The following is a 288358-nucleotide window of genomic DNA, read 5'->3' as shown; positions in this document are numbered from 1 at the left end:
GACTCTTTTTGGGTTGCCCCCTCAAGAGCTCCTGGATAGGATCAGCTATTTGAGCAAAATGGGGGATAAAACGTCTATAGTAGCCGGCAAAACCCAGGAAACTCCTCACCTCTTTGACAGTAGTAGGAACCGGCCAATTACAGACAGCTGCCAATTTATCAGGGTCAGGTTGCACTCCCTCTCCGCTTACTATATGCCCCAGGTATCTTACTGCAGGTTTGAGCAGGTGACACTTGGATGGCTTTACCTTCAAGCCATATTTGATAAGGATTTCAAATACTTCTGCCAAATGTTTCAGATGGTCCTCATATGTTTTTGAGTACACAATGACGTCATCAAGATACAGCAGCACTGTTTCGAAGTTTTTGTGACCCAAACACCGTTCCATTAGTCTCTGGAAAGTTCCTGGGGCATTACATAGCCCGAACGGCATACAATTGAATTCGAACAGGCCCATGGGAGTAGTGAAGGCAGTCTTTTCTCTATCTGCAGGAGCCATGGGTACTTGCCAGTAGCCACTGGTCAAGTCCAATGTGGAGAAATAGGCAGAGGAGCCCAGAGCAGTTAGTGACTCCTCAATGCGGGGCAGTGGGTATGCATCTTTGTGGGTTATTTGATTAATTTTCCTATAATCCACACAGAAACGGATACTACCGTCCTTCTTCTTTACAAGAACCAGGGGTGCAGCCCACGGACTACGGCTGTCCCGGATCACATTAGAGTCTTTCATTTCTTGGATCATTTCCTTTACAGTCTGATATGAAGTAGGTGGTAAGGGTCTGTATCTCTCCTTGATAGGAGGATGAGAGCCAGTAGGTATGGTGTGTTGTATGACACTAACCTCTCCATAGTCAGTAGCATGCTTACTGAAGGCCTGGTGGTGCTCCTTGACAAGCTGTAGAATCCCTTCTTGTTGATGTTGGGGGGTAGTCTCGTCCCCTACATGGAGCTCTTCCCACCAGGGCACTTGTGGCTGGGTCACCGGCGAACATCTGCTGTCTGCAGCTGGCGGCTTTTCTGTCACTGGAAGACGAATGATGTCTTGGAAGGACACCTGGGACAGCTGGGCAACAGGGCAATGCTTAGTAAGCGCAACAGGATGATTACTCAGATTAATCAGACGGACAGGTACTTTACCTTGGGAGACGTTCACCAGGCACTTGGCAGCTCTCACATAAGGATAATCCTCCATCTGGAGTGGTTCCACCAGGGCTGGATAATCTCGGCCTTCGACTCCCAGGACAGCACGACACCACAAAAGAGTTTGAGAATTAGGAGGCAAAGTCACAGGCTTAATATCACGGATCCTGGCAGTACAAATTTCTCCTTTCCCATTAGCAAACCTCTGCTGGGCACTTAACACAGTGATAGTCTTTTGAATCACCCTCCTGGATGCAGAGGAAGCAGTGGGCAAAGTCTGATGTAATACAGCAAGTATTTCTGAATAACAGTTTTTGAAGACATTGGTGCCTAGAATGACAGGATGTCCTCCTCTGTCACCGGCCTGTACTACGATCACTCCCTGTTGAGGCAGGGTTACTTCTCCCACCTGCAGGGTGGGTTCCCAGTATCCATGAACCTTTACTGGTTTGCCATTGCTGGCGATAATTTCCACCCAGGATTCAGGCGGTTGGGTCAACTGGTTGGTGTCCCAGAACTTTTCAAATGCAGGCAGCTGAATAGTAGTGACCTGAGACCCAGTATCTAATAGGGCTTCAAAGGGGACCCCGTTGATCTCTATATTGATTTTAGGATGGGATCCTACATAACGTGGCATCCAATTTGGATCCTCTGGACCTAGTGTTCTACCTCCCGAGGGGTGGTCCTCAGCCTCAGGGGTTGCCCGTTTAACTGCCAGCACGTGGATTCTGTGTGTCCCAGCTTTTTGCAGTATGTACACACGGGCTTCTTGCGACCTCTATTACGCCTCCCAGGATCCCTGGGGTGAGTCTCTTGGTAAGGAGGTGGGAACGGCCTAGGAGATGACAGGAACTCTTCATCTAGCATTATGGGTTTTTCCCATTCCTCTATTTTTCTGCACACTTTCTCTAAACTTTTAGTGAGGTGATTTACTTGCTCTGTCAGCATGGCAATAGTATCAGTAGCGGACACTTGAACAGCTTGGCCGGCCTCAGCTCGGTTAGTGACAAGCGGTTTTGGCTTGCAGGCTGATGACTCAGATAGGGCGCTCAACTCAGGAGATACTGTGGACCCCAGAATTTTTATAGCCAGTTCTTTAAAGTCCAGAAAGGCACTGTTAGGGTGCTGGGCGGACAGCATCTTTAACTGGGTCCTTATTTGTTCACTAGACACCCCGTTGATAAATTGTTCCCTCAGGGTCTGGTCCCGGTTATCAGCCTCTTTGGGATCTATCTGGATTACAGCCCCTAAAGCCTCCTGAAGTGATAGGGCAAAGTCACGGAGGGACTCACCGGACTTCTGTTTCTTGCCAAAGAAGTGCATCTTTATCTCTGAGGCAGTCCTAGTTTCAAAAGTGGCTCTGAGGCGGGTGAAGATCTGTTCTAGAGTACTCCGCTCAGTAGCAGGCCATGATAACACTTCCCTGCGGGCAGCCCCCTCCAGTTGCGCTAGCATGATTTCCATTTGCTGGTCGGCATTTATAGGGTACAATCGGAATAGTGCCAGCAACTTTTCTTTAAAGTCCCTTAGGGTATGGGTCTCTCCCCTGTAGCGGGGGAACCATGGGGCCCCGAAATAGTAAGGCATGGTAAAGGGCATCATGCTGGGGGCTGTAGGATGATTAAGAGCCGCAAGCTCTCCCGGGGCCGGCTGCTCAGGCACTCCTGGCTCTGACATGGTAGTCTATTGAGAGGTGGCCGCTGGCGACTAAAGGGGCCGGAACAATCCCCTTCCCTCCGGTTACAAGTGCTTACCGGTATCGCTGGTCTTGCGCAGGCCAAGTCTCGCGAGGTTCCGGACGTCCTGAGACCGCGGTGACGCAGGAGAAGCAGGGCTGCAGCGGTGCGATGATGAAGAGGGGCGGGACTCTCTGTGTCTTTGCAGGGATCCGCCCACGAATGTCCTCAGCGGCGCGGGAAACTTTACTCCAGGCAGCCGGTGGCCATCTTTAGCAAAACGCTGTCCATTCACTGACAGCAAGCAGGATTGTAAAAAGTCCACAAAACCACACTCCAATGCGGCGATTTTCTTCCTCTGGGTAGCGCAACACTGCACAGCGCTTTTTAGAGGTTTTTGGTACACTTTGGGTACGATTTTCAGTCCACAAAGTCCACTTGAATAAAACAGGAAAATTGTCACTTTGGTCACAGGGCAACTGTATAAGGCACAAAGTTCACGCTTCTTGCACTAGAAAGCGTGCGTATCCTGTTCGTGGAACGCCAAAAGAGAGGTGCAGTGTACTCAAGTTGTGTGCAGTAGGTGTTTCTGGGTGATGTAGTGCAATATACACTAACCTGGTACAGCTGACTCTCTGCAAGGGCAGGTATAGGTAGAAATAGTTCGTGACGCCAGTGCCAAGTAAACGGTGGCACGCCGTTTGCGGATGCAGGAATAAATTGAGGAAACGTAGTATTAAAACAGAACTCCAACTTTAGTAGTTTTCCAGCAGAGACAATAGTGGAATCGCAGTTCCTTGGCATACAGTCGATTTTGCAATTCGGTCGATGCAGGCAATTCAGTTACAGCAAGGTGATTACAGAGTGTTGAACACAGGACTTGCAGCACAGGAGCTAGCACTCTAATTCTGTCTGATCCTGGAATATAGCATATCTTCACCAAGGCCCATTAACCTAGTTCTGGCTTTATATCCTTGGCTATAGCTTTAATCAGTACCTCCTCTGTCTTTCTGAGTACCTCTTGCTTTCCTGATCTTTGCCTCTGTCTCTCTCTCAGCTTCTGGAAACTTCCTCAGGCTCTAGAAACTTCTGAGCTGTGGTCTAGACTGACTTCTGCACTCCACACTAGATCAGGTTACACTGACTTTCCCTTCCTTGTCTGGCCTTATATAAACTAGGGCTCTCTAGCTCCCTCTAGCGACTAGAAGCTGGAATGACACCCCTGCAGGCCTGTACATGCAAGTTTCACAGTAACAGGGAAATACATGCATTACATTATATGACATTTTATAAAACTGACATATACCAACTCCTCCATAACTAAGGAGGGACGACAGCACACCAAGTGACACTTTGGTAGTGACGGGTATTACAGTTCCCGTACACTACACCTGTTCTTCAATGTTTGCCATGGGTACAGGCAAAGCAGTGAACAGATCTCAAACTCTAGGATTCTAGAGAGACAACTACACAAAGCTTCTTTGAGGCAGGAAGGGTTGCCCAGGAGTAATAAGACTGAGAATTGCTAACCTGCACATATACATGTTAGGGACCCGCAGTATTTAATTGACTGGCAGCACAGTATACTATTAACATAGTGTGTCACAATTCACTACACTATTAGCACAATGTTCTAATGCAGTCACTAGTAGAATGACACATTACCATACATTAATGGTGCAGAACGCTGAATGTCAATTTAGCAGCTCCTATCTGTAGTTCTGCCAGATAAGACCTCTCGGAGATGTACATTAGACACTTTCTGAAGTTCTTTACCCAGAGCTATTCATATTGCTTGCTGCATAGTAAATGATGTTTTGTGAACTGAGTTGTGTTGTAGACAACTCTTTTGTTTTCTAGCTCAAAAGCTAACTTTTATGGCAACTGCATTTACATGGAGACAGAGTCACTAAAATAACAACATCAACACGCAAGGAGCTAATCTAGCTTTGTTCCACTCTATGAATTTCCTGAATGTGACTGATTTAAAAGCGCTGTCTGGGTGTCTGGGTGTTTGCTATTAATGACCTTTTCTTAGGATAGGTCATCAATATAAGATTGGCCTGGGTTAAAGTTCCGGCACCCCCACGGTCAGCTGTTTGAAGAGGCACAGGAATGATGGAGCCTCCTCCACTGGAGAGCAACTGTGCTTGGTATTGCAGCTCAGTCCCTTTCGCTTTAATGGGACTGAGCTGCACCTAGGCTATGTGATGAACGTGATGTCACAGGCCTAGGAAGAGGCCATGGTGCTCATCATAGTGTTGCAACTTCTTTAACCCCTTCAGGACCCTGACATTTTTCACCTTAAGGACCAGGCCATTTTTTGCAGATCTGACCAGTGTCACTTTATGTAGTGATAATTTTAAAACGCTTTTACTTATCCAAGCCATTCTGACATTGTACTTCATGGCAGTGGTAAATTTGAGTCAAAATATTTCATTTTTATTTATAAAAAAAAAAAATTTACCAAAAATTAGCAATTTTCAAAATTTCAATTTCTCTGCTTATAAAACAGATAGTGATACCTCCTAAAAAATTGTTATTACTTTACATTTCCCATATATCTACTTCATGTTTGGATCATTTTGTAAATTACATTTTTATTTTTTTGGGACGCTAAAAGGCTTAGAAGTTTTGAAGCAAATCTTAAAAATTATTGAAAAAAATTCCAAAACCCAATTTTTAAGGACAAGTGTGAAGTCACTTTGTTGGGCTTACATAATAGAAACCACCCATAAATGGCCCCATATTAGAAACTACACCCCTTAAGGTATTCAAAACTGATTTTACAAACTTTGTTAACCCTTTAGGTGTTCCACAAGAATTAGAGGAAAATGTAGATGAAATTTTAGAATTTCACTTTTTTGGCAGATTTTCCATTGTAATCCATTTTTTCCAGTAACAAAGCAAGGGATAACAACCAAAGAAAACTCAATATTTATTACCCTGAGGGCTCATGCACATGGCCGTTGCCCCGCCACGGCCATATTGCGGTCAACGGCGGGTCCACAATACATGGGGCACCGGCCATGTGCATCCTGCATCACGGAAGCAGACCCATTCACTTTAATGAGTCTGCAAACCCGGGGATGCGGAAGCACGGATCGGAACCCCACGAAAGCACTACGGAGTACTTCTGTGGTGTTTCTGGCCATGCCTCCGCACCGCAAAAAAGTAGTGCATACACTACTTTTTTGCGGTGCGGACCACTGGATGCGGATTGCAGACCCCATTCAAGTGAATAGGTCCGCGATCCGCATGCGGCTGCTCCACGGTCGGAGCCCACGCATTGCGGACCGCAATTTGCAGTTCGCAGCATGGGCCCAGCCAGCACACGTGTGCATGAGCCCTGTTTCTGTAGTTTACAGAAACACCCCATATGTGGTCATAAAGTGCTGTACGGGCACACGGCAGGGCACAGAAGGAAAGGAACGGCATACGGTTTTTGGAGGACAGATTTCACGGGGATAATTTTAAGTTGCCATGTCACATTTGAAGACCCCCTGTCATGGTCTCTACTGTGACAGGGGTCAGAAGATCTAGGAGACTGGCTGCACGTGATGTGAGCTGATAGCCTCTCTGGTTTCATTCTTCTGTGTTGTTTCTGGGTATGACCACACCTCTGGTCTCAGGTGTAGCTTAAAGGGGTTATCCCATCTTAGACAATGGGGGCATATAGCTAGGATATGCCCCCATTGTCTGATAGTTGTGGGTCCCACCTCTGGGACCGGCACCTACAAGGAGAACGGAGCCGAAGAGAGTTGCGGCTGAAGGACCCCAGGTTTCCCGGGGTCCGTTCACCACCAAGCGCAGCTCCCCCCTCTCCCATTGAAGTGAATGGGAGCGCACTGCGCATGCGCGGCTACCGCTCCCATTCATTTCTATGGGGCCGACGGAAATAGTTGGCTCGGCTATTTTCGGCGGCTCCATAGAAATGAATGGTGGACGGCTGCGCATGCGCAGTGTGCCCTCCTCAACTTTCTCCGCTCCGTTCTCCTTGTAGCTGCGGGTCCCAGAGGTGGGACCCGCACCTATCAGACAATGGGGGCATATCCTAGCGATATGCTCCCATTGTCTAAGATGTGATAACCCCTTTAAGTGGTAATTCCTACTCCTCTATTTAGTCTGACCTCACCCATCATGATATGCAGCTCCATTTGCTGTGGAAGCGCTGGTGTTGGTTCTCCTCTGAGTTCCTGCTCATCTGCATACTTTGGAGTTAAGTATCTCTTTTCCCTATTTTTTTTTTGTTTGTGGTTTTTCCCCTTCCTTTTGGAATTTGGACTGAGGGGGTCTCCCGTTCCTTTAGCTTGGAAGGAACCGGCCATCGGTTGTCCTGATACTATCTCCAGGACCCTGATAGGGTGAGATAGGGCCTAGGTCACGGCGTATGAACACTCCTACCATCTAGGTCTCTTCATACTGTTAGTAGTCAGGGCACGGATTAGGGACTCACTAGGGGGTGACCATCCCCGTATCTCTAGTTTCCAGGCCTATTACCTTTCCCCCCTCGCTCCTGTGTTTGGTGTGGAGTGTTTTCCCCACACCGCACCGTGGCACCCCCTGATGCACCGCTAGAGTAGAAACTCCAAATAAGTGACCCCATTTTGGAAACTACACCCTTCAAGGTATTCAAAACTGACTTTACAAACTTTGTTAACCCTTTATGTGTTCCACCAGAATTAAAGGAAAATGTAGATGACATTTCAGAATTTCACTTTTTGGCAGATTTTCAATTTTTATCCATTTTTTCGGTAACAAAGCTAGGGTTAACAGCCAAAAAAAACCTCAATATTTATTAACCTGATTTTGTTGTTTACAGAAACACCCCATATGTGGTCGTAAACTGCTGTACAGGCACACGGCACGGCGCAGAAGGAAAGGAACGCCATATGGTTTTGAAGGGCAGATTTCACTAGGATAATTTTAAGTTGCCATGTCACATTTGAAGACCCCATGATACACCCCTAGAGTAGAAACTCCAAAAAAGTGACCTCATTTTGGAAACAACAGGATAAGGTGGCAGTTTTGTTGGTACTATTTTAGGGTACATATGATTTTTGGTTGCTCTATATTATGCCTTTTTTATGAGGCAAGGTGACAAAAAATAGCTGCATTGTTACTGTTTTTATTTTTTGTTTTTTCATCTGACAGGTTAGATCATGTAAAAACTCACAGATTGAACATAACCCTGTTCATGGGACTATGGTAGAATGTGGTCATTGAAGTTAAATTCACAGGAATACCACTCTTCTAAAACGTAACCTTTAATGGTATAATGTTAAAAGCCAATACCCCTTTTTACAAATAAAAAAAATATCCAAAAAAGTTCAAAATCCTAAATTTCAAAATCTCATATAAGATAGCTATTCCAATATCTGATTATTGCAGATCAGTGGACAGACACATAGTGGGTCCAAGATAGGGGCAGTGTCCCTAATACTGGCCCTGATGCTGTCGCCTTGCCTGCAAACGGAATAGCCGCCCCGATAGGGGCGATCCCGTGTCTCGTACCTCCTGATAGCCCTTAGATAACCCTGGCACCAGGAGGGAATTCCAACAATGTGGAATTAGGGCCCTAGATAAGGACCTGAACTATTCTAAATACAAAAAATAACAAATAAATCTACAACCCTTGATGAGGTGACAGGAACCACCCAATATAGTAAGTGAAAACAAAAGGTAATGAAACAACCTTAGAAAAAGTGTCCGTATGTATAATCCAAATTGTTCCTACGCGTTTCGCCTAGTTGATATCAGGCTCCTCAGGGGACATACCAAATCCACAGATCCCTATCACCGTAATTATCACCAGAGTTCAAAGAAAATGAATAAATAAAACCTTTTGATTTGCTGATCACAAAATCATCCCTATTATACAGGATAATCACTATAATGCACCGTCAAATATACTAACATTTCTCCCCAGATGTGTAAATATATATAGCAAAAGATATTGCTTATTTAATAATGATATTTGCTGATATCAATTTCAACTAGATAATATACCTCTGGAGAAACTGTTTAGAACCTGTGCATATATATTTTCAGTAGCCTAAATCCAACACCAAATGTCTCACCAACATAACACTTATATATTCAATAAAAAAAAACTCATATTGATGTTATTTAGCAGGACGTGTAATATAAATATCCATGCATTAAAACACATTTGTTCTCATGTTACCAATTGTATTAAAGCAAGAGTTTAATATGTCCCCCATAGACCCCTCATGAAAGCATGATAAGCCAGATACTGGTATAATGATACTGGTCCTAATAGCGGTACTTGCATGCCCAAGAAAGATAAAGGGAAGCAGGGGGGTCCCATAGATGTCCTATGATGTCAGCTGAGTGGATATAGATGTATCTCAGACTGCAGGCAAGGATGAACTGGTCAGATGGATGGAGCCGCTCCATCCATCTGACCATTTCATCCTTGCCTGCGGTCCGAGATACATCTATGGGGACCCCCCTGCTTCCCTTTATCTTTCTTGGGCATGCAAGTACCGCTATTAGGACCAGTATCATTATACCAGTATCTGGCTTATCATGCTTTCATGAGGGGTCTATGGGGGACATATTATTTTTTGATTTGTAAAAAGGGGTATTGGCTTTTAACATTATACCATTAAAGGTTATGTTTTAGAAGAGTGGTATTCCTGTGAATGTGAGGTTAGATCATGTGCTATTTTTATAAAGCAGGTTGTTACGGACACGACAATAACAAATGTGACTACTTTTTTTGTTTCAGTTTAACATAATGAAGCATTTAAATTTTTTTTTTTTTTAGTGTCTCCATAATCTGAAAGCCATAATTTATTTTTACTTTTTGAGTGACTGTCTTATATATGGGCTAATTTTTCTCGGTATGAGATGACGGTTTGATTGGTACTATTTTAGGGTCCATATGACTTTTTGATGGCTTGGTATTATACTTTTTGTGATGTAAGGTGCCAAAAATGGCTTTTTGACACAGTTTTTTTTTTTTTTTAACTGTGTTCACCTGAGAGGTTAGGTCATGTGATATACAGGCTGTTAAGGACGTGGTACTTTTTATTTATTTATTTAAGTTTTACACAATAACAGCATATTTTATTATATTCTGAAAGCCATATTTTTTTATTTTTTTTCGGGCGATTTTTTGCAGGATGAGATGACTGGTACTATTTTGGGGTGCATGTGACTTTTTGATCACTTGGTATTACACTTTTTGTGATGTAAGGGGAAAAAAATGGCTTTTATTTTTTACAGTGTTAACCTGAGGGGTTAGCTCATGTGATATTTTAATAGACCTGGTTGTTACGGACACGGCAATACCTAATATATCTACTTTTATTCTTTCACTTTTAACACAATAAAAGTATTTTTGAAACAAAAAAATCATGTTTTAGTGTCTCCATATTCTGAGAGCCATAGTTTTTTGCCCGATTGTTTTATGTATGGGCTCATTTTTTGCAGGATGAGGTTATGGTTTGATTAGTACTATTTTGACGGGCCTTTTTAATCGCTTGGTGTTGCATTTTTTGTGATGTAAGGTGACAAAAGATGGTTATTTTAGCATAGTTTTTATTTTATTTTTTATAGGGCGTTTAGGTGAGGGGGTGGATCATGTGATTTTTTTTTTAATAGAGCCAGTCGTTACGGAAAAGGTAATACCCTTTTTTTTCACAATTTTAAGTGTTTTATTTTGGGAAAGGGGCTTTCTTTACTTGAAATTTTTTTTTTTATTATGAAAAACTTTTTTGTAAACTTTTTTTTACTTTTTATTTTTGTCCCACTCTGGTACTTCAACTTCTGGGGTCTGATCCCCTTTGCAATGCATTACAATACAACCTGTATTGTAATGCATTGGCTGTCAGCTTTTATGCTGACAGCCTGCCTGTGAGACCCAGCCTAAGGGCTGGCTCTCACAGGCTTCCATAGAAGTCAAGCCCCGATGCCTATGGAAGGCATCGGGCTTGCCTTCTCTACCATCGGGTTCCCGCCACTGCAGGCACACGTGTACCCTCCACAAAGCCTCTGCAAGGGGTTAATACGCTGGCATCAGTGTTTTCACCAATGACAATGGACCAATGACAATGTATGCAGAAGGGGCCCTGCTGTCATTGACTGCCGGGTCTGTGCCGCTGATCAGGAAGGTGCAGCTCCTGCACCCGCCCGATCAACCCACCTTACATGTACGGTGCTGGTCCTTAAGTCACGTCCACCAGCTCCGTGTTCTTAAGGGGTTAAACAGCTGATTACTATGTGCTGGGAGTCAGACCTCAGCCAAACTGATCTTGATGATCTATCCTTACAATATGCCATCAATAAGAAAATATGGACAACGCCTTTAATCACTAGTCATGATGAAAAGTTTGGATTGATATTGTTTTTTATGTCCATATTTTAAAGCTATTTTTTGGTGTAATGCAGGATACAAATGAAGCAATTGTGCATATAGTCTTCGTTAAAAATGTCCTATTGTTTTATGCCTAAATCTCCAATGAGTCTTCATGGTTATAGTCCAACACACCTTGTGCAATCTAGTCCTGCAGTCATAGTCACTTCCATCTATCCTTCATTCTCACTAAATTGGCAAATATCTGTGAGCATGAATAAATGAAAGATAGGACCTAGGAACTAGGTAACCAGAGATGAGGGTTTTTTCTTAAAATTCTATTTTGTAAAATTCACCCAAATCAACAGTGCGCTTTCATTTGAGACATTTCCACCCAAATAAAAAGTGCTGCGATTGCCTGGAAAGGTCTCTCTCTTTCTCTAATAAGAGTTGTTGCAAATATTTGGCCCAGATATTGATTCTGTAGAATATGTTCGCTAATCTCTAGAAGTAACAGATGACTGCAGCATCAGACTGTACATTGATTGGGAATACATAGGTCTCTATCAGAGCTATAGAGAGAAAACAAAAGGGCACTTTTAAACCAGGTTAATTTTTAATTTTAGATGTCATGTCCTATAAAACTTAAAATGTTTCAAATTGCACTTACACAGATTGAAATACATTGTTAAATAAAATGTAAAATGCAAGAAAAAAACATTTAGCTGTTTTCTTTAGAAAAATTTGAAATCTCATGACGAGGGTATTGGTTATCCGCGTTCGCCTCTTCCATTTAACTTCATATCCTTCTTTTACCCCTTTACCACCATTACACCTCCCCGCCACAGAGCCCCAATCCCAATAACAACTCGGACCACCAACTGGAAATGTAATGGCCACAGCAGCCGTTTATTAAATAACAATTACAACAATAACATAACATAATACTGTAAACCCCAATGGGGGAAGGTCCTTGAAGCCCCAAAAACATCGAGCTGTCGAACCGGGGTGAGCCATTCTTGCCTCTAGCCGTAACGCCCAGCTCAAAGGCACCACCGAATGACCCCCCCTCGATTCACCACAACCGCTCGGTCCACCTGGGAGTCCAGCCCCCACCGTGGGGCCCCCCCAGTTGTCCTCAGATTCCACCGTGCCCAACTCCAAGGACCCACCCCCCACCGCCACAAGCCGCCGTGACAAAACAAATCCCCACAAATCTCCCAATACCACAACCCCAATCCCTTCGACTCCAAAACCAGAAAAAAAGGGGAAGGGTGGGTGGGAGCTTTTTCTCTTTCCCAAAATGGCCCCTGCCTATTTAACCTCTTAACTCCACCCCCTCACTCAACCTAACCTATCCTAACCTTTCTCCCTGCCATAGCCCCCTCCCTCTCCCCTAGCCCGACCACTCCCCCCCCAGCTCACTAAACCAAACCCCCGTCATGGGGGCCTCCCCTAAAGGGGGCTCCGCCCCCCCTCAGTCCGGCCATTGCTTTATTGCTGTGCTACAAGGACTTCATTGGTGTACTGTAACACTATGATAAATGAAGTTTTCCTTAAATGCAAATATTAGTATTGTAACAGCATGCCTTATGTAAAAAGTGAAAATTGTTCATTGTCAGGTCACGCCATGTTCATGATGACTGAGAAATACTCCTACTCCCTTTTGCGAATTGTACATAAATCATAGATTTTAATGCAGACAGAAAACTGGATATGTGTGTAACCAACAGTGTCTCATGCAATATTTTCACTTAGAAAATGTCAGTAGGTTGGTTTGGTTAGTAGAACATAGTCTATTTGATTTACCTGTAACAACTTCATTCAAGGTACTCTGTTTGTAAAACGGAGTAATAAAAGTAATTTCAGCCATCAATGTTATCATAATAATTATAAAGTATGGATTTATAGCGACTGCTTGTCATATGTCATATTTAAACTGTTACATCTGTGTTGAATCCAATATTAGAGAAACAAGTAAAAGCTTCCATATGCTTAGATCTGCTAAATTACTGTAGGAGGACACATTGCTGCCATACTTCATGACAACGATTAAACTATATTTATACATGTTATTTGGGAGAATTTTGAAATAAGATATGTAACTTACGAAACCCAAACATGAAAATAATCACATTGTAAACATATATATATATACCCAGTCATGGCCGTAAATGTTGGCACCCCTGAAATTTTTCAAGAAAATTAAGTATTTCTCACAGAAAAGTATTGCACTAACACGTTTTGCTATACACATGTTTATTCCCTTTGTGTGTATTGGAACAAAACCAAAAAAGGGAGGAAAAAAAGAAAATCGGACATGATGTCACACCAAACTCCAAAAATGGGCTGGACAAAATTATTAGCACCCTTTCAAAATTGTGGATAAATAAGATTGTTTTAAGCATGTGATGCTCCTTTAAACTCACCTGGAGAAAGTAACAGGTGTGGGCAATATAAAAATCACACATGAAAGCAGATAAAAAGGAGAGAAGTTCACTTAGTCTTTGCATTGTGTGTCTGTGTGCACCACTCTAAGCATGGACAACAGAAAGAGGAGAAGAGAACTGTCTGAGGACTTGAGAACCAAAATTGTGGAAAAATATCAACAATCTCAAGGTTACAAGTCCATCTCCAGAGATCTAGATTTGCCTTTGTCCACAGTGCGCAACATTATCAAGAAGTTTGCAACCCATGGCACTGTAGCTAATCTCCCTGGGCGTGGAAGGAAGAGAAAAATTGATAAAAGGTATCAACGCAGGATAGTCCAGATGGTGGATAAGCAGCCCAAAACAAGTTCCAAAGATATTCAAGCTGTCCTGCAGGCTCACGGAGCATCATTGTCAGCGCGAACTATCTGTCGACATTTAAATGAAATGAAACGCTATGGGAGGAGACCCAGGAGGACCCCACTGCTGACACAGAGACATAAAAAAGCAAGACTACATTTTGAAAAAATGAACTTGATTAAGCCAAAATCCTTCTGGGAAAACGTCTTGTGGACAGATGAGACCAAGATAGAGCTTTTTGGTAAAGCATATCATTCTACTGTTTACCGAAAAAACGGAATGAGACCTACAAAGAAAAGAACACAGTACCTACAGTGAAATATGGTTGAGGTTCATTGATGATTTGGGGTTGTTTTTCTGCCTCTGGCATTGGGTGCCTTGAATGTGTGCAAGGCATCATGAAATCTGAGGATTACCAGCGGATTTTGAGTCGCACTGTAGAGCCCAGTGTCAGAAAGCTGGGTTTGCATCCGAGATCTTGGGTCTTCCAGCAGGACAATGACCCCAAACATACATCAAAAAGCACCTAGAAATGGATGGCAACAAAGCGCTGGAGAGTTCTGAAGTGGCCACAGCAATAAGTCCAGATCTAAATCCCATTGAACACCTGTGGAGAGATCTTAAAATTGCTGTTGGGAAAAGGCGCCCTTCCAATAAGAGAGACCTGGAGCAGTTTGCTAAGGAAGAGTGGTCCAAAATTCCAGGTAAGAGGTGTCAGAAGCTTATTGATGGTTATAGGAAGCGACTGATTTCAGTTATTTTGTCTAAAGGGTGTGTAACCAAATATTAAGTTAAGGGTGCCAATAATTTTGTACAGCCCATTTTTGGAGTTTGGTGTGAGATTATGTCCAATTTGCATTTTTTCCTCCCTTTTTTGGTTTTGTTCCAATACACACAAAGGGAATAAACGTGTGTATAGCAAAACATGTGTTACTGCAATACTTTTCTGTGAGAAATACTTCATCTTCTTGAAACAATTCAAGGGTGCCAACATTTACGGGCATAACTGTATATATATATATATATATATATATATATATATAATATATAAAGCTGAGTGTATGTGTGTGTGTGTATGCCCGCTAAAGTGATAATCTGCCTGAACTTCAGGCAATCTGAAGGGGGGGGGCCTTAAGTAATTGTCTAATTTTGAACCCTTATTGTCTATGATTTTACTGTTAAGTTCACTGAAACAGAGCTAAGAGTGTTACTAGGTTTTGCATGATGGAATGGCGGATCGCCTGCGCTATTAGGCCCCTAGTCAAGCCAGATTGTGACTACTATCATACGCCACAACACTGCCTGATTCTTGCTTTTTTGAGCTGGTTCCATATCCGGATCCAGCTCTAATACCATTTGGGATCCGGTGGTTGGGGACCAGTGTATCACGGCTTTCACCACGGATCCTAACTACACTTTGTGCTCAGCTCCCCATGTTTCCCCTGATGAGTCCTTCTTCTGAAGGTGAAACGTGCATGTAGGGATAGACTGGAGCAGGGCGTACTAGGGCTATTTATTTGAGGGAAAGGTTCCTGACAGGGTCGTCCTTATCAGGGCGGGTGCTCTGCTGTTAGGCTGCTACATTATATCTAGTTATAAGGGCCAGAACAGTACCCCCCACTTAGGGTGCAACTAGGGATATCTCTCCCCTCTCCATGTCTTTTGTTACCACGTTATTTCACCCAGGGATAGCTTCCAATTTTCATTTATAGCTTCCTTTAGGGGACTGTGGAGCATTGGAACATTCCGGGTTATGGTAGGACAACTGGTTACCTATAGGTGCCGCCGTGCACCAATTTTTTCCTACTATAATTTCTATGTAATGTATTGTTTATTGTTTATTTCCAGGGATACTTTATATTAGTAATATGTATTAAAAGTTATGTTTTAGTTCATACATACTTCATATGATCGCCTCCTTAGGCTCTTTTGTTCAATAATAGGTGATCCAAAACGATTATCATTTTCTTCAATTTCTCATATTATTCGTTCATGGTATGGCGGGCTTTTTGGCAGGCGGCTTGAACACTGACGGCTGGCTTAACGAGGCCAGGGAGTTTTTTTCAGATAAAACCTATAATCAAAAGAAGTTTACACCTTCATTCAAAATAGCATTCAAGGAATTAAATAAATTGTACAGAGAACATCTCCTCAGCTGGTGGGAGGTTCAGAGCCTGGATAATTATATCAGACACGGCCTTGTCCCGAGAGGCCTGAGAATCCAACTGACCCCTGTCTATAAACAACGCAGCTCAGGTTTCGGTAACCGGTGGGAGCAATTGGCCACCAGTAGCTCCCTACAGTTTATGACACTCCTACTAGAGGAAGAAAAGATTATAGTAGAAAACCTTAGTATTAAACGGAAGGCCCAGATTGAGGTCACTAAAACCTTTTCCCAAGACCCATAAATAAAGAAAAACAGCTGCAGACTTCCATTGAAAAATTCCAGTTTTATCTAAGGGAGAGAAAGCACCGTCAGTTTAATAAAGATCTGGGTGAATTCAAGGAAAACAAGGCCTACTCAGTCCTAAAAGAGAAAGTCCCACCCAAAGAATCAGTATCTGATCTCTCCACTACCGAGACTGACCTGTCTGACAGTGAGAGGGACCAATCGACCGGCCCCACTAGAAATAAGGCACGTAACCCTAATAGGAGAGGCAGAGGCCGAGGCAACAGAGGACGGGGTAACTTTCCTGGCCCCCCGACTGGTTTTTTAGATCAGGGAATATCATATCCTCTGAGAAACCGCTACAACGCGAGGGAACAACCGGCCCAGAAGTAGTTAACCTCTCTGACAGACCTATAAATAGTATCGAGATGACTGTTCTGAGCAAGGGGCTTTCCTTTGTCCCAACACAGCGTTTTGATAACTTCACCTGGGTCAAGGATTTACAACTATTCATCCGAAAACTCAGGTGGCACAAATTTTTCAAAAACAAAGATAAGCGCCAGTGTTTGGACCTGGGAATACCGACTGAACTCCTGACCGATGTAAGGCTTTTACATGGCCTATCAGAGGAAGATGGGAGACCAGAAGGGTTAGGTCCCTTTACCACATTACATAATAAGAGTAAACGGATGCCTCCAGCGGGCGACATATCCTGTTTAGATGTCTTTCTTCAAGTGGTATCAAGGGACCTCACCAGAGTCTCCCCTCTCCCTCCATCACAAAACTGTACTAATGAGGAATGGACCGCCATTTCCCTCCTGAAAGATGATCCTACAATAGTCATCAAACCTTCGGATAAGGGAGGGAATATTGTTGTTATGAACCGCTGCGATTACAAAACTATGTGTGACAGAATTCTGAAGGACAGAGAGAGTTATGCGATCCTGACATCAAACCCTACTGAACCCTATTTGATAGAACTGAGGGACCTGTTGTATACAGCTAAACAGGATAGACTGATCTCGCAGGAAGAGCTAGACTTTCTACACCCAAAATTCCCAACAACAGCCACCTTTTATAGCTTACTCAAGCTACAGTACAGACCAAAAGTTTGGACACACCTTCTCATTCAAAGAGTTTTCTTTATTTTCATGACTATGAAGGCATCAAAACTATGAATTAACACATGTAGAATTATATACATAACAAACAAGTGTGAAACAACTGAAAATATGTCATATTCTAGGTTCTTCAAAGTAGCCACCTTTTGCTTTGATTATTGCTTTGCACACTCTTGGCATTCTCTTGATGAGCTTTAAGAGGTAGTCCCCTGAAATGGTCTTACAACAGTCTTGAAGGAGTTCCCAGAGATGCTTAGCACTTGTTGGCCCTTTTGCCTTCACTCTGCGGTCCAGCTCACCCCAAACCATCTCGATTGGGTTCAGGTCCGGTGATTATGGAGGCCAGGTCATCTGGCGCAGCACCCCATCACTCTCCTTCATGGTCAAATAGCCCTTACTTTTAAAGTTTTACCAATTTTTCGGCTGACTGACTGACCTTAATTTCTTAAAGTAATGATGGCCACTCGTTTTTCTTTACTTAGCTGCTTTTTTCTTGCCATAATACAAATTCTAACAGTCTATTCAGTAGGACTATCAGCTGTGTATCCACCTGACTTCTCCTCAACGCAACTGATGGTCCCAACCCCATTTATAAGGCAAGGAAATCCCACTTATTAAACCTGACAGGGCACACCTGTGAAGTGAAAACCATTTCAGGGGACTACCTCTTGAAGCTCATCAAGAGAATGCCAAAAGTGTGCAAAGCAGTAATCAAAGCAAAAGGTGGCTACTTTTAAGAACCTAGAATATGACATATTTTCAGTTGTTTCACACTTGTTTGTTATGTATATAATTCCACATGTGTTAATTCATAGTTTTGATGCCTTCAGTGTGAATCTACAATTTTCATAGTCATGAAAATAAAGAAAACTCTTTGAATGAGAAGGTGTGTCCAAACTTTTGGTCTGTACTGTACATAAAGGGACCAATCCCCTAAGAGGTAGACCTATTGTCTCAGGGATAGGCAGCATCGGTCAAAACTTGGGTATCTATCTAGATCGCATTCTCACGCCATTCGTGGTGTCTCTCCCATCCTATACGAGAGATACCATGGATCTGTTGAAGCGTCTTGATGGTTTCAGCATTGAGAAGGAATCTATTTTGGGTAGCATTGATGTGGAGGCTCTCTACTCTTCAATCCCTCATGATGTAGGCCTTAAAGCCGTCAAACATTTTTTAAGCATGAGAGGACCACAATTTTATGACAATAACCAATTTTTTCTGAGACTCCTCCACTTCCTGCTGACCCATAATTTCTTCCTCTTTGATGGCAGGCTGTACCACCAGCTCAGGGGTACAGTTATGGGCTGTTCGTGTGCGCCATCTTATGCAAATTTGCTCCTGGGCTGGTGGGAGTCTGTCATTGTTTTCAGCGACGACTCGTCACTATGGACCGGGGCCATTTTGCTATGGGCCCGGTACATAGATGACATCTTTATCATCTGGAATGATACCTCCCTGTCCTTTAGCAGGTTCGTCCAACAACTTAACTCCAATGCCATTGGCTTAAGATTCACACATGAGTCAAATAGAGAGAACTTACCTTTCTTAGACGTGTACATTTATAAAAACATTTCTGGCGAACTTTCTACCACCATCTATAGAATGCCAACTGCAACTAATTCAGTGTTGCACTGGAACAGCAGTCATCCTGTGCCACTCAAGAGAGGGATCCGGCGGGGGCAGACTCCACCGTAACTGTTCTGAGAAATCAGAATTCATCAAACAGGCTGATGTACTGAGGGAAAGATTTTTATCTAGGGGTTACCCAGACCACACGCTCAGACCGGCCTTTAGACAGCCCTCTCTACTGACCGCACCAAACTCCTTACCCCTGGTGAAAAGGAGGATGGGGATGACAAAATACGCCTCATCACCATGTTTGATGGCGCGTCAGGATATGTTAAAGAGATCCTCAAAAAGCATTGGCCCATCCTGTTAATGGACCCCGACATCAGGGAGGTCATTCATGACTACCCACAAGTCACTTTCAGGAGGGGCAGTAGCCTACGGGATCTCCTGGTCCAAAGCCACTTGTCATATATCTTCTATATGAAAGAGAGGATAAAAAAATATAAAATGTATTATCCTTCAGGCGGACATAAAAAACGCCTCTAAGTTCTTTTTATCAAGTATCTTAATTTGATTTGTGCAAGCAGTGAAACAAAGGAACAATTGTATATGCAAAAATATATAATCGTTTATTATAAAAACAAAGAATATAAAAACAATACAACTGCAAATCAAATGATGAAGTTACAACGTAACATCCAAAATGTACCACACGGTGGTGTTAACACATCCCTATCTGATCAGCACAGTATGATTTATTGATTTATGACAACCAGTGTCATACTTTTAACAAACGGACTCATATACCAAGAGAAACTTAGGATCTTCTGTTATCAAACAGGCTATAACAATAAAACACGGATTTACAGGAAAATTAACTGTTATCCTTTGACTCTGTTTTCCTATGACCAATCAAAAATATATGATATTAATATGATAAAATATTCAACTCGGCAATCAGACTAGGGAAAATAACTTTCCAAGGGTTTAGTCCTCTTTTTAAATAATGTCAGATCTTCCATTAACAATATGCATCTTTGCTAAGAGAATAATCAGCATTATGGAGGCACCTAACACTATATATTCCCACAGTATGGGAACTCTTGGCTATATACCGAGAGAAATATCTTATTTATACCACGAGTAGTAAACAAAATATACGTTACCGGGTAAAAGGTAGACAGAGTTCAGATGGGACCAGTTCTGAGGAACTTTCCTAGTAATCCAAAAAGAATAATCCAAGTTTCTTCTGGTAAAGTTTTTCTTTTTGATTGAATGAATGGATGGATCAATGGATATATGGATCTTTTTCTCTAGCTCTTTTTTTCCTCTTGCTAACTTTTTTATGCTACTCCGCACACGAGTAATTATTCCCACCCTTATCTAAGAATCATCCCCTTTAGATTATGGATTCCCAATCAGGTAGGGTGGGTGTATTCGCATGCTAATAACATCATGACGTTATCTCAACTCCTAATATGGTATAGAACAAATAATGAAAGAATATAATGTTGTCCATCTGCCTCCAGATGGCACTGCGGTACTGTAGGTGAACATTCCAACTTTTAAGCATTAAAATTAAATATCTAATAATATATTCTCATGACTTTGTTGACCTTTTTATATAAATCATTGAGAAAGGTCTTTTCCTGACACTTTTAATTACCTATATCCTGAACTTGTTGGAGTTGACTGTCTTCTCCTTTTTGAAATATAGATTGACTTGATGAAAATTTTATATAGCGGCTTTGATGCTAGGCATCGGAACTTGTACATTTCACTTATCTACGTTCATGAATAACTATTATTTTGAAATCCAATTAACTTATTTGTTTCTGTACCTTCTACAATACCTTCTAAATGGTAAATACATGGTATGACATATATATAAATTGATACATTGTTACACATAGATAACACATTATTTGAATTATTGATTAACATATGTTGTAAACTAAATATACCATTCAGAGATATATATATATAATATAATTATGAATATATAAATTGAACCTCATACAGCAGGTGTGCCTCAAGGATATGAGTTCCTTATCAAGTAACTTTGTTCCCTCCAGACAGATATGTCTTAGGGAGTTGACTTACTTCTTACTTCTTACAGATGGTCTCATATCTTTAGCAATAACTTTTAATACAATGTCCGTTTATGTTCACAATTATTATTTTTTATATAGACTGAACTTGCCATGAACTCATCTTGGCTTCCTCAGCCATATAATATAACTTTGGTTCAGGCTGATCTTATTCTTAAAGGAAATGAGATGAGCATTCATTTTGATTATAATGTCATTAGATAATATTGTATACGTATGAAAATGCACAACACACTACACCGCTGCACCAAAAAAGGGCACTTGGTTGGACCGAGAACCTAAAGGATGCTTTAGATGCAGCGGATGTGTTGCATGTAACACGATACAATGTAGCAAAACCTTTTACAGCACTAATCTAAGGAGACCCTTCACAATTAAGCATTTTATTAATTGTAGGACTAAGGGGGTTATTTATAAGATTACCTGTGTCTGTAAAAAAGAATACATTGGGAAAACGAAAAGGGAGTTCCGCCGATGCATAGGGGAACACCTGGGAGACGTTGCTAACAGCAGGGACACTGCGGTGTCCAGACACGTATATGAATGTCACCAGGGTAACCCTAAATGCATAAAAGCCATAGGCATTGAGGTGGTTCACCCACCCATACGTGGTGGAGACTGGGACCGCATCTTATTACAGCATGAGGCCCGGTGGACTTATCGACTACAAACTATGTCTCCATCAGGTTTAAATGAGCAGCTTAACTATAGCTGCTTCATTTAACCCCCCAACACTTTGATTCCTCATATTCCAGACTTATGGTTTTCTTATGTGTATATAAGCTGCACGGGTGCTGATTGGCACAGGTGTGACTGATTATTATACACATATAGAATACAGGTACGGCAGATGCTTTTGATTCTCCGGACTGCTAGCCCTTATTTTGAATATTTCACTCTGTGACCTTGCTCTGGGCTGACCATAAGTGTTCTCATTCGCTTGATGCCATTAGCTTTAAAATTTATCTTGTTATAACGCTCCAAATACCATTCTTGTACTGCGGCCACCTATCTGCTGTATCGCAATGCTGACGTCTGCCGGAGACGTGTCCCGGTCACCTGGCAACCACGTCGGCCGAACTGCGCATGCCCAGGCGCGTTCAATGCGCGGTGACGTCATCGATGTCCGCCGCGTCACAGGGAGAGAGCCAGGCCTCGTTTTGGGATGGCGCTCCTTTCAAAAGACCAGCGGCCTGCTTAGGTGAGTTAGGCTTATCATCGCCTGCGCTATTAGGCCCCTAGTCAAGGCAGATTGTGACTACTATCATACGCCACAACACTGCCTGATTCTTGCATCCAGCTCTAATACCATTTGGGATCCGGTGGTTGGGTACCAGTGTATCACGGCTTTCACCACGGATCCTAACTACACTTTGTGCTCAGCTCCCCATGTTTCCCCTGATGAGTCCTTCTTCTGAAGGTGAAACGTGCATGTAGGGATAGACTGGAGCAGGGCGTACTAGGGCTATTTATTTGAGGGAAAGGTTCCTGACAGGATCGTCCTTATCAGGGCGGGTGCTCTGCTGTTAGGCTGTTACATTATATCTAGTTATCAGGGCCAGAACAGTACCCCCCACTTAGGGCGCAACTAGGGATATCTCTCCCCTCTCCCTGTCTTTTGTTACCACGTTATTTCACCCAGGGATAGCTTCCAATTTTCATTTATAGCTTCCTTTAGGGGACCGTGGAGCATTGGAACCTTCCAGGTTATGGTAGGACAACTGGTTACCTATAGGTGCCGCCGTGCACCAATTTTTTCCTACTATAATTTCTATGTAATGTATTGTTTATTGTTAATTTCCAGGGATACTTTATATTAGTAATATGTATTAAAAGTTCATACATACTTCATATGATCACCTCCTTAGGCTCTTTTGTTCAATAATAGGTGATCCAAAACGATTATCATTTTCTTCAATTTCTCGGATCACTGACTACCTCGCTGTTCTCCTGCTGCTTCTTTTCTGCTTTACCAGTTACTGTAACATCCATATGTGTGTCGCTATGTCTGGTACTTCAGTTCAGTGTATTTAGAGAGCACTTGTCATCATGAAATACAGTGCAATATAGCAGGAGGATCTGGGCAGATTAATATATACTTTTGTGGGAAAAAGATTCAGTACAACCTGTATACATTTACATCTCAACTATTTCTAAGCAGGCTGTCTTATCAGTGATTGATAGCATTCCCTCTATAAGTATGGATAAAGAGTAAGCTGTCAGTTACTGATAAGGCCCCTGTGTACAATTGAACTCGGGGAGTGCAGAGATTTAAAGAATCATATTGAATCTTTTTCCACAAAATTATGTCAACCTACTCAGCTCATTCTGCTTTATAACATGGTGCCTGTAGATTGTACTGCATTCCATGGTGACAGGTCCTCTTTAAAAAGAGGAATATCTCCAATATCATATGCAGATCCAAGCATATGGATGCTGGCATATCCGTAGTGCAGTGCTCTCCCTTCACTGTGCAGATCAGTGATGGTTCCAGAGGTGAGAACTCCATTGGTCAAACGATGTCTTTCCCAAGGAAATACAATCAAATCAAACTTGGAAAACCATTAAAATATAAAAATGACACTTTATGTAATTAATGTGAAAATATTTTTGAAATATAATGCATTTTCTCAATCTATGACATTAGAATGAAGCATACATTATATTTTATGATTCTTGCATCAAAATCTTCTAGCTTGCCTGTACTCGGTTCAAGACATTTTCAATTGATAACATGATTTAACTACTCAATAGGCATATACAGTTCAGCCGAGCTAAACTTGATGGTTAATGTGTTAAGTAAAAAATTGCACAAAAAGGTTAATTAACTCTTTCAATGTATTTCAATGGCTTTTGACACGAGATAACACTATGACATGTGTTATCAGAGACAAATTGCACACAAACTGCATACAGGAAGGAAAAAAAATAGAGATTCATATGAGGCTTGCAATGGGGGAGGGGGGGTGGGCTCACCTTTTTGGCTCAGCAACTGACAGCTGGTTAACCAATCAGGGACAGAATTTTGACAGGTCCTGCTGCTAAGAACGCAATAGAACAGCATTCTACGTTCAAATTTAGACCAGAGAGCATGTGTTGTGGCTATGTCTGACAAAAAGCAATTGCTGATCAGACACAAGCCAGTAATCAGCTTTAATAGGGACACACTATAAGAGGAGAACAGAGAGATATAATTGAGTAGATTTTAGGGTTTTCAGGGAAAGCTTAGCAAAGAGTCAGAGACTGCTCACTCTGAATTGTGTGTTGTTTCATAGTTCATACAGCTTGATGGCAGGTTCTATCTTGCCACAAACTTATTTTTTTCTGTTTATGTACAGCCAGACAGCTTTTTTTGTAATACAAAAAATCTCAAGCTTCCATAGTTTTCAGGCTTATTGACAGCACCTATTAACCCCTTAGGGACGCATGACGTACCGGTACGGCATGTTTCCCGAGTCCTTAAGGACCCATGACGTACCGGTACGTCATGTGTTGTTCCGATCACCGCCACCCGGCGGGCGGTGATCGGAACACAGTGCCTGCTCAAATCATTGAGCAGGCACCACGGCTAAATGTGCGGGGGGGTCCCGTGACCCCCCCCATGTCGGTGATCGCCGCAAACCGCAGGTCAATTCAGACCTGCGGTTTGCGGCTTTTTCCTGGTGCGGCGGTGGTGCCATCGGGTCCCCATGGGGCTGTGGGGGGGACCCGATGGCATGGAAGGCAGCGCGATGCCTTCCTGAGGAATCTGCGCTGCCTTCTGGTGAAGAACCTGTGAGATCCAGCTCCCTGGATCTCACAGGCCCCGGAAGCTGTATGAGTAATACACACAGTATTACTCATACAGCCAATGCATTCCAATACAGAAGTATTGGAATGCATTGAAAAGGAATATACCCCCAAAAGTTCAGGTCCCAACGTGGGACAAAAAAGAAAGTTGAAAAAAATAAAGTTTTCACCCAAAAAATTTTAAAGTTTCAAGTAAAAATAAACAAAAACTTAAATTTCCCCAAATAAAGTTAAAAAAATTGGTAAAAGATAGGGGAAAAAAAATAAGTATACATAAAAGGTATCGCTGCGTCCGTATCGACCGGCTCTATAAACATATCACATGACCTAACCCCTCGGATGAACACCGTAAAATTTTTGAAATAAAAACTGCTAAATAAACCATTTTTTGTCACCTTACATCACAAAAAGTGTAATAGCAAGCGATCAAAAAGTCACACGCACCCCAAATTAGTGCCAATAAAACCGTCATCTCATCCCGCAAAAATCATACCCTACCCAAGGTAATCGCCCAAAAACTGAAAGAATTATGGCTCTCAGACTATGGAAACACTAAAACATGATTTTTATTGCTTCAAAAATGAAATCATTGTGTAAAACTTACATAAATAAAAAAAGTATACATATTAGGTATCGCCGCATCTGTGACAACCTGGTCTATAAAAATATCACATGATCTAACCTGTCAGATGAATGTTGTAAATAACAAAAAATAAAAACGGTGCCAAAACAGCTATTTCTTGTTTTCTTGTCTCACAAAAAGTGTAATATAGAGCAACCAAAAATCATATGTACCCTAAACTAGTAGCAACAATACTGCCACCCTATCCCGTAGTTTCTAAAATGGGGCCACTTTTTTGGAGTTTCTACTCTAGGGGTGCATCAGGGGGGCTTCAAATGGGACATGGTGTCAAAAAAAACAGTCCAGCAAACCCTGCCTTCCAAAAACCGTATGGTTTACGACCACATATGGGGTGTTTCTGTAAACTACAGAATCAGGGCCATAAATATTGAGTTTGGTTTGGATGTTAACCCATGCTTTGTAACTGGAAAACAATTATTAAAATGGAAAATCTGCCAAAAATGTGAAATTTAGAAATTGTATCTCTATATTCCATTAATTCTTGTGGAACACCTAAAGGGTTAACGACGTTTGTAAAATCAGTTTTGAATACCTTGAGGGGTGTAGTTTCTTAGATGGGGTTACTTTTATGGAGTTTCTACTCTAGGGGTGCATCAGGGGGCTTCAAATGGGACATGGTGTAAAAAAAAACAGTCCAGCAAAACCTGCCTTCCAAAAACCGTATGGCATTCCTTTCCTTCTGCGCCCTGCCGCGTGCCCGTACAGCGGTTTACGACCACATATGGGGTGTTTCTGTAAACTACAGAATCAGGGTCATCAATATTGAGTTTGGTTTGGCTGTTAACCCTTGCTTTTTAACTGGAAAAAAATTATTAAAATGGAAAATCTGCCAAAAAAGTGAAATTTTGAAATTGTATCTCTATTTTCCATTAATTCTTGTGGAACACCTAAAGGGTTAACAAAGTTTGTAAAATCAGTTTTGAATACCTTAAAGGGTGTAGTTTATATAATGGGGTCATTTTTCGGTGGTTTCTATTATGTAAGCCTCGCAAAGTGACATTAGACCTGAACTGGTCCCTAAAAATTAGTTTTTTTTAAATTTCAGAAAAATTTCAAGATTTGCTTTTAAACTTCTAAGCCTTGTAACATCCCCAAAAAATAAAATATCATTCCCAAAATGATCCAAACATGAAGTAGACATATGGGGAATGTAAAGTAATAACTATTTTTGGAGGTATTACTATGTATTATAGAAGTAGAGAAATTGAAACTTGGAAATTTTCAATTTTTTACAAATTTTTGGTAAATTTGGTATTTTTGTTAAATAAAAATGATAATTTTTTTTTACTGCATTTTACCAGTGTCATGAAGTACAATATGTGACAAAAAAAGCTATCTCAGAATGGCCTGGATAAGTCAAAGCATTTTAAAGTTATCAGCACTTAAAGTGACACTGGTCAGATTTGCAAAAAATTGCCAAGTCCTTAAGGTGAAATAGGGCCGAGTCCTTAAGGGGTTAAACAAAATTTCAGAGATGCTCCCCAGAATTATGTACTGGAGCACAGCCCACCAACTACCAATTAGTGATTATAATATAATTATAAAGTATACTTTACTAAATCAATATATATATATATATATATATATATATATATATATATATATGTTGGTAAGGCTGATTAGTCAGCCTGCATTTGTGGGAGGGGCGGAGGCTCTTCATATACGAGCCACAGCCTCACTCACAGGCATGGGTTCTCAGGTGCACAGCTGCTGCTGGGTGTCATTAGCAAACTAGCTTCTCTGGTGGTAGGAGTCTTTCTTTGCAGCATGGAGCCAGAATAGAGCTTGTTATTTTGCTCTCTGCTACCGTAGTATGCACTAAGTAGGTTGGGCCGGGGCCGTCTCTCCTGGCCGGTCGGAACCGACTTTGCTAGCAAACGGGAGGCTTCGTCTCAGAATCTGCTACCTCAGGTTTGCTCGTTGGGGCTAAATACTTCTATTTCTTTTCAACTTACTTTGTTGGTAATAGGAGTTAGTTCCTATAAATCTTACAAGTTTTACTTTGCTTTGTTCATCTCGTATGAAAAGTTACTTCAGCCGGTTTGCTGTAAAGGAGTTACCCGGGCTGCACGTGACATCATGTTTGGAGATCGGACGCAGAGTTTATTGTTTAGGCCTCTTGCTGTAGCTGTTCCTTGCCACGTGTCTCCCCCTCCCCCTGCTACCACCATCCTTAGACTTCACGTATTTCACTGCTCCATGTACTTAAAAACCCTGCCGCACTTTTATGCTCTGCTGTTATCCTGAGCAGCATTTACACTTTCGGCTTTTATTTCATGTCTTTATGCTGCATCCGCACGTCTTTACTGTCCAGCACTTTCCTACTCTTGGTTCGTATTCACTCAGATTGGTCTCACATTCAAGCTGCGGTCACCTGTTGGCTGTTACATCTCATTTCGTACCCAGCCGACAGCCAGATCTGTATTACACGCCTGTTATTACATGTTGTGTACTCGGCTTACAGCTGCTACTGTTACTCCATTTTTATTCTCAGGACGCACCACCCTGGTGTTCACACCTTGCTCCACTCACAACCAGAGCTGCGTTCATGCGTCAACTGATATACCATGTTTGCTCTGCTCACTGTGAGAGCTGTGTTTACACGTCCACTGTCACAACATGTTCATACTAGGCTTGTTTCAGAGCTGCATTCACTTTCACTGTTACATCATGTTTATGCTCCACTCACATTTAGAGCTTCTGTTCTACCAATTTCATTCTCGACCACACCCAGAGGTGCATTCACACTACGCTGTCAAATCATTTTTTGCACTCCACCCTCGACCAGAGTTGCATTCATCCGTCTATCAATATATCAGGTTTACTGTACTCGCACCGAGAGCTGCGTTCACATGTCCTATGCTACTACAGGTTCTTTCCATGTCTGCTGTCACATCAAGTTAATATTCCGTTGACATCCAAAGCTGCGTCCGCATGTCTGCTTTTACATCTTGTCCTATACTCCATTCCCATACTCAGAGCTGCGCCCATACCATGTTTTTTAGGTACCACTCACATCCAAAGCCCCATTTGTTGTTACATCATGTGTTGTACTCTGCTTCCACTCAAAGCTGCATTCTCCTGTTCATTGCTACATCATGGTTTTACTCAATAATCTCACCGGAGCAGTCTGCACCCACCGCTCTGGTACCTCTCTCCTGACAAACATAACTGCGTTCTTTTCAGGCTTACGTTCCTTTCCTCGGTGGTCTGTTACATTCCATAGGCCTACTTACTGTTCACCTCAGGGAGAATTTTTTATTTTTTTTGGTCTTCTTTAATCCTGGTTCATATTCACTCAGACTGGTCTCCTTTAAAAAAATAAATAAATAAAACTTGCTTTCACTACTGCAGTCCGAGTCGTCCGCCGCTTGTACACCGCCTGTACGCGTCTCCAGGACAGGTAAGCTCCTTCCCTCAGTCCATCCCCTCCACAGGGCTCCTCCGTTCAGCGCTCATGTGTTTCCCTGCTTCCGGTCACGGGGTCGGCGTGCGTTCCAGCGTGGAACGCACGTGGAAAGCGTGCGTTCCAGCGTGGAACGCACGTGGAGAATTGCTGCCGATTAGTGTGTTCACCACCTATACGCGTCTCCAGGATGGGTAAGCTCCTTCCCTCAGTCCATCCCCTCCACAGGGCTCCTCCGATCAGCGCTCATGTGTTTCCCTGCTTCCGGTCGCGGGGTCGGCGTACGTTCCATCGTGGAACGCATGTTGAGAACCACTGCCGGACTTGTGTGTTTTGGATTACAGGTGGTGTCCTGGTTAGTACTGTGTCATTGCTGCCCAAACTTACCGGTGCTCGCTCCTCCCGGTTCCTCTATGCTTCCTACAGTGGCATTTTGCAGATCAGGTTCACACACACTGACATCACTCTTGATAGTGGCTTGCAGCTAAACCAGCTCCTCTATTCCTTGTTGTGGTTGCTAGGAGCTGGTCATACAGTGCAAAATCCTCACGTTGGAGCGCATGATGGGCTGTGTTTTACATGAATACGACTCACCTGGGTTGGAAATACACAGCTTCAGCCTAGACACTATGCACTGTCACTGCACGCTGACCATTTGCCTGCCGTCATCTGTACTGATATGTAGTGGTAGCAGGGTCGTTCTGTATGTGTATGTTCATTTATTCATATGCTATGTTTTTTCCTGCTTCCCACTGGATCGCCCAGGCTCGTACCTACCTCTGTCTCCTGGATCGCCCAGGCTCGTACCTACCTCTGTCTCCTGGATCGCCCAGGCTCGTACCTACCTCTGTCTCCTGGTTCGCCCAGGCTCATACCTACCTCTGTCTCCTGGTTCGCCCAGGCTCATACCTACCTCTGTCTCCTGGTTCGCCCAGGCTCATACCTACCTCTGTCTCCTGGTTCGCCCAGGCTCATACCTACCTCTGTCTCCTGGTTCGCCCAGGCTCATACCTACCTCTGTCTCCTGGTTCGCCCAGGCTCATACCTACCTCTGTCTCCTGGTTCGCCCAGGCTCATACCTACCTCTGTCTGCTGGATCGCCCATGCTGTCATCTCCTCAGTTATTCCTCCTTCTGACTCGACTAGATTTTGTTCTCCTAGGAACGGGTACGTTTGGTTTATTTTTTATGTATCATTACCCCGAGTCCGTCCAGGCCCTGTTCTTCCTTCTCTGCCTGGTACGTTCAGGTCTGGTCTCCCTGCATGTCTACTATTCCGGGTTTTTTCCAGGGTCTCCCGCTGTCGGCGCATCCGTCCAGGCTTAGCCTCCTATCCATTACGATACTTCCCCATGATCCGCACAGGCCCAGCTACTCTTTCACACTCGTCTCACCCATGCCTGTCCCTTCCTGGTTTACTTTTTCCTGGCACTGCCAGGGCAGTCCTTCACCGGGCTACGTGGTGCGGTATTTCTGGGTCACCCCCTTTTTTTCCAGGTGATGCCAGAAGCAGATCCCGCGGGGTCCCCTCTCCCAGCCTTCAATTCCTGGGTGATGGATTAGAGTCCCTCCTTTCTCATGCCAGGAACCTGGTACAACATTCCCTCTCCTCCAACATGGCCAGGAATTATCAAGCCGGCTATAAAATATATAAAGAATTCTCGGCCCCATGTATTCGGGGGCCTGATGACGGCTTCGGGGGCCCGATGACTGTTTTCAGTCCTGCTGGGCTGATTGCCTGGTTGGTTGTCCATCTGTGTATCTGGGCTGATTTGGCCCGTATGTATCACATACGGGCTTCCCTAATTTCCTAATAATCCATGTTGATCGCTCACTTTATGTTTTTACCGCAAACTGGTCCGGTTCGCCCTACAGCATCATTGTCATGTCTTACGCAAATATTTTGTCTTGCTTTAATTGTTCATGCTTTCGTTCAGGTCCTGCCAGAGGAGGAACAAGTAGGGTAATTCCCTCTAGCATTTCAGTCTCTGATCGTAGTTGATCATATCTTGCCAACCAGGTTCCCGCGCAAAGTCTTTGCCTTTTTACCACGACCAGGAATTCATTTTCACTGGTAGCTTCATTGCAATTGCATTCCCTCACTCATGGGAGTGCATAGACAGAATCTTGTATATTATGGCTTCGTAGCTTCTTTCCGCACTAACCTCAGACTCCCTACAACCACGTTGAATCGGGTTTTGGACAAAGTTCAGCATTTCCTCATGGTAAAAGATTCAGATAGTAGGTCGGTCTTCTCGTCTCAAGCGTTAAAACAATTCTCAGGGGCACACACTAGAACAACGCGCGGACCACGGCTAGCAGATAGCTGTTGTCTGGGGAACTATTCAAGGATTCTCTTCCTATCTACATAGTTCTTTTTGGCCCTCATTCCTGCATAGTCTATGCAGTTAGGTTTCGGTCCCACGATCTCCTGAGGCTAGGGCATTGCCAGTACTCCCTAGAACCAAAACTTTACAAGGTTCAGTTGGTTTTCATGATCCATTTCACAACGTATTCCCGGTCCTCCATTCCGCTTTGGGGCAGTATCCGCAATATTGAGCATCATGTCTCTGGCTTTGTCATCCACAAGATGGGTTGTAGGTCTCCTTCTGGCCTTGCCTCATACACCCCAAATTTTTCGCTCTAGATCCCTGACGCCTTGCAGTTGGCTTGGGGATTAGTTTGCACATGCCATTCGAGTTCCTTTTCTACCCTACTTGGCTTGGTTTTTGCCCACTTATAGGCCTACCCACGATCCTGGCTTAGGGCACACAACAAGCCATTTAGTCAGGTTAGCTAGGACACGCCTAGCTGGGTTAGGTTGTTCCCATTGTTTCTCTCCCCAGGGTTCTTCGGATATCTCTTGGCCGTAGCCATGACCACAAGTTGGTAAGGCTGATTAGTCAGCCTGCATTTGTGGGAGGGGCGGAGGCTCTTCATATACGAGCCACAGCCTCACTCACAGGCGTGGGTTCTAAGGTGCCCCACCCTCCCTCCCTTATCTTCTCATTTCCACAGGGTATGCCCACTTATAGGCCTACCCGTTGTTTCTTTCCCCAGGGTTCTTCGGATATCTCTTGGCCGTAGCCATGACCACAAATATATTTATTATATATATATATATATATATATATATATATAGTGGGGAGTTAGCTCTTTTTCAGGGGTTGCAACCACACACTTCTTCATGGACACCAGGATTTAGGGGCCAAACTGTGCTTTATTGTGGCACACGGCATAACGAAAAAAACATACAAAGCCAAAATAACATACCTTGCCCGTCTGGGCTCTACTTAAACACATAGGTTTCCCTCACTCACCTAAAGCATAACACAGTTCACACCCGTGATAAGATGTGGCTTTCCCAGCCCAACCTTCAGCAGCCTCCAGGCTGCTCCCACACTAGTGTCTCTTGGGGCATAGTGGTCTCTCAGACCACACAGAGCCACTCCAGCCTACTGTGTGCAAGTCCCCACCCCCTCTCTCTCTGAGAATTCCCTTATCCCCAGGTGATTACTACACCTGGTCTTTCTTCAGACCTGGTGATTGTGGGGAAGACACAGCAAATCCTGCCATATATCTCCCCTAACAAAAACAATATCCCCTTCATTCAAATAAAAATGACAAAATATTTCAAAACACATTCTCGGTCCCTTTAAGCGTTTAAAATGCGGAACTCTTGTATATAATAAAAAGGTATGGCTTGGTGATGCTTATAGTTCATTGTATAGGTGTACACTGTATATGCTTTGATTGTGCCTTATTTGTAATAAAAGATGGTATCCACATAAGCTCTGTTTAATATTCAATGTTGTAGGGCTCCCGTGCTTGAGCTGGGACTTATAGTACTATTAGAAACTTGCTCTGGTACTATTAAATAGAAATAGTACTTGCTACTACTGAGGAAGGAACATCCTGTTCTGAAACATGTCTGGTAGGAACGGCCTGTGAAAAAATTGAAGGTGTACACTAATAATTGAAGGTAATCTACATGAGTGCATCTAAAGTGGTTTCAGTGTCCCCGTGCTACAACAACACTTGCATGAGAAAGCTACTCAAGCAGGCATACAGCAGATCTTGAAATATTTTTTCTGCAAAAACTACATTACGATATGTGTGTGCTATTACCATTGTAAATTGTCAATACTAGTGTTGAGCACAAATATTTGAATAGCAAATTTTTATTGTGAATATCGCCACTTCAAGAATTCGCGAATATTTAGAATATAGTGCTATATATTCGTTATATCGAATAGTCTGCATTTTGTTCCATCTGAACACATGATTCCTCTCTGCTTCTTGCTTGTGGGTCAATGAGAAGGAAGCAATGTCAAGTTCTCAACATAACTTAGTGCACCAATCAGTAATCTGTAGTCAGACCTGCTAAAATGTGAAGTTGCACTTAGTGCGAAAAAAATATTCTAATCACTGCCGATTAGTGCAATCGCCAATATATTGGAGCACTTGACTCTATCTGCATATAAAGCTATTGTAATGTTCTGCCATGCCAACCATTTTCTCCAGTCTCAGGAAACTTATACCAGCTTTAAAAATGTAGCCAAAGTGACCCACGCCTGTATTTCCCGTTACGAATTCGCATTACGTGATTTTTACATTGCTGATATTTCGCATTCAATAAAATAATCTCAAATTCTTGAAATTCGCGAATATTCTACAAAATATTTGTGAAATTAGAATATAGCCCCTGCCGCTCATCACTAGTCAATATCAGTGTGCAGTGTGTTTGTAGAAGAGGAAGGATGTTTAATTACGACTTTAAATTACATTAAGAATACACTTACAATTTTGTTAATAGCATTTAATAATCTCTGTACCAAACCTGTGACTTTTTATTTATAAGCCTCAAATTAAAAGGTCTGGTAAATGATAAAGTGCTAAACTAAAGACCCATGCCTTGTTATCCAAAAGTCAAAATGCGGGTAGTAGTGCAATCCCCAGTAGCAACATCTGCTCAGTTCTCCCTGGGTTCAATAGGTGCCACTGTTATTGAGGACAATAAGGATGAGATTGTTGACTGGATGGCTTACTTCTCCTCTTAGTCACAGCAGGATGAGTTCAAGGTCACCTCTGAGTCTTACACTACACCTTGTAGCCAGTGGTCACAGCATTCCTCCTGCTCCACCTCCTTGTGGCCACAGAAAAGCATTTCAGTTGTATGATCTCTGTCTTCACTACCCCCTCCTAATGGGACACCTTCTTTTTTTTTGCTAAGAAAAGACAACAAAACTTCATATGCTATGGAAGATACTCAAGAGAGTCTCCATGTTGGCAACTTGAGTGTGAACAGTCAGCATTTGGATTGTGAAGAAGAGGATGCTCAGTGGAAAGTGGGGAACCCCATGCATAGTTGTGTTGGTGGTAGTAGTTGCATTTGTACAATAGTGGTGGCAGTAGGGGTAGTTGTAGCAACAGTGACACTTAGGGCAAATACAGAGCAGGCAGTTGGGAGGGGGACCAAGCAGCCCATGGTGGCATATCATAGATAAAATGTGGGGAAAGTGAGGATGATTTTGTGTTAGACAGGACCTTGTGAGCCAGTTCGGGAAGCTATCAGAGATGGAAGGTGATAGCCACAGCTGTAGCAATAAAGAGAAGAAGCAACATACTGTATGGCCAAAACCTTCCAAAAAACTGCCAGGGCCAGATCTGCTTCTATTATAGTCAGTGCAGGAATTAGTGATGGCCTTTATACCATGGGCACAGGCTCTAAACATGCTAGAGCTAAGCAAAGCATGTCTGCCACCAGCTCTGTGTGAATATCTCCCGTCTGGCAGCTTTTCTCCACAGTGCTGGAAGACAAAGTTTTGCCATATGCAAGATCTGCAGGCGGAAATAAGCTAAAGCACCATAGCTCTATTGCAGCACATGAAGTGGCATCACCTTATCCTATGGGAAAATAGAAGTCGCTGCCAGCTAGCGCAACAAGAGTGTCCTCCTTTTCCCAGTCTCCATTGTGGCAGACGATAACATCAACATGTACTACAGTGTCCTTGTCATTGTCATCATAAGTTACTGCTTCTCCACTCAGACTCCTCTCCCTCCTCCTACTCCATTCTATTGTCAGCCTTAGATAATGGAATGTGGGGCCAGAAAACAAGGCTACAGTCCCAGCTTTCATATTCTGTCCAAGCTTAATTCCCACCTGGCCAAGTCGCTGGTGGTGAAGTCTCTGCCATTCCACTTAGTGTTTTCTGCTGCCTATAGCGAACAGATGGTGTGCACTCAGTCTCGGAAGAAGATGCTTAGCTGCCATTATTAAAAAAAACAAAAAACTTTCCGGATTGTATTGTCACATTGGCGGAGAATGTGGGCTGCTTCTTGGAATTGTTGCTGCCTGCAAAGGTGCATGTCACTGTGGATAACTGGAGCAACTGTTACAGGCATAGACAATGTATGTCTTTCATGGCACACTGGGTCATTATTTTTCATGGTAACACCGCAACAAGAAGGCCAGATCCTATTGACATCTCCATGTTTGTGTCAGTCTGGTTCCCTTACCAGGTGCTTGTCCGCCTCATCAATGTCCTCCTCCATGGACATCCTCCCGTCCCAAAGAGAATCAGGGCAGAGCATTACTCCCACTCCCTCCCCCTCCTATCATGTAGGAGTGAGTGAAGCGTAAAGTTAAGTGTTGACATGCTGTTTTACAACTGATCAATAGTGATGAGCGGCAGGTCCCATATTCAAATTCGCAATATTTTGTGAATATTCACTAGAATATTCGTTTCATATTTGCGAATATTCGTATTCGAGATTATTTTCGCGATTGCGATTAATCTAAATTGTAAAAATCGCGTAATGCGAAGTTGATCAAAAAAGAATATATAGCAGTAAATATAGTGCTATATATCAGTTTTAAGAATATTTGTAATATTCTAAAACAAGAATATATAGCAATATAGCGAATATTTGAAAGAATACAGATCAATTTAGCTAAGCTAATATAGTGCTATAATTATTTTTTTATATTGTCAATTTTTTCCAAATCTGGAGTTCAGAAGAGAAAAAAAAATAAGACTATTTAAAAAATAGATTATAGCACTATATTAGCTAAATTGCTCTTTATTTGTATTTAGCGAATATTCGCTATAATGCTATACACTCACCTAAAGAATTATTAGAAACACCATACTAATACGGTGTTGGACCCCCTTTTGCCTTCAGAACTGCCTTAATTCTACGTGGCATTGATTCAACAAGGTGCTGATAGCATTCTTTAGAAATGTTGGCCCATATTGATAGGATAGCATCTTGCAGTTGATGGAGATTTGAGGGATGCACATCCAGGGCACGAAGCTCCCGTTCCACCACATCCCAAAGATGCTCTATTGGGTTGAGATCTGGTGACTGTGGGGGCCATTTTAGTACAGTGAACTCATTGTCATGTTCAAGAAACCAATTTGAAATGATTCGAGCTTTGTGACATGGTGCATTATCCTGCTGGACGTAGCCATCAGAGGATGGATACATGTTCTCATTCTGTTTACGCCAAATTCGGACTTTGAATGTCTCAACAGAAATCGAGACTCATCAGACCAGGCAACATTTTTCCAGTCTTCAACAGTCCAATTTTGGTGAGCTCGTGCAAATTGTAGCCTCTTTTTCCTATTTGTAGTGGAGATGAGTGGTACCCGGTGGGGTCTTCTGCTGTTGTAGCCCATCCGCCTCAAGGTTGTGCGTGTTGTGGCTTCACAAATGCTTTGCTGCATACCTCGGTTGTAACGAGTGTTTATTTCAGTCAACATTGCTCTTCTATCAGCTTGAATCAGTCGGCCCATTCTCCTCTGACCTCTAGCATCCACAAGGCATTTTTGCCCACAGGACTGCCGCATACTGGATGTTTTTCCCTTTTCACACCATTCTTTGTAAACCCTAGAAATGGTTGTGCGTGAAAATCCCAGTAACTGAGCAGATTGTGAAATACTCAGACCGGCCCGTCTGGCACCAACAACCATGCCACGTTCAAAATTGCTTAAATCACCTTTCTTTGCCATTCTGACATTCAGTTTGGAGTTCAGGAGATTGTCTTGACCAGGAGCACACCCCTAAATGCATTGAAGCAACTGCCATGTGATTGGTTGACTAGATAATTGCATTAATGAGAAATAGAACAGGTGTTCCTAATAATTCTTTAGGTGAGTATATATTCTTGTTTTAGAATATGACGAATATTCTAAAAAACAAATATGTAGCAATATAGTAACTATTCGTAACATACACATATAGACTGCAATTTAGCTAATATAATGCTATAAATTTTTTTTTTTCAAAGTTGTAATTTTTCTTCAAATTTGAAATTCATAAGAGAAGAAAAATTCAGACTATGAAAAAACGTTTATAGCACTATATTACCTAAATTGCAGTCTATATGTGTATTTTACGAATATTCGCTATATTGCTATATATTCTTGTTTTAGAATATGACGAGTATTCTAAAAAACTAATTTATAGCGAATATTTTTAGAATATTCTTCTTTTTTTTCAATGTGTACTGTTATTCCACTTTGGCATACTCCTCCCCGACAAGCGTCCCCGTCACCATGGGAACGCCTGTGGGTTTGAATATACTATTGGATCTGAGTTTTCACGATCTCAGGGAAAACTCAGATCCGATGGTATTTTCTAATCCACAGGCGTTCCCATGGTGACGGGGACGCTTGTCGGGGAGGAGTATGCCGAAGTGGAATAACAGTACACATTAAAAATAAAAATAAAAGAATATTCTATATAACAAATATATTCGCTATATTGCTATATATTCGTATTTTAGTATATTCGTCATTTTTTTCCCATATGAAAACATGATTCCTTCCTGCTTAAGTTGCTTGGGGGCCAATTACTCATTGACCCACAAGAAAGAAGCAGGGAGGAATCATGTTTTCAGATGTTAAAAAATTGCGAATATTCGATTTAGCGAATATATAGCACTATATTCAAAATATTTGCAAATTAGCAAAGTTGCGATATTCGCAATAAATATTCGCTATTCGAACATTCGCACTCAACACTACTGATTAGCCTGGGGTAGAGTAGCCACACAGTGGACCAGTTGCTAAAATGCATCTATTAGCAAACATCCCATTTGAGTTCAGGCAGTGGCAGCTCATCAGAGATGCATGCTCAAAGAGGCCACAAGATTTGTCAGTAGGGACAACTGTTGCATAAACAATGTCACCTCCCTGATACACCTCCCCCTCCAAGATATACCTATCCCTCCACGCTGATGCAACAAGGAATCATGGAAGTAGAACAGCTTCTACATTTTGCTGGCTGCCCTGTAGCTGTTGGGAACCGACACAGGGAAAGTCCCATGAAGGAGGAAGTGGACAATAGGGATGAGGAGCTACCACTGGAGAAAGAGAAGAAGAAGCAGAATGAGGAGTCATTTGTGCAGGAGGACAAGGCTGACAATGATGATGACAACACTGGCCATGATGACCAATCATCTCAGAGCGGGGGGCAGTGCTGAAAAAAAAAAGGGTCCTCAGGCACACTGGGGAAAATGGCAATCTGTATGCTTGCTTACTTGCTTATCTACCCACAGGCATATATTTATATAAAGCAATGTGATTCCTATTGAATAGTCATGCTTTTACACCGCTGCAAAGAATGCAACATGGTGGATTGTTTTCCTATTGCCAAAAAGGAGGCCAAATTGTTATATTACCAGGAAATTCTGTGTTTGCAGCTTGCTGCAGATTTCGGCAAACTGACTGCGAGCGCAGCGTGTCTAACCTGGAGTCCCCTCTCCACATCCCACAGAGTCACTCTCCTCCCATCATCTTCACTACCAAATACAGCAGAAGCTAAAGCAGCAGTCAACTAAGTCTCAAGAGCATGATAGACCAGTTTTTCATGTGCCATGCCAGGCTGATACAAATCAGCAAATATAGATGTACCTCCTGAACAACCAGGTTCAATCCTACCTGGACCATGGCCTTTCTCTGGCACATATCATGTTCCCTGACTCTATGAACTTCTGGGCAGCCAGATTAGAACAGTGGCTGGAACTGGCCCAGTATGCTGTCTCTGTACTGTCTTGTCCAGCCTCCAGTGTCATCTCAGAAAGGTTTTTCAGTGCAACAGGTGTTGTTCTCAGACTTAAATGGACAAAGTTGTCCTCTGCCAAAGTATGTATGTAGCTTGATAAAGACGGATGTCGAAACGTTGCTGCTGAATATCTGGTGGATTAAAACACATTGAATTTGCTTCTGGAGTGCCGTGACCTTCCTTATTTTTTGACTGCCAAAGTACAAACCATCACTTTTGTCAAAATTTACAAGGCATGGAGCAGAAGTAGTGATTTCGACGAAATTCGCAAATATTCATCTCATATTCGTCGAAAATCGAATATTCGTCATTATTCTAGTTATCGCGATTAATATGCGATTTAAATAATCGCGTATTGCGATTTTTACTTAAGGCAACTTTCCTATTGGTTTGATATCTAGAATTAGCGAAGATGACGAATATGTCGAATGTATTCGTCATATTCCTCAAAACGAAGATTACAAAATATTCTCCATCTTCTTTTTAGCTCCATATTCGTCAACTTCGCTAATTCTAGCAATCAAATAAGAAAGTTGACTAGAGACACCTGTTTTTAATTCGCTATGCGATAATATTACTTTTCTTTTTTTAAAAATAAATAGAATAATTATAATACTTGATAATTTTTATAATTATTCTATTTATTAAAAATAAAGCTAAGTAATATAATCGCATAGAGAATTAAACACAGCTGTCTCTATAGTTAACTTTCCTATTTGATTGCTAGAATTAGCAAAGTTGACGAATATGGAGCTAAAACGAAGATGGAGAATATTTCGTTATCTTCGTTTTGAGGAATATGACGAATAGATTCGTCATCTTCGCTAATTCTACCAAGCCAACCATAGTAAACCAGTTCTGAGTTGAAATCGCAATGCGATTACTTCAAGTTAAATTAATCGCATTGCGATTTCAACTTAGAGGTGTGTTTCTAATGGGTCAGCTTGCTAGAATTAACGAAGTTAACGAATATGGAATATAGCAGTGCTAAGTTGAAATCGCAATGCGATTAATATAACTTGAAGTAATCGCATTGCGATTTCAACTTAGCACTGCTATATTCTATATTCGTTAACTTTGTTAATTCTAGCAAGCTGACCCATTAGAAACCCAGCTCTAAGTTGAAATCGCAATGCAATTAATATAACTTGAAGTAATCGCATTGCGATTTCAACTTAATTCTCACATCCAACAGTACATTCTAGTATGGAGGCGTTCCCATGGTGATGGGGACGCTCCATGAGCACGGAAGTCGGCAGATGCGGCAACGGGCACTGACTGGAGCAGCCAGGAAGCCAGGAATCCTCAGAACAGGTAAGAACTACTTTTGGGAAGTGGGAAAGAAAAAAATATAACAATAAAAAAAAAAAAATAATAATATTCGAAATAACGAATTTATAGCGCTATATTTAAAATATTCGCGAATTAGCAAAGTGCCGATATTCTCTAAAAAAAATTCGCTATTCGAATATTCGCGCTCAACACTAAGCAGAAGCTGATGAATAGATCTGCCATTGCTGAGAGTTGCTATTCATCACCGGCCCAATCACATCACTGCTGCTGTCTTCCTGCCTACCATCATGCTCCGTACTGTATGAGTGTTATTGTCGCTGCCACTGCCTGCTGCTAATCACTCTACTGCCACTTCAGTTACACCTTCTGCCACTACTATTATGCCTACACAGCCACTACTACTATCTGAATAAAACCACACACACTCATCTACTGTCTTCTTTGTTCCATGCATTGCTGCTACTGCTGGTGCTACTATTGCTTCTGGTTCTCACCCCTACACAACTTAACCTGTACCCATCCATACTGTACTGTTGCTGCTGCTTCCAAATAAAATGGATACTTTTTCCAGGCTTGTTAAATTTTAGAACAAGCCACTGTTTGTTCCGACAATTAAGATTTGTGTGTATACAGTAAATACGGCAGGCATTTTGTCCTTGTTAAGGCATAATTATTGGATGCTTGTGCATAACAAGCCATTTGTTTCTCATGACATTAATGTGTGTGTATAAAAAAGGACAGGGATCTGTCCCCATTAAAGCATTTTTTTTATAGCACCATGAGTGTTTTTAATCACCAACTGCCCCAATAAGACACAATTTTTGGAAGGTTTCTAATATTAAAAAGCATAAAAAATGTGACAGCACAGTATGTTTTTAAACACACTATTTGTTAATGTCATCAACCATGCGCTTATGTGACTATGTATGTCAGTGTCTCTCTGACATTATTTGCTATTGTTGCCATTGCTTAAAAGAGTGGGGGAGAGAAGACATTTGTAAAAAAATATATAATAAATAAATAATAATAATAATAATGAAGAGAAAGAAGAGAGAATGAGGAAACCTCATAGTGTTATATACCAATTTTCAGGCCAATTAGAGCACTTTTAATCTGTTTAGAATTGATTTGGCAGCAAATCAATTTTTTTAAATTTGATTAATCAGACACAAAACGATTTTCAAGAAATTCGCCCATCTCTTGCTTTATGCATTTTTATTTTATCAATAGTGTTGAGCGAATCGAAGTTAACGAAGTGGAACTTGATCTGAATGTCAGGAAAAATTTGATTCACCGCAAATACGAATTTCTTGGCACTTCATGGTAATGAATCAATTGTTCCTGAAATGGCAATAAAAAAAATAAAAAAAACATACTCACCTCATCCATTTGATCATGGAGAGGCCATCACGGCCATCTTGAGTGAAGAAAACACCCCAATTTTTGTGCGCGCTGATGTGTGATGTCACCACATCTTTACGCTGGGCATCACACAATCAAATGGGTGAGATGTGTATGTATTTTTTATTTTTTATTGCCAGCGTTGAACGCGGCATCTGAGGGGTTACATAAAGGGGGAAGCGCGATCGCCATTCCTTGTCATTACACCCGGCCTACACAATTAAATTTGTAAACAAATACAATTTCTTGTTGAAGTTTTCAAAGCAGCCTAATCAAATTTTTGAAAACTACGCTCATCACTAGTTATCAACTTTAAAACTAAAAATTCAAAAAAATATTATTATTCTTTGTAAGTTTGAAATAATAATAGTCACTGATGGAGAGCTTCTGAAACAATTGTGTTTACTCCAGTTGTGTCATGTACAGTGTTGCAAGGACCCAACATGGTTAGTTGATTTTGCTTGGCAAAGCTCTTCAAGGTATGTCATGCAGGTTATATATTGAAAACAAAAGGTACCCTTTTATTTTTTTAACCAGATGGATTTTATACATAAGGCTTGCATACTTCTGCATTTAGCCTTGCTATCAGTGGCTATCTAGGTTTCATGCATGTACAGTAGCAGTAATCTTGCCATCAGAATGGCATAAACCCCCAAAAGTTCTAAAGGACCTTCATGTCTGTAAATCCGACTCCGCATCCGTTCCACAATTTTGCGGAACGGGTGCAGACCTATTCATTTCAATGGGGCCGCAAAAGATGTGGACAGCACACCGTGTGCTGTCTGTATCCGTAGTTCCATTCCGCAGCCTCGCCAAAAAGATAGAGCATGTGCTAAGCATTTTTATTTTAGGGCCGGCCATGTGCGATTTCGCAAAATGCTTACGGATGTCTGAATGGACTCTAAGTCAGATGGGTCCATTCAGATCCATTGTATGATGATCACAGAGTTAAAGTTTCCATTATAAATGAAAATCATAGCTCAGATGTGAATTGAGTTTCAGCCAATTTTGTCATGTAAATTATCATTCTAATTATTGTTAATACTATTAGCATTGTGCTAAATGCAAAAAAAAGAACTAAAGTGACATGATCTGCAACATTTTAAACGTCATGTGGAACATGCAGTCCAGGATGTTATAGAGCAGGAGCTGAGTTTTCTAATCTGCATTTTGTTTTTAATGTTAACCTTTTATTTTTACTGCTGTTATAATTATTATTATTGTGATTTACAGGGTACCTTAACCCCTTCAACCCCGGGCCTGTTTTCACCTTCCTGCCCAGGCCATTTTTTGCAAATCTGACATGTGTCACTTTATGTGGTGATAACTTTAAAACGCTTTTACTTATAAAGGCCATTCTGAGATTGTTTTCTCATCACATATTGTACTTCATGACAGTGTTAAAAATAAGTTAAAAAAAAACATTTTTATTCATAAGAAAAATACCAAATTTACCAAAAATTTAGAAAAATTAGCAAACTTGCAAATTTCAATTTCTCTACTTTTATAATAGATAGTAATACCTTCAAAAATAGTAATTACTTTACATTCTCCATATGTCTACTTCATGTTTGGATCATTTTGAAAATGACATTTTATTTTTGGGGGACGTTAGGAAGCAAATCTTGAAATTTTTCGGAAAATTTCCAAAACCCACTTTTTAAGGACCAGTTCAGGTCTGATTTTACAAACTTTCTGAAGTCACTTTGTGAGGCTTACATAATATAAACCACCCAAAAATGACCCCATTTTAGAAACTACACCCCTCAAGGTATACAAAACTGATTTTACAAACTTTCTTAACCCTTTAGGTGTTCCACAAGAATTGATGGAAAATGGAGATGAAATTTCAGAATTTCACATTTTTGGCAGATTTTACATTTTAATCCATTTTTTTTAGTAGCAAAGCAAGGGTTAACAGCCAAATAAAACTCAATATTTATTACCTTGATTCTGCGGTTTACAGAAACACCCCACATGTGATTGTAAACTGCTGTACGGGCACACGGCAGGGCGCAGAAGGAAAGGAACGCCATATGGTTTTTGGAAGGCAAATTGAACTGAACTGGTTTTTAGATGCCATGTCCCATTTGAAGCCCCCCTGATGCACCCCTATAGTAGAAACTCAAAAAAGTGACCACATTTTGGAAACTATGGGAAAAGGTGGCAGTTTTATTAGTACTATTTTGGGGTACATATAATTTTTTATTGCTCTATATTAAGTTTTTGGTGAGGCAAGGTAACAAAAAAGAAGATGTTTTGGCACCGTTTTTATTTTTTATTTTTACAGCATTTTACCAAGGGATTAGGTCATGTAACTTTTTTATAGAGCAGATCGATACGCACGTGGCAATACCTAATATGTATACTTTAGCACAATAATAGCAGTTTGGAAGCATAAAATAATCATATTTTAGTGTCTCATAGTCTGAGAGCCATAGCTTTTTTATTTTTTGACCTATTCTCTCAGGGTCTCATTTTTTGCAGGATGAGGTGACGGTCTAATTTGTACTATTTTGGGGGGCATACGCCTTTTTGATCACTTGCTGTTGCAATTTTTGTGATGTAATGGGACAAAAATGGCAGGTTTTTTTACACTGTTTTTTTTTTCTTTTATGGTATTCACCTGAGCGGTTAGGTCATGTGATATTTTTATAGAGCTGTTTGTTACGGACGTGGCGATACCTAATATGTATACTTTTTTTTTCAGTTTAGCACAATAATAGCAGTTTTGACACAAAAAAAAAGATGTTTTAGTGTCTCCATGTTCTGAGAGCTATAGTTTTTTATTTTTTGGGCAATTGTCTTAGGTAGGGGCTAATTTTTTGCGGGATGAGGTGACAGTTTTATTGATAGGAATTTGAGGGGCATACGCGTTTTTGATCGCTTGGTGTTGCACTTTTTGTGATGTAAGGTGACAAAAATTGCTTTTTTTTAAACTTTTTTTAATACATTTTTTTATGGTGTTTATCAGTCAGGGTGGATCATGTGATATATTTATAGAGCCGGCAATACCTAATATGTGTGTTTTTTTTTATTTTATTTTTTATTATAAAATAAGTGGAAAGGGGCATTTTTTTTTCTTTTTTACTTTATTAATTTTATTACTTTATTAATTTTATTTAAAACACTTTTTTTTAAAACTTTTTTTACTTTACTTTATTTATGACATTCACTTTTGGGGGTCTGATCCCCTCTGCAATGCACTACAATACATCTGTATTGTAATGCATTGCCTGTTAGTGTATGACACTGAGTCATACACTAACAGGTTGCCTAGGAGACCCAGCCTGAGGCTGGATCTCCTCGGCTGCCGTAAAAGGCAGTTCCTGATGCCGTGCAAGGCATTGGTCAGCCTCTGTACGGCATCGGGCTGCCTTGTGTCGCATCGGGTCCCTGCCACAGCAGCGCGGGGACTCGATGCTCTCCCTCACACGACAGAAACCTCTTCTATGTCGCTGTCAGCGCGGACCGCGGCATAGAAGGGGTTAATCCGCTGGCATCGGCTTTTACAGCGATGCCGGTGGATACAGCAGGGGCCCGGCTGCCACGGACTGCCGGGCCCCTGCAGTGATCGCGCCCGGACCGCTCCTGTCCCCGCGCGATCACTATGACGTACTATTACGTCAAATTACGGGAACTCAGTGGTTCCCATGACGTAACATTACGTCAAAGGTCGGGAAGGGGTTAATATAATTTTTTGCCTTCTTTGGGTGGTTACTGGCATTCACATTTCCACACTGTTATTTATATTGTAAAATATATATTTTTTTAAATAAGCACATTATATATGGGTATCTAAAAGAGAAGAACACTTGGTAGTCTTTGCATCTGCTTAGCCTGATTCTGTCAGTATAATGTTATTTTGTTGGTTCACTGTATCAGATGTGAGGATACCAAACTCTATATGTGGATATAATTCAGTATATATATTTTTTTATCTGTTCCTACAAGATTTGAAAATGCAATGCAGATCGGCATTTGCTGAAAAATCTTATTGAATGAGAAACTTCCAAATATTTTGCAAGTGTCTTGAAAAAAATAATTAATCCTGATTAATGGATAAAATGGAACTACCCTGACAAGATGTTTTATTTGCTAACAATGGTTATATTTGTAACTCTTTTTGCTGACAAAAATTATTATAATCCCAAATTTTATAGCAGCTTTTTTCAAGCTTTCAACATTTCATGCAGTGTGCAAAGAAGAAAAAGGAAATTACCCAAATAGAAAAATGTTGGGCTAATATTTATAGAGCAATGAAGACAGAATAAGTATAAGGATGTAAGTATAAATGACAGCTATCTCACGTCTTAGAATGGAGTGTATTAACATATGAATCAATTTATATCCATTTGTCTCTTTTATTATCATTATCTAGTGGTTGTGATTCACCATGTTCAGCCCACTTGTTAACTGTCTGCAAACATAGAACTTATCCTTTAAGTTTTTTGACATTTGCAGTGCAAAGCCTCCTTTTCGACTGGCAAAATAATGGTGATAGGGGTTGGAATGAGAAATTGGTGATCTCTTGCATTTTCTCTTCTTATTTTTATAGACAATAGACATGAGTGGAGTTTTGACTAACCACTTTGCATAACATTAACAAGTGCCATTCCATTCTAAAATAAAATAAAAACTCTAGAGAATTGTGTTCTGCATGACAAATCATCAGATCTACTGCACTGATGTTCTACTAAGGGTTCAAGCACACAATTGTATTATTGTATCATAGTATGGATCTATATTGTCTGTTTCCTTAATCACTTAATGGCCATCAATACTTAATGATCATCAATACATGCTATTACAGAGCTCTCATGTAGCTACAATAATGAAAAAGTGGCTGCCAAAATGCAGAGGCTAAAGTGAAAACAGGCTGGAGCACTCTGGGGTTGATTTGGTCTCATCAACCAAACCGACCTTGTAAGGTGGTTAGGGTTTTGAATATATCCATATGGCCTTGTGGAGTCTGTACATGACAATGTGCATACGGCAAAGTGCCAATTTCATGGGTATATTCTGTAGATGGGTACCATCTGTTTAAAGGGTAACTGTCATGTTTTCAGTAAAAAATAAATTTTAGCACATGTTACTGCTGCAGCAGCATTATGCATAAAGCAATCTTTAGTTTATTTACATACCACTGTTTTCTTTGAGTTTTTCCCTTAGTTACAGCTGTTTAAACTTTTACAATATGAGGACCTTCTCGTGATGGCTCCTCTGCTAGTTCTCTGAGGCCAAATCTGCTTTCCCTCACGTCATATACACACTTGCTGTAGCCAGCAGCTCCCTGTCAGCCAATCAAATTGGATTACTGAGAGACACGCCTCCTCACTCTGAAGCCTAATGCAGGCATGCAGTGTGGAAGACCGCCCCTCTATCTTCTGTTTATACTAAAAGGAAGACAGACAAGCCCTAGTGACGGTCTTTTAAGGGAGCAGTGGAAAGGGACAGATGACATTAATGAAAGCTGTTATTATAAGGTAATTACAGATCTTTTGACAATCATTGACAGACTAACTTAGGTATATATGCCTAGCTATAATAAACTAGCAAATAAAATAAAAATAACAGTTACCCTTTAAAATAAAGTCTTGCTGAGATTTGTTACAATATGTAGCTTCTTAATGTCTTCCTAACAACAACCTACAAACTGCTACAGACATTTTATCCAAAGTCTAGTTAGACGTATGTACAATGTGAAAAATCAAAGTCAAAATGAAAATAATAGGAATCAGGCTTATAGCAGACATGACAAAACAGTATAGTGTATCAATGTCCAGAGTACCAGTGTATCTATTAACTGTGTCCTCCTACTTTTCAACATGGCAATGTAAAATTTATTATCTGTCTCCCATACCATTCAGTCCTGTATCAAAGCTATCATTGCTACCTTATGGCTCCCCCAGTCTCACAAGTCTACTTTTGATTTTGTCTGACTTTAGATATCCCTGATTCTCCTCTTCCTTTTAGACCACATATTCAAGCTCTTAACACATCCTGTATGAAGGAGATATATAAGAAGTATCTCCCAACTATAACACTATTGAGTGGATTCATAGTAAATAAAAAAAAAATTATTTTTATATATATATATATATATATATATATATATATATAAAGAGACCATTGCCTGTGAGCCACCCAACTCCAGCTAATATCACCTCAGGGGGATACACTATCTACAGAAAAATACTAATAATATTGTTACCGTACATAGACTATGTTATGAATATAAGCTATGGAACATATGTGAACAAAGGGGTAGATTTATCAAACTGGTGTAAAGTATAACTGGCTTAGTTGTCTATAGCATCCAATCATATTCCAAAACTGATTGGTTGCTATGGGCAACTAAGCCAGTTCTACTTTACACCAGTTTGATAAACAAATCCCAAAGTCTTTTTTATCCTTTTTCAAATTAAAGTATTTTTGAAAGCAGAGGAGACATAAGGTCAACAAAGTAAAGGTAGTTGCTATCAATGCTATTTTATGCTTTAGCCTGTATACTGAGAAAGCTTGACCTCTATATTCTGCCACTATGACAGTATCTCATATAATATGTAAAAAGTCTCCATGAACAACTTCAAAGATGAAGATAAATTAAGTGTGCATTTTCTAACATGTGTGTCCTACTAACTCATTGCTTTACAGAAAAGTTTGAACGCTTCAATTCAACCCAAAGCAGCTGTAAGTCCTTGTTATATATTATAACATATATAATGTATGAGAAGTTTATTTTGTATCTTAGAGTTGTATACTGGTTTCCGCAAATGAGGTTTCTCGTTATACTGTATAATGGAAAACCATTAACGTCATTTTCATATTAACACTGAACCTTTTGTTGCATAAATACTAAATGATCTTGTGAAGTTTCTTTCCAAATCTACAGCCAGATAGTTTATCAACATGGCCGGGTCCATTCTGATTCCATCAAAAACCACCTAACCACATTAGATGGATGTCAGAAAACGTCTTCCATCAGAGAACAAAAGATTTCAAATCAAAACTACTGACTGACTGGAACTTATTTGAAGGTAAGAAATTACTGTTTTTATTTCTAATACTAACATTTCCCTACTAATATAAGGCCTCATTCACATGTAAGTATTTTGGTCAATATCTTGTCATCAGTAGCCAAAACCTGGAATGGAAAATAGAGAACTGTTGTAGAAGGATGTACACTTGTTCTGTGATAATGACTCCCTACTTTTGACAGCTAATAAAGCAATTTACTGACCAAAACACTCAAGTATGAAGGATTCCTGACCCTGTATTCTAACTCTAATAGAACCATGACTATAATTCACTGTAAGTGATACCTAGTTGTTGTGGATATGTAGACTCATCTATGCCCTGTTAATTGTATGTTTTATTGTTCAGCTCTCCAAAAATGTATTAAAAAATTCAGATAGATAATGAATAGTAAGTTCAATTTAAAATATAAAACAAAATACAGTATAAAATTAATTTGATCTGTGTCCTGCCCCAAACATTTTCCCTTTTTGCATAGCAATTTATTCTCATACTAACTTCCACACATTTCAGCCTAAACTGTTCTTCCTCATGACAAGTGCCTGCTATTTCCACAATTATCTATATTCAAAGGAACACATTTTCCAAGATATATTATTTTTAGTGAACTCTTTGTTATGCCTTATTCAGGGTTTGAGGGTTGTTGCATGACTCGGAGATTAGATTTTTTATATTCTTTGAATTATTGTGTTATGCACTGCCACCTTAGTCACTAAGCATAAAACAGTTAAAAAAGTTTACTTTGAATGTTTCTTTAAAATTTTAAAACTTTTTTTAACTAACAATTTTTACAGCTTTTTTGGCCCAAAATGTTGCAGTCAGACATCACATGCCGGTGTAACGTTACATTACCCTACTTCTTGAGATTTCCCTACCTCCTAACTTCCGGTCACACCGGAAATGACATGAGCAGGCGTGCCGGAGTTTTGACGATCTGCGCATGCGCAAAAGGACAGTTAGGGAAAATCTCACAGCGGAGTTCAGCTGCACACCGGGACACTGCGCATGCGCCGGAGAGCCTCACCAGCCTTAGGGTAGGGAAAGATTACGGCCCAGTGCACAAGTGCGGCTAACTCCTGAACATCCATCTGATCTCCGTGCCTGCGCAGTGTGGGGGTAGGGAGATCTGATGGCCATTTTTTCTGTTAAATAAATATATATATATTTATTTATTTAACAGAAAAAATGGCCATCAGATCTCCCTACCCCCACACTGCGCAAGCACGGAGATCAGTTGGATGTTCTGTAGTTAGCCGCGCTTGCGCACTGGGCCGTAATCTTTCCCTACCCTAAGGCTGGTGAGGCTCTCCGGTGCATGCGCAGTGTCCCGGTGTCCAGCTGAACTCCGCTGTGAGATTTTCCCTAAACTGTCCTTTTGCGCATGAGCAGATGGTCAAAACTCCGGCACGCCTCCTCACGTGATTTCCGGTGCGACCGGAAGTTAGGAGGTAGGGAAATCTCACGAAGTAGGGTAATTTAACGTTACACCGGCTAATAGGAAATAAAAACTGTTTCTTTTATTTCTTTTTTTTCCCCTGAAGTTTTTAGATATTTTTCCACAGACTTTTTTTTTTTTAAAGTCTAGAAAAACATTGTGTGACTAAAAACACCACCCCAAAAATACTTGTAAAAAATGTCAAGAAAATACATATGGGGTCATTCATTAAACTGGTGTAAAGTTGAACTGGCTTAGTTGCCCATGCCAACCAATCAGTTCCCCCCTTGTATTTTGCAAAGGAGATGCCAAAAATAAAAAAGGTGGAATTGGATTGGTTGCTATAGGCAGCTAAGCCAGTTCTACTTTACAACAGTTTGATAAATGACCTCAATAGTGTGACAGAAGGCATTAGATGTTTTACTTGAGGCATACTGGAAACTATCCAAATAACACATTGGACAAAATAAGGATGTTTTCAAATAAGGTCCCACCATTGTCATTTACTTTATGCATTCACAAGGTTTCCCTATGCTTATTTTTTCTACACCAGCTACACTTTTTCTTTGGATGATACTTGATGCTTTCATTATCAGACATAGTTTCATAGCTTTAAGGACACTGGCAGAGCCAGCCAAGAGCCAACAGCAGCTGCCTTATTACAATAGTGAGTAATCTGAAAAAGACATTGGTGGGAATTTATCATGCTGTGAACTTCAGAATTCTGATTTCAAAATGTCAGAAACATAGGGGCCATTTATCATTTTGAAATATGCCTAGTTGCGCTACAATCTGTGACTTTGCCCTGCTAATGCCAGGTCTAAAAAAGTGGACATGATGTTCACAGGGAAGGGGACAGGCAGGAAGGCCCGTCTCATTCACCATTTTCTACACCTGTTTCAGACATAGAAAAAGGTCTAAATGAAAGACCGCTCAGAAGTTGTCTTACATTTAGAACCACCACCGGCTTAGGGTTTTATTAAGACTGGGTTATAAAACGCTGGTTTCAATAAATGTGCCTCACAGAGCTTTGCGAATTATTGGGCTTATTTGCAGTTTTGCATTTTTACACCACTCACTATATTTTTTAAAAGTGGGTTGGGGGGGTTAATTAGTTTCACTCCAGATTTATTAACTGAGAACGAGAATAGATAAATAGCTAAGAAATATAAAAATACATACTAGAAAATGTTTCTTAGGGTGGGTTCACACTAGCGTTAGGGATTCCGTTATGGCTTTCCGTTATAACAGGGTTATAACGGAACATAACGGAATCCATAAGACGGAAGGGCGGATCCGTTTTGCTGCCCATAGACTTACATTATGACGGAATGCAAAAAGGATGCCTTTAAGAGGCATTCCGTTTTGCTCCATCCTAATAGAAGTCTATGGGAAAACATAACGGATCCGTCTGGGTCCCGTTATGCAAGACGGAAAACAAAGTCCTGTCGACAGGACTTTGTTTTCCGTCTTGCATAACGGGAACCAAACTGATCTGTTATGTTTTCCCATAGACTTCTATTAGGACGGAGCAAAACGGAATGCCTTTAAAAGGCATCCGTTTTGCATTCCGTCATAATGCAAGTCTATGGGCAGCAAAACGGATTCGCCCTTCCGTCTTATGGATTCCGTTATGTTCCGTTATAACCCTGTTATAACGGAAAGCCATAACAGAATCCCTAACGCTAGTGTGAACCCAGCCTTTTCCGTCTTGCATAATGGGACCCAGACGGATCCGTTATATTTTCCCATAGACTTCTATTAGGATGGAGCAAAACGGAATGCCTCTTAAACGCTTCCGTTTTGCATCCCATCCTATAGATTCCGTTATGTTCCGTTATAACCCTGTTATAACGGAAAGCCATAACGGAATCCCTAACGCTAGTGTGAACCCATCTTTAGTCTTTGAAATACCAAGATTAGTTTCCCAAAATATAGCATAGTAAATGTATAATATATACTCATTTTGTAAGAAATTATCGCCTTGGTCCCTTATCCTTAGGGCTCATGTACACGAACGGCCCGCAAACAGCTGGTCCGCAATATACGGGGCCTGGCAACTTGAATGGGTCTGCAATTCGGAAGGTCCGGTGCGGAATAGAGGCACGGAACCTCATGGAAGCACTAGTGCTTCTGTGGGGTTTCTCTCCGTGCCTTCAAGTTAAATGGGTCTGGATTCATCTGTGCAATCCGCACGGATGTTGTCCGTGCATTGGGGACTGCAAATTGCGGTCCCCAATGCACGGAACGGCCGACCCATGAGCCATTAGTATATGTTATTATGCACAATGAAGTATTTAAAGAGTTGAGGGGGCAAAAAATATGTGATGAAAATCAATGGATGTGGTGACATTGGAACAAACATAGCCATCTTTCTTGATATATGCTGCTGTATAGCTATATATTCACAAACATACTACAAAGCAGCATCTTAGCTGATCATAGATATTTTAAGGAACATTTATTATGGGTTTTAAACCATATTTACTCCATAAAAAGTTGATAGGGCTTAGCCTTCTGTGGCCAGAAATTAGTGTAAATGATAGTTAAAATTTTTGCCAGCTCATAACTAGTGTAAATTTTAATTCATGCGCATGAACCGCCTAGACATTCGTCAGATTTATTAAGAAGTCTGTGCATATTAATAAATGTGCCACAATCTGTGCCAACAGACTTTGTATTAAGACTGGCATTTGTAAAGTCAGTGACAAATATAAATATAAAATTGTTTTTTACAACTATGAATTTTATATTTTAATTAAAACGTTAACAGTATGGAATCTGTTACTATGTTATACCCCCACAAACTGCTGCAATGGCTGGATATGTGAAAAAATTGGTACGAATTGGAATTCCTCTGCAGTTAGATGCAAAGGGTCTGTGTGCTGGGACACTTAAGAATCTTCTCCATTCTATCACAGAGGACTAGAATTCCTTAGCATACAGAGAATGGACCCTTTGTGGGCTTACTGCGAGGGAATGTCCACAAAGGGAATACTAGGGGTAGTTTCCATGGTAAATGTACTGATCCCCTAGGGGACAGAGGGGTAAGACTTAACATTTAATATGGTCAATTCTAAAATAAATGGACACTAGAGGATGAGCCTCTGTAACACACAACATAAAAAACAGCCCTTGGGGCCTAGACTGAACACACACAAACAGTATGGGAAGGATAGTATAGATAAACAAACAAGAACGTTCTCACCCGGTTGTCGATGTAGACCAAGGGTTCTCTCAGAGGTTCTTGAGATTGGAGACGGACCTGTGTTAGTGGATCACCATACTGGAAGGTAACAGGCGTAAATTCCCCTTTGCGTGGTAGGGTGGCGGGGTAGGTTAACCCTAGACAACCCTAAGTGGGGGGCAGGGGCTAGTACGCCCTACCTATCTACACGAGGAACTTGCCCCGCAAGGGGCGTCCCCGTCCGGATGCCTGACCCTGTAGGGGCGGAATCCCTAATATACCCTATGAGGGTGCTCCCTACGTGTCACGTTTCAATTCGTGAAAGAAAATCATCAGGGGAGAGTATGGAAATAACAAGGCTATGGATGGGGCTTGTATAACCATAAAAATAGATGGTAGAGGAGGGGATGTAAGGGTCAGTAAATGTCAAAAATAGGACATAGGTGTGCAGTCAGTCAGACAAGAACACCCAGATGACCGCAACAAAGACCTCCTATTTAGGGTATAGCTGCACCAGTGGGTACCAACTATACTGGACAGAAAATGACAGCAGGATAGTCAAAATCCAGGGTGGCTGTCAGCAGAGTATGCTCACCTGTCAGCGTCTTTTAAAGATGCAAGAAATCGCGCCAGTTACCCTGTACCGCCCCACTTCCGGTCATGTGACTCAGGTAAAGGGAAGTCACATGACCGGAAGTGGGGCGGTACAGGGTAACTTGCATTTACAGTATTATATTTCTTATAATTCAATGCAAGTGCAGTAATTTTCATTGTATAGTAAAAATATTTTGTATCACACGTTCTCCGTTTGAACCTAAATCACCAGATTGGCATTTTATTTTTGCAGAAAAAGATTAGCAATACCCGCTGATAACTAATTAGCAAAATGCTTGAATTTCAAAGAATTCTATTCAGGAAGTATTGGAAAACAAGCAGTGGTGCTAAAATGTCAGCTAACTAGATAAGATATAATGGGGAAAAAACTCTGTTTTGTATTGACTTGACTATCTGAAAAATTCAATATAGGAATATAATAGACTTATTTTATTGTTGAGATTTGAATGAGAGTGCCAGACTGTAGTAATAACTGCTACTGTATGTTTATAGTTATAATTAGTGTTGAGTGAAGCAAAGCATTCTAAGTGGAATTCGGTCCGAAGTTTAGGAAAACTGATTCACAACGAATCCGATTTTTCTCGCGCTTGGAGATAATGAATCAGGTTTTCCTAAAATGGCCACTGCACCTGTTATAAAGTAGAATAAGAAGCCCGGGAATGTGATATCACCCATAATGCCGTGCAGCCAGCCAATGTGCAGATAGACATCCCCTGTGATGTCACAGCCTTATTAAACCCTAATCCTACACAGTCTTCACCATTTTCCTGTGATTTGAGCATAAGGGAGAGACGTGACAAGTGCTCATCCGCTAGGGACATCAAATGCCTTTCTTTTGTCTGTATGATAAACACCTGCAGAGATATCTGCTTTCTTTTCCATATGCAAATGAGCAATTGGAGCACCAGGAGGCAGAGCTGAATCATCTGAGCACTGCTATAGAACACCCCTTGTGTTCTGCACACTCTTCCCTCCCCTTGATTGATAGGGCTTGATATGCTGAGGACAAAGCCCTCTTCAATAGCTGTGTGCTAGCATGTACATATCATATACACTATATACTATAACTTCACCACGCTGAGATCTGCTCGGAAAGCTAATCTACATATTACTGCTTTATACGCAGGCACAATGAATGATCGTACAGACATCGGCAATATGTGTTAGTTTATAAGCATAGAAAAAACATACAATTCTATGTGGTAATGCTATAGCTAAGTGGTTAAGTGACTGGTTTTCCATATAGAGATCCCAGGTTTCAATCTTAGGAGAGACTTTGAAGATTTGTCTTCAAATATTTTTTTTCTTCCACAATTATCCCATAAGAAAAGTCTTTATCATACTGAGAATAATGTTTTTTTTTAGAAAGCTATTAAATATTTCTGGCTTCTTTATGATCATATATTAAGTCTGTGAATAAACCAATAATAGGTTTTAGCAAAAAAAGATATAATATTATTATTATTATTATTATTATTATTATTATTATTATATGATTATATATTATTTATTATAGTATAGCCTTTTAATATGGTTAAAAAAAAAGAAAACATATGTCTCTCCTGGGACTTAAACCAAGAATGTCTACATACAGAATAGACCACTATACCACCAAGCTATAGCATTACCACATTGACATACATGTTTTTTTCTATGCTTATAAGCTATCACATATTACTGGTGTCTATATAATCATATATTGTGCCTGTAAATGAAGCAGTAATATGTAGATTAGCTTTCTGACGAGATCTCAGTGTGGTGAAGCTATAGTCTATGTGATATATACATGCTTGCACATAGCTCTAGCACACAGCTCTTCCCTTAGCGTGTCTAGCCCTGTCAATAAAAGGAAGGGGGACTGTGCAGAGCACAGGGGGTGTTACCAGGCAGTGTTCAAATGATTCAGCCCTGCCTCTTGGTGCTCCAATTGCTCATTTGCATATTAATAAAAAAAAACTGATTTCTCTGCAGCTATTTATCATGCAGACAAAAGGTATCGTTTGGTTTAATAGAGTTGATCCTGGTGACAGAGCCACTTTGATCCATACTCAGAGTTCAATAGAAAATAAAAGAAAAACGGAAAGAAGCATTTCGTCAGGTTTCCGTTATTTTGGACTGGAAAAAAAAAGTTACATAGTGAGCTCACATAGGCTGGTGCTTTTTCCTATAGTTCGCAAGCACGGCCACCACTGATGGATTGCAGGGTGGTTGTAACCATAAAAATTAGTCATGTAAAATGAATCCAGCCAGCAAAGGAAGCAATCTGGATATTAACAATACATTAGTAAGTGGCTTGTGTTAACATTCACTACATAATAAATGCCATTTGCTGAAGTGACACAACCCCTTTAAGTACCAGTACAATAAGTCAATGCTTAGCCTCTTAAACAAGCTTTGAAGCATACTTTAAATTGCTTCCTCATCAGTGCAGAGCATAGAGAACTGGTTTAGCTAGAAGAGAGGCCTTGGTCACAATTCGGGGGTACCTTTTCCCCTTATGGAGAGCACTTGAGCACCTAGTGGCTGTGAGGAGTCTTATAGGTCAGACAAAGCTCTTCTGAGTTTATGGGTGAAGATATATGCTAATTTGTTTTTCTTCCTAAAGGAGAAGAAAGCTAATGGTAAACTTCTGTGTGGACTAGATCTCCCGTTAGAATGAATGGAAACGTTCAGCTTCAGAAAATCAGCAACAAACCATTATTCATGCTGCAGGATTCTCCACAGTGGAACACCACACAGGGGCAATTTTCAGAAGAGTGTTGACTTGTCGCAGCAATAAGACTTTCCCCATGTTATACTATTGGGCTGAAAATTGTCAGTCCCTGCGTTGTGCTATGCTATGCAATTAATATTCCACAGCGAAAATGATGGTTTATTATGGATTTTCTGAAGCTGAATATCTCCATTAGCTTTCTTTTCCATTGGTATCGAAAAAGATAATTTACATATGATTTTTCAAGAAACCTGGAGGACCATTGTCTGGCCTATGTCATAAACTAGCGGGTGCAAACCCACTGTGCCACGTGTCCTACCTCCTCTAAGGGAGTTGTCTAAGTGAACCTCTTATTCTTTGCAGTACCCCTGATGGTGGGGATAAACTTTCCGGAGGGGAACACCAGGTCGCTACCTCTTGAGGAGGATTGGGACACGAGGCAGCTGTTCCAGGAAGACCAGGGGGTACCAGTGCAAGGTACTAAAGGTACAGACAAAGTCAGAAGGCTTAGTTGTAACCAGGAGCAACAGTGCAAGAACCAAGGATGAGGCAGAGGTGAAGTCAAACAAGTATTAAGACATGCAGGTGGCACAGGTCAGGCAATCCGGATTGGCAACAGTAGAGTCAAGGCAAGCAGGCAGGGATCAAACAGTTGACGGAGTCCAGAAACACAAGCTTGCGTCAGGTAAACAGGAACACATCAGAGATAACAGAAACCTTTACAGGACACAAGGACCTTGATGCTCTGGCACCTAGGAAGGGAGCTGGACTACTTATATACGTGCAGGAGGGCTAGGATTGGTCAGCATGGTCACATGTGCTAAGCCCATAAATCAAAGGAAGTGATACATGTTGGCCCTTAAGGAAGTGCTACAGGGAACAAGCTAAAGGGCTGTGAGGAAACCATGGAACAGATTCACCATCGAACATGGAGCTCGTGACTGCATGGGTAAGCAGGGGGACATCGGCGGACTGTAACCACTGTTAAAGCCTATAAGACTCCTCATGCCTACTAGATGCCCAGGTGCTCTTGATAAAGAGAAATAGTAACCTCCTGGAACCTAACTGAGGCCCCTTACCTAGCTAAGCCAGTTCTCTCTGGACCAAACTGACGAGGGGCCATCTCAGTTGTGCTTCAAGGCCTGTTTGAAGGGCTAAGCATTGACTTATTGGTCTGATACCTAACATCTTGTGGCAACAAAATTATCTGGCGTTGTCTCGCTTGTAGAAGCAGGGCAGTGTAATTACAACTGCTTGTCCCATTCAGGTGAATGGGGTGAGCAGCTGTAATTACATAGTGGCACTGCAAATGAGATGGTACAAAGGTAATTTTGAAGTGGAAGCAGCATTTGCATGAGTGCCGCTAAGTCTTCAAACAACTGATTAGCGTGGGTGTCAGGAGTCAGACCCCTGCTGATTTGATATTGATGACCTATCCTGAACATAGGTCATCAATATCTTTGCATAGCACAAACATGCTCCCTTTAGTGATGGCTGGAGGTAGCCAGAATGTTAAATTTGAAATCTGTATTTATGGAGGTGACTTGGAGCTCTTCATGAGAAAAACAAGTTTGATTGCTATAAAGACATATTAGGAAGTTAATCAGCACATCATTTTTTACCCAAAATAGTATGATAAAAGCAGGGATTCAAAGTTAATTCTTTATAAGCCAAGCATTAAAATTCATCTGAGATGTACTAAGTTATAAGAGGACATTCTGTAAGATACTGTACTCCCAAGAACCTTCACATTTGTGACATGGTAACACAGTATGAGTCAAAACCAACAAAGTTCCTGTGTATTCAGAAGAAAACAAATATTAAACAAAAACTGTTAGGAGAAAAAGGAAGCCTTTCCAAATATGGCAATCAGTTATAAAATCCTGCATCAACTTCAACTCTCAATGTTTTAACATCCTCCTCTACTTTGATCCTGTTCTATATAATATTGAATAAAAATTGCATGTCGTAGTAGTTCATTCACCCCTTTTCACACACATCAGACAAAGTTCCTGTGTATTCAGAAGAAAACAAATATTAAACAAAAACTGTTAGGAGAAAAAGGAAGCCTTTCCAAATATGGCAATCAGTTATAAAATCCTGCATCAACTTCAACTCTCAATGTTTTAACATCCTCCTCTACTTTGATCCTGTTCTATATAATATTGAATAAAAATTGCATGTCGTAGTAGTTCATTCACCCCTTTTCACACACATCAGACAAGACTCACTGGGATTTTCTAAGAATTAACATTCATCACATATCTACTGGATAGGTAATGCATGTTTGATCATTGGGGGCCCTACCACTGGGACCTCTAGTGATCATGAGTATTAGGTAGCCTAATGAGGATGGCAGTTGCTCCATTCAAAGTTTATTAGACTAATGTAGTTAGCTGAGTATCGCACTTGGATATCTGTGCTCCATAGACTTTTAGTAGAGCAACAGTTCCCATGCTCAAGTGCTACTACATTCAACCTCATCTTTGTCAACTGACTGCAAAAAGAGACCTCCCCCACTTCTCTGTCTACAATTGGATGCAACAAACGATAACTTCTACCCTCATTTTCTCAAAAACAGTATTTTATGATTCTTTTGATGTAAAGGCCCTACTTAACTTCCACTGTAGAAGCTGTTTGGATAATGGTATAAAAAATTTCTTTGTTCAGTTGTATCTCTGGTTTTCTTGTTGGTAGTCAAAATATTGTAGCTAGTGAACTGAATTACCAATACAGATTCAATGCCAAATCCATGTGATGTACATGGGGATTTTGAGGCAGAATCAAATTTAGATTTCCCATGCATTTACAATAGCTGAAGTCCCCTCAATAAAGTCTCTTTTAAGCATTAATCAAAGATACATTTGTCATTTAACTATTCCTTTGCACACCATAAAAACTCACTTTGTTTATCACTCAACTCCTCCATTTTCAATAGACTTCTATAGACAGCAACTAATCTGATACCTTAGTGGGCTGAAAGTCTGTCTAGTCTACTAAAATGAATTTATCAGTGAGTGAACAGTTTTGTGAGGAAGTAGAGGAGGAAATGAGCCTGATAATTGGAGAAAGAAGCATTTGATGACCATTAAACTCTTGCATTAACACACTCAGGTAGCCTTAACACAGAAAAATTTCAATTTCCATATTAAGGCTGCAACAGCCAGACCTCCAATGTTTCCACTGAATTGAACTAAAATTCCCACAGGGTGCTATGATTAATAAACTGAATATAATTAAGCCATCCATGGACTATTAGATTTAGATGAGATTTAAGAGGTCATCCAATGATTAATGTAGAACATGAGACATAATATAGTACATGGCAATCTCTTTCTAACAAAGCTAGAACAAGCCCTGTACCTCACATGGAACTAGAGATTCCCCCATGCATTGCTCTGCTAGATTTTATTCAGACTAGCAGCTCAGGCACATGTTCTTTCTACTGTACCAAATTTTATAACTTGCAGATGTACAGTAGATCATTCTGTATTACCTTTGCCTCCTCTCTAGAAGAAACTTTACATGCCTCTGTCTGTTCAGAGGGAGAACTCAACTCTAGATATCTCAAAAAGAGGGAGAACCTGCAGCCGCCACACACTGAGAGGCTGAGCAGGAAAGGAGATAGCTTAGAGCTGTAGGTATGTGTGAATATTGGTATCTTTGGCCTCTATTTTCATTGTGTGTGATTCTCTGTCCGCTATTGTGTGAGTTTCCATATGAAGCACAAGCTGTTCTCTCCATAGAAGTGAAAATAAAAGATAAGTAGTAGTGTTAATCGAGCATGCTCGGCCGAACAACAGTTCGTCTCGAGCATCTCGATGCTCGGCACATGACAGTATTCGGCCTAATACCGCATGTGCTCGAGCGCACTGCTCGAGTCTCATCCCCGCACGTTTGTTGGCTGCGTTGCAGCCAATAAACGTGCAGTTAAGTACTGCCCTTCACTGTAATGCCATAGCCATGTTGGTTACTGGCATTACAGTGATTGGCTGGCCGGAACGAGTCATCGGGTGCTATATATCACCCGATGACACATGTTCGGCTCAGTGTTAGTCAGGGAGAGCTGTGCTGAAGAAGCGAAAGATAGTGTAGGGAGTGATTTTTTTTATGTTGAAAAACTTGTCAGAGACCCAAAAGTCCTTTTGTGGAAGCAGGTATATCAAACCCCTAATCAGTATTATGTCGAAGCAGGTATATCGCAGGCCCCAATCAATATTTGGTAGAAACAGGAATATCGAACCCCTAAATTTGTAATTTGTAGAAGCAGGTATATTGCAGGCGTCAATCAATATATGGTGGAAACAGGTATATCGAACCCATTAATTGGTATTTTGTTGAATCGGGTATCTCTGAGCCCTCAATCAGTATTTTGTAGAAGCAGGTATATCACACTCCTTAATCAATATTTGGTGAAAACAGGTATATCGAACCCCTTAATCGGTATTATGTAGAGGCAGGTATATCGTGGAAACAAAATCACAGAATTGCAGTGGTCAATATGGGGGAACTGCTCAAACCCCAAACACTGTAGCGTGTTTTTCATTGGGCGAGCAGTCCCACCGCATGTGAACCACAGAAATATCGTGGCAGATATGGGGGAGCTGCTCAAACCCCAAACACTGTAGCGTGTTTCTCATTGGGGGAGCAGTCCCACCGCATGTGGACCGCAGCAAACGACCATCCCGAGCAATTAATGCATACAAAGGAGGACGCCAGCGTGGTCCACATGCACCACAAAAGCATCCTACACAGACCAGAGCATTGTGCGGATGAAAATACAATTATATAAATCACTGAAGAGAATGCACCAAAAGGATATGCCACTGACTATACTAGCTGGTCATACAAGCAGATATTAAAAGCTGAGACTTTCGCCAATATATTCCTGTCAGGAAAATATCGGAGCCCATCATGCACCACGTCACGGTCACTCAGCATGGCACGGGGTCCTACCACTACGCTAACTGTGGTGTGAACACGGTCTGAAGGTGATGTAATCCAGCTCACAGCCAAACTTCCACACAACCGCCTAGCAGGACCTGCTAGGCGGTTGTGTGGAAGTTTGGCTGTGAGCTGGATTACATCACCTTCAGACCGTGTTCACACCACAGTTAGCGTAGTGGTAGGACCCCGTGCCATGCTGAGTGACCGTGACGTGGTGCATGATGGGCTCCGATATTTTCCTGACAGGAATATATTGGCGAAAGTCTCAGCTTTTAATATCTGCTTGTATGACCAGCTAGTATAGTCAGTGGCATATCCTTTTGGTGCATTCTCTTCAGTGATTCAGGTATATCGTGGGCCTCAATCAATATTTGGTGAAAACAGCTATATCGAACCACTTAATCAGTATTTTGTGGAAGCAGGTATATTGCAGGCCTCAATAAGCATTTTGTGTTAGCAGTTATATCAAACCCCTTAATTAGGGTTTAGCGAACACGAACTGTAAAGTTCGGGTTCGTACCGAACTTTAGGATTTTTGGACCCCGCACCCGAAACCGAACAATTCAGTAAAAGTTCGGGTTTGGGTTCGGTGTTCGGCGCTTTCTTGGCGCTTTTTGAAAGGCTGCAGAGCAGCCAATCAACAAGCGGTTAACTGTCTGACCTTAGAAGCCATCACAGCCATGCCTTCCAATGGCATGGCTGTGATTGGCCAGTGTAGCATGTGACCCAGCTTCTATATAAGCTGGAGTCACGTAGCGCTGCACGTCACTCTGCTATGCTTAGTGTAAGGAGAGGATAGAAACATAGAAACATAGAATGTGTCGGCAGATAAGAACCATTTGGCCCATCCAGTCTGCCCAATATACTAAATACTATGGATAGCCCCTGGCCCTATCTTATATGAAGGATGGCCTTATGCCTATCCCATGCATGCTTAAACTCCTCCACTGTATTTGCAGCTACCACTTCTGCAGGAAGGCTATTCCATGCATCCACTACTCTCTCAGTAAAGTAATACTTCCTGATATTACTTTTAAACCTTTGCCCCTCTAATTTAAAACTATGTCCTCTTGTAGCAGTTTTTCTTCTTTTAAATATTCTCTCCTCTTTTACTTTGTTGATTCCCTTTATGTATTTAAAAGTTTCTATCATATCCCCTCTGTCTCGTCTTTCTTCCAAGCTATACATGTTAAGGTCCTTTAATCTTTCCTGGTAAGTTTTATCCTGCAATCCATGTACTAGTTTAGTAGCTCTTCTCTGAACTCTCTCCAAAGTATCAATATCCTTCTGGAGATATGGTCTCCAGTACTGAGCACAATACTCCAAATGAGGTCTCACTAGTGCTCTGTAGAGCGGCATGAGCACCTCCCTCTTTCTACTAGTAATGCCTCTCCCTATACACCCCAGCATTCTGCTAGCATTTCCTGCTGCTCTATGACATTGTCTGCCTGCCTTTAAGTCTTCTGAAATAATGACCCCCAAATCCCTTTCCTCAGATACTGAGGTTAGGACTGTATCACTGATTTTATATTCTGCTCTTGGGTTTCTATGGCCCAGGTGCATTATCTTGCACTTATCAACATTAAATTTTAGTTGCCATATTTTTGACCATTCCTCTAGTTTTCCTAAGTCCTTTTCCATTTGGTGTATCCCTCCAGGAACATCAACCCTGTTACAAATCTTTGTGTCATCAGCAAAAAGACACACCTTACCATCGAGGCCTTCTGCAATTTCGCTGATAAAGATATTAAACAATATGGGTCCCAGAACAGATCCCTGAGGTACCCCACTGGTAACAAGACCTTGGTCTGAATATACTCCATTGACTACAACCCTCTGTTGCCTGTCCCTCAGCCACTGCCTAATCCATTCAACAATATGGGAGTCCAAGCCCAAAGACTGCACTTTATTGATAAGCTTTCTATGTGGGACAGTATCAAAAGCCTTACTAAAGTCTAGATAAGCGATGTCTACTGCACCTCCTCCATCTATTATTTTAGTCACCCAATCGAAAAAATCAATAAGATTAGTTTGACATGATCTCCCTGAAGTAAACCCATGCTGTTTTTCATCTTTCAATCCATGGGATTTTAGATGTTCCACAATCCTCTCCTTAAGTATGGTTTCCATTAATTTCCCCACTATTGATGTCAGGCTTACTGGCCTATAGTTGCCCGATTCCTCCCTACTACCTTTCTTATGAATGGGCACAACATTTGCTAATTTCCAATCTTCTGGGACGACTCCTGTTGCCAGCGATTGGTTAAATAAATCTGTTAATGGTTTTGCTAGTTCAACGCTGAGCTCTTTTAATAGCTTTGGGTGTATCCCATCAGGCCCCTGTGACTTATTTGTATTAATTTTAGACAGCTGACTTAGAACCTCTTCCTCTGTAAAGACACATGCATCAAAAGATTCATTAGTCTTCTTTCCTAACTGAGGTCCTTCTCCTTCATTTTCCTTTGTAAAAACTGAACAGAAATATTCATTGAGGCAGTCAGCTAGTTCTTTATCTTCTTCTATATACATTCCTTCTTTTGTTTTTAATTTGGTAATTCCTTGTTTTAGTTTCCTTTTTTCATTTATGTATCTGAAGAATGCCTTCTGGCCTTTTTTTCCTGACTGAGCTAATTTCTCTTCTGCCTGTGCTTTGGAAGCTCTTATAACTTGTTTGGCCTCTCTCTGCCTAATCTTATAAATTTGTCTGTCATCCTCGTTTTGTTTTTTTTTATAATTCCTAAATGCTATCTTTTTGTTTTTAATGATTTTGGCCACTTCTGCTGAGTACCACAGTGGTCTCTTCCTTTTTTTGCTTTTACTGACAAGCCTAATGCAATTTTCTGTTGCCTTCAATAGTGCCACTTTTAAGTAGTCCCATTTCTCCTGGACTCCAATGAAACTGTTCCAGTCTGATAGGGACTTGTATACCAGTAATCTAATTTTAGAAAAGTCTGTTTTTCTAAAATCTAAAACTTTTGTTTTTGTGTGGTGTGACTCAGTCACTGTACTTATAGTAAACCACACTGACTGGTGATCACTAGATCCCAAGCTTTCCCCTACAGTAATATCAGATACCAAATTCCCATTTGTGAATACTAAATCTAAAATGGCCTCCTTCCGGGTTGGCTCCTCCACTACTTGCTGTAGAGATAATCCCAGTAGGGAATTTAGAATATCTGTACTCCTGGCAGAACTAGCTATTTTGGTTTTCCAGTTTACATCTGGAAGATTGAAGTCTCCCATAATGATAACTTCCCCCTTCAATGTCATTTTAGCTATTTCCTCAACTAGTAGATCATCTAATTCTTTGACTTGGCTAGGTGGTCTATATATCACACCTACACGAGTTGCCTTATGATTATCAAGCTGCACGGTAACCCAAACTGACTCTAAATTGTTCTCACTAACTTGTATCAAATTAGATTTTAGGTTATCTTTCACATACAGGGCCACCCCTCCCCCCTTCTTGCCTTCTCTGTCTTTCCTGTATAGAGAGAACCCTGGTATTGATATATCCCAGTCATTACTCCCCTTGAACCACGTCTCAGTAACAGCCACTACATCTATATTCTCAGATGCCATTATAGCCTCAAGTTCATTGATCTTATTTCCTAGACTGCGAGCATTTGTAGACAAGACTCTGAGCTTGTCATTTCTTAACCTTTGTGCTACTGCCCTTTTCTGGCATTGTTTCGGGGGGCAGTTGGACTGCTGGATTATCACTCTTTTGCCCCCCTTTCCTAGTTTAAATGCTTCTTAGCAAATACCTGGAACTGTTCACCGAGGACATTCGTTCCTTTGAGAGAAAGGTGCAAACCATCTTTCTTGTACAGTTCTTTTCCATTCCAACAAGAGCTAACATGAGACACAAAGCCAAACCCTTGGTTCAGACACCATTCACCAAGCCATACATTGAATTCCTTAATGCGCATCTTCCTGTCATGCTGAAGGTTATGCACAGGCAAAACTGCAGAGAATGAAACAGTTGATGCAACCTCCTGTATATCCTTTCCAAGTGTGTGAAAAGCTTCTTTCACCTTTGAAACCTCATTGCAAGCCAGATCGTTTGTCCCAAGATGGAGAATAACATCCACTTCCCTTTCCTGCTTTGCTTGCCTAACAATATTAACGATCCGTCGTCTATCCCTGCTAGCGGTAGCACCAGGGAGACATCTCACAACACCATTCTCCTCAAACTTCACACCTCTTATGATGGAATCGCCCACCAACAGCTGCTTACTATCAATCCTCACCTTCTCCTTTTTGTCTTTGGCTGCAGTCTTACATACTTTAGGCATGGGAGATGATTGTTTCTCACCCACTGTGCTTGAGCCATCCTCCGTGTTGCTCTTGCACTCTGAAAGTGCTGCAAATGAATTATGGAGAGCCACAGACTGTGGGACATGCCTTCTATCCACAACTCTCAGTCTACCAGAACCTACAGTAACCCATCTCCCTATTCTAGGGGGCCTCTGTGGCAGTGGCATTGCAATGTTCTCAGCCTGAGTTTGTTTAGTGGTTAATTTAAAAACCTCATATTTCAAAAAGGTAATTTCCTGCTGCATTATGGAGAGCTGTCTACAGATCAGACAGTATCCAAACCTCTGAAGAGTGGAACCTGAAATAAAAGCACAACAATTCCTGCACAGAACCAGGTCTGCCATTGTAAAGAGGGGAAAGATTTTAAACAAACAACTCTTACTTGTTTAGATTGTATCCACCTCCTGAGTATCTCCTGAATATCTCAATGCTCTTGTAAATCAGCTCTTGGTAAGCAGTCTTGGAGAAGCAGCAAGCTATAATGCTGCTGGTGATTTCAGGGAGAGAATAGAACTGAATCTTTGCTCAAAATCTGAATCTAACTCAGCGATCTACATACATTGTGTTTTGTGGGTGCAGGGCACAATTTTTTTATCCTGCCCTGAGCCCAGTGACCGAAAAAAAATAACTTTAATAAGTCAGTTAGGTGGGCGGCGGCCGCCATTTTATGCAAGCTCAGTGCACTAGCACTGCATCTGAGCTTTTGGGACATTGCAAATCACCATTTTTTTTTGCAAACTACATCTGGATTAGTCAGTGTGCAATTTAAGATAGAAATACAGCCATCATTTTCTGGGGTTTTAAAAACACACTTTTTGTGCCAAAAAACACTATCTTCCAGATCTGCAAGTGTTAAATTCAAGTTTAATATATACAGCTTTCATATTCTGTTACCAAAAAAAACACTCTTTTGGCAATATACAACATCTGGATTAGTCAGTGTGCAATTTAAGCTAGAAATACAGCCTTCATTTTCTTGATTTTTAAAAACACATTTTTTTGCCAGATTCTACTATTTTTCAGGCCTTGCAGCATCAGCACGTGTGAAATTACAGGCCTATATACTGCTGTCAAATTCAGTTATTAAACAAACACCCGTTTGGGCAAATAAAAAAATTGTTGGCAGCCTTTGCTGCAGATGTCATAGTGAGATACAGCCTTTACATACTGTCTTTCTATTCAGTTATTTGAAATACAGCCATTTTGGGCCAACAAATTTAATTGCGGCCTAGTGTGGATCAGGGCGTGTGAGATAGACCCGGTATATACAGGGGTTATATTCAGATATTTTAAATGTCGCCATTTGGTGCACAAATCTTTATTTGAGGCCTACTGTGGGTCAGGCCGTGTGAGATACACCCTGTATGTACAGGGCTTATACTCTTTCATTAATAAAACACCATTTTTGGGGCAAAATATACAATATTTCAGGCCTTGCAGCATCTTGACGTTTGAAATTCCAGAGTTATATACTGCTACCATATTTAGTTATTTCACAAACACCCGTTTGGGCAAAAAAAGTTTATTTGGCAGCCTTTACTGCATATTTCATTGTGAGATACACCCTTTATACAATTCAGGCCTACAGTGGGTCAGGCCGTGTGAGATACACCCTTTAAATACAGGGGTTTGATTCCGGTATTTGAAATATAGCCATTTTGGGCAAAAAAATCTTTAATTGAGGCCTACTGTGGGTCAGGCCGTGTGAGATACACCCTTTAAATACAGGGGTTTGATTCAGGTATTTGAAATACAGCCATTTTGGGCAAACAAATCTTTAATTGAGGCCTACTGTGGGTCAGGTCGTGTGAGATACACCCTTTAAATACAGGGGTTTAATTCAGGTATTTGAAATACAGCCATTTTGGGCAAACAAATCTTTAATTGAGGCCTACTGTGGGTCAGGCCGTGTGAGATACACCCTTTAAATACAGGGGTTTGATTCAGGTGTTTGAAATACAGCCATTTTGGGCAAACAAATCTTTAATTGAGGCCTACTCTGGGTAAGGCCATGTGAGATACACCCTTTAAATACAGGGGTTTTATTCAGGTATTTGAAATACAGCCATTTTGGGCAAACAAATCTTTAATTGAGGCCTACTCTGGGTCAGGCCGTTTAAGATACACCCTTTAAATACAGGGGTTTGATTCAGGTATTTAAAATACAGCCATTTTGGGCAATCAAATCTTTGAGGCCTACTGTGGGTCAGGCAGTGTGAGATACACCCTTTAAATAAAGGGTTTGATTCAGGTATTTGAAATATAGCCATTTTGGGCAAACAAATCTTTAATTGAGGCCTAGTCTGTTCAGGCCGTGTGAGATACACCCTTTACATACTGTTGTTATATTCTACTATTAATTAAACACCCATTTAGGGCAAGATCCTAAATTCGAGAAATATGAGGAGAGCGTCAAATAAGGGACGTGGCCCAGGTCGTGGTGCTGCTGGTAGATCTCCTGTTGCAGGGAGAGGACGTGGTCGATCTGTACCAGCTACACGCACAAGTGAAAACCCTTCCTCAGGTGCGAGTAGGCGACAGAACCTTCAGCGGTATTTGGTCGGGCCTAATGCGGCTCTACGAATGGTGAGGCCTGAACAAGTAAAGGCGATAGTAGATTGGGTTGCTGACAGTGGATCCAGTTCCTTCACATTGTCTCCCACCCAGTCTCCTGCTGAAAGAACACAGTTGGCACCTACAGCCGTTGTCCATCAGTCTTTTACCTCACCCCCTTGCAAATCAGCGAAGCAGTCTGAGCCCCAAGTCATGCAGCAGTCTCTTCTGCTTTTTTATGACTCTGTTAGCAGGGTTTCCCAGGGCCATCAACCTAGCCCTGCCCCAGAAGTGGAAGAGATTGAGTGCACCGATGCCCAACCACTTATCTTTCAAGATGAGTACATGGGAGGACCATCGCAGCATGTCTCGGATGACGACAAGGAAGGCAGGGGTGAAGACTGGGTGGAAGATGATGTGGAGGACGATGAGGTCCTCGACCCCACATGGAATCAAGGTCATGCGAGTGACCTATGTAGTTCGGAGGAAGAGGCGATGGTCGCACAGAGCCACCAGCACAGCAGAAGAGGGAGCAGGGTGCAAAAGCGGAGCGGCCGTCCTCTAGACAGTACGCCTGCTACTGCCCACCGCAACAAGGGACCGAGCACACCAAAGCCAGCTCCAAGGAGTTCCCTGGCGTGGCAGTTCTTCAGACAATATGCTGACGACAAGACACGAGTGGTTTACACGCTGTGCAATCAGAGCCTGAAGCGAGGCATAAACGTTCTCAACCTGAGCACAACCTGCATGACCAGGCATTTAAGTGCAAAGCACAAGCTGCAGTGGAGTAGACACCTCAAAACCAAGAAAGGTCTCTGGCTCCTCCTGCTTCCTCTTGTGCTGCAGTCTCGGCCTCTTCATCCACCTCTGAAATGACAGTGCCACCTGCCACCCTGCAAACAGAGGATCTGCCAGCAACACCAACACCTGGGTCACCAAGCATCTCCACAATGTCCCACGGAAGCGTTCAGCTCTCCATCTCCCAAACACTGGAGAGGAAGAGGAAGTACCCCCCTAACCACCCGCGATCCCTAGCCCTGAATACCAGCATTTCTAAATTACTGGCCTTTGAAATGCTGTCATTCCATCTGGTGGAGACGGATAGTTTTAAAGGCCTTATGGCGGTGGCTGTCCCACAGTACATCGTGCCCAGCCGCCACTACTTTTCCAGGAGATCCATCCCTTCCATGCACAACCAAGTAGGGGACAAAATCAGGTGTGCACTGCTCAACGCCATATGTAGCAAGGTGCGCCTCACTACGGATACGTGGACCAGTAAGCACGGTCAGGGACGTTATATCTCCATAACAGCACACTGGGTAAATGCAGTTGTGGTTGGGCCTGAGGCGGATAACAGTTTGGCGCATTTTCTTCCACCACCGAGTATTGCAGCGCGCTTCAGTTTGCCTCCTGTTGCTTCCTCCTCCTATTCTGCTTCCTCATCCTTTACCAGCTCCTTGTCCGGTCAGCGTAACACCTTCACCACCAACTTCAGCACAGCCAGGGGTAAACGACAGCAGGCAGTTTTAAAAATTATCTGCACCGCGCAGGAGCTGTGGACGGTCCTTGAACAACAGACCGATGAGTGGTTTGTGCCAGTCAGCCTCAAGCCCGGCCTGGTGGTGTGCGATAATGGGCGAAATCTCGTAGCAGCTCTGGGACTTGCTGGTTTGATGCACATCCATTGCCTGGCGCATGTGCTGAATTTGGTGGTGCAGAGATTCCTAAAAAACTACCCCGATATGTCAGAGCTGCTGCATAAAGTGCGCTCTTTCTGCGTTCTCACCCTGCTGCTGCTCGCCTGTCAGCACTGCAGCGTAACTTCGGCCTTCCCGCTCACCACCTCATATGTGACGTGCCCTCAAGGTGGAACTCCACCTTGCACACGCTGGCCAGACTGTGCGAGCAGCAGTAGGCGATAGTGGAGTTTCAGCTGCAGCACACACGGGTGAGTCGCTCGGCGGATCAGCACTACTTCACCACCAATGACTGGGCCTTCATTGCGAGACCTGTGTTCCTTGTTGCGCTGTTTCAAGTACTCCACCAACATGGCCAGTGCCGATAACGCCGTTCTCAGTGTTACTATCCCACTTCTATGCCTCCTTGAAAAAACGCCCCTAGCGATGATGGAAGAGGATGTGGCACAAGAGGAGGAGAAGGAAGGGTAGGGTTCCGGTCAGTCATTCCCAAGTGGCTCAGAGGGTGGGTTCCTGCACCCACAAACGCCAGATACACAATTGTCCAGCCAGGGCACAGTTCTGGAGGATGACGAGGTGGAGGATGAGGATATGGAGGAGAAGGAACCATGTTCACAGCAGGGTGGCACCCAGACCAGCTCATGGCCATCACTGGTGCGTGGCTGGGGGGATACAGAGGACACAGACGATAGACCTCCCACAGAGGATAGCTTTTCGTTGCCTCTGGGAAGCCTGGCACACATGAGCGATTACATGCTGCAGTGTCTCCGCAATGACCGCCGAGTTGCCCACATTCTAACTTGTGCTGATTATTGGGTGGCCACGCTGCTGGATCCCCGTTACAAGGACTAGGTACCTTCCTTAATTCCCTCACTGGAGCATGATCGTAAGATGCGCGAGTACAAGCGGACGTTGATAGACGCACTGCTGGTGGCATTCCCACCTGACAGCGGGGGCACAGTGGAAGCACAAGGCGAAGGCAGAGGACGAGGAAGAGGTCGCCAACGCAGCAGGAACGTCTTAGCAGGAGGCAGCATTTCACCAACATGGTGGAGCAGTATGTGTTCACACTCCTACACGTACTGAATGACAGGTCTGCCCCATTCAACTTCTGGTTCTCCAAATTGGGCACATGGTTTGAGCTTGCCCTTTATGCCTTGAAGGTACTGGCCTGCCCTGCAACCAGTGTATTATCTGAACGTGTGTTTAGCACGGCAGGGAGCGTCATCATAGACAAGCGCAGCCGCCTGTCTACAGCCAATGTGGACAAGCTCACGTTCATTAAAATGAACCAGGCATGGATCCCTCAGGACTTGTCCGTACCTTGTGCAGAATAGACATGTATACCGGCACTAACCAGCCATTGTTATACTTCAGCGCAATTGCTCATTCTTGTATTTTGGATATTTCACACTCTTTTAGAGTGTACCCTAATTTTTAAAAATTAAATTAAAACCAAAAACCTGTGTTGGCTACCTCGTCCTCCTCCACCGCCGCTTCCACCTACACCTCTACGTCCACCGCCTCCTCAAACTCCTACTCTATATGGAACTCCACTTCATAAATCAATTTTTTTTTTTTAATTTGTACATATTTTATTTCATATACTTTGTCAGTTACATTTTCTGGTGAAATTCAACAATTTTTGGGTGTATAGTACCACTGCTATACCAATTAGACAGGTTAAAAAAAATAAAAAATATTGTCATATATATTTTCTGGTGAAATTCAACAATTTTTGGGTGTGATGTACCACTGCTATACTTAGTAGACCGGTAAAAAAATAAAAAATAATTGTCACTTACATTTTCTGGTGAAATTCAACAATTTTTGCCTGAGAAGTACCACTGCTATACCTAGTAGACCGGTAAAAAATAAATTAAAAAATTGTCAGTTACATTTTCTGGTGAAATTCAACAATTTTTTGGTGTGAGGTACCACTGCTATACCTAGTAGACCGTTTAAATTTTTTTTTATAATTGTCAGTTAAATTTTCTGGGGAAATTCAAAATTTTTTGGGTGTGAAGTACCACTGCTATACCTAGTAGACCGAAAATAAATATATAAAAAAAAAATTGTCAGTTACATTTACTGGTGAAATTCAGCAATTTTTTGGTGTGATGTACCATTGCTATACCTAGTAGACCGGTTAAAAAAAAAAAAAATTGTCAGTTACATTTTAGGGTCAAATTCACCAATTTGTGGGTGTAATATTCCCCTCCTCTACCTAGTTGACAGCTTAATAAATTTCTATAATTTTTATTTTACATTTTCGGGTGACAATAAACAATAGTTTTCTGTCATAGACCCCTGCTCTACCAAGTAGACAGGTTAATAAATTTCAGTAATTTTTCTGTTACATTCTTGGGTTGACATTATACAATTTTAGATGTGAAAAAAACCCTGCTCTGCATAGGTGACAGGGAATAAAATTTCTGAAATGCTTCTTTAATTGATGCTTAAACTTAAACAAGTTGTACCACATTTGTCCCACATTTCCGCTATACTCTTTTGGCCAACATTTGCACCTCAATAGCACCAAATTTTTTAAATAGATTTATCTCCCTTAAATTTGGTCTCTTTTTCTCACGCTCCCTCTCCGGCCTGGAACCCTGATTCCCCGCCACCCGTGATCACCATGGTAGGCGCATAAAAGAACATTTGAAAGTTGATAGAGCAGATATCAAATTGGATCGTGAACATCACAGGGACGTGCGACATTGTGGGGCAGTAAGTATGCACACGCCTACACGAACTAACTGACAGGGGTCAGCCCCTGCAACTTCTGGGTCTACAAATTTGGCACATGGCCTGAGCTTGCCCTTTACGCCTTTGAGGTGCTGGCCTGCCCTGCAGCCAGTGTATTGTCTGAACGTGTGTTTAGCACGACTGGAGGGTTATATTTCCCAATGTTTTGGGGTGTACTCTAATTTTAAAAAATATTAATAAATTTTAAAACAAAAAGCAGTGTAGGCTACCTCCTCCTCCTCCACTGCCACTTCCACCTACACCGCCACATCCACCGCCTCCTCAACCTCCTACTCCATATGGACCTGGTCCTCCTAGATCAAGATTATTATTTTTTATTTTTATGTATTTTATGTTATTTAAAGTAATTTCCCTATCCACATTTGTTTGCAGAGCACTTGCCATGCCCTTAACCACATTTTGATGCCATTTGCAGCCCTCTAGCCCTTTCTATGACATTTCTACAGCCATTTTAGTGCTCAAAAGTTCGGGTCCCCATTGACTTCAATGGGGTTCGGGTCAAGTTCGGGTCAAGATTGGGTCCTGAACTCGAACTTTTTTGTGAAGTTCGGCCGAACCCGAACATCCAGGTGTCCACTCAACTCTTGTGTTAACCCTTTCCTCAAGACTCTCATCAGAACTTGGCTGGGATCCAATTCTATGTCACAGGATATCCGACTCAGCTGTCTAACAACTTCCGTTTAGTTTCAGCATGTCCTACCACACAAACACGGACAGATCAGCTATAATTTGAACCCTTCTATCGCGATAACACCAATTCAACTCTTGAGAATCCACTTGGGAAAAAGACTCAGAGGAGGTTGTAAGAATTAAAGCTTCTTAACTTTGTCAGCTTGTGACCTCATCTGATGGTTTTGTGCAAGTCCTTTCCTGACGTTTGAATCGGAAATTACGCAAGCTGTCTGGCCAACCAGGGGACGCCATTTGTCATCGCAATTCATACAATTTCCTTCTTCTTTGTGTGGTGCCAAATCAATTAGAAGTATGTGCATGCCATACAGCTTTCATAATGAGACCAGACACACTAGGTGATTTCATGGGAAAGCACTTCCTCATCCCCCTGAGCAAGACCCCTGTTAATTTAAAAATACATTTACATATATAGCAGACATTACATCACAAAAGGGGTGTTCCTTAACCACCTCAGCCCCCCTAGCTTAAAACCCATAATGACCAGACCACTTTTTACAATTCTGCACTACACTACTTTTACGGTTTATTGCTCGGTCATACAACTTACCACCCAAATGAATTTTACCTCCTTTTCTTCTCACAAATACAGCTTTCTTTTGGTGGTATTTGATTGCTGCTAAGATTTTTTTGTTTTTCCGATATTAATCAAAATAGGGGCGCAATTTTCTCAAAAAAAGTGTATTTTTAACTTTCTCTGGTTAAATTGTTCAAATATAATTACATTTCTATACAAGTTTGTGTCAGAATTTATTGTGCTACATGTCTTTGATAAAAAAAAATCCAATAAGTGTATATTTATTGGTTTGCGCAAAAGTTATAGCATTTACAAACTATGGTACAAAAATAGTATAAATGATAGTATAAATACCCCCCAAATGACCCCATTTTAGAAAGAAGACACCCCAAAGTATTCGCAGAGGGGCATGGTGAGTTCATGTATGATTTAATTTTTTTTCACAAGTTAGCGGAAAATGACACTTTCTGAGAAAAAAAAATAATAATAAAGTTTCAATTTCTGCTAACTTCTGCCCAAAAAAAAAAAATCTCCCACGGACTCACTATGCCCCTCAGTGAATACCTTGGGGTGTCTAAATACCCCACAAGTGACCACATTTTGGAAAGAAGACACCCCAAGGTATTCCGTGAGGGGCATGGCGAGTTCCTAGAATATTTTTTTTTGGCACAAGTTAGCGGAAAATGATATTTTTTTTTTCTCTTACAAAGTCTCATATTCCACTAACTTGTGACAAAAAATTTAATTTTACATGAACTCGCCATACCCCTCATGAAATACCTTGGGGTGTCTTCTTTCCAAAATGGGGTCACTTGTGGGGTATTTATACTGCACTGGTATTTTAGGGGCCCTAAAGCGTGAGAAGTAGTTTGGAATCCAAATGCGTAAAAAATGCCCTGTGAAATCCTAAAAGTACTCATTGGAATTTGGGCCCCTTTGCGCACCTTGGTGAGAGAAATATCTCTGTAAAAGACAACTTTTCCCATTTTTTGTCACTACCAGAGCTTTGGGACGTTCTCACAGCTCTGTTTCTCCACCCCTGTGATGATGTCACTACTAGAGCTGGGAGGAGTTCTCACTACTCTGTTTACTTTTGGTTTCTTTCACCACAGCTGTCCTTCATGTGTTTGATTTTCCTCTCTTTATATCACCCCTCCTCCTATGATAGGATGTGGATTATAGTTCTCACTTCAGTTGTAGCTCTGGCTTTAGTTTCTTCACTTGTAGCTATCAGTTCACTGGACCTGTGTTCTGCTGCAGCTAGCACTCCGGATATTGCCAGCCTGTCCTTGGATCCATCTTCTCTGCGGCTGCAACACCGTCAGCTAAGTGTGCAGACATTGTTGTGTTCCTGTTTATTTTCTGACTGGATCTGAGGTGGCCACGGTTCCCTCCATATACTGAGTAGGGCACTGGTGGCCGTGCCCCTTCCACTATTGTAGGGGTTACAGTGGTCATTAGTCTTAGGCACGTGGGCATGCCTCTTTCCGCCATTTGGATCCGGGCATGTGCTTTAGCAGAATAGGGAGAGCGTTGAGGGTCGGACAGGGGTCACCCGTTATCCTCCCTAGTTCTGGGTCCAGTCAGTAGCTCTGTACTGTGTATTACTATTGTTGCCCACATACAGCCGTGACATTATAATCCACCAAAACCGTCCTTTTTTGACATGGATCCGCTTTCTGGCCTGGTTGACCGCATGCAGGGTCTTTCTTTGGAAGTAGCGGATCTCCGTCAAACTATGACTCAGCTTCAAGCATTGGGCCCTGCTCCGGCTCATGGAGTCTGTTGCGAGCCAAAGGTCTCACTTCCGGAGACGTTCTCCGGGGGCAGTGAGAATTTTGTTTGTTTCAGAGAGGCATGCAAACTCCATTTTTGCTTGTGTCCTCACTCTTCTGGTAATCAAGAGCAGAGGGTGAGGATTGTCATCTCCCTGCTCAGGGGTAATGCTCAGACTTGGGCTTTTTCGCTGCCATCAGGGGATCCCTCCCTTCGATCCGTGGAGGGATTTTTTGTGGCCCTGGGGCAGATTTATGATGACCCGGATCGTGTTGCTCTGGCCGAATCTAACCTACGTGTTTTATGCCAGAACAAACGGTCTGCGGAGCTTTATTGTTCTGAATTTCGGAGATGGGCAGCTGATTCGGGTTGGAATGATGCTGCACTCCGGAGTCAGTTCTGTCATGGTCTCTCGGAGAGATTAAAAGATGCGTTTGCTTTCCATGAGAGACCAACGTCCTTAGAGTCTGCCATGTCATTGGCGGTACGCCTTGACAGGCGTCTAAGAGAAAGAAACGAGACCTCTCTGTCCAGCCATTGTCAGTCTAGGGGAAGTGGTGCGGACTCATTCAGTGTGCAGGGGCCTCATCCTGTCTCGCTCCCCTCTGAGGAGGAACCCATGCAGCTAGCTCGACTTGCCCCTGATAAAAGAGGATTTAGTCCTCAGAGTATGGTCTGTTTTTGTTGTGGGGGCATAGGTCATTTGGCAAATGTTTGTCCATCTAGGAGATTCTTGAACCGTACTAAGAGCGATAATAAGAGAAAAATCTCAAAAGGTAAATCATCAAGTTCTGCTTCATCTGCTACTTTGGGCAAAGTTGATGTAGGATTTGATGCTTTTCCTCTGACCTGCAGTTCCCGTTTTCTCCTGTCTGCCAGGGTGGCGCTAGAGAGCAAAGTCATTTCTTGTGAGATTTTTGTCGATAGTGGAGCGGCCGTCAATTTTATTGACACTCAATTTGTAGCCATGCATGGTTTTCAGGTTTGCACATTAGATAAAGATATACCTGTTTTTGCTATTGACTCTGCTCCACTCTCACAGAGATCTCTGAAAGGCATTGTTCACAATATCCGGCTAGCTGTAGGTGACACTCATGTGGAGGATATATCTTGTTTTGTCCTTAACGGATTGCCGTCTCCTCTAGTTTTGGGGTTACCCTGGCTCACTAGACATAACCCCACTATTGATTGGCAAGGAAGGCAAATAAATGAGTGGAGTGACTTTTGTAGAGAGAATTGTCTCACAGCGACTTTTGCAGAGGTGTCTACTAAAACGGTGCCATCATTTCTCTCTGATTTCTCGGACGTGTTTTCCGAGAGCGGTGTTCAGGAGCTACCTCCTCACCGGGAGTTTGACTGTCCCATTAACCTCATTCCCGGCGCCAAGCTGCCAAAAGCACGCCTCTACAATCTCTCACAACCGGAAAGAATCGCTATGCGAACTTACATCTCCGAGAGTCTCGAAAAGGGGCATATTCGTCCCTCAAAGTCACCTGTGGCCGCGGGTTTTTTTTTTGTTAAAAAGAAAGATGGCTCTCTGAGACCTTGCCTAGATTTTAGGGAGCTGAACCGTATCACGATTCGCGATCCCTATCCCCTTCCTCTGATCCCGGACCTCTTCAATCAAATTGTTGGGGCCAAGGTGTTTTCCAAATTGGATTTGAGAGGCGCGTACAACCTGGTCAGGGTCAGAGAGGGGGATGAATGGAAAACGGCCTTTAATACCCCTGACGGGCATTTCGAGAATCTCGTTATGCCTTTCGGCCTGATGAATGCTCCGGCCGTCTTTCAGCATTTTGTTAATAGTATTTTCTATCATTTAATGGGGAAATTTGTATTGGTGTATCTTGATGATATTTTGATTTTTTCCCCTGATGTTCAGACCCATCAGGATCATCTTTTTCAGGTTCTGCAGATTCTGCGGGAAAATAAATTGTACGCCAAGCTGGAGAAATGTCTTTTTATGGTATCGGAGATTCAATTTCTGGGTTTTCTCCTCTCTGCTTCTGGTTTTCGCATGGATCCCGAGAAGGTCCGTGCTGTACTTGAGTGGGAGCTTCCTGAGAATCAGAAGGCATTGATGCGCTTTCTGGGTTTTGCGAACTATTACAGAAAGTTCATTTTGAATTATTCCTCTGTTGTCAAACCCCTCACTGACATGACAAAAAAGGGGGCGGATTTTTCCTCTTGGTCGGAGGAGGCGCTTGCAGCCTTTTCTAAGATTAAAGAGAATTTTGCGTCTGCTCCCGTCTTGGTGCATCCCGATGTTTCCTTACCTTTTATTGTTGAGGTGGATGCTTCCGAGGTGGGTGTGGGTGCGGTTTTGTCCCAGGGCCCTTCCCCTGCCAAGTGGCGACCCTGTGCCTTTTTCTCTAAAAAACTCTCCCCGGCAGAGAGAAACTATGATGTGGGCGATAGGGAGTTGTTGGCCATCAAGTTGGCTTTCGAGGAATGGCGCCATTGGTTGGAGGGGGCCAGGCACCCTATCACCGTTTTTACCGACCATAAGAATCTGGCATACTTGGAGTCGGCCAGGCGTATGAATCCGAGACAGGCCAGATGGTCTCTGTTCTTCTCCAGATTCAATTTTGTTGTTACATTCCGACCTGGGATAAAAAATGTGAAGGCTGATGCTCTCTCTCGCTGTTTTCCGGGAGGAGGAAACTCCGAGGACCCGGGTCCCATTTTGGCGGAGGGGGTAGTTGTTTCTGCTCTATATTCCGATTTGGAGGCCGAGGTCCAGGCTGCCCAGACTGAGACACCTGCCCGTTGTCCTTCTGGGAAGTTGTTCGTGCCTCCTGAGCTACGTCACAAACTCTTTAAGGAGCATCATGATACGGTTCTTGCTGGTCACCCCGGGAGTAGAGCCACGGTGGATCTCATTGCTCGGAGATTTTGGTGGCCGGCTCTTCGTAAGTCGGTGGAGGGTTTTGTGGCTGCTTGTGAGACGTGCGCTCGCGCTAAGTTCCCTCGTTCACGGCCTTCAGGTTCCCTTCTCCCGTTACCCATTCCTTCCCTTCCTTGGACACACCTGTCCATGGACTTTATCACGGATCTTCCTCGTTCCTCGGGGAAGTCGGTGATCCTGGTGGTGGTGGACCGTTTTAGCAAGATGGCTCATTTCGTACCTTTCCCTGGTTTACCTAATGCTAAAACGTTGGCGCAAGCTTTTGTCGACCATATTGTTAAATTGCACGGCATTCCCTCTGATATTGTTTCCGATAGAGGCACGCAGTTTGTGTCCAGGTTCTGGAAGGCTTTCTGTTCTCGCCTGGGGGTTCGGCTGTCCTTCTCTTCTGCTTTTCATCCGCAGTCGAATGGTCAGACTGAGCGCCTCAATCAGAATCTGGAGACATATTTGCGCTGTTTTGTTTCAGAGAACCAGGAGGATTGGTGTTCATTTCTCCCTCTTGCTGAGTTTGCTCTGAACAACCGTCGTCAGGAATCTTCTGATAAGTCACCATTCTTTGGTGCATATGGGTTCCATCCACAGTTTGGGACATTCTCGGGAGGGGCTCTTTCTGGTTTACCTGAGGAGGAGAGATTTTCCTCGTCTTTGTCTACCATTTGGCAAAAGATTCAGGGTAATCTTAAAAAGATGAGTGAGAGGTATAAGCGTGTGGCTGATAAGAGACGTGTGCCTGGTCCGGACCTGAATGTGGGTGATCTGGTGTGGTTGTCTACTAGAAACATTAAGTTGAAGGTTCCCTCCTGGAAATTGGGTCCCAAGTTTATTGGGCCTTATAAAATCTTGTCAGTCATCAATCCTGTTGCCTTCCGTCTTGATCTTCCACGGGTTTGGAAGATACATAATGTATTTCACAGATCTCTCTTAAAACCATATGTCCAGCCCACGGTACCCTCCTCTTTGCCTCCTCCTCCGATTTTGGTTGATGGCAATCTGGAGTTTGAGGTTTCCAGAATTGTGGACTCTCGCATGGTCCGCGGTTCTCTTCAGTACCTCGTTCATTGGAAGGGTTATGGTCCTGAGGAGAGGATGTGGGTTCCGGTGTCGGACATTAAAGCCACTCGCCTCATCAGGGCATTTCATAGGGCTCATCCTGAGAAGGTGGGTCCTGGGTGTCCGGAGTCCACCCGTAGAGGGGGGGGTACTGTCACTACCAGAGCTTTGGGACGTTCTCACAGCTCTGTTTCTCCACCCCTGTGATGATGTCACTACTAGAGCTGGGAGGAGTTCTCACTACTCTGTTTACTTTTGGTTTCTTTCACCACAGCTGTCCTTCATGTGTTTGATTTTCCTCTCTTTATATCACCCCTCCTCCTATGATAGGATGTGGATTATAGTTCTCACTTCAGTTGTAGCTCTGGCTTTAGTTTCTTCACTTGTAGCTATCAGTTCACTGGACCTGTGTTCTGCTGCAGCTAGCACTCCGGATATTGCCAGCCTGTCCTTGGATCCATCTTCTCTGCGGCTGCAACACCGTCAGCTAAGTGTGCAGACATTGTTGTGTTCCTGTTTATTTTCTGACTGGATCTGAGGTGGCCACGGTTCCCTCCATATACTGAGTAGGGCACTGGTGGCCGTGCCCCTTCCACTATTGTAGGGGTTACAGTGGTCATTAGTCTTAGGCACGTGGGCATGCCTCTTTCCGCCATTTGGATCCGGGCATGTGCTTTAGCAGAATAGGGAGAGCGTTGAGGGTCGGACAGGGGTCACCCGTTATCCTCCCTAGTTCTGGGTCCAGTCAGTAGCTCTGTACTGTGTATTACTATTGTTGCCCACATACAGCCGTGACATTTTTTTTTATAAAGTTGTCAATTTACAGAGATATTTCTCTCACCCAGCATGGGTATATGTAAAAATACACCCCAAAACACATTGCCCTACTTCTCCTGAGTACGGAGATACCACATGTGTGACACTTTTTTGCAGCCAAGATGCGCAAAGGGGCCGAAAGTCCAACGAGTACCTTTTAGGAGGGCATTTTTAGGCATTTGGATTCCAGACTTCTTCTCACGCTTTAGGGCCCCTAAAATGCCAGGGCAGTATAAATACCCCACATGTGACCCCATTTTGGAAAGAAGACACCCCAAGGTATTCCGTGAGGGGCATGGCGAGTTCATAGAAGATTTTTTTTTTTTGGCACAAGTTAGCGGAAATTGATTTATTTATTTATTTTTCTCACAAAGTCTCCCTTTCCGCTAACTTGTGACAAAAAGTTCAATCTTTCATGGACTCAATATGCCCCTCAGCGAATACCTTGGGGTGTCTTCTTTCCAAAATGGGGTCTATTGTGGGGTATTTGTACTGCCCTGGCATTTGAGGGTCTCCGCAATCATTACATGTATGGCCAGCATTAGGAGTTTCTGCTATTTTCCTTAGGCCTCAACAACCGTTGTTTGGGTCCGCATCCGAGCCGCCGTTTTGGCGGCTCGGATGCGGACCCATTCATTTCAACGTGTGTTGTCCGCATCCGTGGCTCCGTTCCGCGGGCCCGCTAAAAAAATATAACATGTCCTATTCTTATCCGCGCTTTGCGGACAATAGGCATTTATATTGCCGGCGCCCGTTCCGTTCCGCAAATTGTGGAAGTCAACACGGGTGCCTTCCGTTTTTTGCGCATCCGCGGTTTGCCTTATATTGAGCATACGGGTAATGAGATTATTTTTTTTCGTTCAGCCTCTGGGCTGAAAGAAAAAATGAATGGCACAGATTTATTCATTCGCATCGATCAATGTGGATGAAAAAATCTCTGCCAAAAAATGTGCAAAAAAAAAAAAGCTGCGATCGCTAATAAAGATCCGAAAAGCTCAAAAGTGATCTTTATAGCGCTGCAGCAATTTTACGGTGTTTTTGCAGTGATCAGAAAAAAAACATTTCTGTCACTGCGGTGGGGCGGACTGAACGCAAGTGTGCGCACAAGATCAGGCCTGATCGCGCGAACACTGCGTTTTTTGTAGAGCCTATGGTGACCCTAATGTACTGATATAGATCTGATTGAGATCAGTCTTGATTACTTACAGATACTATATAGTACTAGTGCTGATTAGCGACAGCGATGACCAGGGGAGGGCTGGCAGCCTTAGTCCTGGGGGGCAAATCCAGTCAAGTGGCCCATTTTTAGCCCCGCCCATTATTAAAAGCCCCTCCTACATTTAATAGGCCACTCCCAACACACACTGTACAGCTGACATTCTATAGTTGCGGCCTGTCTCTACACATCATACGGAGAGGGGGAGGGTCTGTCCTGGCTGCACTGCCTGCTTAAATAACAAGCTACAGCCAGGAAGCTCCTCCACTCTCCTTCCTCCCCTGATCCTGCTCAAGGCTTGTGGTTCCCCCCCACCATCTGCCACCCGCCCGTGGCCTGCTGCCCCCTTTCGTCGTCCTCACCCAGCTCTGAATCCTCCTTCTGCAAATGGCAGGGGGAGGAGCCGGAGCATCTCCTCTCCTACATAACGCCCCATACCTCTTACATCCAGTGATGTCACCTTTGTTGTAGACGTTCTCTTTCCTCATCTTCTCCATTCAGACCAGACCGACATGATGATTTTTCTGCCATCTCCCGTCTCTGCAGAGATTGAGAAACAGACATTAGTTTCCTGCCACCCCCAATACTATACTGCAGAAACAGTCCCCCTGGAAATACTACTACCACACAGATAGTGCCCCCAATACTATACTGCAGAAACAGTACCCCTGGGAATACTACTACCACACAGATAGTGCCCCCTTAAACAATTATTGGCACACAGTGCTCTAAAAAATAACTGCGCTCAGACACTAATAGTATAAAGATTATGTCCCCCAAAAATAATTGTGCTAAGCTGATACTATGCCAGGGTGCCCCCAAAGTAACAGTGCTCCCCAAAATCCCACCAATAGAAATAATTCTCTGCCAGAGCACACTTAGTAGTAATAATGCCCCTATAGTGCCCTAGTAATCATGTTCCTCATAGCCCCCCAGTAGTAGTAAAGCTCCCCATAATACCCCCTAGTAGTACTAATTTTCCCTATAATATGACAGTACATGAAATACCCCCGCTTAGTGCCCGCAGTTGAGCTAATGTCCCCATAATGTATGCCAGTATAAAATACCCCTATATAGTGCCCCAGTAAATGCACTCATACTGCTCCTCTCCCCCTTCCCCATAGTGTCCCCTATAATATGCCAGTAAAAAAATGCCCCTTAGTACCCCCAGCAGATGCCCCTATAGTGCTCCTCTCCCCCACAATGTGCCAGTAAAAAAAATTCCCCTTCTTAGTGCCACCATATGCCCCAATAGTGCTCCACTCCCCCATAGTGCCCCCAAATAATGCCCCATAGTGCCGCTCTCCCCTATAGTGCCTGCCATAATGTGCCAGTAAAAAATGCCCCCTTAGTGCTACCAAATGCCATAGTGCCCCCCATAATGTTCCAATACAAAAGGCCCCTTTAGAGCCCCCACTTCCTCATAGTGCCCCCAAATAATGCCCCTATAGTAACACCAGATGCCCCATAGTGCTGCTCTCCCCTATAGTGCCCCCCAGAATGTGCCAATAATAAAAAAAGCGCCTTTAGAGCCCCCAGATACCCCCATAGTGCTCCTCTCCCCCATGGTGCCCCCCCATAATGTGCCAGCAAGTAATGCCCCCATAGTGCCAGCTCCTCCAATAGTGCCAGCTCCCCCCATAGTGCCAGCTCCCCCCCATAGTTCCAGCTCCCCCCCATAGTGCCAGCCCCCTTATAGTGCCAGCCCCCCCATAGTGCCAGTTCCCCCATAGTGCCAGCCCCCTTATAGTGCCAGCTCCCCCCCATAGTGCTAGCTCCCCCTATAGTGCAAGCCCCCCCATAGTGCCAGCTCCTCCCCCATAGTGCCAGCCCCCCCATAGTGTCAGCCCCCCCATAGTGCCAGCTCCTATAGTGCCAGCCCCCCTATAGTGCCAGCTCCGCCTATAGTGCCCCCCCAAAGTGCCAGATCCCCCCCATAGTGCCAGATCCCCCCCATAGTGCCAGATCCCCCCCATAGTGCCAGATCCCCCCCATAGTGCAAGCCCCTCCATAGTGCCAGCTCCTCCCCCATAGTGCCAGCTCCTCCCCCATAGTGCCAGCACCCCCCCCCCCATAGTGCCAGCCCCCCCCCCATAGTGCCAGCTCCCCCCATAGTGCCAGCTCCCCCTATAGTGCCCCCCCATAGTGCCAGATCCCCCCATAGTGCCAAATCCCCCCATAGTGCCAGATCCCCCCATAGTGCCAGCCCCCCTATAGTGCAAGCTCCCCCATAGTACCAGATCCCCCCCATAAAGCCAGATCCCCCCCATAGTGCCAGCTCCCCCTATAGTGCCCCCGCATAGTGCTAGCTCCTCCAAAGTGCCAGATCCCCCCTATAGTGCCAAATCCCCCCCATAGTGCCAGCCCCCCCTATAGTGCAAGCCCCCCCTATAGTGCCAGATCCCCCCTATAGTGCCAGATCCCCCCCATAGTGCCATATCCCCCCCCATAGTGCCAGATCCCCCCCCATAGTGCCAGCCCCCTCTATAGTGCCAGATCCCCCCCCATAGTGCCAGATCCCCGCCCATAGTGCCAGATCCCCCCCATAGTGCCAGATCCCCCCCATAGTGCCAGATCCCCCCCATAGTGCCAGCTCCCCCCCATAGTGCCAGCTCCCCCTATAGTGCCAGCTCCCCCTATAGTGCCCCCCATAGTGCTTGCTCCCCCAAAGTGCCAGATCCCCCCCATAGTGCCAAATCCCCCCCATAGTTCCAGATCCCCCCTATAATGCCAGATCCCCCCCCATAGTGCCAGCCCCCCCCATAGTGCCAGATCCCCCCCATAGTGCCAGCCCCCCGCAAAGAAGAAAAAAAAAAAAACACTAATACTTACCTCCATCAGCAGCGATGCAGGCCTCTTCTGGCCTGTGTCCCTGCTGTGTGCTGCCGGGCTCAGGCGTCGCGATGATAATGACGTCATCGCACTGCCTGAGCCGGCCTCTGATAGGCTGCAGGCATTAGTGCCTGCGGCCTATCAGAAGAACAGGGGAGGGACACGCCTCTCCCTCCCCTGTCCCACAGCACACAGCACGGCCGCAATGACATCCAGGGCCGCGCCGCCTGTGGTGATGATCGGCGGTGCGGCCCTGAAGAATAAAAAAAATAAAAAAATAAAAAATAATAAATTTTTAAGACGGGCGGCCCAGCCGTTTATTTAGGGCGGCCTGGGGGGCAATTGCCTCCCTGCCCCCCGGCCCAGCCCGCCCCTGGCGATGACGCTTATCAGCAACTAATCAGTGACTGCGGTACGATGGGCGCTAACTACCTAACAAGTCGCTAACTAACTGGCGGTGATAAGGGACCCTTAGGCCCCATTCACACGTCCGCAATTCTGTTCCACATTTTGCGGAACGGAATTGCGGACCCATTCATTTCTATAGGGACAGACTTTGTCTCGCTCGGATCCGGAATTGCGGATCTGCACCTCCGGGTCCGCACTTCCTTTCCACAAAAATATAGAACATGTCCTATTCTTGTCCGCAATTGCGGACAAGAAAAGGCATTTTCTATATAGTTCTGGCAATGTGCGGATCCGCAAAATGCGGAAAGCACATTGCCGGTGTCCGTGTTTTGCGGATCCGCGGATCCGTGGATCCGCAAAACACATACGGACGTCTGAATGGAGCCTTACAGGGGGGTGATCAATGACAGAGGGGTGATCAGGGAGTTTATATGGGGTGATCAGGGGTTAATAAGGGGTTAATAAGTGACGGGAGGGTGTAGTGTGGTGATTGATGCTGCTTACAGAGCTGCCTGTGTCCTCTGGTGGTCGATCCAAGCAAAAGGGACCACCAGAGGACCAGGTAGCAGGTATATCAGATGCTGTTAACAAAACAGCGTCTGATATACCTTTCTGATGTTAAAAAAATCACATCTACAGCCTGACAACGAATGATCACCGCTGGCAGGCTGTAGATCAACTTGTGATCGCGCGCTCCTGTGAGTGCGCGTTCACAGGAAATCTCGCGTCTCACGAGATGACGCGTAGATGCGTCGAGGAGGAATAACCCGGCCGCCCGCAGGACGTATCCCTGCGTTAGGCGGTCGGGAGGTGGTTAAGAAGAGACTATTAGCTCCTTAACCTGATAGGAGTGGTTTCAGCAACTTAAACTCTGATTTCATAGGTAGATTTGAACACTGCAATGTAATACCCATTTCCCCCCTCCTCTATTTACCTTAAACAAAAGAATGCACACATGGCTCAAACACCTGGTTTGCGGACATCTTGTGGACAAAAATGTGTACTACAGAATGTTCACACCACATACACATAGAGAAACAAAGTCCATCTCTCACAGCATCTATGACCGCATTCTGAGAGGTAGCAAAGTCTCAAATTTTTTACTCCAAATGTGATACCGATCGTCTACTGCAGATAAAGGGGCGATTAAGGCTGTCAAATCATGATGAATGGATGATTTTAGTGCTAGTAATATCTGCTTCAGAGTACCTTCCGATGCAGGTCTCTCAGAGGCAGGGAGGGCTATGAAGGCATCCTCCCCAGACGGCCCAGGGGCAGAGGATGTTAAAATAGAACCGACCTGAGTATCAGGATGGTGCTCTGTATGTTGCCGCCGACTCCGCGGGCTGCCTGATGGAAAAGGAATATCCGCGTTGCCATCTTGGATGTGTCCACCATCGGAACTCGCTTCTCTAACCTCCTCAGGAGTGGATGGAAGTGATGGGAAGGTAGGACAGGAGTCGCTGAATACATCGTGGGGAGATGGAGAGTCGGTTCAATGGTTATGTGCCGGTGTTAGAACAAGTACTGGAGAGGAGGAAGCGGCACGTTCAGGGCTCCGGGCGCCATCTTAGATCTTCCCCTTCTCAAAATACCTCTCCAAGTTTTCGCAGTTTCCTTTTAGATCGGCCCATGGTGTTGGGGGACAGTAAAGGTGTCCTCTGACCCGTTTTTGGAGGCTATTGTGGAGGGTTTGCTGGGAAACAGTCGCTCAGGTGCGAGAGCTTTGCTCTCATGCAGCCATCACTCTCGGCAGCCAGGCCACGCCCCCAAAATATAACTTTTAATCTGAACTTGCTAAAAATTACTGCAACAGTGCCTTGCAAAAGTATTCACCCCCCTTGACTTTTTTTTGTGTTTTGGTGCCTCACAACCTGCAATTAACATGGATTGCTTGAGGATTTGCATCATTTCAATTACAGAACATGCCCCCAACTTTGAAGATGTTTTTTTTTTTTTTTTTATTGTGAAGCAAACAACAAATAGGACAAAATAACAGAAAAAGTCAATGTGCATAACTATTCAACCCCCCTAAAGTCAATACTTTCTAGAGCCACCTTTTGCAGCAATCACTAGAGAACCGGGCGAACCACCATAGACTTCAATAGACATGCAAATTTTAAAACCCACAGGGACTCTTTCTGGCCACAATAGTGATGGAAAAGTTGTTTCAAGGGGACTAACACCTGGACTGTGGCATGCCGGAGGGGGATCCATGGCAAAACTCCCATGGAAAATTACGTAGTTGACGCAGAGTGTGGCAAGTTGAATTCGCAATGCGATTAATATAACCTGCATTAATCGCATTGCGAATTCAACTTAGAGCTAAGTTCCTAACGGTTGTATTGCTAGAATTGACGAATATAACGAATATAGCACTATATTCTCAATCTTCGTTATATTCTAGCAATACAACCATTAGGAACCCAGCTCTAAGTTGAATTCGCAATGCGATTAATATAACCTGTATTAATTGCATTGCAAATTCAACTTAAAGCTAAGTTCCTAATGGTTGTATTGCTAGAATTGACGAATATAACGAATATAGCACTATATTCTCAATCTTCGTTATATTCTAGCAATACAAATATTAGGAACCCAGCTCTAAGTTGAATTCACAATGCGATTAATATAACCTGTATTAATCGCATTGCGATTACAACTTAGTCAAATTTGTGACACTGCAGCTTCAGAATGAATCTAAGATGGATGTTGTCCTTACTTTTTGATAGGAGGTGGGAGGGAGGGTATGCTGATTTGGCTGGAATGTGTCTGCTGACTGTGAGGTACAGGGTCAAAGTTTGCTCAATGATGATGTATAGGGGGCGGACCGAACATCGCATATGTTCGCCCGCCGCGGCGAACGCGAACAAGCTATGTTCGCCGGCGAATAGTTCGGGACATCTCTAGCAATCACACCTCCAAGTCGCTTTGGAAAAGTCTCTATGAGCTTGCCACATCTTACCACTGGGATTTTTGCCCATTCCTCCTTACAAAACTGCTCCAGCTCCTTCAAGTTGGATGGTTTGCGCTTGTGAACAGCAATCTTTAAGGCCTCTTTCAGACAAGCTAGTTTACGGCATCACTTCTGCGTTGTGTGAAAATCGCAGCATGTTCTATATTCTGCGTTTTTCACGCAGCCCTGGCCCCATAGAAGTGAATAGGGCTACGTGAAAAACGCATTGCATCCGCAAGCAGGTGCGGATGCAATGCGTTTCTCACTGATGGTTGCTAGGAGATGTTTGTAAACCTTCAGTTTTTTATCACGTGCGTGAAAAACGCATCAAAATGCTTTGCACCCGCACCCGAAAAAACTGAACAACTGAACGCAATCGCACACAAAACTGACTGAACTTGCTTGCAAAATTGTGCGAGTTTCCCTGAACGCATCCGGACCTAATCCGTCACGCTTGTGTGAAAGAGGCCTAAGTCTGACCACAGATTTTCTATTGGATTTAGATCTGGGCTTTGACTAGGCCACTCCAACATATTTACATGCTTCCCCTTAAACCACTCAAGTGTTGCTTTAGCAGTGTGTTTGGGGTCATTGTCCTTCTGGAAAGTAAACCTCCATCCTAGCCTCAAATCACGCACAGAGTGGTATTGGTTTTGCTCAAGAATATCCCTGTATTTAGCACCATCCATCTTTCCCTCAACTCTGACTAGTTTCTCAGTCTTGGCTGCTGGAAAAAAAATCCCACAGCGTGATGCTGCCACCACCATGTTTCACTGTGGGGATGGTGTTCTTTGGGTGATGTGAGGTGTTAGCTTTGCGCCAGACATAGCGTTTTCTTTGATGGACGAAAAGTTCCATTTTAGTCTCATCAGACCAGAGCACCTTCCTCCTTACATTTTGGAAGTCTCCCACATGCCTTTTCACAAACTCACAACGTGCCTTTTTGTTTTTAGCTGAAAGTAATGGATTTCTTCTGGCCACACCATAAAACCTAACTCTATGGAGCGTACGGCTTATTGTCGTCCCATGTACAGATACTGATGTTGAACTCTGTAGCTCCTCCAGGGTTACCTTAGGTCTCTGTGCTGCCTATATGATTAATGCCCTCCTTGCCCAGGCCATAAGTTTTGGTGGGCAGCCGTCTCTTGGCAGGTTTGCTGCTGTGCCATGTTCTTTCCATTTGGTTATGATAGATTTGATGGTGCTCCTGGGGATCATCAAAGATTTGGATATTTTTTTAGAACCTAACCCTGACATATTTCTCAGCAACATTGTCCCTTACTTGTTTGGAGAGTTCCTTGGTCTTCATGGCAGTGTTTGGTTAGTGATGCCTCTTGCTTATGTGTTGCAGCCTCTGGGGCCTTTCAAAAAAGGTGTGTATATGTAATGACAGATCATGTGACACTTAGATTGCACACAGGTGGACATAATTTCACTAATTATGTGACTTCTGAAGGTAATTGGTTGCACCAGAGCTTTTTATGGGCTTCCTAATAAAGGGGGTGAATACATAAGCACGTGTCAATTTTCTGTTTTCTATATCTAAACAATAGTTTTATTTATATATTTTTTCTTATTTCACTTAACCAACTTAGACTATTGTGTTCTGATCCATCACATAAAATTCAGATTAACAAAACATTGAACTTAAGGCTGTAATGTAACAAAACATAAAAAAAAAAATCAAGGGGGTGAATACTTTTGCAAGGCACTGTGTATTTTAACTTATTCATTATTTAGTCTGGTGCAAGTTGGGTATAAAAGCCACATGGCTAATTGCTGAACTAAATTTTAAATTGATCTGCACCCTTCCCCTGACAGGGTCGTTTTGTTTTTTTGCAAACTCCACTGCACCTTCGAGACTACTATGAGTGTTGTAGAAGAATACCATGACTGCTGCAAATGTATAAATTTGTATGGGATGAAACTCACTGAGATCAAGGCTTAGAATTAATATCAAAGTTACAAATTTTGTTATGTGCTCCCAATTGAAAGATACAGTAATACATGCACACTACTTAATGTTTAGTAGACACTTCTGAGCTGCTGCAAACCAGGACTTACAGCACCCAACTGCTGAACACTGTGGCCATAATAGCTACCAAACAGGAGCTTAAAACACTTTCGTGTCAGCTCAGTAAACTCTCACTGAGCAGAGCCTATGAAAGTACGGAATAGTGCTTAAAACAATGTAAACTTGCATAGATATAAAGGAAAAAAAAAAACTGAAAGGGGTATCCACGATTTTAATACTGATGGCCTACCCTTCAGACAAAAAAAAAGAAACCACTCTGCAATCCATCATCGTTGGTCGTGCTTGCACAGTATAGGAAAAAGCACCAGCCTCTCTGGTTGCTTAGACCGCGGGAGTGCGCATAGTCCAACACTTTTTTCTATGCTCTAGTGTGCAAGCACAACCACCGTTCTTGGATTGCAGGGTGGTCATAACCATATACACAAGCAGCGTATAATGTAATAGAACAGGGTTTCTCAACTTCCGGCCCTCCAGCTGTTGTAAAACTACAACTCCCACCATGCCCTTCTGTAGGCTGATAGCTGTAGGCTGTCCGGGAATGATGGGAGTTATAGTTTTGCAACAGCTGGAGGTCCGGAGGTTGAGCATGCCTGTGATAGAAGAATGAATACAGCCAGCAAAGGAGGCAATTATGGACAATCACAATACATTAGTAACTTTCTTGTATTAACTTTCTTTACATGATAAAATTTGCTGAAGTGAGACAGCTCCTTTAATGTAATTCAGATTTGCTGTGTGCTTTCTTTTTCTCTAAGGAAATGCAGCATAAACACTGAAATGTTGTTGCAAAAGCCGCATGTGTTTTTTGCCACTTTAAAAATGTAGCACCTTTAGGTTAGAGCTACACCTAAACTTTCTGTAGCATTGCGTATTGGTTTTAAATATCGAATGACATCTGCAGAACTCTAGATTATATGCAACTCAATTTACATATGGGCAGAACATCAAGGAAATATATTTTTCTACTCTCTTCATGAGTAAAACACAGCCATTTGTAGCTTAAAACCTGTTCTTGAAACATTACATGCAGTCTGTATAATCAATTTTTTTTAGTAAATGCTAATTTTTTTTTCTATCTGTCTATCTTATTATGTACTGTAATTTAAAACTTTCAACTTCATATTGCCCAAATGCTACTTTTGCTGGATTAAACATCATGAGGACTGTCCAGGCATATTTCCAGGAAATATTTATCTTAATAATAATTGCTTAATGCGAGATATTTTGCTTACTGGCCCTTTAAGTGACACCTACTGTATGAAATATTGTCAGTGTAATATACCACAGTGCTTTTATGTAATGTTTTGAAATACCCCTTTTGTAATGCAATAAATGTTTGATACATTAAAAGCTGTTCTTTCCTCGATGGAAATAACTGTAAGGCCGTTAATATTTACAGTTAGCTGTGCATCGTTATATGCTTAAGAAAGCATCTTAAAATTAGGATTATAATTCAATTAAAAAGAGACAATAATTTAGCTTTGAGTGTGTGAAAAGCCTGCTGTAATAAAAGAATACCTATTCTCTTAGGCACCCATATGATAATGTTTCTGAATGAATTATAAAAATGTTTTTATTAACCATTTTGCATTTATGAAAAGAAAAAATAAGGGATGCTGTGGTTAATTATTTGTTGTGGGATCAGACAACACAAAGACAGTGGTGCACTTCAGCTAGATTGTTTTTCGCCATTTAAATACATTTGCATAATTGTATTTTTGTTGCAAATCGCAACCTAATTATTACTGATAATTATGCAAGTATGTTCCAAATTCTTATATAATTGTAAAAGCATTGCATCTTTGTCGACCTATAGTGTACTATATTTACGGTATATTCACAGTATGAGCCACAATGTCCCCCAAACAGGGCCAACCATCAAAATTACCCAACCAGTGGTATGCCAGCAACAAAAATCCATTACTTAATAATTCACCTTATAGCAGTACAAAGTCATACTTCCTCCACAATCGTGACGGCAACAAATGCCTCCTATGTAAAGTTAACCATCGTATCCCATACAGTGCAAGCTAAAACTTGAGGCCCAATTATTTCAGCATCAGCATGAATTGTTCAGCATGTGTTATAAATCATATCAATACCAAAATCAATCAATATCAATTTTTTTTTGTTTAAAAAGACATGTTAGTCAACTAAAATCTTATTTTAAATATAACAACCTAATGGAACATTCACACACATATTTTGTTGCAGAGATTTTTGTGACTGAATGGTGCTGTTTTGGTGGCAGTCACATGGCTTCCTGCAAGAGCAATTCAGAGATGAACGGAACTGACTTTCAGTTGCAGAAATTTCTGTAACACTGCAGCTTGTGAAGGCCCCCTAAGGGTATATGCCGACTTACATGCAGTTTTTCAACATGCATTTTTGTGCAGAAAAACGGCAGGTTAATAAGTTTGCCAAATCTCATGTATACACTGAATATTTTATATGTGCGACAACTGACCTGCCAATTGTATTTCAATTGTTTTATTCCGCACATTATTTTATTGTTTTTTTCTCAAAGATTTCAATTGGTTTGTTTAAATAAACAGAAAATCTGGACCAAAACGGCACCAAAAAATACATAAAAACTGCACAAAAACCCTGATAAAAAGAGCAGATTTATGTATGTTTTTAATTCGGTTTTTGAGTTTTTTTTTTTGCTGATTTTGTGCATGCACTGTGTAAAGATTTAAACCTATGTAATAGAACACATTAATTATTAGTTCACTAGATAATAATTGAATGCAATATTTTTCCATTTTTTTTTTATGTATCACAGTATATTAAATTTTAATCAATAATCTGCCTATTTAGGTTGACAGACTGTATTACTGTTTATTCAATGTGTTCCACCAGTAATTGTAAATTGTGGTAAAACCACCTGCATTTTATTCAAATGTGAATTTGATGAGATTTTAACGACACCCATACTGCTAAGCATAAACCTACCCATACACTGTCAACATGGGGTGCCAATGGCTCACCAGTAGAATTGACTCTGCGGGCCCACTAGAGATGTGTGAATCAATTCTGCTGATTCAGAATTAATCTTGAATTTCCCCAAAAAATTTGGAAGGTAATTTGCATACTCTGGGTTTCTGGTAAATATATTCAAATTAGCTTTCCTTCCAAAAAGAAAAGAATACAGTTACTCTGATGTCTAATGACAATGGTCTCCCTAATTAGAAAAAGCACCCCAAGGCCACTCAGCTAACCAAGGCAATTGTCTCTTGAGACACTCATCACTTTTGTCCTTTTGAAAGGTGACCTGGCTTGCATATGTGTATTATTGGGACATTCAGTACTCTTGTATTTTGGAACTGATTTGCACATCTCACTCAGAAGTATTATAAGATTAATTCTCATTTGAGAGAAAAATATGAGTCATAGGAAACCTTATAGTGGTATATACTGACTATTAGGACAATTGGAGCATATTTGATTTAGGTAGAATTCACAGGAGAACCAATTTTTTTAAAAATTGGTGACTCAAAGATGGAACGAATCTCAAGAACTTTGCTAGTCTCTAGGGCTCACCTTAAAGTGACACATTGCAGTTGATGTAGGCTTATGAGGGCTTTTTTTATGGCACCATTTGGGGGTATTTATGATTTTCTATACTGCCTGTGTCATCTGACGTGAACTCACTATATCATAGATCCCTGTGATTTAGCTCACATTAGCCCTGGTAAATCTGGGAAATGTGGTTTCTTGGGAGGCTAATTCTATAGAACAGCATGTAAAGTTTAATGGCAGGAGTATTTTTTGCAGGTTGCATATCAGTCTATGGGAAAAACTTAATTAGTAACATAGTAACATAGTAACATAGTACATAAGGCCGAAAAAAGACATTTGTCCATCCAGTTCGGCCTGTTCTCCTGCAAGTTGATCCAGAGGAAGGCAAAAAAAACCCTGTGAGGTAGAAGCCAATTTTCCTCACTTTAGGGGAATAAAAAATTCCTTCCCGACTCCAAACAGGCAATCAGAATAACTCCCTGGATCAACGACCCTTCTCTAGTAGCTATATCCTGTAATATTATTACAGTCCAGAAATACATCCAGGCCCCTCTTGAATTCCTTTATTGTACTCACCATCACCCCCTCCTCAGGCAGAGAGTTCCATAGTCTCACTGCTCTTACCGTAAAGAATCCTCTTCTATGTTTGTGTACAAACCTTCTTTCCTCCAGACGCAGAGGATGTCCCCTCGTCACAGTCACAGTCCTGGGGATAAATAGATGATGGGATAGATCTCTGTACTGACCCCTGATATATTTATACATAGTAATTAGATCTCCCCTCAGTCGTCTTTTTTCTAACGTGAATAACCCTAATTTTGATAATCTTTCAGGGTACTGTAGTTGCCCCATTCCAGTTATTACTTTAGTTGCTTCCGTTTGAAATCAGAGGCACACAGTGATACTGTGCACGCCCATAGACTTCTATAGGCATCATATTGGTAATCTGATCAATGCATATTTGTAATATTTTTAAGTATACAGTACGTTACAAAATATTTTACCGCATATTAATGCAGCGCTGAACGCTGAATAAGGGCTCTTTCACACCTGCATTATTGTCTTCCGGCATAGAGTTCCGTCGTCGGGGCTCTATGCCGAAAGAATCCTGATCAGGATTATCCTAATGCATTCTGAATGGAGAGAAATCCGTTCAGGATGCATCAGGATGTCTTCAGTTCCGGAACGGAACGTTTTTTGGCCGGAGAAAATACCGCAGCATGCTGCGCTTTTTGCTCCGGCCGAAAATCCGGAACACTTGCCGCAAGGCCGGATCCGGAATTAATGCCCATTGGAAGGCATTGATCCGGATCCGGCCTTAAGCCAAACGTCGTTTCGGCGCATTGCCGGAGCCGACATTTTCTGAATGGTTACCATGGCTGCCGGGACGCTAAAGTCCTGACAGCCATGGTAAAGTGCAGCGGGGAGCGGGGGAGCAGTATACTTACCGTCCGTGCGGCTCCCCGGGCGCTCCAGAGTGACGTCAGGGCGCCCCAAGCGCATGGATCATGTGATCGCATGGATCACGTCATCCATGCGCATGGGGCGCTCTGACGTCATTCTGGAGCGCCCCGGGAGCCGCACGGACTGTAAGTATACCGCTCCCCCGATCCCCGCTCCCACTATGGCAACCAGGACTTTAATAGCGTCCTGGGTGCCATAGTAACACTGAAAGCATTTGGAAGACGGTTCCGTCTTCAAATGCTTTCAGTACACTTGCATTTTTCCGGATCCGGTGGGCACCTCCGGCAATGGAAGTGCATGCCGGATCCCAACAACTCAAGTGTGAAAGAGGCCTAAAATGTGTTTTTCCTCCGAAATAAGTCACAAAAGATTTTACTGTATATGAGGGTATTTACATCCAAATCAGGTGAACGGTGTAGTAATGACAACAGTTTGCATATGTGCCTCCCACTTGTTAAGGGACCAAAAGTAATGGGACAGAATAATAATCATAAATCAAACTTTCACTTTTTAATACTTGGTTGCAAATCCTTTGCAGTCAATTATAACCTGAAGTCTGGAATGCATATACATCACTAGACACTGGGTTTCATCCCTGGTGATGCTCTGCCAGGCCTCTACTGCAACTGTCTTCAGTTCATGCTTGTTCTTGGGGCATTTTCCCTTCATTTTTGTCTTCAGCAAGTGAAATGCATGCTCAATCGGATTCAGGTCAGGTGATTGACTTGGCTATTGCATAACATTCCACTTCTTTCCCTTAAAAAACTCTTTGGTTGCTTTTGCAGTATGCTTTGAGTCATTGTCCATCTGAACTGTGAAGCGCCGTCCTATGAGTTCTGAAGCATTTAGCTGAATATGAGCAGATAATATTGCCTGAAACACTTCAGAATTCATCCTGCTGCTTTTGTCAGCAGTTACATCATCAATAAATACAAGAGAACCAGTTCCATTGGCAGCCATACATGCCCACGCCATGACACTACCACCACCATGCTTCACTGATGAGGTGGTATGCTTAGGATCATGAGCAGTTCCTTTCCTTCTCCATACTATTATCTTCCCATCATCTGGTACAAGTTGATCTTGGTCTCATCTGTCCATAGGATGTTGTTCCAGAACTGTGAAGGCTTTTTTAGATGTCGTTTGGCAAACTCTAATCTGGCCTTCCTGTTTTTGAGGCTCACCAATGGTTTACATCTTGTGGTGAACCCTCTGTATTCACTCTGGTGAAGTCTTCTCTTGATTGTTGACTTTGACACACATACACCTACCTCCTGGAGAGTGTTCTTGATCTGGCCAACTGTTGTGAAGGGTGTTTTCTTCACCAGGGAAATAATTATTTGGTCATCCACCATAGTTGTTTTCCATGGTCTTCCGGGTCTTTTGGTGTTGCTGAGCTCACCGGTGCGTTCCTTCTTTTTAAGAATGTTCCAAACAGTTGTTTTGGCCACGCCTAATGTTTTTGCTATCTTTCTGATGGGTTTGTTTTGTTTTTTCAGCCTAATGATGTCTTGCTTCACTGACAGTGACAGCTCTTTGGATATCATCTTGAGAGTTGACAGCAACAGATTCCAAATGTAAATAGCAAACTTGAAATTAACTCTGGACCTTTTATCTGCTCATTGTAATTGGGATAATGAGAGAATAACACATTTGGCCATGGAACAGCTGAGAAGCCAATTGTCCCATTACTTTTGGTCCCTTAACAAGTGGCAGGCACATATGCAAACTGTTGTAATTCCTACACCTTTCACCTGATTTGGATGTAAATACCCTCAAATTAAAGCTGACAGTCTGCAGTTAAAGCACATCTTGTTTGTTTCATTTCAAATCCATTGTGGTGGTCTCAAGCCAGAAAAGGTAGCAGAATACTTTATATTTCATACAGTAGCCATCAAGCTCAATTAGCACAAATGTACAGTAAGTTTAAAAAGTACTATAATTAAAGTGCAAGCATAAAGTTAAAAACCATTTTGTGCCATATTAACAAAAGTAGAACAAATATGAGGAAATGCTTAATTGAAGTACTTTCAGCTGGATTTAACAATCAAACTAAAATCTGGCATGTGTAAATTTGTATTTCTTATTTGATAGCAAAATGTTGATTAATAAATTAGTTCAGCCTTTCTCCAACTCCTTAATTTATACAGTAAAAGGGAAATTAGAAGACAAAGTATGTGTGCACAGGTGTTAGATTTCTATAGTGAAACATCTCTATAAATGGGCAAGGATTATGTAATACCAAAAAATATTTCATTTTCTTAAGGTGACTTTTATATCAAAATCTGTAAACCTAAACCCGGATTGAAACAAACACAGAAAATTATAAAGGAAATACTTGCATCTCTATTGTATTTTGTACCCATTCCTAAATTTGGGTTACCAACATTGATATAAAATAGTGATTTAGTGAGGAGTAGTGATGAGCGAGCACTAAAGTATTCAGGTGTTCGGCCCGAACACATTGCTATATTGTGTGCTCGGCCGAGCACCCGAGTATAATGGAAGTCAATGGGAGACAACCAGGCACCCCTTGCTCGGAAGAGAAGAGGGTGTCTGGTTCATAAAAAAAGGTTAGAAATTGATGGAAACCCCATCAAAATGGTTTGGAAATAGCATTAAGAGGATAGCTGGATGTGTCTTAGACTCCTATTATGTACAACATACAATATAAAACCACACAAAGGCTGTATGTGCAAGCCAACAATCTATCCATGAGACAGATGACACGCATACCTTACAATAGCAGCCTTGTGCACTAGGATATATTCTAAACCAGCTCTCATCTGACTGAGAGGCAGTAAACCTTAAAGTTATTTTGCATCTGTTTGATGGCTTGGGTGGACCTGCACACCTAGATCAATATCATTAGGGCGACAAAAAGTTTTCAGATTGTCCTAACATAATATTAAATAACCTTTTCTATACAGTTTTGTCATATAAAAACTCATTTGCATAAACATTGGCATATGGGAAAGACATGCAAATGAGCAGAATCTGCCTTGTTTTTCAGCTGTCATAAGATTATGAAAACCAATAGATGGCGCTATTGAGTTATGAATAGCGCCCTCTATTGGTTTTACAGTCTTATGACAAGACAAATATTCTTGTCAGTGTCTTGATCTGGTGATCCTTCATCCATACCTTGATTGACCTGGCTGTGTGACATGGAGCATTGTCCTGCTGAAAAAAATAAAATTAAATAAAATATTTAGGAGTTGGGCAACATTGTCAGAGCAGAAGGAAGCATGTCTTCTCCCTGGATAACTTTGTACATGGCTTAATTCATGTATCCTTCACAAACATAAATCTGTCCAGTTCCAGCCTTGCTGAACCCTCCCCCCCATATAAATCACTAATTCTGCACCAAATTTTAACAGTCGGTGCGAGAAATTGTGGCTAGTAGGCCACTCTAGGTCTCATTCTAACCATTATATGAGTTGGTGTTGAACAAAGCTGAAAATTGGACTCACCAGATAAAATGACCTTACCCAGGTCCTCTGCTGTCCAATCCTTAATGGTCTTCCGCAAGCTTCAGCCTGGCTCTTGCGTGACTTCAGCACTACATTTCACCCCAGATTTTACTTGTGATTCTTTTTCTTCACTTGATGTCACTTGTTAAGTTAGATTCTAATGAGGTAGTGATCATTGCATTCAGTAAAGAGACATTTCCTCCCTCTGCCAGTCTGTCTTCTTGTTGTCCCCAATATTTGCTGCTTGACCTTGTTCTTATGAACTCCTTTCTTTGAAATTTTAAGGATGGAAGCCAGTAAAGCTAGAATTTAACTTTTCTCTTCCTCCTCACTCAGAACTTTTCTTTTCAACTCTTTTGCAATGGTCTGTAGTGATTTTTTGAGTATACTTACTTTTCTTTGCTTTTGCTTTTGACATCCAGCTGGTTCTATAACAAGTGAGTAGTGATGACCACAGCAGTGGTTATTATACTATTGCTTTTAAAATAAGATTTGATTAAAGTGATAACCTAATCAGCACCTCAATAAGTAGAATGAGGTATGTCTGTGATGGAATTCAACATACATTGGAATAGAATGCCTGCCATACATGCTGATTTAAGAAGAAAAAAAGGATTGGATCTTTAATTTATTCCAGAGCTACTTCAATACCGCACAACTATTAACAATAATGACTGACTAAACAGTGCAGTCTTCATTAGTTAAATGAAAGGCAGCTGCAGTTCATGACTGCAGCACGGCCATAACTTGACCAGATCGCGACCATGCTGTGTGCTTGTAACCTTAAACTATTTAGAAATCAAAACCAGGAATGCAGCCTACAAAGAGGAAATATAATGGAAAGATTTTTGTCTTTTTGCAGTTTGAAAGCGGAGTCATTCACTTCAATGGAGCTGCAATAGATGCAAACAGCACTCTGAGCAAAACCTTATTGCGGATGCAAAAAGGGGGGACATGGTGTCATGAGCCATCAATATGCAATTAGGCAGTTGTTATGTTGTATTACTTACCTGGGTTACAGATGACATGGTGCAGTCTGAGATCCTCGAGTTTCTGGAGAAGAAAGCTGATTGGAGATCGGAGTAACGATCAGCTCGAGTTATCTGTTAAAAAGAGAGGCAGCGGTTAATTGAGGCGCATTCCTATAAGGCACACTGAAGAATCAAGATCTACACCAGTCAAGACATGGAGGAATTACTTAAACAACTAATAGAAAAAAAATCCACACAAGGAGGGGAAGATTGGTTACGTCCTGTTTACAGAGGGACAGTGAAGCTAGTGCTCCTCATCAGCAATCCATTAATTCAGTCTGCGCTGCTCATATTACTCAGAGCCCAGAGCTGGAAAGGATGACTGAGATCATCCCGATACCAGACGCCGGCGAAGCTCCTCCTCCATAACCACCCAAAAAGAGAGTCCGCAAAGAGAAGCAGACTTTCTCTCCATCTCAACCTAATAGTAAAGGCAAGAAAAGGTAATAGGAATAGCTCACTCCTATGTGACAGGGAACAGGTGCTCTAGTCCAAATAGCTGTATCACCCGTACAGAAGAAAATATTGGAAATAAATAGATAATGTGGACTGGCACTCTGTATGTGTGGATCAAATTAAAAATATACAATGTATAAAGTGATTACACTAAATTTATTATCTAGAAGAATATAGTAATAAAACTAAATATAAAATCACTGTAAAATCACAAAAAATACATATATATATATGACAGATAAAGAAGCCTTGTGGTAGTGGATGTATGAGGGTCTATATTTAAAATCGGACAATCAAAACACAAAAAAGTATCCAAGTTCCTTATGAAGATGAATAAAGTGCTTTCTTTGAATAAAGAACTATCACAAGTCTTTATATTATTCCTCTAATCGAGATAAAGTGCACTTAGTTTAAATCGATGAATGTTATTTTATCATGTGTTGAGAGAAAGACGTCAATAAAGGTGAGCAGTCCTGTTTTGTTACTGCTGGAATATCCGGACCCGATTACTGCACATGGTAACAGGTAAAGTGTTGGTTTGCACTAAATAAAACAATGCACGGGTATTACCTTCTCTTTGGTAAGTAGCAGTGTGTTGTATCCAGGATTACAGCCTTACATACCCGGTAGTAGAAATGCTGCTGTGTATATTATCCCAGCTCGTTCGAGCAAACGCCGGCGTGTCACATGGTCTATGACGGGATTCTGGCTTGTAACTCACAGCAAGATATCGCGGGAACTGATGTCGAAGTTTGGATACGAAAATTGTTGTTCTGTTTGGAGCGCTATAACAAAACAATAGCAAAGACAGGTGCACTCTGCAGTCTTACTAAACCCTCAAACAGATTTTAAAATTGAGAGATTAGTCAACATGTCCTACGGTGTAGAACCTGTCTAAGCCCGGGCACCACGCCAAGGTTTCTCAAGTAGTAATTTGCCCACTGGCTCCAGGTATTGCCCATACGGCTCAGTTAGGAGAGTGTTAGGTCCCGGGCTACTTTAGAAACCTTGGCGTGGTGCCCGGGCTTAGATAGGTTCTACACCGTAGGACATGTTGACTAATCTCTCAATTTTAAAATGAGTTTGAGGGTTTAGTAAGACTGCAGAGTGCACCTGTCTTTGCTATTGTTTTATTATATTGTTATATTGATTATGACATCCACACAATTGCTACCTTGTGTAGGATGTCTATTGTGGTACTTGTGGTTCTCTGCGGGCATCCTCCACCGTATGCATTTTTGCTGGGGATTGCCATTAGCAACGGGCCACAAGTGCAGGATTTGCTCCCCTATATATATGTACGACTGCATGTGGGTTTGAGCACCTCCTGCTAATACCACGCTAGTCTTTTCTGTTTGGAGCGCTCCAGTTGTTTCGAAAATCTTTAGTTGGTTTTTATCGTTCAATATATCTTTATTGAAGATTTTTCATTTATCCAGAGTAGACAGTATACAAAGGATTGGTATAGAAATAACCGTACAGCATAGCACATTACATTAGTGTACAGAAATACTATGTACTAGTAAGCAGGAGCAAGGTGTTAATATGTACTCCAGTTATTGCGTTTTAGAAAGCTATTTGATGCGGCATTAGTACAGTTCAGGTATCAACATCTGATAAAATAAAGAAATGAAAAATAACCAAACAACAGGCAGAAAAAGGGCAGAGAATTATACCTAAATCAAGGCTATATAGTGTGCATCACAGGATTCAGTGCAATCAGTGTAACATGCCCATAACCTACACAGGTGATCAAAGCTAGCATATTCCATATTATCCGCTAGGGGATAGGTTGGTCCACTGCGCCCATTCCATTTCAAATCTACGTAGCGCAAAACCTTTGTGTGCTACCATATTTTCGAATGATCTGGTGGTTTCCACGGAGCTTAAAATTTCCCGTACAGTCGGAATCATTGAGCTTTTCCAGTACCTAGCTATGGCCAATTTTGTGGCCAAGAACAGATGCATAGCAATGGTCCTGAATTTATAAGGGATCTCTGTGATATCAATAAAGAGCAAGGCCAGAGCTGGGTCTCTAATTAGCTCGCTGATGCCCCTTCGACTAATTGGAAAATACTGGACCACAATTCCTGTAACGGGGCAGCCCCAAAGAATGTGTAAAAGGGACCCTCTGCCACCGCATCCCCTCCAGCACAGCGGCCCCGAGCCTGGGTAGATGCGGCTCAGTCTCAGAGGGGTAAAATACCAGCTGAGTAATGTTTTCGTGTATGATTCAAGGTGTGACACGCACTTCAGTCTTTTAGTAGCGTAATTAATAGCTATGGACCACTGCGCTGGGAGGATACTGTGTTCCAATTCTTGTTCCCATGAAATAATGGGGGTGGTCTTTACAAAAGAGTTTTTGTTGCCTAGAAACGAGTAGAGAGGGCGGATTCCTTTCCATTTGGAGTGTGTCAGGTTCCACTGGTTCAGGAGCTCAATGTGTGCGTTCACAGTAAGCGTAGGATTGGAGGCCAGTAGGTGGCGAATCCTTAAATACTTATAAAAATCACTTTTATGTATATTGAAACAGGTTTGCAAATTTTCAAAAGAGTTCAATCCCACCTGGTGAAGCAAATCTGCAACCGTTACTGCGCCTCCATCCCTCCACCCCTCCAGAGAGAGGTCAGGAATGAGGTAGTGCAGAGCCTCTATTGGGGTGAATTTCGCTATAGAAGCTATCGTTCCATGACCACCACTATGATATCGTTTCCAGGCTTTCAAAGAAGTGGAAAGTAGGTATGGGAGAGGTTGTGACGGTGCTTCATTAAAGAGGGAAGCTAGCAGCATTGCTTTTAAGTTGTGGGCTGGAGCGAGGGTCTGCTCAATGTGAACCCAGTGTTTGGGGTTATCAACGGCCCACCATTCCTTAAGTTGATGTACCCTAGTAGCTAGGTAATAATCATAAATATTTGGGAGGTTTAATCCACCTACTTTCTTAAATTTGGACATAATTGTCTTAGCAATGCGGGGTGGACCTTTCTTCCAAACAAACCTATTAAGCAATTTATTAACAGCGTTAAAAAAGGATCTGGGAAGTTCCAGTGGGAGAATCCTGAACAAATAGAGAAGCTTAGGGAGCACATGCTGCTGGAAGGCTGCCAATCTGCCTAGCCACGATATTTCCATTTTTGCTATGTTCGCCAATTCCTTCTGAAAGTCTAGGAGGAATCGAGGAAAGTTTGCGTCATATAGTTTTTGAATAGTTGGGGTAAGTTGAACCCCAAGGTATTTGACCCCTGTCGTCTGCCAGTCCCAGGAGTAAAGCTTTTTTAGATGCTCCAAGGTTTGGTTGGGAACAAAAAGAGGGAGGGCCTGGGATTTGCTCTTGTTAAGTTTGTAGAATGATATTGAGCCATAGGTGTGGATAACCTTCCTGACTTCCTGTAAAGACAGGACTGCGTTGGTGAGGGAAAGGATTATGTCATCTGCATATAATGAGAGAGTGTGTTGCCTGTCACCAATCTGAATTTCCGAGATATTTTCTGTTTGTCTGATAGCCTGCGCTAACGGCTCCAGGGACAGTATGAATATAAGAGGGGACAGGGGGCAGCCCTGCCTCGTACCATTTGAGAGGCTAAAGGGGTCTGACAGAACTCCGTTAGTTAGAACTCGGGCAGCAGGGTCCTTGTATAATGCCTCTATTGCTTTAATAAGAGCGACAGGGAAACCCATTCTTTGGAGCACCGAGAAGGCAAATGAGCAATTCACTCGGTCGAATGCCTTCTCAGCGTCCAGTGTAAGGAATACCGTGAGCATTTGCAGCCTATTGACCCTATCTAGTAGGTTGAACACTCTCCTGGACTTGTCTGTAATCTGCCTGCCCAAGACAAATCCCACCTGGTCAGGGGCAACCAAGGTCGGAATAATCGCCGCCAACCTGTTTGACAATAACTTAGCGTAGATCTTCAGGTCAGTATTGAGGAGGGAGATAGGCCGAAAGTTTTGGGGAATTTTTGGTTCTTTACCGGGTTTCGGTAAGGTGACGATAGTGGCCTCTAGCATCTCTCTAGGCATGTGTCCATCTGTCATAATCCTCACTAGGGACGAGTGAAAATGCGGACCCAGAATCTCAGAGAAAAGTTTATAGTAGGAATTGGACAGACCATCCGGTCCAGGGCTCTTATGATGGGGTAGCTTTTTGATAATGCTCATTATTTCATCTAATGTAATGGGCAAGCATAACCTAACTTTCTGATCTTCAGACATGGAAGGCAGTGAAAGGGAATTAAGAAAATTGCTGATGTCATGGTCAGAAGGTTTAACCACCTCATTGTTGTCTGCTAGGTTGTATAGCTTTGAGTAAAAGGACATGAACTAATTCACAATTTCTTTCGGGTCATAAATTTTGTGGGTTTTAGAGGAATCCCAGAGAAAAGCAATCCGGGAGTTTTGGGCCCTGCATTTAATTCTGCTTGCCAATAGTTTCCCTGCTTTGTTTGCTTGTGAATAGTACATGGCTTTGGCTTTTTTCAAAGATAGTTCATACCTGTGCAGCATGTGCTCCCCTAGCTGTGCCCTGAGAGAACGGAGCTCCTCTGACAAGGAGCGGGTGACACTTTATTCAGAATTTCTAGTGCTCGAATTTTGTTCAGTAAATATGTAGTGAGGTGCTCTCTCTTCTTTTTGGCTTTATGTCCTAGCTTGATAAAAATACCCCTAATATAGGCTTTATGTGCTGCCCAAACAATAGACGGGTTATCTACTGTGTTTACATTGTTCTGGAAATATTCAGAGAGAGCAACCTTTACCTCTGTTTGACACTCCAAGTCTGCAATTAAATACTCATTTACTTTCCAAGTTGGGTTCGGAGGGCGGTTATATTGTTCTGAAATCTTTACTGAGACAGGAGCATGGTATGACCATGATATCGTTCCTATGTCTGAGCTTGTGATAGTCGAGAGGGAAGCTCTATCTACCAGAACAAGATCTATACGAGAATATGTTAGATGTGAGGGGGAGAAATAAGTATAATCTCGTTCCATGGCGTGGTGTAGGCGCCATATGTCGTATAAGGACATTTTAGAGAAAAGGCTCATCAATGTATTGGGGTTCTTTCTCATAGAGGAGTTGGAGTCCACAGATGCATCTGGAACCATATTAAAATCTCCGCAGATGAGGACCCTTCCTTGTTGCACAGACTGGATCTTATTGAAGAGCTTTTGGCGGAAACGCTGGGCGTGTGCATTAGGTGCATATAGCCCTACCAAGGTATATAGGATATTGTTTAGATAACAGACATGTATAATGTACCGCCCTCCGGAGTCAACGATAGAAGACACCGCAGTATAAGCTATAGTATTCCTAATTGCTAGCAGCACCCCTCGCTTCTTTTTGGTACAGTGAGCCTGGAGAACAACTGGAAAACATCTATGTTTGAGGCGGTCAGCATCCGCAGCTATTATATGCGTCTCCTGAGCGCAAAAAATGTCACACTGTAGGGAGAAGGCCTCCCTCCACATCAGATTGCGTTTGTAAGGACTATTCAGCCCCCTAACATTTAAAGAGCTAAGCTTCAGTACCATTCTTAATCAGTATTGCTTTCAACGCAAGAAGTGCCTTGAAGTGGAGGGAGGCGCAATCCCAACAGCAGCGAATACACACAAGTAAGCATAGCAAAAAGTAATACTCTGCCAGGAGTAAGTAGAAAACTTGAAAAGAAAGGTGACAAACACAAACAGTGACTGGGGAGTCACAACAGATTAGAAAGGCACATGTTTGCGCCTCAGCAACTAGTGGGGATAGAGTCCTGCAAAATGCCAGAACAAAGAATAATAGGACTACTGCTCCATAGAGGTAGAGGCGAACAAAGGTCCCCTTTAGTGCGCTTTCTTTCGTCGCCTATTTTCCACCAACTGCCATTCTCCCGATGCGTGGTGACGTCTGGGAACATCAGGGTCTTGTATGGGTTCCACGGTTATGTTCCACAAAGCTAGGGTCGCTTTCCCTTCAGCAACTGAGCGGATCACCAGCAGTCTTCGTGGCTTAAAAGCTTAACGGGGAAGCCCCATCTGTAAGCAATGGAGTGCGCTCTCAGAGCTGTAGTAATAGGGGCGAGAGACTTCCGGAGCTGTAGTGTCGCTGCTGAGAGGTCCACAAAAATCTTATCCCCCTCATAAGGGGCCGGGAGAGTCTCCATTTTACTTGCGGCCGTGAGGAGTTGCTCCTTAATGAGTGAGTGCGAGCCTGATGATAAGGAAGGGCTGGAGGCTGGTGTGCTCCGTGCACAGTCTCCGCCGGCGCCATCTTTGGTCTTCTCCTGGGCAAAGAAAAAGTCCAATTTACCCTGCTGCTTCAAACTTTTCCTGCCTCTGGTCATCATGGAGGCATGCAGGGAGCTGAGAGGGATGATCAGACATCAGTTCAGTGGAATTTAGTGGGGATTAGCATGTCTGAGACGATTCGGTGGAGCAGGAGCTCAGATTCCGGCTTCCATCTTACTCGGCTGCTTGGCCACGCCCCCCCTTTAGTAGGTTTTTGTGGTCGTCCGTGTAGAGGCCTCTTTCTTTGGTCCGGTGGGAGTTCTAAGCTGTTCATTCCAGACGCGTTTCGGGGACCTCTTACCCCTTCCTCAGTGGCAGCTTTTCTCCCATTTTTCAGCTGGCTATTTATAGACCGTCCCAAATCAGTCCAATCAAAAGGTGCGGATTATGCAACCCAGGATTCGGCTATATTATTCCATGTGCAATTTTTGTGCGGTTTTGTTGCGTTTTTTCTTCCACTTGTGTGTTTTTTTGGTATAATATGCCTCATGGCTAGCCCTAACTCTCCAATGAAAAATAAATATTGTATCACATTGCTTTAAATAAAAAATAAATAAAATACGCTAAAACACACTAAAATACATAGGACATAATAAAATCCATATTGGAACACAGATAAAGAGATGATTATATATACTTGAGATATACACAAAATGTTGCCTAGATTCTTTATTAACTTCATGGTATGTAGAGAAGAACATATAGACGGAAGATGGTTATAGGTACACCTACTAGAAAATATTTCATTCCGATGAGAAGATATTCAATACATGATGACAAAAGGGGTACATGTCTGACTCCAAGGGAGTAAAGGCAGACCAAAAAAAATTGGCGCTGCGCCACACAGCGCAAGAAGAAACCAACATGGACACCATACCTGCCAACGATCTCCAGAGCGATTGGCTGCAAAACAGCATGCACCAGCAACAGTAAAATCAACTGTCAACTCTCAAGAGGGTGAGCAACATTACAGGGAGTGCAGAATTATTAGGCAAGTTGTATTTTTGAGGATTAATTTTATTATTGAACAACAACCATGTTCTCAATGAACCCAAAAAACTCATTAATATCAAAGCTGAATATTTTTGGAAGTAGTTTTTAGTTTGTTTTTAGTTTTAGCTATTTTAGGGGGATATCTGTGTGTGCAGGTGACTATTACTGTGCATAATTATTAGGCAACTTAACAAAAAACAAATATATACCCATTTCAATTATTTATTTTTACCAGTGAAACCAATATAACATCTCAACATTCACAAATATACATTTCTGACATTCAAAAACAAAACAAAAACAAATCAGTGACCAATATAGCCACCTTTCTTTGCAAGGACACTCAAAAGCCTGCCATCCATGGATTCTGTCAGTGTTTTGATCTGTTCACCATCAACATTGCGTGCAGCAGCAACCACAGCCTCCCAGACACTGTTCAGAGAGGTGTACTGTTTTCCCTCCTTGTAAATCTCACATTTGATGATGGACCACAGGTTCTCAATGGGGTTCAAATCAGGTGAACAAGGAGGCCATGTCATTAGATTTTCTTCTTTTATACCCTTTCTTGCCAGCCACGCTGTGGAGTACTTGGACGTATGTGATGGAGCATTGTCCTGCATGAAAATCATGTTTTTCTTGAAGGATGCAGACTTCTTCCTGTACCACTGCTTGAAGAAGGTGTCTTCCAGAAACTGGCAGTAGGACTGGGAGTTGAGCTTGACTCCATCCTCAACCCGAAAAGGCCCCACAAGCTCATCTTTGATGATACCAGCCCAAACCAGTACTCCACCTCCACCTTGCTGGCGTCTGAGTCGGACTGGAGCTCTCTGCCCTTTACCAATCCAGCCACGGGCCCATCCATCTGGCCCATCAAGACTTACTCTCATTTCATCAGTCCATAAAACCTTAGAAAAATCAGTCTTGAGATATTTCTTGGCCCAGTCTTGACGTTTCAGCTTGTGTGTCTTGTTCAGTGGTGGTCGTCTTTCAGCCTTTCTTACCTTGGCCATGTCTCTGAGTATTGCACACCTTGTGCTTTTGGGCACTCCAGTGATGTTGCAGCTCTGAAATATGGCCAAACTGGTGGCAAGTGGCATCTTGGCAGCTGCACGCTTGACTTTTCTCAGTTCATGGGCAGTTATTTTGCGCCTTGTTTTTTCCACACGCTTCTTGCGACCCTGTTGACTATTTTGAATGAAACGCTTGATTGTTCGATGATCACGCTTCAGAAGCTTTGCAATTTTAAGAGTGCTGCATCCCTCTGCAAGATATCTCACTATTTTTGACTTTTCTGAGCCTGTCAAGTCCTTCTTTTGACCCATTTTGCCAAAGGAAAGGAAGTTGCCTAATAATTATGCACACCTAATATAGGGTGTTGATGTCATTAGACCACACCCCTTCTCATTACAGAGATGCACATCACCTAATATGCTTAATTGGTAGTAGGCTTTCGAGCCTATACAGCTTGGAGTAAGACAACATGCATAAAGAGGATGATGTGGTCAAAATACTCATTTGCCTAATAATTCTGCACGCAGTGTATACTGCTTTAAGCAGTGAATGTCCATTGCAGGGCACTGACAACACAATTAGTCACAATAGCAACCAAACTGAATATATTTCCCAAGATAACATACAGCTAAGCTATTTAGGGAGTTTATGGCATTTATGACCCAAAGGGATTCTGCTAATGTTCAAGAATCTGCTTGGTCTTCAACTGGCAGTGTGTATGGGTCTGATTGCATCACTAAAAGGGGGCAGTGGCATTAAAGGAATCCATGCCCTGTCAGATATCCCCATTGGGTTTTCATTTAAACAAACAAATAAAAGAAAAAATATGGAGTACGGAATATGTGGTCATCTTCTAAAGAAACACACAAAAAAAAAAAAGATGAGAAGAGGAGGAAAGGTCCACAAAAATCAATACTAAATTAGATTCAGGCTTTCTGCATTTATTTGGCAGTATTGGGCGAAAGAACATCCTGAGCAACGCAGTGGCCCATTTCACCATCTTGATGCTATTTTAAAAGCATATAGAAATTTTGGAGGCTCTGCATGGTGCATCCACGACAAATCATTCCGCCAGAAACTTGTGGTTTATCCAGACTTGAATTGGGGTTATAAAGATGTAAGATTGTGGTTAAACCTCATGTCGCCACAAAGGAACCATAATTTTCATCCGCAATTACCCAGAAAAGGTTTTTGTTCCGCATTCAATGAGTCATCTTGCAAATGGCAGGGAAACTGCAAATACAGACATTAATGCACCTTTTGTGCTGGGAACCACCCAGCCACAAAGTGTTTCAAAAGGTTTGGAAACATTAACAAAGAATCCATTAGAGTCAGTGACTCCATTAAATCTGCCAAGACTAATTCAATGCTGAAAAACTTATCCAGACAAGGAGAAGGCTCTAGTACTAATTGAACGATTCTCAAAAGGTTTCTATGTACCAGCTTTTAGAGGTTCAGGTTGTACAATCATTAATAATTTAAAATCAGTTTATCTAAATAAAAAAGTTGTTATAGAAAAAAGAAAGAAAGAAATTGCTGAGTATAGGGATGCTGGGACATTTTATTCACCCCCTTTTGAAAATTTAAAGATTTCTACTTTAGGTTTAGTACCCAAAAAAGAACCAAACAGTTTCAGACTGATACATGATTTATCCTACCCAAAATACAATTCTTTAAATGATTCCATTGATAAAAAAAGATGCGTCAGCACAATACGCTTCATTTGATCAGGCTTTATATTTACTTAAAAAAGCGGGTAGATATTAATTACTGGCAAAAGCAGATATAAAATCTGCATTCAAATTGTTACCAATAAATCCAACTGGATACAATTCACTTGGTTTCCAGCTGGATGGAAAATTTTACTATGACAAAGCGTTACCTATGGGTTATTCTCTATCTTGTTACTATTTTTAGGCATTCTCAACAGTTCTTCAATGGATGGTAGAAAATCATTATAAAGGAAGATTCATGTTACATTATTTGGACGATTTTCTATTCATTGGAGAAGAAAAATCTGATGATTGTATTAATTTATTTCAAACATTCAGGAACATTGCGGGATACTTCAAAATACTTCTAGCAGAAGAGAAAACAGTTTATCCAACTAATTATATCAAATTCCTAGGCATTGACATAGATACAAACAATATGGAATTCAGAATTCCTCAAGAAAAAATGAACTCTACAAAAATTATATTAAATAATCTTTAAAAAAATAGGAAAACTACTTTCAAAATATTACAATCAGCACTAGGTTCATTGAATTTCATTTCCAGAGTAATCCCTATGGGGAGAATATTCTCTAAATGCTTATATGCAGCTACTGCAGGTAAGAAAAGGCCTCATGATCATATTTGCTAAAATAGTCAATTAAAAGCTGATATTTCCATGTGGTTACGTTTCTTGGACAATTTTAATGGCAGATCATTGTGGCAAGAGGAATTTGTTGATTCGTATTCTATTAACTTGCATACTGACGCTGCTGCATCGATAGGTTACGGTGCTAGTTACAACAGACAATGTTCAGCCGAGAAATAACATGTAGAATGGTTAGATAAACCATTTATGAAAAACATAAATTTTTTAGAAATCTTCCCAGTATTGGTTTCACTAACGATATGGAAAGAACAAGAACATAAATTAATATTATTACTTTCCGACAATAAAGGTGTAGTGTTCGCAATAAATTGTTTATCAGCTAAATCTGTAGGAGTTATTAACATATTGAGACAAATAGCCTTATTATGTTTAGTTAATAACATATGGATTAAAGCGAAATTTGTAGAAGGTAAATCAAACATAATTGCGGATTCTCTATCTCGACAGAACTTTTCTCTGTTCAGAAAACTAGTGCCAGACGCCGAAAGAAGAGGAATTCCATGTCCATCAGAACTATGGAAGTTGATTGATCCATCATCAGCAAATTAATAAGTAAAGCGTTAGCTCCGAATACATAGGCCGCTTACACGGCTGCATGGAAGATGTGGAATACGTTTTGTACAATGCAAATTACAAATGTTTTGACAAGAACCTTATCCCAGCCTTACAATTTATTAACAATCTTTTAGGAACAGGCAAGAGACGAGTTTACATCCAAAAAATTTTGACGGGAATATCCTTTTTTCAAAAGATGTTGGATGTGCCCTCCTTTTCCAATAATTTTTTATTAAAACAAATTGTTAAAGTAGCAACCAAAGTCACCCCTAAAACTCATAGAACTAGACCTTTATCATTAGAATTGCTATTAAAATTCATAGAATACTTACCGTTTATCTGTTATTCCAGTTATGAAGCTTCGCTATTTAAAACAGCGTTCTTGATAACGCTCTCTGCATTAGTGAAATCACAGCTAAAAACAGGATATCGGAGGCGCCATTACTATTGGAAGACGTTATATTATATCAAAATAAAATATGCATTCACATAAAAAGATAAAAAACGGATCAATCTCGTAAAGGAACTTGTATCAGTCTTAACAAGATTCCCAATCTGAAACTATGCCCGGTCACAGCATTAAAAGAATGGTTTAAAATTAGACACAAATCACAAGGCCCTTTATTTATGCATCAGAAAGGATCCCCTTTGACTAAATAACAATTCAATTTCATGCTCGCAAAATGTAAAAACCACTTGAAACTAGAGGAAAAAATTTCAGCTCACTCATTTCGTATAGGTGCAGCTACTCTTGCACATAGGATCAGACTTCAGAAAAAAACTATTAAAAAGATTGGCAGATGGAATTTGGACAGGTATAAATTATACATTAGACCTTATTTATTGTATTAACTTTCTTTCAGATTTGAAGATTATTTGGATTTTGGGGTCCATAATTATCTCTGCAGCGTGTAACCGCTCAACATTCAGGTTTAATTCAGATAACCTTGGCTTCAGTAACAAGGTAATTATATTTTGGAGAGGCATCCAGTACACGCATGTAAAGGACATATACGATTCATGTTCACATTTCAAAAGGATTTGGCCACTAAACTTACTGAATTTAGTAATCATTCACGTAGGTTCTAAAGATTTAGGTAAAATCAAAACACATTTACTTATTAATGAATTATAAATCAAGTTAGTAAATATCCAAAAACTTCTCCCTAAGGCAAGATTAGCATATTCTGAAATTATTCCGAATTGGGATTGGAACACTTCTAACTTAAAATTTATGGATAAAATTTGAATTAGAGTAAACAAGAAAATTGAAAAATATATTAGTCGTATAGACACTGCGAATTGAATGGATTTGTGTCGGGCTTATATGCCAATGGAAAACAAGCCCTGTCAAATATTTGCCTAGACATTTTTAATGTCGGGTTGCAGAACTTGGTAGAATGTGGCTGCGGTGTGGGCTAGTAATTTTAGCCTTTTGGGCGTTGGGGTAATAGTTGCTATAGGAGCAGACAAAATATAAATGGTCATGTTATGGTTAGTAAAGTTTTGGATAATTACAGAATTTATAGTATTAGTTGATAATATTAATTGACATAAGTTTTAATAACATAAAACACTGTGGCCAATTATTTTCATTAAAGATTAAGTTGGTGGTATGGTCTTAAATGATTCACTACCAAGGTATATAAAGATGAATAAATGTGACACCATGAGCAAACCTTATAGCGGATGCAAAAAGGGGGGACATGGTGTCATGAGTAGAGTTGAGCGAACACCTGGATGTTCGGGTTCGAGAAGTTCGGCCGAACTTCACGGAAATGTTCGGGTTCCGAACCCGAACTCCATTGAAGTCAATGGGGACCCAAACTTTTGGGCACTAAAAAGGCTGTAAAACAGCCCAGGAAAGAGCTAGAGGGCTGCAAAAGGCAGCAACATGTAGGCAAATCCCCTGCAAACAAATGTGGATAGGGAAATGAATTAAAATAAAAATTAAAAAAATAAAAATTACCCAATATCAATTGGACAGAGGTCCCATAGCAGAGAATCTGGCTTCACGTCAGCAGAGAATCAGTCTCTTCATGCCATAGCAAAGAATCTGGCTTCATGTCAGCACAGAATCAGTCTTCATGTCATAGCAGAGAATCAGGCTTCACGTCACCCACCACTGGAACAGGCCACTGTCACACATTTAGGCACAGGCACCCAGACAGAGGAGAGCGGTCCCGTAACAGAGAATCTGGCCTTATGTCAGCGCAGAATCTGTCTTCATGTCATAGCAGAGAATCAGGCTTCACATCACCCACCACTGGAACAGGCCACTGTCACACATTTAGGCCTCGGCACCCAGACAGAGGAGATAGGTCCTGTAACAGAGAATCTGGCCTTATGTCAGCACAGAATCTGTCTTCATGTCATAGCAGAGAATCAGGCATCACGTCACCCACCACTGGAACAGGCCACTGTCACACATTTAGGCCCCGGCACCCAGACAGAGGAGAGAGGTCCTGTAACAGAGAATCTGGCCTTATGTCAGCACAGAATCTGTCTTCATGTCATAGCAGAGAATCAGGCATCACGTCACCCACCACTGGAACAGGCCACTGTCACACATTCAGGCCCAGGCACCCAGGCAGAGGAGAGAGGTCCCGTAACAGAGAATCTGGCCTTATGTCAGCACAGAATCTGTCTTCATGTCATAGCAGAGAATCAGGCTTCACGTCACCCACCACTGGAACAGGCCACTGTCACACATTTAGGCCCAGGCACCCAGGCAGAGGAGAGAAGTCCCATAACAGAGAATCTGGCTTTATGTCAGCGCAGAATCAGTCTTCATGTCATAGCAGAGAATCAGGCTTCACGTCACCCACAACTGGAACAGGCCACTGTCACACATTTAGGCCCCGGCACCCAGACAGAGGAGAGAGGTCCTGTAACAGAGAATCTTGCCTTATGTCAGCACAGAATCTGTCTTCATGTCATAGCAGAGAATCAGGCATCACGTCACCCACCACTGGAACAGGCCACTGTCACACATTTAGGCCCAGGCACCCAGGCAGAGGAGAGAGGTCCCATAACAGAGAATCTGGCCTTATGTCAGCGCAGAATCAGTCTTCATGTCATAGCAGAGAATCAGGCTTCACGTCACACACCACTGGAACAGGCCACTGTCACACATTTAGGCCCAGGCACCCAGGCAGAGGAGAGAGGTCCCGTAACAGAGAATCTGGCCTTATGTCAGCGCAGAATCAGTCTTCATGTCATAGCAGAGAATCAGGCTTTACGTCACCCACCACTGGAACAGGCCACTGTCACACATTTAGGCCCAGGCACCCAGGCAGAGGAGAGAGGTCCCGTAACAGAGAATCTGGCTTCATGTCAGCGCAGAATCAGTCTTCATGTCATAGCAGAGAATCAGGCTTCACGTCACCCACCACTGGAACAGGCCACTGTCACACATTTAGGCCCAGGCACCCAGGCAGAGGAGAGAGGTCCCGCAACAGAGAATCTGGCCTTATGTCAGCGCAGAATCAGTCTTCATGTCATAGCAGAGAATCAGGCTTCACGTCACCCACCACTGGAACAGGCCACTGTCACATATTTAGGCCCAGGCACCCAGGCAGAGGAGAGAGGTCGCGTAACAGAGAATCTGGCTTCATGTCAGCACAGAATAAGTCTTCATGTCATAGCAGAGAATCAGGCATCACGTCACCCACCACTGGAACAGGCCACTGTCACACATTTAGGCCCCGGCACCCAGACAGAGGAGAGGTTCATTCAACTTTGGGTTGCCCCGCAATATAATGGTAAAATGAAATTAAAAATAGTATTGAATGAGGAAGTGCCCTGGAGTAGAATAATATATTGTTAAGGGGAGGTAGTTAATATCTAATCTGCACAACGGATGGACAGGTCCTGTGGGATCCATGCCTGGTTCATTTTTATGAACGTCAGCTTGTCCACATTGGCTGTAGACAGGCGGCTGCGTTTGTCTGTAATGCCGCCCCCTGTTCAGACAAAACGCTGGCAGGCCAGCACCTCCAAGGCATAAAAGGCTAGCTCTGGCCACGTGGACAATTTGGAGACCCAGAAGTTGAATGGGGCCGAACCATCAGTCAGTACGTGGAGGGGTGTGCACAGGTACTGTTCCACCATGTTAGTGAAATGTTGCCTGCTGCTAACACGTTCCGTATCAGGTGGTGGTGCACTTAGCTGTGGCGTGTTGACAAAACTTTTCCACATCTCTGCCATGCTAACCCTGCCCTCAGAGGAGCTGGGCGTGACACAGCTGCGTTGGCGACCTCTTGCTCCTCCTCTGCCTTCGCCTTGGGCTTCCACTGGTTCCTCTGTGACATTTGGGAATGCTCTCAGTAGCGCGTCTACCAACGTGCGCTTGTACTCGCGCATCTTCCTATCACGCTCCAGTGTAGGAAGTAAGGTGGGCACATTGTCTTTGTACCGGGGATCCAGCAGGGTGGCAACCCAGTAGTCCGCACACGTTAAAATGTGGGCAACTCTGCTGTCGTTGCGCAGGCACTGCAGCATGTAGTCGCTCATGTGTGCCAGGCTGCCCAGAGGTAAGGACAAGCTGTCCTCTGTGGGAGGCGTATCGTCATCGTCCTGTGTTTCACCCCAGCCACGCACCAGTGATGGGCCCGAGCTGCTTTGGGTGCCACCCCGCTGTGAACATGCTTCATCCTCATCCTCCTTCACCTCCTCCTCATCCTCGTCATCCTCGTCCTCCAGTAGTGGGCCCTGTCTGGCCACATTTGTACCTGGCCTCTGCTGTTGCAAAAAACCTCCCTCTGAGTCACTTCGAAGAGACTGGCCTGAAAGTGCTAAAAATGACCCCTCTTCCTCCTCTTCCTCCTGGGCCACCTCCTCTTCCATCATCGCCCTAATTGTTTTCTCAAGGAGACATAGAAGTGGTATTGTAACGCTGATAACGGCGTCATCGCCACTGGCCATGTTGGTGGAGTACTCGAAACAGCGCAACAGGGCACACAGGTCTCGCATGGAGGCCCAGTCATTGGTGGTGAAGTGTGTCTGATCCGCAGTGCGACTGACCCGTGCGTGCTGCAGCTGAAACTCCACTATGGCCTGCTGCTGCTCGCACAGTCTGTCCAGCATATGCAAGGTGGAGTTCCACCTGGTGGGTACGTCGCATATGAGGCGGTGAGCGGGAAGGCCGAAGTTATGCTGTAGCGCAGACAGGCGAGCAGCAGCAGGGTGTGAACGCCGGAAGCGCGAACAGACGGCCCGCACTTTATGCAGCAGCTCTGACATGTCGGGGTAGTTGCGAATGAACTTCTGCACCACCAAATTCAGCACATGCGTCAGGCAAGGGATGTGCGTCAAACCGGCTAGTCCCAGAGCTGCAGCGAGATTTCGCCCATTATCGCACACCACCAGGCCGGGCTTGAGGCTCACCGGCAGCAACCACTCGTCGGTCTGTTGTTCTATACCCCGCCACAACTCCTGTGCGGTGTGGGGCCTGTCCCCCAAACATATGAGTTTCAGAATGGCCTGCTGACGTTTACCCCGTGCTGTGCTGAAGTTGGTGGTGAAGGTGTGTGGCTGACTGGATGAGCAGGTGGAAGAAGAGGAGGAGGAAGCTGAGTAGGAGGAGGAGGAGACAGGAGGCAAAGAATGTTGCCCTGCGATCCTTGGCGGCGGAAGGACGTGCGCCAAACAGCTCTCCGCCTGGGGCCCAGCCGCCACTACATTTACCCAGTGTGCAGTTAGGGAGATATAGCGTCCCTGGCCGTGCTTACTGGTCCACGTATCTGTGGTTAGGTGGACCTTGCCACAGATGGCGTTGCGCAGTGCACACTTGATTTTATCGGACACTTGTTTGTGCAGGGAAGGCACGGCTCTCTTGGAGAAGTAGTGGCGGCTGGGAACAACATACTGTGGGACAGCAAGTGACATGAGCTGTTTGAAGCTGTTTGTGTCCACCAGCCTAAATGACAGCATTTCATAGGACAGTAGTTTAGAAATGCTGGCATTCAGGGCCAGGGATCCAGGGTGGCTAGGTGGGAATTTACGCTTTCTCTCAAATGTGAGATGGAGAGCTGAACGCTGCCGTGTGTCATGGTTGAGATGCTTGGTGACGCAGGTGGTGGTGTTGGTGGTACATCCCATGTTTGCTGCAGAGGCCGAGGCGGCAGCAGCAGAAGAGGCAGCAGGGGGAGCCTGAGTGACTTCCTTGTTTTTAAGGTGTTTACTCCACTGCAGTTCATGCTTTGCATGCAGGTGCCTGGTCATGCAGGTTGTGCTAAGGTTCAGAACGTTAATGCCTCGCTTCAGGCTCTGATGGCACAGCGTGCAAACCACTCGGGTCTTGTCATCAGCACATTGTTTGAAGAAGTGCCATGCCAGGGAACTCCTTGAAGCTGCCTTTGGGGTGCTCGGTCCCAGATGGCGGCGGTCAGTAGCAGGCGGAGTCTCTTGGCGGCGGGTGTTCTGATTTTGCCCAGTGCTCCCTCTTTTGCTACGCTGTTGGCTCGGTCTCACCACTGCCTCTTCCTCCGAACTCTGAAAGTCAGTGGCACGACCTTCATTCCATGTGGGGTCTAGGACCTCATCGTCCCCTGCATCGTCTTCCACCCAGTCTTGACCCCTGACCTCCTGTTCAGTCTGCACACTGCTGAAAGACGCAGCAGTTGGCACCTGTGTTTCGTCATCATCAGAGACGTGCTGAGGTGGTATTCCCATGTCCTCATCATCAGGAAACATAAGTGGTTGTGCGTTAGTGCATTCTATCTCTTCCATCCCTGGTGAAGGGCTAGGTGGATGCCCTTGGGAAACCCTGGCAGCAGAGTCTTCAAACAGCATAAGAGACTGCTGCATAACTTGAGGCTCAGACAGTTTCCCTGATATGCATGGGGGTGATGTGACAGACTGATGGGCTTGGTTTTCATGCGCCATCTGTGCGCTTTCTGCAGAAGACTGGGTGGGAGATAATGTGAACGTGCTGGATGCACTGTCGTCCACCCAATTGACTAATGCCTGTACCTGCTCAGGCCTTACCATCCTTAGAACGGCATTGGGCCCCACCAAATATCCCTGTAAATTCTGGCGGCTACTGGGACCTGAGGTAGTTGGTACACTAGGACGTGTGGCTGGGGCAGAAAGGCCATGTCCTCTCCCAGCACCAGAGGGTCCACTAACACCACCACGACCATGTCTACGTCCGCGTCCCTTATTAGATGTTTTCCTCATTGTTCCCGTTCACCACAATTTTGAGAATGGCAAATTTGGGAATAGTTTTTCAACCCAGAACAAAAAGTGTGCTTTTACGGTCACTACAAATAACTTGACCAGCTAAAACAGTACAGATTTGGTTGAATAGAAATGTGAGGCCTGTTTTTTTTGCGCTGTGTGACAGGTATAGGTTTAATCACAGAATCAGACTTCTATCTGCACGGTAGCGTGTGTCTTAGGTTTTTCTGAATGACACTATCAGTACCTTCAATGTAAGATATCCTTTTTGGGATAGATTTCAAGTAGGCCTCAAATACCAGAAACTAGTTATTTTGAGAGTGGCAAATTTGGGAATAGTTTTTCAAACCAGAAAAAAAAATGTGCTTTTACGGTCACTACAAATAACTTGACCAGCTAAAACAGTACAGATTTGCTTGAATAGAAATGTGAGACCTGTTTTTTTTTGCACTGTGTGACAGGTTAAGGTTTAATCTCAGAATCAGACTTCTATCTGCACGGTAGCGTGTGTCTTAGGTTTTTCTGAATTACACTATCAGTACCTTCAATGCAAGATATCTTTTTTGGGATAGATTTCAAGTAGGCCTCATATACCAGAAACTAGTTATTTTGAGAATGGCAAATTTGGGAATAGTTTTTCAACCCAGAACAAAAAGTGTGCTTTTACGGTCACTACAAATAACTTGACCAGCTAAAACAGTACAGATTTGGTTGAATAGAAATGTCAGGTCTATTTTTTAGGCGCTGGGTGACAGGCTCAACTTGCCCCTGATGTAGTATATGGCCAAAAAATAACCACACTGTTGATGGTTAAATGCACTTGGGTGACACAGGCTCAGCCTGCACCAGATGTAGTATATGGCCAAAAAATAATCAGACTGTTGATGGTTAAATGCACTTCGGTGACACAGGCTCAGCCTGCAGCTGATGTAGTATATGGCCAAAAAATAACCAGACTGTTGATGGTTAAATGCACTTCGGTGACACAGGCTCAGCCTGCAGCTGATGTAGGATATAGCACAAAATAACCACACTATTGATGGTTAAATACACTAGGTGATAGCTTGTGCTGGCGCACCACAAGTCACAAAATGGCCGCCGATCACCCCAGAAAAAAAGTGATCTAAAAACGCTCTGGGCAGCCTCAAAAAAGTGAGCAAGTCAATATTAGCACTTCAATGATCCACAGCTGCAGATCGATCACAGAATGAAGTCTTTTGGAGGAGTTAATCACTGCCTAATCTCGCCCTAACGTCGCAGCTGCAACCTCTCCCTATGCTTCAATCAGCAGAGTGACGTGCAGCGCAACGTGACCCAAGCTTATATAGAGGCTGGGTCACATGCTGCACTGGCTAATCACAGCCATGCCAATAGTAGGCAAGGCTGTGATGGCCTCTTGGGGCAAGTAGTATGACGCTTGTTGATTGGCTGCTTTGCAGCCTTTCAAAAAGCGGCAAGAAAGCGCCGAACACCGAACCCGAACCCGGACTTTTACGAAAATGTTCGGGTTCGGGTCCGTGCCACGGACACCCCAAAATTCGGTACGAACCCGAACTATACAGTTCGGGTTCGCTCATCCCTAGTCATGAGCCCTCAATTGGCATGTGCAATTAGGCAGTTGCTATGTTGTATTACTTACCTGGGTTACAGATGCCATGGTGCAGTCTGAGATCCTCGAGTTGCTGGAGAACAAGCTGATTGGATATCGGATATACGATCAGCACGATTAAAAAGAGAAGCAGCGGACCGCTGTATGGAAAAGGTTAACAGCGCAGGGAGCTCCCTCCCTCTCCCATCGGGGGGCTGCTGTGCCTTTGCAGCCCCCCAATGGGGAGGGAGAGAGCCCCCAGACAGCCCCCCGACAGATCCCCTCCTTACCCTTCCCCGTCTGCGCAGTTCTGACCAGTACTGAGCAGACGGGGAAGGTTCCCATGGCAACAGGACGCCGTCTCAGGCATCCTGCTGTCCATGGTGCTGAACAGATCTGTGCTAAAAGGCATAGATCTGTTCAGACAAGTGTAAAATACAGTGCAGTACAATATATATTGTACTGTACTGTATTATACAGACATCAGACCCACTATATCTTCAAGAACCAAGTGGGTCTGGGTCAAAAAAAAAGTGAATAAAAGTGAAAAAAAAGTAAAAATCAAAAAACACATTTATCACTGATTAAAAATGAAAAAAATAAAATTCCCTACACATGTTTGGTATCGCCGCGTCCGTAACGACCTGATCTATAAAACAGTTATGTTACTTTACCCGAACGGTGAACGCCATAAAAATAAAAAATAAAAAACTATGATGAAATTGAAATTTTGACCACCTTACTTCCCAAAAAAGGTAATAAAAGTGATCAAAAAAGTCGCATGTACGCCAAAATTGTAACAATCAAACCGTCATCTCATCCCGCAAAAATCATACCCTACCCAAGATAATAGCCCAAAAACTGAAAAAACTATGGCTCTTAGACTATGGAAACACTAAAACATGATTTTTTTTGTTTCAAAAATGAAATCATTGTGTAAAACTTACATAAATAAAAAAAAAGTATACATATTAGATATCTCCGCATCCGTATCGACCGGCTCTATAAAAATATCACATGATCTAACCCCTCAGATGACCACCGTAAAAAAATAAAAATAAAAACGGTGTAAAAAAAGCCATTTTTTGTCATCTTACGTCACAAAAAGTGTAATAGCAAGCAATCAAAAAGTCATATGCACCCCAAAATAGATGCCAATCAAACCGTCATCTCATCTCGCAAAAAATGAGATCCTAGTTAAGATAATCGCCCAAAAACTGAAAAAACTATGGCTCTTAGACTATGGAGACACTAAAACATTTTTTTTGTTTTAAAAATGAAATCATTGTGTAAAACTTACATAAATAAAAAAAATTGTATACATATTAGGTATCGCCGCGTCCGTGACAACCTGCTCTATAAAATTACCACATGATCTAACCTGTCAGATGAATGTTGTAAATAACAAAAAATAAAAACGTGCCAAAAAATCTATTTCTTGTTACCTTGCTGCACAAAAAGTGCAATATAGAGCAACCAAAAATCATATGTACCCTAAACTAGTACCAACAAAACTGCCAACCTATCCCGTAGTTTCTAAAATGGGGTCACTTTTTTGGAGTTTCTACTCTAGGGGTGCATCAGGGGGGCTTCAAATGGGACATGGTGTAAAAAAAAACTGTCCAGCAAAACCTGCCTTCCAAAAACCGTATGGCATTCCTTTCCTTCTGCGCCCTGCCGTGTGCCCGTACAGCTGTTTACGACCACATATGGGGTGTTTCTGTAAACTACAGAATCAGGGCCATAAATAATGAGTTTTGTTTGGCTGTTAACCCTTGCTTTGTAACTGGAAAAAAAAATATTAAAATGGAAAATCTGCCAAAAAAGTGAAATTTTGAAATTGTATCTCTATTTTCCATTAAATCTTGTGCAACACCTAAAGGGTTAACAAAGTTTGTAAAATCAGTTTTGAATACCTTGAGGGGTGTAGTTTCTTAGATGGGGTCACTTTTAGGGAGTTTCTCCTCTAGGGGTGCATCAGGGGGGCTTCAAATGGGACATGGTGTAAATAAACCAGTCCATAAAAATCAGACTTCCAAAAACCAAACAGCGCACCTTTCACTCTACGCCCTGCTGTGTGGCCGTACAGTAGTTTACGGCCACATATTGGGTGTTTCTGTAAACGGCAGAGTCAGGGCAATAAAGATACAGTCTTGTTTGGCTGTTAACCCTTGGTTTGTTAGTGGAAAAAATGGGTTAAAGTGAAAAATTAGACCAAAAAATGAAATTCTCAAATTTCCTCCCCATTTTCCAATAACTCTTGTGCAACACCTAAAGGGTTAACAACGTATGCAAAATCAGTTTTGAATACCTTGAGGGGTGTAGTTTCTTAGATGGGGTCATTTTTGGGTGGTTTCTATTATGTAAGCCTCGCAAAGTGACTTGAGACCTGAACTGGTCCCTAAAGATAGAGTTTTTGTAAATTTCTGAAAAATTTCAAGATTTGCTTCTAAACTTCTAAGCCTTATAACATCCCCAAAAAATAAAATATCATTCCCAAAACAATTCAAACATGAAGTAGACATATGGGGAATGTAAAGTAATCACAATTTTTGGGGGTATTACTATGTATTACAGAAGTAGAGAAACTGAAACTTTGAAATTTGCAAATTTTTCCAAATTTTTGTTAAATTAGGTATTTTTTGGTGCAAAAAAAATAATTTTTTTGACTTCATTTTACCAGTGTCATGAAGTACAATATGTGACGAAAAAACAATCTCAGAACGGCCTGGATAAGTCAAAGCGTTTTAAAGTTATCAGCACTTAAAGGGACTCTGGTCAGATTTGCAAAAAATGGCCTGGTCCTAAGGTGTAAAAAGGCTGTGTCCTTAAGGGGTTAATGAAGATAGAAGGACCTTACGTCATCAAAGGTCCTCAAAGAAGAAGAAAGAAGACAATGCCTGGCTGTGTGATCAAGTGGATGAGTTAATTTTTGATTTTTTTTTTAACCCCTCAAGGCACATTTTAGTAAGCATTCTGTATAAAGAATGTTATTATGTTCCATTATAACCATGTTATAAGGGAAAATAATAAAATCTACACAACACCGAATCCAAACCTGAGCTTCAGTGAAGAAGTTCGCGTCTGGATACCACATTCAGTTTTTTTCTCACGCGTGTGCAAAATGCATTGGACTGGCACTGAAAAAACTGAACAACGCAATTGAAGTCAAAACTGACTGAATTGTGTACGCACTCGCAACCGGGATGCATCCGGAGCAAATCCGGAACACCCGTGTGAAAGAGGCCTTTCTGGTAGTTTTTATAATATATTTCAAATGCATTTCAAATATAATCCACTACGTTAAAAAATGTATAGTATTCAATTCCAAAACATTTTCTGAATGAAGACAAAAAACAGTACAATAAACAAATCTTGTATTATATTATTATCATGTAAAAATACAGTAGAATACAATAGAAAAATACTTGTACAACACTGTTAACATTTTTGAAACTTAATTGCATTATACAAATTATTTCTGTAAATCTGCTGAGGTCTTCACTGTTTCCTTTAGTCGATATTTTAATTCTGCAATTTTCCTGTTAACAGCATCACTTATGACACTTTTTGTCTTTTTTCTAAAGTTGCAGCTTTAAGAAGTAAATGGAAAATAATAAACTTATTAGATATTCAAAAGCACTGTAACAGATGCAAGAGTAAAGTAACATAGTAACATAGTACATAAGGCCGAAAAAATACATTTGTCCATCCAGTTCGGCCTGTTATCCTGCAAGTTGATCCAGAGGAAGGCAAAAAAAAAAAACTGTGAGGTAGAAGCCAATTTTCCCTACTTTAGGGGAATAAAAAATTCCTTCCCGACTCCAATCAGGCCATCAGAATAACTCCCTGGATCAACGACCCCTCTCTAGTAGCCATAGCCTGTAATATTATTACGCTCCAGAAATACATCCAGGCCCCTCTTGAATTCCTTTATTGTACTCACCATCACCACCTCCTCAGGCAGAGAGTTCCATAGTCTCACTGCTCTTACCGTAAAGAATCCTTTTCTATGTTTGTGTACAAACCTTCTTTCCTCCAGACGCAGAGGATGTCCCCTCGTCACAGTCACAGTTCTGGGGATAAATAGATGCAATTAGGGATGCACCGATAACATTGGTTCCAGACCAAGTACGTGTACAGATACTTTACGATGTCAATTACTAATACTTTTTATACTTTGTTTAAACAATGCAGACTAATGATTTTAGAACAGTGATGGAGCACCAGGGCCCAGTCCTAGCTGCAAATGTTGCACCACTAGTAGTTAGCCACTGACTCCAAGCTGTAGGGGGACTACAAATCCTAGCAATGCATTATACATTAATGCAGAGTAATATGAAACTACATACTATGTGTTCCAGAATGTTTGCCTGATATCCCAGGAGACTAGGACTCAGGAGGGCTCTGTGGGATCTTAGTGGGCTGTGCAGAGTCTCTGGACCAAGGGTGTTGAATTTCTACCATCCAACATCTGGTTGTCTTTTTGTATATTTAGCCCTGCTGCAGACTAGCAAGGCTAAATGTTCAGCAAGCAGCAGCCAGATCCATGCTCATCTGGAGGACCCGGGAGCATGGCAAACATTTCAGCATGGAGAGCGGCGGGCAGAGCAGAGAGTGTCTGTTCTCCTTGCTGCTCTCTGTGATCAGTGAGTGCAGCAAGTGTGATCAGTGCCAACTCCTATATTCCACTGTTATACTGGCGTAACTATAGGGGTCGCAGCGCTGTGATCGCTGTCCAGTACTTACCCCTCCTCCTGCTCACTCTTCTCAGGACCCTGAGAAGAGAAGACAGCCGGGAGACCGCCGGACCTGGAGAGTGGTTGCAGAGCAGGAGAGGTAAGTTAATTTCTTTATTTTTAAGTCTGATCTGAGTTCTGCTATGTGGAGGCACATAAGGGGGCATTATACTTTGTGGAGACACACAAGGGGGCATTATACTAGGTGGAGGCACACAAGGGGGCATTATACTAGATGGAGGCACACAAGGGGGCATTATACTAGGTGGAGGCACATAAAGGAGCATTATACTATGTGGAGGCACATAAGGGGGCATTATGGGGGTGTTTGGAGGTCTGCTATGGGGGTCTGGAGGTCTAATTGGGGGTCTGAAGGTCTGGTCTGAGGGCTAATGGGGTCTGGTCTGAGGTCTGATATGGGGTCTGGAGGTCTGGTCTGAGGTCTGATATGGGGTCTGGAGGTCTGGTCTGAGGTCTGATATGGGGTCTGGAGGTCTGGTCTGATATGGGGTCTGGAGGTCTGGTCTGAGGTCTGATATGGGGTCTGGAGGTTTAATGGGGGTCAGGTCTGAGAGGTCTAATGGGGGTCTTATCTGAGGTCTGATATTGGGGCGGGGTCTTATCTGAGGTCTAAAACTGGGGTCTGATATGGGGTCTAACATAGAGGTCTAAAGGGGGTCTGATCTGAGATAGAGGAGTGTCTCATCTGGGGTTTTATATGGGGGTCTAAACTGAAAGGTACGGGAGTTTGTCTTTGTACTGGCACACAATAAAGGGGTATTTTTGTACTGACACACTGTGTGGTACCAGAATTTTCATGGGGACTGTTTCTGCAGGATAGTATTGGGTGGCACAGTATTGAGGGGGGGCAGGTTGGGGTGTTGAGAAGGTGGAAGGATGATGGAAAAGTAGGAAACTAAGATGTGTTTGTTAAAGGGATTCTGTCACCTTGTTTTACCCTATAGAGCGGCGGACATGCATGGCTAGATTGCCGCTAGCATGTCCGCAATATACCTGTCCTATATCTATGAGTGCTTTTATTGAGTGTAAAAAATGATTTTATATATATATATATGCAAATCATCCTGGTAAGGTGCCCAAGGGGCTGTACTAACTGTTCTGGAGCCCAGGCATGCCCCCCTTTGAAGGAGCCCAACCACGCCCCCTGTGAAGGAGCCCAGCACCGCCTGCGTCCGCCAAATCTCCTTCTTGCTCACGCATGCGCAGTGCCGGCATAGTGTTCCTTCCCTGTGCTGGCATCAGCCTCAGGGAAGGAGCTACGCATCGCGAGATTACAGCGATCTGACTTTGTGATCAAGGAGGAGATTCCTGGATGCATGCGGGGCCGGGCTCCTTCTCAGGAGGGCGTGGCTGGGCTCCAGAGCGGTTAGTCTAGCCCCTTGGGCTCCTTACCAGGCTGATTTGCATATATATATAAAATATTTTTTTACACTGAATAAAAGCACTCAGAGATATGGGACAGGTATATTGCAGACATGCTAGCGGTGATCTAGCCGTGCATGTCCGCAGCTCTATAGGCTAAAACGAGGTGACAGAATCCCTTTAAACTTTGCAGAGACGAGACACAGCTGGAAGAAGTCACCATGGTGGTCTGGTCTGACAGGACAAGATGAGGAAAGAGAATATCAGAGGAGACATCACTGAATGTAAGACGTACATATGTGGGGCTGTATTAATCTGTATATTCTGTAGCGCTGTATGTAATGTTTCCCAAGTATGTCTTTAAAGGGGTTGCCCGCTTTTTTTTTTCTGTACGAGCGCTGCCTTTTCTGCTGTGTTTTTCCTGAGTAGGTAAACAGAGCAGAGAAAACAGCTCTCATATGAGCGCTACCCTCTCTTCAGACCCCCGCCGATCTGATATTGATGACCTATCCTGAGGATAGGTCATTAGTATTAAAAGCAGGACAACTCCTTTAACAGTAGGACTAGAGGGAATGGGTTAGGTTGCGAATTTGGCATGGGGGGTGTTTTAATTTTTACCTTAGGCAGCAGAAAGGCTAGGCCATACCCCTTGCCACAAAACACTGAGGGAAGGGGGGGCCCAAGCTGAACTCTTGCACCAGGGCCCATGAGCCATTAGCTATGCCCCTGGTTACATAGAAGTGTTTGGCCAGCTTTACAGCCAGCCAATAGCTTGTATTACAATGTAGAGTGTGCCAACCCTCTGCTGCCATGGCCGCCCTTCACTATCAGTTACCAGCACAGCGACTTTTCATACAGAGAACGGAGGAGAGATCAACATTCCCCTACTGCGGATCACTCTACTCTCCCTGAAGAGGGAAGCAATGTGTATTATATCAATTCCTCCTTTAGCTATCATCATCATGGCTGCTATAGCCAGAGAAGAAGCGGATGGAGCAGATCTCTGCTTGATCAGCTTCTTTGGGGGTCCCAAGGTTACATAGGTGTCTTAGACAACCTTGTCTCCATAAAGAGGACCTGTCGGTGTATATTGGCTATCACATAGGGGGCTTGTTAAAACAAAAAGTTTAAAAACAATTAGGATCATATAAAAAGAAAATAAAGGGTATTCTCATCTCAGACAATGGGGGAATATCGCTACGATATGCCTCCATTATCTGATAGGTGCGGGTCCCACCTCTGGGACCCATTCCTATATTGAGAAAGGAGCAGGGAATGCTGTGGCTGGAGGACCCCAGATTTCCCGGGGTCCATCCACCACCCGGCTCTTCTCTCCTCCTCTCCCATAGAAGTGAATGGGAACATACCGCACATGCGCAGCCCATGCTCCCATTAATTTCTATCAGGCCGATGGAAATAGCCAAGCCAGTGCTTGGCTATTTTCTTTCGGACCCATAGAAATGAATGGAGGGCGGCTGCGCATGCGCAGTGTGCCCTCCTTCACTTTCAGGGCTCCGTTCTTGATATAGGTGCGGGTCCCACGCTGGAACCCGCTCCTATCAGACAATGGGGGCATATCCTAGCAATATACCTCTATTGTCTGAGATGGGAAAACCCCTTTAAGTAAAAACACACCCCAAAAAAATAATTCCCCCACCCCTGCATATAAAAACGTAAATATGCGTCTAGTGTGCCAATGTGTGGTGATTAAATACCACCAAAAGAAATCTCTATCTGTCCCCAAAAAATAAATCAAATTAAATTCAGTACGGTTACATGCACGCAATTGTGTGCCCCCCGTGGCCATATTGCTGCCTGCATACGGCAGGTCCGCAATACATGGGTACCGGCTGTGTGCAGCCCGCATCACGGATCACAGACCCATTCCCTTCAATGGGTCTGTGATCCGGGAGATGCAGTGCAGAAGGACGGAGCGGAACACCATGGAAGCACTACAGAACGCTTCCCAGGTGTTTCTGGCCATGCCTCTGCACCGCAAAAAAGTAGTGCATACACTACTTTTTTGTGGAACGGACGGATCGCGGACCCATTCAAGTTGAATGAGGCAGGATCCGTCTGTGGCAGCCACACGGATGTTCCAGTGCATTGGGGACCGCAAATTGCACGGAACGGTCATGTGTATGAAACCTTAAGCGTTATATGACTGAATAAATGTCAAAGCACCACAGTGCTGAATACTGAAAAATGACCGGGACAAGAAGAGGGAACACCCTGGTCAGTAAGTGGTTAAGATTTATTTTTCTTTCAAAATGTCTGCTGGGAGGGGATAAGTGACTAATTCCTACCTGGGCACCAGTTTGTATTATAACAATATGTGTGATGCACCAGTCCCCTGCCCTTTCATAACCTCTCTATATACAGTATAATGTAGTCACTCTATTGAGATAAAGTCTGTACTATATACATATGAGGCTATTGACTAAACTGTTAGAAGGGTGAGGGATAAATATTACACCACTGGAACATACTCTATACTAGCACTTAGGGAGATGAAATTACTAGACTGAACTGGGAGCAGGGCAGAGAATAATATGTACATTAGGGAGGCAGAGCTCATGCTGCATGGTGACTGGAGGGAAGACATATTACAATACTGTGTGCACAGCTCATGCTGCACGGTGACGGGAGGGAAGCCATCTTACAGGACTGTGTGCAGACCTCATGCTGCATGGTGACTGGAGGGAAGCCATCTTACAGGACTGTGTGCACAGCTCATGCTGTATGGTGACTGGAGGGAAGCCATCTTACAGGACTGTGTGCACAGCTCATGCTGTATGGTGACTGGAACGAAGCCATCTTACAGGACTGTATGCACAACTCATGCTATATGGTGACTGGAGGGAAGCCATCTTGCAGGACTGTGTGCACAGCTCATGCTGTATGGTGACTGGAGGGAAGCCATCTTGCAGGACTGTGTGCTGCGCTCATGCTGTATGGTGACTGGAGGGAAGCCTTACAGTACTGTGTGCACAGCTCATGCTGTATGGTGACTGGAGGGAAGCCATCTTACAGGACTGTGTGCACAGCTCATGCTGTATGGTGACTGGAGGGAAGCCATCTTACAGGACTGTGTGCACAGCTCATGCTGTATGGTGACTGGAGGGAAGCCATCTTACAGGACTGTGTGCACAGCTCATGCTGTATGGTGACTGGAGGGAAGCCATCTTACAGGACTGTGTGCACAGCTCATGCTGTATGGTGACTGGAGGGAAGCCATCTTACAGGACTGTGTGCACAGCTCATGCTGTATGGTGACTGGAGGGAAGCCATCTTACAGGACTGTGTGCACAGCTCATGCTGTATGGTGACTGGAGGGAAGCCATCTTACAGGACTGTGTGCACAGCTCATGCTGTATGGTGACTGGAGGGAAGCCATCTTACAGGACTGTGTGCACAGCTCATGCTGTATGGTGACTGGAGGGAAGCCATCTTACAGGACTGTGTGCACAGCTCATGCTGTATGGTGACTGGAGGGAAGCCATCTTGCAGGACTGTGTGCACAGCTCATGCTGTATGGTGACTGGAGGGAAGCCATCTTGCAGGACTGTGTGCAGAGCTCATGCTGTATGGTGACTGGAGGGAAGCCATCTTACAGGACTGTGTGCACAGCTCATGCTGTATGGTGACTGGAGGGAAGCCATCTTACAGGACTGTGTGCACAGCTCATGCTGTATGGTGACTGGAGGGAAGCCATCTTGCAGGACTATGTGCAATGCACTTGGTGGCTGGAGGGAAGCCATCTTACAGGACTTTGTGCAGAGCTCATGCTGTATGGTGACTGGCTGTGATAGGGAGTTGAATTAACTACTGAGCAGGGAATAAACACATTTTCATAAAACTTAAATCATTCACCTCCCTTCTACCATTCTAATATAAGACAAAGTGTTACCTTTGATCCAGGAGAATGCAGGATTTTGACAACAGAGTTAAGCTCTCATGCAGTGCAGATGAAACAGGAAGTGAGAGGTGACAGTTTTCCCTCTCTTGCCTGGAAGCTGAGCTCCTCCCACAGAGCTGCTGAGCTCCTCCCACAGAACTGCTCTACTCTGCAGTCTATGCTGTTTGTATGCACTGTGGGGACTGTGCAGCCAGGGGGGATTTTATATTATAAGAGATTGTCTGAAGGCACAGAAATCTGATCTCCCCCCAACACACACAGTAAAACTAGTATAAAAAGAAATGATTTTATATCTACTGTATGTAAGTGATATGGGAGATGCATTTTTGATCTCTCTCTCTTATATTTATGTACTGCATCTATCTATCTATCTACCTAAAGGCAAAAATGTCAGCAGCACTCTGTAGGTATGCCAGGTGCAACTCCACAAACGTTTCTTGACCAGGAGCAGTAAGTTAAAAGTGTCGAAAAATGGGCAGCACTCCGGTTATATTTAAATAGGTGAATCTCATCAGTGCAACATAATTGCTCATTAGAGAAAAAGTTTATAAATACAAGTATAAGACATGATTAAAAAATTCATTACAGTGTATCAATACATATAAGCCATAATAGTGTTTACATAGTGTACATGTTTACAGAAAAAATGGATCCCACATCCACATTGAAATGTTACATACGTAATTATCACTAATTACACACATAAAGTGCAGCTGTGCTAAGATATGAACCAATTAGAAAAGTTAAAAAGAGGACAAACACACGTCATGAATTCCCATGCATGTGATCCGATCTTGGCGTCCCTTGTCGGGTACTGTGCAGGCGCCGGTATGCATCCTCAAGCCGCGAGAGCCTACAAACTCCCGCGCATGCGCACCGAACATCCGCTTCAAATGTTTCTGCGCAGGTGCCCGCGAGATCTCCCCATATCCCACGCACGCGCACTAGGCGTCCGCAACAGATATATCTATCTCAGTGGCTGTCAGCCACTGCGCATGCCCAGAGGATCGAGATCTAATATTGATAATAATATTAGATGCCTGCGCAGTACCCGACAAGGGACGCCAAGATCGGATCACATGCATGGGAATTCATCACGTGGGTTTGTCCTCTTTTTAACTTTTCTAATTGATTCATATTTTAGCACAGCTGCACTTTATGTGGTAATTAGTGATAATGTAACATTTCAATGTGGATGTGGGATCCATTTTTTCTGTAAACATGTACACTATGTAAACACTATTATGGCTTATATGTATTGATACACTGTAATAAATTTTTTAATCATGTCTTATACTTGTATTTGTAAACTTTTTCTCTAATGAGCAATTATGTTACACTGATGAGATTCACCTATTTAAATATGTTGAGAGCACTATGTTCACTAGCTTGACAAAGGCTCCATTGAGAGAGCTGAAATGCTGCATTGCTTTGGGGTGTAAATAAACATCACTGAAATTTCACCAGAAGACCGGAGTGCTGCCCATTTTTCGTCACTTCTATCTATCTACCTATCTATAATTTATCTATGTGTGTGTGTATGTGTATATATATATATATATATATATATATATATATATATATATACAGTACAGACCAAAAGTTTGGACACACCTTCTCATTCAAAGAGTTTTCTTTATTTTCATGACTATGAAGGCATCAAAACTATGAATTAACACATGTGGAATTATATACATAACAAACAAGTGTGAAACAACTGAAAATATGTCATATTCTAGGTTCTTCAAAGTAGCCACCTTTTGCTTTGATTACTGCTATGCACACTCTTGGCATTCTCTTGATGAGCTTCAAGAGGTAGTCACCTGAAATGGTCTTCCAACAGTCTTGAAGGAGTTCCCAGAGATGCTTAGCACTTGTTGGCCCTTTTGCCTTCACTCTGCGGTCCAGCTCACCCCAAACCATCTCGATTGGGTTCAGGTCCGGTGACTGTGGAGGCCAGGTCATCTGGCGCAGCACCCCATCACTCTCCTTCATGGTCAAATAGCCCTTACTTTCAAAGTTTTCCCAATTTTTCGGCTGACTGACTGACCTTCATTTCTTAAAGTAATGATGGCCACTCGTTTTTCTTTACTTAGCTGCTTTTTTCTTGCCATAATACAAATTCTAACAGTCTATTCAGTAGGACTATCAGCTGTGTATCCACCTGACTTCTCCTCAACGCAACTGATGGTCCCAACCCCATTTGTAAGGCAAGAAATCCCACTTATTAAACCTGACAGGGCACACCTGTGAAGTGAAAACCATTTCAGGGGACTACCTCTTGAAGCTCATCAAGAGAATGCCAAGAGTGTGCAAAGCAGTAATCAAAGCAAAAGGTGGCTACTTTGAAGAACCTAGAATATGACATATTTTCAGTTGTTTCACACTTGTTTGTTATGTATATAATTCCACATGTGTTAATTCATAGTTTTGATGCCTTCAGTGTGAATCTACAATTTTCATAGTCATGAAAATAAAGAAAACTCTTTGGATGAGAAGGTGTGTCCAAACTTTTGGTCTGTACTGTATATATATATATATATATATATATATACATATCTTCTATCTATCTATCTGTGTCTCCTCTCTCTCTCTCTCTCTCTCTCTATATATATATATATATATATATATATATATATATATAAAGCCGAGTGTATGTATGTGTGTATGTCCGCTAAAGGAATCCGCACCGTCACATTTACAATCATGTATCCATTTTGCGATCCACATTTTTTGCAGTCCCATTGAGTTCTATGGATTTGAGGTCCTCATTTTGAGGACCAGAATAGGACATGTTCTGTTTTTACTGGAACTGACATACGGATATAAAAACCCACTGACGTCCATGTGCTTTCCACATCCATATGTCAGTTCTGCAAAAGATAAAACATGTCCTATTCTGGTCCTCATAATGCAGATTGAAAACCCATAGAACTGCAAAAAAATTTGAATCGCACATGGACAGTAACCTCATTTAGTGGATCCGCGACTTGCAGACTGCAAAACAGATATGGTTCTGTGCACAAGCCCTATCACTTACACTGAGCGTCCATAGCAGTGACTTCCACAATGCCCCCAGAACAGTGACGTTCACTGTGCCCCCATAACAGTGACGTCCACAGATCCCCTATAACAGTGACATCCACAGATCCCCCATAACAGTTTCATCCACAGATCCCCCTTAACAGTGACATCCACAGTGCCACCATAACAGTGACGTCCACAGATCCCCCATAACAGTGTCATCCACAGATCCCCCATAACAGTGTCATCCACAGATTCCCCATAACAGTGTCATCCACAGATCCCCCATAACAGTGACATCCACAGATCCCTCATAACAGTGTTATCCACAGATCCCCCATAACAGTGCCATCCATAGACCCCCATAACAGTGTGTCATTCACAAATCCTCCATAACAGCTTGTTATCCACAGTGCCCCCATAACAGTGATATCCACAGATCCCCCATAACAGTGCCATCCATAGACCCCCATAACAGTGTGTCATTCACAAATCCTCCATAACAGCATCCACAGTGCCCCGATAACAGTGATATCCACAGATCCCCCATAACCGTGCCATCCACAGATCCCTCATAATAGTATCATCCACAGATCCCCATAATAGTGCCATCCACAGATCCCCCATAATATTGACATCCACAGCGCCCCCATAGCATTGACATCAACAGCACTGCCATAACAGTGAACTCCACAGATGCCCCCATAACAGTGACATCCACAGCGCCCCCATAACAGTGACATCCACAGCGCCCTGATAACATTAACATCCATAGCGCCCCCATAACAGTGACATCCATAGCGCCCCATAACAGTGACATCCACAGCGCCCCCATAACAGTGACATCAATAGCACCGCCATTGCAATGAACTCCACAGATGCCCCCATAACAGTGAACTCCACAGTGCCCCCATAACAGTGAACTCCACAGATGCACCCATAACAGTGAACTCCACAGATGCCCCAATAACAGTGAACTCCACAGATGCCCCCATAACAGTGAACTCCACAGATGCCCCATAACAGTGAACTCCACAGTGCCCCCATAACAGTGAACTCCACAGATGCCCCCATAACAGTGAACTCCACAGATGCCCCCATAACAGTGAACTCCACAGTGCCCCCATAACAGTGTGATCCACAGCACCGCCATAACAGTGATGTCCACAGCGCCCCCATAACAGGGACATCCACATCGCCCAATAACAGTGACATCCACATCGCCCAATAACAGTGACATCCACAGCGCCCTCTTGTGCCATTCTGTGCCCCCTTGTGCCATCCTTTGCTCCCTTGTTTGCCACCCATTACCCCCTTGTGCCATCCAGCGCCACTTGTGCCATCCAGCACCACTCTTGAGCCATCCTGTGCCCCCTTATGCCCCTCGTGTGCCATACAGCTCACTTCTTGTGCAATCTTGTGCCCCTTGTGCCATCCTGTGCCCCTTGTACCATCCAGCACCCCTCTTGTGCCATCCTGTACCCCCTATGACATGCACAGCATAGCGATCAGACTCTATGGCTGATGGCTATGCTGTCAATCCTGCACAGCGCTTACATCGCGCTGTGCAGGAGTCAGTACAGGCTTCATATAGAAGCCTGTACACTCTGAAGACGGCCTGCGGTCCCGGCGCATGCACAGAAGTGTGCAAGAGACGGGAGCGAGGGAGGCCGGCAGGAGGCGGTGATATCAGTGATGACGTTTCTTCTCCTGCCTCAGGCTGGAGAAGAAGAAGATGGCGTTGGACCGGAAGCCTCCAAAAGGCTTCAGGAGTGGTCACGTGACTGTGAATAAAATCATAGGAAGGGCTGCGCTGTGGAGGGTAAGTATTGATGTAATACCCTTCCCTCCTCATATAAAGAAGATGGGCAATTTTTTAAGTCGGGGCCGGAGAACCCCTTTAATACAAATTTCACTGTAACTCTAACCTTGAGTCAAAAAAGGTGTCATGCATTTGCGCCCTGCCGGAGGAAGTTTGCTTAACCAATCACATAGCAAAGATTTTATTGTACCCCGTATCTGGTGTAAATTATAATATAACATAGTCTTTGATGTATGATTGTTTCATGTACATTACTGTTCTTATCAATTCACATTCCCAAATCAGAATCTGTAAATTGTCAATGGGCCAACAATTCACGCAGTCACAAAAGAATTACCACTCATGTACTGTTCACAGTCTGCCCAGTGTTAAATTCCATGCATATATCCACTTGGCATAAATAAAGAATACAGTTTAATTATTTATTCTTAATTATTGTGTTTAACATGTTATAAAAAATAAAATACTTTATTAACATATTTTGTTATTGATTTATTTTAAAACAGTAAAACTAGATTAAAATGACAATCCCTTTGACATTCAGAATCTTTAGCTATTTTATAGCGATTTTTTTATTTTTTTATACACATTCCAAGTAAATTTTACAAACATGTTTTTACAAAATATATGTCTAAATGCCTTTTTAGATGTTAAAACATGATGAAAATATATTTTTAAAAATATGTCTTTGGAAAATGCATTTAGGTTATGTTTTTATAATACATTTACCAGTCTATTTTAAAATAAATGTTAAGATCAATTTTTTTTGTTTAACCACTTCCCATCTGGGCCCTTTGCCCCCTTCCTGACCAGGCCAAATTTTGCAAAACGGACATATCTCACTTTATGTGGTAATAACTTTGGAACGCCTTTATTTATCCAAGTCATTCAGAGATTGTTTTCTCGTGACACATTGTACTTCATGATAGTCATAAATTTGAGTCAAAATATTTCACCTTTATTTATGAAAAAATCCCAAATTTACCCAAAAATTTAAAAAAAATCGCAATTTTCTAAATTTCAATTTCTCTGCTTTTAAAACAGAAAGTGATACCTCATAAAATATTTATTATTTAACATTCCCCATATGTCTACTTTATGTTGGCATCATTTTGGAAATGTCATTTTATTTTTTTAGGACGTTAGAAGGCTTAGAAGTTTAGAAGCAATTCTTCAAATTTTTAAGAAAATTGCCAAAACCCACTTTATAAGGACCAGTTCAGGTCTGAAGTCACTTTGTGGGGCCTACATAGTGGATACCCCCATAAATGACCCCATTGTAGAAACTACACCCCTCAAGGTATTCAAAACCGATTTTACAAACTTTGTTAACCCTTTAGGCGTTCCACAAGAATTAAAGGAAAATGGAGATCAAATTTTTAAATTTCACTTTTTTGGCAGATTTTCCATTTTAATCAATTTTTTTCTCTAACACATCGATGGTTAACAGCCAAACAAAACTCAATATTTATTACCCAGATTCTGCGGTTTACAGAAACACCCCACATGTGGTCGTAAACTGCTGTATGGGCACACGGCAGGGCGCAGAAGGAAAGGAACTCCACATGGTTTTTAGATGCCATGTCCCATTTGAAGCCCCCTGATGCACCCTTACAGTAGAAACTCCCAAGAAGTGACCCCATTTTGGAAACTAGGGGATAAGGTGCCAGTTTTATTAGTACTATTTTTGGGTACATATGATTTTTTGATCATTCAATATAACACTTTATGGGGCAAGGTGACCAAAAAATTGGTTGTTTTAGCACAGTTTCTATTTATTTATTTTTACAGCGTTCACCTTAGGGGTTCAGTCAAGTGACATTTTTATAGAGCAGATTGTTACGGACGTGGCGATACCTAATATGTATACTTTTTCTCATTTATTAAAGTTTTACACAATAATAGCATTTTTGAAACCAAAAAATTATGTTTTAATGTGTCCATGTTCTGAGAGCTATAGTTTTTTTATTTTTTGAGAGATTTTCTTATGTAGGGGCTCATTTTTTGCGGGATGAGGTGACGGTTTTATTGGTACCATTTTGTGGGACATACGCGTTTTTGATCACTTGGTGTTGCACCTTTTGTGATGCAACGTGACAAAAATTGCTTGTTTTGACACAGTTTTTTTTTTTTTTTTTTTACGGTGTTCACCCGAGGGGTTAGGTCATGTGATATTTTTATAGAGCTGGTTTTTACGGACGCGGCAATACCTAATATGTATACTTTTCTTTATTTGTTTCACTTTAACACAATAATAGCATTTTTGAAACCAAAAAAATTATGTTTTAGTGTCTCCATGTTCTAAGAGCTATAGTTTTTTATTTTTTGAGAGATTTTCTTATGTAGGCGCTCATTTTTTGCGGGATGAGGTGACGGTTTTATTGGTACCATTTTGTGGGACATACGCGTTTTTGATCACTTGGTGTTGCACCTTTTGTGATGCAAGGTGACAAAAATTGCTTGTTTTGACACCGTTTTTTTTTTTTTTACGGTGTTCACCCGAGGGGTTAGGTCATGTGATATTTTTATAGAGCTGGTTTTTACGGACGCGGCAATACTAAATATGTCTATTTTACTTTATTTTTTCTATTTTAATTTTTTTTTTTTTATTCCTAACTTGGGAACTTTTTTTTTTTTTACATGTGAAACTTTATTTTATTTTATTTTTTCAACCCTTTATTTTTTTTTACACTTTTCGTCCCCCATAAGGTCATACAAGACCTCTGGGGGACATTTGCTTCACTTTTTCTTTTTTTTTTCACAGTTGATTTCTCCTGTAACTGGGGCTGAGATAGTAGCCCCAGTTACAGGACAAATGCACCCCTATAGAGGCTGTACAGCAGCAATCCTGCGCTGTACAGCCTCACAGCAGGGCTGATCGAGGTCTCTGAGAGACCTCACACAGCCCCTGCACTCTCCGGTCACGGCGGTCACATGACCGCCGGGCCGGAACAGGAAGCGCACAGCGCTTCCTTCTCTGCAGACACAGCGCTCGGTGAGCGCTGTGTCTGCAGCGATCGTGAAGGCAGGGACACCTGGGAACTGTCCCTGCCTTGTCTTAGGGTTGCCCTGCTGTCACTGACAGCGGGCAACCCGATCAGCAGCTGCACGATTAGCGTGCAGCTGCTATTTCTGACAGGACGTTTTAAAACGTGCTGTCAGAAATAGACGTCCACCCATAGGACGTTTATATCCTATGGGCGGACGTGAGGCGGTTAAAATATCTGAAAAAAATGCACTTAAAATATATTATAAAATATGTATCTTTGGAAAATACATTTTAATTACATGTTTGGAATGCATTTCCAAATACAATTAAAAATATATGCTGAAATGTCTTTTTTTACATGTTAAAAAATCTAAGTACATTTTAATTACATTTTTGGAATGCATTCCCAAATACATTTCACAATATATCTTGAATCTCAAAAAATATTTTAAAAATATATTTTCAAATATATGTCTTTGGAAAATACATTTGACTTACATTTTTGAAATGCATTCCCAAATACATTTCAAAATATATGCTTAAATTTCTTTTATTCCATGTTAAAAAATATCTACAAAATATATTTTAAAAATATATTTTCAAATATATAACTTTGGAAAATATATTTTCATTTACGTTATTTTAAATATATCTTAAAATATATTTTAGTCAGACAATATATTGTAAATATATGTCACATATATAAATTATTTTGCTAAATATATTTGAAATATATTTCTCTTCCATATGGTAGGGTACTTCACATGGCAGTATTTAGTTAGTATTTGTAAGCCATGACCAGGAATGGAACATTAAATTAGAAAAGAATAATCAAAAAATGTGCATTTTCTGCATGTTAGACTTACTGCTGCTTTTGGCTTACAAATGCAGGCATGTAATGACCAAAATACTCACCTCACTGCAATTAATTAGACTTTTTATTTGAACAAAAGTAGCAATTTTGCCATTATAGTGGTATGATTTATAAAAAAAAATAGCCACAATGTTTGTATATGTATGTCTACTAAAATATGCTATCATGCTATATGGTAATCTAGATGTGTTTCAATATAAGATGTCTATATTGACATATAAGATGTCAATATAAGATATCTAGATGTGTTTCAATATAAAATGTATGCAGTTATCTTTTATTCCACATTTATTTTAATAAGATAGATGCAGCACCTAAAGAGTGTTTCAAAGTGCTATATGGGTTTTATATAAAACTGTCAACCCACTTAAGATTCTGTTCATCTGCTATAGTATTGAGCGAAGCGAGCTTTGGATACTTCATCCGAGGTCGCTTTGTTCAAAACTTTAAAATAATACTGTACGAAAATCCATCTCCGTATAGTATTAGAATATATAGGCTCCAATGAGCTGAAGTTAGTTATTCACGAAGTCACATGTGACTTTGTGAATAACTAACTTCAACTCATCTGAGCCCATACATTCTAATACTGCACGGAGACAAATCTCCATACAGTATTATTCCGAAATTTTGAACTAAGCGACTTCGGATGAAGCATCCTAAACTAGTTTCACTCAACACTAATCTGCTATATGGTTTCCATTATAAACAGAAACTACAGTACTGTTTCTGTTGAAAAATGGAAGAGTTTTATTGGGGCCCAACTGGTTCTGCTGCAGTGTCTGCAGTTTTGTAAGCAGCACTATATTTCTTTTCAAAAATAGAATATTCATTTTTTTCTGAAAATACACACTACCTTTATACTATATTATATTGTATATAGCAAAGTATATTTGACATGCAACACACTTTCTTTTAAATGTATACATTTTATTGTGTTTTGTTACAGTGTATATTTATCTGTGAAAGGGCTATCATCTCTTGGGTCATCATTGGGGCTGCATTGAGGCTTCCTACTTCAAGGCTGTGTTCTGACTCATCCTAGAAGCTTGAAGCCTAACTGCATCTCCAAAACACATCAGAATGCATCTGTCGATGGAACAAATATGTAATATACCAACTGGCAAGAGATAATGATAAGGTGTCCAAGAATAAAATCTTTCAACATTGTTATTTCTTTTATCTATCTACTGACAGCAATTAAAGGAGATATTACGAATGTTTCTTCATATGGTTGGTAACAACAAAAAAGATGATTATCCTGTCCAAAGAACATGCATACAGTATATGTTTTTTTTTTTTAAGAACTGTTTAAAGGATATGGACATGTTTAGTGCATTTTTTTCTGTTTGCTAAAAATAATTTTTAAAAATGTTAATAAAATGTGAATTTTTTTCCAGCCGTTTTTGAGATACAGAGGTCAAAAATCAGTCTGTTTGCAGATTACCACTTCTAATTCCTTTTAGCTGACAGATCATATGAAGCCTTATCTCTTATCTCCTGACTTTATAAACACTCATTATAGCTGAACTATTATTAAAATGATAAAGAGTTTGATGGTTTTCTGCAGTATCTGGCACTAGAACTTTAGCAGTATATCCTTGTATGTTAGAAGGTGGGACCTCCATAGATGGGAGTTACTTTGCTAGCGCAATCCACAGCTGTTCAATCAGATTGAGAATTTTGGAATTGCCTATAGCATCACTCTGCCTCCACTGGTGAAAGAAAACATGATCATGTGACATCAAACCAGGTCACCTTCTTCTATTGTTTCATAGTGCATTTCTGATGTTTACATGCCCATTGTAGGTATTTTTGGTATTGGGCAGGGGTTAGCATGTCCATGATGACTATTTTATGGCTACACAGTCCCAGATGCAGCAAGCAGTGATATTCTACCTGCCTGGAGTCAAGAAGTATTTCCCCCCCTAAAATGAGGAAAATTGGCTTCTACCTCTCAGTTTGTTTTTTTTTTGCCTTCCTCTGGATCAACTTGCAGGATAACAGGCTGAACTGGATGGTCAGATGTATTTTTTTTTTTAGCCTTACAAACTATGTTACTATGCTACTGTATTACTGCCAGCATTAATGGGGTTTCCTAAGGCTAAATATTTAACTGCTATAAACGAAGGCACGCCACTGCAAAATGTAGTAACAACTTCATTCAATTACACAAGAAATTAAATTAATCAATACATAAGAATAAAGTGCCAATGCTAATCCAGTACATATTTAATCTATAGTGGAGCAAAATGTAATAGTAAACTGCTTCAACACATAGCAGTAAATAGCATACAGACTGTAGTGGCAGTCGCTATCCCAATGCAATTAGTCACTAGCATCTTCTTGGGCGTCTTTGTTTATATGAGCTATGTATTATGTGTTGGCACAAGCGTCTTTGATATACAGTACAGACCAAAAGTTTGGACACACCTTCTCATTCAAAGAGTTTTCTTTATTTTCATGACTATGAAGGCATCAAAACCATGAATTAACACATGTGGAATTATGTACATAACAAACAAGTTTGAAACAACTGAAAATATGTCATATTCTAGGTTCTTCAAAGTAGCCACCTTTTGCTTTGATTACTGCTTTGCACACTCTTGGCATTCTCTTGATGAGCTTTAAGAGGTAGTCCCCTGAAATGGTCTTCCAACAGTCTTGAAGGAGTTCCCAGAGATGCTTAGCACTTGTTGGCCATTTTGCCTTCACTCTGCGGTCCAGCTCACCCCAAACCATCTCGATTGGGTTCAGGTCCGGTGACAGTGGAGGCCAGGTCATCTGGCGCAGCACCCCATCACTCTCCTTCATGGTCAAATAGCCCTTACTTTCAAAGTTTTCCCAATTTTCCGGCTGACTGACTGACCTTCATTTCTTAAAGTAATGATGGCCACTCGTTTTTCTTTACTTAGCTGCTTTTTTCTTGCCATAATACAAATTCTAACAGTCTATTCAGTAGGACTATCAGCTGTGTATCCACCTGACTTCTCCTCAACGCAACTGATGGTCCCAACCCCATTTGTAAGGCAAGAAATCCCACTTATTTAACCTGACAGGGCACACCTGTGAAGTGAAAACCATTTCAGGGGACTACCTCTTGAAGCTCATCAAGAGAATGCCAAGAGTGTGCAAAGCAGTAATCAAAGCAAAAGGTGGCTACTTTAAAGAACCTAGAATATGACATATTTTCAGTTGTTTCATACTTGTTTGTTATGTATATAATTCCAGATGTGTTATTTCATAGTTTTGATGCCTTCAGTGTGAATCTACAATTTTCATAGTCATGAAAAAAAAGAAAACTCTTTGAATGAGAAGGTGTGTACTGTATGTCCACTGTTTAGATCAACTAGGTTTAAATATTATCATTATCATCTTGGTGGGTGCCATTGGTTGGGCATCAGTGAGCCTTAGGCACCCATGACCCGGTTGCTGGTTTAATATTTTAAATTCTTGGATTATGATATATTTAATAGACAATAATCACATGCATATTGGGAACACCGGAGAAGACCTGCTATTTTAGAGGTTTTCTGATGCAGTAATCTAGTCATCACAATTTAACTCTTGTCAAAGTCACTCAGAACATCACACTTAACCATTTTTCCTGCTTCTATCATATCAACTTTAAGAACTGCTTGTTCACCTGCTGCCAAACATATCCCACCTCTTGACAGATACAATTTCATGAGAAAATCAATGTTAGTCACTTCACCTGTCAGTAGTTTTAATGCTATAACTGATGTGTGAAAATGGCTGGTCTAAAAAAATATAGTGAAAAGTAGTGTTGATCGAGCACCAAAGCGCTCGGGTGCTCGGGTCAAACACCTCGGGATGCTCGGGTGCTCTACCGAGCACCCGAGCACAATGGAAGTCAATGGGAGAACTCGAGCAATAAACCAGTAATCGGTGTTGTCCAAAATGCGTAAAACGCAAACGTAAAGTCAGCCATGTGTGCCAGAGTCCCAACAGGTAAGACTTTGCTGTCGTCATCAGGAGGATGACTCTCAATCTCTTCATCCTCTTCCTCCTCTTCTGCCTATCCACGCTAAACAGATGGAATTAAACTTCCATGGGTACTACCCTTTGTAGCGGAGACAACCGTCTCCTGCACTGAGAAGACAAACTGATGGTGGTCTGGCTATCACCCTGTGTAATGTCTTCCCCCATTTCCACCTCTTCCACATGCAAAGCGTCGGCCATAATTGTGAGCAGCGAGCATTTGAGTAGACACAAAAGTGGGATAGTGACGCTGATAATAGCATTATCGCCGCTCACCATCTGTGTTGATTCCTCAAAGTTTCTTAAAACCTCACAGACATCCATGCTCACTCCTCGCTTGTGAAGAGTGGAAGCTGACTGGAAAGGAGACGACCATGTTGCAGCTGGTATTCCGCTACCTCCCTCTGTTTCTCACAAAGCCTGGCCAAAATATGGAACGTGGAGTTACAGCACATGCTCACATCGCACAACAGTTGGTGAAATGGCAATTTTAAGTGCTGCTGCAGCGTTGACAGAAGCTGTCGATGACTTGCGGAAATGGGCACACACGGGGCGCACCTTCATCAGTAGCTCAGGCAAATTTTGGTAGGTTTTGAGAAACCGCTGAACCACTAAGCTGAAGACGTGAGCTAGGCATGGGATGTGTGTGAGCTTGCCGAGCTCCAAAGCCGCCACCAAGTTACGGCCATTATCAAACACCACCATGCCTGGTTCTAGGTCGAGTGGTGAGAGACATAGCTCAGTCTGGTTTTTTTTCCCCTGCCACAGCTCTGCGGCAGTGTGCTGTTTGTCACCTAAGCAGATAAGCTTAAGCACGGCCTGTTGACGCTTCCCCACTGCAGTTCTACACTGTTTCCAGCTACCGACTGATGGATGACTGGTGCTGCAAGAGGATAATTCTAAGGTGGAAGTGGAGGAGGAGGCTCAGGAGGAGAAGTGGGGGTTGGAGCCACTAATGTAGGTGGTGGCGGAAACCCTGATTGAATTAGGGCCCGCAATCCTTGGCGTCGGTAGTACCTGTGCCATCATAGGTTACGACTCGATCTCGGCCTCCACAACGTTCATCCAGTGTGCTGTCAGGGAAATGTAGCATCCTTGGCCGTGGAACTGTATGGTGAACGGCGTGGTGAAAAAAAAAACAAGCTCCCCAAGACCTGTCCTTCCGCAGAGTTCATACAGGTAGTCGTTAACGGCACATTTCTGCTGGAGCAGCCTATTAAGCATATACAAGGTGGAGTTCCAGCACTTCGGGCAGTCACAAATCAGACATCTGACGGGCAGGTGGTGTCGCATGGCACAAGTCCTGAACACAATTGTGCAGCGATTCGTTGCCAAATACCCTAGGGTCCAGGAAGTCTTGTGGCAGGCCAGGAAAATCAGCTGCTAACGTGTCAGCATGCCGTGTGTCATTTTGCACTGTTTTAGCGCGCTCAGCAGATTGGCTATGTTGTCGCACACCTCTTTACAAACTGTCAAATTGAACGGGGATAGCCACTGATCGGCCTGTGACCTCAGAGCTGAAAGGAGTGCAGGACCGGTGTGGCTCTTGGCTTCCAAGCACAACAGCCTCAGCACAGCATGGCGACATCTCACCTGGCACATCAAATAGGTTCTGGGGAAAATGGGGGGTGCAGCGGAAGAGACGGTAGCAGTGAAAAAAGAAAGAGTCAGCCGAGGAGGAGACGGAGGATGGAGTAGGAGGAGGAGAAGAAGAAGAGGCAGGCCTGCATGAAATCCGTGGAGGTAAAACGAAATCCACACAGGTGCCACGGGTAGGGATGAGCGAACCCGAACTGTATAGTTCGGGTTCGTACCGAATTTTGGGGTGTCCATGACACGGACCCAAACCCGAACATTTTCGTAAAAGTCCGGATTCGGGTTCGGTGTTCGGCGCTTTCTTGGCGCTTTTTGAAAGGCTGCAAAGCAGCCAATCAACAAGCGTCATACTACTTGCCCCAAGAGGCCATCACAGCCTTGCCTACTATTGGCATGGCTGTGATTGGCCAGTGCAGCATGTGACCCAGCCTCTATATAAGCTTGGGTCACGTAGCGCTGCACGTCACTCTGCTGATTCAAGCATAGGGAGAGGTTGCAGCTGCGACGTTAGGGCGAGATTAGGCAGATTAACTCCTCCAAAAGACTTCATTCTGTGATCGATCTGCAGCTGTGGATCATTGAAGTGCTATTATTGACTTGCTCACTTTTTTGAGGCTGCCCAGAGCGTTTTTAGATCACTTTTTTTCTGGGGTGATCGGCGGCCATTTTGTGTCTTGTGGTGCGCCAGCACGAGCTATCACCAAGTGTATTTAACCATCGATAGTGTGGTTATTTTGTGCTATATCCTACATCAGCTGCAGGCTGAGCCTGTGTCACCGAAGTGCATTTAACCATCAACAGTCTGGTTATTTTTTGTCCATATACTACATCAGCTGCAGGCTGAGCCTGTTTCACCCAAGTGCATTTAACCATCAACAGTCTGATTATTTTTTGGCCATATACTGCATCAGCTGCAGGCTGAGCCTGTGTCACCCAAGTGCATTTAACCATCAACAGTGTGGTTATTTTTTGGCCATATATTACATCAGGGGCAAGTTGAGCCTGTCACCCAGCGCCTAAAAAATAGACCTGACATTTCTATTCAACCAAATCTGCACAGTTTTAGCTGGTCAAGTTATTTGTAGTGACCGTCAAAGCAGACTTTTTGTTCTGGGTTGAAAAAGCATTCCCAAATTTGCCATTCTGAAAATAACTAGTTTGTGGTATTTCAGGCCTACTTGAAATCTATCCCAAAAAGAAAATCTTACATTGAAGTTATTGATAGTGTCATTCAGAAAAACCTAAGACACACACTAGCGTGGTGATAGAAGTGTCATTCTGTGATTAAAACTATAACTGTCACACAGCGCAAAAAAAAAACAGGTCTCACATCTCTATTCAACCAAATCTGCACAGTTTTAGCTGGTCAAGTTATTTGTAGTGACCGTCAAAGCAGACTTTTTGTTCTGGGTTGAAAAAGCATTCCCAAATTTGCCATTCTGAAAATAACTAGTTTGTGGTATTTCAGGCCTACTTGAAATCTATCCCAAAAAGAAAATCTTACATTGAAGTTATTGATAGTGTCATTCAGAAAAACCTAAGACACACGCTAGCGTGCTGATAGTAGTGTCATTCTGTGATTAAACCTATAACTGTCACACAGCGCAAAAAAAAACAGGTCTCACATCTCTATTCAATCAAATCTGCACAGTTTTAGCTGGTCAAGTTATTTGTAGTGACCGTCAAAGCAGACTTTTTGTTCTGGGTTGAAAAAGCATTCCCAAATTTGCCATTCTGAAAATAACTAGTTTGTGGTATTTCAGGCCTTCTTGAAATCTATCCCAAAAAGAAAATCTTACATTGAAGTTATTGATAGTGTCATTCAGAAAAACCTAAGACACACGCTAGCGTGCTGATAGAAGTGTCATTCTGTGATTAAACCTATAACTGTCACACAGCGCAAAAAAAAACAGGTCTCACATCTCTATTCAACCAAATCTGCACAGTTTTAGCTGGTCAAGTTATTTGTAGTGACCGTCAAAGCAGACTTTTTGTTCTGGGTTGAAAAAGCATTCCCAAATTTGCCATTCTGAAAATAACTAGTTTGTGGTATTTGAGGCCTACTTAAAATCTATCCCAAAAAGAAAATCTTACATTGAAGTTATTGATAGTGTCATTCAGAAAAACCTAAGACACACGCTAGCGTGCTGATAGAAGTGTCATTCTGTGATTAAACCTATAACTGTCACACAGCGCAAAAAAAAACAGGTCTCACATCTCTATTCAACCAAATCTGCACAGTTTTAGCTGGTCAAGTTATTTGTAGTGACCGTCAAAGCAGACTTTTTGTTCTGGGTTGAAAAAGCATTCCAAAATTTGCCATTCTGAAAATAACTAGTTTGTGGTATTTGAGGCCTACTTGAAATCTATCCCAAAAAGAAAATCTTACATTGAAGTTATTGATAGAGTCATTCAGAAAAACCTAAGACACACGCTAGCGTGCTGATAGAAGTGTCATTCTGTGATTAAACCTATAACTGTCACACAGCGCAAAAAAAAACAGGTCTCACATCTCTATTCAACCAAATCTGCACAGTTTTAGCTGGTCAAGTTATTTGTAGTGACCGTCAAAGCAGACTTTTTGTTCTGGGTTGAAAAAGCATTCCCAAATTTGCCATTCTGAAAATAACTAGTTTGTGGTATTTCAGGCCTTCTTGAAATCTATCCCAAAAAGAAAATCTTACATTGAAGTTATTGATAGTGTCATTCAGAAAAACCTAAGACACACGCTAGCTTGCTGATAGAAGTGTCATTCTGTGATTAAACCTATAACTGTCACACAGCGCAAAAAAAAACAGGTCTCACATCTCTATTCAACCAAATCTGCACAGTTTTAGCTGGTCAAGTTATTTGTAGTGACCGTCAAAGCAGACTTTTTGTTCTGGGTTGAAAAAGCATTCCCAAATTTGCCATTCTCAAAATAACTAGTTTCTGGTATTTGAGGCCTACTTGAAATCTATCCCAAAAAGGATATCTTACATTGAAGGTACTGATAGTGTCATTCAGAAAAACCTAAGACACACGCTACCGTGCAGATAGAAGTCTGATTCTGTGATTAAACCTTAACCTGTCACACAGTGCAAAAAAAAAACAGGTCTCACATTTCTATTCAATGGTCTGCCGGGTGTTCACTCCAAGGTCATGGAAGTCACGCCTGCGGCCACCCCGTTCTCCGAGGGATATGTCCTGAAATCCAGCTGAAAGCTGCAGAACATCAGTCGGAGGTCTCTCCACTACTGGCGGGCCTCTCTGGCGCCCTCTTCCCACAAGCAAAGGCTCGGCTGGTGGCTGCTGGGGTCTTTCAATGCGTCTAGGTTCTTGAGCCTCTTGCTCCTGTCCAGGCTGTCCTTGGCTGGGCTGCCCCCTGGCACGTGCTCTTCCGCGGGCTCTGGCTCAACCACTCATCTTCTTGAGAGGATATAAACCGCTAATAAGGTCAATCTGCCGCCTAGCAGCTCCGCCGTGGTACAATCACCTCAGAACTCGCACACTGGTGACTTTAGGTATCTTCACTGGTCACTTTGAGCAGAATGATGACATCAGAGTCACGGCACCAAATGTAACCCTCTTTTCCTTGCACCATCTGCGACACCTCCAGCTTTCACACTCACTCGGTCACCAGCTCCTCCAGGCATAAACTCTAAGTGGACTCTAAGGGACGACACTCAGGTCTTCTGTGGTTTAAAGCTTTATTGAGGTGTAGTGCACTTGGCTGGAGCCTGTAATACAACAGGGAAACACTGCCACTATGTGGTATACAGCCAGGTCACCAGCCCACCTATATCATAACAGGCAGTCATTATATTACATTCCCACATACATGTTACAGGATATAACAAAGCATACAGAAAAATGAACAAGAGAAAATCATTTACAAAGATATTGCAGCAGGGTGACCTGGAATACAGCATGTCTTGCAGCCATTTTAGGAAGAACACATGTCTCTTTAACTGTACATCATCTACTCAGCCTAGCATGTGCTGCAGGGTTTAAAGGCTGCTAAAAAACATACAGTCACCTCTTTACATTCTACAGAACTATTATGGGTATATATTATAACTTTTTACAATAGATAAATGAACTTTAGCTTTAGAGAACTTAGACAGAGATCCTACCTCCTTCACAGTAAATGTCTGCACTGAGGAGACTAAACCAAGTAGCAGAATACACAGGGGGCTTTCTGGAAGAGTCCACTGTAAAGACTCTGTCTGTTAAAACTTTCCTCAGTTATCTAATAGCACATTTGAAGAGGTTTATTTAGCATGTCCTGACTCTCTGCTAACAGCTTATGAATATATGGAACTATATTTGACAAGTGATCATTGCTGCAGCTCCTGTATATTGGTATGACCCTATTGCAAACCTGCAGACTGGATATTTGGTGAAACTTCATGTGGTTCATATCGACTGTACTACACCACTGACTTGGTGCCTGGGCCTAAATGTGTGACAGTGGCCTGTTCCAGTGGTGGGTGACGTGAAGCCTGATTCTCTGCTATGACATGAAGACAGATTCTGCGCTGACATAAGGCCAGATTCTCTGTTACGGGACCTCTCTCCTCTGCCTGGGCCTAAATGTGTGACAGTGGCCTGTTCCAGTGGTGGGTGACGTGAAGCCTGATTCTCTGCTATGACATGAAGACAGATTCTGCGCTGACATAAGGCCAGATTCTCTGTTACGGGACCTCTCTCCTCTGCCTGGGCCTAAATGTGTGACAGTGGCCTGTTCCAGTGGTGGGTGACGTGAAGCCTGATTCTCTGCTATGACATGAATACAGATTCTGCGCTGACATAAGGCCAGATTCTCTGTTACGGGACCTCTCTCCTCTGCCTGGGTGCCTGGGCCTAAATGTGTGACAGTGGCCTGTTCCAGTGGTTGGTGACATGAAGCCTGATTCTCTGCTATGACATGAATACAGATTCTGCGCTGACATAAGGCCAGATTCTCTGTTACGGGACCTCTCTCCTCTGTCTGGGTGCCGGGGCCTAAATGTGTGACAGTGGCCTGTTCCAGTGGTGGGTGACGTGAAGCCTGATTCTCTGCTATGACATGAAGACAGATTCTGCGCTGACATAAGGCCAGATTCTCTGTTACGGGACCTCTCCTCTGCCTGGGCCTAAATGTGTGACAGTGGCCTGTTCCAGTGGTGGGTGACGTGATGCCTGATTCTCTGCTATGACATGAAGACAGATTCTGCGCTGACATAAGGCCAGATTCTCTGTTACGGGACCTCTCTCCTCTGCCTGGGTGCCTGGGCCTAAATGTGCGACAGTGGCCTGTTCCAGTGGTGGGTGACGTGAAGCCTGATTCTCTGCTATGACATGAAGACAGATTCTGCGCTGACATAAGGCCAGATTCTATGTTACGGGACCTCTCTCCTCTGCCTGGGTGCCGGGGCCTAAATGTGTGACAGTGGCCTGTTCCAGTGGTGGGTGACGTGAAGCCTGATTCTCTGCTATGACATGTAGACAGATTCTGCGCTGACATAAGGCCAGATTCTCTGTTACGGGACCTCTCTCCTCTGCCTGGGTGCCTGGGCCTAAATGTGTGACAGTGTCCTGTTCCAGTGGTGGGTGACGTGATGCCTGATTCTCTGCTATGACATGAAGACAGATTCTGCGCTGACATAAGGCCAGATTCTATGTTACTGGACCTCTCTCCTCTGTCTGGGTGCCGGGGCCTAAATGTGTGACAGTGCCCTGTTCCAGTGGTGGGTGACGTGAAGCCTGATTCTCTGCTATGACATGTAGACAGATTCTGCGCTGACATAAGGCCAGATTCTCTGTTACGGGACCTCTCTCCTCTGCCTGGGTGCCTGGGCCTAAATGTGTGACAGTGGCCTGTTCCAGTGGTGGGTGACGTGAAGCCTGATTCTCTGCTATGACATGAAGACAGATTCTGCGCTGACATAAGGCCAGATTCTCTGTTACGGGACCTCTCTCCTCTGCCTGGGTGCCTGGGCCTAAATGTGTGACAGTGGCCTGTTCCAGTGGTGGGTGACGTGAAGCCTGATTCTCTGCTATGACATGAATACAGATTCTGTGCTGACATGAAGCCAGATTCTCTGGTACGGGACCGCTCTCCTCTGCCTGGGTGCCTGGGCCTAAATTTGTGACAGTGGCCTGTTCCAGTGGTGGGTGACGTGAAGCCTAATTCTCTGCTATGACATGAAGACAGATTCTGCGCTGACATAAGGCCAGATTCAATGTTACGGGACCTCTCTCCTCTGTCTGGGTGCCAGGGCCTAAATGAGTGACAGTGGCCTGTTCCAGTGGTGGGTGACGTGAAGCCTGATTCTCTGCTATGACATGAAGACAGATTCTGCGCTGACATAAGGCCAGATTCTCTGTTACGGGACCGCTCTCCTCTGTCTGGGTGCCGGGGCCTAAATGTGTGACAGTGGCCTGTTCCAGTGGTGGGTGACGTGAAGCCTGATTCTCTGCTATGACATGTAGACAGATTCTGCGCTGACATAAGGCCAGATTCTCTGTTACGGGACCTCTCTCCTCTGCCTGGGTGCCTGGGCCTAAATGTGTGACAGTGGCCTGTTCCAGTGGTGGGTGACGTGAAGCCTGATTCTCTGCTATGACATGAATACAGATTCTGCGCTGACATAAGGCCAGATTCTCTGTTACGTGACCTCTCTCCTCTGCCTGGGTGCCTGGGCCTAAATGTGTGACAGTGGCCTGTTCCAGTGGTGGGTGACGTGAAGCCTGATTCTCTGCTATGACATGAAGACAGATTCTGCGCTGACATAAGGCCAGATTCTCTGTTACGGGACCTCTCTCCTCTGCCTGGGTGCCTGGGCCTAAATGTGTGACAGTGGCCTGTTCCAGTGGTGGGTGACGTGAAGCCTGATTCTCTGCTATGACATGAAGACAGATTCTGCGCTGACATAAGGCCAGATTCTATGTTACGGGACCTCTCTCCTCTGCCTGGGTGCCTGGGCCTAAATGTGTGACAGTGGCCTGTTCCAGTGGTGGGTGACGTGAAGCCTGATTCTCTGCTATGACATGAATACAGATTCTGCACTGAAATAAGGCCTGATTCTCTGTTACGGGACCTCTCTCCTCTGCCTGGGTGCCTGGGCCTAAATGTGTGACAGTGGCCTGTTCCAGTGGTGGGTGACGTGAAGCCTGATTCTCTGCTATGACATGAATACAGATTCTGTGCTGACATGAAGCCAGATTCTCTGGTACGGGACCGCTCTCCTCTGTCTGGGTGCCGGGGCCTAAATGTGTGACAGTGGCCTGTTCCAGTGGTGGGTGACGCGAAGCCTGATTTTCTGCTATGACATGAAGACAGATTCTGCGCTGACATAAGGCCAGATTCTCTGTTACGGGACCTCTCTCCTCTGCCTGGGTGCCTTGGTCTAAATGTGTGACAGTGGCCTGTACCAGTGGTGGGTGACGTGAAGCCAGATTCTCTGCTATGGCATGAAGAGACTGATTCTCTGCTGACATGAAGCCAGATTCTTTGCTATGGCATGAAGAGACTGATTCTCTGCTGACGTGAAGCCAGATTCTCTGCTATGGGACCTCTGTCCAATTGATATTGGTTCATTTTTATTTTTTTAATTTTAATTTTAATTCATTTCCCAATCCCCATTTGTTTGCAGGGGATTTACCTACATGTTGCTGCCTTTTGCAGCCCTCTAGCTCTTTCCTGGGCTGTTTTACAGCCTTTTTAGTGCCCAAAAGTTCGGGTCCCCATTGACTTCAATGGGGTTCGGGTTCGGGACGAAGTTCGGATCGGGTTCGGATCCCGAACCCGAACATTTCCGGGAAGTTCGGCCGAACTTCTCGAACCCGAACATCCAGGTGTTCGCTCAACTCTAGCCACGGGTTACATTACTGATGGCCGTCAGAAGGTTCACCCAGTGGGCAGTAAATGTTATGTACCTTCCCTGCCCGTGTTTGCTAGACCATGTGTAATCAGATGTATCTTGGAACCGACACTTTGTGCCGGAGATATATTCACTTGTCGCTGAACGTGGCCATAAAGTTCAGGCATCCCCTTCTGGGAGAAATATGTCCTTCCGGTGACCTTCCATTGCGGTATGCCAATGGCCACAAATTTTCTAAAGGCCTCCGAGTCCACCAATTTTAATGGTAGTAGTTGGCGTGCTAGCAGTTCCGACAAGCCAACGGTCAACCGTTGTGCAAGAGGATTATCCAGCGTCATTATTTTTTACGCTCGAACATTTGGTCCACAGAAGCTTGGCTTGTGCCAGATGAAAGCGACGACGGCACGGTGGAAGGTGGAGTGGAGGACAAATGGGAGGAGAGAGAAGAATGAGAAGAGGCAGGACGTGGAGCGCCGGGAGTGTAGCTTTGTCGGTTCTGACGGCGTTGCTACCACTGGGCTCGGTGAGGCCAGGTGCCTTCTTAAGGTGGTCATCCCTAGGTGAGTGTTGGGCTTACCAAGACTTATGCGTTGACAGCACAGGCTGCAGATAGCAACACTATTATCAGCAGCTGACAATTTAAAAAAAGCCCACACTGCGGAGCCATGTGCCGGAGTCCTGGGAGCGCAAGATGTGATCGTGCATGGTGGATGTGCAATGAGCAGGACACTGGGTCAGTGGGCATGCTATGCAGTGGGTCAGTATATGTGTTTAAGTTTGTGACGCCAGTTGCAGCTTGCGCAGGTACTATAGCAGGGCCCTTTAAGATGGTATGAGCACACGTACTAGGTAAGGAATGCCAAAGGGGGATATTGTCTCTGTATTGTGTCAACGGTGTCTCCTACCTTTGGTACGACTGGACTCCTGTATCCTGGCTCACATGCAACAAAATGAGTGCTGTCAATAGGAGTAACTGAGGAATGATGGAATTCCACACAGATAATAGGGTCCAACTTGTCTTTACTTGGTGTTATAATATGCAGCTTTAGATCCATACAATGTACAGCAATAGTCTAGGATCCCAGGAGGTATTGGCAATATGTGGCAGGAATTATATATATATTCTGCATCTGGTACATACGCCTTTAAGAATCTGGCAGGTATCTATCTTCTGCTCTGTCTGTGGTCTGCTTGATAGGGGCCTGACTAGGTGAGGAGGTACTTATCTTCTCCTTGTTTTTGAATCTGTACGTACAGGACTGCTTGCATGGAATGATGGTGGCTTCCTGGAGATCTGATAGTTCTGTAGATGGCTGCTTCCTTGGTCTACCAGCTGAGGTAAGGGACTCAGGCTGTGAAGGTTGATCTTGGGCCTCAGCAGAGGCTTGGATCCTTGGTTTGGGTCCCTGTTTCTGGGAGCTCCTATTCACACAGCCTACCCCAACAGGGGGTGGCTGGTACACTGCCTAGAACTTTCTTTCCTCCCTCTGAAGTAGGATGTTGGAATGGTCCACTCCTCCTCAGATAGGGGGAAGCTAGCCTGGAATGGTATATTCCAGTCTAGAGCTATCTAGCTATGGTCTACTGACATATTGCTGCCACCTGCTGGTGTACATGGGAATTACAGCAAATACATATAATACAAATATAATGTCAAATTACACAGGATGTTAACACATTTACACTTCAACATCATATAGCAGGGCGACAGAGTTCTAGTGACATACTCTGGGATGTTACATACCCGCTTACTTTAAGATAAGCCGTCCTCGGCGCATACTGAGGAGGTGAGGAATCAGCTCTGGATACCCAATAAATACAAAGTGCTGCATGAATTACATATAATGACGTACAAAGACAAAATATTTAATGGTTTCCTCGAGGTTCCTGCCCGCTAGCATAAGGTGTCCAACACACAGTTTCCTTATCTTGGTATAACCAGGTAACCTATAACTGCACTAAGCAAACATTACCGACTGACTTCGTATATTGTCCACCAATATCAAAGAAAGCATGGGGGTGTCTTTACTCCGTAATCCCACTATTGTGTAATGCAAAGCCCACAAATAGAAGGGTGGCTTTATCCTGTATTCCCTTCCCTGCATCATAGCCTAAAGAAATTTGGCTTATAGCACGATCACTATGATGTCTATGAGGAAGCTAGAATATATGGCTCTAAGGCTTGAGGTACCATACCTTAGGCAAAAGCTCAGAAGGGGAGGTATTTATAGTCTCCATGTCTTCTGGCTTGTCACAGGAGGAGGGTCTTTAATCCCGTGCGCTCCTGGAAATGAGACACCTCCGGATGAGAACAATCTGGAACATTTAACAAGCGGGAAGGAGCAGCCTAGGGCTTCTAACGATTCCCGAAGCAGCAGGGGTACCTGTGTAACTACTAGACCTGTCAGGACTTACCATTTGGTCCTACCCTGGGTACTTATGGGTATATATCACCGGGTGTAGGCCATTGGTGTACAACGTCCGTATAATGACAGTCCGTTTGAAGGGGGGAGAGAACAAGAGCTGTAAAAAGGCACACTTTAAGTAAGTTGCGACATTTCTGTTAAGTGCAATGGTAGACAGTGCATAAAATCACATTGCGGCATCTGGATGGATAACACACACAATGGGTAGGATACCTTAACGTTGCATAACATTTGTAAACTGGTTACAATGACATAACTTATTAAATAGCATGAGGATTGAGTGCAAGCTTTTATGTTGCAAACATTCTATAAAATAGTGCAAATTTTAAAAATGCAAGGGATAGGCTCAACAATAACTTGAGTCCGTATTCCTGGAAGTGTTTGAAGTAGAATCCTCTGGAAACTGATAAAAGTCCTTTGCAATCCACAGGGCAAAAGTCAATTGTAAGCCAAAGGGTTAAAAGTTAATAGCAGCAACAGGCTATCAAGTAACCTGAGAAAGGGGATAAAACGGTAAACTTGGATGTAAGGGGTTAATTGCTGATGGGGGGAGTCCTTACTGACATGACCATCTGGATGAGGACAAACAATGGCAACCCTCAACAAAAAGGTTAAAAGCACACAAACAATGCCAACAGGTCCTCACCCGTCAGGTAATCAGTCCATGGCGTGGCTCCCAAACAATGTCACTTGTTATATTTTCTTCATGATGGGGACACCCTACAGGTAGGTGTCCAGCTCCTCATCACTGCTCGAGCTGCTAAAATGCATAAGAGGTAATTCCTGCCTCTGCTGGTAGCTGAGAGTAGTGTTGGTGGTGGTGCGCCAGCACCCTCTACCGGTGACAGTAGGAATTGGCTGTACTGCCAGCCTGGAGAATGTGGCTGTTGCTTGCCGCAGACCGGGATCCACAGCCGGTGCGGGAAGGGGCAGAATCTCTGGCTGCAATGGTTCAGGGAGCCCTGGAGCAGATTGGCAGACTGCTTCCAAGGGAGTGTATAGGGTGGCAGGAAACACGGCTTCAGCTTGGGGTTGAACGTTAGGACCGAATTATTAATTTGTCCTACCCTCAGGGTTGGTGGCGGTGATAAATCAGGGATCAAAGGAGCAGGGGCTGGTTGAGCCTTTTCCTTGAAGATCAGTCGGCCATCTGGGGTTTCCTGAAGGCACATGGTCCTAGCCGCAGAACCTGGATCCTCCTGCCAGGTCTCTGGGGTGATGGCAGGGGAGAGTGGTTTCTGGAGTAGGGTGACTCCAGCCGCAAACAGTCCTTGCATAGACCGCATGGGGGTGTACTCCACCTGGTCCCCAATATACAAGTTGTGCCTCTCCTGGGGCAGATAGTGTCTCTTTACAGACCGGCAGCCTACAAATACCTCTGTGCCAGAGTGATTGTCCTGGAGGAATCCCACACCTCTTTCTACCGAGAACCATAGGACGGTTCCGGTCCTCCTTGTCAGCTTGGGGTTTCCAGATTGGGGGCTGTCAATGACCTGTTTCACCCACTCTTCTACAGCCGACTTCCCATGCAGTCTGGGCGAATGCTGTGATTTCGTGCTACTTAGTTGGCTGTAGCTGGGCGGTGGAGTGGAATCTCCAGCCGATTCCACTGCACCAGTAGGCGGTTGTGGCTTGGTGGGCCTGAGGTTGATGACCGGCGTTGCGGTCTCTGGACGTGGCGGAGGGACGGACACGGACTGGGCCTGGGCCTCAGGGAGCGGGATAGCTCCTACCTGCTGTCGCGGCCGGGTGGCCGTTTCCGGTGTCCTCTGCTGGTCCTCTCTGGATTCAGGCGCCATCTGGATCACGGCCTTTTCCTCAGCTGGTGCAGTGACGTCAACGGCGTCCTCCGCGGGAGCAGGCACGACATCTACCTTCATTCCCATAGGTGCGTCGCCTTCCGCCGATGCACTGAACGGGGCGGAGGGATCCACGGCCTCCTGGAACTCGATCATCAGGTCCGGATCCCCGATGGCAGGAGCTGGAACTTCAGCAGTCATCCTTTCTGGCATCTCCGGTAGGTTAGACAGGGTAGGTACTGCAGAGCTCTTGTGTGCGGAGGTATCCACAGCCTCCGGTATGGCACCAAAAATTGATGGGCCGCGTCTTTGCATGAGTTGGGAGACTCGTATCTCCACCGTCGATAGCCATTTGATTCCATCTGGGACGTGGGTGCGCCATTCTTGCTGCTCCTCTGCATACACTGATCGCTAGTACTAAAGGAGGGGCGCAGAGGGTGGAGCTTTTATCACCTCGGGCCAGGTTAGTGACAAGTCCATGGAGGGCGTTCTCTATTTTTCCCGCTCCTGAAGGGGCATATTCGACAGCTTCGCGCCTTTCTTGAGGGGGTGTTACAAGATTTTCCCGCTTCTGGGTGGCGTAGACGGCATTTTCGCGCTCCTGGGAGGGCGTTCCTTTGTTTCTTTGTACTTTGGCATGAACATGCAGCGCCATCTTAAAACGAATATGGCGAATCTCCACAATACCAAATTAACTCCTTGCATGCAGCAGCACACGTCCAGCACTTTCTTGGCACAGCAACACAAGTAAGAAAGTCACTTTTATAGCGATTTTTGGTACAATCTTCAGCCTTGCTAATACTGGGAAACATGCGATTTTAGTCCGTTTTTGCGCACAACTAGATGCGATATTGTTGTTAGGGATAGACACACAATACAATCCGATCCTGTTCATGATGCCACTTGATGCAATGAGCAGGACACTGGGTCAGTGGGCATGCTATGCAGTGGGTCAGTATATGTGTATAAGTTTGTGACGCCAGTTGCAGCTTGCGCAGGTACTATAGCAGGGCCCTTTAAGATGGTATGAGCACACGTACTAGGTAAGGAATGCCAGAGGGGGATATTGTCTCTGTATTGTGTCAACGGTGTCTCCTACCTTTGGTACGGCTGGACTCCTATATCCTGGCTCACATGCAACAAAATGAGTGCTGTCAATAGGAGTAACTGAGGAATGATGGAATTCCACATAGATAATAGGGTCCAACTTGTCTTTACTTGGTGTTATAATATGCAGCTTTAGATCCATACAATGTACATCAATAGTCTAGGATCCCAGCAGGTATTGGCAATATGTGGCAGGAATTATATATATATATTCTGCATCTGGTACATACGCCTTTAAAGCGAACCTTTCACCTGCATTTCACTTAATAAACTATCAAAAGTACCTTATAGATCATCCTCATTGTGTTATCATACAGTCTTGTCCCGCTTTTCTGCCATGTATATGCATGAAAAAATAGCCATATAAAGTACTCTTCTCCAGCTCCACAAGTCACGATAGAAGTCAAGGGGGTAGCCCTTCCCTCACTCCAGGCTGTAACTCCCCTGCCCTAACCCGGCCTCTATGCAGTCTAATTGACACCCGGCTCAGTTGCCGGGACCGCGCTTGTACAGGCGTCGGACTCAAGCGCGATCCTGTAACTGAATCGCGCATGCGCCGTCCCCGATGCATGCCTGTCTTCTCTTCCTCACGCGCGCGCGGGGACGGCGCATGCGCCGCCTGTACAAGCGCGGTCCCGGCGACTGAGCCGGGTGTCAATTAGACTGCATAGGGGCGGGGTTAGGGCAGGGGAGTTACAGCCTGGAGTAACGGAAGGGCTACCCCTTGACTTCTAACGTGACTTGTGGAGCTGGAGAAGAGTACTTTATAAGGCAATTTTTTTCATGCATATACATGGCAGGAAAGCGGGACAAGACTGTATGATAACACAATGAGGATGATCTATAAGGTACTTTTGATAGTTTATTAAGTGAAATGCAGGTGAAAGGTTTGCTTTAAGAATCTGGCAGGTATCTATCTTCTGCTCTGTCTGTGGTCTGCTTGATAGGGGCCTCCTTGTTTTGGAATCTGTACTTACAGGACTGCTCGCAGGGAATGATGGTGGCTTCCTGGAGATCTGATAGTTCTGTAGATGGCTGCTTCCTTGGTCTACCAGCTGAGGTAAGGGACTCAGGCTGTGAAGGTTGATCTTGGGCCTCAGCAGAGGCTTGGATCCTTGGTTGGGGTCCCTGTTTCTGGGAGCTCCTATTCACACAGCCTACCCCAACAGGGGGTGGCTGGTACACTGCCTAGAACTTTCTTTCCTCCCTCTGAAGTAGGATGTCAGAATGGTCCACTGCTCCTCAGATAGGGGGAAGCTAGCCTGGAATGGTATATTCCAGTCTATAGCTATCTAGCTATGGTCTACTGACATATTGCTGCCACCTGCTGGTGTACATGGGAATTACAGCAAATACATATAATACAAATATAATGTCAAATTACACAGGATGTTAACACATTTACACTTCAACATCATATAGCAGGGCAACAGAGTTCTAGTGACATACTCTGGGATGTTACAGGTGGCTCGCTCCAGATACAAAATTGCAGTCTGCTTTTGGCCTCCTGTGAACTGTGTGTTCTGCCTGCTTCTCCTTCTTCTCCTCCCTATCTGCTGCTCCATCTCTCCCTCTGAACTCCCCTCCTCTTCTTTTCTTGTGGGCACCCACGTGACATCCATCAACACGTCATCATCGTCACCTTCACCACCACTGACATTAGAGATCTCAGAGTAGGTAGCAACAGCGGGGACCACCCTTCTTGGGCTGATATGGGTACTGTCCTCCGACGGCTGGGTGGCGGCCATTGCTACCTCCTCTTCCTCATCTGATGCCAAGAATAACTGCACATCAGTAAGTTTTGGGAATGGATAGGAAAATAATTCCTCTGAATCAAGTGGAGGGGCTATAGTGGTGGTGGTGGTGTCTTTGTGGGTGCACACAGCAGATAGTGAGCAGGGTGCAGATACAGAGGATGAGGAGGGTGCAGAAGTGGAAGGCTGAGTGAGCCACTCAACCAACTCTGGTGCGCCCTTTGAAGTTATCACACGCGCCTTTTCCAGCTTCCCACTTAGGCTCCGGCCTGGTGCACCTGCATGACCCCTATTATCCCTCCGGAACAGTCTTCCTCTTCCTCTGCCTGTCATTTTCTAAATTACCCTCTGCCTATGTCTGTAGAGAAGAGCAGTATTTGTGGTAGAAAGTATATCGCAGCCCTCAATCAGTATTTGGTGGAAAAAGGTATATAGCAATAGCACCCCTCAATCAGTATTTAGTGGAAAAAGGTATGTGGCACCCCTCAATCAGTATTTGGCGTAAACAGGTATATAGCACCCCTCTATCAGTACTTGGTGGAAACAAGTATATGGCACCCGTCAATCAGTATTTTGTGGAAGCAGGTGTATCGCAGCCCTCAATCAGTATTTGGTGGAAGGATGCATATAGCAATAGCACCCCTCAATCAGTATTTTGTGGAAGAAGGTATATGGCACCTCTCAATCAGTATTTGGTGGAAACAGGTATATAGCACCCCTCAATCAGTATTTGGTGGAAACTGGTATATGACACCCCTCAATTAGTATTTGTCGGAAACAGGTATATAGCACCCCTCAATCAGGATTTTGCGGATGAAGGTATATCGTAGTCCTCAGTTTTTTGGGAGGCAACAGGTATATCACACCCGTTGCAATTAGTTACTCCAATAGCATTTGTCCCTCTATCTAGCTGCGGTATCGTAGCAGAACCGCACACAACTGCTGCACAATACAAATATACTATAATATAATTTCTATGTTTCAAAGTATATTATAAGTATATCACACCCCTCTATATCACACCTATCGATAGCACACCTATGCCAGTCCTTAAAAGGACTTTTGTGGCCCTATTAGCTAGCGTTTGGTGTTCCTAACAGTCTGTCCCTGCTCCAAAATGCAACCTCTCCCTACACTGACAAAACACATAATGTAAAATGACTGCCAGATCGGGTTCTGTTATAGGGTTGGGGGTGTGTCCATGTGCTGAAATGTCTGCATGTTCGACGAATCGCGAACTAGCAAAGTTTGCCGCGAAACGACCGCCGTTAGAACCGCAAGGCCATTTCTAGTGGAAACATCACAGAGGAGATATACCGCAGATAATGTCAATGCTGTCACCAGCGGCTAATTAAAAATTACAGGGAATGTCACAGGTATTTGTGATGTGGAAATGTTACACAGGAGAAATACTGCAGATAATGTCGCTGATGTCACCAGCGGCTAATATAAAATTACAGGGAATGTCATAGGTATTTGGGATGTGGAAATGTCACACAGGAGATATACCGCAGATAAGGTAAATGCTGTCATCAGCGGCTAATAAAAAATTGCAGGGAATGTCACAGGTATTTGGGATGTGGAAATGTTACACAAGAGAAAAACTGCAGATAATGTCGCTGATGTCACCAGCAGCTTATACAAAATTACAGGGAATTGTCACACGTATTTGGAATGTGGAAACGTCACACATGAGATACACCACAGATGATGTCAATGCTGTCACCAGCGGCAATTTTTTTTTTACAGGGAATGTCACAGGTATTTGGGATGTGGAAACGTTATACAGGAGAAATACCGCAGATAATGTCTCTGATGTCAGCAGCGGCTAATATAAAATTACAATGAATATCATAGGTATTTGGGATGTGGAAATGTAACACATGAGAAATACCGCACATAATGTTGCTGATGTCACCAGCAGCTAATATAAAATTGCACGGAATGTCATAGGTATTTGCGATGTGGAAATGTTACACAGGAGAAATGCCGCAGATAATGTTGCTGATGTCACCAGTGGCTAATAAAAAAATTACAGGGGATGTCACAGGTATTTGGGATGTGGAAACGTAACATAGGAAATATACAGTACTGCAGATAATGTCAATGCTGTCACCAGCAGCTAATAAAAAATTACAGGGAATGTGACACATATTTGGGATGTGGAAATGTCATACATGAGATACTGTATACCGCAGATAATGTCGCTGATGTCACCAGCGGCTAATAAAAAATTAAAGGGAATGGCATAGGTATTTGGGATGTGGAAACGTTACACAGGAGATGTACCCTAGGTAATGTCACTGTCCGCAGCGGACACCATCTACGGAAAAAGTACACTGGATGTCACTGATATTTTTTGGATGTGCACACATTACACAGGAGATGTAGCACAGCTAATGTCATTGTCCACAGCCGACACTGTCTTCAGAAAAAGTACACTTGATGTCACAGATATTTTTGGGATGCACACACTTTACACAGGAGATGTAGCACAGATAATGTCGCTGTCTGGAGTGGCTTAACAATTGCACGCTATTTAGCACAGGATGTGCTAAAAATAGATATTGCTGACACACAAAAAAAATTTGCTCCCTACACTATCTTTCCCTTCTTCAGCACAGCTCTCCCTGACTAACACTGAGCCCAACCCGTGTCATCGGGTGCTATATAGCACCCGATGACGCTTTCCAGTTATCCAATCACTTTAATGTCAGTAACCAACATGGCTACGGCATTACAGTGAAGGGCATTACTTACCTGCACATTTATTGGCTGCGTAGCAGCCAACAAACATGCAGGGAGGAGACTCAGCATTGCACTCGAGAACATGCGGTATTTGGCCGAATACCGCCATGTGCCGAGCATCGAGATGCTCGAGCCGAACTGGTGCTCAGCCGAGCATGCTCGATCAACACTAGTGGAAAGCTGTTCCATATCAATTCTATTCAAAAGCGGGAGAAAACAAAGGTTCAGTTACGGAGGCAACAAGCTGTAGCAATAGCTGTGAATCTGTGGAATTGACTACTGTACTTTATCAGCCTTCCAAAAAGTTTAGATGATTTATTAGAACAAAATAACAATGCATTTACTGCTCACAGTACAGATTGGTATGCAGAAAATCTGCATGAAATTCACACCAAAACCACTCAAAGACACACACAAATCAGCACTATTGATTGCATTTTTATTTGTTTTTCAGTTGCAGATTTCATGTGGATTTTCTGTTTATCTTAACAACCCCATTGCAGTCTATGTGGAAAACCACTCTACAGAAGATGTATTACACAAATAATTTACTGATAAAAAACTGATTGTGGTACCCAGACCCGAACCCGGACTTCTTCTTTGAAGTTCGGGTTTGGGTAAGGTGTTCTGTAGATTTTATTATTTTCCCTTATAACATGGTTATAAAACGAGATGACCTTGCGGTTCGCCCTGGCAGTCGTTTCGCGGCGAACTTTGCGTTTTCGCGATTCGCCGAACATGCGAACATATGGAGAAATTCGCACCCGCCATATTCTTTTACATTATGAAGAACTTTGACCCATGACACATTTATCAGGTGGTACAGGACAGCCAATTGAGACATTTCAGCACATGGACATACCCCCTACCTTATAAATAAACCTGATCTGGCCGCCATTTTACATTCAGTGTTTTGCCAGTGTAGGGAGAGGTTGCTGTGTGGAGCAGGGACAGGCTGTTAGGGACACCAAACACTAGCTAATAGGGCCACAAAAGTCATTTTAAGGACTAGTATAGGTGTGCTATCTATATGTGTGATACACAGAGGGGTGCGATATACTTATAATGTACTTTTATAATGAGTCAAAAACACATAGATCTATATAGTGATCACCTGGAAGTCAGGGGCCTAGGGGTTAGGGGCTTACTAGGGCCATTTTTATATAGGGTAAGGTTCCGGACGGGGTCGCTCTTATCAGGGCGGGTGGTCTGTGGTTAGGCTATTAGGGCCAGAATAGCACCCCCCTGTAGGGCAATATCAGGGACAGTTCTTTGCCCACCCTGTCCTTCAATACCACATCATCATCTAGCCCAGGGATAGATGGTGTTTGCTTTCCCTCCAGGATTCATGGATGTGCTCTGGAACCCCCCGGATTGTGGTAGGACATATGGTTTCTGATTTGGTGCCGCCGAGCACCTAATTTAGTGCCGCCGAGCACTTGCTATTGCCTACCACATTATGCTTTTTGCTTAAAGGGGTTCTTCACTTTGTATTAACTGTTGATCTATCCTCTGGATAGATCATCAGCATCTGATCGGCGGGGGTCCAATACCTGAGACCCCCGCCCATCAGCTGTTTGAGAAGGCAGCGGCGCTCCAGCAGCGGCGCAGACTTCTCGCTGTTTACCGCTGGCCCAGTGACGTCACAACTAGTATGAACTAGCGTGGGCGGGGCTAAGCTCTGTTCACTCGAATGGAGCTTAGCCACTCCCACGCTAGTTGATACTAGTCGTGACGTCACTGGCCCGGCGATAAACAGTGAGAAGGCCGCGCCGCTGCCTTCTCAAACAACTGATCGGCGGGGGTCCTGGGTGTCGGACCCCCGCCGATCAGATGCTGATGATCTATAAAGAGGATAGATCATTAGTTAAAGCAAAGTGCAGGACCCCTTTAACTTTAATAATTTAATTTATTTTAATTTTGAGGGATATCTTTTCTATTCACACGTCCTCAAAATGGGTCCGCATCCGTCCCGCAATTTTGCGGAACGGGTGCAGACCCATTCATTTAAATTGCGGCCGGATTGTGCTGTCCGCATCCGCATTTGTGGATCCTTTTTTCTGCATTTGCAGATCCTTTTCCGCATTTGCGGATCCGCACTTCCGCATCTGTGCTTCCGTTTCCGCAAAAAAATAGAACATGTCCTATTCTTGTCTGCATTTTCAGACAAGATTAGGCATTTTCTATTATAGTGCCGGCGATGTGCAGTCCACAAATTGCGGAATGCACATTGCCGGTGTCCATGTTTTGCGGATCCGCAAAACACTTACGGACGTGTGAATGGACCCTCATAGTAAAATTATTAAAGGTTACGTTTTATCTTTATGTATATTCTAATGGATTGCTTTCCTTTTACAATGTTATAAAATACTTTCTATGTTAGAAAGTATATTATAGTGCATTTGTATTGTGCGGCAGCTGTGTGCGGTTCTGCTGCAATACTGCAGGTATATAGAGGGACAAGCGTTATTGGAACAAATAATTTCTACTGGTGTGATATACCAGTCGCCCCCCAAAAAAACTGATTGAAGCGGGGTGTTATATACCAATATACTTTCTTTATAGTTCATTTGGGTACTGTATAGTGCATTTGCGCATGCGCGTACGTGAAAATTATATTGCCGATATTTTGCATTGAAAAAAATTATGAATGGAGATCGCAAATTCGAATAATACATCTGGTATGTCACTGTCCATGTTGTGGGACTATTTGTGCACTTCGAGTAATTATTTCTTGGCTGCAAATATGAGCTGAAGGTTTTTCAGGTTCGCCTGCCATTAAAATTAATGGGACCCGCCGCAAACTTGCGGTTCGCGAACATTTGATCGCGAACCGTCCCGGCAGATGTTCGTCCATCACTAGTTATAAAGGGAAAATAATAGCATTCTTAATAGAGAATGCTTACTAAAATGTGGCATGAGTGCTTAAAAAAAAAAGTACATTAAATGACCTCGAGCAGCCGGCATTTTCTTCATTTTTCTTGTCTTCTTTCTTCTTCTTTCAGGACCTGCCAAAGGACCTTCATTTTCTTGTCTTCTTTCTTCTTCTTTCAGGACCTGCCAAAGGACCTTCATTTTCTTGTCTTCTTTCTTCTTCTTTCAGGACCTTTGATGACGTAATTGCGCCTACCACGTGGTGAGTAGTGATGGACGAACATCGGCCGGTATGGTTCGCGAACGCGCAAATGCAATCAAATGTTCGCGAACCACAAGTTCGAGGCGGGCCCCATTCACTTTAAAGGCAGGCGAACCTGGAATACCTTCAGGTCATATTTGCAGTCACCAAATACTTACTAGAAGTGCACAAATAGTCCCACAACATGGACAGTGACATACCAGATGTATTATTCGAATTTGCGATCTCTATTCATTGTTTTTATCAATGCGAAATATCGGCAATGTAGTTTTTGCCTATGCGCATGCGCAAAATAGGCGCGGCCTACTACAGCAACCGGTTTCCACCAGACCGAAGTTGGATGAGATCAGAAAAGATGATTTTCGCAACGTTGAGGAAGAATTTCTGATCACTGTAAGTAATTTGACATTAAAGCTGTGTATTTAAATGCATTTCACATGCATGTTATAACAATCGCTGCATATACAGATTGAGTGTTTAAAAAAAGCGCCATTGTGAAAATCCCTAATGATGCGATTTTTTTTTTTCGCGGTACACACAACTTCACATTTTATAATGTCTCATGAGATATCAGTGATTGGTGCACTAAGTATTGTTGTGAGAACTTGCCACTCCAGTACAGGCCCCAAAAATTTGACAATAGGCATTCACCTGACAGCACACAACTTTGTAGGATTCTGTGGCTGGAGGGACATTAGGCGGTCACAGGATATAAAAGTAACTGTCAGCCAGTACAGGCCCCAAAAGTTAGCCAATAGGCATAACCTAACAGCAAAAAACTTTGGATTCTATGGCTGGAGGTACATTAGGCGTTCACAGGATAAATATGTAACTGTAGGCCAGTACAGGCCCCAAAAATTAGGCATTCAACGGACATAAAAGACATTTTACGCCGCTGAATTTACCTAAGACAGGGACCATTATTTGTTCTGGGTGGTGGCGGATATTTGTGGGCTGTCATGAGGAAATTCAATCAAGCATGGTTGACTCGTCACATGTGTTGAACTCCTCCGACATCTATGCCTCATTCATTTTTAGAAATGGGAGGTAGTCCACACTGTCGTGAGCTAGGTGAGTGTGCTTATCGGTCACAATCCCCCCTGCTGCGCTGAACGTCGTTTCGGTCGAGGGGCAAGCCAACAGTTCTATTGCAAATTGTGCCAGCTCTGGCCACAGTCAAGCCTGCACACCCAGTAGTCCAGGGATTCATCGCTTCTCAGAGCGTCCACATCGGCCATTAACCCAATGTAGTCTGACACCTGTTGGTCAAGGCGTTCCCTGAGGCTGGATCCGGAGGACGGCTTTTGATGGGTTGACTGCAAGAATGATCTCATATCCGAAGTGACCAACACATCTTCAAACTGCCCTCTTTCTGCATGCGCTCTTGGATTGGTATCCGCAACTGTTTCCCTGTGAGTGGAAATTCCTTTGCCAGCGCTCGCAAAAGCAGAATGCAGCATTTCTCGAAGCAAGGCCTGGAAGTGCTGCATTCTGACAGCCCTCTGTGATGGTGGTAATATTTCCGCCATTTTGTGTTTGTACCGGGGGTCTAAGTACGTTGCCACCCAGTACTGGTCCTTGCCCTTTATGCTTTTTATACGGGGGTCCCTCTTCAAACACTGGAGCATGAAGGCCCCCATTTGCACTAAACTGGAAGCGGTGGAGTAGCCTGGATCCTGCTCATCATCGAGGATAATGTTGTCCTTGTTCTCCTCCCCCCATCCACGGACAGCACCAGGGATCCCAGAAAAGTTTAAAACATGCTTCTTGCTCCTTCTCCGCCCTGACACCATCCTCCTCTGACTCCTCTTCAGACTCCTGTTGTTGACTTGTCTCAGATGGAGTTAGCCCCCCCTGGGAATTCATCCAGCATTGCGACTTCCTCATCTTCCTGCTCCTGCTCCTCTGCTTGATCAATGACACGACCCTCCAGAAAGAAGGCGTAAGGTACAATGTCACTGATGGCGCCCTGGCTGTGACTGACCAGTTTGGTGATCTCATCAAATGGTCGCAGAAGTCTGCATGCGTCGCGCATGAGCAGCCACTGGCGCAGTGAAAAAAACAAGCTCCTAGAACCTGTCCTGCCATAGAGTTCGTACAGGTAGTCATTAACTGCACGTTTCTGCTGGAGCAGCCTATCAAGCATATACAAGGTGGAGTTTAGTGATGAGCGGGAGGTGCCATATTCGATTTCGCGATATTTCGCGAATATTCGCATGAATATTCGTGTTATATTCGTCGAAATCGAATATTCGCAATTATTCCAATTATCGCGAAATTATTTTTTCGCATATTGCGAAAATTTATCTTGATAGTATAAGGCAACGTTCCTATGCTAATGACTATGGCTAGGCTAATATGTGTATTTTACGAAATTTCGTAATATTGCTCTAACTTCGTCTCTTAGAATATTACGAATATTCTAAAAGACGAAGTTAGAGCAATATTAAGAAATTTCGTAAAATACACATATAGATTGTAATTTAGCTAATATAGTGCTATAATCCCTTTTTTTTCCTGTAATATTAGAGCAATATTAGAGCAATATTACGAAATTTCTAAAAGACGAAGTTAGAGCAATATTAAGAACATTTGAAAAAGTCGAAATTGTGATGCGACTAATATAACACGAAATATTCGCATGAAGATTTCAACTTAGCACTGCTATACTCCATATTCTAGCCTAATATGGAATATAGCAGTGCTAACTTAGCACAGCTATATTCCATATTAGGCTAGAATATGGAGTATAGCAGTGCTAAGTTGAAATCTTCATGCGAATATTTCGTGTTATATTACTCGCATCGCAATTGCGACTATTGCGAAATTTCGTAAAATACACATATAGATTAGATTGTAATTTAGCTAATATGGAATATAGCAGTAAGTTGAAAACGCCACTGACTGGAGCAGCCAGGAAGCCAGGAATCCAAAGGACAGGTAAGAACAATTTTAGGGAAGTGGGAAAGAAAAAAATATAATAAAAAAAAAAAGAAAAAAAAAGAATACTCGATTTCGCGAATATATAGAACGATATTCTAAATATTCGCGAAATCTCGAAATTGCGATATTCGAGAAAAAAATTCGCAATTCGAATATTCGCGCTCAACACTAGTGGAGTTCCATCGCGTCAGGCACAGGGGCGGGCTGACGCCCTAAATAACTGTCTTTAAAAAAAAAAATTTTGATTTTTTTATTCTTCAGGGCCACACCGCCGATCACCACAGGCGGCGCGGCCCTGGATGTAATTGCGGCGGCGGTGGTGGCGGCTGTGTGCTGTGGGGAAGGGGAGGGAGAGGCGTGTCCTATCAGAGGCTGGCTCAGGCAGCGCGATGACATCATTATCATCGCGCCGCCTGAGCCGGGCAGCACACAGCAGGGACACAGGCCGGAAGAGGCCTGCATCGCTGCTGATGGAGGTAAGTATTAGTGTTTTCTTTTTCTTTGCAGGGGGCTGGCACTATGGCTATGGGGGGGCTGGCACTATGGCTATGGGGGATCTGGCACTATAAGGGGGGCTTGCACTATAGGGGGAGCTGGCACTATAGGGGCCTGGCACTATAGGAAGGGCTGGCACTATGGGGGATCTGGCACTATAGAGGGGGGTGGCACTATGGGGGAGCTAGCACTATGGGGGGGCTGGCACTATAAGGGGGCTGGCACTATGGGGGGGCTTGCACTATAGGGGGGGCTGGCACTATGGGGGAGCTGGCACTATAGGGGGGGCTGGCACTATAAGGGGATGGCACTATGGGGGGGCTGACACTATGGGGGGCTGACACTATGGGGGAGCTGGCATTATGGGGGGGCTGGCACTATGGGGGGGCTGGCACTATGGGGGGAGCTGGCACTATGGGGGGAACTGGCACTATGGAGTAGCTGGCACTATGGGGGGGCTGACATTATGTGGGGGCTGGCACTATGAGGGGGGCTGGACACAGGCCGGAAGAGGCCTGCATCGCTGCTGATGGAGGTAAGTATTAGTGTTTTGTTTTTGTTTTTCTTTGCGGGGGGGCTGGCACTATGGCTATGGGGGAGCTAGCACTATGGGGGGGATCTGGCACTATAAGGGGGGCTTGCACTATAGGGGGAGCTGGCACTATAGGGGGGGCTGGCACTATAGGGGGGGCTGGCACTATGGGGGGGCCGGCACTATGGGGGGGCTGGCACTATAAGGGAGCTAGCACTATGGGGGGGCTGGCACTATAAGGGGGCTGGCACTATAGGGGGCTGGCACTATAGGGGGGGCTGGCACTATAGGGGGGGCTGGCACTATGGGGGAGCTAGCACTATAAGGGGATGGCACTATGGGGGGGCTGACACTATGGGGGAGCTGTCACTATAAGGGGGCTGGCACTATGGGGGGGCTGGCACTATTGGGGGGGAACTGGCACTATGGGGTAGCTGGCACTATGGGGGGGCACTATGGGGGAATTTCTTACTGGCACATTATGGGGGGGGGGGCACCATGGGGGAGAGGATCACTATGGGGGTATCTTGGGGGCTCTAAAGGGGCTTTTTTTTAATTATTGGCACATTCTGGGGAAGTGGGGGCTCTAAGGGGCCTTTTGTATTGGAACATTATGGAGGGGCACTATGGCATTTGGTGGCACTAAGGGGGCATTTTTTACTGGCACATTATGGGAGGCACTATAGGGGAGAGCGGCACTATGGGGCATTATTTGGGGGGGCACTATGGGGGAGTGGAGCACTATTGGGGCATATGGTGGCAGTAAGAAGGGGCATTTTTTTACTGGCACATTGTGGGGGAGAGGAGCACTATAGGGTCATCTGCTGCACTAAGAAGGGGCATTTTTTTACTGGCATATTATGGGGGACACTATGGGGAAGGCGGAGAGGAGCACTATGAGGGCATTTACTGGGGCACTATATAGGGTTATTTTATACTGGCATACATTATGGGGACATTAGCTCAACTGCGGGCACTAAGCGGGGGTATTTCATGTACTGTCATATTATTGGGAGAATTAGTACTACTAGGGGGTATTATGGGGAGCTTTACTACTTCTGGGGGGCTATGAGGAACATGATTACTAGGGCACTATAGGGGCATTATTACTACTAAGCGTGCTCTGGCAGAGAATTATTTCTATTGGTATAATGACCGGCGTCACGCACAGGGAGGAAAAAGGGAAAGCCCTGCCCAAGGGAGAGGGAAAGGTGGTGACCCCTAACTCATCTTGCGGCTGGCACCTGACTGCCCTGACGTCCCTAGACGGGTTCCTCACCCGTGCGGCGATCACGTGCCTAAACCCTGGCTTTCCCTAAAATGAGCCCTAGATAGTGAACGGGCCGGTGGGATCGCTAGTCCGCACCACTGTCACTAAGAGGGAAACACCAGGGAGAGGACAGACAAAACAGACAAACACATACACCCAGGTGGGCGACCACAATAGACCACAAAGGTCCAACAGGGATCCGGAGGGTAGCGTTCTGGACCAACTACCAGAGAACGCAGCAACACAGCTCCAGAAGGTCAGAATAGATGTCCAGGCAGGAAGCTCTATATCTGGCAACCAGAGAAGTGTGAGAGGGGAATATAAGGAGGTTTGGGAGTGCTGGACAAGGAACAGCTGAGGAGAAGGAGCTACGGATCCCTGAGTGAGCCAAAAGGGTTTGCAAAGCAAACCCAGAAAGCTACCATAAGGAAACAGCCCTATCTTACATAGAGCGTGCAGCCAACCGCTGCGACTTCCTGACCCCGTGTATAACGGAGTCAGGCGTGGTTCTTGACACGCTCGTGACAGTACCCCCCTCTCTACGAGGGGCCTCCGGACACTCAGGACCAGGTCTCTCAGGAAGAGAGGCATGAAAAACTCGAACTAGCCTGTCGGCGTTTACCTCAGACGCAGGAACCCACATTCTTTCCTCGGGACCGTAAACTCTCCAATGCACCATATATTGAAGAGAGCGGCGGACCCGACGAGAATTAACAATTTTTGATATCTGAAATTCTAGATTACCATCCACGACAACAGGAGGGGGTGTCAGCGGTGACGGTTCTAGAGGTGGAACATATTTTTTGAGTAACGACTTATGAAAAACATTATCAATTTTAAAAGTCTGAGGTAACTCCAGGCGAAAAGCCACGGGGTTGATGATGGCTACAATTTTGTAAGGGCCAATAAACCTAGGACCCAGTTTCCAAGAGGGAACCTTCAATTTAATATTCCTAGTAGACAACCACACATAGTCATTCACTCCTAGGTCCGGACCTGGCGACCGTCTCTTATCGGCCATGCATTTGTATTTACCTCCCATATTTTTCAAGTTAGCTTGCACCTTCTGCCATACCGATGAAAGAGATGATGAAAACCGCTCCTCTTCGGGAACCCCAGAAGACCCCCCCTCTTTGAAAGTACAGAATTGGGGATGAAAACCATATGCACCAAGAAATGGTGACTTGCCAGTGGATTCCTGACGACGATTATTTATGGCAAACTCAGCTAACGGTAAATATGATGACCACAACTCTTGGTTTTCAGACACAAAACATCTTAGATATGTCTCAAGGTTTTGGTTGGTACGCTCAGTCTGTCCATTCGACTGAGGATGGAAAGCTGAGGAAAAGGACAAGTGTACCCCCAAACGGGAACAAAATGCTTTCCAAAATTTAGAAATAAACTGGGTACCCCGACAAACATCGGAGGGGACCCCGTGAAGCTTCACGATTTCACTGACGAATACCTGAGCAAGAGTCTTAGCATTAGGTAGTGCGGGTAACGCAATGAAGTGTACCATTTTGCTAAACCTGTCCACTACTACCAAAATAACTGTTTTACCCGCAGACAAAGGTAAGTCAGTGATAAAATCCATTGACAGATGTGTCCACGGTCTATTGGGAACGACGAGTGGTAATAGAGACCCTGCAGGACGTGTATGTGAAACTTTTGCGCGCGCACAGGTAGAACAAGAAGACACAAAATCCAATACATCCTGACGCAACCGTGGCCACCAAAAACGACGAGACAATAGCTCCAAGGTTGCTTTACTACCCAAATTGCCGAAGTGCCGAATTATGATGTTCCTTTAATAATTCGAAACGTAGGTTCAACGGTACAAACAATTTCTCTGAGGGGCAAAAGACCGGGGCGCCCCCCTGGGCCTCTAACACCTTCCCCTCCAGAACAGAGTGTACCGCAGAAACAACCACTCCTCTTTGAAGAATGGACACCGGATCACTCACATTACCCCCTCCAGGGAAACAACGAGTGCATCAGCCTTGGTATTCTTTGCCCCAGGACGATAGGTAATCACAAAGTTAAACCTGGTAAAAAATAGCGACCACCTAGCCTGTCTAGGGGTGAAACGCTTAGCTGATTCGAGGTACAGAAGATTTTTGTGGTCCGTAATCACAGAGACGGGGTGGACTGCCCCCTCTAAAAAGTGACGCCACTCCTCAAACGCAAGTTTAATGGCTAATAGTTCCCTATTGCCAATATCGTAGTTCTTTTCTGCTGCAGATAGTTTTTTAGAAAAGAAAGCACAAGGACGCCATTTGCCAGGAGACGGACCCTGAGACAGCACCGCCCCCACTCCCACCTCTGACGCATCGACTTCAACAATAAAAGGCTGAGAGACATCAGGTTGGAATAGTACAGGTGCTGAGGTAAACCTCTCTTTTAGAGAGGAAAAAGCAACTTTAGCGGCGTCAGACCATTTAGAAAAATCAGTCCCCTTCCTAGTCATGTCAGTAAGGGGTTTTACAATAAGTGAATATTTTTTAATAAATTTCCTATAGAAATTCGCGAAGCCCAAGAACCGTTGTTGTGCTTTGAGGTTCTCAGGAAGATCCCAATCTAAAATTGCCTGGACCTTCCTAGGATCCATACGGAAACCTGACGCAGATAAAAAATAACCTAGGAATTGTATCTCCTGAACGGCGAAGACAAATTTTTCAATTTTAGCATATAATTTATTCGTCCGTAGGACCTGCAGTACTGTCTGACATGCACCTCAGATCAGACGAATAAATTAAAATATCATCTAGGTATATTACCACAAACCTGCCGATTAGATGACTAAAAATGTCATTAACGAAATGTTGAAAGACGGCAGGAGCATTGGTCAGACCGAAAGGCATAACTAGATTTTCATAATGCCCCTCAGGGGTGTTAAAAGCTGTCTTCCACTCATCCCCCTCCTTAATACGAATCAGATTGTAGGCCCCCCTAAGATCAAGTTTGGAGAACCACCTAGCACCCGCAATCTGGTTAAACAGGTCAGGAATGAGAGGAAGAGGGTATGGGTCTCGGATGGTTATCCGATTTAATTCACGAAAATCTAGGCAAGGACGCAGGCCCCCATCTTTCTTTTTAACAAAGAAAAACCCTGCAGCCACGGGTGAAGAAGAGGGTCTGATGTGTCCTTTAGCCAAGCTCTCGGAGATATAATCCTTCATGGCTTGTCTCTCTGGACCCGAAAGATTATATAACCTGGTCTTGGGTAATTTTGCGCCGGGAATAAGGTTAACCGGGCAATCATAAGGACGATGAGGTGGTAACTTCTGACAACCCTTTTCAGAAAAAACATCTTCAAAATCCGAAATAAATGTAGGTAGGGTAGTTATGGAGGCGACTAAGCAGTTGCTATTTAAGCAATTTTCTCTGCACTGCTCACTCCACTCCAATATCTTCCTGGCCTGCCAATCCACCACTGGATTGTGCACTACCAACCAGGGAAGACCCAGCACTACCGGAGTGGGAAGCCCCTCCAGAACATAACATGAAAGCATCTCGTTATGGTGGTCCCCTACCCGAAGTTGTAAATTATGAACAATGTGGGTGAGGTTTCTCTGAGACAGAGGAGCAGAATCAATAGCGAATATGGGAATAGGTCTCTGTAGCGTACAGAGAGACAAACCCATAGTGCATGCAAAATGGGCATCTATCAAATTTACCCCTGCTCCACTGTCTAGAAAGAAAGAAATAGTCTCCGTCTTATTACCAAAAACAATAACCGCTGGCAACACAAATTGCGATGTACGTATGGAGGAAACGTATACCCCCCGGCTGACATCCTCCACACAGCCTGGGGTTAGTAGTTTTCCGACGGTCTTTTGTTTCTGAGGAAAGAAGGACAGACATTAATGAAATGACCCCTCTCCCCACAAAAAAAACAAACCCCACACCTACGGCGAGCCTCAAGAGGACGGACCTGACGAGTAGTTCCTCCTAGCTGCATAGGCTCGTCTAAGTCCATACAGACTAACTGCTGCTTGGGAGGGGTTACCAATTGCTCCGGTTTTTTCAACCTGTCCCTAAGGCGTCTATCTATTCGGATAGAAAGGGACATAACCGCATCAAGGGAAAAGGGGGTCTCATATAATCCAAGCGCATCCTTAACCCTTTTGGATAACCCAGAGCAGAACTGACTCCTGAGAGCCGGGTCATTCCATTGGGTATCCGTAGCCCACCTACGGAATTCAGAGCAATACTCCTCTACCGGCCGCTCTCCTTGTAAGAGTCTCCGTAATCTTGATTCAGCCAGTGCGACTCGGTCAGGGTCGTCATATATGAGACCCAAGGCCCCAAAAAACTCATCCACTGACTGAAGAGCCTGGGAATCAGTAGGTAAAGAGAACGCCCAGGACTGCGGGTCCCCCTGCAGCAGGGAAATAACAACCCCCACCCGCTGTTCTTCATTACCAGAGGAGTAAGGGCGCAGTTTTAAATATAATTTACAGACCTCACGGAATGTCAAAAACTTGTCCCTTCCCCCAGAAAATCTGTCAGGGAGAGGGACCTTGGGTTCCGCAACAACCTGGTTACCAGTAGCAACCGCTGGGCTTGCGGTCAGTTGTAATTGCTGCTGTTGCTGGAGGACCGACGCCTTCAATCCTGCCACCTCCAAAGACAGGCCATGAAATTGTTTGGACAGAGCAGCAATTTGATCCATACTGGATTCTAAGTAGGTAAATTTTTTTTTTTTTTTTTTACCTATACAAAATAAGGGCCAGATATAATGTAATGACCGGCGTCACGCACAGGGAGAAAAAAGGGAAAGCCCTGCCCAAGGGAGAGGGAAAGGTGGTGACCCCTAACTCACCTTGCGGCTGGCACCTGACTGCCCTGACGTCCCTAGACGGGTTCCTCACCCGTGCGGCGATCACGTGCCTAAACCCTGGCTTTCCCTAAAATGAGCCCTAGATAGTGAACGGGCCGGTGGGATCGCTAGTCCGCACCACTGTCACTAAGAGGGAAACACCAGGGAGAGGACAGACAAAACAGACAAACACATACACCCAGGTGGGCGACCACAATAGACCACAAAGGTCCAACAGGGATCCGGAGGGTAGCGTTCTGGACCAACTACCAGAGAACGCAGCAACACAGCTCCAGAAGGTCAGAATAGATGTCCAGGCAGGAAGCTCTATATCTGGCAACCAGAGAAGTGTGAGAGGGGAATATAAGGAGGTTTGGGAGTGCTGGACAAGGAACAGCTGAGGAGAAGGAGCTACGGATCCCTGAGTGAGCCAAAAGGGTTTGCAATGCAAAGCAAACCCAGAAAGCTACCATAAGGAAACAGCCCTATCTTACATAGAGCGTGCAGCCAACCGCTGCGACTTCCTGACCCCGTGTATAACGGAGTCAGGCGTGGTTCTTGACACCCTCGTGACAATTGGTGGGATTTTGGGGAGCACTGTTACTTTAGGGGCACCCTGGCATAGTATCAGCTTAGCACAATTATTTTTGGGGGACATTATCTTTATACTATTAGTGTCTGGGCGCAGTTATTTTTTTAGAGCACTGTGTGCCAATAATTGTTTAAGGGGGCACTATCTGTGTGGTAGTAGTATTCCCAGGGGTACTGTTTCTGCAGTATAGTATGGGGGGCATAGCGGGCACAGTATTGGGGCACTATCTGTGTGGTAGCAGTATTTCCAGGGGGACTCTTTCTGCAGTATAGTATTGGGGGTGGCAGGAAAGGGTGTTCAGAAGATGTGAAGATGATGGAAATGTGGGAAACTAATGTCTGTTTCTCAATCTCTGCAGAGACGGGAGATGGCTGAAAAATCATCATGGCGGTCTGCTCTGAATGGAGAAGATAAAGAAAGAGAATGTCTACAACAAAGATGACATCACTGGATGTAAGAGGTATGAGGCGCTATGTAGGAGAGGAGATGCTCTGGCTCCTCCTCCTGCCATTTGCCGAAGGAGGATTCAGAGCTGGGTGAGGACAACGAAAGGGGGCAGCAAGCCACGGGCGGGTGGCAGATGGTGGGGGGGAACCACAAGCCTTGAGCAGGATCAGAGGAGGGAGGAGCTTCCTGGCTGTAGCCTGCTGTGGTCTATTGAATAATGTGAAGCGTGCAGTGCAGCCAGGACAGGTCTCGCCTCTCCGTATGATGTGTAGAGACAGGCCTCAACAATAGAATTTCAGCTGTACAGTGTTCGTTGGGAGTGGCCTATTATAAGTAGGAGGGGCTTTTAATAATGGGCGGGGCTAAAATGGGCCACTTGACTGGATTTTCCCCCCAGGACTAAGGCTGCCAGCCCTCCCCTGATCAGGCAGGCACAAATCCGACGTCTGACGGAGGTGGTGTCGCCGCTGAATGTCAGCAAGGTGAGCCATGGCCATTTAAGATCTTCTAAAATGGGCAGAGATTTTCCTGGCCTGCTGCCAGACGTCCTTAGCCCCCGGGGAATTTGGCAATGAATTGCTGCACGACTAAGTTCAGGACGTGTGCCATGCACAGCACGTGTGTCATTTTTCCCTGTTTCAACGCGCTCAGCAGATTGGCACCGTTGTCGCACACCACTTTACCAACGGTCAAATTGAGTGGAGTTAACCACTGATCTGCCTGTGACCGCAAAGCTGAAACCAGTGCAGGACCAGTGTGGCTATTGGCTTCCGGGCACAACAGACGCAGCTCAGCATGGCAACGTCTCGCCTGGCACATTGAATAGGTTCTGGGGATCTTGGGGGGCGCAGCAGAAGAGACGGTAGCAGCTAAAAAGGAGGAGTCAGCCGAGGAGGAGAGGGAGGATGGAGTAGGAGGAGGGGAAGAAGAGGCAGGCCTGCATGCAATCCATGGCAATAACACCAAATCTACACGGATGCCACGGGTTGCATGCTTGACAGCCGTCAGAAGGTTCACCAAGTGGGCAGTAAAAGTTAGGTGCCTTCCCTGCCCGTGTTTGCTAGACCACATGTCTGTGGTCAGATGTATCTTGGCACTGACACTGTGTGCCAGAGATACATTCACTTGCCACTGAACGTGGCCATATAGCTCTGGGATGCCCTTCTGGGAGAAATATTTCCTTCCTGGGACCTTCCATTGCGGTGTTCCAATGGCCACAAATTATCTAAAGGCCTCCGAGTCCACCAGTTTATATGGCAGTAGTCGATGGGCTAGCAGTTCTGACAAGCCAGCGGTCAGCCGTTGGGCAAGAGGGTTATCCGGCGTTATCATCTTTTTTCACTCGAACATTTGGTGCAAGGAAGCCTGCCTTTTGACAAATGAACACGACAACGGCACGGTGGAAGGTGGAGTGGAGGATAACTGGGAGGAGAGAGGAGAAGGAGAAGGAGAAGAAGATTAGTGTTGGGCGCGAATATTCGCGATGCAAATATTTCGCGCGAATATCGCATATTCGCGATTTTGCGAATATTTAGAATATCGTTCTATATATTCGCGAAATCGAATATTCGTTTTTTTTCTTTTTTTTTTTATTATATTTTTTTCTTTCCCACTTCCCTAAAGTTGTTCTTACCTGTCCTTTGGATTCCTGGCTTCCTGGCTGCTCCAGTCAGTGGCGTTTTCAACTTACTGCTATATTCCATATTAGCTAAATTACAATCTAATCTATATGTGTATTTTACGAAATTTCGCAATAGTCGCAATTGCGATGCGAGTAATATAACACGAAATATTCGCATGAAGATTTCAACTTAGCACTGCTATACTCCATATTCTAGCCTAATATGGAATATAGCTGTGCTAAGTTAGCACTGCTATATTCCATATTAGGCTAGAATATGGAGTATAGCAGTGCTAAGTTGAAATCTTCATGCGAATATTTCGTGTTATATAAGTCGCATCGCAATTTCGACTTTTGCAAATGTTCTTAATATTGCTCTAACTTCGTCTTTTAGAATATTCGTAATATTCTAAGAGACGAAGTTAGAGCAATATTACGAAATTTCGTAAAATACACATATTAGCCTAGCCATAGTCATTAGCATAGGAACGTTGCCTTATACTATCAAGATAAATTTTCGCTATATGCGAAAAAATAATTTCGCTATAATTGGAATAATTGCGAATATTCGATTTCGACGAATATAACACGAATATTCATGCGAATATTCGCGAAATATCGCGAAATCGAATATGGCACCTCCCGCTCATCACTAAAGAAGATGAGGCTGGACGGTGAGCCCCGGGAGTGTGGCTTTGTGGGTTCTGACAGTGTTGCACCCACTGGGCTCGGTGATGGGAGGCCAGGTGCCTTCTTAAAGCAGTCGTCTCTAGGAGAGTGTTGGGCTTACCGTGACTTATGCGTTGGCAGCACAGGCTGCAGATGGCAACACTATTGTCAGCAGCAGACACATTAAAAAAGCAAACACTGAGGAGCCATGTGCCGGCGTCCTGGGAGCGCCAGATGGACCGTGCATGGTGGATGTTTTGTTCCAGATACATTAGCAGTCTGCTTTTTGCCTCCTGTGCACTGTAAGTACTGCCTGCTTCTCCTTCTTCTCTTCCCTATCTGCTGCTCGGTCTCTCCCTCTGAACTCCCCTCCTCTTCCTCTCTTGTGGGCACCAACGTGACATCCATCGACACGTCATCATCGGATTCGTCGCCTGCACCACCACTGACATTAGAGATCTCGGAGTAGGCAGCAACAGCGGGGACCGCCCTCCTTGGGCTGATCTGGGTACTGTCGTCAGACCGCTGGGTGGCGACCGTTGATACCTCCTCTTCCTGATCCGATGCCAATAATGGCTGCGCATCGGTAAGGTCTTGTAATGGATGGGAAAATAATTCCTCTTGAGCGGAGGGGATATGGTGGTTGTGTCTTTGGGGGTGCACAAAGCAGAGAGTGAAGAGGGTGCAGATAGAGAGGATTAGGAGGGTGCAGAAGCGGAAGGCTGAGTGAGCCACTCAACCAAGTCTGGTGCGTCCTTTGACTTAATCGCAGGCACCTTCTGCAACTTCCAACTTAGGCTCCGGCCTGGTGCACCTCCCCGACCCCTACCACCCCTGCGGAATGGCCTGCCTCTTCCTCTGCCTGTCATTTTCAAAATGACCCTGTGACAAAAGTCCCTATATAAGAGCAGTATTTGTAGAAGAAGGTATATCACACCCCTGCCTCAATCAGTTTATTTGGGGGCAACTGGTAAATCACACCAGTAGAAATTATTGGTTCCAATAGTGTTTGTCACTCTGTGTACAGTCGTGGCCAAAAGTTTTGAGAATGACACAAATATTAGTTTTCACAAAGTTTGCTGCTAAACTGCTTTTAGATCTTTGTTTCAGTTGTTTCTGTGATGTAGCGAAATATAATTACACACACTTCATACGTTTCAAAGGCTTTTATCGACAATTTTATGATATTTATGCAAAGAGTCAGTATTTGCAGTGTTGGCCCTTCTTTTACAGGACCTCTGCAATTCGACTGGGCATGCTCTCAATCAACTTCTGGGCCAATTCCTGAATGACAGCAACCCATTCTTTCATAATCACTTCTTGAAGTTTGTCAGAATTAGTGGGTTTTTGTTTGTCCACCCACCTCTTGAGGATTGACCACAAGTTCTCAATGAGATTAAGATCTGGGGAGTTTCCAGGCCATGGACCCAAAATGTCAACGTTTTGGTCCCCGAGCCACTTAGTTATCACTTTTGCCTTATGGAACGGTGCTCCATCGTGCTGGAAAATGCATTGTTCTTCACCAAACTGTTGTTGGATTGTTGGAAGAAGTTGCTGTTGGAGGGTGTTTTGGTACCATTCTTTATTCATGGCTGTGTTTTTGGGCAAAATTGTGAGTAAGCCCACTCCCTTGGATGAGAAGCAACTTCACACATTAATGGTCTCAGGATGCTTTACTGTTGGCATGACACAGGACTGATGGTAGCGCTCACCTTTTCTTCTCTGGACAAGCCTTTTTCCAGATGCCACAAACAATCGGAAAAAGGCTTCATCGGAGAATATGACTTTGCTCCAGTCCTCAGCAGTCCATTCACCATACTTTCTGCAGAATATCAATCTGTCCCTGATGTTTTTTTTTGGAGAGAAGTGGCTTCTTTGCTGCCCTTCTTGACACCAGGCCATCTTCCAAAAGTCTTCGCCTCACTGTGCGTGCAGATGCGCTCACACCTGCCTGCTGCCATTACTGAGCAAGCTCTGCACTGGTGGCACTCCGATCCCGCAGCTGAATCCTCTTTAGGAGACGATCCTGGCGCTTGATGGAATTTCTTGGACGCCCTGAAGCCTTCTTAACAAGAATTGAACCTCTTTCCTTGAAGTTCTTGATGATCCTATAAATTGTTGATTGAGGTGCAATCTTAGTAGCCACAATATCCTTGCTTGTGAAGCCATTTTTATGCAACGCAATGATGGCTGCACGTTTTTTTTGCAGGTCACCATGGTTAACAATGGAAGAACAATGATTTCAAGCATCACCCTCCTTTTAACATGTCAAGTCTGCCATTTTAACCCAATCAGCCTGACATAATGATCTCCAGCCTTGTGCTTGTCAACATTCTCACCTGAGTTAACTAGACGATTACTGAAATGTCAGCAGGTCCTTTAATGACAGCAATGAAATGCAGTGGAAAGGTTTTTTTGGGATTAAGTTAATTTTCATGGCAAAGAAGGACTATGCAATTCATCTGATCACTCTTCATAACATTCTGGAGTATATGCAAATTGCTATTATAAAAACTTAAGCAGCAACTTTTCCAATTTCCAATATTTATGTAATTCTCAAAACTTTTGGCCATGACTGTAGATGCGGTAACGCAGCAAAACCGCAGACAAATGCTGCACTTCCTAAATGCACTATATAGAAAGTATATTATTGGTATATAACACCCCTGCTTCAATCAGTTTTTTTGGGGGGGCAACTGGTTAATTACACCAGTAGAAATTATTTCTTTAAATAGTGTTTGTCACTCTGTGTGGATGCAGTAACGCAGCAAAACCGCAGACAAATGCTGCACTACCTAAATGCACTATATAGAAAGTATATTATTGGTAAAATGGTATATAAAATCCCTGCTTCAATCAGTTTTTTGGGGGGCAACTGGTTATTCACACCAGTAGAAATTATTTCTTCAAATAGTGTTTGTCACTCTGTGTAGATGCGGTAACGCAGCAAAACCACAGACAAATGCTGCACTACCTAAATGCACTATATAGAACATATATTATTGGTATATAAAATCCTTGCCTCAATCATTTTTTTTTTTTTTTGGGGGGGGGGGCAACTGGTAAATCAAACCAGTAGAAATAATTTCTTCAAATAGTTTTTTTCACTCTGTTTAGATGCGGTAACGCGGAAAAACCGCAGACAAATGCTGCACTACCTAAATGCAATATATAGAAAGTATATTATTGATAAATAACACCCCTGCCTTAATGAGGTATTTTGGGGGGCAACTGGTAAATCATAATCATTTCTATCAGTAGAAATTATTTGTTCCAATATCGTTTGGGACTCTTTGTGGCTGCAGTATCGCGTCAGAACCGCACACAACTGCTGCACAATACAATTGCACTATAATATACTTTCTATGTTAGAAAGTATATTATAAGTATATTACACCTCTCAGTATGTCACAACTATTGATAGCACACCTATACCAGTCCTTAAAAGGACTTTTGTGGCCCTATTAGCTATCGATTTGTGTCCATAACAGTCTGTTCCCGCTCCACATAGCAACCTCTCCCTACACTGGCAAAAGACTGAATGTAAAATGGAGCCCAGATCAGGTATATTTATAAGGTAGGGGGTATGTCCATGTGCTGAAACGTCTCAATTGGCTGTCCTGTACCACCTGATGGATGTGTCATGGTTCAAAGTTCTTCACAATGTAAAAGAATATGGCGGGCGCGAATATCGCCATATGTTCGCATGTTTGGCGAATCACAAATGCGCAAATTTCGCCGTGAAACGCCTGCCGAGCGAACTGCAAGGCCATCTCTATGTCACGCCTTGCCCTGTGTGTGTTCTGAGACGATCTGTCAGAGTTGCTGCATGTGACTTGATCTGACAGTTTGTTTTGTTTTGGGTTTGAACAGAATCCCACCTCCTATCAGGTGTGGTTCGTTTGGTCATTGGGGAGGCTATTTATTCCTCCCTCTCTCTATAGCCTTTGTGGGTTATACTTCTTCCTTATTTGTGTGCTGGAAGTTTTGGTGGATTGTCTGCTCCAACTCATCTAAAGATAAGTCCTTTCCCTTTTCCCTTCTGTGTCTGTTTTCAGTAGGCCCCTAGAGTGACGCTAGCTCCTTCAGTGGTTGAAGGAGCTGGTAGTCTCTTTCCCTTTTACCTACTGCTGAGGGTTTGGTCCAGTGTGTTTTAGCTTAGGTACGTGGGCATGTGCATATCTACCATCGAGATATGCACATCGGCATAGCAGCATAGGGAAAGTCTTTTAGGGATTGCTAGACGGTGACCCCTTTGTTCCCTAGCTTTTGGGACTTAGTCAGTTGTTTTTTTTGCTTTGCCGTTTCCTGTTTCCTTCCCTTATCTTACCTACCGTGACACTCTAGTGGTGAGCACGATTACGTCATCAAAGGTCCTTTGGCAGGTCCTGAAAGAAGAAGAAAGAAGACATGCTGATGAACAAGCGGATGAGGTGAGTTAATATTTTTTTTATTTTTTAACCCCTCAAGCCACATTTTAGTAAGCATTCTCTATTAAGATTGGTATTATTTTCCCTTGTAACCATGTTATAATTGAAAATAATGCAGTAAATTGATTTTAATGGGGTTGCTCATCCCTATAATCATCTAGCAACCAGTCGTGAAAATCGCACTGCATCCACACTTGCTTGCGGATGCTTGCGATTTTCATGCATCCTCATTGATTTCTATGGGGCCTGCGTGAAAAACGCAGAATATAGAACATGCTGCGATTTTCACGCAACGCACAAGTGATGCGTGAAAATCAACGCTCATCTGAACAGCCCCATTGAAGTGAATGGGTCCGGATTCAGTGTGGGTGCAATGCGTTCACCTCACGCATTGCACCTGCACGGAATTCTCCTCCCGTGTGTATGGGGCCTAAGGCTTATAGAAAAGTATACCATTCTTGTTTAAATGTTGATCCAGTGTGTTATGTAGGATAGGCAATGGAATTTTTTATATCTAGGGAAGATTAGCTCATTGCTTCCGCTTTTATACTTTTACCTTCCTCTCTATCAATAGCCAGAAACAAAGTTCTGAAACATACTCATACTCCTTAACCCCTTAAGGACAGAGTAATTTTTCATTTTCCATTTTATACTTTTTTTTATTTTGCCTCTTACATAACTGTATGAGGGCTTGTTTTGTGGAACTAGTGCTTTCTAATAGCACCATTTAATATTGCAAATGATGCAATGGGAAGCTGGGGGAAAAGAAACGCCAAACTTTTCCCTATATTCTCCGGTACAGTACGATTGCCATGATACCACATTTTTATAGTTTTTTTTTGTGTTATAATACTTTTTGATCAATTTTTATTAATTTAATTTGGTGAGGTTTAGTGATGACAAAACAGTTATTGTGATTTTTTTTTTCTGTTATGACATTCACTAAACTGGATAAATGCATTTATATTTTAATAATTCCAGCATTTTGGGATGTGAAAAAGTTTATTTCTTATTGTATTTTTTATTTTTGTTATGGAGAAAGGGGGCTATTTAAATTTTTATCTTAAAAAAAAACTTTTCCCCTTAGTGGACTTGAACATGTGGTTGTTAGACTGATTGCCCAATAAACTGCAATGAATTACTTTTGCAGCCTATGGGACATTCAGTACACTCCTATGGGGCCCTGTCACAGGCAGGGCTCCACAGGAACTGTTGATGTGGTAGCCTTGGATCCTTCAGAGGGACCAAGGCTGCCACAGGGAAGGAACACCTCCCCCCCACCCTAGGGAAAGCCGTCTCTGATGCTATAGTCAGGAACGGCGCTTCCATAGAGGCAAGGGGGGCAATTGCCCCCGGGCCCCCAAGTCCTTAGGGGCCCCCCGCGCCGGCCCGCAACTAACTTTAGGCAGAACAGTCACAAGGAGATGAGCGCTTCCATTATGGAAGCGCTCATCTCCAGTCATCTGTATTGCCGTCCTCAGGACAGCGATACAGATGGCTGTGCGGCAGGGGAGGGAGAGGTGTGTCCCTTTCCCTTCCTCTGATAGGCTGCAGGCACTAGACCGGCAGCCTATCAGAGGCAGCCTATCAGAGCCCTGAGCCGTACACAGCGCGGGACGCAGGCCGGAAAAGGCCTGCATCGCATCGCTGCCAAGGAGGTAAGTATAAGTGTTTTTTTTTTTTTTTTTCTGTACAATACTGGTGGCTACTGGCAAATAATATGGGGAGCCCTATGGCTAGTGGCACATGATAGGGGGGGCCCTATGGCTAGTGGCACATGATAGGGAGGGCCCTATGGCTAGTGACACATGATAGGGGGGCCCTATGGCTAGTGGCACATGATAGGGGGGCCCTATGGCTAGTGGCACATGATGAGGGGGCCCTATGGCTAGTGGCACATTATAGGGGGGGCCCTATGGCTACTGGCACGTGATAGGGGGGCCGCCTATGGCTACTGGCACATGATAGGGGGGGCCGCCTATGGCTAGTGGCACATAATAGGGGGGGCCCTATGGCTACTGGCACATGATAGGGGGGCGCCTATGGCTACTGGCACATATTGATGGGGGGCTCAGGCTACTGGCACATGATTGGGGGGCATCTATGAGGGCACATTTTACTGGCACATTATTGGGGGACATCTATGGGGGCACTTCTTACTGGCACATTATTGGTGGCACTATAGGGGCATCTACTGAGGCCACAAAGAACGGTTATTTTATATGGGGACTCTGTATAGGGGCATTTTATACTGGGACACATTATGGTGGGTACTATGGGGAAGGGGGGAGAGGACTACTATGGAGTCATCTACGGGGGCACTGAGAAGGGGTATTTTATGCTTACAAATTATGAGGGACACTGAGGGCATCTACTGGCACACTATATATATCGGGCATTTTATACTGGTACATTATGGGGGCACTAGGGGGGGAGGAGCACTATGGGGGCATTTACTGGGGTCACTATATAGGGGTATTTTATACTGGCACATTATGGGAGCACTATGGGGACATTAGCTCAACTGGGGGCATTACAAGGGGGTATTTTTTGCACTGTCACATTATAAGGAGAATTATTTCTACTGGGGGGTTATGGTGGGCTTTATTACTCCCCCATGGTATGACCCCCTAGTAGCAGCACCATCCTCTCCCTGCTCTGCTATTCCTCTGCCCCTTCTCCAAATTCTTATTATGAAATCTTTCTCATTAGGATAAAACGCAACATCAGCTCCGCCGAGCCCCCGGCCAAAGTGTGGACGTGGCGTCCGAGATCCCCAAGGGCCAAGCCAAGTAACTGTAAGTTTTCATATGAATTATGTTTATGTTATACACATATAAGCCTACACTGTGCCCCACAATATACAGTATACCGCTACACTGTGGCCCAAAATATACAGTTTCTTCTGTAAAAGTCATCAAGTGTCATGGGGGGGCCCCTTATTGTTTTTCGCCCCAGGGCCCCATTTCACCTAGAACCGGCCCTGGCTATAGTCACAATTGACTACGACATCTGAGGGCCTAAGTGTCTGTCTATCTGAATGGGTTAAATAAAGGCAAACACTGGAAAATGGTCTTAAATAACAAAATAATTAATATGCACTCCTTTTCTCCCCTGTGTATTCTACTGTTCTTTCACCACAGGTGTCATCTACCTGACTGCAGTGGTGTTGTGCAGTTAATCACTCAACACATCACTGCTGAGGGTAGTTATTGGATGCAGTGGTGACACATGTACAAGAAATGTCATCAGTGCAGCTGGAAAAAAAAATGCAGCAGAGAAGACCAGACGGAGAGCAGGTAAGTATGAATTTTCACTTTAGAAAAGCAAGCTGCGGTGACTTGCTAAAAACTTACTATTCCCAGAGAACCCCTTTTCGACATATAACAATAATGCATGGAAAGATTTTAAACTTAGCAATGCTGTAAGATTAAATGTACAGGTTTGCTTTCTACCTGATTTTTATTTGAAGAGCATACCTTATTATCATTCAAAATGATTTTTTTTTAAATGCCTACACACCATCTGCAGTTGGCATAGTTCAGTCAAACAGATTGTGTTGCTTATTAGAAGAAAAAAATAAAAAAAACTTTATTTGTAGAGAATTGATTAGCTTTAGACTTTCTTTTTGCTGACAACTTTAAAAGGTAAAACTGAATGTTATTGTGAAGCAAAACATAATGTCACATACTGTATTGTACAATAATGTAAATCTTGGAAATTGAATTACTTATTATTAAAGATAAATATTTATTTGGGTTAAACTTGAGAATAAATTAGCTTTTAAATGTACAATGCATCCCTACATTGTGCCTCTTCTTCTAAGAGGTTTTATATTTCAACAGAAAAAAACCCCATTTAATTTGTTGTGCTTTATTTTTCATTGTTGGAAAATGTACCCTCTAAGGATAAGTAGGTTAGGAACCCATATGTGGGTCTACCTACTTATATACAGACATAAATTTAGGCTGAATAAAAAGAGTTTGTGCTCATTACGTGAAGTAATTACATGATAATTATATAACTGTATTTATAATAAATTAATATAATTACCATAGCTAGGGTTACTTTAGGTTTGGAAAATAATGTCTTGGGTAAGTATCTTCAAAGTAGTCTTTTTCTTATATCTACCAAGATGTAATGTTAAAGAAGCACTCCCACATAAATGTCTATTATCTGGCTCGATAGAAAGGTAGATGATGTTAATTATAGTGAGGTTTTCCGTCTTGCCGATGACTGTATTTGCCACTTATCCACTTCTTTCTGGTCCTCAGCTGTGTCATGTGACGAACACACTGACTCTCCAATTGACACAGCGACTTATGTGTGGACAGGAAGTCACTTTCAATGAGACTGACATGGAGACTTTCCTAGGAATGAAGAAAGAAACTGACTTACTGACCACACATAAGATGATTTGGCCATTGGAGAGTCAGTATGATAGTCATATGACACAGCTGAGGACCAGAATAGAGCAGATGAATTACAATTATAGCTATTGGTAAGAAGACTACCTTCACTGCAATTTACATCATGTACCTTTCCAACAGCCCAGAAAAAAAAAATTGTAGGAGTACTTCTCTTTAATCATGTTACATTCATATCATTTGTCATTTTTTTTAACAAAAATGGTAGACAATCTAAGCTGTGTCTTTCACATTTCACAGTTCAAATAATAGATGTAATAACAATTTCTAAATCACTATAGAATAATGTAGAACATTTAATCGTTTGCCTGAGTTGTCCTGGAAAATAAATACATAACCTAAATGCTCTAGTGCAGAGGGTGAACAGACTTTGAATATTCCATATAAAGAGAATAGTGTTTACCATGACATAACAGACAATGGCATTCTCACTGCAGTTCTTTGTCTTAATTTTTCATAGATAACACAAAAAAGTATCACAATAACAAGATGGAAGCCACAAACCTTTTGTGAGAAACAAAATTTTAGTATATATCTACTAGCTTTGTGTCCTTGAGACACGAGACATCAACATGTTGACTTCATAAAAGTTATCAATGTGCTCAGTTTTTGTCTCCAACGGTCACAAAAATGTGTTATTGCTATTATAAAACTATCCGCAATAGACACTAAGAATAAAAGCAGACAATAAAGGTAAAATGGATGAAAAAACACTTCACAGTTATAAATAAATGAATTCCAATTTAACCTTTAGGTGTGGTAATTTACCTTACTCAGCTTCATTTATTTAGTGGCTAAATATTAAGAAGCTGGTAAAAAGCCCATTACTGGGGATCACTTCCAGAAGGTTTACATTATTAAGTAGTGGTTAATCGATAAATGTCAGACATACAGTTTCTTTTCATAATGTACCTTTCACTTCATGCTAATATAATTAGGTACAATTAGTTTAATTGCTTTTTGTAGCATAATGGACTATATCAATAGTTAATGACCTGTGATTGGTCAATAGAAAACGCATGTTTGACTCAGTCAAATTATTAGTAAATGGCTGAAAATGTGAGACTTATCTAATATAATGAAACTGACTCTTGTCCTGAAATTGATAAATCTTTTCAAGCTAATGAATCCTTAATCAAATTATTTGCTCCTTTTATTTCACTGTTAAAAACCATTAAAGCAAAGCCTCCTGAACAGCTTCATTATGTAAGTATTCATTACAATAACTGTAAAGATAAACATTTTCAACAAACAATATACCTATCAAGGATGGGACAACCCCTCCATGTGTGATTGGTTTGAATCTTTGCCCTGTGACACCACTGTGACCCCACTGATCAGCAGAAAAGCAGCATGAAGAAGAACAATGGGGCTACGTTGCTTACTGGAGAATAAAATAGAGACATTATTCAATTTAAATAATATATCAATATATTGGAAAGTATATGGATGAGTACTGAAGAGTTAGCTATTTACAATCAACACCAACGTCTGCAGCCGAAATATACGCTGCCGGTGACACTTGAAAGTACACTTATTTATTGTAGAAGTTTTAGAAAAGGTTTTTGGAAAAAGATACAATTGCACAACATCTGCAGAAAAAATATATATACTGTCAGAGATGCTGGAAAATATGCTTATTTTACAATTATTAACTGTAGAAGCCTTAAAACAGGTCTTTAGGGATAAAAATGATCAATTGTGCAATTATAAATGTGTTAAAGCACTTATATACATATTTAGAAGATAAATTGTAGTAGGATAAAAACTTTCCTTAAACCACTCGCTTTTGCCCTAATTGCTCAGTATCTCTGCCCTAGTGGTCATACACATTTGTCAAGATGTGTGGCATCAGGTGATCTGCTTTTTTAACAAAACATGATTTTGTGATACTGTGTATCAAGATATGCATACTCTGTGAAACTATGAGAGGCCATCCACTGGTTGTGATGTGAGCTGCAACCTGTGAAGGGTTTTGGTAGCATTTGTAAAGAATTCTGCAAAATCCTATTTGCTATACTTACACACCATGTCTCATAAATATATGAAACTTTCAAAACAGCTTCATTATGATTCAACATTCCTCTCCACCCTGTACAACATTCACCATCCCCTCATGGCCCAATTTCAAACCACACAGTGATCCCATAGATTAACACACTCTAAATGGTAGCTTGATAAAAATTCAGCAGAACATCAACAGCAAACGCACATTTTTCAATATAATTAAAAAAAATACACTGCTGAGCATTGAAACTAGAGATAAGCAAATCGAAGTTGACAAAGTGGAATTCAATCTGAATTTCAGGTTTTAATCGATTTGCACCGAATCCAAACTTCCTCACGATTTGTGGTAACGAATCACATTTTTTCCTAAAGTGGCTACTGCACGTGTGAGGACATGGAGCAAGGAACTCTGGGAAGGCAGGATCACCCATAATTCTATGCATGCAGCCAATCAGCAGCCAGTCAGCCCTGTGATGTCACTTCATTGTGCTGAAAAATCGATTTACAAGTGCAGGGCAAGATTATTCCAGGTGTAGGCAAAGGATAGGGAGGAATCATTCCAGAGCATTTACTGTATGTTGAACAGGGTTCAGTAGGGGAGGTTACAGCCTGGGTAATAGGAACAATCCTATTATACCTTGCTGCACTGACTGGGGATCCAAATTGCCTTTAAAAAGCTCCATAATTCCAGCAAACCATTCTTATTAGGGTGCAAGTGCTGTTTGATACAGGCATTAACAGGGTTTATTGCAAGAAAATATTTATATGTCTTATGTGCCCTTGTGCGTTGCAGTTACATGTTCTAAAGCATTTTTGGGCTTGTATTAGTGGGGAAAAAAGAACTTATTAGCCGTTGTGTGGTGAAGTGCTAAAATTACAGCCTTTTTTGTTGTGTATTAGTGGCAAAAGTAAAAAATATTTGCAGTTCAGCTGTGCAGTTGTATGTTCTAAAGTATTAGTGGCAAAAGTCAAATATATTTGATGGTCAGTGGTGCAGTTATATGTTCTAAAGCCTTTAGTGGCGTGTATTAGTGGGAAAAGAAAAAATATATTTGACGTTCAGCAGTGCAGTTCTATGTTCTAAAGCCCTTTTTGTCGTGTAATAGTGGCAGAATAAAAATATGTTTGCCGTTAAGCGGTGCAGTTATATGTTCTAAAGCCTTTTGGGGCGAGTATTAGTGGAAAAAGAAAAAATATATTTGCCGTTCAGCAGTGCAGTTATATGTTGTAAAGCTCTTTTTTGCGTGTATTAGTGGCTAGAGATGTTGCGAACATAAAATTTTCCGTTCGCGAACGGCGAACGCAAATTTTTGCAAATGTTCGCGAACGGGCGAACCGGGTGAACCGCCATTGACTTCAGTAGGCAGGCGAATTTTAAAACCCACAGGGACTCTTTCTAGCCACAGTAGTGATGGAAAAGTTGTTTCAAGGGGACTAACACCTGGACTGTGGCATGCCGGAGGGGGATCCATGGCAAAACTCCCATGGAAAATTACATAGTTGACGCAGAGTTGGGTTTTAATCCATAAAGGGCATAAATCACCTAACAATCTAAATTTTTTTTGAACAACGTGGTTTAAAACATCCAGTATGTGTATACGATCAGGTATGATGTTGTATCGATCAGGTAGTGTAAGGGTTACACCCGCTTCACAGACATTGACAGACCAAATTCCCCTTTTAATGCACCGCAAACAACCGCAAACAGTCCATTTGCCCAACCGCAAACTCCCCATTTGCACAAGGTTGGATACCAAGCTAGCCATGTCCCGTTGATGTCATTGAAGATTGCTTCCTCCACCCAGCCACGTACAACACCAAAGGTTCCCGAAAGGTGAATTTAATTGATTTTTCGAACGGGGAGATGGTTAAAAAAACTCTGTCTCCCTCCCCTTTGTTTGAATCCACGGTCACTGCGTCTGCGCCGTGCAATTTACTCTCACACCCGATATGAGTGTTATTTTCTGTAGTTCTCTTCTCATCAGTTTAATCCCTGTTACATCCCCAATCTGGGGTCCATTTATTGAATTGATTTTTTGAACGGGGAGATGGTTAAAAAAACGCTGGCTCCCTCCCCTTTGTTTTAATCCATGGTCACTGCGTCTGTGCCGTGCAATTTACTGTCACACCCGATATGAGTGGTATTTTCTGTAGTACTATTCTCATCAGTTTAATCCCTGTTACGTCCCCAATCTGGGGTCCATTTATTGAATAGATTTTTCGAACGGGGAGATCGTTAAAAAAACGCTGGCTCCCTCCCCTTTGTTTTAATCCACGGTCACTGCGTCTGCGCCGTGCAATTTACTCTCACACCCGATATGAGTGTTATTTTCTGTAGTTCTCTTCTCATCAGTTTAATCCCTGTTACGTCCCCAATCTGGGGTCCATTTATTGAATAGATTTTTCGAACGGGGAGATCGTTAAAAAAACGCTGGCTCCCTCCCCTTTGTTTTAATCCACGGTCACTGCGTTTGCGCCGTGCAATTTACTGTCACACCCGATATGAGTGGTATTTTCTGTAGTACTATTCTCATCAGTTTAATCCCTGTTACGTCCCATATCAGGGATTGCCTTTTGTGCAAAAAAATTTAGGCCGGGTACCTTCGACTGCCTTCACAGTGACAGACTAAACTCTGATACACCAAACTGAATTGATTTTAGGAACCGGGAGATGGAAAAAGCAGCTTGGTCGGTCCTCTTACTCCCAAATTGGGGCACTGCGCGTGCACAGAGCAATGTGCTGTGACACCCTATATGAGTGGTGTCTTAACTAGTACTATTCCTATCAGTTTAATCCCTGTTACATCCCCTATCCGGGGACGTGTGTCGAATTGATTAACCATTGTCGAATTAACGAGCCATTACGACATCCTGAAATAATTTAGTTCTGAGCTCTGTACCTGCTTTGTATTGGAATTGATTGGTATTTTTTAAATTGTCTACATTATTTCTAATAAACTATTAAGAGACTTTATTATGATTTTTTTTTATTTAATGTATTAAAAACCCATACAACTTAAAATAAATAAATAAAGAAAATGAATGTTTTTTCTATGAAAAATTATCCAGCCGATCGCTTTTGGTCTGATCATAATGAAGCTACGGCCTTATCATCTGGGGTGTGGCAACATTGCAAACACACTCATAGAGGTGATGATCGCTTCATTGTGATACGCAAGCCCCTTCACCACAACAAGGTAATGATCACGAAGGGGAATTGACACTTGTATGTGCCTTTTTTTTTTGTTTTGTTTTTGCAGCCACAGTGCAGCACCAGAGGCCAGAAAAATTAGGCATGTACATATGCCTGAAAAATAATGGTATTGTTGCAGCCGCTGTTGTAGCAGCGGCCGGAAAAATTGATGTTTTCCAGACAGAAAGGGGACTAAAACATTGCGGCTTGAACCCTAGTTGGTGGCGGAGAATTCACGAAAGTCATCCGGTATGCAGACATTAAATACAGCAGCGTGGGGACCATTTGAGGCCAAGGCATGTCATCAGGCCTTTTGTTAGTCAAACGTATCCCCCACTGTCAGTCCCTTCGGGATCCTTGCCTCATTCATCTTAATGAAGGTGAGGTAATCAACACTTTTTTGACCGAGGCGACTTCTTTTGTCAGTGACAATGCCTCCTGCTGCACTGAAAGTCCTTTCTGACAGGACACTTGAAGCGGGGCAGGCCAGAAGTTCTATCGCAAACTGGGATAGCTCAGGCCACAGGTCAAGCCTGCACAGCCAGTAGTCAAGGGGTTCATCGCTCCTCAGAGTGTCGATATCTGCAGTTAAGGCGAGGTAGTCTGCTACCTGTCGGTCGAGTCGTTCTCTAAGGCTGGATCCCGAAGGGCTGTGGCGATGTGTAGGACTGAAAAAGCTCTGCATGTCCTCCATCAACAACACATCTGTAAAGCGTCCTGTCCTTGCCGCCGTGATCGTGGTAGGAGGAGGATTACTATCACCTCTTCCCTTGTTAGATTCCCGTTGTGCTGTGACATCCCCCTTATAAGCTGTGTAAAGCATATTTTTTTGTTTTGTTTTGAACTGCTGCATCCTTTCTGACTTTCGGTAAGTTGGTAACATTTCCGCCACTTTCTGCTTAAACCGGGGGTCTAGTAGCGTGGCCACCCAGTACAGGTCGTTCTCCTTCCGCCTTTTTATACGAGGGTCCCTCAACAGACATGACAGCATGAAAGACCCCATTTGCACAAGGTTGGATGCCGAGCTACTCATTTCCCGTTCCTCGTCCTCACTGATGTCATTGACGGTCTGTTCTTCACCCCAGCCACGTACAACACCACGGGTCCCAGATAGGTGACAACAACGAGCACCCTGGGATGCCTGCTGTGGTTGGTCTTCCTCCTCCTCAAAGCCACATTCCTCCTCTGACTCCTCTTCCTCATACTCCTCTTGCAGCGTTGCCGCAGGTCCGGCAAGCGATGATGACAAGGCTTTTTCTGGTGGTGATGGTGACCACAACTCTTCCTCTTCACGCTCATCTACAGCCTGATCCAGCACTCTTCGCAGGGCACGCTCCAGTAAGAAAACAAATGGGATGAGGTCGCTGATGGTGCCTTCGGTGCGACTGACTAGGTTTGTCACCTCCTCAAAAGGACGCATGAGCCTACAGGCATTGCACATGAGCGTCCAGTAATGTGGCAAAAAAATTCCCAGCTCCGCAGAGGCTGTCCTAGAACCCCGGTCATACAAATACTCGTTGACGGCTTTTTCTTGTTGGAGCAGGCGGTCGAACATTAGGAGTGTTGAATTCCAACGTGTCGGGCTGTCGCAAATCAAGCGCCTCACTGGCATGTTGTTTCGGCGCTGAATGTCTGAAAAATGCGCCATGGCCGTGTAGGAACGCCTGAAATGGCCACACACCTTCCTGGCCTGCTTGAGGATGTCCTGTAAGCCTGGGTACTTAGACACAAAGCGTTGTACGATGAGATTCAACACATGTGCCATGCACGGCACATGTGACAACTTGCCCAAATTCAATGCCGCCAACAAATTGCTTCCATTGTCACACACCACTTTGCCGATCTCCAGTTGGTGCGGGGTCAGCCACTGATGCGTTCAGGGCAGACAGGAGTGCTGGTCCGGTGTGGCTCTCTGCTTTCAGGCAAGTCAACCCCAAGACAGCGTGATACTGTCGTATCCGGGATGTGGAATAGCCCCTGGGGAGCTGGGGGGATTCAGTTGATGTGCAGCCAGACACCGCAGCAGAAGAGGACTCAGCCGAGGAGGTTATGGAAGAGGATGGAGTAGGAGGAGTAGAGGAGGTGGCAGTAGGCCTGCCTGCAAGTCGTGGCGGTGTCACCAACTCCGCTGCAGAGCCACGCATTCCATGCTTGTCAGCCGTCAGCAGGTTGACCCAATGCACAGTGTAGGTGATATACCTGCCCTGACCGTGATTTGCAGACCAGGTATCAGTGGTCAGATGGACCCTTGCCCCAACACTGTATGCCAGAGATGCCATGACTTCCTTTTCAATCACTGAGTAGAGGTTTGGGATTGCCTTTTTTGAAAAAAAAATTCGTCCGGGTACCTTCCACTGTGGTGTCCCAATAGCGACAAATTTTTTGAAGGCCTCAGACTCCACCAGCTGGTATGGTAAAAGCTGGCGGGCTAAGAGTTCCGTCAAGCCTGCTGTCAGACGCCGGGCAAGGGGGTGACTCTGTGACATTGGCTTCCTACGCTCAAACATTTCCTTTACAGACACCTGACTGTGGGCAGATGAGATGGAACTGCTGAAGGTGAGAGGCGGAGTGGCGGGTGGTTGAGAGGGGGCAAGGAGGACAGCAGTGGTTGACGTGGCTGAAGATGCTGGACCAGGAGGAGGATGGTGGCTTTGAGCTTGTGTGCTGCTTCATGTGTTGATCCCATAGGTGTTTGTGATGTGCGATTGTGAAGAAATCCCCTATTTTCTAAAGTGACCGGCAAAAACACCCAAACTTATGGAACTATTTTGGGCAGCCCACCCAGGGTGAACCGGTCACAGAAGACTTCCATGTTTCTTTGAGAACCCCTAAACCGATCTGGGTGAAATTTGAATATGTCAGGGGACATATGATTTGTGGGGATACCTCATGTATAAAGGGGTGTTCCAGATATTGGGGAAAACTGACTTTTCTGCCTAGAGATAATCAAGTTGTTACTTTATCAGACTTGATTATCTCCAGGACTAGGGGAGGGCATTGTATGTTTATGCTGGAAGGGTTTTTTGTGTCCAGTGTACTTGATTAGCTATACTGTGTCCCTCCCTGTGGGATGTCCCCTTGCATGGGGACTTGCATAAAAGCCTGTGTGTGTTAATTAAAGCGTTTTCTATTTGTACCCTTCTTCTTGACTTCGCTGATGTTTGGGGATTCGCATGTTTTTTTAAGGGAATCATCTTAAAAAGTTATTGGCATTTCATATGGAATTCGTCTACTTCAACTGCCGAACGGAGCGCTATATTCACCAGGCTCGGGAGGAAACTACCGAATGTGGTTTAAAGATACTTGGTTTCCTTACAACTGGTGGCAAGCAGAGGGATTCGAATCCTGAATGGACGTCCTGAACCAAGCAAGGGAATGAATGGCTCAGCAATACCAGCTACTTAAGAGGACCACGCTAAAGGATTTACTGGAAGCTCGAGGCGGAGTGGCAAGTAACAAGACAAAAGCCACGTTAATTGCAGAATTAATACAGAGCGACTAAACCAGCAATACAGAAATGGAGCACGAGAAAGAAACCGCGATGCAGAAGGACATCAGATGGATGCTCAGTGTATTGGGACCCAATCCATCAACAGAGGCGGTTCTGCAGGTCATGGCACAAGCCAGGCAATCGCAAAAAGAGCGAGAGGACCGAGACAGACCGACACAGGGAGATTTGCTACACTCCCTGGGAAGTACCAATGACCTACCTAAGAAGGTAAATTATGCAGCGTTTAAAACTTTTAATGACAATGAAATGGAAATTGACAGTTATTTGCAAGACTTTGAACGTCAATGTGCGCTGGAGGGATTAGACTCCACAAAATGGGCTGCAGTACTTAGCAGCAAGTTGTCAGGAAGAGCAGCAGAGGCGTTGCGAGCAGTACCTGATGGGGACATACATAATTATATCCAGATAAAAGACATTTTGTTAGCCAGATATGCTGTAACCCCTGAGGCATACCGGAAAAAGTTTCGGGAACTTCGGAAGGCCGGGAGAGATTCACACATTGAATGGACTTTTCGGCTACACAGGGCAGCCCGTAATTGGATGCAGGGCTGCCAAGCAACTACCCTGGAGGATGCCTTACAGCTCCTGCTATTGGAGCAATTTTTCAATCACACTGCAGAAGTGATAAAAGATTGGGTAAAGGACAGAAAGCCTAAAACAGTGGAGGAAGCCGCCAGAATAGCAGATGAATACCAGGACAACAGGAGGAGGGAACAGGGGGTGAGCAGACCAACTTTTAAGCTCAACTACCCGGCTCCAACAACATCTGCAGCCCCTAGGGCCTCCATAAGCCACCCGCCGCCGGGCTCCGCAGTAACCCCAGCAACCCCTTGACCCCCTGCAGTGTGCCATTATTGTAAGCAGCCGGGACATTACAAAAACCAGTGCCCTCGTTTGATCCGGGGAGGCTGGGAAAGGCAACCACCACAACAACCCAGGGCAGCCGCTCATTGTGTCCAGCAAGAAAGTACAACCTACGTCCCTAATCAAGAAGAGCAGTGGAGTGTACTACACGAGGTTAATCCAGTGCAAGCGGGAGGTGACAACCGAGACCACCACCAGCAATGGATTACAGTGGATGGCATGGGGACACGAGCTATGAGTGACTCTGGGGCCACTCTAACCATGGTACAACCACACACGGTCAAGGCCCAAGCTCGCACCGGTCGCACAGTAACTGTAAGGGTTGCTGGGGGCGCCATACACAAGTTTCCTACAGCCAGTGTCCTTGTGGACTGGGGTTCTGGATCCAAACAGTTGGAGGTTGGCATTATGCAGGAACTGCCGGCAGAAGTCCTACTGGGCAATGATGTAGGCTGTTTAACCTCCCAACTATCATGGGACACCACTTCAGAAGCATACCCGGTTACCACCCGAGCTCAAGCCAGACTGGAAGCACCGCTGCACTCTGAAGAAAGCCAGGTAGGAGTTGAAATACCCCCTTTACCCGACCACCCGTCTCCTTTCTGGGATACGCCACAGGGTTTTGAACAGGAACAGAGAACCGACCCCACACTAGAAGGGTATAGAAAGGCAGTAGACGTTACCCGGGGGGAAAGCACCCACAAAATATTTGAATGGCATATTGTACTGAGTGACAGGAGGGGTGGGACACTGGGCCGCTCAGGTCACTAAAAGGCAGCTAATAGTACCCCGTAAGTTTCGGGCGGAGTTATTAAAACTCAGTCATGACATCCCCCTAGCAGGACATCTAGGGGTTAAAAAGACAAGGGACCGGTTGACCCAAACGTTCTTCTGGCCTAGGGTCACGCAAGATCTTAAGTATTATTGTAGGACGTGTGACATATGTCAAAAGATAGGGAAAAGGGGTGACCACCAGAAAGCCAAACTCCACCCTTTACCCATTATAGAAGAACTGTTTCACAGAGTAGCGGTGGACTTAATAGGACCCCTCAGCCGACCCAGCCAGTCCGGCAAAAAGTTCATTCTCACTGTAGTGGACTACGCCACTAAATACCCAGAAGCAGCAACCCTCGCAAACATAGAGGCCGAGACTGTGGCGGAGGCCCTAGTTAAAATATTTTCCCGGGTAGGTTTTTCCCGGGAGATCTTGTCAGATCGGGGGACTCAGTTCACGGCACTCCTGACACAGCAATTGTGGCAGAGCTGTGGAGTGAAACCCCTATTTAGCTCCCCCTATCACCCCCAGACCAATTGACTCTGTGAACGGTTCAATGGCACCCTCAAACAGATGCTAAAGACCTTCGGAATTGGGAAAAGTATCTTTCCCACCTTCTGTTTGCCTACCGGGAAGTGCCCCAGGCACCCACAGGGTTTTCCCCCTTCGAACTACTGTTCGGGAGAAAATTCCGGGGCCCGCTGGATCTCGTATGGGAGCACTGGGAGGGCAACACGGATGAGGGGGGAGTACCTGTCGTCCAGTATGTTCTGGAGTTCCGGGACCGATTGCGGGCTCTCACCGAATCCGTTCGGGAGAGCCTGCGGGCGGCCCAGGAATGCCAGAGGAAGTGGTACGATAGGGGAGTCAGAGATAGGGTACTAGACATAGGGTCGAAAGTGTTGGCCCTGAGACCCGCTAAAAATGACAAGCTGCAAGCGGCCTGGCAGGGACCCTTTAAGGTGGTAGAGCGCATAAGCGATACCACCTATATTGTGAGAAAATGTTTAGATGAAAGGCTGACCAAAGCTTTTCATGTAAACATGCTCAAGCCCTATTTTGAGAGAACGGAAGATGTAGGTGCCGTATGTGCCCCCTCTTCTGAAGATAGTGAGGAACTACCCCTCCCTTATTTATTAGACACCTCCCCATGTACTATTGACCAAGTAAGCTGGGGTCAGAACCTAAACCCCTTAGAGAAAGGTGAGGCATTTCAACTGCTTCAGGGATATCAAGGAATGTTTTCGGCCATATCAGGCTATACCTCCGCTGCGGTACACCGTGTAGAAACCCAGGGAGAAAGCCGTTACGGCAGCAACCATATCGTATCCCTAAGGCAGTACGTGAAAATATGCTCACCGAAATAAGAGAGATGCTCAAGTTAGGGGTTATAGAACCCTCACAAAGTCCTTAGGCTTCCCCGGTAGTACTAGTTCCGAAGCGCGACGGCACCACGCGCTTCTGTGTAGACTATCGGAGACTCAACGATCGAATTATAACTGACACCTACCCCATGCCCAGAATAGATTAGCTATTAGACCGTATGGCTGAGGGGAATTACTTGACCACCCTGGACTTGTGCAAGGGGTATTGGCAAATCCCCTTGGAGCCTGCGGCCATCCCAAAGTCGGCATTCGTCACTCCATTTGGGCTATACCAGTTCAAGGTTATGCCCTTTGGGATGAAGAATGCCCCGGCTACTTTTCAGAGGATGGCCGATAGGCTCTTGGAGGGGTTCCAGGACTTCGCATGTGCGTATCTAGATGATATTGCCATCTATAGCCGCACATGGGAGGACCACCTGGGTCACGTGTCCAGGGTACTCAAACAAATTAATCTCGCAGGTCTCACCTTGAAACCGGACAAATGCCATGTAGGCATGGCCGAGGTGCAATATCTCGGCCACAGGGTAGGTTCTGGTAGGCAGCGTCCAGAGCCGGCTAAAGTAGAGGCCATAGCTAATTGGCCCCAACCCCGTACCAAAACCCAGGTATTAGCCTTTTTAGGGACGGCCGGTTACTACCGAAAATTTGTCCCAGAGTATAGCGCCCTGGCCAAACCTCTCACCGACCTTAACAAAAAGGCAATTTCTTGTCCACGCAGATGCCTCCATGTTTGGGTTGGGAGCCGTGTTGAGCCAAGTGGGGGACGACGGCATGGAACACCCGGTGGTATACCTCAGCCGTAAACTTTTGCCCAGAGAGGTCAGCTATGCCACCGTGGAGAAAGAGTGCCTAGCCCTAGTTTGGGCACTCAAGAAACTTCAGCCCTATCTGTATGGACGGCCGTTTACCCTTATGACCGACCACAACCCCCTTGTGTGGTTAAACCGGGTAGCTGGTGACAACCCCAGGCTATTATGGTGGAGCCTAGCCCTTCAGCCCTACAACTTTACAATGCAATACCGTCCGGCAAACAAAACGGTAATGCGGACGGTCTGTCCCGACAGACCGAACTAGACTCGTGAAATAACTTTCTCGGACATCCCCAAGCCAACCCGACAGGGTCTAGGCGGGTATGCCGACCTATGGACTTATAGGGGAGCAGTGTGAAGAAATCCCCTATTTTCTAAAGTGAACGACAAAAACACCCAAACTTATGGAACTATTTTGGGCCGCCCACCCAGGGTGAACCGGTCACAGAAGACTTCCATGTCTCTTTGAGAACCCCTAAACCGATCTAGGTGAAATTTGAATATGTTGATCACCCAGATCGGGGCTATCAGGGGACATATGATTTGTGGGGATACCTCATGTATAAAGGGGTGTTCCAGATATTGGGGAAAACTGTGACTTTTCTGCCTAGAGATAATCAAGTTGTTACTTTATCAGACTTGATTATCTCCAGGACTAGGGGAGGGCATTGTATGTTTATGCTGGAAGGGTTTTATGTGTCCATTGTACTTGATTGGCTATACTGTGTCCCTCCCTGTGGGATGTCCCCTTGCATGGGGACTTGCATAAAAGCCTGTGTGTGTTAATTAAAGCGTGTTCTATTTGTACCCTTCTTCTTGACTTCGGCTGATGTTTGGGGATTCGCATGATTTATTAAGGGAATAATCTTAAAAAGTTATTGACATTTCGTATGGAATTCATCTACTTCAACTGCCGAATGGAGCGCTATATTCACCAGGCTCGGGCGGTTCGGGAGGAAACTACCGAATGTGGTTTAAAGATACTTGGTTTCCTTACAGCGATCATGTGTCTTCGCAAAGCAGTTGTACCTAGGTGGGTGTTGGATTTCCCACGACTCAGTTTCTTTTGGCACAGGTTGCAAATGGCATCGCTGTTGTCAGAGGCAGACACACAAAAAAAATGCCACACTGCTGAGCTTTGCAATGACGGCATTCTGGTGGTGGCAACAGCATGTGTTGAATGGTGAGCTGTCTGGCTGACCCCGGGTGCCGATACATGCTGTCTGACTGTGCCACGAGCTCCTTGCGACGACCTCCCCCTGCTTCCAACTCGTCTCCTCCTTCTATCTATCTCCCCTTCTGAACTTTCCACCTCTTCTTCTTCTCTTCGAGCAGGCACCCACGTGGCATCCACGGACACATCGTCATCATCAACCACGTCACTTGTATCTGACACCACAGCAAAGGAAGCAGCGGGTACAACATCATCATCATCATCACACTGTACGTCCATGTGTGTAATGCTGCCTGACTGAGACATATCCCTGTTATCTCCATCCTCTGGCAATAATGGTTGCGCATCACTAATTTCATCCAACTGATGTGTAAATAACTTCTCTGAGGGATCAAGTGAAGCGGCTGTGGTGGCTGTGGTGGTAGTGGTGGTGGTGGCGGCGGGTGGGAGAGTGGTAACTTGAGAGCAAGTGACCAAAGCTGAGCTGGAGGAGGATGGTGCGTCAAGGTTCTTAGCGAAAGCTGTTGAAGATTGGGTGTCTTGTGTTGCAAAGTCAACTATTTTCTCCGAATTTTTTGGGTTCAGGGTACGTGGCCTCTGAACACTGGGCATTATTCCAGGGCCAGTGGAAATCACAGCACCACGAACACGACGGCCCCTGCGGTGTGGCCTGCCTCTGCCTGTCATTTTTTATTAGATAAGTGTTACTATGCACTGACACACACTGGCTTGCAACTGTGATTATATCACAGAAAAATATTAAATAGAATTTTTTTTTATCTGCGAGGTATTTGTGAGTGAGTAACATCCTGTAACGGTATGAGAGGAGGCCTAGCCACTAGCCAGTGGCCACAATACAGTCTGTGTGGGCCTGACACACACTGGCTTGCAACTGTGATTATATCACAGAAAAATATTAAATAGAATTTTTTTTTATCTGCAAGGTATTTGTGAGTGAGTGACACCCTGTAACGGTATAAGTGGAGGCCTAGCCACTAGCCAGTGGACACAATACAGTCTGTGTGGGCCTGACATACACGGGCTTGCAAATGTGATTAGATCACAGAAAAATATTAAATATATTTTTTTTTTATCTGCGAGGTATTTGTGAGTGAGTGACACCCTGTAACGGTATAAGTGGAGGCCTAGCCACTAGCCAGTGGCCGCAATACAGTCTGTGTGGGCCTGACACACACGGTGTCACGACCGCTATCCCAGCAGCAGTCGTGTCGCACCAGACGGAGGGGAAGGGGGACCCTTATCTACGGATGGGAATAGTATGGCCACCCCTGACTAACCCTAAGCTGGCACCTGTCTGCCCTGATACCCTAGACGGGGTGTGAACCCGTGCGGCGAGCAGGATGCCTAAATCCTCAGTCACCCTAACAAGCCTAGAGTGGGGAAAGGCCGATGGGAGCACTAGTCACCATCACTCATGTCTAGGAGAACAGCAGGGGAAGACAGCAACAAACAAACTATAGCAGAGATAGACTTATCCAGTCACGAGCAGAGAAGGCGATCCCAATCACGACAGTCCACGCCGGACAAGAGCTCCACAGCAACACCATCAAACAATCTCCTTCAAAGGTCAGAATAGAACTGGAAGTAAGGACTATATCTGGCAATGACTGCAAGTGAAACTGAAACTAATATAGTAGCTGAGAGTGGCAGACAGGACTCACCTGAGAAGGATGCCTACAAACTCCCAGTCAGGACAAAAAGGTTCACAAGGCAAATCCCGGATGACATACCCTGAACCATGGAGCAAACTCACAAGCTATCGCGAGAAGCAAGTCGCTGCAACCTTCTCCTCCCAGACCTGTCTGGATCAGTCACAGCCGTGACACACGGGCTTGCAACTGCGATTATATCACAGAAAAATATTAAATATAATTTTTTTTTTATCTGCGAGGTATTTTCTGTCACACCCTGTATGAATGGTGTGCACACAGTACTGTCTGTGACTGAGCCTGCAGCCTCTCACACACGGGCAGGCAACTGCAATATATATATATATATATATATATATATATATATAAAAATATAAATATAAAAAGGGCAGACTGATGTACCAGCCCTGAAAAGGGCTTTTTGGGGTGCTGTCAGGACGCTGTCCTTACAGCAGATGAGTCTGTGGACACTGAACACTGCCCGAGCTAACGCTTTCCCTATTGAATCAGCAGCAGCAGCACTGTCCCTCCTCTCACTGAGAATGCAAATTCCGAATGAATCTAAAATGGATGCTGTCCAGGAGGTGGGAGGGTCTGCTTTTGATTGACTGGAATGTGTCTGCTGACTGTGAGGTACAGGGTCAAAGTTTACTCAATGATGATGTATAGGGGGCGGTCCGAACATCGCATATGTTCGCCCGCTGCGGCGAACGCGAACAAGCTATGTTCGCGGGGAACTATTCGCCGGCGAACTATTCGGGCCATCTCTGTATGGGACTCGCATGCATGGCTCCCGCCATATGGGACTCGTACGCATGGCTCCCGCCATAAGGGACTCGCACGCATGGCTCCCGCCATAAGGGACTCGCACGCATGGCTCCCACCATAAGGGACTCGCATGCATGGCTCCCGCCATAAGGGACTCGCACGCATGGCTCCCGCCATAAGGGACTCGCACGCATGGCTCCCGCCATAAGGGACTCGCTGGAGTGGCTCTTGGCTTAGAGGATTTCACAATTGTCTTTGACATTGGTAGGTCATACGGCCATCTGATACTATTTTCCATGGCACACTTTTCAGAAGTTTTCTTTTGTTCATTTATATTTTACAGATTAGTACTTGTGGTTCATTTCAGCCTGATTTCATTAAGAAGCTTTACCCCATGTCTTTATCTTTCTAGGTTATCGAGTCCCGGTTGATTACTAAACCCGTCGGGTTAAGCCCCAATCTTTTCCACAGCCGTCCTTAATTCTAAGGCTCGCATCCCAACCCAAACTACTGCCCGGCCCCATGGGCCCCTGGTGGTTGCTTCGGCCCCATAGCTTCAGGGGTCCGACCAATGGTTGTCTGTCCACCTTTGCAGCTAAGCTTTTGGTTTTGAATGACTCACATCTTTACCTGCTTGCCAGCTTATGCTATTTAGGTTTCATTTTAGTTAATGTCCGTTATTATCTCTATTTTCTGTCACGTTTCCCTTCGTCTTTTCAGGTCATGCAGTTGAATTCATGTTGGGGGTCACCTTCCACGTCGGTCAGGTCTCGTTCCTAACGATATTTCGCCTTGCATGTTATTCAGGCCACGTAGTTTATCTTAGGTATCGCCTGCCACATCGGTCAGGCTCATGGTTTAATTTCACCTGCACCTTATTCAGGTCACTTATTATAGTTATCATTTCTTGATTTAAAAAACAAACAAAAAGAAAAACTCGGCCCCATGGCTTCGGGGGCCCGTTGACGGCTTCGGCCCCTTGGCTTCAGGGGCTTGATGACGGCTTCGGCTCCATGGATTCAGGGGCCCGATGACGGCTTCAGCCCCATGGCTTCAGGGGCCTGATGACGGCTTCGGCCCCATGGCTTCGGGGGACGGTTACGGCTTCGGCCCCATGGCTTCGGGGGCCCGATGACGGCTTTGGCCCCATGGCTTCGGGGGCCTGATGACTGACTGTTTTCAGTCCTGCTGGGCTGATTGCCTGGTTGGTTGTCCATCTGTGCATCTGGGCTGATTTGGCCCGAATGTATCACATACATACCTGCTTCCCTAATATCCTAATAATCCATATTGATCGCTCACTTTATGTTTTGACCGCAAACTGGTCCGGTTCGCCCTACAGCATCATTGTCATGTCTTACGCAGATATTTTATCTTGCTTTAATTGTTCATGCTTTCGTTCAGGTCTTGCCAGAGGAGGAACAAGTAGGGTAATTCCCTCTAGCATTTCAGTCTCTGATCATAGTCGATCATATCTTGTCAACCATGTCCCCGCGCAAAGTCTTTGCCTTTTTACCACGACCAGGAATTCATTTTTGCCGGTAGCTTCATTGCAATTGCATTCCCTCACTCACGGGAGGGCATAGACAGAATCTTGTATATTATGGCTTCGTAGCTTTTTGCCGCACTAACCTCACACTCCCTACAACCATGTTGAATCGGGTTTTGGACAAAGTTCAGCATTTCCTCACGGTAGAAGATTCAGATAGTAGGTCAGTCTTCACGTCTCAAGAGTTAAAACAATTCTCAGGGGCACACAGTAGAACAACGCGCGGACCATGGCTAGCCGATAGCTGTTGTCTGGGGAACTATTCAAGGATTCTCTTATCTACATAGTTCTTTTTGGCCCTCATTCCTGCATAGTCTAGGCAGTTAGGTTTCGATCCCACGATCTCCTGAGGCTAGGGCATTGCCAGTACTCCCTAGAACCAAAACTTTACAAGGTTCAGTTGATTTTCATGATCCATTTCACAGCGTATTCCCGGTCTTCCATTTCGCTTTGGGGCAGTATCCACAATATTGAGCATCATGTCTCTGGCCTTGTCATTCACAAGATGGGTTGTAGGTCTCCTTCTGGCCTTGCCTCATACACCCCGAATTTTTCGCTCTAGATCCCTGATGCCTTGCAGTTGGCTTGGGGATTAGTTTGCACATGCCATTCGAGTTCCTTTTCTACCCTACTTGGCTTGGTTTTTGCCCACTTATAGGCCTACCCACGATCATGGCTTAGGGCACACAACAAGCCATTTAGTCAGGTTAGTTAAGACATGCCTAGCTGGGTTAAGTTGTTCCCGTTGTTTCTCTCCCTAGGGTTCTTCGGATATCTCTTGGCCGTAGCCATGACCACAAATATATGTATATATATATATATATATATATATATATATATATTGTGCACATGTATGTGCGCATAAGGGATCTTGATGGTGATGAGGAAAGGGATATGGAAGTGGATTCTTATGGTAAATTTTTGTGATAAGTTATGGTTGTAGAATAATTTTGTTGTAAAAAAAATGTTATTGTAAAGAAATTGTAAAAAAAAAAATTGTGTTTGTTATTAATGTGTGGTAGTTGACTGTATAATTAAGCATTTACATCATAACTCATTAAATCACAATCTAAAATAAGCATTTCTTGGCTATACGCCTGATGCGTATCCTTAATCTTAAATATGGGTGTTCATCACGGACTCGTCCTGCTAAAAATTGTACAAATTCCTCAAAGGGACAAAGTTGGAGGGGCTAGGAGCGACCTTTAAGTCACAGTAATCTTATACAAAGAAATTCTCAATTTATATCATAGATTCTACACACAAAGGTTTAAGGCTTATAACATAAAATGGCTGTACAAGGCACAACATGGAGTCTCAACCCTCACACAGAGGTGCAAAGATAGTGCATTTTTTTGTGGGTGCAATACACTAACACTGTCTCTCACTTCAGCTGTCGGCTTTCTCTCCCTTCACTACTGAGAGCTGATGGGCGGTGCTACACATGATCCAGCCTATATAGAGGCTGGGTCACATGATGCACTGGCCAATCACAGCCATGCCATTAGTAGACATGGCTGTGATGGCTTCTAAGGGCACACAGCTTAATAGCTTGTTGATTGGCTACCCTGCAGTCTTTCAACAAGCTTTATTAAATGCCCGAACACTGAACTTGAACCCGAACTTTCCCTGCAAAGTTAGGGTTCGGATCCAGGTACAAAAAATTGTAAAGAATGTTTCCTAACAATTTTTCCTCTAAAAAGATAATTATTATTTTTTTTTTGAACGGGGGGGGGGGGGGGGGGGGGGGTTTGGGCGTTTTTTTGTCGGTCTGTAAAAGTGGTGTACAACATGGTTCCCAGCAGCGACATTGGAGCCCAAGATGCATCCAAACATGGTCCCCCTGCTGTTCCTGATCGATTTCAGAGGTGTTTCCATCACTTTAAGACCTTTTCCTATGAACCAGGCACCCTTCCCTTATCCGAGCAGGTGGTGACTGGTTGTCTCCCATTGACTTCCATTATACTCGGGTGCTCGGCCGAGCGCACAAATATCGTTTGTTCGGACCGAGTACCCGAACACCCGAACACTTTGGTGCTCGCTCATCACTACTCATAAAATATATACCCTTAAAAAAAAATATACAGTTGCACGAAACAGGATAACGACCCAAAGCATAGAAGTAAATCAACAACAGAATGGCTTAAACTGAAGAAAATACACCTTCTGGAGTGGCCCAATCAGAGTCCTGACCTCAACCCGATTGAGATGCTGTGGCATGACCTCAAGAAAGCGATTCACACCAGACATCCCAAGAATATTGCTGAACTGAAACAGTTCTGTAAAGAGGAACGGTCAAGAATTACTCCTGAACGTTGTGCACGTCTGATCTGCAACTACAGGAAACGTTTAGTTGAAGTTATTGCTGCCAAAGGAGGTTCAACCAGTTATTAAATACTTCACATACTTTTTCCCCCTGCACTGTGAATGTTTACATGGTGTGTTCAATAAAAACATGGTAACATTTAATTCTTTGTGTGTTATTAGTTTAACCCCTTAACGACCCAGGACGAGAATGTTCGACCTAAATCGCCGGCACTTAGCGCTAAAGGACGGGCGTTCTCGTCCTGCAGTCGTTCCTCCCCCCGTGTGTAGTCCCGTGATCAGCGGCAGAGATCCGGCTGTTACTGACAGTTGGATCCCTGCTGCTTCCACCAGCATCGGCGATAACGTAGATGCCGGTGGATTAACCCCTCATATGCCACGGTCAGCGCTGACCGCGGCATATGGGAGGTTTGCGCTCCCTCACCTCATACATCGGGTCCCCGCGCTGCTGTGGCGGGGACTCGAGGGTTGCCATGGCAGCCTCAAGCCATTCCAAGGCTTGGGGCCTGGCATGTACGGAGGCCTAGGAGGCCCAGCCCCCAGGCTGGGTCTTCTAGGCAACTGTTAGTGTCTTACAGAAAAAAGACACTAACAGTTCAATACAGCACAATACAGATGTATTGTGCTGCATTGAAACAGGGATCAGACCCTGTAATGTTGAAGTCCCAGAGTGGGACAAATAATAAAGTGGAAAAAAAAAAAGTTAATGAAATTAAAGTTTTACAAAAAAATAAAAAGTTTCAAGTAAAAAAAAAAAAAGCGTCCTTTTCTAAAAATAAATTAAAAAAGAATTGTAAAAAATAGGGAAAAGACAAAGACATATTAGGTATCGTCTCATCCGTATCGACCAGCTCTATAAACATATCACATGACCTAACCCCTCAGATGAACACCGTAAAAAAAAAAAAAAATGTGCTAAATAAACAATTTTTTTTGTCACCTTACATCACAAAAAGTACAACAGCAAGCGATCAAAAAGGCTTACGCCCACCAAAATAGTATCAATCTAACCGTCACCTCATCCCACAAAAAAATGAGCCTCTACATGAGACAATCGCCCAAAAAATAAAAAAACTATGGCTCAGAATATGAACATACATAAATAAATAAAAAAGTATACATATTAGGTATCGCCATGTCCGTATCGACCGGCTCTATAAAAATATCACATGACCTAACCCCTCAGGTGAACACCATAAAAAATAAAAACTGTGCTAAATAAACCATTTTTTGTCACCTTACACCGCAAAAAGTGTAATAGCAAGCGATCCAAAAGTCATATGCACCCCAAAATAGTGCCAATCAAACCGTCATTTCATTCCACAAAAAATTAGACCCTACCTAAGATAATCGCCCAAAAACTGAAAAAACTATGGCTCTCAGAATATGGAGACACTAAAACATGATTTTTATGCGCTTAATTGTGTACTAGATATTTCTTACAAAGATTCTTCTGATCACAGCGTTGTCTGCGCTTGTGTCTTTTCGCCGGCCGAGATATTCTTGCACATTTGTTGTGCGCTCTTACCCACGCCGGACCTCCGGAAGTAATTATGGATGTAGTAATGTACTTGCGGTGATCATAGTAGATATGGTTAGTTCTTCATTGCCGTCTATTCAGACCCGTTTCGGAACTTATGTTCCTTCCTCAGTGGCAAAAAAATGGTAAGTTCCAAAACGCGCCTGGCTAGATGGCGACAAAGAACTAACCATATCTCCTATGATCACCTCAAGAACATTACTACATCCATAATTACCTCCGGAGGTCCGGCGTGGGTAAAAGCGCACAATGCATGCATGAGAATATCCCGGCCGGTGAAACGACACAAGTGTGGACAGCGTAGCGATCAGAAGAATCCTGGTAGGAAATATCTAGTACGCAGTTAAGTTCATATAAAGATACTTACCATATAAGATTGGACACATAATGTGTATCTTACAATACGGACCATTCTGATGTCTCATAATATGGAACATTTTGATGCATAACAACATTTCAGTACCACTGCAGTAACGCAGCGCTTAAGGTACATCAACAATCCAATTAAAGACAGCACAGTGCGCATAAGAGGATTACATAATATGATCCAGCACAAGATATGAATTTACAGCTTCAGTATTAATACATGAGCTATATGAACCACACTAAAAAAGGTGGAAAGTAAAATAGACGATACACTAATCAATGTGACCACGTTCTCAGTCAGCAAAGCAGTCATTTGCAAATTGCACATGCGTCAGCTCCGGATGTGAGGACATTCAAAGGGACTAAGACCGATTTAATGAAATTCATTATAGTTATTTACATTGCATTCATTTATTTTTTCTATTGGGGGTATATATTTTATGAGATCTCAAAGCATTTTATTTTACTGTGATTAGATTATGATAAGGTTACATGTTTTTATTCATATATTAAATGTAATTTTTAACCGTGAGTTAACCAATTGTACAGTCAGGTCCACAACCTCTATACACCACCACAATGGATTTGAAACAGCCGAACAGGGAGGAAGCGTCTACCCAGAGCTCCTGCGATTGAAAGTCTATCCAAAGACATCCTGACACATATAAAGGTTTCAGGGCGCCACAACCTGCCTTGCTAGACTAACAACGTCAGCTGGATCATTTTAAGTCCTTTCTCGGACCTCTACAGTACAGGCGGCCGATACTCCAACTGCGGCCTAATCAGAGTGTCGAGCCACGCGCTCAATTTGCAGTCAGCGTCTGCAAGGTGGCCCGTGCTAATCCTCTATCAAGACCAACTACAACGAGTACACTCCGAAACAGAGGAGAACGCTGTACTGGTAAGAAAGACTTACCCTCTCCTTGTTCCGCCAACCCAGGCAACACGCCACCTCCTGGGTCGCACCAGGCCCTAAGGATACTTATCCTACTTCAAAGCCTGCAATCGGCTAGCCTTAATACCTCAGGGCCGAAACTGTTATTATACCAGCGGCGGACCGAGAAACACCCTATAGCCCAGAATATCGCCCGATCCCAACCAAAGGGGCGAGACAACCACTTACCACCAATCGATCGCAACACAGCCCGTGCTCAGAAATAGATGCGACACAGCAGTGGTCGGAGCAACACACTTCCATTTTCCCCCTGAGCGCTTCACTGCAAAGAAATTTCCGTGAATCGGCACAAGTTCAAGCTATCAATCGGACTTTACAAGATATATATTCACTCTCCTTTGCACGCCCTCTACCCTTTTTCCCATACTACCCCCTCACGCAAAATCTTTAACTCTAGACCTTCACTACAGATCACCCACAATTTTTCCGGATTTTCAAACGAAGATCTATCTCCCAAACGTTATTTTAAAGAGCCAGTGACCCGATTTTTATATATGTGGACAGCAATACTATTACAACTCTTGTAAGTTAATACAGCTATCTACTAAGCTCTGCAATACCCATAAGCGGATAATACCCCACCTAGAAGGTTCACCTCAACCCACCCACTGACTTTAAAATCCGCTAGCCAGTGAAGGCTCAACTATGCACTAAACTGTTACACACATCATGATACAGGCACAGGTGACACAATTTTAAAAAGTGGTTTCAGACACAAAGCATCTATGGTAAAAGTAGTAAGATACAGATGCACCAGCCAAGAATACCATAACCTTACAAAACCTCCTCATCTGTCTCAATCAGGTCTGGAGTAATTCATAATGAAGAAATCTCATGCTTCCTCAGGTGCGCAAGTCTCTACTCCTAAAGGTCCACAAGAGGGAGACAGCGAATATGAAGATGTGACAAAACCTATGACTGAACTCCCATTATCCAGATCCTTCATTTCCAGAGCCTTGTCAGATGCACTGAATCCAGTATTGGAGGAACTGTCCAAAATCAAATGAGAAATGAGACAGATCGGTAGCAGAGTTGAAGCACTTGAAACCACCCAAACCGCCATTACTAATTATACTTATGGGAGAGGCTTAGGCTATGATGAGGGGGATGCGCTTCCCCTGACCTAAACTGGCTGTGTTGTGCCGGGAGCCAGGGTTCGAGGGTAAGCCTAGCAGTGGGCGTACCCTAAAGGGAGTGTTTGAGAACAGGGGGGGTGGGTGGGTATGAACAGAAGCGCCTTGAAGAGCTGGGGGCTGGAGCTTAAGAAGGTAAGACGCCCCTCCCACAAATTCAGGCTGACTGTTCTGCCTTCCACTTATGGGAGAGGCTTAGGCTATGATGAGGGGGAAGCGCTTCCCTTGACCTAAACTGGCTGTGTTGTGCCGGGAGCCAGGGGCGAGGGTAAGCCTAGCAGTGGGCAAAAATAGACGAGGAGAGCAGAGTAGTGTCCAAAACATTTAATTCCTCTGAGAGAGCAAGGTTACAGAAGCCTGGGAAATCTCTACGTTTGGGTTCGGGATGTACCTCGTGAAGCAAGAAGAACACCAGCGACCCATGCATTTGATCACGTGCGCCAGGACCCCCTTTTTCATGTTGAGGACGCGGCCCCGGAGCGAGTGTCCGGTGATGGCCAGCGGGTTGTGACCGAGACCTGAAGCCAGCGTTCTGATGTGGGACACGAACTGGATCGAAGTCCTGAAACTCCCACGCCAAGGAAGCAGTGGGCCATCTAAGGGGGCATCTGGCAACAGGGCTACCAATCGCCGGAGGACCACGACCGGGCACCAATCGTTCGAAGTTTTGGAGAACCCGACCTCCGAGGGAGGCCCAAGCCGATTGGATTTCGTGGAAGGGAGCCAGAGGACAAAGGGGTTATGGACCCAGGACAATTGCCGTACCTGCAATCCCTGACGTTTAGGGGAGGTGCTGGTGAACTCACCTGGCCTAAGGAACCCATAAACCTGAGGTACAAGGCTGCCTTAATAACCAAACTAGGGGAGTGCCCAAAAGAATGTCCATCCAGCGCGGACGACAGTCTCCTAAACATCTCGCCGGAGACAGGCTGTCTACGGCCGGTAGGGGCATCCCCGCACTTCTGGATCCCCCCAAGGGCCGCCTTGACTATCTGCACTGAAGAAAAGGAACCTCCATTTGGATTATGAAGCATGGCGCAGTGCTGTATCCCCGCTAGGTACAGCCCGATGGTGTTAAATGACAGCCTGAGATTGCGGTGACAGTGGGCTATGAACGCCAGGGTGTAGGAGACATCGTCCAAGCCACCTTGCGAGTGGGACCTGGAAAAAACTTCGTAAACCTTGACACCGGCTTGGTAGTTTCCTGATGGTATGGGAAAACCCCTGAGCATTTTCAGGCAAATATATTGGATCCTGAGCGATTCACGCAACTGCATACACCCTGTGGGAAATAAGACCTGAGCGATTGAGGCAAATACGTACAACCTGTGGGAAATAAGACCTGAGCGATTCAGGGAAATACGTGACCTGAGAGAATCAGGAAAATACATACAACCTGGAAATACAGTCAACCTGAAGAGACAGAAAAAAACAAACCTGCGCGATTCGGGGAAATACATAACCCTGAGCGATCCAGGAAAATACATGGCCCGAGCGATTCAGGGAAATACATAGACCCGAGTGACTCAGGGAAATACATAACCTGAGCGATTCAGGGAACTGAGACCTGGGTGAATCGTGGAAATACGTGAAAATTTGAGCTAATCAGGGAAATATATATGAAACCCGATTCAGGAAAATACACCCTGAGATATTCAGGATAGTACACATACATATATTTCCCTCTCTCTTTTTTTTTTTTTTTCTTTTGAGCAGTGGCCGAGTGACCGACAAGAGTGGAAAGGACAGCGCTGCCAACTCTCCGGCGATACTGAAGACCTAGGGATGGAGGCTCGTGATGAATAAAGGAAGGCTCCGAGCTGCGGAGGAGCGTAAAGCCGCCACTCGGTTGGACCTTACCTGAACTGTGGAGTGACCGGACACGGAGGAGCCCTGCGACACAATTGAGGATGGATCGAAATTCCGGTGGCCTGAGGCCCTGCTTACATGACAATAAGCTTGCGTTGGTACGAGACCCGGAGAGAGGTGCGTTCTGGTGGCACTGGGATGAAGCGACGGAGAACCAGGATGCAGCCTGGGCGCCATGGCCAACTGCTGGGTGACCCTGAACTGCCAGAATCAGGGCCCGAAGTCGCGCTGCATGCAACGAGACCTGCGGGAAACAGGAATCCAGACATGCAGGACACAAACCGGGTAACCGGGAACAAGCCGGACCCTGCTGAAAACCCCTGAGCGTTCCAGGCAGATGCATGGAACCTGAGCGATTCAGGCAAATACATTGGATCCCGAGCGGTTCAGGCAACATGGAGTCCTGAGCGAATCAGGCGATTACATACGCCTTTCGTGAAGATGACGGACCCTGGGTGCGTCGGGCATTACCTTGGACCTGGGTGGACCTGGCCACTACCTACCCACTGAGAGACCAGGGAAAAATACAGAAGCCTGAGCAATTCAGGCCAATACTTAAACCTGAGTGATTCAGGGGAAGACATAACCAGACTGTTCCAGGAAAAATATGCAATAACTACAGGGAGTGCAGAATTATTAGGCAAGTTGTATTTTTGAGGATTAATTTTATTATTGAACAACAACCATGTTCTCAATGAACCCAAAAAACTCATTAATATCAAAGCTGAATATTTTTGGAAGTAGTTTTTAGTTTGTTTTTAGTTTTAGCTATTTTAGGGGGATATCTGTGTGTGCAGGTGACTATTAGTGTGCATAATTATTAGGCAACTTAACAAAAAACAAATATATACCCATTTCAATTATTTATTTTTACCAGTGAAACCAATATAACATCTCAACATTCACAAATATACATTTCTGACATTCAAAAACAAAACAAAAACAAATCAGTGACCAATATAGCCACCTTTCTTTGCAAGGACACTCAAAAGCCTGCCATCCATGGATTCTGTCATTGTTTTGATCTGTTCACCATCAACATTGCGTGCAGCAGCAACCACAGCCTCCCAGACACTGTTCAGAGAGGTGTACTGTTTTCCCTCCTTGTAAATCTCACATTTGATGATGGACCACAGGTTCTCAATGGGGTTCAGATCAGGTGAACAAGGAGGCCATGTCATTAGATTTTCTTCTTTTATACCCTTTCTTGCCAGCCGCGCTGTGGAGTACTTGGACGCGTGTGATGGAGCATTGTCCTGCATGAAAATCATGTTTTTCTTGAAGGATGCAGACTTCTTCCTGTACCACTGTTTGAAGAAGGTGTCTTCCAGAAACTGGCAGTAGGACTGGGAGTTGAGCTTGACTCCATCCTCAACCCGAAAAGGCCCCACAAGCTCATCTTTGATGATACCAGCCCAAACCAGTACTCCACCTCCACCTTGCTGGCGTCTGAGTCGGACTGGAGCTCTCTGCCCTTTACCAATCCAGCCACAGGCCCATCCATCTGGCCCATCAAGACTCACTCTCATTTCATCAGTCCATAAAAGTCTTGAGATATTTCTTGGCCCAGTCTTGACGTTTCAGCTTGTGTGTCTTGTTCAGTGGTGGTCGTCTTTCAGCCTTTCTTACCTTGGCCATGTCTCTGAGTATTGCACACCTTGTGCTTTTGGGCACTCCAGTGATGTTGCAGCTCTGAAATATGGCCAAACTGGTGGCAAGTGGCATCTTGGCAGCTGCACGCTTGACTTTTCTCAGTTCATGGGCAGTTATTTTGCGCCTTGGTTTTTCCACACGCTTCTTGCGACCCTGTTGACTATTTTGAATGAAACGCTTGATTGTTCGATGATCACGCTTCAGAAGCTTTGCAATTTTAAGAGTGCTGCATCCCTCTGCAAGATATCTCACTATTTTTGACTTTTCTGAGCCTGTCAAGTCCTTCTTTTGACCCATTTTGCCAAAGGAAAGGAAGTTGCCTAATAATTATGCACACCTGATATAGGGTGTTGATGTCATTAGACCACACCCCTTCTCATTACAGAGATGCACATCACCTAATATGCTTAATTTGTAGTAGGCTTTCGAGCCTATACAGCTTGGAGTAAGACAACATGCATAAAGAGGATGATGTGGTCAAAATACTCATTTGCCTAATAATTCTGCACGCAGTGTATATGTGACCAGAACGTAGTACGACCGGTGCCTACGAGAAGGCTTGTGTCGGTCTGGGTACGTACCTGGGCTTAGAGGCTATTACCTGTACCGATGTCGTGGGTCACCTGACCTTGGTCCAAAATGTCGTACCAGTGAACGGTCAGGACACGTTCCTGAGAGGGAAAATCCATAAAGTTCGGAAAGAAAAAGAGAACATAACTGGGGAGGATGACAGGCCTGGGCGAACCAGGAGACAGAAGTAGGTGTGAGCCTGGGCGAACCAGGAGACAGAGGCAGTTGCGTGCCTGGGCGATCCAGGAGGCAGAGGTAGTTGCGTGCCTGGGCGATCCAGGAGGCAGGGGTAGGTGTGAGCCTGGGCGAACCAGGAGACAGAGGTAGTTGCGTGCCTGGGCGATCCAGGAGGCAGAGGTAGGTATGAGCCTGGGCGAACCAGGAAGCAGAGGTAGGTATGAGCCTGGGCGAACCAGGAGACAGAGGTAGGTATGAGCCTGGGCGAACCAGGAGACAGAGGTAGGTATGAGCCTGGGCGATCCAGGAGGCAGAGGTAGGTATGAGCCTGGGTGAAGCCAGGAGACAGAGGTAGGTGCGTGCCTGGGCGATCCAGGAGGCAGATGTAGAGGTAGGTATGAGCCTGGCGAACCAGGAGACAGACATAGGTGCGTGCCTGGGCGATCCAGGAGGCAGAGGTAGGTATGAGCTTGGATGAGCCAGGAGACAGAGGTAGGTGCGTGCCTGGGCGATCCAGGAGGCAGAGGTAGGTATGAGTCTGGGTGAAGCCAGGAGACAGAGGTAGGTGCGTGCCTGGGCGATCCAGGAGGCAGAGGTAGAGGTAGGTATGAGCCTGGCGAACCAGAAGACAGACATAGGTGCGTGCCTGGGCGATCCAGAAGGCAGAGGTAGGTATGAGCCTGGACGAGCCAGGAGACAGAGGAAGGTGTGTGCCTGGGCGATCCAGGAGGCAGAGGTAGGTATGAGCCTGGACGAGCCAGGAGACAGAGGTAGGTGTGAGCCTGGCGAACCAGTAGAGGAGACAACAGCATATAACGTGAAAATACATACATATAACACATGGCACTGAAGCCCCATGGAATAGATGACTGTAGTGAGCATTGTGACCGCTGAATGAGTATGGTGTGTGATGATGACCTGGCCCACTCGTATTGGGACCCCCCAGTTTCTTTGAACACCGAACTGGAACTAGCGCCCTTTCAGTCCAGCGGGGACCCCGGGGCCCCTCCCTAAATGAGGAATCGGGGATGACCTTGTGAGCTTGTGCTTGGGCCCTACTGAGAGATTTTATATTTTTAAAAAAATATATATTTTAACCCCTTAAGGACACAGCCTTTTTACACCTTAGGACCAGGCCATTTTTTGCAAATCTGACCAGAGTCCCTTTAAGTGCTGATAACTTTAAAACGCTTTGACTTATCCAGGCCGTTCTGAGATTGTTTTTTCGTCACATATTGTACTTCATGACACTGGTAAAAAGTCAAAAAATTATTTTTTTTTGCACCAAAAAATACCTAATTTAACAAAAATTTAGAAAAATTTCGCAAATTTCAAAGTTTCAGTTTCTCTACTTCTGTAATACATAGTAATACCCCCAAAAATTGTGATGACTTTACATTCCCCATATGTCTACTTCATGTGTGAATTGTTTTGGGAATGATATTTTATTTTTTGGGGATGTTATAAGGCTTAGAAGTTTAGAAGCAAATCTTGAAATTTTTCAGAAATTTACAAAAACTAAATTTTTAGGGACCAGTTCAGGTCTGAAGTCACTTTGCGAGGCTTACATAATAGAAACCACCCAAAAATGACCCCATCTAAGAAACTACACCCCTCAAGGTATTCAAAACTGATTTTTTTATTTTTTTTTATATAATAATATTTTTATTTTGAAAATATACAAAGTTAATACATAAACCAATTTAAAGTAAGTCAGTATATATAATAAGACAGACATACATATCCTGCCCCCCCCCCCCCCATTGGCTGTCGTTCTCCTTAATTCTTCACATACAACATAACAGTGAATACATTCAGAAATAACTGCCTACGTGGCTCAGCGTGCTACTCTCCGCTGCCTTTCCATATCCTCATACATTTTTATTTGTTGAAGGTATACATCCCACTCCCTTGAAGAGGGCTGGGAGGCTGAGCCCCAGTACTTCACCAATACAGCTTTCGCCACCATCAAACCCCTCATCCAAATCCGTCTAACCTGGGGGGAGACTTCTGTTTCCGAACCATAATCTCCTAAAATCACTGTCGATATCCCCGGGTTGTATTTCATTAAAGATTCTTTTTGTAGAGCCAAGAATACCTCGCCCCAATATTTACTTATTTTATTGCAACTCCAGAGCAAATGGACATAGTTCGCATTAACATGACCACATTTAGGACAACAGCAGTCCCGACCCCTATTTTGGGGAAATTTTCCTTGAATTTGGGGCGTATAATAGAGCCTATGGAGGATCTTGAATTGTATTAGTCTATGTGCACTGGAGACTGTCGCCCTTCTCACGTTCCTATAAATAGAAGGCCAATGCAAAGGGGGGCAATTCAACTCTTGCTCCCATTTACTTGGGCTTTTGAAAGGCGTTATAGCCACCAGTGCCTTACGGAGTTTAGAGTAAAGACTAGATATTTTCATCTTCTCATCCTTCTGGGCATAACAATAATCAAAGAATATATTCTCGCGTGGGTGAATACACCCCCTATTCCTGGAGGCTTCAAATAAGTGTTTCAAACGTGTATACATAAATAGATGCAGTGGTGAACAATAATTAAATCCAAACTCTGAAAGTGTTTTAAGCCGACCTAAATAAAAAAGGTGAGACACCATATAGATGCCTTTCCGTGTCCAGTAACCAAAATCTGTAATTTTGAAGAACTCCTCCAGCGCCCCGTTCCCCCACAGAGGAGTGAAACCAAGCGGACCGGAGACTTTAAGAATCTCCTTCAGCCTGTTCCACACCCTCTGCAGTGAGTAAGGGACCAGCAAGGACCTTCTCATTCCCATAGTGCCAGTTTCCAAACATACAAAAATATTATCTATTGGTGTGTCAATCACTCTATTCAAGTATCGTGATAGTAAACTCTCTTTCCAATGACAACACCGCTGAATCTGTGCACAGAAGTAGTAACCCTGAAAGAAGGGTAGTGCCAGCCCACCATCTACCTCCGACAACCATAGATATCTCTGCTTTATACGAACTCTCTTCCTACCCCAGATTAAGTCATTAATCAGAGTCTCCATTCTATGAAAGAAGATGTCATCAATCCAAATAGGGGAAGCACACATCGGGAACAAGACTATAGGTAGAATAATCATCCTGATCAATGCAATTCGGTCTGTCTGTGCCAATCTTAGCTTCCGCCAAGCGCCAACTTTAGTTCTCACTTTATCCAAAACAGGGGCAAGATTCAGATCATAAAATCTACTTATTGGGACCCCTATCTTAACCCCCAGATACTTCAAAGAATCGTTAGGGGCCAAAATACAGACTAGGCTCCCCACATTTCCAGCTTTCCGGTTCAGAGGGAGGAGCGATGACTTTGTCCAGTTGATCATATATCCTGATAATTTACCATAAGATTCTATTACCTCTATAACATACGGAAGGATTTTCCATCCCTGATCCAGGAACAGAATCACATCGTCTGCATATAGGCTTATTTTATCGCTCACTCCCGCCACTCCGAAGCCTTCTATACGATTCTCCAAACGGATCCGACAAGCCAATGGCTCGATAAAGAGCGCGAAGAGGAGGGGAGACAGGGGACACCCCTGTCTCATCCCTCTGAACATCGGCACAGGAGAGGAGCACATACCATTGATACTAATACGTGCAACTGGCTGTGCATATAACATCTGAGTCATTTCCAAAAATGGAATTCCAAAACCGAAGTGGGACATTGTAGCCCAGAGAAAAGACCACTCCATCCTGTCAAACGCCTTCGCGGCGTCTAATGACAGGATGGAGTGGTCCACACCACCCCCAACAGACAAATTAAGATAGACCCTATATATGCTCGTCTGAATTTGGCGGCTAGGGATAAAGCCCGTCTGGTCAGGGTGGACCAGACCGGCTATAACCCTCTTCAAGCGATTAGCCAAAATTTTTGCAAAGATCTTATAGTCCGTATTTAAGAGCGAAATGGGTCTATAAGACCCCACATCGCAAGGGTCCTTGTCCTTTTTTCAGGAGCAAGATAATTACTGCCTCTTTGAATGATGATGGTAACGAGCCAGATATGCAGGATTCGTTAAAGACCTGCAACAAAATTGGCAAGAGAGATTTGGCATGGAATCTATAAGTTTCAAACGGTAGCCCATCTGGGCCAGGCGAAGAACCATATTTTAATACCGGAAGAGTCGCTTGAAGTTCCTCCAAGAGAATAGGGGAGTCCAACATCGCTCTCTCCTGGGTAGATAACTGGGGAAGCGCCAATTGTTGGAGATATTGATCCATATCCGTACGTCCAAACATAGAGTCAGATTTATAGAGGGTAGAGTAATATTTCACAAATTCCTCTCTTATCTCCTCTACGGATCTCACCCCAATTCCCTGGGAGTTCCTGATTTCTTTTATATTAGAGACCTCTCTCTGGTTGGCCACCAAACGGGCCAGAAATCTACCTGTTTTGCCGGACTCACAAAATCGGTTCTGACCTTGAAAGAAGAGATTATGTTGTGCTTTTTTATATAACATTGTCTTCAGCTGAGAGTTGGCCTCCTTTAATTGAGCAACGAGTTGCTCCTCATGAGAGTTAATCAATGCGTCACGCATACTCCCTATTGAGTCTGTCAACTGTTTTTCGCTCCGACGTATTTCAGTTCTAAATCTATGAATTTTATTAAAGTACAGACCCCTAATATGTGCCTTCAGCGCGTCCCACACAAAATGGATGTGTGTTGATCCTACGTTGAAGCCCCAGAATTCCTGAATATCATGGTCTACCCCGTCCTGCTCCCCTATCACCTCAAACCAGTGTGAGTTCAGTTTAAAGGCTCTACTTAAAGTTGGAGCCTCCACAAACATAATCAACATAGGGGAGTGATCCGAGATTCCATGAGGCTCGTACCTCATTCTCCGGACACGTCCGCACAGATCCCGACTAGCAAATGCCAGATCAATACGGGACATAGACCCGTGTGACTGGCTAAAGCATGAAAACATTTTTTTATTGCCATAGAGGTGGCGCCAGATATCAACCAGCGCCAGCTCCTGGAACACCGCAGTCAGAGGGGACCCAGTGCGAGCGCGCCCAGAGAGTGAAGAGAGCCGGTCCAGCTCAGGGTCTGGTACCGCATTAAAGTCACCTGCCACCAATAGAGCACATTGATTTTTTGTAGAAATATATTGAGCTAAGAGTGAAATGACATTTGATTTAAATGGAGGGGGAATATATATAAAGGCCAGTATCACCTCCTGCCCTTTCCAAAACCCATAAAGAAATACATAACGTCCCTCTTTGTCTATTACACTGTCTAGCGGTTGGAACTCTATCCCTCTATGTATGTATACACTGACGCCTCTTAAGATGAAAAACAAGCATGGTACTCCAGAGAGGCCCATTTCTTTTTCAGTGTATAGATCCTATCTTCTGTTGCATGAGTCTCTAATAATGCAACAATCGCGGGCAAATGACGAGTCACAAGGTCGAATACTACCGTCCTCTTTACTCTATCTCCCAACCCTCTCACATTCCAACATAAAATGTTACATGTCATAAATATGAGTAAGAATATCTACACTCTCAACGGAGAGGCACACATAGCCACGAGGCGGAGAACGACAGCCAATCCCTCCCTAAAACCCACCCCCCAAAACCCCCCTATGTGGTTGACAAGGCGTTTTACAATACCCATCAACCTCTCACCTACCACCAAACCTCCCCCCCGCCACCTCCCCTCACCCACACCCCTCCCCACCTCATCTTCATAATAATTCATAGACCCCTGGAATCCAACCATTGTGCCACCTCCTCATGACTAGAAAAGAAGCGAACAGTATCTTTATCTACCACTCTTAATTTAGCGGGATATAACATTGAGTATTTGATGTTGGCTGAGATCAATCTTTTTTTAACCTCAAAGAAAGTTCTTCTTTGGTTTTGCGTCTCTCGAGAAAAGTCAGGGTATATCGATATCAAGTTATTATCAAAATATGTTTCTAGTACTTCTCTTTTAGGTTTGAAGACCCAGTCCCGATCCTTTGAACAAACAAATTTAGCTAGTATTGCCCTAGGAGGGGCACCTGGGGGCGGTTTTTTAAAAGGGATCCTGTGGGCCCTTTCCACACAAAAGGTAGATATATCATGCTCTGGCCCTAGGTTCTCTACAAGCCACTTCTGTATAAACTTCGGCGTATCATCCTGTTCCGCCCCCTCTGGGAACCCAACAAGACGCAGATTGTACCTACGTGATCTATCCTCCAATTCTACCACTTTCTTTCTTAACCATATACGATCCTCATCAACTTCTTTAAGTCTGTTCTTTAATATACTATTCTCTACACTAATACAATTAACTGACGTTTCCAGTTCCTTCACCTTTAATCTAAGCTTTGACATTTCATCTCTTATTATAGTTACGTCCCCCTGTACTACTGCAAGGGAGGAAGCCAACTCTGCAACCGAGGTGCTGGTAGCATTTACTACTCCCAGTATATCCTGCAATTTTTTATTAATACTCTCAAATCCGTCACTATAAGATGAAATGGTCTTTGATATCCCCTGCTCTGACCGCTCCACATTGTCAGGTCCTGTCTCAGCCTGAAGAGCAGACCTCTGAACCCCTCCTCTAGTTTTGGGGGGTGGTGATTTCAGAAATTTATCTAAACGAGCTTGTGGACTCCCTCCTGATCCACTTCTTGGAGGGGATAGACCACCTGATTTACGATATTTTGGAGGCATTTTTTTTTTTTTAAAAGACCAATATATTACGCCTATGAACACCGTACCTAGACGACTATATCTCTTATACAAATGTGTACAGGACACCCATCCAAATTAAGCTGGCATATAAGACATGTACATATAGCATATCAGGAAATAAAACACTAAATAAGTGTGGTTGCCACAAGCCCAAAGTATGTGCGAATTGACTGGCTACCACGCCCAATTAACCATCACATTAAAGTTACTCTAAACCATTATCTAATAAGGTTAGGGGAAATGAACCACAGACCGGCCAAGAAGAGGTAGTCAGAGGTCATATAGTGGTCAAAAAAGTATGAGAAAGATATGCAGGCATATTAACAAATTAATAACAGACAAAGTACAGAGTACAACAAAGTATCAGAGCCGGTTTTTTAAGGAATATGTCCCATAAACAATGTGCAGGAGGAGAGCACCCAATAAAGGGGGAGCCCTCTTACGCTTAGTATGAGAAGATCAAAGTTTGGCTTTTCAGATATATAGTTCAGGAATCAAATTGCCATTGGCAACTAGGTTTACCAGGGGGCAACAGTCCATCCAGGGAATCGGCGGTTAGAGTTCAGGAGTCTGAAAATTAAAGAAGAGATTTATGGGCCTTTACTGTTGGAATTACTTAGAACCACTTATTCCGCTGAGGCTTTTTTTGGGCCTTTACATTCATTATTCGACGAAATGTCGCAGCCCCAGACCCTAGCGATCAGCCCCAGGTCCCACAGGTCTCACCAGCGAGGAAGGGAGCGCTGGCACGGAGGTCTAAGGATTCTACGCCACCACCATTGTCCGGCCGCGTCGGGGGTCAGCACACTCCACAGCACTCCATCTGGGGGTCCCAACAGCCAATTTAACCCGCAGAGTGCCTGAAGCCCTGCTTCAGGCACACGGGCAGCAACCTAGTTCAGCCACTAACTTTTCCAGCTCCAACTCCTCACACCCCCCAGGCAGCAGGGCAACGTAGAATCAGGTGCAACAAATGAGGGCTAGGAGTGGACATCGGGCATCAGAAAGACAATGGTGTAACAAGGGGGGCGCTGTACAGTAGGAGGCTAGGTACTGCAAACGGCTAAGGAGGCAGACATCGGGCATCAGGACATCAGTCCATCATATCAGAAGCTTACCACCGCCGGCCGGGACACGACACCTCAACAGAAGCAGGAGCAGGAGCAGAAGGCCAACCACCAACACCCGGCACCTCCACAAAGAGAGGAGCAAGACATCATGCTGGGGGGCGACTGCAGGGAGGCGGGCTCGAGCGACAGAGCAGGAACAAACAGCCCGAAGGCCAGAGCGGATCCCAGCATGCAGCAAGCAGGTAAGTCAAACTTCCAGCGGTAGTCGGCTAGCCAGGCCTGGCCAGGGGGGCAGCATTGCATCGGCGCTCCATGCGTTCCATGCGCACCTGGTAGCCGAACAGCGCGGGTGAGGCGGAGCCAGAGAGGAGGCGGCAGCCGAAGGAGGAGCGCGGCTGACCTACGTCATGCCGCTTGTGACCAGGTTCCGCTTCTGAAGAAACTACACCCCTCAAGGTATTCAAAACTGATTTTACATACGTCGTTAACCCTTTAGGTGTTGCACAAGAGTTATTGGCAAATGGGGATGAAATTTGTGAATTTCATTTTTTTGTCTAATTTTCCATTTTAACCCATTTTTTCCACTAACAAAGCAAGGGTTAACAGCCAAACAAGACTGTATCTTTATTGCCCTGACTCTGCCGTTTACAGAAACACCCAATATGTGGCCGTAAACTACTGTACGGCCACACAGCGGGGCGTAGAGTGAAAGGTGCGCCGTTTGGTTTTTGGAGGGCTGATTTTTATGGACTGGTTTATTTACACCATGTCCCATTTGAAGCCCCCTGATGCACCCCTAGAGTAGAAACTCCCTAAAAGTGACCCCATCTAAGAAACTACACCCCTCAAGGTATTCAAAACTGATTTTACATACGTCGTTAACCCTTTAGGTGTTGCACAAGAGTTATTGGCAAATGGGGATGAAATTTGAGAATTTCATTTTTTTGTCTAATTTTCCATTTTAACCCATTTTTTCCACTAACAAAGCAAGGGTTAACAGCCAAACAAGACTGTATCTTTATTGCCCTGACTCTGCCGTTTACAGAAACACCCAATATGTGGCCGTAAACTACTGTACGGCCACACAGCGGGGCGTAGAGTGAAAGGGGCGCCGTTTGGTTTTTGGAGGGCTGATTTTTATGGACTGGTTTATTTACACCATGTCCCATTTGAAGCCCCCTGATGCACCCCTAGAGTAGAAACTCCCTAAAAGTGACCCCATCTAAGAAACTACACCCCTCAAGGTATTCAAAACTGATTTTCCATACGTCGTTAACCCTTTAGGTGTTGCACAAGAGTTATTGGCAAATGGGGATGAAATTTGAGAATTTCATTTTTTTGCCAAATTTTCCATTTTAACCCATTTTTTCCACTAACAAAGCAAGGGTTAACAGCCAAACAAGACTGTATCTTTATTGCCCTGACTCTGCCGTTTACAGAAACACCCAATATGTGGCCGTAAACTACTGTACGGCCACACAGCGGGGCGTAGAGTGAAAGGTGCGCCGTTTGGTTTTTGGAGGGCTGATTTTTATGGACCGGTTTATTTACACCGTGTCCTGTTTCAACCCCCCTGATGCCCCCCTGGAGTAGAAACTCCCTAAAAGTGACCCCATTTTGGAAACTAGGGGATAAGGTGGCATTTTTTGCGGGACTATTTTTAGGGTACATATGATTTTTGGTTGCTCTATATTACATTTTTGTGAGGCAAGGTTACCAAAAATTGAAATTCTGAAATTTCATCTCCATTTGCCATTAACTGTTGAGAAACACCTAAAGGGTTAATAAAGTTTGTATAATCAGTTTTGAATACCTTGAGGGGTGTAGTTTCTTAGATGGGGTCACTTTTAGGGAGTTTTTACTCTAGGGGGGCATCAGGGGGTCTTCAAAAGGGACATGGTGTCAATAAAAAAGACCATCAAAATCGACCTTCCAGAAACCATGTCGGTCCTTTCCTTTTGCGGCCTCCCTTTTACTGATACAGCAGTTTACGACCACAAATGTGGCATTTCTGTAAACTGCAGTATCAGGGTAATAAATTTTAACTTTTGTTTGGTTGTTAACCCTCGTTTTTTTACCGGAAAAAACGGATTGAAATGGAAAAGTGCCAAAAATTGCGTTTTTGGCACCGTTTTTTTTATTTTTTTTAACCGTGTTAATCTGGGGGGTTAGGTCATGGGATATTTTTATAGAGGAGATTTTTACGGACGCGGCGATACCTAATAAGTCTACTTTTTTTTTACTATTATTTAGGTTTTTGACTATATTATCCTTTTTGATACAAAAAGAAAATTTTTGGATCTCTAAAGTCTAGGTGTCATTTTTTTATTTATTTTTTATCCGATTATCTTATGTGGGGGCTCATTTTTTGCAGGACGAGCGGACGGTTTTATTGGCACTATTTTGGGGGCTATATGACTTTATGATCGCTTGCTATTAAACTTTTTGTTATGTAAGGTGACAAAAAAAAATCTTTTTTTGCACCTTTTTTTTTTTTTTCTTGACCGTGTTAATCTGGGGGGTTAGGTCATGGGGTATTTTTATAGAGGAGATTATTACCGACGCGGCAATACCTAACATGTCTACTTTTAATAAATTATTTTCATTTTTTTGGGTGTCTCAAGTCTGAGAACCAGTTTTTTTTCCCGATGTCAGTGCTAAATTGGGATATAAATTTAGTACTCCATGGAAGTGTGATACTCCCTGAAGCAACCAATAATGCAGAGGCCCGGATGATCGGGGCACGTGTCACATTGAGTAGTGGTGTCCTTCCGTATCCCCCTCCTGTGACACACTCTGCACCTTTTTTGGGTTCGTCCCTTCTTTCCAGTATGGGGGACCACACCTGGAAAGTGTTGGCCAGGGACGATCCGGGCACCTACAGTTCCCAAGGTACTCCGGCCTGCTCTTTCCCGGTCCGAAAAGATCAGGGCCATGAGGACTGCCTCATAGAACTGCAGGAATGTCCCTGTGCTGCCAGCGCTTCGGGATAGTACAAAAGAGTTGTACATGGCAACCTGCACCAAGTAGACCGCAACTTTTTTGTACCATGTCCGGGTTTTGCGCATGGCGTTATATGGCTTGAGGACTTGATCCGAGAGATCAACTCCTCCTATATACCGATTGTAGGCGACGATACAATCGGGCTTGAGGACCGTTGCCGCGGTACCTCGCACAGGGACAGGGGTGATGCCGTTACCATGAATTATGGACAGCATAAGGACATCCCTCTTGTCCTTATACCTGACCAGCAACAGGTTTCCAGTGGTAAGGGCACGGGTCTCACCCCTGGGGATAGGTACCTGGAGGGGGAGGGCAGGGAGGCCGCGTTGATTTTTCCGCACGGTCCCACAAGCGAACGTGGATCTGGCGGCAAGGGACTGGAACAAGGGGATACTGGTATAAAAGTTATCCACGTACAGGTGGTAACCCTTATCCAGCAGTGGGTACATAAGGTCCCACACAAGTTTCCCGGTAACACCCAGAGTGGGGGGACATTCTGGTGGTTGAATCCGGGAATCTCGCCCCTCGTATATACGAAATTTGTAAGTGTACCCTGAGGTACTCTCACAAATTTTGTATAGCTTTACGCCATACCTCGCCCGCTTGGAGGGCACATACTGGCGGAAAAACTCATCAACTGCGACCTCCCTTCCAGGTACATAGGCCTCCATGAATTTGGCCCCAAAGTGATCGATGACCGGCCGTATCTTATACAGACGGTCATGGGCAGGATCACCTTGGGGTGGACATGCTGCATTATCGGAATAATGCAGACATTTCCGGATGGCCTCAAACTGGGAGCGTGTCATGGCTGTACTGTAAAGTGGGGTCTGGTATAGGACGTCCCCACTCCAGTACAGCCTGACACTGGGTTTCTTGACCAGGCCCATATGCAGCACGAGGCCCCAAAATGTCCTCATTTCGGCTGCACTGACCGGCGTCCAGCCACCGGGCCTGGCCAAAAAGGAGCCCGGGTGTTGAGCGACGAACTGTTGGGCGTACAGATTCGTCTGCTCCACCATCAGATTTACCAGTGGGTCACTGAAAAAATGACAAAAAAAGTCATATTCAGTGTAGCCCACTGTGGAAATCTGGATTCCTGATTGGCCTACAAAATCAGGAATCACAGGCTCGTATCGCTCTGGGCTACACCAGACAAGTTCACCGGCAGGGGGCTCCGGTGGATTTAACTGGTGGGCCGGGAAACCAGTACGAGCCCCAGAGCTGCTCGTACCAGGCTGGGCCACAGGGTCCCTAACATGGCGGTCCCCTTGCTCCGCCTGGCGGCGTCTCCGCCGCCTTGGGGGCTCATCATCATCGCTAGATGATGAGGAGGATGCGGATGACAACAGGAATGTGGGGTCATCCTCATCCTCACTGGGACTCTCGGAGTCAGAGGCAAGCTGGGCGTATGCCTCCTCGGCCGAGAACGTCCGGCGGGCCATAGGGGAGTGTGTGTCTGCGTGTATATGTGCGTGTGTGTAACTCTTTATTTTGTGTGCGTGTGTGTGGGGGCACGGGTGTTCGCGGACTTAACCCTAAAACTAACAAAAAAAAAAACAACTAACTAAAAAAAGGCCAAAAAATGTGGAAAAAAAAATTCTAAACCGCTGATCAACCGTCCGAAGTTGATCAGCGGTGAGGTGTGCGATGCGCTAACAGCGGCCGGACACTAAAAAAGAAACCAAAAAAGAAAAAAAAAAAGAAAAAAATGCACCCCAAAAAAGGTGGGGGGGGGGCAGAGAGTGGGGGGGGGGGGAGTGGCAGCACCCCTGGGGGGTCTAGGGTCACACAGCTGTGCTGTGGACCCCAGACACCCTAACTTAGAGTGATGCAATAAAAGTTCACAAACTAACTTTCCCTTTTTTTTCCCTGCCTAAACCAATCTTTCCCTGTGCTGTCCCTATGTACCTGATGGGGGGTGCTGGGGCACAGATCGGGTCCTGGGGGCACAGATCGGGTCCTGGGGTGCTGGCAGAGACACGTGCAGGCAGCTCCTCTCTCCTCCGGCTCCGGAACACAAAAGGAGGAGGAGAGGAGCGCCTGCCTCTTTTGAATTTGCCGCCGGACCGCCCACAGACCAATCAGAAAGCGATCCTGAGTGGTGATGTCACCATCACCACTCAGGATCGCTGGATGGTGATTGGTGGAGTGAAATCACACCACCATCACCATCCTGTTCCGGGTTATCGGGTCTTCAGAGACCCGAATATCCCGGAAACGCAGAAAACCGCAGGTCTGAATTGACCTGCGGTTTTCTGCGATCGCCGACATGGGGTTTTTTTTTTTTTTTTTTCAGCTGTTTGTGGACGTGGCCGTTGTTGCCCAGGGGCTAGATACCTCTACTATGTATGGCCTGTTTTGACGGGGGGGCCAGGCTTGCCTTGGAAAATGTGCAGGGGGGGGTGACCATGCGGACCAGCAGAATGGGGGACGGGGACCACCCGCCCTAAGTAGTACGTAGGGCGGGAGACCTGGTTGTGGGGCCAGAATCAAGGTGTGTATCGGGAAGGGGGAGGGACCCAGTGGGGACAGGATTAAGTCAGGCTGGAGCCACCGCACTGGGGCCGCCACGTCGCATGAATCTGCTGGGCCTGAATGAAGATTCCGGCGTGCGTTCCACTCTGGAACGCACGCCGAACACGTGACCAGGCCCAGGCCCGGCGGAGGGACTCCGGCGTGCGCTCCAAGCTGGAACGCACGCCGAGCACGTCACCCGGAGCTCATGTCTGGTGGCGGCTTTCCGGCGTGCGCTCCACGCTAGAACGCACGGCTGCAGCGGAGCCCTAAGTAAGGACGGGGCGGGGGAGGCCGTGTGGAGGGGGGGACCCGCGGGCCGGACCTTGCCCCCCCCTGCTGCCTCGGGAGGGAGTTGGATGGGGAAAAGGAGACAAGCAAATACAAAAAAAAAAAAAAAAAAACTTGGGGAAGGAATGTGTATAGGCATGTGTTCCACGCTGGAACGCACGCAGACTCAGGGAGCCGAAGTGTCACGAGTTGGAGGTCCCAGGAGAGACCACCGCGTTGTCAAGCAATAACAAACGGAAATCAGGTACAGACACATAAGAGAGCTGACCAGAACTGAGGAAACCTCAGCCTTATATACAGGTTCCATGGGTGCAGCAGAGAAGCCACACCCATGGAGCAGACAGAGGATTAACTCCAAATAGGCACACAGGGGAGTTAACCCATAAAGAACCACAAATGACACACAGAAACGAAGCTGCAGCGAGAGCATAGACAGAAGGTCACAGCCAAAGGTAACGACTGTGACACGAAGTATGGCACAGAATTTACCTCTCCAGAAGACGTGAACGGCAGTGTATGAAACGAAACGAAGCAGATGAAAGCAACTCACGACGTGCACGGATGCAGTACTAGAGCAAGCGACTCCTTATCCAGCGTATGAACAGAAGCGCCCTGAGGAGCTGGGGGCTGGAGCTTAAGAAGGTAAGACGCCCCTCCCACAAATTCAGGCTGACTTTTCTGCCTTCCACTAAACAAGCATCTGAGGTTTTCTCTAAATACCAACAGCACATCAACCATCTTCATGACTACATAGAAGATCAAGATAACAGAGGCAGGAGGAACAATATCCGCTTCCGTGGAATCCCTGAGTCTGTTGCTAATAAAGCAGTACCAAAAGCAGTAGAGCAGATCTGCAAGTCTTTGTTAGAAGATAACACATCTGGTTCTATAATCATTGAAAGGGCCCACAGAGCACTACGTCCTAAACCAAAACCTGGTGAACCCCCAAGAGATGTAATTTGCAAACTTCTGAACTTTGCATAGAAAGAAGCAATAATGAAAAAAGCCAGAGAAATGGAATGTATTGAATATGAAGACTCAACAATTCAACTCTTCCAAGACCTAGCGCCTGTTACTTTAAATAAAAGACGCATGCTAAAGCCTCTAACAGATCACTTAAGACACAAGAGAATAGCCTTCAGATGGCTATTCCCCTTTGGTATGCTAATAACCTGGAGAGATAAAAGATATGTCATAAGAACACCAAAGGACCTACCAGATGTCCTCGCTGCCTTGGAAATTGAGGACATAGATATCCCAGACTGGTCCATTGCTGATGTTCTCATACCATCAGAAATTCCACCCCCTACCATCTGGGAAACTGTCCTTTCCAGCAAAGCTCAGAAGAACAAGAGACAACAAGGGAAGATGACTAGAGTTGAGCGAACACCTGGATGTTCGGGTTCGAGAAGTTCGGCCGAACTTCCCGGAAATGTTCGGGTTCGGGATCCGAACTCGACCCGAACTTCGCCCCGAACCCGTACCCCATTGAAGTCAATGGGGACCCGAACTTTTCGGTACTAAAAAGGCTGTAAAATAGCCCAGGAAAGGGCTAGAGGGCTGCAAAAGGCAGCAAAATGTAGGTAAATATCCTGCAAACAAATGTGGATAGGGAAATGAATAAAAATAAAAATAAATTAAAATTAACCAATATCCATTGGAGAGAGGTCTCATGGCAGAGAATCAGGCTTCATGTCATAGCAGAGAATCAGGCTTCAAGTCATAGCAGAGAATCAGGCTTCATGTCATAGCAGAGAATCAGGCTTCACGTCACCCACCACTGGAACAGGCCATTGTCAGATATTTAGGCCCTGGCACCCAAACAGAGGAGAGAGGTCCCATAGCAGAGAATCAGGCTTCATGGCATGGCAGAGAATCAGGCTTCACGTCACCTACCACTGGAACAGGCCACTGTCAGATATTTTTAGGCCCCGGCACCCAGACAGAGGAGAGAGGTCCCATAGTAGAGAATCAGGCTTCATGTCATAGCAGAGAATCAGGCTTCAAGTCATAGCAGAGAATCAGGCTTCATGTCATAGCAGAGAATCAGGCTTCATGTCATAGCAGAGAATCAAGCTTCACGTCACCCACCACTGGAACAGGCCATTGTCAGATATTTAGGCCCCGGCACCCAGACAGAGGAGAGAGGTCCCATAGCAGAGATTCAGGCTTCATGTCATAGCAGAGAATCAGGCTTCATGTCACCCAACACTGGAACAGGCCACTGTCAGATATTTTTAGGCCCCGGCACCCAGACAGAGGAGAGGTTCATTCAACTTTGGGTTGCCCCACAATATAATGGTAAAATGAAAATAAAAAAAGGATTGAATGAGGAAGTGCCCTGGAGTACAATAATATATGGTTAAGGGGAGGTAGTTATAAATGTCTAATCTGCACAAGGGATGGACAGGTCCTGTGGGATCCATGCTAGGTTCATTTTTATGAACGTCAGCTTGTCCACATTGGCTGTAGACAGGCGGCTGCGTTTGTCTGTAATGACGCCCCCTGCCGTGCTGAATACACGTTCAGACAAAACGCTGGCCGCCGGGCAGGCCAGCACCTCCAAGGCATAAAAGGCTAGCTCTGGCCACGTGGACAATTTGGAGACCCAGAAGTTGAATGGGGCCGAACCATCAGTCAGTACGTGGAGGGGTGTGCACACGTACTGTTCCACCATGTTAGTGAACTGTTGCCTCCTGCTAACATGTTCCGTATCAGGTGGTGGTGCAATTAGCTGTGGCGTGGTGACAAAACTTTTCCACATCTCTGCCATGCTAACCCTGCCCTCAGAGGAGCTGGCCGTGACAAAGCTGCGTTGGCGACCTCTTGCTCCTCCTCTGCCTTCGCCTTGGGCTTCCACTTGTTCCCCTGTGACATTTGGGAATGCTCTTAGTAGCGAGTCTACCAATGTGCGCTTGTACTCGCGCATCTTCCTATCACGCTCCAGTGCAGGAAGTAAGGTGGGCCCATTGTCTTTGTACCGGGGATCCAGCAGGGTGGCAACCTAGTAGTCCGCACTTCCATCATCGCCCTAAGTGTTTTCTCAAGGAGACATAGAAGTGGTATTGTAACGCTGATAACGGCGTCATCGCCACTGGCCATGTTGGTGGAGTACTCGAAACAGCGCAACAGGGCACACAGGTCTCGCATGGAGGCCCAGTCATTGGTGGTGAAGTGGTGCTGTTCCGCAGTGCGACTGACCCGTGCGTGCTGCAGCTGAAACTCCACTATGGCCTGCTGCTGCTTGCACAGTCTGTCCAGCATGTGCAAGGTGGAGTTCCACCTGGTGGGCACGTCGCATATGAGGCGCTGAGCGGGAAGGCCGAAGTTACGCTGTAGCGCAGACAGGCGAGCAGCGGCAGGATATGAACGCCGGAAGCGCGCACAGACGGCCCGCACTTTATGCAGCAGCTCTGACATGTCGGGGTAGTTGTGAATGAACTTCTGCACCACCAAATTCAGCACATGCGCCAGGCAAGGGATGTGCGTCAAACCGGCTAGTCCCAGAGCTGCAACGAGATTTCGCCCATTATCGCACACCCTCAGGCCGGGCTTGAGGCTCACCGGCAGCAACCACTCGTTGGTCTGTTGTTCTATACCCCGCCACAACTCCTGTGCGGTGTGGGGCCTGTCCCCCAAACATATGAGTTTCAGAATGGCCTGCTGACGTTTACCCCGCGCTGTGCTGAAGTTGGCGGTGAAGGTGTGTGGCTGACTGGATGAGCAGGTGGAAGAAGAGGAGGAGGAAGCCGAGTAGGAGGAGGAGGCAACAAGAGGCAAAGAATGTTGCCCTGCGATCCTTGGCGGCAGAAGGACGTGCGCCAAACAGCTCTCTGCCTGGGGCCCAGCCGCCACTACATTTACCCAGTGTGCAGTTAGGGAGATTTAGCGTCCCTGGCCGTGCTTACTGGTCCACGTATCTGTGGTTAGGTGGACCTTGCCACAGATGGCGTTGCGCAGTGCACACTTGATTTTATCGGATACTTGGTTGTGCAGGGAAGGCACGGCTCTCTTGGAGAAGTAGTGGAGGCTGGGAACAACATACTGTGGGACAGCAAGCGACATGAGCTGTTTGAAGCTGTCTGTGTCCACCAGCCTGAATGACAGCATTTCAAAGGCCAGTAGTTTAGAAATGCTGGCATTCAGGGCCAGGGATCGAGGGTGGCTAGGTGGGAATTTACGCTTTCTCTCAAATGTTTGTGAGATGGAGAGCTGAACGCTGCCGTGTGACATGGTTGAGGTGGTGGTGTTGGTGGTGCATCCTCTCTTTGCTGGGTGGCAGGTGCCAACGTTCCTCCAGAGGCAGAGGAAGAGGCAGAGGCGGCAGCAGCAGAAGAGGTAGCAGGGGGAGCCTGAGTGAGTTCCTTGTTTTTAAGGTGTTTACTCCACTGCAGTTCATGCTTTGCATGCAGGTGCCTGGTCATGCAGGTTGTGCTAAGGTTCAGAACGTTAATGCCTCGCTTCAGGCTCTGATAGCACAGCGTGCAAACCACTCGGGTCTTGTCGTCAGCACATTGTTTGAAGAACTGCCACGCCAGGGAACTCCTTGAAGCTGCCTTTGGGGTTCTCGGTCCCAGATGGCGGTGGCCAGTAGCAGACGGACTCTCTTGGCGGCGGGTGTTCTGCTTTTGCCCACTGCTCCCTCTTTTGCTACGCTGTTGGCTCGGTCTCATCACTGCCTCTTCCTCCGAACTCTGAAAGTCAGTGGCACGACCTTTATTCCATGTGGGGTCTAGGACCTCATCGTCCCCTGCATCGTCTTCCACCCAGTCTTCCTCCCTGACCTCCTGTTCAGTCTGCACACTGCAGAAAGACGCAGCAGTTGGCACCTGTGTTTCGTCATCATCAGAGACGTGCTGAGGTGGTATTCCCATGTCCTCATCATCAGGAAACATAAGTGGTTGTGCGTCAGTGCATTCTATGTCTTCCACCGCTGGGGAAGGGCTAGGTGGATGCCCTTGGGAAACCCTGCTAGCAGAGTCTTTAAACAGCATAAGAGACTGCTGCATAACTTGAGGTTCAGACAGTTTCCCTGATATGCATGGGGGTGATGTGACAGACTGATGGGCTTGGTTTTCAGGCGCCACCTGTGCGCTTTCTGCAGAAGACTGGGTGGGAGAGAATGTGAACGTGCTGGATCCACTGTCGGCCACCCAATTGACTAATGCCTGTACCTGCTCAGGCCTTACCATCCTTAGAACGGCATTGGGCCCCACCAAATATCGCTGTAAATTCTGGCGGCTACTGGGACCTGAGGTAGTTGGTTCACTAGGACGTGTGGCTGTGGCAGAACGGCCACGTCCTCTCCCAGCACCAGAGGGTCCACTAACACCACCACGACCATGTCCGCATCCGCGTCCCTTACTAGATGTTTTCCTCATTGTTACCTTTCACCACAATAAGAAAAAAAAATTTGGGCCCAATGTATTGAATTCAAATTCAGGCCTTTTTTACAGGCACCTGACACTATCTAGCTATCTACTTAGGTACCGTATTACACTAATACAGGCACAGCAGTAACCACAGATTTAGCTGAATATAAATTGTAGGCCTATTATTTAGGCGGTGGATGACAGGTATACGTTTACGGACAGAATTAGACTTGGTGATGTACGGTAGCGTTTGAAGTTATTATTGAGAATGACCCTATCCGCACCTTCAATCTAATATACCCTTTTATGGATAGATTTAAACTTGGCCTGATACAGCAGAAAACAATTATTTATGGAATTGCTAAGTTGGGAATTGTATTCAACCCAGAACAAAAACTGTGCTTTGGCAGACACTAAATAACTTTGCCAGGCACAGCAGTAACCACAGATTTAGCTGAATATAAATTGTAAGCCTATTATTTAGGCGCTGGATGACAGGTATACGTTTACAGACAGAACTAGACTTGGTGATGCACGGTAGCGTGTGAAGTTATTGAGGATGACCCTATCAGCACCTTCAATCTAATATACCCTTTTACGGATAGATTTAAACTTGGCCTGATACAGCAGAAACCAATTATTTAGGGAATTGCTAAGTTGTGTATTGTATTCAACCCAGAACAAAAAGTGTGCTTTGGCAGACACTAAATAACTTTGCCAGGCACTGCAGTAATCACAGATTTAGCTGAGTATAAATTGTAGGCCTAGTATTTAGGCGCTGGATGACAGGTATACGTTCACGGACAGAATTAGACTTGGTGATGCATGGAAGCGTTTGAAGTTATTGAGAATGACCCTATTCGCACCTTCAATCTAATATACCCTTTTATGGATAGATTTAAACTTGGCCTGATACAGCAGAAAACAATTATTTAGGGAATTGCTAAGTTGGGAATTGTATTCAACCCAGAACAAAAACTGTGCTTTGGCAGACAGCAGACAGTATTACAATTGGCTAGCCACAGCTGAAACACCAGATTTAGGGTACTGCTATTTTGGCAAATGTATTTTACCCCTCAATAAAATAGCAAGCACAGCCCAGCCCCTGCTGTAGGATATAGCAAAAAAAAAAACACACTATTGATGGTTAAAAATGGACTTGGTGGCAGCTTGTGCTGGCGCACCACAAGACACAAAATGGCCGCCGATCACCCCAGAAAAAAGTGACAGAAAAACGCTCTGGGCAGCTTTAAAACAGTGAGCAATTGAATTGCAGAGGTTGTATGATACACAGCTGTACATCGATCACTTCAGTAAGAAAATCCCTGCCTAATCTGGCCCTAACAGCAGCAGCTGCATCCTATCCCTACACTGATCAGAGCAGAGTGACGTGCGGCGCTACGTGACTCCAGCTTAAATAGAGGCTGGGTCACATGCTGCACTGGCCAATCACAGCCATGCCAATAGTAGGCATGGCTGTGATGTCCTCTTGGGGCAAGTAGTATGATGCTTGTTGATTGGCTGCTTTGCAGCCTTTCAAAAAGCGCCAAGAAAGCGCCGAACACTGAACCCGAACCCAGACTTTTACGAAAATGTTAGGGTTCGGGTCCGTGTCACGAACACCCCAAAATTCGCAGTTCGGGTTCGCTCATCTCTAAAGATGACACCAAGACGTCTTATTGCAGACGATGACTAAAGATACCCAGAATAGCTGTCTTGGACCTTTTCTTCCCTTTTAAAGTGTATTACTATGAAAACTAGACCTTCTCCTCCCTCACTCATACTGGGGATGGACATTAGGTATTTTTGGTCTTGATCTGCAGCACAGGATCCCCCCCCCCCTCTTCTATTACCAACTATTAGTGCAGATCAAGCACTCCGATTATGCGCACCAATATCTGACAAAAAGGTCATGGATACCCTGAAAACAATTGCTAAGGGAAAGTCTCCAGGCCCAGACGGCCTCCCAGCCATATATTACACAACTTTCAAAGATATACTTGTCCATTATATGGTTCAGGTCTTTAATGCTGCATTAGAAGAAACCCCCTTCACCCCCCAAACACTAAGTGCTCATATTACACTGATCCCCAAACCCCAAAAAGACCAAACTCTCTGCTCAAGTTATAGACCCATTTCCTTATTAAATCTGGATCTTAAAATCTATGCTAGAATTCTGTCAGCCAGAATAAAACCCCTGCTTCAAGACCTGATCCATCCAAACCAATCAGGTTTTGTTCCAGGCAGAGAGGGGAAAGATGGAATGTACAAAATTATTAATGCTATTGCTCTAGCCAAATGCCGTAAGACACCTATTGTACTGCTCGGGACAGATGCTGAGAAAGCATTTGATAGAGTGGCTTGGCCCTTTATCACTAGTACCTTGGAAAAATTTGGATTCCCAGATCCATTTATTAAAGCAATCTTCTCAATGTACGCTTCCCCATGCGCCTACATAAAGGTGAACGATACCCTGTCCCGAGCAGTACATATCGACAATGGAACTAGGCAAGGCTGCCCACTATTCCCATTATTCCCATTATTATTCATTCTGTCATTGGAACCCTTATTACAATCTATTAGGCAGAATTCTGAGATTAATGGTCTAAGCTGTTGGGACTTGGAGATAAAACAAGCTGCATATGCAGACGACCTTTTAGTGGTTGTCTCAAACCCCAAAAAGGCTTTTCCCCGCATAATTGATACCTTTGACAGGTTTGGGAAAATATCCAACTTTAAAATCAATATGTAACGGGGTGCCGAAGGCACATTCGGTCTCCCATCAGCCGCAGACCTGCTGCTTAGCTTCGGGAGCGAGGATCTGTGTTTGACCTCGTTCCCAGGGCGGCTTTGCTAGCTGGGAGGCTCCCTTCTCCTAGGTCTGCATTGAGCGCCGAGCTGATCACTCGGTGCTCGACTGGTCGGTCTGTCGGTCATGTGACGCTGGCCACGTCACATGACCTTCACTCCCCACTATAAATACAGGCATCCTGCTGGCCACAGGTTGCCTGTTAATTTAGGTTACTGGCAATTGTTGGATACCTGTGTACTTACCTGATCCTGACGATCCTTTGCCTGCTCCTCCTGTACTGCGCATCCTTCCTGGAATATTGACCTCGGCTTCCACCTGACTATTCTTTGCGGACTCCTTTGGTACTTCTCGACTCTCCTGGTATTTATGACCCTGGCTTCTCCTGACCTTTCTTTGCTTATCCCTCTGTACTGCATTGTCCTCTTGGTTTTGACCCGGTCCGTTCACTATCCGTTATTTGTCTTGTCTGTCCTTCCCGCACATATACTAAGTTAGGGACTGCCGTCCAGTTTTTAAGGGTGTAAAAGTCCCCACTCTCATTGCTATTGTCAACAGTACTGTACATTGGCCTTTAAACTGCCAATTGATTTGTATGGTAACGCCCTTTCTTGAAAAATCAATAAAAATAATTTGAAAAGAAAGAAATTAAACAAGCAAGATGTGCTTTAACTGCAGACTGTCAGCTTTAATTTGAGGGTATTTACATCCAAATCAGGTGAAAGGTGTAGGAATTACAACAGTTTGCATATGTGTCTCCCACTTGTTAAGGGACCAAAAGTAATGGGACAATTGGCTTCTCTGCTGTTCCATGGCCAGGTGTGTGTTATTCCCTCATTATCCCAATTACAATAAGCAGATAAAAGGTCCAGAGTTCATTTCAATTGTGCTATTTGCATTTGGAATCTGTTGCTGTCAACTCTCAAGATGAGATCCAAAGAGCTGTCACTATCAGTAAAGCAAGCCATTATTAGGCTGAAAAAATAAATAAAAAACTTCAAAGAGATAGCAAAAACATTAGGCGTGGCCAAAACAACTGTTTGGAACATTCTTAAAAAGGAACGCACCGGTGAGCTAAGCAACACCAAAAGACCCCTAAGACCATGGAAAACAACTGTGGTGGATGACCGAAGAATTCTTTCCCTGGTGAAGAAAACACCCTTCACAACAGTTGACCAGATCAAGAACACTCTCCAGGAGGTATGTGTATGTGTGTCAAAGTCAACAATCAAGAGAAGACTTCACCAGAGTGAATACAGAGGGTTCACCACAAGATGTAAACCATTGGTGAGCCTCAAAAACAGGAAGGTCAGATTAGAGTTTGCCAAACGACATCTAAAAAAGCCTTCACAGTTCTGGAACAACATCCTATGGACAGATGAGACCAAGATCAACTTGTACCAGAGTGATGGGAAGAGAAGAGTAGGGAGAATGAAAGGAACTGCTCATGATCCTAAGCATACCACCTCATCAGTGAAGCATGGTGGTGGTAGTGTCATGGTGTGTGCATGTATGGCTACCAATGGAACTGGTTCTCTTGTTGTTAGAATTTGATGTAATCTTCTAAATTATCACTAGTGGCCGCTGTTTCACCCACTCTGAATTTGTGTTGCAATTTCACTCCTCCACCACTGGAGGTTGCTGTGTTATCTGAGGATTTGCCCTTAACTAAGATGGCCGTTGTGATACTGATTGGGAGCCATCTTGTTTCCTGTTTGGGCCTACTTATACCCATGAGGCAATGCAAACAGTGAGTATTGTGACTTGTTTTAGTCTCCTGCTCCTCAGAACCGTCCTTTCCAGACCGTTCCGATTCTTCACTGGATTCCCTACCTTGCGATCTACTCCTCAAGTCTGCGCCTCGCTTGTTCCTTCTTGCCACTGGATTCCAGCAGCGTAACAGGATACTCGAGCCATGCCCATGGAATCCGCCGGGGAACTGGACTTGGAGGTTCGTGTAAATAATATGAACTGTTTACTAACCAACATCTACGCTGAAATGCAAAATTTGAAAACAAAATACTTGGCATTTGAAAACCAAACATCTCATAGTGTGCAAGTATTTGGACAAGCAACTCAGGATATACAAAACATGGTGGCTCAACACGCAGAGCAAATACAGGAACTTCATACCCGGGCTATGGTTCCAGCTTCTTCATCCACCTTGCCTCTTCCACCCTTCAGGTTTGGAGGGGACCGTGATAAGTACCGTGGATTCATTAATCAATGCAAGTTATATTTTGGTGCACACACTTCTCACTTCCTCACTGACAGATCTAAGGTGCTGTGTATTATTATGCTTCTAACACATAAGGCTGTAGCCTGGGCTAATCCTCTTATTGAGACCAATGATGCACGCCTAGATGATCTGGAAGCTTTCCTTGCAGCTATGAGCCAAGTATTTGATGATCCTAATCGATGTGCCACAGCAGAAGCAACCCTACTGGCCTTACGTCAGGGCAGGCGCTCGGTTGCCGAATATGCCACAGAATTTAGAAGGTGGGTCATTGATACTGAATGTAATAATGCCACAAAATTAACATTTTTCAAGAATGGACTATCTAATGCACTTAAAGATGAATTAGCACATGCTGATGCTCCCAAAAATTTTGATGATTTTGTACATCATTGTGTTCGTATTGATACTCGACTGTCTGAGCGTAGGCAATAAAAGTGGAGTTCTACCTGTAATAATCAATACTTATCTGTTCCACCCTCCACCTCTAGAGACTTTAAAAACCAAGAAATACACTGAATCTGATGCTGAACCAATGCAGATTGACACCATACAAAAACGTGAAAGTGCCGATAGAAGGGAACGCAGACTTCGGGAGAATCAATGCTTTTACTGTGGTAAACCTGATCACTTTCTCATTAATTGTCCAAGTCGTCGACAGAAGTCAGTGGCGGTTATAGTGGATCCTGACCTATCTGAGGATGAATCAGTTTCTTCTGAACCAGTGCCACCAGTGAATGCAGTCATCCATTCAATCTCTTCAATAGCACCTAATATTAAGAAGGAAAACAAGAACTCTCATTGCTTCATTTCTATCAAGTTTCGCACCAGCTCACAGTGGGTATCTACCTCTGCCATGGTGGACTCTGGAGAAAAAGGGAACTTTATGGACATTGATTTTGCTAATAAGCATGGAGTGAAAATCCAAGGGGGACTTTCACCAATTCTGATGGAAACTGTTGATGGGTCCCCACTGAACTCGGGCCCAATTGATCAAGAGACTGAACCCTTGGGGATAATTATGGAACCCAATCACAAAGAGGTTTTATCTTTTTTTACTAATATCATTGCCTCATTTTCCAATCATCTTGGGACTACCATGGCTGCAAGCTCAGAACCCTCAGATCAACTGGGAAACTAAAGTAGTATCCTTCCCACCAGAGGTTCACTCAGAACAGACTTTATCTAATCAACCTCAAGTGCCTAAACTGCCATTTATGTATAAAGAATTTGTGGATGTTTGTGATAAAAAGAAGGCTAACAAGTTGCCCCCACATCGACCTTATGACTGTCCCATTGAACTGTTGCCGGGAGCAGCTGTACCCTTTGGAAGCATATATCCATTGGCAGAGCCTGAACTGAAGGCTCTCAAAGAATACATAGACGAAAATTCAGCTAAAGGATTTATTCGTCCATCCACTTCACCAGCAGGTGCACCAATATTTTTTGTTAAAAAGAAAGATGGTACCTTAAGGCCTTGTGTCGATTATAGAGAACTAAATAAAATAACAATAAAGAATTGTTACCCTCTGCCTCTTATACCTGAGTTGCTGGATAGAGTCCGTTATGCAAAAATCTTCACCAAACTAGACCTACGAGGAGCCTATAATTTAGTGCGTGTTAGACCTGGTGATGAATGGAAAACAGCATTCAGATCACGTTACGGACATTTCGAGTACTTAGTCATGTCTTTTGGACTGTGTAATGCACCTGCCACCTTTCAGTATTTCATTAATGATATTTTCAAAGATCTGCTAGATCAGTTTGTAGTCATCTATCTGGATGACATACAAATTTTCTCTAATTCTGAGGAACAACACCAAAATCATGTCAAAATTGTGCTACAGCGTCTACGAACTCATCAACTCTATATTAACCACCTCAGCCCCCAGTGCTTAAACACCCTGAAAGACCAGGCCACTTTTTACACTTCTGACCTACACTACTTTCACCGTTTATTGCTCGGTCATGCAACTTACCACCCAAATGAATTTTACCTCCTTTTCTTCTCACTAATAGAGCTTTCATTTGGTGGTATTTCATTTCTGCTGACATTTTTACTTTTTTTGTTATTAATCGAAATTGAACGATTTTTTTGCAAAAAAATGACATTTTTCACTTTCAGTTGTAAAATTTTGCAAAAAAAACGAGATCCATATAGAAATTTTGCTCTAAATTTATTGTTCTACATGTCTTTGATAAAAAAAAAATGTTTGGGTAAAAAAAAAAATGGTTTGGGTAAAAGTTATAGCGTTTACAAACTATGGTACAAAAATGTGAATTTCCGCTTTTTGAAGCAGCTCTGACTTTCTGAGCACCTGTCATGTTTCCTGAGGTTCTACAATGCCCAGACAGTACAAATACCCCACAAATGACCCCATTTCGGAAAGTACACACCCTAAGGTATTCGCTGATGGGCATAGTGAGTTCATAGAACTTTTTATTTTTTGTCACAAGTTAGCGGAAAATGATGATTTCTTTTTTTTTTTTTTTTTCTTACAAAGTCTCATATTCCACTAAATTGTGACAAAAAATAAAAAGTTCTATGAACTCACTATGCCCATCAGCGAATACCTTGGGGTCTCTTCTTTCCAAAATGGGGTCACTTGTGGGGTAGTTATACTGCCCTGGCATTCTAGGGGCCCAAATGTGTGGTAAGGAGTTTGAAATCAAATTCTGTAAAAAATGACGAGTGAAATCCGAAAGGTGCTCTTTGGAATATGGGCCCCTTTGCCCACCTAGGCTGCAAAAAAGTGTCACACATCTGGTATCTCTGTATTCAGGAGAAGTTGAGGAATGTGTTTTGGGGTGTCTTTTTACATATACCCATGCTGGGTGAGATAAATATCTTGGTCAAATGCCAACTTTGTATAAAAAAATGGGAAAAGTTGTCTTTTGCCAAGATATTTCTCTCACCCAGCATGGGTATATGTAAAATGACACCCCAAAACACATTCCCCAACTTCTCCTGAGTACGGAGATACCAGATGTGTGACACTTTTTTGCAGCCTAGGTGGGCAAAGGGGCCCATATTCCAAAGAGCACCTTTCGGATTTCACAGGTCATTTTTTACAGAATTTGATTTTAAACTCCTTACCACACATTTGGGCCCCTAGAATGCCAGGGCAGTATAACTACCCCACAAGTGACCCCATTTTGGAAAGAAGAGACCCCAAGGTATTCGCTGATGGGCATAGTGAGTTCATGGAAGTTTTTATTTTTTGTCACAAGTTAGTGGAATATGAGACTTTGTATGAAAAAAAAAAAAAAAAAATCAGCCTTTTCCACTAGCTTGTGACAAAAAATAAAAAATTCTAGGAACTCGCCATTCCCCTCACGGAATACCTTGGGGTGTCTTCTTTCCAAAATGGGGTCACTTGTGGGGTAGTTATACTGCCCTGGCATTTTCCAGGGGCCCTAATGTGTGGTAAGTAGGTAAATGACCTGTGAAATCCTAAAGGTGCTCTTTGGAATATGGGCCCCTTTGCCCACCTAGGCTGCAAAAAAGTGTCACACATGTGGTATCTCCGTACTCAGGAGAAGGTGGGGAATGTGTTTTGGGGTGTCATTTTACATATACCCTTGCTGGGTGAGAGAAATATCTTGGCAAAAGACAACTTTTCCCATTTTTTTATACAAAGTTGGCATTTGACCAAGATATTTATCTCACCCAGCATGGGTATATGTAAAATGACACCCCAAAACACATTCCCCAACTTCTCCTGAGTACGGCGATACCAGATGTGTGACACTTTTTTGCAGCCTAGATGCGCAAAGGTGCCCAAATTCCTTTTAGGAGGGCATTTTTAGACATTTGGATACCAGACTTCTTCTCACGCTTTGGGGCCACTAGAATGCCAGGGCAGTATAAATACCCCACATGTGACCCCATTTTGGAAAGAAGACACCCCAAGATATTCAATGAGGGGCATGGCGAGTTCATAGAAATTTTTTTTTTTTGGCACAAGTTAGCGGAAATTGATATTTTTAATTTTTTTCTCACAAAGTCTCCCGTTCCGCTAACTTGGGACAAGAATTTCAATCTTTCATGGACTCAATATGCCCCTCATGGAATACCTGGGGGTGTCTTCTTTCCGAAATGGGGTCACATGTGGGGTATTTATACTGCCCTGGCATTCTAGGGGCCCTAAAGCGTGAGAAGAAGTCTGGAATATAAATGTCTAAAAAATTTTACGCATTTGGATTCCGTGAGGGGTATGGTGAGTTCATGTGAGATTTTATTTTTTGACACAAGTTAGTGGAATATGAGACTTTGTAAGAAAAAAAAAAATAATAATTCTGCTAACTTGGGCCAAAAAAATGTCTGAATGGAGCCTTACAGAGGGTGATCAATGACAGGGGGGTGATCAATGACAGGGGGGGTGATCAATGACAGGGGGGGTGATCAATGACAGGGGGGTGATCAATGACAGGGGGAGTGATCAATGACAGGGGGGTGATCAATGACAGGGGGGTGGTCAATGACAGGGGGGTGATCAATGACAGGGGGGTGATCAGGGAGTCTATATGGGGTGATAACCACAGTCATTGATCATGCCCCTGTAAGGCTTCATTCAGACGTCCGGATGCGTTTTGCGGATCCGATCCATCTATCAGTGCATCCGTAAAAATCATGCGGACATCTGAATGGAGCTTTACAGGGGGGTGATCAGGGAGTCTATATGGGGTGATAACCACAGTCATTGATCATGCCCCTGTAAGGCTTCATTCAGACGTCCGGATGCGTTTTGCGGATCCGATCCATCTATCAGTGCATCCGTAAAAATCATGCGGACATCTGAATGGAGCTTTACAGGGGGGTAATCAATGACAGGGGGGTGATCAGGGAGTCTATATAGGGTGATCACCACAGTCATTGATCATGCCCCTGTAAGGCTTCATTCAGACGTCCGGATGCGTTTTGCGGATCCGATCCATCTATCAGTGGATCCGTAAAAATCATGCGGACGTCTGAATGGAGCTTTACAGGGGGGTAATCAATGACAGGGGTGTAATCAATGACAGGGGGGTGATCAGGGAGTCTATATGGGGTGATCACCACAGTCATTGATCACGCCCGTCAAAAAATGTTCTGCTATAATTACACCAATTACTCAATTAACAAGGAAGTTAATACCATTTATTTGGTCTCCCCAAGCACAGGATGCATTCCTCTGTCTAAAGACAAAATTCACCACAGCCCCTACAGGGAGTGCAGAATTATTAGGCAAGTTGTATTTTTGAGGATTAATTTTATTATTGAACAACAACCATGTTCTCAATGAACCCAAAAAACTCATTAATATCAAAGCTGAATATTTTTGGAAGTAGTTTTTAGTTTGTTTTTAGTTTTAGCTATTTTAGGGGGATATCTGTGTGTGCAGGTGACTATTACTGTGCATAATCATTAGGCAACTTAACAAAAAACAAATATATACCCATTTCAATTATTTATTTTTACCAGTGAAACCAATAAAACATCTCAACATTCACAAATATACATTTCTGACATTCAAAAACAAAACAAAAACAAATCAGTGACCAATATAGCCATCTTTCTTGGCAAGGACACTCAAAAGCCTGCCATCCATGGATTCTGTCAGTGTTTTGATCTGTTCACCATCAACATTGCGTGCAGCAGCAACCACAGCCTCCCAGACACTGTTCAGAGAGGTGTACTGTTTTCCCTCCTTGTAAATCTCACATTTGATGATGGACCACAGGTTCTCAATGGGGTTCAGATCAGGTGAACAAGGAGGCCATGTCATTAGATTTTCTTCTTTTATACCCTTTCTTGCCAGCCACGCTGTGAAGTACTTGGACACGTGTGATGGAGCATTGTCCTGCATGAAAATCATGTTTTTCTTGAAGGATGCAGACTTCTTCCTGTACCACTGCTTGAAGAAGGTGTCTTCCAGAAACTGGCAGTAGGACTGGGAGTTGAGCTTGACTCCATCCTCAACCCGAAAAGGCCCCACAAGCTCATCTTTGATGATACCAGCCCAAACCAGTACTCCACCTCCACCTTGCTGGCGTCTGAGTCGGACTGGAGCTCTCTGCCCTTTACCAATCCAGCCACGGGCCCATCCATCTGGCCCATCAAGACTCACTCTCATTTCATCAGTCCATAAAACCTTAGAAAAATCAGTCTTGAGATATTTCTTGGCCCAGTCTTGACGTTTCAGCTTGTGTGTCTTGTTCAGTGGTGGTCGTCTTTCAGCCTTTCTTACCTTGGCCATGTCTCTGAGTATTGCACACCTTGTGCTTTTGGGCACTCCAGTGATGTTGCAGCTCTGAAATATGGCCAAACTGGTGGCAAGTGGCATCTTGGCAGCTGCACGCTTGACTTTTCTCAGTTCATGGGCAGTTATTTTGCGCCTTGGTTTTTCCACACGCTTCTTGCGACCCTGTTGACTATTTTGAATGAAACGCTTGATTGTTCAATGATCACGCTTCAGAAGCTTTGCAATTTTAAGAGTGCTGCATCCCTCTGCAAGATATCTCACTATTTTTGACTTTTCTGAGCCTGTCAAGTCCTTCTTTTGACCCATTTTGCCAAAGGAAAGGAAGTTGCCTAACAATTATGCACACCTAATATAGGGTGTTGATGTCATTAGACCACACCCCTTCTCATTACAGAGATGCACATCACCTAATATGCTTAATTGGTAGTAGGCTTTCGAGCCTATACAGCTTGGAGTAAGACAACATGCATAAAGAGGATGATGTGGTCAAAATACTCATTTGCCTAATAATTCTGCACTCCCTGTATACTGATTCATCCTGACCCTGAACATGCCTTTATCGTTGAAGTTGATGCTTCTGACTGTGCAATAGGGGCTATTCTATCACAAAGAACAGGAGAAAAAAACTTGCTTCATCCTTGTGCTTATTTTTCCCGAAAACTGACCTCCTCAGAAAAGAATTATGATGTGGGAAACAAAGAACTTTTAGCCATCATTGCTGCTTTCCAAGAGTGGCGACATCATTTGGAAGGAGCAGCATAGCAGATAGTGGTGCTAACTGATCATCGTAACTTAGAGTTCATCAGATCTGCTAAATGTTTCTTAACCGATTCAATTTTGTGATCTCTTATAGACCTGGCTTCCGAAATGGAAAAGCTGATGCCTTATCCAGATTGTTCTCAAATGATTCCTCTTCACCTGCACCACCAACTACCATTCTGTCGGAATCCAATTTTGTGGGGGTCATTACTAACAAGGATCTGCTAGAAGACATAAGGGCAGCATATGAGACTGATCCGGTTCTCCTAAATCCACCAGATAATATATCCCTTATGTTTCAAAATAAAGTTTGGACTCATAAGTATTGCATTTATGTGCCAGAGAGTGTACGACTGAGTATTAAAATTAATTCATGACTCCAAACTAGCAGGTCACAAGGGAATTCAGAAGACAAAAGAACTACTGTCACGCTTCTTTTGGTGGCCTAATTATCAAGAGGATGTGAAGAAATATGTTTCTTCTTGTAACACTTGTGCCATGAATAAAACTCCTCGTACTTCACCGGTGGGACTTTTGCAGCCTCTTTCAATCCCGTCCCGTCCTTGGGGGTCTATATCCATGGACTTTATTGTCGATTTGCCTGCTTCTAAAGGGAAAAGTGCCATCCTAGTTGTGGTTGATCGATTGACAAAAGCAGCCCACTTTATTCCATGTGCTGGTCTCCCTTCTGCCAAAGAAACTGCTGAACTTATCATCCAAGATGTCTTTCGTCTCCATGGAGTACCAGATGAAGTTGTCTCTGATCGCGGAGTACAATTTACGTCCAAATTTTGGAAGAATTTTTGTAAAACACTGGACATTGATGTTAATTTGTCATCCACTTTTCACCCCCAATCAAATGGTCAGACTGAACGCACAAACCAAACTTTGGAGCAGTATCTCCGATGCTACATTTGCCATTTGCAAGATGACTGGGTTGATTTGCTTCCAATGGCAGAATTTTCATACAATAATACTCAGAATGCTTCCACCAAACAAACACAATTTTTTGATAATTTGTGTTACCATCTAAGTATCGTCCCTAATTTCCCCAGAGACACTTCTATTCCTGCTGTCAATGACAAAGTTCAATCTCTCCAACGGAATCTGGAGATGTTAAAGGACACATTAAAGATTGCCCAGGAGAGATATAAGCAAACAGCAGATAAATCCCGCAGGCCTTCTCCAACTTTCAAGGTGGCAGATGAGGTATGGCTTTCTACGAAGAATTTAAAACTTCATGTACCTTCAGCAAAACTAGGTCAAAAATTTATTGCGCCTTTCAAGATTACTGGACAAATAAATGCAGTAGCTTTTCAGTTAAAACTTCGCAGGACAATGAGAGTACATCCTGTGTTCCCTGTATCACTTCTGAAACCTGTTATTCCAGATCCATTTCCAGTACATAATCTGCCTCCTCCCGACCTGGTTGAAGTAGATGGACAAGAACATTACACTGTTGAAAAAATACTGGACTCTAGAATTTTCCAAAATCATCTACAGTACCTAATTAACTGGCAGGGGTATGGCCCCGAGGACAATTCATGGGAACCTGTAAACCATATTTGTGCTCCCCGACTGCTTAAAGAATTTCACCAAAGATATCCAGAAAAACCGAGCCAAGCATCGTCCGGAGGTTGATGCTTAAGGAGGGAATAATGTCAGAATTTGATGTAATCTTCTAAATTACCACTAGTGGCCGCTGTTTCACCCACTCTGAACTTGTGTTGCAATTTCACTCCTCCACCACTGGAGGCTGCTGTGTTATCTGAGGATTTGCCCTTAACTAAGATGGCCGTTGTGATACTGATTGGGAGCCATCTTGTTTCCTGTTTGGGCCTACTTATACCCATGAGACAATGCAAACAGTGCTCGAGTATTGTGACTTGTTCCAGTCTCCTGCTCCTCAGAACCGTCCTTTCCAGACTGTTCCGATTCTTCACTGGATTCCCTACCTTGCGATCTACTCCTCAAGTCTGTGCCTCGCTCGTTCCTTCTGGCCACTGGATTCCAGCCGCGTCTACCAGCAGCGTAACACTTGTATTTATTGATGATGTGACTGCTGACAAAAGGATGAATTCTGAAGTGTTTCGGGCAATATTATCTGCTCATATTCAGCCAAATGCTTCATAACTCATTGGACGGCGTTTCACAGTGCAGATGGACAATGACCCAAAGCATACTGCAAAAGCAACCAAAGAGTTTTTTAAAATAAAGAAGTGGAATGTTATGCAATGGCCAAGTCAATCACCTGACCTGAATCCGATTGAGCATGCATTTAACTTGCTGAAGACAAAACTGAAGGGAAAATACCCCAAGAACAAGCAGGAACTGAAGACAGTTGCAGTAGAGGCCTGGCAGAGCATCACCAAGGATGAAACCCAGTGTCTGGTGATGTCTATGCGTTCCAGTCTTCGGGCTGTAATTGACTGCAAAGGATTTGCAACCAAGTATTAAAAAGTGAAAGTTTGATTTATGGTTATTATTCTGTCCCATTACTTTTGGTCACTTAACAAGTGGGAGGCACATATGCAAACTGTTGTAATTCCTACACCGTTCACCTGATTTGGATGTAAATACCCTCAAATTAAAGCTGACAGTCTGCACATCTTGTTTGTTTTATTTCAAATCCATTGTGCCTAAGAGTGATGCCTTTGACCTGCCTGTCATACTGACATACATTAACTGTTTCACTATCACAACAGACTAGCTATGCATGTTTCTGCGATGCATAGTTATTTACACTGAGATATACTCTCCCTGCAGGCCGGGAAATAGCTGACTTATAATGCGGTGCGTGATGAATTAATTCTGATCTAATCAAATTTTTGGGAAAAATTTGGTTAAGTGTCTGAATCAAATTTTTTAAAACTTTGCTCATCTCTAGTCACCAGTACTGAATGTTACTTGAAGAAATTCATTCATAGCAGCTGTCTGAAGTTATGTTTTACCAAACACCATTGGCTATGTGACATTAGAGAAGATCAAATTACCCATGAGTGTGCAACCAGTATTTGTTCCCATAGATTGCAAGAGTAAAAAAAACACTTTGGAAACTAGAGATGAATGAAGTTATCAAAAATTCATTTCAGCTGCTTCGCAGAAGTTCACAAAGAGATTCAATTTGTTACAAATTACTTCGTCACAAATCACATTCTATTGTATTTAGTGGGTGCAATGAAGGGGAATGGTGATCGGGCAGACACCTGTTATTGAACCCCTCAGATGCCACGTTCAACAGTGATCGCATCTAACCGTCACCTTGAGGCCTTTCAGGGGTTAATCATGGTTAAAAACAAAGAAATACATGCTCACCTCATCCATCTGCTCACAGTGAGACCATTGCGGAGATATTGATTGAAGAAAATGTGTCAAATCTTGCACGCGCTGGGTGAGGATGAGCAAATGGATGAGGTGAATATGTGTTTTACCGTCATTTCAGGAAAAATTGATTTGTTACTATGAAGCATCTGGAATGACAAATCAAATTTTTCCTAAAATTCAGATTGAAATCCAGTTAGTTAACTTCGATTCGCTCAACAATGGAAACCTATAGAAACAAAATTTGCATACCTTGGGTAGATACAAATATGTCTTTTTGACCTAGCCTATAAATGTGGTGTGAATAGAGTCTTAGAAGTTACACTAAGGCCCTGATGTTTGAGATGGAGGCCTAAAAAGGGGTTTGTTACATACCTTTCTTTGGTACCGAGGAGCTTTAGGTTAGGCCTTTTTATAGAAAAATAGAAAAATAGAAATAGAAAAAGGATTGCGCTGCAGGAGAAGAATTTTTTCTGTATTTTTCAGTAATCTTTCATTTATGTTCGGAAAAAGTCTTCAACTAATAGGACCACATGCACACATTAATTCTCAACAATGGCGTGGAAACCTGTAATAGGGTGAAAAAAACGCACTATGGTTTAGTAGGCTCCAAACAACCAACGCGCCTTGTGAATAAGGTATACTCACAGAACTCCACTGGTTAAGCGCGTGAATAAGATCTTGTCGATGTCTTCTATCGGAGCTCTATGGTAGAGAAACCGCACTATGGTGTAGTATGTAAGAACACCTATCTCGCCTTGCGGATAAATTATACTCACAAGACTTTCACTTGATATTCGCGTGAATAAGGATCGGCGTCCTCTATGAGAGAAATCTGCCAGTGAAGTAGGTATAGGTCTGGAGCCGTCAATTCAGCAAATCTGCGTCCAGACTGCGGTCCAACAGGTCAAATGCTGCTTGGAAAGGATACACCGGACTGCCACTTCCAAGGATCTCAAAGGAAGGAGGTCGCAAGAATGGTGAAGTACGTACCAGTAGGTCAGATAAAAAATATTTTATATACTCACAAAAGTACAAGTGTAAAACGTATTTAAAAACAATCTGTATTGCCCGACCCAGGTTTCGCCATAATGCTTCGTCTGGGGCACTGACGAAGCTTTATGGCGAAACCCGGGTCGGGCAATACAGATTGTTTTTAAATACGTTTTACACTTGTACTTTTGTACTTGTACTTTTGTAAATTAGTAAATTAAAATCAGACATCATATGAGACATGTTTTATGATCAACAGCAATGGTTGTAATACTTTTGTTCATCTCTGGATTCAGTTTGCTCATTGCTCTTCATATTCAATTGATTTGTTACTGTCACAATGTTCTTTTTGTGATAATGTCACGTCATTTTCACTATATTTTATTGTCATGCCACGGAGACATTCTTCAAACTGAGTTATTGGAAATGCAATAGTATATCATTTTCTGGTGCTTTCGTTTGCATATTTTTTTATTAAATACCATAAAGTCAATCATATTTTCATAAGCTTTGTAAAGCATGATTTTAATAATAAAGAAGTTAAAGAAATGCAAGTAAAGAACATTGAAAACAACCAAATTTTAAGGGCTGTTTCACACGAGCGAGTCCATTGCGGGAATCATGCTCCGTGTGCGAGTGTGATCCTCCGCTCTGGACTTGCAGGAGCGCACGGCATTATCATGATTTATAATGCTATGTGTCTCTGCATGGCCACAGAATCATACTGACATAAAGCTGTCAGTATGATTCTGTAGAAATAAGGTCAAGCAGAGACGCATAGCATTATAAATCATGATAATGTCATGCACTCCTGCAAGTCCAGATCAGAGGATCACACTCACACAGAGCGTGATTCCCGCAATGGACTCTCTCATGTGAAACAGCCCTAAGTTCCACCTAACCTCTAACCATGAATTGCTTTGACGTTTTTATCTTTGAAGCAGAGCTTCTCAGATTACTAGCAATTATATTATGTAGAGATTAGTGTTGGGAGAGCATGCTCGGCCAAACACAAATTTTACTCGAGCATCGATGCTCGAGTCTCCTCCCTGCACGTCTGTTGTCTGCTACGCAGCCAATAAACATGCAGGTAAGTACTGCCATTCACTGTAATGCCGTAGCCATGTTGGCTACTGGCATTACAGTGGTTGGCTGGCCAGAACGCGTCATTGGGTGCTATATATGTGTTCGGTTCAGTCTTAGTCAGGGAGAGCAGGAGAGCAGAAGGGAGAGATAGTGTAGAGAGTGAAATAGGAATATTTTAGCTTTTATACTTGTTATAGAACCAAAAGTCCTTTTAAGGACTATTGTTGTGTGTGGAAGAAATATATATTTTTAGTGCAACCTGCACTAAATTGCTAAAACTTGTTAGAGACCCAAAAGTCCTTTTAAGGACTATAGTTGTATCTGGCAGCAATATATATATTTTAGCGCAACCTGTGCTAAATAGCTTGCAATTGTTTGGCTGCTGCAGACAGGGCCATTATTTGCGCTACATCTCCTGTCTAACGTGTGCGCAGCCTAAAAATATCTGTGACATCCAGTGTACTTTTTCCGTAGACAGTGTCCACTGTTGACAGTTACATTACCTGCGCTACATCTCCTGTATAACATTTGCATATCCGAAATATCAGTGACTTTCAGTCAAATTTTTTTGCTGCTGCTGGCAGCGACATTACCTGCACTACATCTCCAGTATAACATTTGCGCATCCAAAATATCAGTGACATTCAGTGTAATTTTTTTTGCCGCTGGTGACAGCGACATTATATGCGTTACATCTCCTGTGTAACGTGTGCACAGTCTAAAAATATCTGTGACATCCAGTGTACTTTTTCTGTAGACGATGTCTGCTGCGGACAGTTACATTACCTGCGCTACATCTCCTGTATAACGTTTGCATATCTGAAATATCAGTGACATTCAGTGTAATTTTTTTGCTGCTGGTTGCAGCGATATTACCTGCACTACATCTTCTGTATAACGTTTGCCCATCCTAAATATTAGTGACATTCATTCAGTGTAATTTTTTATTAGGCGGTGGTGACAGCAACAATACTTGTGCTATACCTCCTGTATAACGTTTGTGCAAACTAAATATCAGTGACATTCATTCAGTGTAATTTTTTATTAGGCGGTGGTGACAGCGACATTACTTGCGCTATACCTCCTATTTAACGTGTGCGCATCCTAAAAATATCAGTGACATTCTGTGTACTTTATTTGCGCATACACTTACAAAACCTGCGCTACTGTACGTGTGACATACTTGCAAGCATATATACCATTTAATATGAGCAAGGCGATCAGTAAGGAAATGGGAAGTGACCATGCTGCTGATGGTACACTCAGAGGCCGTGGCCCTGGGCGCGGTGAAACTGTGCCTGCTGCCAGAGCACAAGAAACACACTCATTCACAAGTTCATGTCCTAGCTTCATGTCCCAGTTTGCAGGACGGCGCAGGACACCACTCTCGATGTCACATCAGTGCGACCAGGTGGTCGATTGGATTGCAGCAGATAATGCTTCCAGTCGGTAAAGCGCAACCCTGTCTTCCACAAAGTCCAGTCTCAGTAGTCAAGAAAACGGAATAGTGGGAAGCTCACCAGAATAGAGCACGGCCTGCTACCATCCCATAGCTATTAAAACATAACAAATAAACTAGTGGTTGGCTCGCAAGAAGTCAAATATTGTGTCACAGCCACTATCTCTGGCTGTGACCTTCCGTCCTTGCTCGTTCGGCGCTCCTCGCTGAAGTTTTGTTTCTGTGTGTTATTTGTGGTTCTGTATGTGTTAACTCCCCTGTGTGCCTATTTGGAGTTAATCCTCTGTCTGCTCCATGGGTGTGGCTTCTCTGCTGCACCCATAGAACCTGTATATAAGGCTGAGGTTTCCTCAGTTCTGTGTCAGCTCTCCTGGTGTGTGTTGTCTTGTCCTGCTCCTGTTTGTACTCACTCTCCCATGCTGCTGACCCATGGGATCCGTGTCTGTCTGTCTGTGCTCTGTGGGTTTCCTACTTGTTCATTCCTGTCCTCTTTCCTATGTTTCTGTTATCTGTTCTGCCAGTTATGTTTGTTATGTTATATGTCTCTGTTCAGCAAGCCCTTGCTGCACCTTTCTTTGCAGCAGAGTGCAATGTGCAAGGCCATGCAGTTTACTACTGGTGGAGCAAGTCATTCTCTGCTCATTGTCACTCCTGTTTCCTTGCTATGTACTCCTACTTGTGTTATTAGTGGCCCTGTTTGTATTTGCCTGTCTGTTATGTATGCCTATGTGCCGTCGGTTCCTGCTGTCACTGTCTAGTTCACTCTCCAGAGTGGACCCTGGCAACTTCCTGCTGCAAAGTCTAACCCTACCATCTGGGGCCCTAGTGAATACCAGGAGTTGCTTAGTCACGCCCCTCCGAAGTATTACTAGACAGTGGCGCAGTGGGGGTTTTCTCCCACTGTGCTGACGGTACATAGAGCTCATGTTTTGTCTGTGCTGCCTTCCCTGGTTTTTGTTTGTGCAATAAACTCTTATGTGTCTGTACCTGATTTCCGTTTGTTTATTGCTTGACGACGCGGTGGTCTCTCCTGGGACCTCAAACTCGTGACATATTGCTTATTTATTCTTGACTATAAAAACACACCTATAATCTATCAGACCATGTAGATAAAAAATGCACTAAAATAAAATCATATACACATACACAAATGGCAATATAAAATAGCAATATATTACTAAAATAGTCACGGTCCCTCCTAAATAGTGGGCTGCGGAGCTCTCGCAGCTCACAGTTTTGTATTATGACTGCAATCCTTTATCTTATTTGTAGCTTTGATTATAATATCCTGTATTCTGTATTCAGACTGCGGATGAAAATGCAAAGTCCTATACACCTTGGGTTAATGTCCAATGTATCTGCGCATATATACTGAGTGCGTTTAGTGATTAATTGTGGTGGGTTAGTATGTCACAATACGAATTCACTCACATATACGCCAATTCAGCAGCCTTATGTATACTGTGGTGTACTGGGTTCCTTTCCTCTCACACAGCGTTTAGCGCAATTCGCATCTTACCAGTTGCTTGTGGTTCTGTCTGTGAAGTGGTACCTGCTGGAATCCAAACTGTATATGAGCGGCCCCACGAGCGATCTCCCGCTGGTAGCGGCACTTCGCGCATGCGTAGTGTGAATTTCCGGACGCTAGCGGCGCCACAGGTTGTTTCTCACTGGTATTGAAACTTCACGCATGCATGATCTTATTTCCCAGCTGCCAAGTTGTATCTTTTTCGTATGTTTGTAGCAATCTGGAATTTAGTAGTCTGTTAGTGTAACACGGAATCTTTAAAAGGATGCAGTCGTTATTATCGCCAGATGCTTTTCAAACCGCAAGGGTTTCTTCCTTAGTGGCAAAACCACAATTAATCACTAAACGCACTAAGTATATATGCGCAGATACATTGGACATTAACCCAAGGTGTATAGGACTTTGCATTTTCATCCGCAGTCTGGATGAATCAAAGCTACAAATAAGATAAAGGATTGCAGTCATAATACAAAACTGTGAGCTGCGAGAGCTCCGCAGACCACTATATAGGAGGGACCGTGACTATTTTAGTAATATATTGCTATTTTATATTGCCATTTGTGTATGTGTATATGATTTTATTTTAGTGCATTTTTTATTTACATGGTCTGATAGATTATAGGTGTGTTTTTATAGTCAAGAATAAATAAGCAATATTTGACTTCTTGCGAGCCGACCACTAGTTTATTCAGTAGTCAAGAGTCTGGTCAACAGAATCCTCACCCTGATACTCCTTCCACCCAACATGGAGAGTCTTGGCAAATAAGAGCTGTTTTCATCGCCATTACTTAATTTGGGCCTCTTGTCAAGCCCGTTTAAAGATCGACATGAGGAGATCTTGTGCCCTGAACTCTTGAGCATCCACACTCTGAAGAAGATGATGGTGGGGAATGGCAATTAGTGTTTCACGAGGTGGATGATGATGATGAGACACAGTTGCCAATAAGTCAACTGCAATTAGTGTCTCAAGAGTTTCATGATGAGGATAAGACACAGTTGTCAATAACTGAGGTTGTTGTTAAGTCAACAAGTCAGGAGGATGACCAGAGTGAGGAAGTGGAAGAGGAGATGCAGGATGATGAAGTCACTGACCCAACCTGGGAATGTGGCAAGCCGATCGAGGACAGCAGTACAGAGAGGGAGGGATCTGCAGCACGGCAACAGGATGGAAGAGGCAGAAGGGTGGCAAAAAGGAGAAGGCAGTGCTTTTTTGAGGAAAGTGCAGACGATAAAAGAATTGTCATTTGCAACCTGTGCCATACCAAAATGAGCAGGGGGGTGAACACCAGCAACATTACCACCAGCCACATGGCATCAAAGCGCCCTAATAGGTGGGCCGAACACCTGGGTCCACAACCAGGGTCTGCGGGTCACACCACTGCCTCCTCTTCCTCTGTGTTACGTGCTGGCCAATCCCCTGTCAAAGGCGCTGGTCCAGATGCCTCCCACCATGAACCTGGACCTTCGCAAGCACCATCAGCTAGCACATCCACTTCTGTGTCCCAGCACAGCGTACAGATGTCTATACCCCAGGCCTTTGGACGAAAGCGCAAATACCCAGCCACCCACCCACAGACCATAGCATTAGCGGCTGTCCCGCGGTACTCTGTCCCCAGCCGCCAATATTTTTCACGGTGTGCAGTCCCAGCCTTACACCAGCATGTGTCCCGTAACATCACCCGTGCCTGGACCAACACAGTTATTGGGAAGGTCCACTTAACGACTGACACATGGACAAGTGCTTTTAACCAGGGACGCTACATTTCCCCGATGGCACGCTGGGTGAACGTTGTGGAGGCCGGGAGCAAGTCGTACCCTGGGATGGCACAGGTGCTACCGATGCCAAGGATTGTGGGCCGTACTTTCATCAGGGTTTCCGCACCACCTATGTTAGTGGCTGCAACCCTCCCTTCTCCTCCTCCCCCTCCTCCTCCACTTACAACTCAGATTTATCATCTTGCAGCACCAGTTAGACATCAGTCAGTAGCTGGAAGCAGTGTAGCACTGCAGTGGGGAAGTGGCAACAGGCCGTGCTTAAACTGATCTTCTTAGGTGACAAACAGCACACCGCTGCAGAGCTGTGGCAGGGGATAAGGGACCAGACTGAGTTGTGGCTCTCGCCACTCAACCTAGAACCAGGCATGGTTGTGACTGATAATGGCCATAACTTGGTGGTGGCTTTGGAGCTCAGCAAGCTGACACACATACCATGCCTACCCCGTGTGTTCAACCTAGTGGTTCAGCGGTTTCTCAAAACTTGCCCCAATTTGCCTCAGCTACTGGTGTGTGCCCATTTCCGAAAGTCATCGACAGCTGCCACAGGTCTGGCAATGCTACAGCAGCAATTGCAATCTCACCAACTGTTGTGCGACGTGAGCAGGCGCTGGAACTCGACGTTCCACATGTTGGCCAGGCTTTGTGAGCAGTAGTAGAATACCAGCTGCAACATGGTCGTCACCTTTCCAGTCAGCTTCCGCTCTTCACAAGCGATGAGTGGGCATTGATGTCTGACCTCTGTGAGGTTTTTCGCATCTTTGAGGAATCAACACAGATGGTGAGCGGCAATAACACTATTATCAGTGTAACCATCCCACTTCTGTGTCTATTCAAACACCCGCTGCTGACAATTAAGGCGGTCGCTTTGCATGTGGAAGAGGTGGAAATGGGGGAAGACAGTACACAGGGTGATAGCCAGACCACCCTCAGTTCATCTTCTCAGCGCAAATTGGATGATGATGAGGAGGAGGAAGAGCAGGAGATGGTTGCCTCTGCTATAGAGGGTAGTACCCGTGGAAGTTTTATTCCACCTGTTCAGCGTGGATGGGTAGAAGAGGAGGAAGAAGATGAGGAGATTGAGAGTCATCCTCCTGATGAGGACAGCAAAGTCTTGTCTGATGGGACTCTGGCATACATGGCTTACTTTATGTTAGGCTGCCTTTCCCGTGACTCTCGCGTCGTATGCATTTTGGCCAACACCGATTACTGGTTGTTCACCCTTCTCGACCTACGCTACAAAGAGAACTTCTCATCTATTATTCCTGCGGTGGAGAGGACAAGCAAAATTGTGCAATACCAGAAGGTCCTTGTGGAAAAATTACTCCAAAAAATTCCAGCTGACAACGCTGGCTGCAGAGTACATAGTTCTTTGGCCAACCTAGCAGGGGAGAGGAGGGGAACACACAGCAGTTCCAACAGAGGCAGGACAAGACTCTCCAAGGTCTGGGATAGTTTTATGACACTCCGCTGCACCCTAAACCTGATGCGAGGACTAGTGTCACAAGGAGGGAAAAATTTGGGAAGATGGTGAAGGAGTACGTAGCAGACCGTGTCAGCATCCTCAGTGATCCCTCTGTGCCTTACAACTATTGGGTGTCCAAGCTGGACACATGGCACGAACTGGCTCTCTACACCTTGGAGGTGCTGGCATGCCCCGCCGGCAGCGTTTTGTCAGAGCGTGTATTTAGTGCTGCTGGGGGCATAATAACTGAGAGCGCATCCGCCTGTCAACTGAAAATGCTGACTGGTTGACTTTTTAAAAGTGAACAAGGTCTGGATTGCCCCCTGACTTCTTTACTCCACCAGAGGAAAGCAGCTCAACATAAAGGCACTCTAAATGTGGCTTTTATGGTGTATTATATACACTGTATTCCCATGCACCCCTTCCACCACTAAAAAGGGTATATGGTTCAATCTCCCATTTCTTGTCCTCCTCCTCCATCATATCAGCATGCTTATTAGGCTGCCCTCACTCCTAATGTTTTAGAGGGTCAGATTAGCAGCAGGCCCTCACCCATAATGTTTTAGCGGGTCACCGGCAGGCCCCTCAACCATAATGTTTTAGAGGGTTACCAGCAGGCCCTCGCCCATAATGTTTTTGAGGGTCACCAGCAGGCCCTTGTTCTTAAAGGGACACTGACAGGCCAAAACAGCATATATAGTTAGATATATCACATTACAGGTCTTATACAGTCTTTTAAAAGCATATAAGTATCCCCCCTGTCCACCTTATAAAGAGCGAAATATAAAGTTTTATAACCTGCTTCTCTGGTCAGCAATCTGCCCAAGGGGCGGCGTTTCATGTGAAAATGCGCCCAGCCAGCCTTCCCAACTGCCGTTCTTAAGCCCCGCCCAGCTCATCATTATTCCCTTCGCTGGGCGGCGGCTAGAACTCTCCCCAGTCCCGATCCTGCGCCTGCGCAATTCAATCCTCCGGGCATCGTTCATGCCCAATCTTCTGCGCCTGCGCCCCGCCGTGCCGTTAGATCGCGCCTGCGTACACACACCAGCCTGCGTCTTCGAGACAGCTGCAGCTGCCTCGAAGACGCAGGCTGGTGTGTGTACGCAGGCGCGATCTAACGGCACGGCGGGGCGCAGGCGCAGAAGATTGGGCATGAACGATGCCCGGAGGATTGAATTGCGCAGGCGCAGGATCGGGACTGGGGAGAGTTCTAGCCGCCGCCCAGCGAAGTGAATAATGATGAGCTGGACGGGGCTTAAGAACGGCAGTTGGGAAGGCTGGCTGGGCGCATTTTCACATGAAACGCCGCCCCTTGGGCAGATTGCTGACCAGAGAAGCAGGTTATAAAACTTTATATTTCGCTCTTTATCAGGTGGACAGGGGGGATACTTATATGCTTTTTAAAAGACTGTATAAGACCTGTAATGTGATATATCTAACTATATATGCTGTTTTGGCCTGTCAGTGTCCCTTTAATGTTTTAGAGAGTCACCAGCAGGCACTCGCCCCTAATGTTTTAGAGGGTCAGCTCAGCAGCATGCCCTCGATCCTAATGTTTTAGATGGTCAGATCAGCAGGCCCTTGCTCCAATAGTTTATGTGTGTTGCCAGCACGCCATCAATCATAATTTTTCAATGGTGTGTATGATGCCCTCCTTTATCTGTAATAAAGGGTGTATTGTAGTGTCTTGTCATTTTTGGCAGCCCTTTCACTTAGTGCATAGGCTTTATGAGTGTAGGAGTCCCACTGCCTGAAAAATTGTACCACAATGTGAATGAGGCCCTCCTTTATGTGATATACAGGTTGTATCGCAGTGCCTCTTCCTTGTAATTTTTGGCAGCACTTGCAGTTTATATATAAGTGAATATACAGGAAAGAATGTTTACTAACAATTTTTCCTCTAAAATCAATTTTATCTTCGGTTTTGTGTGTATTATTGTCAGTCTATAAAATTGGCGTACTACTCGGACAACATCGTTCCCAGCAGTGACCTGGGAGTCCAAGATGCATCCAGACATCCACCCCATGCTGTTTCCGAACCATTTCAGTGGTGTTTCCATTAATTTCTAACCTTTCCATGTGAACCAAACACCCTCCCCTCTTCAGAGCAGGGGTTGCCTGGTTTAATGCTCGGGTTCTCCCATTGACTTCCATTGTGCTCGAAGTGCTATATAGAGCACCTGAGTATCCCAAAGTGTTTTACTCAAGCACCCGAGCACGTTGGTGCTCGACCAGCACTAGTAGAGATGAGCGAATTTCTTAAAAATTCGATTCAGCGGGTTCACCGAATAAAAAAAAAAAAATTGGTTTGATCCGAATTTATTTGCGGCGAATCGTGTTAAAAACCGGCTATTTCCTGGCTGCAGAGAGCCTTTACAGTGGTGTAGAACACTGTGCCTTGCAGTAACACACAAAGGGAGTCTTCTCTGGTAGTGAAACAATACTGTGAGTCAGTATGACATGCAGATGACAGGCATTGCACTTACAATCACTGCACACTTCACTTATTTGGGCAGTGACAGGGCCAAAACTGACCAAATAACTTAAGTGTGAACTCAGCCTTACAGGTCAATGTTAGCGTCAAGTAGAAGTGCACTCCTTTTACATCGTCAGCAGCTGATTCCACATAGATGTCTACAGAACCTGTTCTATTAAACGCTTAAACAAGTAGAGCCCCCCCCCCCCCCCCCGATAGAGTGGAGAGTTTGTCAGCAGTAAGTTTGTGTTGACGTCACAGATTATTTTGCCCTTGCTCTGATCCGTCTGAACAATAACCCCCAAAAAATGGATCCTGTCTGTTGAGCATCTGCCTTCACTCGGTCAAGCATTTGATAAGTAATCCATCAGTATTGCTAAAGCCCAAAAAAATGGAGTAAATCCAAAACAGAGATGACACTTGAATGGAATATTTGCATGTCTTCTGTGTTTTGTACCCACTCCTGCTTTTGGCTACCAAATCTTAATCCAATTCTGATGCAAAATAGGGACCATGTCATGCAAGCCTTACAGCTGTTACATAGGATCTGTTGTGAGTCTCATTTTTCCTTCCTTCTGACTGATCAGAAGAAGGGTCAAATAAATTATGATTTCAGTCAGGCCGCAAGGCAAAATAGTGGCCCAGTCATGAAGCGGGGATGGTGGGAAATTCCAGGGGAGGGCTGGCAGCCTTAGTCCTGGGCGGCAAATGCAGTCAAGTGACCCATTTTAGCCCTGCCCATTATTAAACGCCCCTCCTACATATAATAGGCCACTCCCAACAAACACTGTACAGCTGAAATTCTATTGTTGAGGCCTGTCTACACATCATACGGAGAGTGGAGACCTGTCCTGGCTGCACTGCCCGCTTCACATTATTCAATAGACAACAGCCGGCTACAGCCAGGAAGCTCCTCCCTCCTCTGATCCTGCTCAAGGCCTGTGGTTCCCCCCACCATCTGCCACCCACCCGTGGCCTGCCGCCCCCTTTCGTCGTCCTCACCCAGCTCTGAATCCTCCTTCTGCAAATGGCAGGAGGATGAGCCGGAGCATCTCCTCTCCTACATAGCGCCTCATACCTCCTACATCCAGTGATGTTACCTTTGTTGTAGACGTTCTCTTTCTTTATCTTCTCCATTCAGAGCAGACCGCCATGATGATTTTTCAGCCATCTCCCGTCTCTGCAGAGATTGAGAAACAGACATTAGTTTCCCACATTTCCATCATCTTCACATCTAATAAACACCCTTTCCTGCCACCCCCAATACTATACTGCAGAAACAGTCCCCCTGGAAATACTGCTACCACACAGATAGTGCCCCAATACTGTGCCCGCTATGCCCCCAATACTATACTGCAGAAACAGTACCCCTGGGAATACTACTACCACACAGATAGTGCCCCCTTAAACAATTATTGGCACACAGTGCTCTAAAAAATAACTGCGCCCAGACACTAATAGTATAAAGATAATGTCCCCCAAAAATAATTGTGCTAAGCTGATACTATGCCAGGGTGCCCCCAAAGTAACAGTGCTCCCCAAAATCCCACCAATAGAAATAATTCTCTGCCAGAGCACACTTAGTAGTAATAATGCCCCTATAGTGCCCTAGTAATCATGTTCCTCATAGCCCCCCAGTAGTAGTAAAGCTCCCCATAATACCCCCTAGTAGTACTAATTCTCCCTATAATATGACAGTACATGAAATACCCTTGCTTAGTGCCCGCAATTGAGCTAATGTTCCTATAATGTATGCCAGTATAAAATACCCCTATATAGTGCCCCGGTAAATGCCCTCATAGTGCTCCTCTCCCCCTTCCCCATAGTGTCCCCCATAATATGCCAGTAAAAAAATGCCCCTTCTTAGTGCCCCCAGCAGATGCCCATATAGTGCTCCTCTTATCCACAATGTGCCAGTAAAAAAATGCCCCTTCTTAGTGCCACCATATGCCCCAATAGTGCTCCACTCCCCCATAGTGCCCCCAAATAATGCCCCATAGTGCCGCTCTCCCCTATAGTGCCTCCCATAATGTGCCAGTAAAAAATGCCCCCTTAGTGCCACCAAATGCCATAGTGTCCCCATAATGTTCCAATACAAAAGGCCCCTTTAGAGCCCCCACTTCCCCATAGTGCCCCTAAATAATGCCCCTATAGTAACACCAGATGCCCCATAGTGCTGTTCTCCCCTATAGTGCCCCCAGAATGTGCCAATAATTAAAAAAAAGCCCCTTTAGAGCCCCAAGATACCCCCATAGTGCTCCTCTCCCCCATGGTGCCCCCCCATAATGTGCCAGTAAGAAATGCCCCCATAGTGGCAGCTCCTCCAATATTGCCAGCTCCCCTCATAGTGCCAGCCCCCCCATAGTGTCAGCCCCCCCCATAGTGCCAGCTCCCCACCATAGTGCCAGCTCCCCACCATAGTGCCAGCCCCCCATAGTGCCAGCCCCCCCCATAGTGCTAGCTCCCCCATAGGGCCAGCCCCCTTATAGTGCCAGCTCCCCCATAGTGTCAGCCCCCCCATAGTGTCAGCCCCCTTATAGTGCCAGCCCCCCCTATAGTGCCAGCTCCCCCATAGTGCCATCCCCCCCTATAGTGCCAGCTCCCCCTATAGTGTAAGCCCCCCCTATAGTGCCAGTTCCCCCCCATAGTGCCAGCTCCCCATAGCCATAGTGCCAGCCCCCTTATAGTGCCAGCCCCCCCATAGTGCCAGCTCCTCCAATAGTGCCAGCTCCCCTCATAGTGCCAAGCCCCCCATAGTGTCAAACCCCCCATAGTGCCAGCTCCCCCATGGTGCCAGCTCCCCCCATAGTGCCAGCCCCCCCCCCCCCCCCATAGTGCCAGATCCCCCATAGTGCCAGCCCCCTTATAGTGCCAGCTCCCTCATAGTGTCAGCCCCCCCATAGTGTCAGCCCCCCCATAGTGTCAGCCCCCTTATAGTGCCAGCCCCCTTATAGTGCCAGCTCCCCCATAGTGCCAGCTCTCCCATAGTGCCAGCCCCCCCATAGTGCCAGCTCCCCCATAGTGCCAGCTCTCACATAGTGCCAGCCCCCCCATAGTGTCAGCCCCCCATAGTGTCAGCCCCCCCATAGTGTCAGCCCCCCCATAGTGTCAGCCCCCTTATAGTGCCAGCCCCCCTATAGTGCCAGCTCCCCCATAGTGCCAGCTCCCCCATAGTGCCAGCCCCCCATAGTGCCAGCCCCCCCATAGTGCCAGCTCCCCCATAGTGCCAGCCCCCCCATAGTGCCAGCCCCCCCTATAGTGCAAACCCCCTATAGTGCCAGTTCCCCCCCCCATAGTGCCAGCTCCCCATAGCCATAGTGCCAGCCCCCCCATAGTGCCAGCTCCCCCATAGTGCCAGCCCCCTTATAGTGCCAGCCCCCTTATAGTGCCAGCTCCCCCATAGTGCCAGCCCCCCCTATAGTGCAAGCCCCCCCATAGTGCCAGCCCCCTTATAGTGCCAGCCCCCCATAGTGCCAGCCCCCTATAGTGCCAGCTCCCCCATAGTGCCAGCCCCCCTATAGTGTAAGCCCCCCTATAGTGCCAGCCCCCTTATAGTGCCAGCCCCCCTATAGTGCCAGCTCCCCCTATAGTGCAAGCCCCCCCTATAGTGCCAGATTCCCCCCATAGTGCCAGCTCCCCCATAGCCATAGTGCCAGCCCCCCGCAAAGAAAAACAAAAACAAAACACTACTTACCTCCATCAGCAGCGATGCAGGCCTCTTCCGGCCTGTGTCCCTGCTGTGTGCTGCCCGGCTCAGGCGGCGCGATAATAATGATGTCATCGCGCTGCCTGAGCCGGCCTCTGATAGGCCGCAGGCTTTAGTGCCTGCGGCCTATCAGAAGAACAGGGGAGGGACACGCCTCTGCCTCTCCCTCCCCTGCCCCACAAAACACAACCGCCACCACCGCCGCTGCAATTACATCCAGGGCAGCGCCGCCTGTGGTGATCGGCGGTGCAGCCCTGAAGAATAAAAAATATAAATAATTTTTTTTAAAGAGGGGCGGCCCATCGGACGTTTTTTTAGGGCGGCCTGGGGGGCAATTACCTCCCTGCCCCCCGGCCCAGCCCGCCCCTGGTGGGAACAGCATGAGAAATCCACAGAGTGGCCCTATGACATAGTGGTGAGACTCAAGTTGCTGCTGATGCAGCTGGAATGCTCCTACCCCCCCTAACCCTGCCACAGCAGCCATGGCAGTGGAACACGAGTGCAGAGGGTCACCTCAGTCAGACCTGCGAGAGGATGGACGATGGATCAGATAGGCAGCAGCCAGCTGACTACATAGGATGCCTCTATTGTAGTTAAATTTGTCCTCCCTTTCAGCAGGTATAAAAAAGGCCCCCATTTTGGACCGGTAGTGAGGGTCCAACAAGGTGGAGAGCCAGAAATCATTCCTCTGCCGAAAGGTGACAATTTGGCTGTCATTATGGAAGCAACTGAGCATGCATCGGGCCATTTGTGCAAGGGACTCAGAGGGACTCCCCACCTCCATCTCCACTGCATACTGCTACAGTGTGTCTGGGTCCTCTGCTTCATCTTCCTCATCGCCCTGTAGCTCCTCAGGACTGCTCATGCTCCTCCTCTCCTGTCACCTATGTAGAAAAACCACCCATTTTGCTACAAATTGCTTTTGCTCCAATGTCTTCCTCCTCCTTCTTCCCATAGTCCTGGCGACTGACAAATAACGTGGCCTCCTCAAAGGGCCTGAGCAAACGGCAGGTGTCAAGCATGAGCTGCCACTGACTGACATCAAAGTTACACAGGGGAGTACTCCTATTCGCTTGGATCATCAAGAAATAGTTCATGGCCTTTCTCTGTTCGTATAGTCGGTCCAACATATGGAGGGTGGAATTCGAAAGGGGGGAAAAGTCACATATCAGCCTAGGTTGGGGGATTCCGTTCTGCCGCTGCAGCTCAAGAAGGGCATGCTTTGCAGTTTACTAGTGGCTCAAGTGCATGCAAAGTTTCCTGGCCATTTTTAGGATATCTTGCAGATGGGTGGAAGACTACAGGAACCGCTTGACAACCAGATTGAACACGTGTGCCATGCAAGGTCACTATGGTTTCGATTCTGAGTTGACGCGGAGAAAGACAGGATTCAATTTCTTGATGAAGGACACAGAGCCATCCCTCCCCTCTGTGACTCAGTTCGCCCAGGCAAACGAAGTGCAGAACAGCGTGACACCGCTGTGCCCTGCACATCGGTGTATTCTGGAGGGGCACTGTGAATTATCCCTGCAGTGGAGGCTGAGGACATGGTGGAGGATGAGGAGGCAGAGGCGGACATTGTTGCAGTACCAACAGCATGAGAATGTGGAGGCAGAAGTGGCATCACCTGGCTAAGTTGCTGGTATGGCTGTGCAGTAACCACATTCACCCAGTGGGCCATAAAGGACATGTATTGTCCCTGACCGTAGTTATAGCTCCACACAAAGGCGCTGCCATGAACTTTGGCAGACAGGCTCAAGGACTTGCCCAACTTGCCCACCCACCGTGTGCAGGACAGCTCCCTTTGGTTGAGGTGGTGGAGCCTTGACTGCCTAAAATCGGGTGCGTGTCACTGGATGATGCAGCTGTTGCTGCTGCAGGCTGGACCACCACTTTGGAGTCACGGTTCTCTCAGGCCACTTTATGGTGATGCTGCATATGTTTCCGCAGGGCACCCTGGCCACACTTTACCTTCTGCACACAGATTCTACAAATGGCAATGTTCACCTCCTCATGCGGCTTAACAAAAATCTGCCAAACCGCAAAGTAGGTGATTTTACCCCCAACCTCTTCTCCCGATGATGATGAAGTCCCAAATTCAGTCGGCTCCCAAGCGCGATTAGCTAAATCATCATCATTGTGTACTATCTGCACGTCACTGATGTCCTCCTCAACGATCTCTGACCACTCGCGACACCAGCTCCCACACTACTCTCCTCATTACTACTTGCCCGCCTACTGGAGGAAGCAGCGGATGTCTCCTCCACATCTTGGCTGGTTAGTAGCTGCTGTTCTCTATTAGCTCGTCCTTGCTGTATAGTGGAGCTGAGCCCACAGCATATAATACTTCTCTGGCTGAGGGAACAGAAAAGGACAGAGTCAGGTTGAGGACAGGTGAGGACACAGGGCCTGCTTCCGGGTCATGCCAACTAAGGGTTGTGTCTGACGAACCCTTGCTAGTGAAGACACGACCGCTAGATAACACCGGGAGCTCAGGCCTCTCGCTGCGACTCCTGCTGCCACGCCCCCTTACTCTGCTGAGACCTGTGCCTGCGCCAGAAACATTTAGTTCTCTGCCACTCCCCTGTGCAAGGCCTGGCACTTCTCTGTCTGACATACTGTTAGATCAAATAAATAAATAAAAAGTAAATTAAGACACCCCAAAAATGCTGTAATTTTCTTACTTCACCACACAACAGCTAATAAGCCCTTTTTTTCCACTAATACACACCAAAAAGAGCTTTAGAACATATAACTGCACCGCTGAATACGCCCTTATTTTTTCCCACTTATACATGCCACAAAAGGCTTTAAAACATATAACTGCACTTCTGAACGGCAAATAATATATTTTTTTTTGCCACTAATACACGCCAAAAAGGGCTTTAGAACTTTTTACTAGAGATGAGCGAATCAAAGCTGATGAAGTTGAATTTGTTCCGAATTTCAGGAAAAATTTGTTTCTGAACGAATGCGAACTTCCTCGCGCTTCGTGGTAACGAATCACAATTATTTCTAACATAGCGACTAGCCGGCTACAAATGCGGCTAAAATGGCGGCTAGACATGTGAGCACATGGGGCAAGAAAATCTGGGAAGGCGGGATGACCCATAATGCCATGCATGCAGCCAATCAGCAGCCAGCCTGCCTGGGGATGTCACAGCCCTATAAATACAGCTGCCATCTTAGTCTGCCATTCACTATCGTACTTTGTTCAGGGACAGACATGTATGCAGGCGCTAAGGAGAGTGAAAGAAAAACAAAATTGTTAAAAAAAAGTAAAGAAGTGATTTACTAGTGCAGGGAAAGGATAATGCGAGGAATAATTTCACAGGCAGTGAGAGACGTGTGCAGATGCTAGGGAGAGTCATAGGAAAATCATCATTTTGAAAAGAACAGAGATTTATAAGTACAGGGAAACATTACTTGGGGATCCAGATAGTCTCATAATATAGCTCTGTCATTCCAGCAATTAGTTATTGGGGTGCAAGTGCTATGTTAAAAAGCCTTTAGTGTTTTTTTATCTAAAAGCGTTTATTGCCATATTTCTAGACAAAAGAGAAAAATAGACTGTTTATATTTGGTGTTATTTGCGCTAAAAGCGTTTCTTGTCATATTTCACTCCAATATGAGAAAAATAGATGCAGTTCACATTTGGTGTTAAATTTGTTCACATTTGTGCTAAATGCGTTTATTGCCATATTTCAGTAGAAAAAGAGAAAAATAAATGCAGTTCACTTTCTGTTATTTACTCTGAAATCGTTTAGTGGCCTATTTTAGTCCAATATGAAAAATATATACGCAGGTCACGTTTGCTGTTATTTGTGCAGAAATAATTTAGTGGCCTATTTTAGTACAAAAAGAAAAATATTTGTTGCTTTTAGTGGTGTTTTAATTTCCGTTTAATTTATTTAGTTCAGCTACAAGTATGTCAGGCAGAGAAGTGCCAGGCCATGCACAGAGGAGTGGCGGAGGCATGAATGTTTCTGGCATAAGCAGAGATCGCAGCAGAGTAAGGCGTTGTGGCAGCAGTAGTTGCAGCAAGAGGCCTGAGCTCCAGGTGTCTTGACCAGCAACCCAGCAGTTCTTGATTGGTTAACTCGGTCATCCACGTCATCCCAAGTGACATCAGACACCCCCAGCCAACAGTCAGTGGGTTTTTCAGACACAACCCTTTGTTGACATGACCCAGGAGCAGTTTTTCAGACACAACCCTTTTCGTTGCTTTTAGGGGTGTTTTAATTTCCATTTCATTTATTTAGTTCAGCTACAAGTATGTCAGGCAGAGAAGTGTCAGGCCATGCACAGAGGAGTGGCAGAGGCATGAATGTTTCTGGCACAAGCAGAGGTCGCAGCAGAGTAAGGGGTCGTGGCAGCAGTAGTTGCAGCGAGAGGCCTGAGCTCCAGGTGTCATCTACCGGTCGTGTCTTGATCAGCAACCCAGCAGTTCTTGATTTGTTAACTCCATCATCCACGTCATCCCAAGTGACATCAGACACCCCCAGCCAACAGTCGGTGGGTTTTTCAGACACAACCCTCAGTTGGCATGACCCGGGAGCAGGCCCTGTGCCCTCACCTGTCCTCAACTTGCCTCTGTCCTTTTCTGTTCCCTCACCGTGAGAAGTAGTATATGCTGTAGGCTCTGCTCCACTTTTCAGTGAGGAAGAGCTACTAGAGGACAGCCTGCAGCTACTGCCCAGCCAAGATCTGGAGGACACATCCGCCGCTTCCTCCGCTAGTCGGGCAAGTAGTGATGAGGAGAGTGGCGTGGGAGCTTGTGCTGTGAGTGGTCACGCTCCTGACCCAGAGGCCGTTGAGGAGGACATCAGTGATAAGCAGACACTAATCCATGATGATGAAGCCGATCGCACTTGGGAGCAGGGTGCAGAAGGGGCTTCATCATCATCAGGAGAAGAGGGTGGCAGCTTGCCCGTGAGGCAGTGGCAGAGCCAGCAAGGTGGTAGCATGGCTGGGGATCAGGAGGGTGGCAACAGTGGGACGTCGGGAGCCAAACGTGCCCGTGGTAGACCACCTGCTTCGCAGCAGCATACCTGCCCCAGAAGTAATGGTGCAGGGGTTCACGGAGGCAGCGGCAGTAGCAATCAGTCAGTGCATACTGTTGGGGAGGAAAATCACCTACTCGGCTATGTGGCAGTTTTTTTTCAAAGCGTCAGAGGAGGTAAACGTGGCCATATGTCGCATCTGTGTGCAGAAGGTGAAGCGTGGCCAGGGTGCCAATGTTGGCAATACTGCCCTGTGTCCACATATGTAGCGTCGCCATACATTAGCCTGAGAGAAACATGGCTCCAATTTGGTGGTCCAGCCTGCCGCAGCAACTGCTACATCACCCAGTGGCACACACCCAGTTTCAGCCAGTCAAGGCTCCACCACCTCAACCGTAGGAAGCTGTCTGTCAATCCCATCTTCTGCTGGTCCAAATGCTCCTGCTCCTACTCCTACTCCTCATCAGTCATTCCGTCAGCAATTGATCACCGAAGCGATTGAAAAGAGACAATAGTATGTGCAGAAGCTGCACATGCTCCTGTCCAAGTTGCTGGTGCTTCAGTCCCTCCCTTTTCAAGTGGTGGACTCTGCACCTTTCAGAGAACTGATAGCTTGTGCAGAGCCGAGGTGGAGAGTTCCATGCGGCAGGCGCAGCACTATGAAGTGCCTTTTGCACTGTGGCATTAAAAGAATTTTGATATCTCAGAATGTTTAGTCTAACCAGACTGTAAATTACTCTGTAATCCCTTTAGCGCCGTTCTATGGAAGCAGTAGGTTTAAAGAGCACACCAAATGCTTGAAATAACTTCTTTATTAACTTCAACTTTTCTTCATATATAACACTGGCTCCTCCGCAGCAGATAGTCCATGTACAAAACACGTGTTGCATAAAGATTCATAAAATGGTGGTTTGCATAAGATGGTGGTTCAACTGTTCAATCTTGTCATTCAACATAAAATGGTGGATATATTTCTATCTTGAGTATCTGTACTATCACTTTAAAGGATAACTGTCACATTTAGACCCTAATTTCAATTTTCATATACAGGGAGTGCAGAATTATTAGGCAAGTTGTATTTTTGAGGATTAATTTTATTATTGAACAACAACCATGTTCTCAATGAACCCAAAAAACTCATTAATATCAAAGCTGAATATTTTTGGAAGTAGTTTTTAGTTTGTTTTTAGTTTTAGCTATTTTAGGGGGATATCTGTGTGTGCAGGTGACTATTACAGTGCATAATTATTAGGCAACTTAACAAAAAACAAATATATACCCATTTCAATTATTTATTTTTACCAGTGAAACCAATATAACATCTCAACTTTCACAAATATACATTTCTGACATTCAAAAACAAAACAAAAACAAATCAGTGACCAATATAGCCACCTTTCTTTGCAAGGACACTCAAAAGCCTGCCATCCATAGATTCTGTCAGTGTTTTGATCTGTTCACCATCAACATTGCGTGCAGCAGCAACCACAGCCTCCCAGACACTGTTCAGAGAGGTGTACTGTTTTCCCTCCTTTTAAATCTCACATTTGATGATGGACCACAGGTTCTCAATGGGGTTCAGATCAGGTGAACAAGGAGGCCATGTCATTAGATTTTCTTCTTTTATACCCTTTCTTGCCAGCCACGCTGTGGAGTACTTGGACGCGTGTGATGGAGCATTGTCCTGCATGAAAATCATGTTTTTCTTGAAGGATGCAGACTTCTTCCTGTACCACTGCTTGAAGAAGGTGTCTTCCAGAAACTGGCAGTAGGACTGGGAGTTGAGCTTGACTCCATCCTCAACCCGAAAAGGCCCCACAAACTCATACCAGCTGATACCAGCCCAAACCAGTACTCCACCTCCACCTTGCTGGCGTCTGAGTCGGACTGGAGCTCTCTGCCCTTTACCAATCCAGCCACGGGCCCATCCATCTGGCCCATCAAGACTCACTCTCATTTCATCAGTCCATAAAACCTTAGAAAAATCAGTCTTGAGATATTTCTTGGCCCAGTCTTGACGTTTCAGCTTGTGTGTCTTGTTCAGTGGTGGTCGTCTTTCAGCCTTTCTTACCTTGGCCATGTCTCTGAGTATTGCACACCTTGTGCTTTTGGGCACTCCAGTGATGTTGCAGCTCTGAAATATGGCCAAACTGGTGGCAAGTGGCATCTTGGCAGCTGCACGCTTGACTTTTCTCAGTTCATGGGCAGTTATTTTGCGCCTTGGTTTTTCCACACGCTTCTTGCGACCCTGTTGACTATTTTGAATGAAACGCTTGATTGTTCGATGATCACGCTTCAGAAGCTTTGCAATTTTAAGAGTGCTGCATCCCTCTGCAAGATATCTCACTATTTTTGACTTTTCTGAGCCTGTCAAGTCCTTCTTTTGACCCATTTTGCCAAAGGAAAGGAAGTTGCCTAATAATTATGCACATCTAATATAGGGTGTTGATGTCATTAGACCACACCCCTTCTCATTACAGAGATGCACATCACCTAATATGCTTAATTGGTAGTAGGCTTTCGAGCCTATACAGCTTGGAGTAAGACAACATGCATAAAGAGGATGATGTGGTCAAAATACTCATTTGCCTAATAATTCTGCACGCAGTGTATGTAGTTACTAATAACATGATATTCCAGAATCAGTAACAATTAGACTGACTTACCCCCTATTTAATAAGATTCAGCCCTTAGCAACCAGTCTGCGTAAAACTGCAATTTCACTATTCAGTTAAGATGGCCGCCACTGCCCTAACCCTGAGGCTAATCCCGCCTGCCCTCACTAGCCAGTAACAATAGCCCACCAAAATTGTCAGTAACCAGAGCCCTCCCCCCTAAAGGATTAATCTCCTGCAGCACAAAGGGGTCCTCTTACCACATATTGCTTTCATCTATACACTGAGTAGATGGCAGATCTCCCTTCCCTGTTGTGCGCTGGTTCAACTCTGCATCCTCCAGCTCTGCTGAGTGAGGGAGCGTCTGCCAAGCGCAGGGACAGGGAGAAGGGCACACAGCCCAGGCACTGTTATCAGCTGCTGGGGAGGGCCTGGCTTTAATCATTTACTCACAGTCCCTGGCTGTCAGTAATGTGACCTTGCACGCTGCGTGCTCCGTCCTTCAACAGATAGACGGACCATGCCTAGCAACGCTATTTTAAGCACAGGTAAAAATAGGCAGTACAGGGAACAAAAAAGTGGAATTAAGGGGTAATTGAATACACAGTGAAAAGTTGAAATAGGGCCACCAAGGTAATATTAATCACCACAATCCAATACTCCAAAAAAAAAATAAAAAAATGTGACGGTTATACTTTAAGTTATTTTAGCATTTTATGATCTCTCTGAGAGGTATATCTGAGGTTAACCAATAGTTCACTTGCTCTACGTGGTTTGCAGTTTGCTCTATACAATTGCTTATGATCTGGTATGAGCAGTTCGCATTTGTATGCAATTTGTTTGTATTTTATGATTGTATGGCTCAGTAGTTCGTTTGTATGGTGGAACTGTAAGTAAACATACATAGAACAAGTTCAGTATACAGTTCTAATCACTATATTAACAGTAGGAACATTATATAACTGTTTTAAATACATATTTTGGCCTCTTGCTTCCATAAAACACAGCTCTTAGTGGAGTGTGTGTCTGTTCAGCTCCTCTCTCTGGTGAATAATGATTCTAGCAGCTCCTGCTAGGGGGATTTCCCACACAGGCTATGTGAGTCTGGCTGTGATTGGTCATAACTCATGATGTGTGTGAGGCTGGCTGTGATTGGTCAAGACTCCTGCTTAGCAACAAAAGTTTAACTCTATGCTTTCTGTTGTGTCTGCTATGTCATTGAGCTTACCTTACATTATATAATGAATCTTAAGGGTACATTATCTTTTTCTGCTTCTGTGGACACAAAATATAACTATTACATGACATCCAAACATGAAGTCACTGTAAATAACTCTGCTTTTGTATTTAACACACAAACATAGGAACTGTATTAAGGTTATTGGCAGGTCTAGTTACACAAGCATATAAGCTATATTAGAAACCTAGGACAGGTCTTAGCTGGCCAGCTACACCCCAAGCCGTCATTTCTTTGAAGAAAAGGCAATACCATGCCTGCACACACATGTAGAACAGAAGGTGGGCCAGTCCCTGAGAATGTCGGTGTCTTCCAAAGTGCACGGCAGCGCCGATGTGTGGAGCTGTAACTATGGTCAGGGACAATACAAGTCCTTTACGACCCACTGGGTGAATGTGGTTCCAGCACAGCCACACCAGCAACTTGGACAGGTTTCGCCGCTTCCTCCCCCACGTTATCACGCCGTTGGTCCTGCGACAATGTCCGCCTCTACCTACTTATCCTCCACCATGTCTTCAGCCTCCACTGCAGGGACAAGTCACAGTGCCGATCCAGCATACCACATGTGCAGGGCTCGGCGGTGTCACTCTGTTCTGCACCTGGCTTGCCTTGGCGAACAGAGTCACACATGGGAGAAACTGCTCCGTGTGATGCATCAAGAAATCGAATCCTGGCTTTTTCCCCGACAACGGAAGAACATTGTGTCGGCACTGCGTCAAGGAGGGCTGAGTCATGCACCCTGCATGGCACACGTGTTAAATGTGGCTGTCCAATGGTTCCTGAAGTCTTCCACCCATCTGCAAGACATCCTAAAAATGACCAGGAAACTTTGCATGCACCTCAACCACTCGGATACCGCAAAGCACACCATCCTTGAGTTGCAGCGGCATAATGGCATTCCCCAACATAGACTGATCTGCAATGTTTCCACCAATTGTAATTCCACCCTCCATATGTTGGACCAACTATACCAGTGATGGCTAACCTTGGCACTCCAGCTGTGGTAAAACTACAACTCCCAAGATGCCCCCCTTGCTTGGTTGCTCTCAGAACTCTATATAAATAAATGGAGCATGCTGAGAGTCGTAGTTTCACCACAGCTGGAGTGCCAAGGTTAGCCATCACTGAACTATACAAACAGAGAAAGGCCATCAACAATTTCTTGATGATGCAAGCGGATAGGAGTACTCCCCTGTGTAACTTCGATGTCAGCCAGTGGCAGCTCATGCGTGACACCTGCTGTTTGATCAGGCCCTTTGAGGACACCAAATTATTTGTCAGTCGCCAGGACTATGGGATGAACGTCATCAATCCACTGCTTCATTTCCTGGAACAGATGGTGGTAACAATGGCTGGTCAGGGGACAGGAGACGTGGCGCCTCGATCTCACGGCCACATGAGAATTGTGGGGGCTGAATTGGAAGAGGAGGGGGAGGAGGACATTGGAGCACATGCAATGTGTTGCCAAATGGGTGTTTTTTTTACTCAGATACCAGGACAGGATGATAAGGAAGACGAGACAGAGGGCCTGGACACACTGTGGCAGTATGCAGTGGAGATGGAGGTGTGGAGTCCCTCCGAATCACTTGCACAAATGCATGCTCACTTGCTTGCGTAGTGACAGCCGAATTGTCATCATTCGGCAGAGGGGTGACTTCTAGCTCTCCACCTTGTTGGACCCTCGCTACCAGTCCAGAATGGGGGCCTTTTTTACACCCACTGAGAGGGAGGACAACCTGAACTACTACAGAGACATCCTATGTATTCAGTTGGCCGCTGACTATCGTCCCCATCGTCCATCCTCTCGCAGGTCTGGCCTGGGGGGCCCTCTGTGCTCACGTTCCACTGCCATGGCTGCTGGGGAGGGGTGGCAGGAGCAGTACCAGATCCATCAGCAGCAGCCTGAGTCTAGAGTTGCTGATGAGTAGTGATGAGTGGGAGGTGCCATATTCGATTTTGCGATATTTCGCAAATATTCGATTGCATATTCGTCTTATATTCGTCGAAATCGACTATTCGTCATTATTCTATATATCGCAATTAATATGCAATTTAATTATTTGCGTATTGCGATTTTAACTGTATAAGGCAACTTTTCTATTGATTGGCTAATGGCTATGTGTATTTTACGAATATTCACTGCATTGCTATAACTTTGTTTTTTAGAATATGACGAATATTCTAAAAAAGAAGTTATAGCAATATAGCGAATATATTCGTTATTTAGAATATTCATCTTTTTTTTACAATCTGTACTGTTATTCCACTTTGCCATACTCCTCCCAGACAAGCATCCCCGTCACTATTGGAACGCCTGTGGGTTCTGAGTTTTTGCGAACTCAGGGAAAACTCAGATCCGATGGTATTTTCTAACCCACAGGTGTTCCCATGGTGACGGGGACGCTTGTCGGGGAGGAGTATGCCGAAGTTGATTAACAGTACACATTGAAAAAATAAAAATAAATCATATTCTAAATAACAAATACATTCGCTATATTGCTAGATATTTGTTTTTTCGAGTATTCCTGGATATTCCAATGAAAAGAATATATGGCAATATTCAGCCGATCTCTAATAGTTTAATAAACGAAACGAAAATTTGGCTAGACGGGCTTAGACGATTACTGCGCATGCGCCGAATACAGACGCACACGGGGAGGATCGCATTCCGGAGGAGATGGGCGGGCTGGAGGGACGCGCTGGGCGGCGGCAGTTTGTGAAGGTAGACCGAGCCTCTAGGTCAGTGATCAGCAACCTTCGGCACTCCAGCTGTTGTGAAACTACCATTCCCAGCATGCTCCATTTATTTCTATGAGAGTTCTGAGAAGAGCAGAGCAAATATGCATGCTGGGAGTTGTAGTTTCACAATAGCTGGAGTGCCGGAGGTTGCCTACTCCTGCTCTAGGTGCTAATGACGCCCCCATAGCACCTAGAGGCTCATTAGCATATCAATATAAGTTCTTTATTTAGCGAAACGGCTGCCCCAAAAGCTATTATATTAGGATTGTTTGGCAGAGCAGACACTAGCGGATCGCTAGTGTCTGAAAGCTAATTATGTGAAAACGAAGTGGTAGAAACCCTTTAATTCTACGTGGCATTGATTCAACAAGGTGCTGATAGCATTCTTTAGAAATGTTGGCCCATATTGATAGGATAGCATCTTGCAGTTGATGGAGATTTGAGGGATGCACATCCAGGGAACGAAGCTCCCGCTCCACCACATCCCAAAGATGCTCTATTTGGTTGAGATCTGGTGACTGTGGGGGGGCATTTTAGTACAGTGAACTCATTGTCATGTTCAAGAAACCAATTTGAAATGATTCAAGCTTTGTGACATGGTGCAGTATCCTGCTGGCAGTAGCCATCAGAGGATGGATACATGTTCTCATTCTGTTTACGCCAAATTCGGACTCTACCATTTGAATGTCTCAACAGAAATCGAGACTCATCAGACCAGGCAACATTTTTCCAGTCTTCAACAGTCCAATTTTGGTGAGCTCGTGCAAATTGTAGCCTCTTTTTCCTATTTGTAGTGGAGATGAGTGGTACCCGGTGGGGTCTTCTGCTGTTGTAGCCCATCCGCCTCAAGGTTGTGCGTGTTGTGGCTTCACAAATGCTTTGCTGCATACCTCAGTTTCTAACGAGTGGTTATTTCAGTCAACGTTGCTCTTCTATCAGCTTGAATCAGTCGGCCCATTCTCCTCTGACCTCTAGCATCCACAAGGCATTTTTGCCCACAGGACTGCCGCATACTGGATGTTTTTCCCTTTTCACACCATTCTTTGTAAACCCTAGAAATGGTTGTGCGTGAAAATCCCAGTAACTGAGCAGATTGTGAAATACTCAGACCGGCCCGTCTGGCACCAACAACCATGCCACGCTCAAAATTGCTTAAATCACCTTTCTTTCCCATTCTGACATTCAGTTGGGAGTTCAGGAGATACTCTTGACCAGGACCACACCCCTAAATGCATTGAAGCAACTGCCATGTGATTGGTTGACTAGATAATTGCATTAATGAGAAATAGAACAGGTGTTTCTAATAATTCTTTAGGTGAGTGTATATCTAAACAGTAATCCTTATCCTAAAGTAACTTTTACTTTAAAGCAGCGCTATCCTGTTTACTACCTTACAATCAATCTCCGGTAACAGGCAGAGCGGGCAGCGGCGTAACATCACTCACGTCACGCGCCTGCTCCTCCCACTTTATGAATGAAGTAGGCGGAGCAGGCGCGTGACGTGAGTGAGTGACGTTACGCCGCCGCCCGCTCTGCCTTTTACCGGAGCTTGATTGTAAGGTAGTAAACAGGATAGCACTGCTTTAAAGTTAAAGTTACTCGAGAGTAAGGATTACTGTTTAGATATGTATACTGCTGTGAGCGGCGGGGCCTGGTGTATTGGGGGACACTGTTATGGGGAGGATCTGTGGATGACACATATAGCATAAGATGCTATATAGTGTCATCCACAGATCCCCCCATAGCATGGTCATCAACATTTCCCCCACATAACAGTGTCATCCACAGATCCCCCTCCCCATAACAGTGCCACCCCCCTCCCCATAACAGTGCCATCCACAGATTTAGGGCCGGCTCTATAATAAGGCAGACCAAGCGGCCGCCTGAGGGAGCAGAGAAGGGGGGGGCGGCGCCATGGCAGAAATATATTTTTTTTTAAATGCATAACTTGCGGACTTCCCTCACCAGGCCCAGCTGCCCGCCCCAGCCTCCAGGTATGCCGTGCGGCACCGGCCCTCACCTCCTTACAGAGTGGCACGCAGGCTCAGCAGCAGTACGGCATCGGCAACACAGACAGTCACGGGGTCATGGGGGTGTGACTGCCGTGTGGCGCTGCGGCGGCGGCAGGCAGCAGCAACTGGTGTAGACTGGGGAACGGAGGTCTGAAGACTGGAGGCAGAGCTGTTGGTGGTGAGTAACTTTGTGGACAAATGTATCTGAGTAGTCTGTCTATGCGGCTCACAGGGATAAATGTATGTGGCATGGAGGGGTGAAATGGACATGATGGAGGGCGGAGAAATGTGGCAACATGGATGGAGCGGGGAGAAATGTGACAACATGGATGGAGGGGGAGAAATGTGACAACATGGATTGAGGGGGAGAAATGTGAGGGCTGATGTGACATAGGTGATTTGACATGGAGGGGGAGAAATGTGATATGGAGGGGTGATACATGTGACATTGAGGGGGAGAAATGTGACATGGAGGGGGAGAAATGTGACATGGAGGCCTTGAGGGGTAGAAATGTGACATGGGGGGCTGATGGCTGACATGGGGGCATGATGGCTGACAGGGGGGCTGATGGCTGAGATGGGGGGCTGATCTGAAGCATTGGGGGGCTGATCTGAGGTCTGATTAACATTATTAGGGGTCTGATTGCTGGTCTGACCTGTGGTGTAATGGAAAAAAAAAATCTTATTATCCTCCTCTAAAACCTAGGTGCGTCTTATGGGCCGATGCGTCTTATAGGTCGAAAAATACGGTCCTGAAACCAGCGATTGAGCAGAGAGAGGATACCAGGACCACACAGAGGAGAAGCCAGCTGATGAAGACGGGACCAGGGCCAGGTGAGCTGCAGATATGGGGGCTGGGGGGGGCGCCAAAATGTAGATTCGCTTGTGTTGGCAAAAATCCTTACAACGGCCCTGCACAGATCCCCTATAGCAGTGCCATCCACAGATCCCCCCCATAACAGTGTCAACCACAGATCCCCCCCCATAACAGTGCCATCCACAGATCCCCCATAACAGTGCCATGCAGAGATGCCCCCATAACAGTGTCATCCACAGATCCCCTCCATAACAGTGACATCCACAGATCCCTCATAATATTGTCATCCACAGACCACCATTAGTTCAAAAACCACCAAAAGCACACCTTTTGGTTAAATTTTTTTATTTTTCTTATTTTCCTCCTCAAAAACCTAGGTGCATCTCATGGGCAGGTGCGCCTTATAGGGTAAAAAATAAGGTATATAATTTTTGCCACTAATACACGCCAAAAAAAGGCTAAGATTTTCTCACTTCACTACACAATGGCAAATACTTTTTTTGTGCCACTAATACACACCGAAAATGGCTTTAGAAGATATAACTGCACCGCTGAATGGCAAATATATATTTTTTTGCTACTAATACATGTGCAATGAGCAGGACACTGGGTCAGTGGGAATGCTATGCAGTGGGTCAGTTTATATGTATATAAGTTTGTGACGCCAGTTGCAGCTTGCGCAGGTACTGTAGCAGCGCCCTTTAAGATGTAATAGCTCATGTACCAGGTGAGGAATGCCAGAGGGGGATAATGTCTCTGTATAGCCGATATGGTAGTGTCAACGGTGTCTCCTACCTTGGTACGGCTGGACTCCTGTATCCTGGCTCACATGCAACAAATTGAGTGTTGTTAATAGGAGTAATTGAGGAATGATGGAAATCCACACAGATAATAGGGTCCAACTTGTCTTTACTTGGTGATATGATATGCAGCTTTGATCCATACAAGTTACAGCAATAGTCTAGGGTCCCAGCAGGTTTTGGCAATATGTGGCAGGAATTTATATGTATTCTGCATCTGATCATACGCCTATTAGAATCTGGCAGGTATCTATCTTCTGCTCTGTCTTTAGTCTGCTTAGTTTTGGGTCTGACTAGCTGTAGAGGTACTTACATTCTCTTTGTCTTGGGATCTTTACTTACAGGACTGCTCGCAGGGTATGGTGGTAGCTTCCTGGAGATCTGATAGTTCTGTGAAGGGCTGCTTTCTTTGTCCACCAGCTGAGGTAAGGTACTCAGGCTGGGAAGGTCGATCTTGGGCAGAGGCTTGAATCCTTGGTTGGGGTCCCTGTTTCTGGGAGCTCTTATTAACACAGCCTACCCCAGCAGGGGGTGGCTCACACTCTGCCTAACTTCCTTCTCCTCCTCATAAAGCATGGCATGGGACATCCCACTTCTGCTCATGTAGGGGAGACTAGACTGGAATGGTCTGTTCCAGGCTAGAAGCTAACTCTGACCTGCTGCATACTGCTGCCACCTGCTGGTGTACATTAAGAACTACAGCATATATACAAAACAGGCATAAAAATATTCATTTTGGCAAATACACGGTTATATTACACAAGATGGTAAAACACATTTACATTTAACATTATGAAGCAGGGGAACAGAAGTTTGGTGACATACTTCAGGATGTTACACATGCCAAAAAGGGCTGTAATTTTCTCACTTCACCACACAATGGCTAATACTTTTTTTTTGTGCCACTAATACACACCAAAAATGGCTTTAGAAGATATAACTGCACCGCTGAAGGGGAAATATATATATTTTTTTGCCACTAACACAAGGCAAAAAAGCACTTTAGAAAATATAACTGCACCGCTGAATGGCAAATATTTTTTTTCGCCACTAATACATGCCAAAAAGGGCTGTAATTTTCTCACTTCACCACACAATGGCAAATACTTATTTTTGTGCCATTAATACATGCAAAAAAAAAGGGCTTTTCGAGAATATAAGTGCACCTCTGAATGGCAAATAGGCCCTTACTTTTTTCCATTTATACACTCCACAAAAGGCTTTAGAACATATAACTGCACTGCTGAACAGCAAATAATATTTTTTTTTTTGCCACTAATACATGCCAAAAAGGGCTGTAATTTTCTCACTTCACCACACAACGGCTAATAAGCCCTTTTTTCCACTAATACAAGCCAAAAAATGCTTTAGAACATATACTTTGTAACTGCACCGCACAAGGGCAAATAAGTCGTTGAAATATTTCCTTGTAATAAACCCTGTTAATGGCTGTATCAAACAGCACTTGCACCCCAATAACAAGAACGGTTTGCTGGAATTACAGAGCTGTATAATGGCAATTTGGATCCTTAGTCAGTGCAGCAAGGTATAATAGAATTGTTCCTATTACCCAGGCTGTAAACTATCCTACTGAACCCTGTTCTGCTTCAATACTGTGGAATAATTCCTCCGTATCCTTTCCCTGAACTTCTATACAGTGTGGGGGGGTTAGCGCTTCTCCGGGGATCATTAACACAAGTATCGTCGCCAGACACCAAGTTTCAGGTCCAAACATCGCTTTATTTGGCACCTCAGCAAACCAAACATAAATGATACAAAATAAACACCTGCCCAGCTGTGGCTTTCTCAGCCCAATAGTCCAGCAGCCTCCAGGCTGTAGCAAATGCAAGTCCCGTTGGGGGATTGTGGTCCAGCAGTCCTCCTGACTCTGACCTTGTGGCTCTTGTGCCGCAGGCGTCACTGCGTCCCCCAAATTCCAGGCTGTCACTTAGCCTCGTGGTCCCTCAGCCTAGCAGGGGCGCATAGTGTTTTTTTTTTCTTTTTACCAAAGACTGCTGTATGCTCTTTTGTTTTAGCTAGGGATTAGCTAGAAATGTTGATTGTTTGCATGAGGATGCACATGTCCATAAATTGTATGAGACCTGCCTGTCATAGTAACTTTTCACTACTAAAAAGGACTAGTTATGCATGTTGCTGAAATGTACAGTGATGTACACCAAGATATACTTTCCCTGCAGTTTAACTGCAGGCCAGGATATTGCTGATTTAAAGCGTTTCTTGATGTAGCGTCCAAATCAATTTTTTCAAAATTTCACTCATCTCTAATTATAATGCTCAATATTGAGAATTACAAGTAGACTTTCCTCCTTCACACAGTGCCTTCAGGCAGTTTTTATTGGTCTATACATCCTTCTAGTGCAGAGCAATGTGGATAATGCAAATGATGATACTGTGTCCACAAAGTACTTTGAACATTTTTTTGGCTTTGTTCACATCTCCATTCTGTTTTCCAGTATTCTGATCTGGCAGAGGATCAGAATACCGGATCTATTTTATTTTTATTCATTTCAATAGAACGTTTAAAACGATCCCAATGCATCACTTCGCATCCCTTCTGGTATAAATACGGTTTGAGCTTACAGGCAAAAGCCAAAGTCTATGGAAGAACCATCGAAAGTTATCCAAGATTCATTTTACACGGTAACAAAGACTAGTTCACAGATTATCAGACAGTGTAATGAGATTCTTACAGAGAGTCTTGTGTAAAAGCACTAAACAATGAAGGCCTTATTAATACAACATTATGGTTATTGTTTCTGTAATTACTTGGGAACGCCTTTGCTGGTAACTGTTGTCAATAACATTCAGACAAGGTCAAAAGCAGAAGTACTGTAGGTTCCATTTGCTACGTGGTTAGGTTTATTGAGCAGGTTTCAAAATACAAGGATAAAAAAAAAATCCTTGTCATTGAAACTAATAGCTAGTGAGCTAGTCTTCCTGCAGACTAAAAATAAGCACAATATTTTACAGCAACTGTTGCTCATGATGTTTGAAAACATGATCAACACACATACAGGTTTTTTGTCTGCCCATGCAGATAGGACCATTTGCCCGCTCTCTCAGCCTCCCCTAGGCTACTTTCAAATCTGCAGCATGTATTCTGGAAGGCATTCTCCGGATATGGCACTGCCATAATGGGGATCGAAGGAGATTCGGCCACATTCCGACAAAAATGCTGAGAATCAACCGGCTGTGATTTGTGTCCTGCTGATTCCCGACATTCTCTGCCATAACTGGCGGCTGAATCATAGTGCTGCAGATGTGAAAGTAGCCTTAAAGGAGTAATCCCACTTCAGACATTGAAGTCAAATCCATGGAGTGTATAATATATGTATTACAACTAGTAACATAGTAACATAGTAACATAGTACATAAGGCCGAAAAAAGACATTTGTCCATTCAGTTCGTCCTGTTATCCTGCAAGTTGATCCAGAGGAAGGCAAAAAACCCTGTGAGGAAGAAGCCAATTTTCTCCACTTTAGGGGAATAAAAAATTCCTTCCCGACTCCAATCATGCAATCAGAATAACTCCCTGGATCAACGACCCCTCTCTAGTAGCTATAGCCTGTAATATTATTAAGCTCCAGAAATGCGTCCAGTCCCCTCTTGAATTCCTTTATTGTACTCACCATCACCACCTCCTCAGGCAGAGAGTTCCATAGTCTCACTGCTCTTACCGTAAAGAATCCTTTTCTATGTTTGTGTACAAACCTTCTTTCCTCCAGACGCAGAGGATGTCCCCTCGTCACAGTCACAGTCCTGGGGATAAATAGCTGATCGGATAGATCTCTGTACTGACCCCTGATATATTTATACATATTAATTAGATCTCCCCTCAGTCGTCTTTTTTCTAAAGTGAATAACCCTAATTTTGATAATCTTTCAGGGTACTGTAGTTGCCCCATTCCAGTTATTACTTTAGTTGCCCTCCTCTGAACCCTCTCCAGCTCTGCTATGTCTGCCTTGTTTACAGGAGCCCAGAACTGTACACAGTACTCCATGTGTGGTCTGACTAGCGATTTGTAAAGTGGTAGGACTATGTTCATATCACGGGAATCTATGCCCCTTCGGATGCAACCCATTATCTTGTTGGCCTTGGCAGCAGCTGCCTGACACTGGTTTTTGCTGCTTAGTTTGCTGTTTATTAAAATTCCTAGATCCTTTTCCATGTCAGTGTTACCAAGTGTTTTACCATTTAGTATATACGGGTGACTTGCATTTTTCCTTCCCATGTGCATAACTTTACATTTATCAGTGTTAAACCTCATCTGCCACTTATCTGCCCAAGCCTCCAATCTATCCAGATCCCTCTGTAGTAGTATACTGTCCTCTTCAGTGTAAATTACTTTACACAGTTTAGTGTCATCTGCGAAAATTGATACTTTACTATGCAAGCCTTCTACAAGATCATTAATAAATATATTGAAGAGAATAGGGCCCAATACTGACCCCTGAGGTACTCCACTAGTGACAGTGACCCAATCTGAGTGTGTACCGTTAATAACCACCCTCTGTTTTCTATCACTCAGCCAGTTACTTACCCACATACAGATGTTTTCTCCCAGTCCGAGCATTCTCATTTTATATACTAACCTTTTATGTGGTACAGTGTCAAATGCTTTGGAGAAGTCCAGATATACGACATCCATTGATTCGCCGCTGTCAAGTCTAGAACTTACCTCCTCATAGAAACTGATTAAATTAGTCTGACATGACCGATCCCTCACGAAGCCATGCTGATATGGCGTTATTTGCTTATTTCCGTTGAGATGCTCTAATATAGCATCTCTCAGAAAACCTTCAAACAGTTTACCCACAACAGATGTTAAACTTACCGGCCTATAGTTTCCAGGCTCTGTTTTTGGCCCCTTTTTGAATATTGGCACCACATATGCCACGCGCCAATCCTGTGGGACATTCCCTGTCAGTATAGAGTCTGCAAATATCAGAAATAAGGGTCTGGCTATGACATTACTTAATTCCTTTAAGGATACGGGGGTGTATGTCATCCGGTCCTGGCGATTTGTCTATTTTAATCTTTTTAAGTCGCTGATGTACTTCTTCCTGGGTCAGACAGGACACTTTTAATGGGGAATTTATTTTTGCATTCTGCATGTCATCTGACAATTTATTTTCCTCAGTGAATACATTGGAGAAAAATATATTTAACAGCTTTGCTTTCTCCTCGTCGCTCTCTGCGACTCCCCCCTCATTACTCTTTAAAGGTCCAACACCTTCAGATTTATACTTTTTAACATTTATATAATTGAAGAACATTTTAGGGTTAGGGTCAGCTTTTATTTGTTTTTTACATGTTCTGTTTTTTTCCTTATAGTTTTTCAGTGCTTCCGTGCTATCCTCCTGTTTTAGTGTTTTATATGCTTTCTTTGTCATTTATTGCTTTCTTTACAGTTCTATTTATCCACATTGGTTTCTTTTTGTTCCTTAACCTTTTATTACCATACGGTATGTACCTCTCACAATGAGTTTTTAGGATGTTTTTAAAGATATCCCATTTTGTGTCTGTATTTGTGAGAACTTTGTCCCAGTTAGTTTGGCCTATGGCCTCTCTTAGTTTGCTAAATTTAGCTTTTTTGAAGTTTGGTATTTTTGTTCCTCCCTGTAGAAACGCTCTTTTGAATGATAATTGGAAGGTTATTACTTTATGGTCACTATTTCCCAGGTGTCCCCCAACCTGCACGTCTGTTGTTCTGTCAGGTCTATTGGTTAATACTAAGTCCACTATGGCCGTCCCTCTAGTCGGGTCCTGAACCAGTTGGGAGAGGTAATTGTCTTTGGTGATGCAATTCCTAAAAGGAAGAGACAAATGCATGTATGGTGAGATAAAGTAGAGTGGAGGCTGTGTATTGGTACAGTATGGCTCTCCATTAAAGTTTATGGCAGTTAAAGTAACAGCCATGGTTAAGGTTAGATAAATAGAGAATCAAGAACAAAATCTTTACATTAATAATGCTTTCCACCATTCCCTTTATCGCTAAATTGTTGGGACAAGTAAAGTTTTCAGATACAGGATTATTTCATGGTGACAATGTAGTACCCCAGACCTGGGGGTACTACTGATGTAAATGGTTTGTAGTGTAATGTAATATAATGTAAAGCTATGCACCTTGTTCATAGCAGATGAGGTATGGTTTGCAGTGCCCATTCCTCCCCTTTTGGCAGGAGTGGCCTGGTCTGACTTCCTGCAAAGGGAGGGGCAGAGCTAGTTAGAGTGAATCATAGAAAGGAAAGTGTGAAGGAACATGCAATCCATTTCCTGCTTCTCCAGGCCATGAGGGCCACGTAGGTGGCTCATATAGGACAACTGCTCTAGAAAGCCTGCAGGGTCCCAGGCTGCAGAAGATTTGTAAAGTATGGTGTATTTGTGTCAGCAGAGTGATCAAGCAGTCAAGCTATCAAGACTTTACTGCAAGATGGTGGGAAGCACATTAAGACACTATCACCGCTGTTCAGGACAGGCATGGCTAGAAGCCTGCATCATACATTGGACACCTACAGCCACATGAGTAAAGCTGAAGGGAAGGGAATCCAGAGAGACATTGTCAGCTACCAAATTTCTGAGTGTCACTGTATATTCTGCCACATTGCCAGCCACTATACTCCATAATCTGAGAGGAGAAATTGCACTTTGTACGAATTGATGCTGGATCTGCTGCTATTTGTTTTTTAAACTAAGTAAAGAAAGGCATTCTTTGTTTTACAATCCTGCCTGGTTCCTCCAATTCACTTTTTGTCACTGCTCCAAACCCCAGAGAGCCATGGCATGAGGTAAGACACCATGACACTACAACATCTTATTAGGGCCACAACCACTCCCTGCCTCAGCACTAGCTTCTAAGCGGATCACTGCAACAAATTAAAAAAAATGAAATTACAAGCAACAACCCAATTCGACTATAAATGGCCAGTTGTAGTATGGATGGGCCCTGATACACATTTTGCATTGAGGCCCAGGAGCTTACACCACTGGACTTGAATATTACTGGTTTCAACAAATGTAATCCAGGTTATTATTTTCTTCAGTTAAATTGGTTATCCCATATGATAACAAATGAAAATCAGACATATTATAGTATGTGATATAAATTTTGCTATGCTAAATTTATATCAAGCTGAAAGCTTAGGAGGCATGTCCTTTCTGCTGCAATTCTCTTCCCATCACAGATCAAGAGGCAGCTTCATGATGGAACTGAGCATTGCATATACTTACTGAGGTGGACAGAGAAATAAGAAAATGAAGAAACAGTAGGTGGTGCTATGCAGATACATTTTATTGAATAACTCAGGGGCTATACAACATTTTTAATTACTTGCAATTACAAGAGTGTTCAGATCTAAGTGCTGTTTTGAAAACTGTAGAATATTTTTAATGGGACAACCCTTTTAAGGCTACTTTCACACTTGCGTTCGGAGCGGATCCGTCTGGTGTCTGCACAGACGGATCCGCTCCTATAATGCAAACGATGGGATCCGTTCAGAACGGATCCGTCTGCATTATCTTTCAGAAAAAATTCTAAGTCTGACTTTGCATTGAAAGTCAATGGGGGACGGATCCGTTTGAAATTGCACATATTGTGTCAACTTCAAACGGATCCGTCCCCATTGACTTACATTGTAAGTCTGGACGGATCCGTTTGGCTCCGCACGGCCAGGCGGACACCCGAACGCTGCAAGCTGCGTTCAGGTCTCCTCCTGCTGAGCGGAGCGGAGGCTGAACGCTGCCAGACTGAGGCATTCTGAGCGGATCCGCATCCACTCAGAATGCATTGGGGCCGTACGGATCCGTTCGGGGCCGCTTGTGAGAGCCTTCAAACAGTACTCACAAGCGGAACCCCGAACATTAGTGTGAAAGTAGCCTAAGTAATGTTAACCCTTTGAGAACATGGCAAATTTCCATTTTTGTGTTTCTGTTTTTCTACTACTGGTCACATGAAGGCTTGTTTTTTCTAATTACACCCATTTAGTGTTACATACAGTTTGGTGGGAAGCTGGAAAAAATGTCAATGGTGTGGATATGAAAAAAAGGAATTCCATCACAGTTTTATACTTGATTGTTTTTTTTGTTTTTTTATGTTGTTCCCTATGTGATAAAACTGATCTAAGTCCTTCATTCTCTGGGGCAGTATGATTATAGAGATACCAAATTTGTATACTTTTTGTTGTGTTTCAATAATTTAAAAAAATAAAACGCTGTGTGAGGGCATATTTTTTGTGGGAAAATCTTTTTTTTTTAAACAACATCTGATGTACAGTACATATGTGATGGATATTGTCAAGGGGTTAATGAATATGTTAACACTTTATACTGTCTTCTAGATATATTGTTGTTGCCAATGATACTAATCTTGTGTGTACCTTATGAATGGAAATGTTTCAATGCAGTAATGTGCTCTTCTCACAAACAATTTTTTAGTCCCAAAAAACACACATATAG

The sequence above is a fragment of the Bufo bufo genome, chromosome 4 (assembly GCF_905171765.1).
Source record: "Bufo bufo chromosome 4, aBufBuf1.1, whole genome shotgun sequence".
NCBI classification, from domain to species: Eukaryota; Metazoa; Chordata; class Amphibia; order Anura; family Bufonidae; genus Bufo; species Bufo bufo.
This window is presented reverse-complemented; position numbering follows the sequence as displayed.